The sequence below is a fragment of the Clarias gariepinus genome, chromosome 22, assembly GCF_024256425.1.
Source record: "Clarias gariepinus isolate MV-2021 ecotype Netherlands chromosome 22, CGAR_prim_01v2, whole genome shotgun sequence".
Lineage (NCBI taxonomy): Eukaryota > Metazoa > Chordata > Actinopteri > Siluriformes > Clariidae > Clarias > Clarias gariepinus.
The window spans coordinates 18,022,366-18,300,785 of record NC_071121.1 but is presented as its reverse complement, the minus strand read 5'-3'; the positions used below and the strand labels follow the sequence as shown (position 1 = coordinate 18,300,785).

General features: G+C 38.3%; 3 protein-coding genes across 5 annotated transcripts; 1 reads left to right on the top strand and 2 right to left on the bottom strand.

Moving 5' to 3' along the window:
• Positions 1 to 27,186: 27,186 nt before the first annotated feature.
• spo11 (SPO11 initiator of meiotic double stranded breaks) lies at positions 27,187 to 125,901 on the top strand. Its single transcript, XM_053481997.1, has 14 exons — positions 27,187 to 27,298; positions 27,425 to 27,529; positions 27,640 to 27,753; positions 71,641 to 71,729; positions 88,325 to 88,391; positions 88,683 to 88,791; positions 100,556 to 100,636; positions 107,595 to 107,631; positions 107,704 to 107,813; positions 109,745 to 109,844; positions 109,986 to 110,023; positions 110,191 to 110,267; positions 123,892 to 124,003; positions 125,762 to 125,901. Exons 2-14 carry the CDS (start codon positions 27,429 to 27,431, stop codon positions 125,879 to 125,881), a joined length of 1,155 nt encoding a protein of 384 aa, XP_053337972.1. The 5' UTR covers positions 27,187 to 27,298; positions 27,425 to 27,428; the 3' UTR covers positions 125,882 to 125,901.
• Positions 125,902 to 140,465: 14,564 nt separating this feature from the next.
• LOC128510770 (aquaporin-4) lies at positions 140,466 to 145,916 on the bottom strand. Of its 2 annotated transcripts, none has more exons than XM_053483275.1 (6): positions 145,800 to 145,916; positions 144,665 to 144,859; positions 144,406 to 144,567; positions 142,083 to 142,247; positions 140,831 to 140,911; positions 140,466 to 140,731 (listed from the first exon to the last, which is right to left on the bottom strand). In XM_053483275.1, exons 1-6 carry the CDS (start codon positions 145,812 to 145,814, stop codon positions 140,516 to 140,518), a joined length of 834 nt encoding a protein of 277 aa, XP_053339250.1. In that variant the 5' UTR covers positions 145,815 to 145,916; the 3' UTR covers positions 140,466 to 140,515. The 2 variants fall into 2 exon arrangements, with proteins under 2 accessions (XP_053339250.1, XP_053339251.1); XM_053483276.1 differs by having other exon boundaries at positions 144,665 to 144,909; positions 145,800 to 145,866.
• A 12,763-nt stretch (positions 145,917 to 158,679) lies between these two features.
• baz2a (bromodomain adjacent to zinc finger domain, 2A) lies at positions 158,680 to 275,014 on the bottom strand. Of its 2 annotated transcripts, XM_053482655.1 has the most exons (29): positions 274,867 to 275,014; positions 272,307 to 273,083; positions 252,715 to 254,277; positions 250,059 to 250,199; positions 249,532 to 249,876; positions 247,550 to 247,610; positions 247,050 to 247,158; positions 246,690 to 246,797; positions 245,258 to 245,486; positions 245,042 to 245,103; positions 232,893 to 232,958; positions 230,383 to 230,709; positions 228,971 to 229,225; positions 218,010 to 218,224; positions 215,763 to 215,837; positions 215,515 to 215,683; positions 211,400 to 211,462; positions 210,344 to 210,488; positions 209,772 to 210,095; positions 209,452 to 209,648; positions 209,013 to 209,172; positions 189,453 to 189,608; positions 185,678 to 185,838; positions 173,091 to 173,377; positions 171,849 to 171,984; positions 168,286 to 168,432; positions 167,935 to 168,161; positions 167,573 to 167,716; positions 158,680 to 167,383 (listed from the first exon to the last, which is right to left on the bottom strand). In XM_053482655.1, exons 2-29 carry the CDS (start codon positions 273,067 to 273,069, stop codon positions 167,227 to 167,229), a joined length of 6,792 nt encoding a protein of 2,263 aa, XP_053338630.1. In that variant the 5' UTR covers positions 273,070 to 273,083; positions 274,867 to 275,014; the 3' UTR covers positions 158,680 to 167,226. The 2 variants fall into 2 exon arrangements, with proteins under 2 accessions (XP_053338630.1, XP_053338631.1); XM_053482656.1 differs by lacking the exon at positions 249,532 to 249,876.
• Positions 275,015 to 278,420: the final 3,406 nt, after the last annotated feature.

Sequence of the window (278,420 nt, the reverse complement as noted above, 5' to 3'; positions counted from 1 at the left end):
CAAACAGCTTGTTCAGGCTCCTCCAGTAGCTCCAAAAGGCCAGCCGTCACCCGTCTGACCCCATCCTCCACAGCGGAGCTCTGCTTAAAGAGAACAGGAGAATTTAGTGAAGACAAAGATAAATAAACTTTACAGAATATCTAGTTGTAATAAATATAAAAGATATTAGTAAACCTACACCACAGAGTGTGTAAAATATTGTTTTAGGAATTCTGGAATGTAAATAAACTGCCTAACTGTGCTAATGTTAACCATTGAACTTTGTTAGCGTTAGCCACTGTCTGTCTGTATTATCGTCTGTTAAATATATAAAAATAACCGAGAATTTACTTAATGCGCTTTTCATACCAATAAGTTAATCAATATAACACTCGTATATAAGCATTAGTTCATCTCTGAAGCCAAACTATAACTTACTGAGTAATAAAGAACACTCCTTAACTGATAAACACTTCAGAGTTTTTATCCAGCTCGTTTGCTAAGCACTTGCGCTACCACGCAAACTTGTGGTAAAATTGAGAAAAATATAAACCTGGTTATGAGCATTGAATGGGCGTGTTAACTGGGAAATCTTGACACGCCTTTCTCGCAGGAAAAGGAGGGGGGATTACGCCGTCCATAAGGCATCCGCACGCCATTCACACGGTCGCGGCTATTTGATGTGGCTCCATCTGTAGGTTCTACTTTAGTAGTACATGCTGGAGCTAATGATATACGCCTTCATCAGTCAGAGGTTAGTAAAAGTAACTTTACAGAGGTGTTTAAATTGCAAAGGCAATGTCCGATGACATAATATGCTCTGGTCCCATCCCAATGAGACGTGGCGACATAGCTTACAGCAGGTTATGGTCGCTGAACCGCTAAATGTCCAGGTGGTGCTCACAAAATAATGTGGGCTTCATAGATAATTGGAAGACCTTTGAGGGCAAAGCTGGCCTGTTAGGGCAGTGTCCATCCCACTCGAGAAGGTGCTGCTCTTATTTCTTGTAGTATAGCTCATAGTCTCAGAAGAGGCCTAGTTAATCTGTGACAATCCAGAGCCCAGGCCAGGGAGCAGACAGACAGGCTAAACCAACTGTCTGCTAGCTGCATAGAGTTGTCAATCAGGGTTCACTCTATTGAGACTGTGTCTGTTCCCCGAGTTAAGCAAAAATGTAGAAAGACCTGTTTTAGTAATTAAAAAAAAAAAGCCGTGCCGGCTGCGCATTCAGTGTGATCCGAGTTTGTGGTATCTATGTTAATTAAATTACCTCTGATCTGAAGCTAGGACTGTCAAATATAAGATCTCTCGCATCTAAAGCAGTTATTGTTAATAAAATTATCACAGATCAGGAATTTGATATTCTCTGTTTAACTAAAACCTGGATTAAACAGGACGAGGATGCAGCTCTAAATAAAGCTAGTCCTCCTGGATACAGCTACATACTCCAGCCTCGGTTAACTGGTAGAGGAGGAGGCGTTGCAGTTATTTACAATGATAATTTGACTATTATAAAAAAATTATACAAAAAAATTAATTTAATTCATTTGAAGTTCTCTATAGTTAAATAACAAGTGTAGCTACAAATATTATGTCAGCTCAGTTGATTTCACTAATTGTCATTTACAGACCTCCAGGGCCGTACTCTGAATTTGTTAGTGAATTTGCAGATTTCCTCTAGAAACCTAGTCATTTCTGTGAACAAGGCGTTAATTGCTGGAGATTTTAATATTTATTTTGAGAATCCAGAAGACCCTCTGCGTAGAGCATTTATGTCCATACTGGACTCAGTAGGAGTAAATCAGTGTGTAGTAGGACCCACTCATAAAGCAGGTCACACTTTGGATTTAATAACATTCTTCGGATTAAGTATAAGTTATTTATTTACAATTCCATTGTCTGAAGTTATATTAGATCCCTATCTTGTCTCAATTCAAGTGTGTCATAGTAATAACGTACGCACAACGTCGCGCTACCGTACTAAACGTACATTCACATTAACTACCACGCAGAGTTTTATCAGTAATCTCCCAGAGTTACCAACTTTAATTAGATTACCGTCTGACCCCACAGAACTCGATCAGGCGACTGAATATTTGGTGTCGACATTTCGTTACACCTTAGATAATGTAGCTCCAGCTAAAAAAAAATTATTAGAGATAAGAAACTCACTTCCTGGTATAACGATCATACACGCTCTTTAATACAGTCCGCTCGGAAATTAGAACGTAAATGGGGTCAAACTAAATTGTTAGTATTTCAAATAGCATGAAAGGAGAGCATCCTGAACCATAGAAAAGCTCTTAGTGTAGCTAGATCAACATATCTCTCTTATAAAAAAAACAATTAATCCTAGATTTTTATTTAATACCGTAGCCAAATTAACCAGAAATAAGACCACTGCAGAAATCTCTACAACAACATCATGTAATAGTGAGGACTTACAATACACACTACAATAAAATTGTAAATATTAGGCATAAAATTAAGGCTTTGAAACCAAACAATGTGAGTTATGCAGATGTTAAACTAGCCATGTCAGATCGTAACCTAGAATACTTTACTCCACTTGAAGAGAATGAACTAATTTCACTTATCTCTTCCACAAATTCATCAACCTGTATATTAGATTCTGTACTGACACATTTTCTTAAACAGATAGTACCAGCAATAACAGAACCCCTGTTGAGAATAATTAATTCTTCACTTAGCATTGAGTATGTTCCAAAATCTTTTAAATTAGCATTTATCAAACCAATTATTAAGAAACCTGAATTCAGAAAAAGTTTCCTAACTAAAGTTGAGCAATGTGTGCAGGACATAAGAAATTGGATGCTAATTAACTTCCTTTTGCTTAATCCAGACAGAAGTTCTGGTCATAGGACCGCATACAGCTAGAAGTAAGATTCTAGATCACTCTGTAACTTTAGATGGCCTTTCTGTTCCAAGTGCAACAGTAAAAGACCTCGGTGTGATTATAGATTCCAGCCTTTCATTTGAAGCTCATGTAGATAATATTACCAGGATAGAATTCCTTTACCTCAGAAATATTGCCAAGATAAGAAATATATTGTCGCTAAACAATGCAGAAAAACTATTTCATGCTTTTATCACCTCTAGGTTGGACTATTGTAGTGCGTTACTGTCTGGTTGTTAAACTAGGTGCATAAACAAGCTTCAGCTAGTCCAGAATGCAGCAGTGAGAGTCCTCACTAGAACCAGAAGATACGAGCACATCACACCTATCTTATCTTCACTTCATTGGCTCCCTGTGAAATTTTGCATTTATTTAAAAAAGTACTTTTGACATATAATGCATTAAATGGTCTCGCACCACAGTATCTGAGTGAACTGCTAGTGATCCGCCACGCCTATTTCGATCAAAGGGTGCAGGCTGCTTATTAGTACCGTGTATTATGAAAACTACAGCTGGGGGCAGAGCTTTTTCTTACAAAAAATTATGGAATAGGCTTCCAAATAGTGTTCAGGACTCAGACCCAGTCTGTTTAAGTCCAGGCTAAAAACTTATTTATTTAATCAAGCATTTTTATAAATAGATTTGTCTTAGGAGCAGATCTGGGGGACTCATGGACATAAAGTATTAGGTGAACTGGTATGTTTAGATGCTGTCCTCCCCACTCTCATTGATCACTCAGGTTTGTTGACGGTGGGGTGATTGGTTGCTTTACATCTCAGGGAGCCCTCATGTCTGTGTTTCCTTCTGGCTCTCCCTTTTAGTTATGCTGTCATAGTTAGTCCTGCCGGAGTCTCTGCTTGCACTCTACAGTAAATATACATTTACATCATACATTATATGACTGTGACCAGACCTAACTGTTATCTCTTCTCTTCTGCTCTCTCTCCCTCTCTCTCCTTCCCTCTCTCTGTCGAGCTACACATGTCGTTACTGAGCTGGCAGTGATCCAGACTCCCTCTGCCCTCCAGACCTGTCTGACCCATCCTGGTGCCCTGCTTCTGGTTGGAGATCTCATCACATGGATGCCATGTGTGTCTCTTCGGGGTGTGCATCTTGTGTCTGGGAATGGCTCTCTCTACCTAGAAGTCGGTTCTGGCCTCGACTGGTGTTGGCAGCTGTTACTCTAAGGACTTGATTGTTTAATAGTTTAGGACTGGAACTTCATACAAGTCTACCTGAGTTTTTAATAACTAACTAGATCCCATATTAACATCAATTAACATCAACTGGTATGCTGAATTGCCTGCCAACTAACACACAGTATGAATGCAGATCTATTTCTGCTCTCTGTTTCACCCAAATGAGGATGGGTTCCCTGTTGAGTCTGGTTCTCTCAAAAGTTTCTTCCTACTACCATCTCAGGGAGTTTTCCTTGCCACTGTCGCCCTCTGCTTGCTCACCAGGGACTATCTGACCATTTTTAATCATACACATTCAAATTCCATACAAACCTAAATAATTATTTTGATTGTGTAAAGCTGCTTTGGGACAATGCCAATTGTTAAAAGCGCTATACAAATAAAATAGAATTGAATTGAAGCAGTCAATGCTCCACCTGGCGGGATTATACAACATTGCAACCATCTTTTTGGAGGCAGGGCATCGTTAACATCGCGGGGGACCACATTCATTGCACGGATCGTGCATGGACTTGTCATGGTTCTGTCATGGACCTGCCATTTTCCAAACGGCTGTTTGACGTGGCTCCCACTGTACGTTTCATACTAATTTTCATACTCCAATTCTGTAAAGCTGCTTTGCAACTATGACCATTGTTAAAACCACTATACACATAAAATTTTATTAAAAATATAATAATATGTATAATTAGGTCTAGACTATAAGTTATTCAATGATATGGCTCATCCTTTCCTCTGCACTTTTATTAAAATAAAAGACAACAGAACAAAAGCAGTTTGGGCCAAAACCACTTTTCTGTAAAATCGACAAAAGATTGGAATGACATACCAGAGTATATAAGAAACATTAGTACATACCGCTTGATTTCTAAAGGATTCAACTAAAGGATTTCCCGACTGCCACGTGATGGAATAACACCAGATCACCCACCGTTCACTAACGTAGGGGTAGACTATTTTGGACCCTTCGAGGTCAAACGGGGTAGAAGTAATGTTAAAAGATATGGCGTATTGTTTACTTGTCTGACAACAAGAGCCGTGCACATTGAAGTCGCGCAGTCATTAGATACAGACTCCTGCTTAAATGCTATTCGACGCTTCATGTGCAGAAGAGGCCAGGTGTCAGTTATGAGAAGTGATAATGGAACAAACTTCATAGGCGCTGAGACTGAATTGCGTAACAGTGGAATCAGTCAAAAATAAAAGGTGTCCTCATGCAAAAGGGGATACAATGGATATTTAATCCTCCTGCTGGGTCTCACTTCGGTGGAATATGGGAAAGGCAGATAAGGTCAGTTAAAAAAAAATCTTGAGGTCTGTACTAAAAGAACAAACACTAAACGATGAGAGCTTGCATACATTCCTGTGTGAGGTGGAAGCTATAATGAATGACCGTCCCCTTACCACCGCTACAGACGATCCCATAGACCTGGAGCCCCTGACACCTAACCACCTGCTGCTGATGAAAAAACAGCCAAACTTGCCTCCTGGACTTTTCAAAAAGGAGGACACTTACGCACGTCGCAAGTGGAAGCAAATTCAGTACCTTGCCGATCTATTTTGGAAGCAATGGGTGCGTGAATACTTGCCCTTGCTTCAGAAGCGCCAAAAATGGTCTCAGGTGAGAAAAAACCTCACGATCGGAGACGTAGTTCTAATAATTGATGAGTCTTCTCCAAGAAATTCATGGGATCACGAAAGTGTTCCCTGATAAAAAAAGACTTGTGAGACGTGTACTGGTCAAAACTAAAACCAGCACCCTGGAAAGACCCATCGATAAGCTGTGCCTGATTTGTGAAATGGACTGTTAATTACCTTACAAAGTAGTCATGTTCCTTTTATTCGGTACGCAGAGATATGAATACTTTAAGTTAAACCGTTAACAAATGTTTAAAGTGTTAAGAAAGTTAATTCAAATTTACTTTTTGTAAAAAAAAGTAAAAAAATTGTAAAAAGCCCAATTGTAAAAAAAAAAGAAAAAACAACAAAACAAAAAATGTGTGTAATTGTCAGTCTTCCTACCTGTCAATTAGGGGCTGGAAATGTAAGGGCCATGTTTTATTCTTGTGTTTGTTGTTATGTTTATCTTATTTCAGTTTATTAGTTAAGCATTAAGCATTAAGTATCATATTCATAATTTGTATTGTGATCATTTCATGAGTTGTTCTGTGACATCATCCCACAGTTATGCAGTTTCATGTCTGTAAAACACGGAAGGATACAGAAAGGTGTGGAGCACACAAGCTTTTGACCGTGAGACAGTAAGCTAAAAGGAATACAGTAAAATAAGTTGTTGTTACTGTAATCTATCGAAGCTACAGAACACAGCAAGCGACTTGTCGTGACTACAGTGGATTTATGCAAGAAACTGTAACAACCGTTGTACTTTGATGTTGAAAATAAACAAGAGACAAAGAAATCAACGAAACGTCTGATGTCAGTGACACTGTGTAAAAAAAGACTCGCGTCAGAACTTGTGAATAACATGCATGCACAACCACCACCATATTTTACTGTTGGTATGATGTTCTTTTTCTGAAATGCTGTGTTACTTTTACGCCAGATGTAACGGGACACGCACCTTTCAAAAAGTTCAACTTTTGTCTCGTCGGTCCACAAGGTATTTTCCCAAAAGTCTTGGCAATTATTGAGATGTTTTTTAGCAAAATTGAGACGAGCCTTAATGTTCTTAACTCGGATGAGTTGTCTCTGCACTCTTGGGGTAATTTTGGTCGGCCAGCCACTCCTGGGAAGGTTCACCACTGTTCCATGTTTTTGCCATTTGTGGATAATGGCTCTCACTGTGGTTCGCTGGAGTCCCAAAGCTTTAGAAATGGCTTTATAACCTTTACCAGACTGATAGATCTCAATTACTTTTGTTCTCATTTGTTCCTGAATTTCTTTGGATCTTGGCATGATGTTCAGCTTTTGAGGTGCTTTTGGTCTACTTCTCTGTGTCAGGTAGCTCCTATTTAAGTGATTTCTTGATTGAAACAGGTGTGGCAGTAATCAGGCCTGGGGGTGACTAAAGAAATTGAACTCAGGTGTGATAAACCACAGTTAAGTTATTTTTTAACAAAGGGGGTGTTAGAATTATTTTATATATAAAGGAGTTGTTTCTACTCTCTTGCTCTCTTCCTCATAGATCTGATATTAACGTGTTAAATCTTTCCTGCTGCTATCTTCCTGTCTCCTCTTCCATCTGCTCTTTAAGGTGTGAACGCTCCCACGCTCACCTTCCCATTCTCTCTTCATGTCTCTCTCCCCCCCTCTCTCTCTCCCCCTCTGTCTCCTTCCCCCTCTCCCCCTAACTCGAGCCAACATCTTGTGATCTGTCTCTGGACGGACACCTCTCTATCTTCCTCTCCTTTGATTCTTCAGGATCTTACCAGGACATTTACAATGGTTCATGTTCTTTGTAGTAACATATGTCTATGGCACAGGCGTTTGGTCAAACATATATAAACCCCATCTTTTGCTGTTAATAAACAGAGACCTTTCTGACAGACAACGTGTGTGTGTGTGTTTGACTGAGTCTCTCCTGGCACCAGAGAAGCTTACCGAAGCACAGCGGACAGACCGAGCAACTCGCCTCTCGTACTACGTAACTTTAGAAAAACTTTACAATCTGGGGGCTCGTCTAACCTTTTCTCTCCAGGAAGGTAAGTTAAGCATTATTTTTGCTATTGTACTTCCTTCCTTGGTCAGAAAAGTTTTTGAACCAATAGTTCATTTTACGTAGTAAATTGGCGTATATTTGGGGTATATTTTGGAAAAAGAAACTTCATGCGTGTTAATTTGTTTTTGTCTCGCATTGTTTTTGGCATTACTCGCGTTGATTTATTGATTTAAATTACAGCGGCTGTAGCGATTGTGGTTAATTGAAAGATATAGATAAAACTAGGTGTTTAACTGAAACTGAACCGGTGTTGTTAGCAATAAGCTAAAAACATACACAGCGCTGTCGTCGCGAGTACCTACGTCATCAAAACCGCGTCCCGTTAGAGGAGACGTGCGACTTCGGGTGTGTTTTAAAAAGTTTTACGTTCACTAATTTCTGTTGTTGACGTGATTTATGCATTACAATATTAGTAATTTAGTGAGGCATTTGTAGCGTGCACTTTGTGTATAAGCTGGCCCTGGCGTAGAGGCGCGTGGCTAAAAAATAAATAAATTAATTGGTTATAGCCATATTCCTTAGAGTGTTCTTTGGAACAGGAAACGGCGTGCAGTTGCAGTTATACACGTGGGAGGTGCATGAGTTTTATTGTCTCCCTGACGTAGAGGCGTGTGGACTCAGCCCGGCGCACCTGAGGTTCATTTTTCTGAGAGTGTTCTCAGAAACAGGGTAGATTGGCCGAATGCCTTATTAATTCACTATATTGGTATTTGATAAATGTGTGAATAATCTCCAAAGGTGTAGAGGCACGTGAGATTTGAAATAGAATCCATATTCCTGATAGTGTATCAGGAACGCGGAGATATTGCACATTTTGATAATACACTTATAAATTACAGTATTCTTCAGTTTTAAATAGACTCTGATACACTCTGTTCGAACGTCACACCACCCGTAATTAAAAAAAAAAAAAAAAAAAGCTTAAAGTGTCCGCTTAACTTCGATAAGCTTGGTTTGTTTACTAACTGTAACTTACTAACAAAATGGGTAATGGTCGTTCCAAACAGTCTCTTACTCCTAATGATTGGATGTATAATCATGGATTTGGAATTTTTGTTCAACCTTTCATTAACAATTTGGCTGGATGGACGGAGGGTTCTTCTCAGTGGAGACATTATCCAGGAGAGGGTTCATTTGACAATGCTGACATTATCACATGCTAATCTTGTCTCTCATCTTTTACAGACTAGTTTGCTTCCCTCACAATTGGCTATAGTAAAGGTCAAAGGTCATGCATCTGGTGACTCTGAAGAGGTTTTGGGTAACTGTTTAGCTGATGAAGTTGCCAAATGGGCCGCTAAAGAAGCACCTTTGTCCCCACAAGTTTGTAGGGATACAGTATTCTCTCTGACGTCCCATGTCTCCGTCCCAAGTTTGTCATCTGACATTGACATAGCCTTCTTGCAAACCCATTCATCACCCGAAGATCTACATTTTTGGTCCTCCCGTAAGTGTTCACCTGGCAGCGATATGCTAATTCGGGATGAGACTGGCCGTATAGCTCTTCCAGCATCTGTCCTCCCATTATTAGTGCGACATTTTCATGGTATTTCACATGTCGCAAAACGGGGGGTAATCCGTATGATCGAGGACAGATTCTGCATTCGCAATATCAAACAGGCTACACTTGTTCTATTAGATTCCTGTTTGATCTGTGCTCGCGCAAATACACAAGGACGACATGTTAAACATGATGCCTTGCCAATGCTTATTGCACCATTTCAATGTTTACAAATTGACTTTACACACATGCCACCTGTCAGAAATCTTAAATACATGCTTGTAATTGTGGACAGATTTTCTAAATGGGTAGAAGCATTTCCATGCTCAAAAGAAAATGCAACAATAGTAGTTAAAATTCTGGCTAAAGAAATCATTCCTAGATATGGTATTCCAACATCTATTGACAGTGATAATGGCACGCCCTTCGTCTCCAAAGTGACACAAAAATTGTCTAAATTTTTAAGCATTAATTGGAAATTTCACATCCCCTACCATCCCCAAAGTTCTGGTGTGGTAGAAAGGATGAACAGAACAATTAAAGATAGGTTGACCAAAGCCATGATGGATACAGGTAAGAACTGGGTTGACCTGTTACCTTCTGTGCTTTGTGAAATTAGAATGACACCCAATTCTACAACCAAACTTTCACCATTTGAGATTATAATGGGACGACCATTCCCCACCCCCTGGGTAAAAGGTAACCCTGGTGTTTCCCTTACAGGTGATCTGGACGTGATTGTCGGCGATTACACGCAAGCACTCATTGAAAAACTGAACAGTGTTCATTGTAATGTCTCTGCTTCTCTCCCTCTGCCTACAGACAAGCCTACTCATTCTTTCATCCCAGATGATACAGTGCTGGTGAAAAGTTTAAATCGCAGGAAGGTGGGAGACGCTGCCTACAGTACACCTACAACTGTAATTGCAGTGACTCGCACAGCTGTTCTCACAGATTCACAGCCACAGTGGATTCACGCCAGCCGTGTGAAGAAGGCACCGCAGACGACTCTGACTGCTTGAGATAATCGACCACTACTTCACAAGATCTCCTAGCCCGCACCGAGGGGCTAGTGGGGCGACACACGTCCTGAAGACACCTCAAAAGGGGGCTCTCGTCGCTTCTCACCTTTTTCACATACACATATAGGTTCAACTTTGTATTAGCTCTTTTTCCACATTTTATTTTATGCCAACGCCTGATGTCCTATGTACTGTTAATTTCATTTCTAATTGTGATTCTAGAAGTGATTTAATCCTGATCTTCTCTATAACTGTTCTATCTATTCTATCTATTCTTTTTATCATCCTTCTTATCATCTTTGCTGACTTTACTAATTATGAATCTCTGCTTCTTCACATTAATATCTCTTGCTATGTTACCTAATTGACATTCACAAATTCTTTTAGAATTTAATGGGGGCAACTGTTAGAATTATTTTATATATAAAGGAGTTGTTTCTACTCTCTTGCTCTCTTCCTCATAGATCTGATATTAACGTGTTAAATCTTTCCTGCTGCTATCTTCCTGTCTCCTCTTCCATCTGCTCTTTAAGGTGTGAACGCTCCCACGCTCACCTTCCCATTCTCTCTTCATGTCTCTCTCCCCCCCTCTCTCTCTCCCCCTCTGTCTCCTCCCCCCTCTCCCCCTCTGTCTCCTTCCCCCTCTCCCCCTAACTCGAGCCAACATCTTGTGATCTGTCTCTGGACGGACACCTCTCTATCTTCCTCTCCTTTGATTCTTCAGGATCTTACCAGCACATTTACAATGGTTCATGTTCTTTGTAGTAACATATGTCTATGGCACAGGCGTTTGGTCAAACATATATAAACCCCATCTTTTGCTGTTAATAAACAGAGACCTTTCTGACAGACAACGTGTGTGTGTGTGTGTGTTTGACTGAGTCTCTCCTGGCGCCAGAGAAGCTTACCGAAGCACAGCGGACAGACCGAGCAACTCGCCTCTCGTCCACGTAACTTTAGAAAAACTTTACAGGGGGCAATCACTTTTTCACACAGGGCCATGTAGGTTTGAATTTTTTTTTCTCTATAAATAATAAAAACCATCATTTAAAAACTGCATTTTGTGTTCAATTATGTTATCTTTGACTAATAGTTAAACGTGTTTGATGATCAGAAAAATTTTGTGTGACAAACATGCAAAAAAATAAGAAATCAGGAAGGGGGCAAATAGTTTTCCACACCACTGTATATATTAACTCATGCTAGGGTACCTTTACTACGCTAAATTTATGAATTACACTTAAAGTATTAAATCCAACTATGAAGTCTAATTTAATTGTTACCATTAAAGGGGTCATCCAGTCCCATTTTTCATTAAATGTTAATATGATTCTTTAGGGTCCTAATGAAAAGTTTGTAATATACTTTAATTAAAAATTCTTAATGGTTGTGTAAAAAAACACTACTTTTACCTGGTAAAAACTAGCTCTGTTCTCAGCAACCTGTTTCAGTACATGCTCCTTTAAATGCTTATGATTTCTGCTGAGCCCGCCTCCCAGTTCTGTGGGGCGTGTCTTCACAACACACGTGGGGTATAGCCACGGGAGTGTAGTCCAGTGTGGGCAATGCGTGTGGGTAATGCAGTCCAAAGTGCGAAAACGCGAAAATGTGAGATAAGCTGTTTTTGGTTTGATTTAAGTACGGAACTCACCCGGAAGTTTGTAGTATCGCCTGACAACGCAGAAATTAAAAGAATGGACATGCATTGACTCGTTTGTCTTTCACTGCATGGGCAATTCACTGCATGGGCATAAATTAATGGGTTGTTACGCTGCCGCAAGCAACAACAAAAGAAAGTGGAGAAGCTAACACAGGGTAAGTAGCGTACTGAGAGAGATACGAACGCGATGTGTTTACTGATGTGTTTTCTGATGTGTTTACATGACTTCTTAATCATTGAGAGACACTGTTATAAACCAACTAGCGTTACAAAGGTAAGCATAATATAGTTTTCCGACTACGTACACAGTTTGCAACTAGACAATCACCTTAATGCATTGTTTATTATAAATATTTTACTGTTGGTATGATGTTCTTTTTCTGAAATGCTGTGTTACTTTTACGCCAGATGTAACGGGACACGCACCTTCCAAAAAGTTCAACTTTTGTCTCGTCGGTCCACAAGGTATTTTCCCAAAAGTCTTGGCAATCATTGAGATGTTTTTAGCAAAATTGAGACGAGCCTTAATGTTCTTAACTCGGATGAGTTGTCTCTGCGCTCTTGGGGTAATTTTGGTCGGCCAGCCACCTTAATGCATTGTATCTTATAAACGTGCGATTAGGAATTATATAGAGACGGATGTATTTAGACGGATGTACATGGATAAGACGACATAACCATGTTCTATGAGAGTCTAAGTTAACTTACACTCCGCATTCTTTTTGATTATTAGAAAAGGCGATCTGCAAAGATTCATAGAAAAAGAAATCACACTCACCGAGCCTGGTGAAGATGAAGCAGGAACTCGAAGCGTTAGTACAGATCCATTTTTCATGAGCAGCTTCCTAGCAAAACCTGCTTTATATTGACCCGCGTTTATAAAGCAGTCTGGTGAAAAATTATTAGCGCAAACATGAACGCATTTAGGTAGATCGGCGGGGACGTTAGCTTCAAAAACAAAATCCAGCCATTGCGTCCCCAGCGGCTCAGATGTCGGTAGTGAATGACGACTGCTGTGTTCGCTATTACACCCAAAAACTGTACACCACACTCGCTTAGGCGACATTTTGCTCCAGTGGCAAAAAACAATGGCCGACAGCTTCTTCTCACTCGGGGCGGGTCTTTGCTAAAACACCAGTGTCAATCAACTATAGTAGGAGCGCGCTCTGTTGGTGTGGCGTCACATCGACAGGCATTTGAGATTAGCCTGATTTCAGAAGGGGCATTTTATTTTAATAAATGAAAAGAAAATCATTGGGTGGCTCTTTATCATTGTAGAGTGGTTGTGTACGCACTCTCCTAACACACATTTCAGTCTAAACAGCTTGAAAAAGTGCATGTAGGACCGTATGACCCCTTTAACCATTTTATATCTACTTATGGTTTTTTTTTTCTTTTTATGTTTTGCTGGCGAAATACATTTTAGGCCAGTGGTTCTCAAACATTTTCTGTCATTCCCCACTTAAGGGGGTGGGCGAATTTTCAAGCCCCACTTGTCAACAAAATGATAACGAAAACGGCCAAGTGTACTATTTATTGAAATATCAATTTCTAAACCGATAAGATCAAATAACGGCAAGCTCAAAACAGATAAAATACATGTGCAATTGTTATAACAGGCTTACTTCGTCACTTATCTAGAGCTTTATTTCAAAGAAGTCGAGTGGCTTATTAACGTGACTGGGGTGTGTTGTCTCTAAGTGTCTTCCTACTTTGTTGGGTCTCATGCTGTCTGCTGCCAGCGGTTTAAGACACAAAACACACACAGGTCTCTCCTCTGCCCTCACCATCACCACCATGAATCCAAGTGCAACATATAGGCTTCATCATAGGCTTTTTGGTTGATTAGGCTGATAGTGCTGAATCACCTTCCTTTTTTGTGGTCCATGTAACAAATGTACCCGTTGATGTTATTATGCTCACTACATACAGTACGCTACTGACCCGGTGTTATGCTCTAAAATGCGCCCCCGCCATGGATTGCCTCCCTTACATAATCTCTTTCAAATAGTATATTAGAACATAAATTCATAGGTTTATGGTTTACAAATTACAAATTATAACAAACGAATTTAATTATAAAATAAGCAACATAAAAAATGTTGTAAAGGGGAAAAATATATACATTTTTCATATACAACATGTATATTTTTATATTGCTTATTTTATAATAATAACGAGTGACATGACAACGGGAAGGAAAAAGGGCTAATCGGGCACAATTTGGGCATTTTCATTTAGGGGTGTACTCACTTTTGTTGCCAGCAGTTCTGACATTAATGGCTGTGTGTTGAGTTATTTTGAGAGGACATCAACTTTACACTATTATACAAGCTGTACACTGATTACTTTACATTCTATCAGAGTTTCATATCTTTAGCGTTGTCTGTTGAAAAGATATAATAAAGTATTTACAAAAATGTGAGGGGTGTACTCACTTTTGTGAGATACTGTATATATATATATATATATATATATACACTCAACAAAAATATAAACGCAACACCTTTGTTTCTGCTCCGATTTTTCATGAGATGGGCTTAAAGATCTAAAATTTATTCCAGATACGCAATATTACCATTTCTCTCAAACATTGTGCACAAATCAGTCTAAATGTGTGATAGTGAGCACTTCTGCTTTGCTGAGATAATCCATCCCACCTCACAGGTGTGCCACATTAAGATGCTGATCTGACATCATGAGTAGTGCACAGGTGTACCTTATACTGCCCACAATAAAAGGCCACCCTGGAATGTGCAGTTTTTTGCTTTATTGGGGGTCTGGGGACTCTGTGACCACCATTTGCCTCATGCAGTGCAACACATCTTCGCATAGAGTTTATCAGATTGTCCATTGTGGCCTGTGGAATGTTGGTCCACTCCTCTTCAATGGCTTTGCGAAGTTGTTGGATATTAGTGAGAACTGGTACACGCTGTCGTATACGCAGGTCAAGCACATCCCAAACATGCTCAACGTGTGACCTGTCCGGTGAGTATGCTGGCCATGCGAGAACTGGGACATTTTCAGCTTCCAAGAACTGTGTACAGATACTTGCAACATGGGGCATATCTTGCTGAAACATGAGGTGATGTTCATGGATGTATGGCACAACAATGGGCCTCAGGATCTCATCATGGTATCTCTGTGCATTCAAAATGCCATCAACAAAATATACCTGTGTTCTTCGTTCATAACAGATGCCTGCCCATACCATAACCCCACCACCACCATGGGCCACTCGATCCACAACATTGACATCAGCAAAGCGCTCACCCACATGACGCCACACACGCTGTCTGCCATCTGCCCTGAACAATGTAAACCGAGATTCATCGGTGAAGAGAACACCTCTCCGACGTGCCAGACGCCATCGAATGTGAGCATTTGCCCACTCAAGTCTGTTACGGCGACAAGCTGGAGTCAGGTCAAGACCCCGATGAGGACGACGAACATGCAGTTGAGCTTCCCTGAGACGGTTTCTGACAGTTTGTGCAGAAATTGTTTGGTTATGCAAACCAATTGTTTCAGCAGCTGTCTGAGTGGCTGGTCTCAGACGATCTTGGAGGTGAACCTGCTGGATGTGGAGGTCCTGGGCTGGTGTGGTTACACGTGGTCTGCGGTTCCACGTGCACTTTATTCCTCCCGTAAGCATGGTATTAGTTTTCATTGTTATGCTGACGATACACAGTTATATGTCTCAGCAAAACCTGATGAGAAAAAACAGCTTACTAAAATTGAGCAATGAGACAATAAGACATAAGAAATTGGATGCTAATTAACTTCCTTCTGCTTAATCCGCATAAGACAAAAGTTCTAGTCATAGGACCGCATACAGCTAGGAGTAAAATTATGGAATAGTCTTCCAAATAGTGTTCGGGACTTAGACACAGTCTCAGTGTTTAAGTCCAGGCTAAAAACCTATTTATTTAGCCAAGCATTTTTATAAATAGATTTGCCATAGGTAAAGGAGCAGATCTGGGGGACTCATGGACGTAGAGTATTATGGTGAACTGGTATGTTTGGATGCTGTCTTCCTCACTCTCATTGATCACTCAGGTTTGCTGACGGTGAGGTGATTGTTTGCTTTACATCTCAGGAAGCCCTCATGTTTGTGTTTCCTTTTGGCTCTCCCTTTTAGTTATGCTGTCATAGTTAGTCCTGCCGGAGTCTCTGCTTGCACTCTACAGTTAATATACATTCACATTATACATTGTGTGACTGTGACCATACCTAACTGCCATCTCTCCTCTTCTTCTCCCCCCCCCCTTTTTCCTCTCTCATCCTGTCTCCCTCTTTCACTCTTTCTCTCTCTCTGTCGAGCTACACATGTCGTTCCCGAGCTGCCAGTGATCCAGACTCCCTCTGCCCTCCGGACCTGTCTGACCCATCCTGGTGCCCCGCTACTGGCTGAAGATCTCGTCACATGGATGCCCCGTGTGTCTCTCTGGGATGCGTCTGGTGTCTGGGGATGATTCTCTCTACCTAGAAAATGGTTCTGGCCTTGACTGGTGTTGGCAACTGTTTCTCTGGGGACTTGACAGTTCGTTAGTTCAGGACTGGAATGTCTTACAAGTCTACCTGGGTCTTCAATAACTACCTGGACTCCATATTAACATCAATTAATATCAGCTATTATAGCTGAACTGCCTCCCACCCTATACACTGTATAAATGCAGATCATTTACTGCTTTCTGTTTCACCCAAATGAGGATGGGTTCCCTGTTGAGTCTGGTTCCTCTCAAGGTTTCTTTCTATTACCATCTCAGGGAGTTTTTCCTTGCCACTGTCGCCCTCGGCTTGCTCACCAGGGACACTCTGACCATTTCATACAAATTCACATTTCATACAAACTTAAATAATTCTTTTGATTGTGTAAAGCTGCTTTGCAGCAATGAAAATTGCTAAAAGCGATAGTAGATTTGGGCACACACCGTAACATATCGGGATCCTTGTCTTAAACTTTCTACGTAGTCTTAGCTGCGCTCAGCCGCACGCATAAAGTTAAGAAATGCGTTAGGGGAAAAACAGCAAGGAGACTGACTCTGACCATTTTAATAATTCATGTATACAAAGAGTTTCGGTTGACTTTCTGACGCGCTCAAGTTCACCGAAAACAATATAGAATATCATTTGCTTTAATTATTTTACAAAATCATTAAGTTTTTTCGTCATTGTGACGCCTAAAAATAGATGCAGGATTATTTTATATAGTCTAAATAAATCTGCTTTTCTAAACGTGGGCTATTGTTGTTTATCTCCTCCTCTTTAATCCTACAAAGTCTAATCAGCGCTCAGCTGCACGCATAAAGTTTTCCCGCGTGCAGAGGAATTTTGTTTGTATGTAATATTTAATAAAATTGATGCCGTATAATCAGGGGCTCTTATTCCTATTTGTCCTGGGATGTTGTTCTTTTAGTATTACTGTGTGTGCTTTACAATGCACTTTAATGGACATGTTGGGGAAGAGAACAGAGGTGATGAAAATTTGATGGGCAGGTTTAGTCTTCAGAACAGGAATGTAGGACAGATGGCGGTGGACTTTGCAAAGAGGATGGAAATGGCTGTAGTAAATACTTTCTTTCAGAAAAGACAGGAACATAGGGTGACATATAAAAGTGGAGGCAGAAGCACTCAGGTAGACTTCATCTTGTGTTGACGTTGTAATCTGAAAGAGATTAGTGACTGCAAAGTGTTGGTAGGGAAGAGTGTAGCCAGACAACACAGAATGCTGGTGTATAAAATAACCCTGGTGGTGAGGAAGGTGAAGAAGACAAAGGCAGAGCAGAGGACAAAGTGGTGGAAGCTGAGAAAGGAAGAATGTTGTGTAGTCTTCAGGGAGAAGTTGAGACACGCTATGGGTGGTCAGGAGGTGCTTACAGTTGACTGGACAACTACAGCCAATGTGATCAGGAAGCCAGGTAGGAGGGTACTTGGTTTATCATCAGGTAAGGCAAAAGTGGACAAGGAGACTTGCTGGTGGAACGAGGAAGTCCATGAGTGTCTACAGGGAAAGAGGCTAGCTAAGGAGAAGTAGACAGGAGTAGCCAGGAGTAGACAGGAGTACAGGGAGATGCAGCGTAAGGTGAAGGTAGAGTTGGCAAAGGCCAAACAAAGATCATATAAGGACTTCTATGCTAGATTGGACAGTAAGGGGGGAGAGGTGGATTTGTACAGGTTGGCGAGGCAGAACAATAAAGATGGGAAGGATGTGCAGCAGGTTAGAGTGATTAAAGATAGAGATGGAAATGTACTGACAGATGCCAGGAGGGTAATGGGAAGATGGAAGGAGTACTTTAAAGAATTGATGAATAAGGAAAATGAAAGAGAACAAAGAGTAGAAGAGGTGACTGTTGTGAAGCAGGAACTAGCAAATATTAGTAAAAGTAAGGTGAGAAGGGCGTTGAAGAGGATGAAGAGTGGAAAGACTGTTGGTCCTGATGACATACCAGTGGAGGTACGAAAGTGCTTGTGAGAGGTGGCAGTAGAGTTTCTAACTAGTTTGTTTAACAGGATCTTGAAGAGCGAGAGGATTCCAGAAGAATGGAGGAGAAGTGTATTGGTGCCGATTTTTAAGAACAAGGGAGATGTGCAGAGCTGTGGCAATAACAGAGGCATAAAGCTAATGAGCCATACATTGAAGCTGTGGGAAAGAGTAGTGGAAGCTAGGTTACGGGCAGAGGTGAGCATTTGTGAGCAGCAATATGGTTTCATGCCTAGAAAGAGTACATCAGATGCAATATTTGCTTTGAGGATGCTGGCGGAGAAGTACAGAGAAGGTAATAAAGAGTTGCATTGTGTCTTTGTAGATTTAAAGAAAGCGTACGACAGGGTGCCGAGAGAGGAGCTGTGGTACTGTATAAGAAAGTACTGTCTGAAGTGGCAGAGAAGTATGTTAGAGTGGTGCAGGACATGTATAAGAGCTGTAAGACAGTGGTGAGATGTGCTGTAGGTGTGACAGAAGAGTTCAAGGTGGAGGTGGGTCTGCATTAGTGTTGCACGATTAATCATATCGCAATCGCGATGTCAGCCTATGCGATTACATTACAGCAAATGTTGCGATTATATTAAATAAACAAATGCGTTAGCGGACGTAACAAGACATTCATTCTGTATGGCCATTTCTTATGTCAGAAAAAAATAAAACAGTCAGTCTCATGTGGCAGCGCAGTGTGGAGACGGAAGAAAATAGATACAGTAGAGACCGAGGCTGAACTTGTGCCCAGAAAAAATGCAACCTCTGTTATTTGGCGATATTTTGGTTTCAGGATATCGGACACTAAGCAGAAAGAGGTACTGCGCAAAATTGGCAAAACTAAAGTCGCTACATCAGGTGGCAACACGACAAATTTATATCAGCACCTGAAGCAACACAGAAAAGTATGATAAATGCATGGCGGTAAAAGCCAAGAGTAGTAAAAAGACCAAACATGAGCAGAACAAAACAACACATTATTACAGATGTGTTTGTAAGTCTCAGTACTGTAAGTGACGTAGCGACGTTCAACTTAAAATAACTGCAGTGAAATTCTTTTGAACCCCTACGGACCTTTGGTCAAGCAGGACGAATGAGACATATACAGTCATGTGAAAAAATTAGGACACCCTTTGAAAGCATGTGGTTTTTTGTAACATTTTTAATAAATGGTTATTTCATCTCCGTTTCAACAATACAGAGAGATTAAAGTAATCCAACTAAACAAAGAAAACTGAAGAAAAGTCTTTTCAAGATCTTCTGTAAATGTCATTCTACAAAAATGCCTATTCTAACTGAGGAAAAAGATAGGACACCCTCACATGTATTCCCTCTTAAATTGGCTCAGATCTCACACAGGTATATCACACCAGGTGCACATAATTAGTAGATCGTTACTCTGCATGTTGAATGAGGCTTGCCCTATTTAAACCTCAAACATTTAGTTTGGTGTGCTCCTGACTGTTGAAGTGAGAGTGAGCACCATGGTGAGAACAAAAGAGCTGTCAGAGGACTTCAGAAAAAAGATTGTAGCAGCCTATGAGTCTGGGAAGGGATTTAAAAAGATCTCAAAAGATTTTGAAATTAGCCATTCCACTGTCCGGAAGATAGTCTACAAGTGGAGGGCTTTCAAAACAACTGCCAACATGCCCAGGACTGGTCGCCCCAGCAAGTTCACCCCAAGAGCAGACCGCAAGATGCTAAAAGAGGTCTCCAAAAACCCTAAAGTGTCATCTCGAGAACTACAGCAGGCTCTGACTACTGTTGATGTAGAAGTACATGCCTCTACAATCAGAAAGAGACTGTACAAGTTTAACTTGCATGGGAGGTGTGCAAGGAGGAAACCTTTGCTTTCCAAGAGAAACATCGAGGCCAGACTGACATTTGCCAGAGATAAAGTTGACAAAGACCAGGACTTCTGGAATAATGTTCTTTGGACAGATGAGTCCAAAATTGAATTATTTGGACACAACAGCAGAGGACATGTTTGGCGTAAACCAAACACAGCATTCCAAGAAAAGAACCTCATACCAACTGTGAAGCATGGAGGTGGAAGTGTCATGGTTTGGGGCTGCTTTGCTGCAGCAGGACCTGGTCAGCTCACCATCATAGAATCCACGATGAATTCTACTGTGTATCAGAAGGTGCTTGAAGAACATGTGAGACCATCAGTTAGAAAATTAAAGCTGAAGCGGAACTGGACCATGCAACATGACAATGACCCAAAACATACTAGTAAATCAACCAAAGATTGGCTGAAAAAGAAGAAATGGAGAGTCCTGGAATGGCCAAGTCAAAGTCCAGATTTGAATCCCATTGAGATGCTGTGGGGTGACTTGAAAAGGGCTGTACGCGCAAGAAACCCCTCAAACATCTCACAGCTGAAAAAGTTCTGCATTGAGGAGTGGGGTAAAATTTCCTCAGACCGATGTCGAAGACTGGTAGATGGCTACAAGAACCGTCTCACTGCAGTTATTTCAGCCAAAGGAGGTAACACTCGCTATTAGGGGCAAGGGTGTCCTATCTTTTTCCTCAGTTAGAATAGGCATTTTTGTAGAATGACATTTACAGAAGATCTTGAAAAGACTTTTCTTCAGTTTTCTTTGTTTAGTTGGATTACTTTAATCTATCTGTATTGTTGAAACGGAGATGAAATAACCATTTATTAAAAATGTTACAAAAAACCACATGCTTTCAAAGGGTGTCCTAATTTTTTCACATGACTGTATTAGCCTAACCGCGCACAATGAGTTTGAACTGAAAAGCCGTTGCCTGCAAACATGGTATTTCCCTGGCGATCACACCGGAGGGAACATACTGTAGCCGCGAATTTGAGAGAGGCACTGGCTGCACGGGACCTCTGTAAGGATGGTTTGGTCGCAGTCGCAACAGACAACGGCACGCACATCGCCAAAGCGGGGGGGTTAATCACTGGACTAGGTTACAGTGCTTCGGACATAAACTTTATTTGGCCATCGGTAAGTTAAATTAATTTAATCTTTTCATATTTAAAGCTACTTAACTGTATGTTAGAGAGGACAGCTATTAACAGATTTATTTAAGAATAAATGGAAATACAGTGTAGAAATCTGTGTCACAAAGAACTCTAGAAATGTCTCATTTAAATTATTTTCATGATTATTAGCATGACTCTAAAATTAATATGTTTAAAGGACACTTTTCTTTCCTTTAATCTCTTCTTCATAATTAGATTAAAAATGGTAAGTGATTTGATAAGAATACCAATAAAGTATATGTTACATCCTCCTTAAATGTCCCTGTTTTGGGACAAAATGTAAAAATATTTTTTTTTAAATAGGTATTTGTTTCATTTATCTGTACTTTTGACTTTTTAATTTTATTTTAAAGTTAATTTAATGTAATTTAATTCAATAATGTAAAGATGTTACTGTTATTTAAATTTGTACAATTTTGTTTTAATTAGAAAACATTGTTCATTTCTAGTTGCTAGATTGCACTGTACACTATATCTCAGTTGAGAAATTAAAATTTCAGCATTATTAGTAATGTGGGAGCATTTTCCTTGATAACAAGCAAGTTGAGTCATACCACTTGTTTATCATATCGCAATCGTAAATCGCAATTTTGACCTTAATAATCGCAATGTGACATTTTTCCCAAATCGTGCAGCCCTAGTCTGCATCAAGGCTCTAAGCCCCTTTTTGTTTGCTCTGGTGATGGACAGGATGACAGATGAGGTTAGACAGGAGTCTCCAAGGACTTTGATGTTTGCAGATGACATTGTGGTTTGTAGCGAGAGCAGGGAACAGGTGGAAGAAAATTTGGAGAGGTGGAGGTATGCTCTGGAAAGCAAAGGAATGAAGGTTAGCCGCAGTAAGACGGAATACATGTGTGTAAATGAGAGGAACCCAAGAGAAACGGTGAGGATACAGGGAGCAGAGGTAAAGAAGGTGCAGGACTTTAAGTACTTAGCGATGCTCTACTGCTTAGAGACAGTGGCACTGAAGAAAAGACAGAAGGCAGAGTTGGAGGTAGCAGAGTTGAATACGTTGAGGTTCTCTTTGGGAGTGACAAGAATAGATAGGATCAAGAATGAGTTCATCAGAGGGACAACCCATGTTAGATGTTTTGGAGATAAAGTCAGAGAGGCCAGATGGAGGTGGTTTGGACATGTTCAGAGGAGAAATGGTGAATATATTGGTAAAAGGATGTTGAGGTTTGAACTGCCAGGCAGGAGATCTAGAGGAAAACCAAAGAGGAGATTTATGGATGAGGTGAGAGAGGACATGAAGTTTGTTGGTGTGAGAGAAGAGGATGCAGAGGATAGGGTTAGATGGAGGCAGATGATTCGCTGTGGTGACCCCTGAAAGGGAACAGCCGATAGACAAAGAAGAAGAGTGTGCTTTACAATGGCAGGCAACATTCAAATGCAAATTATTTACCCTCCCCAGGTGTGAATCAGCTGTTCTCACCTATACATTGGGATAAACTGAAATGCACCACTCCCCACTTTTTGAAGACCTGCAGTGATGCAGGCCCCTTTTTAAATTTATGCAAATTTTATCTTTTGGATTCTAGATTATAAAATTGACATTATTACTGTTTTACTGGAATAAAAGAAATGAAGATTTTCCTTATCATAACATAAATTGTATTGGTTGTAATCACTCTATACACAATAAATTTTTTTGGTATTTTTTTTAAAAAAGTGAAAGTTAATATTTTATAAAAAAAAATGAAAAAAAAAACAACAAAAAAGATTCCATTTGTATTTCCAATTGTTATATAGCGCCACTCAGTGGTAAAAGCCAGCAAACGCACAAACCCAAATGCTGACGCCATACGCCGCAACAGTAAAAGTAACATACCGCTTGTCCACCTACTGTATACTTGCTGATTGAACACTGCATTTTTTTAAGTGAAAGCGCGCGCGATGTGACCAGCTTTAATTATCAATAATTAAATAATAATTCAATGCTAGACATAAACAGCTAAAATCACGATGATTATTATTCTTTTAATTATTATTATTATTATTATTATTATTATTTTTATGTTCTTTTGCTGTTTGGGTTTAGCGTTGATAAAAAAACCGCATGCGCAATTCACTTTTACTTTGCACAAGTTCCACTTTACTAAACACAATAAAACAATAGACAATGTTTTAGGCTAACATATACATCTTTCTAGTCTTTTTGCGCACACGTGCGGGTGCGTTACAATAATAATAAGAAGAATAACAATAATAAATTCTACTAATACTACTAATAATAATACTAAATGGAGAATGTGCAGTTAAGTACACTTTGAAACGGAACGAACCTTTTTACTAAAAGGAGGCGACTCTCTCGTATCCATACATTCGCATAGAGATTACTACCATATATAACACTAAGGATTTCTTGATTAAATTAATATATAAATTGTTGTGTCCTTTTAATAAGATGTTGTGCTCGATAATGATAATAAATACATAAATTCTTTTTCGAACTCCATGTTTTTCACGCTCCAGCAAGACGCAATGACTGTTTTCATTTCTCTTCCGGTGAGGTGGAGACCTGATGTTCACTCGTTCTCTACACAGTTTGCAGTTCCCTTTGAACTGAACATTTTTGCTTTCTGCGGTTTGGATTCACACTTAACATGGATAAACACCCTGTGAAGTATACTTTGCAGGGTATTTGAGGCCGATTGGATTGCACCTTCAATAAACTCAACAATTTCAACTGAAGATTTATTCTGTTACACTAATTATATATTGGGCTAGAACTGTTGTTACTTCACTGGTGAGTTATTCAAATTCAGTACATATTTAGTACATAGTACCCACCATTGTGTAAATAATTATATAGCTTATATAGATTATATAATTATTAAAAAGTTAAATTATAGGAAATTGTGGGGGAAACTAAATAATGTAAATACACTCAACAAAAATATAAACGCAACACCTTTGTTTCTGCTCCGATTTTTCATGAGATGGACTTAAAGATTTAAAACTTATTCCAGATACACAATATTACCATTTCTCTCAAACATTGTTCACAAATCAGTCTAAATGTGTGATAGTGAGCACTTCTGCTTTGCTGAGATAATCCATCCCACCTCACAGGTGTGCCACATCAAGATGCTGATCTGACATCATGAGTAGTGCACAGGTGTACCTTATACTGCCCGCAATAAAAGGCCACCCTGGAATGTGCAATTTTGTCTCACAGCAAAATGTCACAGATGCCACAAGCATTGAGGGAGCGTGCAATTGGCATGCTGACAGCAGGAATGTCAACCAGATCTGTTGCTCGTGCATTGAATGTTCATTTCTCCACCATAAGCCGTCTCCAAAGGCGTTTCAGAGAATATGGCAGTACATCCAACCGCCTCACAACCGCAGACCACGTGTAACCACACCAGCCCAGGACCTTCACATCCAGCAGGTTCACCTCTAAGATCGTCTGAGACCAGCCACTCAGACAGCTGCTGAAACAATTGGTTTGCATAACCAAACAATTTCTGCACAAACTGTCAGAAACCGTCTCAGGGAAGCTCAACTGCATGCTCGTCGTCCTCATCGGGGTCTTGACCTGACTCCAGCTCGTCGCCGTAACAGACTTGAGTGGGCAAATGCTCACATTCGATGACGTCTGGCACGTTGGCATCAGATCAGCATCTTGATGTGGCACACCTGTGAGGTGGGATGGATTATCTCAGCAAAGCAGAAGTGCTTACTATCGCACATTTAGACTGATTTGTGAACAATGTTTGGATGAGTATGTTGATCGCATGGGCGCTGCTGACAAAGAGTGTGTGTTTATGTTACAGCGCATTGCGCTCCCTTAATATTAATTAGTTATCTAACATTAATCTATTCCATCTGCGTTCTGAAACACGCCCATCCCCCCACCCCCACAACCCATCCTCCCCTTTTGACCTCTTCACTTTTAATTTACGGAGGGGGAGATATTGATTCTTTTTCGATGCAGCGAATTTCTCTGAGCAAATTAACAATAATTTCCATGAATGAAAGGGAGGAAGAAGAAAAGGTATAGCTGAAAGTTATGTGAAAATAAGAAAAAAGCTTGAGAGGTAAATGTTGTAAAATGCTTCAAATGAACAGATTTAGGCGTAAAGGAAAGTTACAGTTCCGCAGGCTCTGATGGCTCTAACATTTCGGTCAGGTATAACAAGGCTGGATCCAGCAGCCCACCACATCTTACATCATAATACATTGGCTTATTAAAGTGGAGATTAATTTTAAAACCACATACTAGTATAAAAATATAACACAATGCAAAAACGTAAAAAAAAAAAAGTATCACTGAACATACAGTATATTGGGTCATATTTGTAAAATAAAAAAACTAAAAAGAACAATAAGACAAACAACATATAAAACTACGTATAAAGACAATATTTTCAGTGTCCAGTAGCACCAGTCTTACAGAGACCCAGGAACCTTATAAACAGTTTGACAACAAAATAAGACATTTTGGCAGTATTGTGGTTAATGAATTAATTTATTTATTTCAAAAGATGCAAGACAATACTGCCAAAATCTATCATTTACAGGCTGTTAGAAAATATTCTGTGCATTGTCTCTTGTTGAGTCACAAGGGTGTTCATCATTCAAAGTTATTCATATCAGTGTAAAGTTAGTATGATTTTAAAAGTTGAAAACTCCACCTGGCACAGTTTCATACCAGTGGAACAATCTGACTACATGTGCAGTGCCATGAAAAAGTATTGGGCCCTTTCTGATTTTTTTTCTTTGCATATTTGTCCATGTGTATGGGTGGAATACCACCTAAACACTTTATGAGGAAAGACAAATTGGCCTTTGTGTTTGTGAGATATCATGAACATTATCCAGGGGGTATCATTGTGATGCAGTGTAAGATATACCACTCATCAGTGTAACCTGCAAGTGCAGCAGGGTCAGTGATGATGAACTAGTGCCTGGTGATGATGACCAACACCCTGATCTACCAGAGCCAAGTGAAAAGAATGACAATCAAACTAAACAGATAAGCTGGAATAAAATCAGTAGCAGCATTATCTCATGCTAGTAATTATTATGGTAGTCAATATTGATTCTAAATAATGTTTTTCAGCATTATTTCAAATTAATTTTGAGTATCATAATAATTAAAATAAGTAACTAGTTTACTAGCATAAGCTAATGCTGCTACTGATATTATTTAAGCTTACCTGTTCAGTTTTATTGCCATTCTTTTTTAAATATTGCCTTTATAGTTTTATGTGTTGTTTGTCTTGATGTACTTTTCTTTGTTTCTTTGTTTTACTAATATGACCCAATATATGTTCAGTGTTATTTCAAATAATATGCTTAAATAACATTGATTTCTGTAATGTGTTAAAAATGTATCTCTGCATTAATGAGCCAATGTATTATGATGTGGCTTGCTGTGGGCCAGGAAGTCCAGAGCCACATTTTAGTCCCAGTCTACTCCTGTGTGTGTGTGTGTGTGTGTGTGTGTGTGTGTGTGCACTTTTTATTTATTTCTTATTTTATTTTATTTATTAAAATACAATCCAAGTGCACGGTTTATGATAATAATAATAATAATAATAATAATTAAACAATCCTACCTTTGTGGTTCCGAGGTGAGCGCGCCGTCATAGACATAATATCATAGATGTAATGATGAAACATCAGGTCGTTCCGGTCAGCAAATCACCTCAGTGGTTGGCTAGAATTAAGCATGCTTACTCTTTTGACTGTACTTGTAGTTTTGCTCGCGCGTGCACACGAAGCGAGTCATTTTTGCCAAGGATTGAGACACAACACTTGCGACAGCTGCCGCTCACAAAAAACGCTTGTTAAACCGGAAGTTAAACCGCAAAATCTTGTGAAACTAGGCAACTGAGGTAAACATTTTTCCTAATATGAAACAAGCCCTAGGATGAAAAAAAATCATATAATTTTACATGTTAAAATCTACAAAAAATGTTTTTACTTGCTTTATTAGTTTAACTTTATTTTTTGTCTAACAGAGACATGTCTAAGCAATTTTTCGAGATAGACATACTGCGAGCTGAGCTCTTGCAAAATCTCGAAGATGGGAAAACCATGACCAACTGCTTCAGTGATATCGCAAGGTAATGTTAGTAAAGTGTTTTGTCATTTTATTTGTCTAAGTTATTTACTTTCTATTTATGGATGTGGTTTATTAGATTTAATAAGCAATATTTTGATTAACCATGACCAGGCTAGAAGTTGTGTCACGCATAGAAGACGTTACCGAAAAGGTAGTTAGCGGTTTGTCGAAAGAAGAAGCACCGGTCTTGATCTTAAAAAGTCGTTCTCGGTGGTCCGACGTGAGGTAAGCTTAGGGCTGCTTTCATATTGCTTTCCGACGTGAGAAAAGGGTGTATTCCGTGTGTAAAACACAATGCAGTGAAGGAACTTTTCTGCAGTGAATAACTCCTGTTATTTTCGTGTGCCTTATTTTTAAGCTTGGCAATACGAATGCCAATAAATCACATTTGAATCTTTGACAGAGGTGCACTTTTTTGCTTAATTCCCCGAACTGGGCTTTCTGTGTGGAGAACTGGGCTGTAAAGTAAAGTAAATAAATAAATAAATCGTTTAAAAAACGGTAAAATGACTGGCAGCAATGGCTGCCAAACAAAAAACCTAAAAATAAGGTAAAATACTCTAATTCATATTATGTGCAAAAACATTAAATTTATAGAAATTGCTATTTAATATTTACAGAGAAAAGACTGTTATTTTTAACTCTTATTTTACAGATTTTTCCTCAATTTATACAATTAAACACCTTAACTGAACTAGCAGCTCTAGAAGTTTAGCAGATAAAAAACAAAATATTATGGATTTTTCAAAAATGTATACTGTTAAACACCTTTATTAAAGCAGCAGCACTAGTTTAGCAGTGAAACACCGTTATTTTACAGATTTTTCCTGAATTCAAGATCAAACATCTTCAAATAAAGCAACAACACAAAAAATCTAGTAGTTTTACAAATTTTCATAAATTTCTATTAACACTTGTTCAATCAAGTGTTAACACATTATAATATAAGATTTATAATATATTTAATTATATTAACAAAGATAATATATTTGTAAAATAGCCTGTAGAACTGTGACACAGTATAGTCCAAGTATGATACAAAATACAATAAAAAGAAGTTCAGTTTTTATTATAGCATTACAGTACAATCCTAAAATGAAAAACAAAATTAAATATTTAGGCTATTGTGCTTTAACAGTGGAACATCATCTCTCATAAACTTTAACATTGAGAGAGAAGAAAAGAACACATTATCATATCAGATTCAAAAGAAAAGGTCAATCTGTTTCTCATAACAAAGTACTTACTCACTCACTCGTCATACCGCTTTATCCTCTATACAGGGTTACAAGGGGCCTAGAGTCTATCCTAGGAGACTTAGGGCACGAGGCGAGATACACCCTGGACACCCTGCCAATCCATCGCAGGGCACACACACAGATACACTCACTCACACACTCATTCGCACACTACGGGCAATTTTGGGACGACAATTAGCCTAATCTGCAAGTTTTTGGACTGTGGGAGAAAACCGGATACCCAGAGGAAAGAAACATGCAAAGCGACAGTGCTAACCACTACACCACCGTGCCGCCATTAACAAATTTCTCAAAATCATATTTAATACTAAATATGTTAAAAGGGGAAAATCAGGAACTTTTCAACTCAAACTTTGAGTATCCTACATTCTCTTCACATTCTTTAAAGGCATGAAGCAGATACTACGGTCTACATGTAAGTGTGGGGCTTCTGCCGCCTTACCTGTGCCACTTCCTGTGGCTAAACTTGCATCTAGAACTTAAATGTCATAGCAAAGTGGAACCTCGGATTGTGAGTAATCCAGTTTGTAAGCATTCCGCAAACAAGTAATTATTATTTTTTGTCCTGATAAACGAGTGAGTCTTGATATGAGTACTAAATAAGATAAGATAAGATAAGCGGAACTTTATTTATTCCGAGGGAAATTCTTTTGTCACAAGCATGCTCAATGCAGCCAAGGAACAAGAAAAATAAAAACATACAGTAAGTAATAATAATAAAATGAAAACAGTATACATAAGTACAGTAAATAGTAATAACAACAGTGGAATAGTGCAAATAGATAAAAATAAAATGCAATAAAATACAGTAATATAACTATTGGTGCAAGTGGTTCTAAAAAGTGACAGTGCAAAATGAATAAAGAGAGTAGAAGTATGTAATAGTGGGATGAAACAAACATTTAATGACATACATATGTGTAATACTGCACGATTTGACTGAGGACAAAGTAACATTAGTATTAATATTATTATTAATCCTGAAAAATCACCTACAGAGCAGTGAAGAGTTGTACAGTCTTATTGCCACAGGTAGGAAGGATTTCCTGTGACGGTCAGTTCTGCATTTAGAGGCGATGAGTCTATTGCTGCGTGTGCTCCAATGGCCCATCAGGGAGGCATGCATGGGGTGAGAGGGGTTTCCCTGGGTGTCAGTCTGGAGAACCTGCCAGAGGTAATGCTAAAAAAGCTTCTCGGTATCATGGACAACCCCTCTCACCCCATATATTAACTTCCCCCATAAAAAATAATGAAAACTCAGATGATTCGTTTCACAACCCAAAAATATACATTTTTAAATAATTAATACAAAATATAAAGTAATAATAAAACAAATTAACCTGCATTTTGAAAAGTCATCTAGCGGATAGGAGAACAATAAACCCACTCTACTTCAAAAAGAATTCTACCTACAGTGATTGAGACCAGAGAGAGGAGAGGAGGAGTTGTCCTGAAAGAGTTTTTTTAGGAATGTTCTAGAGGTGAAAATGGTATCAGATGGGGTGATGAGTCTGAAGCTGGAAATTTAAGGGGTGATGTTAGATGAAGTGAGGCAGAGCATCCCCAGGGGTGAGAGAGTGGTGATTGGTGCAGACTTCAATGGACATGTTGGGGAAGGGAACAGAGGTGATGAAAATGTGATGGGTAGGTTTGGACCTCAGGACAGGGATGTAGAAGGACAGAGGGTGGTGGACTTTGCAAAGAGGGTGGAGGAGGCAAAAGCACTCAGGTGGACTACATCTTGTGTCGACTTTGTAATCTGAAAGAGATTAGTGACTGCAAAGTGTTGGTATGGAAGAATGTAGCTGGACAACACAGTATGGTGGTGTGTAAAATAACCCTGGTGGTGAGGAAGGTGAAGGGGATAAAGGCAGAGCATAGGACAAAGTGGTGGAAAATGAGAAAGGAAGAATGTTGTGTAGTCTTTAGGGAGGAGTTGAGACAGGCTATGGTGGTCAGGAGGTGCTTTCAGTTGACTGGACAACTACAGCCAATGTGATCAGGGAGACAGGAAGGAGCGTACTTGGTGTATCATCAGGAAAGAGCAAAGTGGACAAGGAGACCTGGTGGTGGAACAATAAAGTGCAGAAGTGTATACAGAGAAAGAGGTTAGCTTTGAAGAAGTGGGACACAGAGAGGACTGAAGGTAGTAGACAGGAGTACAGGGAGATGCAGCGTAAGGTGAAGGTAGAGGTGGCAAATCCCAAACAAAGAGCATATGAAGACTTGTATGCTAGATTAAATAGTAAGGAGGTAGAGATGGATCTGTACAGGTTGGTGAGGCAGAGAGATAAAGATTGGAAGGATGTGCAGCAGGTTAGAGTGATTAACACTAGAAGCGCCGCGCCAGTGTCACCTACTAAAAACGCCGTTCAGCGGTCATTTGACCGCCTATTGTTTTGAATGGGAAGCTGCTGCTGACACACAATGATCGCTAGATGGCGCTTTCACCCAAAGCAAATAGTTTAGCTCCAAGATCAACTTGCACTTGGACAATGCGCCATTCATTCCCGCGTTGATAATCAGCGGTATCTTTTTTACATATTCAACTGAGAAAACCTACTACAGAGTCTCTAAGGAACAAAGAAGGAGGGGGAAAACGGCAGAAAAAAACAAGTCATTTTTTTGCATTATAACCCAAAGTTTTTGGCATGACTTTTTTCTGCCGTTTTTTCTCCTCCTTTGTCCATCTAGGGGCTTCATACTATAACAAAAAGAAAAGCTCTACCTAATTTTATATCGTATGGAGAAAATGTTATTAGTTTGTTCATTCTATTTGAAGCTTCTGAACGTCTCGGAGCAGCGATTTAGTTCTGAACTCGCTTCCGTGAAAGTATCGCTAAAACAATATTAAATTTGATCTACAGATCTACCACAGCAGATAATAAACTATGCTATGTCATAACCGAAGCAAACACCACGATTATGCCTCGTTTCGTTCGGTGTTGCTAGGCAACGAACCACGAGCCTAATCGGCGGGACTGCTTATGTTCATGTAATAAAAGAGAGGGAAATGTGGAGGTGATGTGTGGCCACTGAATGAGAACTAAATCAAAGATTTCGGTAACTACACTGAGTGTAACATCTGCATAGTGACACTAAACAGCTGAACAATTTCACTTTTCCGTTTACCTCTGAGCAAAAAAAGCTGTATTTTGTGTGTTTATATTTAGAATGTTTATAAAAGTACACGAAGTAGGCGCGCGCACAGACACACACACACACACACCTCCCCTGAGCCCTCGGTCAACATCTAATGACCGTCGATATGCAAATGAGTCAAGACGTAGCCTAACGTGGTGTCGTGTCGGATTTCAGCGGTCACGGAGAGGAAAGACTTTGAGGCAATTGCAGCGTTTTTTCAGTTACAACAAGCACAGCGATGAGTCCATGTTGTTTCACTGGTTATGACATAGTGACACTAAACAGCTGAACAACTTCACTTTTCTGTTTACCTCTGAAAAAAAAAAGCTGTATTTAGTTTGTTTATATTCAGAGTAACACCTTCCAACCACCTCTCATAGTCTATTGTTAGTTTTAGTGATTTGGCTGAAACTAATTATCACTACATAAGTACCCCAACACCACTGATCATGAGTTTCAGCTGAAACTAATTCTATACATGCAACAGAAAATGTACATGCAGATTCCAAATGTATAAAGGTGCTCTCTCTCTCTCGCTCTCTTTATATATATATATATATATATATATATATATATATATATATATATCAGCGGTCACGGAGTAAAAAGACTTTGAAGCAGTTTATATATTAATCTAAGCTTGAACTTATCAACATTGTTTCGTTCAGATTCCGCTCCAGTGTGTTTCTTAATCTTTCTATATATATATAAACTTCAGGGTCAAGTAATAGCTATCTATATATATATATATAGATAGCTATTACTTGACCCTGAAGTTTAGTTTAGCACACAAAAAAGTCCTTTCTGGTAAATCAACTGCATATGTATTTTATTTACAGCAATTCATTAAAAATGAATATATATTGTACAGTACAAGGTAAACACGAGAAAGATTACAAAATGAAAAAAAAAAAACAGTGTCTTCTTTATAAACAGCTTCTACTGTGCGTCGAGATGCTGAAATCCCTTGCATGTTGCCCCTCAATTTTGTGCTTCCATTTCAAGTGGAGAGATATTTGACCGACAGCTTAGAACAAAAGAACTGTAGGTGTGATCACAACCCCCCTCCGAACGACCGTGCCATAAATCACTGACCACCTCAGAAGTTCCCTCCAATGTATGCTGATGTTTGCAAGTATTTTTGCAAAACTATGGCACTCTCTTGAGAGGTGGTTGGAATGTGTTATTTATTTATTTATTCTATACAAGGGCACTAACTACACAGATCAAACTGTTACCTTATTTTATTCTTATACTCATCGCTGTGCTTGTTGTAACTGAAAAACGCTGCAACTGCTTCAGGGGAGGTGTGTGTGTGTATGTGCGCGCGCTGCAGCCTGTGAATGAATACGCACAGCCGAGAACAGAGACATGAGGGACATCTAATACCGTATTGTGTAGTGTCCCTTTTTCAGCGGATTTCTCTGCTACCGCAGATCAGTTTATCAACTTGTAATATATTAATTTTAGGAATATATTAACATGTGCAGACATTTAGTTGAAGGGGCGCTGCCCCTCTTGCCCCTGAATAGAGCCAGCCTCGATCTCACACACACACACACACATATATATATATATATATATATATATATATATATATATATATATATAGCATGCATCTTTATACATTTGGAATCTGCATCTACATTTTCTGTTGCATGTATAGAATTAGTTTCAGCTGAAACTCATGATCAATGGTGTTGGGGTACTTATGTAGTGATAATTAGTTTCTGCCAAATCATTAAAACTAACAATAGACTATGAGAGGTGGTTGGAAGGTGTTACTCTGAATATAAACAAACAAAATACAACGGCAAAGTGAAGTTGTTCAGCTGTTTAGTGTCACTATGTCATAACCAGTGAAACAACGTGGACTCATCGCTGTGCTTGTTGTAACTGAAAAACGCTGAAACTGCTTCAAAGTCTTTCCTCTCCGACACCACGTTAGGCTACGTCTAGACTCATTTGCATATCGACGGTGATTAGATGTTGACCGAGGGCTCAGGGGAGGTGTGTGTGTGTGCGTGTGTGTGTATGTGCGCGTGCCACGTTCCCGCCGATTTCGACTGAACGAACGAAGGCATAATCGTGGTTTATATAATAATAATAATAATAGTTTATTATCTGCTGTGGTAGATCTAATTCATACAAATTTAATAATGAGGCTTTATATCCTCAGGAGGGGTCATTACATATGTAATATGTAAAACAATATTGTTTTAGAGATAATTTCACGGAGGCTTCTAACAGAATGAACAAACTAATGAATTTTCTCAAAACGTTATAAAATTAAGTAAAGCGAAATCCCCTAAATGTCCTTATAAAATATCGCTGAATTATCAACGCCAGAATGAATGGCGAATTGTCGATATTTCACGGAAGTATATATATATATATATATATATATATATATATATATACAAGTATATCTAAGTATATATTTAAAGTATTAAGTACGTTACAGCTATTTTTACTGTTTCAAATACATGATTAATATACATTACAAATACTAAAAATGTACACTTTGTGGTTAATACAATATATATATATATATATATATATATATATATATATATATATATATAAAAAACTGCATATATGGAATGAAACCTGAGATAGTTACATATACGCACTGAATGACGCATAGATAGTATGCGCGATTCCTTGCGCCATCTGCTGAGAGAAATGAGAATCGCTGGTTGGAAAAGGCAGGAAACGTCATGCCGCCGCGCAGCTGTCAGCGATTTCACGTAAATAAGAGCAAAATAGGGTTATACTGGCTTTTACTGGTGCGATTTTGAAAATGTAAGCATACAGGGTGATTAAGCTCACGGAACTAGGAAAAGTCATGGAAGGAGGGTCCTGGAATTTGATCGAGTGTAAAGTATTATTTTTTTTTTACCCCCTTGCGGTCAAATGACCGCTGCTCGGCGCTTCTAGTGTTAAACATAGGGATGGAAATGGGGCTCCAACTAACTAATTATTTTAATAATCAAATATTTTTTTGATTAATCGATGAATCTGATATAAAAAAAACAACAAGAAAAGCATTTATTTCCAACTCTTTATTCAAAAACAGAAATAAAATCTTTAGAAAGTGCACCAACATGTTGCTTATTGAGCTGTTATAATAATAATAATAATAATAATAATAATAATTAAAAAATGGACTAACACAAAAAAACATAGACATGTATGCTTTACATCTGCCAAATATATACAGTGGAATTACGAGCATAATTTGTTCCGGAAGCGGCTCGTGTTCCAAAACACTCGTAAACCAAATTTAATTTTTAAAAACACTAACAGAATCATTGCATAACCTGCAATTTACCTTTGAAAAGAAATGCGACTGAGCAGTGGTTCTGTGTACAGCAGAGAGAGAGTGTGTGTATGTGTATGTAAGGGTGAAAGTAGGAGAGGGGTGTGTGTGTGGGTGGCACGGTGTCCAATGACGTAACTGGGGACGGTTCCATTACCATGAAGACGGATTGGAATTTCGTACAGTCTACCTGTGCCTCCGATAACGAACTGGACTCCATATTAACTTGAAGACATCACCTGAACTTCCAGCCACCTAACACACAGCATGACTGAAAAAAAATTACATTTTACTATACTATGCTTCCCAGGAAAGTTGAACCAGTTATAGCTGCAAAGAGTGGGCCAACATCATATTAAACCCTATTGATTAAGAATTTTGGATGTTACTCAAGTTCATATGCATGTAAAGGCAGGTGAGCGAAAACATTTTGGCAATATAGTGTATGTAAAGAGTAAGATTAATTTAAAAATTAAGAACTAAACACTCTTTTGTGTATAAAGATGGCACTGTTTGTCAGAGCACATAGCCCTTAAAAACCAAAGCATTTTAGACATTGATAAGTACTAATGCTAGTGTTTTAATGCTTACAGTATATAAATGTAGGGTCAGAATTGTGCAATATAGAGTTATCCTTCATATTACGTCATATTAATTTTTTCAGCACAACCTAGGCACTATAATTAATTGGAATTAATTTCATTTTAACCACCTACAAACCAGCTGATTTATAAGATCATTCATTTTTTAAAAATTGTTTTAAGTTGTTTCTGTGACCTAATAATAATAATAATAATAAAATATTTGCAATTTCTATATTTTTGTGATGTAAATCCCATATTCAAGTAGCAGCAAAATTAGTAAATTTTAAAAGCAATCATAACCTAATTTATTCTACTAGCACCAGAGTTGTGTAATGTCCGCTACTAATTAAATTATTGCAGATGGCTTCAGTCTTCTGGATACATTTTCAAAAATGGTGCACAACTATTCATAAAGTATACTCTATGTGTGGGACACAATGCATGCATACATAAAAACCAAAAATTGAAAGTGGCAAGACAGCAGCTGCTGAATTTAAGTTTTTTTAGCTTGTTATCTATAATTACTGAAGTTTGGTGAAAAATGCCAACAAATATTGTAAAGGTGAACGGTGAACGAGATCGAGAACGGTGGTAAACGAAGGAGGGAATTACTAAGATGTATTTATTGCACACAAATACCTGTCAAAACACCAATTACTTCACAATTAAAGACATTAGAACAAACTATCATTAAGAAAAAATATTAAAATATATATATATAACATTTTACAAAAAATAGCATCAGAAACATGTAATATGCTTTGTTATGCTGTGCTGTGCTATGCTGTGCACTGCTTGGCCAAAAAAAAAAAAGTTGCACGGTTGAAGATTTAATTGCGTTACTTATCTTTGATTCTAGCACACGATGTGGTGGCCAGTTCATGTCTGAAAATGATTCCTCATGCTCCTAGAAACACTTTTTGACAATCTGAGACCTGGAAAAACTTTATTATTGTTATTGCCTAGTCATTCAGTACATTTCGGTCATCAGCTAACTTAATTTTATTGTCTTATAACGTTGCAGAACCTAGACCTGACAGAATAAAGCAGCCCCATCTCATAACACTGCCTCCAGAGGGTTGTGGGCCCTATGCATGATGGGTGCATCAGGTGTGAAATATATTTGCGTGGTAGTCAGTAAAATGGACCTGTATTACTGTAGAAGCAAAATGTTCATGTTGTTAAAGTAATGATAACTTTGGTCTCTTTATAAGAAGAGTCTATTCACCATGCATAACTGTGTTTTTTTGCGCAGCTGGTTTGATCATCAGTACACCCTTCTTATTTTACTGCCTCTCCGCTTCATGTACAACATAAAACCAAATTTAAATATGCCCAAATTCAGCAGACAAGCCCTCTAACTTTTCGCATGACAAAATGGTTAAGACACTTGCCTTGAGAGCAGATGATCCGGGTTTGTGTCTTTGCACACTTGCATTGTGGGAATTCAAGTATATTATAATGCATATATTACGCTCATGCCACATATGACATATATCCCAATTTTGGAACCAGTGCCACGCTTTTCCACATAAAAAAAAAATTGGTGCCGGTGCCCTAAAATAAGCACCAAACCGGCCCCTAAACTTTGCTGGTCTAGTTGCGAGAACCCATAATGCGGGTATTTCCCGTACCACGGAAATGTGGTAGCAAAAAAAATAAATCAGTTGCATTTTAAAGTCATTTGTGAAATGACCGCCAGGTGGCGCAAAGTGACATTTTTCACTCTACACAGTTTTAAATATAATTAAGTCATAAAGTCTTTACAGTATGTTGTATTAAAGAAATACTACAGTGATTGTAATTTCCACATCTAAGAACTTTATACAACAAAAATGAAAAATCTCAACCAGAGATATTGATATATATTTTATAATAATGAGTCAAAAAAACAAACATTGGTTAAATATTGTTTGGACAGACAATCAAGTTCACTAGCTGATAATTTTATTTGTACAAAGAATGAACTGTTATATAGCCTATCTCTGTTTGTTTCTGTTTATTGTTATTTAAAAAAATAAATTCACAAATACATAAAATTTTAAATATAGAAATAACTGGTAAAAAAGACTTTCAAAATAAAACATTACAATAACTCAAAAAAGACACACTAAAAATACTGTGTTGTTTCTGTAAACACATCGTTGGGTGGTTTATGCTGGGTCAAAATTCTGGGTTATTTCGGGTACTTTAAACATATTGTTGGGTTGCTCATGTTGAGTCATATGAGATGCAGTGAGTCATTTACAAATTAACACCTGGTTGGGCTATTTTGACCCAACAACAGGTTTATTCTTTGTTCTTTGGTTTCTCCAAACGGCAGCCTGCAAAAAATGTTTGAAATATTACTGTTATTGTGTCACAAGTGTAATTTTTGGAGATTTGAGCTTCAGGAAATCTTCTGGCGCTCTGCGCATAACACCGGCCCAACGCAGCCTCGGAAAGAATTTCTAACCGTTGGCTATTGTTGTTTACTTACAATATTAGTAAATTTAATTTAAATGAGGTTTGGCCTCGGGATTTGGTATCTGTAATGGGTTCGAGCCTATTTGCACGGGTGGCACCATGAAGCATGGACACGAAGCGAGGTCTTACAGAAAAAGGGATAATTTATTTAGGTAAAATAGGGAAGGAAAGGGTTAAAGGGAGAGGACGGAAAGAAAGAGGAAGGGATAAAGTGCATGTGCAGATCCGGGGGCTGTGCCATGCTGGCATGCGGGCACACAGCTGGCGAAAGGTGGCGGTGGGCAGAGTGGCAGAACGGAGCACGCGGAGGCAGCGCGCCTGCACGGAGTAAAGGCACCGCGGGAGCGCAAGGATCAAAGGGCGGAATTCTAGTGTCCTGTTTAAAGTCCCTGGGGTGCGTCACATCGCCCCACTCGCATGCCACTCTTTCCTGCTCTACCGCATCATGTACTTCCCGGACTCAACTCCGCGCCTTGCTTTTATAATGCGAAGCCCAAAATCCTAACATTAATTATCGCCAGCCGGCCCGGTTAGGCAGCTCTGTACCTTTACATACCTGCTGCCTATCTAGGGAGCCTACAGAGTGAGCAAGGAGCAAGGAGTAAATTTGGGCGCATGTCCATCACAGGCGCACGCCGTGACATATCGTGATCCTCGTCTTTAACCTCCTACGTAGCCTAATCAGTGCTTAGCTGCACGCATAAAGTAAAAAAACTGCGTGGGGGGGAAAAACAGCAAGGAGACTGACTCTGACCATTTTAATAATTCACGTATACAGTACACAGAGTTTCGGTTCATTTTCTGACGCGCTTAAGTTCACCGAAAACAATACAGAACCCTGTTTACTTTCTTTATTTAACAAAATCCTAAAGTTTTTCGGTGATTGGCTCTAAATAAAAGTATAGTCTTATAAAGGCTATGTAGCTTATATAGTTTTACTATCGTTTTTGCACAAGACCCTACACGTGTAGCTTTTTTAATTACACATAAAATCTAATTGCTCAGTGTGTTAACGTTTACGTTGCTTAAATTTGATTCTTAAAATATTTTAATTAATTTTAATTATAAATTTGTACTGTTTTGATGTTACTATTGTGATTATAATTTCATTTAATTACAAGGTTTCACTTGATTTTACCTGCAACTACGTGCGGCTCATTAAGCTTGGAGAGAATGAACTGATGCCTGAGGCGTCAGTCTATAGTTATATAGCGCCACTCAGTGGTAAAAGCCAGCAAACGCACAAACCCAAATGCTGTTGCCATGCGCCGCGACGGTAAAAGTAACATACTGCTTGTCCACCTACTGTATATCATATAATGCACACATTTGCATTTAATTTGTAGGCTGCTAGGTGAGATGTCTCTCACAATCACACACACACATGCACGAACAGAAAGAAAAACTAAGAGGCAGTAGCATTCTTTCTTTTTTGCACGGTTACAGTTTTTCAAGTTCATGTAGGCTTTATTGTCACTTCAACCATATACAGTTAGTACACAGTGAAACGAAACAACACTCCTTCAGGACCAAGGTGCTACATGCAACATAAATTTACAACATAAGTTAACAGAAAAACTAAACTAGCTAACTAAGAGGCCTAGTTAGCTGGCTAGCGGAGACAAGACAGATTGACCTGACAACATAAATTAACAACATAAATTAACAAAAAACAACTAGCTAAGGAAAACTATCTACATTTTTTTTTTTTTTTTTACAGACAACAAAGTGCACATGCAAATGTGCAAACAAGAGCAACAAAGTGACAGTGCGACAAACACGACATAACATAACATAACATGTGGTGTCAAGGTGATCAGAAGTAGTGGAGAACCAGTAAGCGTTCCTTAACGTAGCAGCTAGAATTAAAAAGTTAGTGCAAAGGTAATCCAGTAAAGAATATTGTGCAAAAGAGCATTTACAGGCTGGTGTGTACAATAGTTTGGTAGTGTAGGTCAGTGTGTTTGCGCTTGTGTTGATTAGTCAGCCCAGTCTCAATGTTTTGAGGTAGTTGAGTTTAGCTGAGTGATAATGTTTGTGTGTGTGTGTGTGTGTGTGTGTGTGTTTGTTTGTTTGTGTTTATCAGTCCAGTCTCTTTTTGTTGAGGAGAGGGATGGCTTGTGGAAAAAAGCTGTTGCCTAGTCTGGATGTGTGTGCCCAAATGCTTTAATACCTTTTTTCAGATGGCAGGAGTGTGAAGTGTGTGTGAGAGGAGTGTGTCCGATCAGCCACAATGCTGGTGGCTTTGCGGATGTAGCGTGTGGTGTAGATATCTTCAATAGAGGGGAGAGAGACCCTGATGATCTTCTCCGCTGTCCTCACTATCCGCTGGAGGGTCTTGCGCTCCGATATGGCACAATTCCCCAACCAGAAAGTGATGCAGCCGCTCACGATGCTCTTGATAGTTCCTTTATGGAAGGTGGTCAGGATTGGTGTTTGAAGCTGGGCCTTCCTTAGTCTTCTCAGAATAAAGAGACACTGTTGGGCCTTTTTGTGCAGGGAGCTGGTGTTGAGGGACCAGCTGAGGTCCTTCTCCAGGTGGACACCCAGAAATTTGGTGCTTTCGACGATCTCCACAGAGGAGTTGTTGATGCTCAGCGGAGAATGGTCGATTCGTGTCCTCCTAAAGTCAACAACCATCTTTTTTGTTTTGTCAACATTCAGAGACAGGTTGTTGTCTTTACACCAGTCCGTTAACTTTTAACCGTTAAATGTCCAGGGAGCAGAGGTTGGATAAGATGATGGACGGGAGAGCCGGCCGGCTAGGGTTTGTTTTTAGGCTAGCACAGACTCCTGCCCGCTTGCCGCCCTTCCGCTTCCTCGCGCACCGCTTCCGATGTCTCCTTCTCCGGGCGTCGGCATTAGGCAATGCCGAGGTTTCAAGGCCTGGTTCATGCAGCAAGTCGAGGTTGCTCATAGTGGATTCTCTGATATGTTAAGAAATAAATCACCACTTTCCTAATAAAAGCTAGCAGTCATAGTGGTAAACAATACACTTTTATACAATTATTTTTAAGTTTTTATGGTTAAATTTGACTTTACAAATTAAGATTTAAAAATAAACATGATTATTTTTAAAGAGACATTCATTGAGTTTATTGGCCATATACCTGCTCTTGGAATGCTCTTGTTCAATCAAAAATCAGTTCCTTGTCTGGCATGGATTGACTGTTCTAACAAATATTAGATTAGATTCAACTTTGTCATTATGCAAAGTACATGTACAGAGCCAATGAAATACAGTTACTGTAGCATCTAACTAGAAGTGTATAACTGGCTTATTTATAATAAAATACAATGAGGTTAATGAGGACATGAGCCCATATGTTAGATAAGATATCCCTTTATTTCTCACAGTGGGAAAATCTCTTTAGAATGTAAAGTACAGGGGTCAGAGTCATTTACGTATAGAATGTGCAGTAGGACAGGGTGTATAATGTAAATTATATACATAAAAGAAAGGTTTAGTCTAAATATCAGTCAGACCTTACTCTTTAAATTATATTTTTACATTTCATAGTTTTGGAGGACCTGAAACCAGTTTTTTTTTAAATTACTGTATGTCTGTTCAGCCAGATTTTGTCACAGCATCACGCAGAACTGTCGCGACGAAATTAAAACGTTGACAGTACTTAGGTATTTGCCTGAAGTTAAGTTCTTTTTGTGGTGGCCTTGTCCATTATCTCTCACTTGTTTGTAACTTTTTTAATACACCATCATATTTGTCATCAATTAGATGTTATGCTACACCGAGTTAGTTATGTTTACTTACTGATTTCCAGTGGTCTCCAGTAAGCCCAGTAAAAGTAGCTTCTGCCAACTGCTTCACTTTGTAGGCTTTTAAATGTTATACAGTTCATGTTTTCTGGTAACAATAGTTTCTCTCAAAGGTGGCTTGTATGATTGGTCGCTTTGGCCCCAGTCCTAAACGATTTTAATGGACCTGAAATCTGTGGCGATACATTCAGCAATGACATTTGGTTAGTCATGCTGTTGTTGTTTTGTTGACAAACTTACTGCACCTGCACTTCACCAGTGTCATTTGACTTGTTTAGTCTCAGCATAGCATCTTTGCTAACATCAGCAAAAATGTGTGTCGCCCGGGCATGGTACTTTGGACTTGCCATGCTTCAATGGAAGGACAGCCGGCGTCAGGAACAAGCTGAGAGCCCGTGCACACCGCACACCTCTGCCTAGCATCCTGCTCGCCAACGACCAGTCACTGAAAAACAAACTCGATGACCTCAGGGCCAGGGTAAAGTTCCAGAGAGACATTCTGGACTGCAATCTCCTCTGCTTGACCGAGACCTGGCTGAACCCAGCGGTGCCAGACCACGCCATCCAGCCAGCCGAGTTCTTCTTGGTTCACCGCATGGACAGGACACAGGACTCGGGGAAGTCAAGGGGAAGCGGCGTGTGTTTAATGGTAAACAACAGCTGGTGCAACAGCGCAATCGTTGTTCCTCTCACACGCTCCTGCACACCAAACCTGGAACTACTGTCCATCATGTGTCGTCCTTTTTATCTACCTCTGGAGTTTACATCGGTCATAATCAGCGCCGTTTATATTTCACCACAAGCAGACACGGACACTGCCTTATGCAAGCTGCATGAGGCACTCACACAGCACCAGACACAACACCGGGACGCTGCGCTTATTGTGGCAGGGGACTTTAATAGTGCCAACCTCAAACGCGCAGTGCCGAACTTTTATCAGCATATCACCTGCACCACCAGGGGTGAAAGGACAATGGACCAACGGTCAAGGAAGGCTACAAGGCACAATCTCGCCCGCCGTTTGGTAAATCCGACCACTGACTGACTGGCAGACCACAGGCAGTAAGTATGGGCGGACATGTCTCAGCCTCACTCACTCTCAGCACTGGAGCCCCCCAGGGTTGTGTTCTAAGCCTCCTGCTGTACTCTTTGTACGCCCACGACTGCGTGGCCACTACCAACTCCACCGCCATCATCAAGTTTGCTGACGACACTGTCGTGGTGGGCCTGATCACCAACAATGATGAGTCGGCCTACCTAGAGGAGATTCTAAATCTGGAGAACTGGTGCCAGAGGAACAATCTCCTCCTGAACGTCAGCAAGACAAAGGAGCTAATAATGGACTTTAGTACAAAGCAGGAGAGGAACTACCAGACCCCCATCATCAACAGGAGCCCAGTGGAGAGAATTGACAGCTTCCGATACCTCGGTGTTTACATCACGCAGGACCTGGCATGGTCCTGTCACATCAACACCGCGGTGAAAAAGGCCCAGCAGCGTCTCTACCACCTCAGACGCTTGAGAGACTTTAGACTGCCCTCTAAGGTGCTCAGGAATTTCTACTCCTGTACCATAGAGAGCATCCTGACGGGAAACATCACGACCTGGTTTAGAAACAGCACCATGCAGGACAGACGAGCTCTACAGAGGGTGGTGCGATTAGCTGAGCGCATTATCCGCCCTGAGCTCCCTCACCTGCACTTGATCTACAGCAAGCGGTGCTGGACCAAGTCCAGGAAGATCGTGAAGGACCTCAGCCATCCCAACAATGGACTGTTCTCTCTGTTGCGGTCTGGGAAGCGATTCCGCTCCCTGAAGGCCAACACAGAGAAACTGAGGAGGAGCTTCTTCACGCAGGCGATAAGGTCTCTCAATCACACCACACAAAAGTAATATCTTTTAAACATTGACATTGACTGGACAATCATGGACACATTCATGCAATACATATTTACAGATCTGAAACCATTGCACGTCATTTTCATAAGTCACTTTATACAATACATGTTTATATATCTGCCATTGCACATGACACTTTCATAAGTCATTTTCATAAGTCACTTTTCATGCATATTTGCACAGCCATTGCCACTTTAAAACATGAATTTTTTTTTATATATACCCCGCCAATATTCCTATATTTTGTAATATTTTTATTATGCCCTTATTTGTACAGTTTGTTTATTTTACTAGTTGCATTTATTTTCTTTTGTATTTCATTTCTTTTTATTAATATTTATTCCTTATATATAGTTTTTAATTCTTTTATAGGTCACCGGCGGTCGTACAAGCATTTCACTGCATATCGTACTTTTTATGACTGTGTATGTGACGAATAAAATTTGAATTTGAATTTGAATTTGGACAGTTCATCACTGCAATATATGCACACAAGTTTGATTTTATCCAGATTTTTACCTGGAAGTTTTTTTTATAATGAAACTGGGTGATGTTTCCTCAGTCATCATATTATCCGCGTTAAACATGCCATTATGATGCACAACCTTGTAACTGCGCTGCGATTATGTGAAGCTGTTAGGGTTAAACTTGGTCATATGATTAATTTGCATTTACAAAATGGTAACAGGGACAGGAAATGCAGTAAATATTATGTAACTTGGCTATGCAAGTATACAGTATGCCGTAACTACAGAATATATAATGCTATAACAATTTAACAGGATATCTACTACTGTTTAAAAGTTTGGGGTCACTTGCAAATTTCTTTGTTTTTGTTTCATGATTTATTTTCTACATTCTACAAAAATACTGGGGATTTCAAAACTATAAAATAACACATATGGGATTAGGTAATTACATAACAACAAAAACAACAGTTAGTTGGTATTTTAAGACACAGAGGTCAGCCTTTCTGTAATAGTTCTTGCAAAAACAGTATTGTCAAGTGCATTTGCAAAATCTGTCAAGCAGTATAATGAAACTGGCTCTTATAAAGGCCATCCCAGGAGGGAGAGACCAAAACCTACCTCTGCCGCAGACGAGAAGTTCATTTAGAGTTATCAGCCTGAAAAATGACCAATTAACAGCACTTCAGATTAGAGGCATTATGAAGTCTTTACAGAGCCTAAGTAGCAGACACATCTCACCCTTAACTGTTCAGAGCAGATTAATGCATTTTTGGACGTCTTTAGCATTCCTTTACAATGTAGAAAGAAATAAAAATTAGGAACGATCATGGAGCTAGAAAGTGACCCCAAACTTTTGAACGGTAGTGTATGTGTGAGTGCAAAAAGACTCAAAAGTATATAAAAAGGACTAATATATTTCAAATGTTTATTTCTTTTTATTTTGATTATTATGGCTTACAGCTAATGAAAACCCAAAATTCTATATTTTTAGTGTGTATCTTAGAAATGTTGAATATTGTGAAAAAGTGCAATATTGGAGACTCATTATGTCGCACTTTAATCAGCTAATTTACTCAAAACACATGCAAAAGGACATGGGCTACAACTGTTGCATTACATGTTGCTGCACTTTATGCTTCAATTTGCTGACTTTCATTTTCAAGCAGTGTCATCTACATGCTAACCTAAGCTATGTAAGTGACAATAGAAGACAATGTTTCACATAAGCATATCAAAAGCTAGCCAAAACGAGGAAAAAGAAAATAATATTAGTTTTATATAATCACAACAAAGATTAGTCATCATAAAGGCTTGCTGGATTACCTTTCTGATCAAATCACTCTTTAAAATGCAGATGTTTGTGGTTGGATTTGCAGTGTTCTTCAGAGGAAAAGCTAAACTCCTTCTCACTGTCCAGAACCTCCTCTACAGCACGTGCCATCTTCCAAATTTATGAGTGTACATAAATAAAAGTAGACCCTTTACTCCTTAAAAAATAGCACTATACTACACAACTAAAGTGCCATGAAAAAGTATTCCTTTTTTATACCCCCTCGGCATTTTTCACGTTTTGTTACATTATGATCTGTAAATTAAATGTTTTTAAATATAAATTTTATGTAATGGAGGCTCAGTTAGACTGTAGGAAATTCCAGTTCTGGGCTTTTGAGCCACTGCAGTCACAAGTCCTCAGAGAATAACTGTCTGCATCAGCCGAGTGCAGGACTTCATGGTAAAGTGAAACCGTCACCACACGCATTCCAAGCAGACTACATGAGCATCCATGCAACGAAATCTCCCACTAGAAGTGGGGGCACCAGGAAGAGTAGGACAAGTCCAGATGGCAGAGGGGATCTGGATCACTGTCAGCTCAGGAACATTATGTGTAGCTTGACAGAAAGACAGGGAGTGGGAGAGAAAGAAAAGAGAGAAAAGGAGAAAGCAGAAGAAAAGGAGAGAAAACCGTTAGGTATGGTCACAGTCACACAACATATAAGGTGAATGTACAGTATATGTAGTGCATAGTGGAAGCAGGCAGGACTAACTACTGTATGACAGCTAAATTTAAGGGAGACCCAGAAGGAAACACAGACATAATTGGTCCCTGAGATGTAAAACAACCAATCACTTCACCGTCAACAAACCTGTGTGATCAATGAGAGTGCATCTAAAAACATACCAGTTCACCATAATACTCTACATCAGTGAGTCCCCCAGATCTGCTCATTTACCTAAGACAAACCTATTTATAAAAATGCTTGGCTAAATAAATAGGTTTTTAGCCTAGACTTAAATACTAAGATTATGTCTGAGTCCCAAACATTAATTGGAAGGCTATTCCATAACTTTAGGGGTTTGTAAGAAAAAATATTTGCCCCAGCTGTATGTTTGCTTGGCTTCTTTGATGCCCATCTTCAGTTCTCTTCAGGAATTATTGTGTGCCAGCTCGTTTTGAGCAGAGGCCAGACGTTCATGACAAGCTATGCATTTTGGTTTGGGACACTTTGAAGGTCTTGGTGGTTACACAGTGTCCGTGCAAAAGGCTATGTAGGCCAAAACAGGTAAGCTATATTCCTCCCGGTCTGTACAAACATTTTCAAAACAGTCCTGCAACCATGACTTTGATGTACACTTGGTCAATTATAATATATGGTCAATATATATATATATGCTTCCATGAAATATCGACAATTCACCATTCATTCTGGCAGTGATATTTTATAAGGAGATTTAGGGGATTGCGCTTTACTTAATTTTATAACGTTTCGAGAAAATTAATTAGTTTGTTCATTCTGTTTAAAGCTTCTGTGAAATTATCTCTAAAACAATGTAATGAACCCTCCTGAGAATATAAAGCTTTATTATTGTGTTTAAATTAATCAGATCTGCCACAGCAGATAATCAATCAATCAATCAATGAATCAAAATTTATTTATATAGTATTTATATGAGTAATTGTTCTGCATTGGGCTCTCTTTATAATTGTATTTTTGACATCAGACAATGCCTTTCTCATAATTTCTTGCACCTGAATAAAGAAAAGACTGAGTACATTTTGTTTACTCCGGATTCATCTAGCAGTTCTCCCAGTTTTGGTCCTTTAACACCTCGGTTTGTTCCGGTAGTGCGCAACCTGGGTGTTATTTTTGACAGTGGCATGTTTTTTGATAAACAGATAAGTGCAGTTGTGAAGGCAAGCTTTTACCAGCTAAGGCTTCTCAGTAAGGTCAAATAAATTTTGACCCGAGCTGATCTTGAAAAAGCTGTTCATGCCTTCATCAGCTCGCGGATTGACTTTTGTAATGCCCTCTACTCTGGACTCAGTCAATCACTGCTCAATCGGCTTCAACTGGTACACAATGCTGCAGCACGTCTTCTTTCCAACACCTCTAAACGCTCTCACATCAGTCCAGTCCTCCGCTCGCTCCACTGGCTTCCAGTGCGGTTTAGGGTGGAATTTAAGATCCTGATGTTTGTATTTAAGGCCATCAATGGTCTGGCCCCTGTTTACTTCGCGGAGTTGATAATAGTCCACCACCCAGCCAGAACTTTGCGCTCTTCTGAATATACCACGTTGGTCATACCCAAGTTTAATTATAAAAAGTTTGGAGGTCGGTCATTTGCTGTTCAGGGCCCAAAACTGTGGAACGCACTACCGGGACAGCTTCGAAGTATCACTGAGCTCAGTGCTTTTAAATTGCAGTTGAAGACACATCTTTTTAGACTTGCTTTTGATATGTAGCTATTGATTTGATAGTTGTTTTTATGTATATTGTCCTGTTCTGATTGTTGTGTTTTTTGGGGGTTTTTTTTTATACTGGAAAGCGCCCTGGGCACCTTTTGGTTGTTGTAGGGCGCTATATAAATAAATTTTGATTGATTGAGATAATAAACTATGATACGTCATAACCGAAGCAAACACCACGATTATGCCTCGTTTCGTCCAGTTTTGCTAGGCAACGGACCACGTGCCTAATCTGCGGGAATGTGGTTCACTTGGCCGCAATGTATTATAAACCTGCGGAATGTTTCACTGTTTATGCTCACATAAGAATTATGTAATAAAAGCGAGGAAAATGTGGAAGTGATGTGTGGCCACTCAATGAGAACTAAATCAAAGATTTCGATAACTACACTGAGTGTAACATCTGCATAGTGACACTAAACAGCTGAACAACTTCACTTCCGTTTACCTCTGGAAAAAAAGCTGTATTTTGTTTGTTTATATTTAGAATTTTTATAACAGTACAAGAAGGTAACAGTTTGGTCTGTGTAGTTAGCGCCCTTGTGGAGAATAAATAAATGAATAACACCGTCAAACCACCTCTCATAGTTTCTTGTTAGTTTTAGTGATTTGGCAGAAACTAATTATCACTACATAAGTATCCTAACACCATTGATCATAAGTTTCAGCTGAAACTAATTCTATACATGTAACAGAAAATGTAGACGCAGATTCCAAATGTATAAAGATGCATGCTATTTTATATATATATATATATATATATAGTAACAATAAGTACAAGAAGGTGACAGTTTGGTCTGTATCCACACAGTTCCAAAGACTTTGAAGCAGTTTATATATTAATCTAAGCTTAAACTTATCAACATTGTTTCGTTCAGATTCCGCTTCAGTGTTTCTTAATCTTTCCACATATTTTGTGTCAAACACATATTTTATATATATATATATATATATATATAAACTAAACTTCAGGGTCAAGTAATAACGATTTTATTTTAAAAGTATTATATATATTACACAAAAATTAGCACACAAAAAAACCCCTGAAAAGTCCTTTCTGGTAAATCAACTGCATATGTAGTTAATTTACAGTAATTCATTAAAAAATTTATGTACAGTACATTGTACAGTACAAGGTAAACACGAGAAAGATTACAAAATGAAAAAACAAACAGTGTCTACTTTATAAACAGCTTAGTATACTGTGCGTCAAGATGCTGAAATCCCTTGCATGTTGCCCCTCCATTTTGTGCTTTCTTTTCAATTGGAGAGATATTTGACCGACAGCCTAGAACAAAAGAACTGTAGGTGTGATCACAACCCCCTTTGAACGACCGTGCCATCAATCACTGACCACCTTAGAAGTTCCCTCCAATGTATGCTGATGTTTTGCAAGTATTTTTGCTAAAATATGGCACTCTCTTGAGAGGTTTTTGGAAGGTGTTATTCATTTGTTTATTCTCTACAAGGGCACTAACTACACAGACCAAACTGTTACCTTCTTGTACTGTTGTAAAAATTCTAAATATAAACAAACAAAATGCAGCTTTTTTTAAACTCAGAAGTAAACGGAAAAGTGAAGTCGTTCAGCTGTTTAGTGTCACTATGTCATAAACAGTGAAACATAAATAAATAGAATAAAATAAAATATCCTTAATCCAGATTTTATCAAGAAACAACATGACATTTATCTTAGCTGGATGTTCTAATTCTCAAAAACGTTGAACCTAAAGTAAAACTTATCACACTGTAACTAGAATATTTACAAAACTGAAAGGTTGTCTTATGAATAATAAAAAAAACCTAAGTTAAAGCAGATGGGCTATAAAACGGATCATATGTTTTTTATATATTTATTTGTTATTTTTTTATAGTAAATGAACAGCTTTAAGTAGATTTATATAGTCAAAATTTATTATAGGCTTTTACTATAGTGAATTCCTGCCAACAGGACAAGAACTCAAAAACGCTTAGCTTAAATTTGGTTTATGATAGTCTTATAGTAGAAAACACAAGGTAAATTTGACTATATTCATTTACTTAGGCTTTTACTATAGGCTTTAAGTAGGGGTCTGTCAGACAACGGTAATTCATCTTCAGTCTGTCAAATTCAGTGGACGTGGACTCATCGCTGTGCTTGTTGTAACTGAAAAAACGCTGCAACTGCTTCAGGGGAGGTGTGTGTGTGTGTGTGCGTGCGCTGCAGCCTGTAAATGAATTTGCACAGAGGGACAAAGACATGAGGGAAACCTAATACCTTATTGTGTAGTGTCCCTTTTCAGCGGATTTTTCCGCTACCGCAGATCAGTTTATCAACTTGTAATATATAAATTTTAGGAATATATTAACATGTGCAGACATTAATTTGAGGGGGCGCTGCCCCCTCTTGCCCCTGAATAGAGCCGGCCTTGATTATGCACACACACACACAACATGTTATTATATATAATAGCATGCATCTTTATAAATTACTGCGTCTACATATTCTGTTACATGTATAGAATTAGTTTCAGCTGAAACTCATGATCAATGGTGCTAGGGTTACTTATGTAGTTATAATTAGTTTCTTCCAAATCACTAAAACTAACAATGGACTATGAGAGGTAGTTGGAAGGTGTTTCAACAAGGGCACTAACTACACAGATCAAACTGTTACCTTCTTGTACTGTTATAAAAATTCTAAATATAAACAAACAAAGTACAGCTTTTTTTTCAGAGCTTAACGCGAAGTAAAAGTGAAGTAATTCAGCTGTTTAGTGTCACTGTGTCATAAACAGTAAAACCACATGGACCCATCGTTGTGCTTGTTGTAACTGAAAAACGCTGCAACTGCTTTAAAGTCTTTCCACTGTGTGACTGCTGAAATCCGACACGACGCTACGTTAGGCTACGTCTTGACTGATTTGCTTGAACACTGAAATAAACGAGGCATAATCGTGGTGTTTGCTTCGTTTATGACATAGCACAGTTTATTATCTCCTGTGGTAGGTCTAATTTATTCAAATTCAATATTGTTTTAGCAATAATTTCACGGAAGCGAGTTCAAAACTAAATCGCTGCTCCTGCTCCAATCGAGACGTTCAGAAGCTTCAAATAGGATGAACAAACGAATTTTCTCCATATGATATAAAAATTAAGTAGTGCTTTCCTTTTTGTTGTAGTACAAAGCCCCTAGATGAACAAAGGAGGAGAAAAAATTGCAGAAAAAAGTAATGCCAAAAAAAGCACCATCCAACGATCATTGCGTGTCAGCAACAGCTTCCCATTTAAAACAATAGGCGGTCAAATGATCGCTGAACCGCGTTATAAGTAGGCGACAATGGCGCAGCGCTTCTAGTGTTAACATTACCCTGTGGTGGAATGTAAACAGCTGTGATAAGAATAACCGTAAATTCTCTGGGTGTGTAAAAGGTCTGCATTTTAAAGTCAGATATTCAATGTCAGGGGAGCAATGTGTCACAGTAATGTTTTTCAGATGTAGACCAGGCATTAGTAACATACAGATGGAGCCACGCCAAACAGCCGCGGCCGTGTGAATGGCGTACGAATGGCGTACGGCTGCCCTATGCACGCCGTAGTCCCCCCTCCTTTTTCTTCGAGAAAGGCGTGTCAAGATTTCACAGTAAACACGCCCATTCAAGCCCTATTTATGTATTTACCTGGTTTCACCACTAGATGGCGCTTCGTTCTCAAGGACACGTTAACACAAGCCAGCAATTTAGCTGCGCTGAGTTGCAATCACGTGATTTTAACAACCCACCCCCACCCCGCCGAACTGACGCTGCCAAACTGCACTAGAGATGAAGATGGCGGCTTAATGGACTATTTGCGGTAAGTGGTGTTTTAATTTATAAAATTTGTTTGGGATTAGTTTACATTTTATTTCCCAGTTTAGTTTTTTACCGGCCGTTTTGAAAATCACTGGCAGCACCAGCAGCGGTCAGATGTGACTTTAGATAACTTAATGATCTGTTTACCAAGTCTGGAGTTAACATTACAGCTTACTGTCAGTGTCACAAACTTACAATGTCACTCCTCTTTAACTAAAAAAGACACTAAAGCTTCGAAAATACTATTAATGTTCCTATTACAAAAGCTGCACTACCGGATGAAGAGTGTTTGTGTTTTATAAAAATGCCTTTAGAGTCTGACCGCGTGTTGTCTGGATAAATTCAGCATTTATTTATTCTTTGGGTAAGAGTTAATCTGCAGGTTATATCTGTGAATAGTATGTGATGCAGTTCATGAAGGACACAAGCTGAGGATAGATGTACAGGAGCTCGCGAGCTAAACGCTCATAACCGGGTTTATATTTTTTTTCAATTTGGCCGTGACTTATATCGCCTAAATTATTTGTATGAAAAGCGCATTTTAATTTAATGCAGACGATAATACAGACAGACCGGGGTTAACACTAACAAAGTTCAATGGTTAAAGTTATCCCAGTTTATTTACATTCCAGAATTCCCCAAAACTATTTCACACACTCTGTGGTGTAGGTTTACTAATATCTTTTATATTTATATAAAAATACATTTACCTAAACCAGCAACTTCAATGTGCAAAAAATGGGACCCGACATTGTTTTAAATAGTCAAAGAGTTGGGCTAATAATAATAATAATAATAATAATAATAATTATTATTATTATTATTAATATTACTGGTTATAGAAACAAATGAAAACAACAGTTAAACACTTGATCATATGTATCTGTGCTAGTTTGTGTTTGTGATTATGTGACCCATAATCATTTTTTTCTCAGTATAATTTTCTTCGGGGTTTTAAGAACTCCATTAAAAGAGCAAACTTAGAAGGAGTGGTAAGAAGGTAAGAAACCTCAGTAGAGAATACTGACTGTGACATGGTGCTAATTGCTCCGTGTGTGTGTGTGTGTGTGTGTGTGTGTGGTTTTGGCGGGGGGAGGGGTACTTCAGACTTACTTGTCTGCGCAATGTTTCTGTTAAACCAACAGAGAAATGCAGGAGCGCGCGCGCGCACACACACACCTCTCATCCACAAACGCTTTAACTGTTGTCTTGTAAATCGTTGATTAAACCTATGAACACAGCTGTTCAGCACCAGTCCTAAACACAAGCGCAGGGTCTGTTTTTGTCCTTAACTTGCCTTTTGTCCTTACACAATGATAACATGTTGTTTATGTTTAATGTTTATTTTGCGGGAAAAGGTAATAAGCAATATTTAAAATAAAACAAACCAGGAAGTAAGTGTTTCATACATTAAGGTGCTATGTATGCAGCACGGCTAAAAAGATAATAAAAATTACACCAAAGTGCTGCAGGTTTGGTGTCTGTGTGCTTTTCCTAATCAGAGTTACATGGGGGGCATTTTGTGGCTGCCCCAGTTACACTCTACTTAGATATTGCACAGAGGGGAGTTCACTTCTGTTCTCTTCATCCTAGCTTAATTTCCATTTCATGAAATAATAGTAAGTTTTGTAAAGTCTGAGTTTATCTCCCCAGCCAGAGTTGTGTATAGGCAGGGTAGCATCATGGCAGGATTGGTGTCATTTTTATTATCTTTTTAGCCGTGCTGCGTAAGAGAAGAGTAGTGACAAATTCGTTACTTTCGTTACTAGACTATTTTGTCTGCAAGTGAAATACATCGATACGTTAATAATTTACACCACGATAACATTACTGCAGAAGGATCTAGAGACGTGACTTTGAGACGTTCACAGTATATTCGAACCGTAGACAGGGTTTATTCTGCAGAACATTACAAAACAGCCATGTCCAATAAAACAGTGCATCTTTAATAAGCGACATTGGTTTCGAGTCAGTAGTAAAATTAACGAAAGACTAAGAAGCCCCGTAATTTTTTTTTATATATATTTTTTTTTTAATGTTCAAATTAACGTTTCAGAGTAGCCTATATAATTTGTCTTGTCATCTGTTTACAGCGTTGGCTGATTTTGTGATTGAGACCCATGGGTTACATTGAAATATTTTTATTAGTAGTAGTAAGCCAGTCTTTAGTAACCTTGGATAAATCACAATATAAGCCCTTTCCCGCGCACGCTCTCTCTCTCTCTCTCTCTCTCTCTCTCTCTCTCACACACACACACACACACACGTACACACACAAACAAATAAAACATGAAATCGCGTAAAATCAAATGAAACTATGGCAAAAATATATAAGCAGTAAAAATTTCAGTAGTATCCTGTAGGTGAATCCTGTCCTGATAACATGGGGCGGGGCATCGTTAACTACGTCATCGCGGGGGATCACATTCCGTGCAGGGATCGATCATGGTCCTGTCACGGTCCTGTCATGGACCTATCATGCTCCAAGCGGCTGTTTGACGTGGCTCCCACTGTATAGAAACATATTTATTCCTTTTCAGAGTTGGCAGTTCTGTATGCCTGCTAAATGAAGCAACCCATTACCTCGCCAGCTGTGTTAGAGACTGCGCTATCCAGCCAAGTGTCTGTGAATACTGCCATGCAGCCATGCATCCAATGAGAAATAATCCTTAGTTATTTTTTGTCCATGTTGTTGATGAGTGCCCAGGAGTTTGTGAGGAAGGGACTTGAAGTCCCTTGGTCTGTGTGGATTAACCTAATCCACCAGCTCATGCATGGCTCGCTTGCCTTGCTTCTGTGTCCTTTCCATACGCCGCCCCCGAAGGATGGAAGTGGCATCTACTATTGACCTATTTTGGCAATAGACATATTGGGGTGGATCCAGAGTGGATTTAGTCTGATCTATTATCCCTATCAATCAATTTAACCCAATCTCTATTAGGTGATTATTTCTTACAATAATAAATCTAGTGACCCTATCCCACCCCTTAAAATTCTAGTGTTAAAAGTCATGACGTATGGTGAATTTTGTACTGAAAGCTTTTCAGGTTGGGGTGGCAGCCTTGTCATAGCCTTAAACAAAATTAAAAACATATTAACAATAGATGCATATTTACACTTGTGGCCATCTCGTCTTGTAAATGTTGTATTTTTAGTGTACAGTGGTAGTTTAAAAATTCATAGTATTTAAAAAAATAAGGGCAACATATACAGTATTGCAGTTTTATAAACCAATCTCTGTACACAATCCAACCTATGGTATAGTGGTTTGTAAGCAGATGTTTAGGGTTCGTTTTTTGGTGCTACCTCTAATGCAGTTTATACTACTTAGTCTCTTTATTTTTTAGCATTTTATGTGAATGCTTGGGTCACATCCAAGTCATTATAACAGCAGACATAAATAATTTATCTTTCAATTCAATTTTATTTGTATAACACTATTAACAATTGTCATTGTTGCAAAAGCAGCTTTACACAATTAACCATCACTCACTTTTACAACTAACACATCTACTTTGTAGTTAGTTCACAAACATTGTTTGTTTGTTTTCCTGTGTGTGCAAGTTTGCTATTGTGCTTCATTTGACTGTTTTCTAGCTCATTGTCTTTTTCTGATTACATCAAGGGTTGCAAACTACTTGCAAAGCAGGCACTACCACTGCTCTTAATGGTAATGCAAGCTTCCAGACATAAAAACATAGACTAAGTGCATATATTTAGCAGATCAGCATGGAGAGCCACTTTTGAAATGCACCTAGTAAAATCATAAGCAGTGGCACTGCCCCAGCTATCATGTCGCTGTCAGAACGCAACACCGCACTTACCTCCAATTCTTTATTTTGGTACTTGGTTTGAACAGTCAAACATAATTGTCCACTAATATTGTTTGCTGTCGAAAATAAAGATGTAGTTTTACGTTTACAACACATGTACTAAATTACATGGTTAATTGTTTTGCAATTTTTAGTGTTTAGCTTTAAAAAGAATTGATAGTAGTGATCACAGTTGGGATTTTATGGTAGCCCATATAACTTATTATAAAGTAGACATAGGAATCACCAGTCACTACCCAATATAATATGCTGATAGCTAGGTGCCAATTTGATTTATACTGTGATTCTGTAAGTATCAAGATTTTATAAATATCCCCGATTTGATATAAAATTTTTTAGATTTTCTTATAATTTTAAGACTTGCCAAGTCTTGCTGTATGGGCATGTTATTTCACTAGTTCTGACGCGTATCTTTCTTATTAAACTGATTTACTCACGACTCGGGCGTCCATGAATTCTTTGTCTCTTCGTTTATTTTTTAACGTCCTTTAACCCTTCTTACAGTTTTCTTGCATAAATCCACTATGGTTACAATAACTTATTTGCTGTATCTTATTACGTTTTTTTTGATTACGGTCAAAAGCTTGTGTTCTCCACAACTTCTGTATCCTAACAACTTCTACCGTGTAATAGACATGCAACTACGCAATTATGGAATGACGTCACAGAACAACTTACGATTATCATAAATGAATGCTTAACTAATAAACTTTAAATATATATCTCTGCGTACCAAAGAAAAAGTCTTAACTAGTTATGACATAATTAACAGTCCATTTCACATACGAGGCACGACTTGTCAATGGGTCTTTCCAGTGTATTGGTCTTAGTTTTAACCAGCACACGTCTCACAAGTCCTTTTTTTATCCAGGAACACTTTCGTGATTCGTCTGACGACCCATTAATTTCTTGGAGAAGACTCATCAATTATTAGAACTACATCTCCAATTGAAAGGTTTTTTCTCACTTGAAAACATTTTTGACGCTCCTGAAGCAAGGGTAAATATTCACGCACCCATCGCTTCCAGAATAAGTCAGCAAGGTACTGAATTTGCTTCCACTTGCGACGTGCATAAATGTCCTCTTTTTTAAAAAGTCCAGGAGGCAGGTTTGGCTGCCTTTTCATTAACAGCAGGAAGACTATTCCATAATTTTGGGGCTTTGTAAGAAAAAGCTCTGCCCCCAGCTGTATTTTTTCATAAAACGCGGTACTGACAAGCAGCCTGCATCCTTTAATCGAAGTAAGCGTGGCAGATCGTAAGACACTAGCAGTTCGCTCAGGTACTGTGGCGCGAGACCATTTAATGCTTTATATGTCAAGAGTAGTATTTTAAAATCAATGCGAAATTTCACAGGGAGCCAATGCAGTGAAGATAAGATAGGGGTGATGTGCTCCTATCTTCTGGTTCTAGTGAGGACTCTCGCTGCTGCATTCTGGACTAGCTGAAGCCTATTTATGCATCTAGCTGAACAACCAGACAGTAAGGCATTACAATAGTCCAACCTAGAGGTGATAAAAGCATGAACTAGTTTTTCTGCATCGTTTAGCGACAATAAATTTCTTATCCTGGCAATATTTCTGAGGTGAAAGAATGCTATCCTGGTAATATTATCCACATGAGCTTCAAATGAAAGGCTGGAATCAATAATCACACCAAGGTCTTTCACTGTTGCATTTAAAGAAACAGAAAGGCCATCTAAAGTTACGGTGTCATCTAAAATTTTACTCCTAGCTGTATGCGGTCCTATGACTAGAACTTCTGTCTTATCAGGATTTAGCAGAAGGAAGTTAATTAGCATCCAATTTCTTATGTCCTGCACACATTGCTCAATTTTAGTAAGCAGTTTTTTTCTCATCAGGTTTTGCTGAGACATTTAACTGTGTATCGTCAGCATAACAATGAAAAATAATACCATGCTTACGGATTATGTTGCCCAGAGAAAGCATGTAAAGGGAAAAAAGCAGTGGACCTAACACTGAACCCTGCGGAACGCCAAACTCCACTAGAGAACATGCAGAATAATCACCATTTAAGTCTACATACTGATAACGATGGGTCAGATAGGATCTGAGCCAAGAGAGGGCTGTACCCTTAATTCCTACTACAATTTCTAATCTGTGAAGAAGAATAGCGTGATCAACGGTGTCAAAAGGTGCACTGAGGTTAAGTAATACAAGCATAGTTACACAACCCTGACCCTTTAACTGGAGCTACATTATCTAAGGTATAGCGAAATGTCGACAGTCGCCTGATTGAGTTCTGTGGGGTCAGACGGTGATCTAATCGAAGTTGGGAACTCTGTTTGGTAGTTGATGTGAATGTACGTTTCATACGGTAGCGCGGCGCTGTGCGTACATTATTACTGTGACACACTTGAATTGAGACAAGATAGTGATCTGAGATACCTTCAGATAGTGGAATTGTGAATAAATTTCTTATACTTAATCCGAATAATATTATTAAATCTAAAGTGTGACCTGCTTTATGAGTGGGTCCTACTACACACTGATTGACTCCTACCGAGTCCAGTATGGACATAAATGCTGTTCTCAGAGGGTCTTCTGGGTTTTCAAAATGAATATTAAAATCTCCAGCAATTAACACTTTGTCTACAGAAACGACTAGGTTTGAGAGGAAATCTGCAAATTCACTAAGAAATTCAGAATACGGCCCTGGAGGTCTGTAAATGACAATTAGCGGGATCGACTGAGCTGACTTAATATAGTTAAATACACTTATGTTACTATAAAGAATTTAAAATGAATTAAATTTGTTTAAATAGTCAAATTATCATTGTGAATAACTGCGACGCCTCCTCCTCTACCAGTTAACCGAGGCTGGTGTATGTAGCTGTATCCAGGAGGACTAGCTTCATTTAGAGCTACATACTCGTCCTGTTTAATCCAGGTTTCTGTTAAACAGAGTATATCAAACTCCTGATCGGTGATAATTTCATTAACTATAACTGCTTTAGATGCGAGAGATCTAATATTTAACAGTCCTAGCTTCAGATCAGAGGTGCCGGCTGCGCATTCAGTCTGATCCAAGTTTGTGGTCTTTATGTTAATTAAATTACTAAAACAGACTTTCTGAGTCTTTCTAAATTTGTTTTTAGCTCGGGGAACAGACACAGTCTCAATATGGTGAACCCTGAGTGACGACTCTATGCAGCTAGCAGACGGTTGGTTTAGCCTGTCTGTCTGCTCCCTGGCATGGGCTCTGGATTGTCACCGATTAACTAGGCCTCTTCTGAGACTATGAGCTATACTGCAAGAAATGAGAGCAGCACCTTCCCGAGTGGGATGGACACCGTCCCGCCCTAACAGGCCAGCTTTGCCCTCAAAGGTCTTCCAATTATCAATGAAGCCCACGTTGTTTTCGGAGCACCACCTGGACATCCAGCGGTTCAGCGACCATAACCTGCTGTAAGTTATGTCACCACGTCTCATTGGGATGGGACCAGAGCATACTACTCTATCGGACATCGCCTTCGCTAATTTAAACCTCTATAAAGTTATTCTTACTAACCTCTGACTGACGAATGCGTATATCGTTAGCTCCAGCATGGACTACTATCTTGGAGAACCTGTGCTGTCCTAGAGCCCTAAGATTACCTGCTATGTCTGGTGCTCTGCACCTAACCACTGCCACTGGCGCCCCTAAAGGCCTAGCTAATTTCACGTGCCTCATTATAGAGCCTCCTATAACCAGAGCTCTTTCAGGTTTCTCAGTGGGTGCATCACTGAGGAGAGCAAACCTGTTGCCAATGACCCTAAAAGAGAATTAAAGCTTATAATAAGAAATAAATATGAATAAAAGAAATACAATATTAAATAGATTATTAAATAGAAAAATTAAATTAAACTAGGAAAAATAGAACTAAAAATAAAAATAGAAATTTGCTGTACATAAAAATAGAAATATACTGTACAAATTGAAATATACTGTACTGTACAAGAGCATTTAAGAAATTAATATTTTGTAAGAAAGATGGTGTGCAAATATGCATAGAACAAAGTGTCTTTGTGCAAAGGTTATTAAAGTGTCTTTGTGCAGTGGTCCAGGATGTAAATGTAAACATGTAGTGTAGATGTGAAGGTAGGTGTGCAAAGTTATTAAAGTGTCTTTGTGCAATGGTCCAGGATGTAAACGTAAACATGTAGTGTAGATATGCAGGTAGGTGTGTGTGGAATTGTCCATAGTGTCCATGGATGTAAAAATATTGATTGATTGATTAATTGTGAAAAGATTGTGTTAGTTCTGCATAGTGGTGTGGTTGAGAGACCTTATCGCCTGCGGGAAAAAGCTCCTCCTCAGTCTCTCTGTGTTGGCCCTCAGGGAGCGGAATCGCTTCCCAGACCACAACAGAGTAAACAGTCCGTTGTTGGGGTGGCTGAGGTCCTTCACAATCTTCCTGGCCCTGGTCAAGCACCGCTTGCTGTAGATCGAGTACAGGTCAGGGAGCTCGGTGCGGATGATGCGCTCAGCTGATCGCAACACCCTCTGTAGAGCTCGTCTGTCCTGCATGGTGCTGTTCCCGAACCAGGTCGTGATGTTTCCCATCAGGACGCTCTCTATGGTGCAGGAGTAGAAATTCCTGAGCACCTTGGAGGGCAGTCTAAAGTCTCTCAAGCGTCTGAGGTGGTACAGACGCTGCCAGGCCTTTTTTACCACGGTGTTGATGTGACAGGACCATGTCAGGTCCTGCGTGATGTAAACACCAAGGTATGGACGCAGTCTGCGTCATCGAGTGCGTCCTGTAACGCTGCCACCGTCCAGCGCGCAACCGACCTCTGAACCGGAACTTCCTGTTTCAGCCTTTGTTTGTATTTTGGCATGAGGAAGATGGCGGCGTGGTCGGATTTACCAAACGGTGGACAAGATTGTGCCTTGTAGCCCTTCTTGACAGTTGTATAACAATGATCCAGTGTCCTTTCACCCCTGGTGGGGCAAGTGATATGCTGATAAAAGTTCGGCGCTGCGCGTTTGAGGTTGGCAGTATTAAAGTTCGCCACAATAAGCACAGCGTCCCGATGCTGCGTTTGGTGCTGTGTGAGTGCCTCATGCAGCTTGCATAAGGCAGTGTCCGTGTCTGCTTGTGGTGGAATATAAACAGCACTGATTATGACCGATGTAAACTCGAGAGGTACAGATCTGGCTTTTAAAAACGCACGTTTTTTGGAAAAGGGATCCCACGACTTGCTGCGGTTGCGCGCGGCAAGCTGTGAAAATGCCCTTCAATACCTGTAGGGGGCAGTCGTGTTTTAGTCTAAAGTTTTGTGTGTCTACTGAAGCCGAAAAATGTTATGTCTCTTAGGCGCCCATTGACAGCAAGCGACAGAGCTCATAAACGTGTAGAGCTCAAACTGTTATGAATTTATTCATCATTTTCATTCAGAATTATTATTATTAGTAGTAGTAGTTCTCCGAATTTATTATTATTATTATTATTATTGTAACGCACCCACGCGTGTGCAAAAGGACTACAAAGATGTATGACGTTAGCCTATAACAGTATTGTTTTATTGTTTTTATGCGATTTATACGCAGATGGGTACTGGTGGCTCAGTGGTAGGTGATTCGCCCGCCATGGGGGAGACCCGGGTTCGATTCCCAGCCAGTGCTCAATATGCTGGTGCTATTCGCTAAAATGCCATAGATATTGCCATTACATTGTCAACTTATGCTTCAGTACTAAATGCATGTTTGCAATTGAGAATTTTTTTTAGCTAAGAAACACATTAGCACTCACCTCACAGTTGCTATAATTTAATGATTATTATAAGCAAAAAGTGTAAAACAAAGGATTCACATTTATTACATTTTCACCCAGAGCGGGATTTCGAACCAGGGTCTGGACGATTTTATAGGATATACGGATATTATACGAATATTATTTAAGCAACGCCACACCACGTGGAAAGCGGCAAAAATGCTTCAATTTCATTGGCTGTCACTGAGTGTCAGCTATTCACGACTGGCCCCCGCGGGACACAGAATCCCCGGGCTTTGACTGCGCTTTCTCCATTTGTTATTACAGGGCCGGACTGGGACCAAAAAGTGGCCCTGGACTTCCTGGCCCACAGCAGCCCACTTCATAATACATTGGCTCATTAATGTAGAGATACATTTTTAACACCAGTTACTAGTATAAAAATATAACACAATACAGAAATCTATGCTATTTAAACATGTTATTTGAAGTATCACTGAACATATATTGGGTCAAAGAAACGAAAAAAAAAGAACATCAAGACAAACAACATATAAATCTATAAAGACAATATTTTAAAAGGAATGGTCATAAAACTGAACAGGTAAGCTGAAATAAAATCAGTAGCAGCAGTAGCTCACGCTAGTAAACTAGTTACTTATTTTAATTATTATGGTAGTCAATATTAACACGAAATAATGCTGAGAAACATTATTTCAATTAATATTGACCACCATCATAATAACTAGCACAAGTTAATGCTGCTACTAATTTTATTCTGTGTGATTGCCATTCTTTTTACTTGGCTCTGGTAGATCAGGGGAGACGTGTTGGTCATCATCAGCATGTATTATGATGTGGGATGTGGTGCGCTGCTGGGTCCAGCCTCACTGTCCCTGACCTGTTATAGGCAGAATCTGTTCATTTGAAGCATTTCACTGCCTATTTTCCACCACATCACGTACTTCCCTGATCTCGGACTAAACGCCGCGCTTTGCTTTTATAATGTGGAGCAAGCCCGAGATCATATTGACGTAGCATTCATCATTCAAAGTTATTCATATCACACTGTAAAAAAAAGTTGTGTTAACTTAAAATAATAAGGCAACCTATCACAAGCACTTTTATAAGTTAACTGAACAAACAGGGTCTGAAAACAAAGCAACTCAAAGTATTTTGTTAAAATCCTTAGTTCTCACAACATAAATATATTTGTTGACCTAACAAATAACAAAACAAAATATTTTTTGTTTGCTGAAGGCAATTACTACAGATTGATCTATTATGTGTTCATGATTATTTTTTATATTTAAAATTTAATAAACCACAAAACAAATTTCTCTCTCTTTTTTAATAGTTTGTCTGAACACATTAAAATACAGTCTACGATATGCCGTACATGTCTTCTGCATTAAGCATGTTTATAGAAAAATAGTACAGAAATGTTAATAATTGGAAAATTTATAAACTACCACTTTTTTCAACATGAATTGAAAGATGAGATCCAAAAAAAAGTTCTATTTTGCCCAAAAACCCAGAACAAACATAAGTAAAAGCATTCGAAAACATGAAAAAAAGAAAATGAGTATATGACAAAATATACTAGATTCAAACACTGCATGAAGAATTTTGTATTATTTCGACAGATCAACTTAAGAATACATTAACATTGCATCTGAATAAACCTCAAACCTTGGTAAAGTACAGTATGATTCATATATAACATGAACTATTTTACTGCATGTAACAGTGTATCAGAAAAGAAAATAGTTAGCTTGTACCGCTAAAGCCAGATAAAAAAAACAAAGATCAAAGATTCAGTATTTTTGGCTGCAAAGATTGAACCAAATTATACATTGTGATAAATTAGTATGTACTATTAAATTTTGATTGCAACAATCATTGTCCCATTTGCCGTAGCTTCAATAACATCCACAAAATGGTCAACTACAACAATTTTTATTTAAGTGACTGGACGCAGAGCAGGTATCACCAAGATCCATAAGGATTTTCTGAATAACTTCAAAAGTATATTTCAGTTCTTTTGGGTATTTCATATTAAATGCATATAAGGGACCGAACAATACAATCATATTGAATGCATACAAGGGACCGAGCAAAGGCTTCAGGCCGATCCGGCATATCCTGAAGAACAATGGCCTCATTTAGGATTACACGGTTAATCACAGTGGCCAGTGAAGCAGGAGTGCCAACATTATCCTCAACTACAGTAAAGATTCCGATCTTTACACATCTGGTGCTGCGGTCCTCAGGGTCAACGTCCTAGAAGATTAAGTGATAGGAAGGGGCATTAATTGACATGTAAACATATTTACTTATTGTTATTAGGGCTTGAGCAATGGTGGTGCTTGCAGCTTTAATTATTATTTTTATAATGTGCAAACAAAATGAACAAATGTAATACTAAGCTTGCTAACAAATTACAAATAAGTTTTGAAAAAGGCAACCTACCAGATACACCTTGAGCAATAAAACCGAATTTTCATGCAGAACGAGTGACAGTCCCTCAAGAGCTGCTCTTTTTCGGTAAATGACAATATCACTGGCCTGAAAAAAAAAAAAAAAGGTTTCCAAAGGGTGCAGATGCTTTACCACCTTATAAATCTTATGGATTAAATGGATCTCAAATTGAAAGTAAAAAGGATCATTTGTGATTAAATGCACAATGCTTCCACAGTGGGAACCAATTATATAGTTTATAATTATTATACAATTATTCCTAAAATTCACCAGTTCAGTTGGATTCACACACAACACAGACGAAAGATATGCAAACTTGCTTTAATTACCCTATTCAAGTAAGTACTTCAGTATTTTAAATATATGTATTGTATTACATTGTGGCGTGGGCGGGGCGGGGCGGGGCAGCGGCTGACGACCATCATGCATTGCGGGGGGCTTTGCAATGTGTTCACCATGTTGGGGAAGGGTGTTTGTGTATGTGGCTTCGGCCATGTTTGTGTATGGTGTGTGTGAGACATTGAATGTGCTCCGGTTTTTGCTTAGGCTATCATGTGAATGTGCTGTTCATGCTTTTGTATGACTGCGTGTGTTAATAAAGTACTCCCAGCCATTGCATTGAGCAGCAAGTAAGCTCACTTGTTTCTACAACATTCTTCCCAGCGGTAAAACACTACAATATTAAAGAATCTTAAATAGTACCTCCTTATCCAAAAGTGTCTTTGTTTCTGGACTACTAATTTGCCATAAAAAATTAAACTGTTAAAATGTAATTTCCAGCTAGTGAGCTGTCTTGAGGTAAGTTAAGTTGGCCTGGCTAGCCAGTGCCACAATACAATTTATTGGCTGTTTAGTCGAGGTAACCAATTAACAAAAGTCTCAAGTGGCGCACATTGCCTGAATGTCACACGATGTTCTTGATTATCAAAACCGTTAAGAATATGCGCAATGTTTAAATGGTGCCAACAGGCATCCGAATAGACAGGACCTAAAGTTAACGTTATATTCCTTGTTTTGCAAATGCATATGACTAGCAAATGTCACGTTGAACTTATTGCAATATTTGTGTATTTTTTTTTCAATAAACAAATGGCTCGTTTGAATTTTCTCTTTAAACACAATCATTCAAAACTCTAAATTTGTTAAAAAGCTAACCCTGCGAAATCGTTAGCAAGCAGCTACATTCGAATAGATAGTCATTTTGGGGAACCAACATCCAATCTTACACATCAAATAATATAACATTAAGTTAGATGATAAAATAAAAAAAAAATTAATACATAACTTACCTATGATTTGGCAGAAATGCTGGACTGCTTTGAACCAGCATGCTTTTTCAAATCAACACTACACTAGTAAAACAGATTAGGCATTTAGCTTGGTAGGACATCACATTTGAAATGGAAAAAAAAATAAATAAATAAAAATAAAGCTATTCGATCATGAAACTGATTGCACTCACCTGTAACTTGGCAGCAACAAGTGAATTGTTGGCGCGATCCTGCCCTTTCAGTAACACTGGCAGTTGAAGTTTCAAACTACCATGCGCTCATGCGCACGCGCCAAACAAGAAACGCACGCTTTAACGCACAACTTACATTTTAATGTAAGTTCAACAAAACATTTTTAGTATTATACAGTTTTTAACATTGACACAACATATTTGTTGAATGACAAAGTATTATTTCTAAACATTTCAAATAAAAACATCGTAGTTTAGTTTACTTTTTAAACTTTATTTAGAGAACTTTTTAGAAGTTGGCTTTTTCACAGTGCAGTGTATAGTAAGTGTGATTTGAAAAGTGCTATAACTCCACCTGCTACAGTTTCAGCCCAGTGGAACAATCTGACTACATGTGAAGTGCCATGAAAAAGTATTTGCCCCTTCCTATTTATTTTTTTTGCATATTTGTCACACTTGTATAGGTGGAATTTTACCTAAACACTTTAGGTGAGAACGTATAGGTTAATATGTATAGGTGAGAACAGCTGATTCACACTTGGGGAGAGTGAATAATTTGCATTTGAATGTTGTCTGGCATTGTAAGCACACGCAGTGACACTAAAAGAACAATAGGATTAATAGGAATAGGAGGCACTAAAGAGGAGGATTTTAATTTAGACTATAAAAAAATTAACCTGCGTCTATTTTTAGGCGTGCCAGCTGCCACTTTTTAGTCTTATAATGCCCACATGACATGCTGGTACAGAGCTGGACATAGCTCATCCATTCCAATGATCCCGGGTTTGCACCCTGCGCTATAAAATACGAGTACGACGGCCATCCGCGGACTGCTCCTGCCTCCGTCCGCTCGCGCTGGCTCTTCTTTGAAGTCCCTGGGGCGCGTTCCATTTGCCCCGTTTGCATGCCGCACTTCCGCGTTGTTTGCGCGCGTCTCACTCACACTGCGTAGTAAAATCCACTGTAAACCAACAAACCCCGAGTATTTTATATATATATAGCAAATAAGCTGCGCTGTTCTGTATTGTTTTTGGTGAACTTGAGCGCGTCAGAAAATGAACGCAAACGTTTTTTTAAATGGTCAGAGTCAGTCTGCTTGCTGTTTTCCCGACGCGTTCATAATCATTAGTCTACTTCTGCCGGTGCGCTCTGGAAAACTCCATGCATGCGGCTGAGCGCTGATTAAAACTATGGAGTAAATTAAAGAGGAGAATCACGATGCCGAATCAAAGTCCTGAGCCCAAACCTCATTTAAATTAAATTAACAAATGCTGTAAGTAAAAAAAACAATAGCCCAGGTTTAGAAACTGTTTATAAATTCTTTCAGACATGCGTTGGCCCAGTGTTATGCGCAGAGCGCCGGGAGATTTCCTGAAGCTTCGAAATCACTGGGGCATTTTTTCTAAATAGATGCTATCGTTAATAACTGATGAAGGTTTTGGGCTGTATACACACGCATTTTTGAGGGGTTTAAAACGAATTAGTCAGAGCAGACCTACATGAAAGGTGAGAAGAGAGTAACTGCGCGCGCTGTCGCGGTGTATATACTGTACAACACACGTTTATCAACCTTTTGATAAAAACGCCGCCGTTTGTAAAGTGAAAGTACTTTACAAAAGAGAAACTGCTTTATTTTAGTCATGAATTCACAATCACATCACATTTCAGCTATTATTTCCAGCCATAATTAAATAATGTATGAAATAATTATTAAATGCTGGACACAAACAGCAAATATGATGATTATTATAAAAAGCCCGAAGAAGTTCGTGGTCATAAAATAATATTTACTTAATAATATAATATATATAGTTCATTCATGTCTTCTGATGATTACGTTTTAAATGGCATATTCACGAATCAGGACATTCGCATAGTTAAGACTACCAGATAGCCTACTATCAGGAAATTAAATTAATTTCAACACCATGTAAACCGAGACATTGCCATGTCTTTCACTGTTTTGTCCCTGTTAAAACATTACAAAAAATATATAAGAAACTTATTAAGAATTTTAAAGCATGAATTTGGGCAGCTCATTTCATTATTATGAAAATAATATGAAGCACATATACACACATTTATCATGAAAGATCTGTTGTAAAGCAAAATAAAATTCATGTTTGCTTCAGCATTGGGAACAATATTGTTTTAGACTAAGTAATTATACACAATTCTTCGTTGTACAGTACTTGGTCCGGCGTTTAAATAAAGTCCTTCCATGCGCCATCTGGCGGATATTCAGTGAAGCACAACACATTTATTTAAATTCCCAAATGTTGCTTACGGCAAGTCGCGGCGCGCCGCGCGCTAAATTGAGGCATCCCGCGGGAAAAAACGTGCAGTCTTAATGGCCACATCTGTAAATAAAAAGGACGACACATGATGGACAGTGGTTCCAGGTTCTGATAGTCTTTTTTTCCACGGTATCATCCGCTAGTTTCCCAATGATTCCCACAACCGCTTTCATAAACACGCTGACATCATCAGAGCTGTGAAAGCCACCGATTGGTCCGTCCAGCGCGCGACCTCCCTCTGAACCGGAACTTCCTGTTTCAGCCTTTGTTTGTATTTTGGCATGAGGAAGATGGCGGCGTGGTCGGATTTACCAAACGGTGGACAAGATTGTGCCTTGTAGCCCTTCTTGACAGTTGTATAACAATGATCCAGTGTCCTTTCACCCCTGGTGGGTTTGTTTTCCACCTTGTGGTGGAATATAAACGGCACTGATTATGACCGATGTAAACTCCCGAGGTAAATAAAAAGGACAACACATGATGGACAGTAGGTCCAGGTTGGGTGTGCAGGAGCGTGTGAGAGAAACAACGCTCTCACTGTTGCACCAGCTGCTGTTCCCTATTAAACACACGCCGCCTCCCCTTGACTTCCCCGAGTCCCGTGTCCTGCCATGCGGTGAACCGAGAAGAACTCGGCCGGCTGGATGGCGTGGTCCGGCACCGCTGGGTTCAGCCATGTCTCGGTGAAGCAGAGGAGATTGCAGTCCCGATTGTCTCTCTGGAACTTTATCCTGGCCCTGAGGTCATCGAGCTTGTTCTCCAGTGACTGGACGTTGGCGAGCAGGATGCTAGGCAGAGGTATGCGGTGTGCATGGGCTCTCAGCCTGTTCCGGACGCCGGCTCGTTTCCCTCGGGGCCGCCGCTTCGAGTCACGTCCTTTGTTGTCCCTCAGGATCTCACTGAGCCAGCTAGTTAAAAACGTCGAATTGTGAGTACATTGTATACCAATAGAAACAAGAGTATCTCTATCATACCTAATGTACTCCATGGTGGTAATTTGACTGGTTTTAAAACGCTGTAAACTAACTTAAAGAACAAAAACAAAGAAAAGGTGGTCAGAGCAGTCGTGACGGCAACCGACCTTACCGGCACCATCTTGGAATCTTGATTTTAAAATACTACTTTTGACATATAAAGCATTAAATGGTCTTGCACCGCAGTATCAGAGCAAACTGCTAGTGTCTTGTGATCCGCCATGCCTACTTCGATTAAAGGATGCAGCCTGCTTGTCAGTACTGCGTATTATGAAAACTACAGCTGGGGGCAGAGCTTTTTCTTACAAAGCTCCAAAATTATGGAATAGTTTTTCAAATAGTGTTCGGGACTTGGACTCAGACACAGTCTCAGTGTTTAAGTCCAGGCTAAAAACCCATTTATTTAATCAAGCATTTTTATAAATAGATTTGCCTTAGGTAAAGTAGCAGATCTAGGGGACTCATGACCGTAGAGTATTATGATAACCTTGTATGTTTACAACTCATTGATCACACAGGTTTGTTGACGGTGAGGTGATTGTTTGCTTTACATCTCAGGGACCCCTTATGTTTGTGTTTCCTTCTGGCTCTCCCTTTTAGTTATGCGGTCATAGTTATTCCTGCCGGAGTCTTTGCTTGACCTCTACAGTAAATATACATTTACATTATACATTGTGACTGTGAACATACCTAACTGCCATCTCTCCTCTTCTGCTCTCTCCCCCTCTCTCTCTTCCCTCTCTCCCCCTGTCTCTCTTTCTCTCTCTGTCGAGCTACACATGCCATTCCTGAGCTGCCAGTGATTCAGACTCTCTCTGCCCTCCGGACCTGTCTGACCCATCCTGGGAATCTCGTCACATGGATGCCTCGTGTGTCTCTTTGGGATGCATCTGGTGTCTGGGGATGGTTCTCTTTTCCTAGAAGATGGTTCTGGCCTCAACTGGTGTTGGCAGCTGTTTCTCTGAGGACTTAACAGTTCGATAGTTTAGGACTGGAACTTCCTACAAGTCTACCTGAATCTCCAATAACTACCTGGACTCCATATTAAAATCAATTAACTATTATAGCTGAACTACCTGCCACCTAACACACAGTATAAATGCAGATGAATTCCTGCTATCTGTTTTACCCAAATGAGGATGGGTTCCCTGTTGAGTTTGGTCCCTCTTAAGGTTTATTCCTATTACCATCTCAGGGAGTTTTTCCTTGCCACTGTCGCCCTCAGCTTGCTCACCAGGGACAATCTGACCATTTTGATTCATACACATTCACATTCCATACAAACTTAAATAATTATTTTTATTGTGTAAAGCTGCTTTGTGACAATGACAATTGTTAAAAGCGCCATACAAATACAATTGAATTGAGTTGAATTTATTTGAATTTTTAAACATCCAACTAGATAAATGTTAAATTAAATAATTTTGTATTGTTTGCCCAACTTCTTAGATTAGATTAAACTTCATCGTCATTGTGCAAAGTACCAATGAAATGCAGTAATTACAGAATTAAAAAGTGGGATTTGTTGAGACAACAGGTAACATTGTTTTCTTGAAGCTTTGTGAAGACACAAACGGAATAAACTAAAAAACACAACTTAAACCAGCCATTTCTTTCCTGAGATTTCCTCAGACTTTCCTGCAATTGTGTGATTGTATAACGGCTATATCCCACTTATTTATTTGTGAATTACTGTGTCAAATAAGTAATTGATTACTTGCTTATCAGCCAGATTTCTAAACCTTAAAGACCTTTTATTTTGCTTTTAAATAGTCCAGCTACACTCTGCTCAGGATTCTAAATTAGCACCTGTTTGAGGTCGTTAGCTGTCAAAAGACACAAGAGACAAAATTGTAGACTTTCACAAAGCTGGAAAGGGCTACGGGGCAATTGCCAAACAGCTTGGTGAAAAAAGATCCACTGTTGGAGCAATTGTCAGAAAATGAAAGAGGCTAATGATGACAATGTCCCTCGGACTGGGGCCCCACGGACGATCTCTCCTCGTGGGGTATCCATGATGCTAAGAATGGTGAAGAATCAACCCAGAACTACACGGGAGGTGCTGGTCAATGCCGTGAAGAGAGCTGGGACCATTGTTTTCAAAGCTACTATCAGTAATGTACTACGACGTCATGGTTTAAAATCTTGCATCGCACCGAATGTTCCCCTAAATCCAGAGAAGTCATGGGAGAAAGTCCTGTGGTCAAAGTAGAACTTTTTGGTCTTAACTCTATTCTTTGTGTTTGGAGGAAGAAGAATGATAAGTATCATCCCAATAATACCATACCTACAGGGAAGCATGGGGCTGGAAGCATCATGCTCTGGGGGTGTTTTTCTGCACGGGACAGGACGATTGCACTGTATTAAGAAGAGGATGAACGGGGCCATGTATTGTGACATATTGGGCAAAAACCTCCTTCCCTCAGTCAGAGCATTAAAGATTTAATGATTTAATGAGTTGGATCAACTTAAGATTTTTAACTGGGTACACATTGTGTCAACTAAACAGCAATATAAAGTTGAGTAAACTTAAAAAAAAAAAACCTGGGCAACTTGTTACTAAACTTTCTAGATGTGTGAACTACAACTTGTGTAAATGGGTGTTATTAGAGCGATTGAACCCTGATAGAATGTATGGTGTTTAAAACAAAGAATAAATTCTCAAGTATGCGCTAATGCTTTTATTCTATAAGCTATTCAATCATTAAAAAACACTATTGTAATCATTTCAATAACAACCAAAAATATGATTAATGATGTATTTTGTTATTGGTAAATCAGTGAGTATTAATGCATTGTAGACGCTGAATGTTTTCTTTTTGCTTCTTTCCTTTTTATTTTTGCAAATTCTCAGATTTGACAAATCTGTTGGTCTGCTTATGACCACAGATGGCACTGTATCAAGACTGCGAAGTGACTGCCCTTCAACCATAATGAAGTTTGGTAAGAAAATCTGATAATGCTTAATGACAGTAAATACAGTGAAACCTTGGATTACGAGCATAATTTGTTCCGGAAGCGGGCTCATAGTTCAAAAAACTCGTAAACCAACGGAAACATCCCCATAAGAAATAATGAAAACTCAAATTATTCGTTCCACAGCCCAAAAAAAAAACAAACATAAAAATGATGAATACAAAATATAATGTAAAAATAACCATACCTTTAAAAAAAAGTTTAAATAAATCCAGACAGATAAGTGTTTGTGTGTGTGTGTGTGTGAGAGAGAGAGCATGTGTTTGTGTATGTGTGTAAAGCTGAATAAGAGGAAAGAAGGAATCAGACCCTTTGTCTCCCTCTTCTCATTTTACACAGTAAACCTGCCTCCTTTTTTATTTGAGTTTCACACACACACACACCCACATAAATTAACTGAAAGAAAATTAGCAAGGAACATCGCTAATAACTCTCTAATAAGACTAGCTTTTGCTTTACATGTGCACACACCCATGTGTTATAATAAACAGTATTGTTAGGTTTTAAAATGTAAAAGAATTGTGTCAGAGCTAAGTTTTAAGCTAAGAGAATAAAGAGTTATTTTTTGTTGTGTCCGCTGCACCTTGATACACTTACCGGTCCGGGCCCGATTGACCAGGAGAGACAAACACACACACGCAGACATGATGTCTGAAGGTCTCTGTTTATTCTCAGCAAAGTAAGCACATTTAAACGGTGCTACATCCCGAACATCAAAAGAACCAGTCATTAACAAGTCAGTCATAAAGGGACCCAGAGACAGACAGGTGAGAGGAGATGCATTTGCATTCTGCTGATTAAACAAAAGGGTTCTAGCAAACAAGAGCCATTTGGATGTATTCTCGTCTGGATACAGAATATAGAAGGTGTTACCACAGAAGGCATGAGGAAGCACAGTAAGGGGTCTGTTCTCAGAGCACAGGAACCTTCTTATTAGATTACATTGTCGTACAATATTATAAAACCTTACACGCATACAAACAAAATGTTTTACATGCACACACGATCACAGTGTTATAATAAACAGTACTCATGCACGGATGTTGATTAAACCAGTGTGAGATGCACACTAAAACAGAGCAGGGGAGATTATCCATAATTCTGCAGCGCAAGAGAAAGAAAAACAATTGGCTCAGTTGTGATCACATAACATTCAAAACAAGAAGTGCATGTGTGATACATAATGCTCGGTACTCTTAAATCAAGACTTGTTAATTTTTCAAGTCAAGCACAACCTTGGGATGGATGGGCTACAACAGCAGAGGACCCTAGCGGGTACCACTCATCTCCACTACAAATCAGAAAGAGGTTACAATTTGCACGAGCTCACCAAAATTGGACAGTTAAAGACTGGAAAAATGTTGCCTGGTCTGATGAGTCTCGATTTCTGTTGAGACATTCAAATGGTAGAGTCAAAATTTGGCGTAAACAGAATGAGAACATCATGCCTTGTTACCACTGTGCAGGCTGGTGGTGGTGGTGTAATGGTGTAGGGGATGTTTTCTTGGCACACTTTAGGCACCTTAGTGCCAATTGGGCATTGTTTAAATGACACATGCTACCTGAGCATTGTTTCTGACCCTTTATAACCACCATGTTTCTTTGTAATTTAATAAACTCAGGAAAAAAAAAGAAATGTCCCTTTTTCAGGACTGTGTATTTTAACAATAATGTAAAAATCTAAATAACTTTACAGATCTTCATTGTAAAGGGTTTAAACAATGTTTTCCATGCATGTTCAATTAACCATAATCAATTAATTAACATGGACCTGTGGAATGGTCGTTAAGGCCTTAACAGCTTACAGAAAGCAGGCATTTAAGGTCACAGTTCTAAAAACGCAGGACACTAAAGAGACTTGTCTACCAACTGTGAAAAACACCCAAAGAAAGATGCCCAGGGTCCCCGCTCATCTGCATGAACGTGCATTAGGCATGCTGCAGGGAGGCATGAGGACTGCTGCTAGGGCAATAACTTGCCATGTCCGCACTGTGAGACGCCTAAGACAGCACTACAGGGAGACAGGAAGGACAGCTGATCATCCTCGCAGTGGAAGACCACATGTAACAACACCTGCACAGGATCGGTACATCCAAATATCACACCTGCGTGACAGGTACAGGATGGCCACAACAACTGCCCGAGTCACACCAGGAACACATAATCCCTCCATCAGTGCTTAGACTGTCCGCAGTAGGCTGAGAGAGGCTGGACTGAGGGCTTGTAGGCCTGTTGTAAGGCAGGTCTTTACCAGACATCACCAGCAACAACGCCGCATATGGGCACAAACCCACCAGACAGGAGTGGCAAAAAGTGCTCTTCACTGATTAGTCATTGTTCTGTCTCACCAGGGATGATGGACGGATTCGTGTTTATTGTCGAAGAAATGAGCGTTACACCGAGGCCACCGAGTTCATATTTAGCTCCAAAACTTTGGAATAGCCTTCCAGACAGTGTTCGGGGCTCAGACACAGTTTTCCAGTTTAAAAGTAGACTCAAGACGCATCTTTTTAATCTGGCATACGCGTAACTCATCCCATAACTTCATACTTCACTACATCTATCCTGAATGGCAACTACACTAATTCTCTCCATCTGTTCTGTACTTTTCTACCCATCCGAGGCATCTGGAGATTGTACCAGCTTCAGTAGACAAAGGCCAACCCTGCGAGGATCCTGAGGCATCCAGAGAAGGCCCAGTTTCTGCATGACAGCAATGTAAATGTTCTGACATGGCCAGCGAAGAGCCTGGATCTCAATCCCATTGAGCACGTCTGGAACCTGTTGGATCGCAGGGTGAGGACTAGGGCCATTCCCCCGAGAAAAGTCCAGAAACTTGCAGGTGCCTTGGTGGAAGAGTGGGGTAACATCTCACAGCAATAACTGACAAATCTGGTCCAGTCCATGAGAAGAGATGCACTGCAGTACTTCAAGCAGCTGGTGGCCACACCAGATACTGACTGGTACTTTTGATTTTGAGCCTCCCTTCATTCAGGGACACATTGTGAAACATTTTTAGTTTATGTCTTATGGTGTTGACTCTTTTAATATTCTTACAAATATTTACACATTAAGTTTACTGCAAGTAAAAACAATTGAAAGTCAAAGGGATGTTTCTTTTTTTGCTGAGTATATTATATCTCTAGGAAACTTTACAGTTAAGTAAAATAAAATAAAAAACATTTAAATTGATAGGCCTGGCAGTAAAAAGAATGTCCATATACCACTTTATTTAATTTAATTTAAACTGCATTTGAATTATGTCACACTTTATGCGTCTACATATGGGAAACGCAATTGCAAATGCAATTTGCAATTCCGTTTGGAAAATGCCCGGGATATCACTCCATCTTAAATAATGTGCTGTTGTATTATCTGCTATGAAATACAAGTCAAAGTAAATTTAAAAATCACTACTTTATTTTTTTTATTTGCGTTTTTCATACTGTCCCAATTGTTTCTGATTTGGGGTTGTAGATGTAAATAGTAACTATTGTACAATGAACCATATTCTGGCTGGACCAAAATATTCGAATATTCGTTTGGAGGGATGGCATTAGATTTTTTCATTTTGAGATTCGAATATTCGGGGAAAATAATTTAACATGTGACATCGATCCCTGCAAACCGGTTCTCATTCGCGCTTAAATGACTAGCTCTTGCGGCAACGCCAACATCGTTATTTACTTTATCTCAGAGAGAAGACAAAAATGCAGAAGACCTCGGTTGTGTGGAAGCACTTTAATTTGACTGAAGACAAAACAAAGGCAGTGTGTCAAATATGGGATTTAAAACTGGCCTACCACTACAGCACAACAGGTTTAAAAAATCATCTTCTCAAGTTCTGTAAGTAGTACGAAATTATATATACTATATTGTTGGTGTAAAAAAGGAGCTTTCATCTGCCATGTTAATCAGTAATGTTTACACATGATTAAAACGTGCATTTAATTTGCTTGGAAAATACTTGCGAATACTGCACGGCAGTGTGAACATGTGAATGTGTTGATTCATACACATTCACATTTCATACAAACTTAATTCTTTTGATTGTGTAAAGCTGCTTTGTGATGATGTAAATCGTTAAAAGCGCTATACAAATAAAATTGAAATAAAAAATTTAATAAGGTACGGTAGCGCACCATCAACATTAACATCAGCATGCTCAACCAAACTGAAAAGTTCACAGCAGCTCCTACAGTTCCGAAAAACGTAAACGGAGAAAATAAAAAGGGAGATAACAGATGCCCTAGTTGATTTTATCGCTATGGATATGAGACCCATTAATCTAGTTGAAGGCGAAGGCTTTAAAAAATTAATCAAGAAGATGGAGCCCAATTACACTGTCCCAAACTGCCCTGTCTTTGAAGTACAGCGATCTTCGAGGCCAAATTTATAATATCATTAAAAACGTAACAGCCTTGAGTTTCACAACGGACATTTGGACCTCGGTGAGTATGGAGGCGTATATGGCTGTCACCTGTCATTTTATATCTCAGGAGCGGGAGCTCTCTACCTTTGTTCTGGTAACCAAAGCATTGCACAACAGCTTGGGGACGTGGTGGACGCATTCGCTATTCCAAATTATAAGTGAGTAGCCGTTGCGGCTGCCAGGTATCTCGTGGGACATTTTTTAAAAAGTGCAAAGGCTACAGCTGCATTGAAAGAGAAACAAACGCAGCAGAACGTTGCACAACACAAACTAATTCAAGATGTTGCTACTCGTTGGAACTCTACATACGAAATTCTTAACCGACTAATGGAGCAACGATGGCCAGTGACAGCTGTTTTGTCAGATCCCAGCATCTCGAAAAAAGGAGAACGCACCCTTGACTTGACAGCAGATCAGTGAAAACTGGCACAGAGAATGGCAGAAGTATTGGGGCCCCCAATCACACTCACAGAACCACTATCACAGGAGGATAACTTCTCGTTGTCTGCAACATTGCCAATGATCTTCAACCTAAAGAAACGCCACCTGTCACCAGAGGAGGATAATAGCCCTGCCATCAAAGAAATTAAGAACACTATCATCACGGACATAGACAGCAGATGGAAACTGTTAAGTTTGGAACCCAGCAGTATCTTCCTCCTTTCTTCAGCACTAGACCAGCAATTCAAGCACCTAAAATTCCAGGCTGAACATCTGCATCTGCAACAGACCGATCGGAATGTGGAAGAGCTGTCTGCAAGCCATAGAGTAGAGGAGACCACCCCCCAAAAAAGAAAAGAAAACATCGGAGATCTTAATGCTGATGCAGTCCAAAGACGAAGAGGAAGAAGAACATGGAGACCGTGCAAAAAAAGAGATGAAGCAATATTTAAAAGACGCTACAAAAGTACAGTAGGGCCCGCTTGCATGGTGGAAGCAAAACAGTGACCGCTACCCTAAACTGCCATTGGCAGCCAAATACCTTCTTTGTGTTCCGGCCACTGCATCCGTTAGAGCGGAGTAGACAACCTCATCTTTCTTGCACACAACTTGAAAAGAGTGTAGTTAAATAAGGAGCTTTACTCGCCTCATCTTGCAAGCTGGTTTTATTTATTTGAAAGTTTGATTTGTAAAATTATTTGTTCATTGAAATGTGAACTATCTACAGTGGTTAATCAATCGGACTGTAGGTCCTACCGTCGCCGCGCTCTGCGGTACCGTTTGCTTTTGTGCGTTTGCTGGCTTTTACCGTTGAGTGGCGCTATATAACTACAGGCTGACGCCTCATGCCTTAGTTCATTCTCTGCTGGATTAATGAGACACAGAGTTTTAGAACTGCATAAAATCAAGTAAAACATTGTAGTTAAACAAATTTATAATCACAGAACTAAAATCTTCTTCTTTGTCTTTCGGCTGTTCCCTTTCAGGGGTCGCCACAGCGAATCATCTGCCTCCATCTAACCCTATCCTCTGCATCCTCTTCTCTCACACCAACTAACTTCATGTCCTCTCTCACTGCATCCATAAATCTCCTCTTAGGTCTTCCTCTAGACCTCCTGCCTGGCAGTTCCAACCTTAGCATCCTTCTACCGATATATTCACCATCTCTCCTCTGAACATGTCCAAACCACCTCAATCTGGCCTCTCTGACTTTATCTCCAAAACATCTAACGTGGGTTGTCCCTCTGATAAACTCATTCTTAATCCTATCCATCCTTGTCACTCCCAAAGAGAACCTCAACATCTTCAGCTCTGCTACCTCCAACTCTGCCTCCTGTCTTTTCTTCAGCGCCACTGTCTCTAAGCCGTAGAGCATCGCTGGTCTCACCACTGTCCTATACACCTTTCCTTTCATTTTCGCTGATACTCTTTTATCGCACAACACACCTGACACTTTTCTCCACCCATTCCAACCTGCCTGTACCCGCCTCTTCACCTCCTTTCCACACTCTCCGTTGCTCTGGACCGTTGACCCCAAGTACTTAAAATCCTGCACCTTCTTTACCTCTGCTCCCTGTAGCCTCACCGATCCTCCTGGGTCCCTCTCATTCACACACATGTATTCCGTCTTGCTGCGGCTAACCTTTATTCCTCTGCTTTCCAGAGCAAACCTCCACCTCTCCAAATTTTCCTCCACCTGTTGCCTGCTCTCGCTACAGAGCACAATGTCATCTGCAAACATCATAGTCCATGGGGACTCCTGTCTTACCTCATCTGTCATCCTGTCCATCACCAGAGCAAACAAAAAGGGGCTTAGAGCCGATCCTTGATGCAGACCCACCTCCACCTTAAACTTTTCTGTCACACCTACAGCACATCTTACCACTGTCTTACAGCTCTCATACATGTCCTGCACCACTCTAACATACTTCTCTGCCACTCCAGACTTCCTCATACAATACCACAGCTCCTCTCTTGGCACCCTGTCATACGCTTTCTCTAAATCTAAAAAGACACAATGCAACTCCCTGTTACCTTCTCTGTACTTCTCCGCCAGCATCCTCAGAGCAAATACTGCATCTGATGTACTCTTTCTAGGCATAAAACCATATTGCTGCTCACAAATGCTCACCTCTACCCTTAACCTAGCTTCCACTACTCTTTCCCACAGCTTCATTGTATGGCTCATTAGCTTTATACCTCTATAATTGCCACAGCTTTGCACATCTCCCTTGTTCTTAAAAATTGGCACCAATACACTTCTCCTCCATTCCTCTGGAATCCTCTCACTCTCCAAGATCTTGTTAAACAAACTTGTCAAAAACTCTACTGCCACCTTTCCTAAGCACTTCCATACCTCCACAGGTATGTCATCAGGACCAACAGCCTTTCCACTCTTCATCCTCTTCAACGCCCTTCTCACCTCACTTCTACCAACATTTGCTACTTCCTGTTCCACAACAGTCACCTCTTCTACTCTTTGTTCTCTTTCGTTTTCCTCATTCATCAACTCCTTAAAGTACTCCTTCCATCTTCCCATCACCCTTCTGGCATCTGTCAGTACATTTCCATCTCTATCTTTAATCACTCTAACCTGCTGCACATCCTTCCCATCTCTATCTCTCTGCCTTGCCAACCTGTACAGATCCCCCTCTCCCTCCTTACTGTCTAGCCTAGCATACAAGTCCTCATATGCTCTTTGATTGGCCTTTGCCACCTCTACCTTCACCTTACTCTGCATCTCCCTGTACTCCTGTCTACTCTCTTCAGTCCTCTCAGTGTCCCACTTCTTCTTAGCTAGCCTCTTTCCCTGTATACACTCCTGGACTTCCTCATTCCACCACCAAGTCTCCTTGTCCACTTTCCCCTTACCTGATGATACACCAAGTACCCTCCTACCTGTCTCCCTGATCACATTAGCTGTAGTTGTCCAGTCAACTGAAAGCACCTCCTGACCACCCATAGCCTGTCTCAACTCCGCCCTAAAGACTTCACAACATTCTTCCTTTCTCAGCTTCCACCACTTTGTCCTCTGCTCTGCCTTTGTCCTCTTCGCCTTCCTCACCACCAGGGTTATTTTACACACCACCATTCTGTGTTGTCTGGCTACACTCTCCCCTACCAACACTTTGCAGTCACTGATCTCTTTCAGGTTACAACGTCGACACAAGATGTAGTCGACCTGAGTGCTTCTGCCTCCACTCTTATATGTCACGCTATGTTCCTGCCTCTTCTGGAAGAAAGTATTTACTACTGCCATTTCCATCCTCTTTGCAAAGTCCACCACCATCTGTCCTTCTACATTCCTGTCCCGAAGACCAAACCTGCCCATCACATTTTCATCACCTCTGTTCCCTTCCCCAACATGTCCATTGAAGTCTGCACCAATCACCACTCTCTCCCCTCTGGGGATGCTCTGCATCACTTCATCTAACTCACTCCAGAATTTCTCCTTCTCTTTTAACTCACATCCTACCTGTGGGGCATAACCACTAACAACATTTAACATCACCCCTTCAATTTCCAGCTTCAGACTCATCACCCTATCTGATACTCTCTTCACCTCTAGAACATTCCTTACAAACTCGTCTTTCAGGATAACTCCTACTCCATTTCTTTTCCTATCCACACCATGGTAAAAAAATTTGAACCCTGATCCTAAGCTTCTAGCCTTGCTACCTTTCCACCTGGTCTCCTGTACACACAGTATATCCACCTTTCTTCTCTGCATCATATCAACTAACTCTCTTCCCTTCCCTGTCATGGTCCCAACATTCAAAGTCCCTACTATCACTCCTAAACTCTTGCCTTTCCTCTTCTCTCTATGCTTACGAACACGCCTTCCTCCTCTCCTTCTTCGACGAACAGTAGCCCAATTTCCACCAGCACCCTGTAGGTCAACAGCACCAGTGGTGGTCGTTGTTAACCCGGGCCACGACCGATCCGGTATGGGAATTATATTCTTGATTCGCATCATTGATTAGGCAAATGTTTTACGTCGGATGCCCTTCCTGACACAACCCTCTGCATTTATCCAGACTTGGGACTGGCACAAGAAGACACTGGATTGCGCCCCCCCGTGGTTGCATTAATCACAGAACTAAAATGAAGATACAAATGTAGAATTTAAATTAAATTAAATCTTATTAGGATCAAATTTAAACAAAATAAATGTTAACACAGTGAGCCTTTAAATTTTATCACGTGTAATTAGAAAAGACGCGTGTAGGGTTTTGTGTCGTCTTATATCTTGTGTTCTTTAAATTTATAGTAGATTTATTAACTAAAATAAATGACCATAAAATTAAAACAGTGTTAGGACGTTCTACTGCGTCAGCTGATGTTGGTCATTCAGCCCCGCTTGTGTTTGTGCGTTATTATAGGAATGAAATGCAGTAGACTGTTATGATCTGTAACGGGTTCGACCCATGTTGCACGGGCGGCACCATAAAGCACGGACACGAGGCGAGGTCTTACGGGAAAAGGGTAATTTATTTAGGTAAAATGGGGAAGGAAAGTGTTGAAGGAGGGAGAAAGAAAAGAATGGGATAAAGGTTGTGCATGTGCAGTTCCGGGGGCTGTGCCACACTGGCATGCGGGCACACAGCTGATGCTAAGTGTTCGTGTGCGGAGTGGCAGAACTGAGCACGCGGAGGCAGCGCTCCTGCACGCTCCCTCGTGACGGCGCTTCTCCCGCTGTCGATGGCCGGCGCGAGTTCTCGCTGACGCAAAAACCTAACCACACTTTTCCTCTTCGGCAGCGGGGCTGCGAGGGCAGGCACGGTGCGGGAGTGTAGATGCTGCGGGAGCTCGCGCAGCTCTTTCTCGAGCTGTCCTCAGCGCGGAGATCAAAGGGCGAAATTCTAGTGTCCTTGTTTAAAGTCCCTGGGGCGTGTCACATCTCCCCACTGACATGCTTCTTTCATATTATCCATCACATCACGTACTTCCCAGACCTTAGACAAACCTCCGCGCCTTGCTTTTATAATGCGGAGCAAGCCCGAGATCATATTAACGTTAATTATCGCCAGCCGGCACAAATAGGCGTCCCCGTCCCTTTGCTGCCTATTCAGGGAGCCTACGGAGTGAGGGAGTAGTTATAGTAGATTTGGGCGTACACCCATCACACGCGCACGCCGTGGCAGATCATCATAATTGTCCTAAACTTGTATTTCAAAAGGTTTTCCGAGCGGTGGTACAGCGCAACGGGGGTCATTATTTACTATTAAACATTAAACGAATTTACAAAACTTAATGCGTGCGATTAAGCGCTGATTCTACGTAGGAAAGTAAAGAAGAGGATCCTGATGCTCAACATTCCGGAGACCAAACCCCATTTAAATTAAATTAACAAATATTGCATGTAAATAACAATAGCCCACGTTTAAAAAAGCATTTTTATTTAGATTATAAAAAAATAATCCTGCATCTGTTTTAGGTGTTCCAGCTGCCACTGTTCTAAAATTCAAATTAAATCACATTTTATTAGGATCAAATTTAAGCACAATAAATGTTAACACAGTGAGCCACGAAAAAGCGTGTATGGATTTGTGTCATCTTATTTCTTGTGTTCTTTAAATTTATAGTAGATTTATTAACTGAAATAAATTACCATAAAATTAAAACAGTGTTAGGACGTTCTACTGCGTCAGCAGATGTCGGTCTTTCAGCCCCGCTTGTGTTTTTGCGTTATTATAAGAATGAAATGCAGTAGACTGTTATGATTTGTAACGGGTTCGACCCATGTTACTCAAACAACTCAGTTCAGGTGTAAGTAAATGGATAGAAAGTAAATGTCTGCGCTGTTTGGGGGAGGGAGGTGCTAATGATTTGGTCGGCTCTGTGTGTGTGTGTGTGTGTGTGAGAGAGAGAGGGGTGTCGCGGTGGTTGATTATTCAGTGAAACAAAGGCTCAGCTGAAAAATGTTAGGCACATCAGTCACTTAACCCCCAATAAAAGGCATTTGAGTGTTATGATAGTTGTAATATAACAGATGCGCACTGAATACTATAAACCAGGCACGGAGATTAATGAACCAAGATAGCCCCCATACCCGTTTAAAAAAAATAAAAAATACCAAAGAATATTATTGTGTATAGACTGATTAAAAACAATGCAATTTATGCTATCATAAGGAAAATAACAAGTTCTTCCATTCCAATGATTAAAAAAGGTAACAATGTCAACTTTAGAATCTAGAATCCAGGAGATTAAAATTACACAAATTGAAATCACTGAAAGTCTCCAGAAGAGCCTCAGATTCAAGAAGTTTTTAAAGTGGGGAGAAGTGCATTTCAGTTCCTCTGAATGTATAGGTGAGAACAGCCGATTCACACCTGGGGAGGGTGAATAATTTGTATTTGAATGTTGTCTGGCATTGTAAAGCACTATAGTGACACTAAAAGAACAACCCAGGATTAATAGGAATTCTTATACTGCATAAACATTATTTAGCACAAAAAAATTCCTTGCGCTCGGGAAAACTATGCGTGCGGTTGAGCGCTGGTTAGACTATAGGAAATTAAATCGGAGGGTTTTTATTTAGACTATTAAAAAAATAACCTGCGTCTATTTTTAGGCGTGCCAGCTGCCACTTTTTAGTTAGAAGTTTTCAATACAAATCTTATGTTGCCCACATGACATGACGGAATAAGGCACGGCTGGTGATGATTTGGGGTTTGTTGGGTTACAGTGGATTTTACTACGCGGTGTGAGTGCAATGGCCATCCGTCTGCTCGCGCTGACTCTGCTCTCCGCGGATGGCCGTACCGCCCCCCTCCCACCTCTCGCTCCTTTAAAGTCCATGGGGCGCGTTCCATTTGCCCTGCTTGCATGCCGCACTTCCGCGTTGTTGCACGCGCGCTGCATACACAGCGTGTAGTAAAATCCACTGTAGCCCAACAAACTCCGAGTATTTATTTATAGCGCGGGGTGCAAGCCCGGGCAACGATAGCAACGATAGCTCACCAGTCATGTGTAATTCTGCGGTCCCGCCGCTTCGCATGTCTGAAGGGGAGGCCGCCTAACTAGTGAGCGAGGAGCGATATTGATTTGGGCGCACGCCGTGACAGGCTGAAAAAACTGTGTCAGATTAATGTGCAAAAACTATATAAAAAACTATATAAGACTACACGCCTTTATAAGACTCAACTTTTATTTAAGCGCACTCACAATAACGAAAAAACGTTGTGATTTTGTAAGTGTTGTGATTTTGTAAGTGTTGTAAGCCGCGCTGTTCTGTATTGTTTTTGGTGAACTTGAGCGCGTCAGAAAATGAACGCAAACGTTTTTTTAAATGGTCAGAGTCAGTCTGCTTGCTGTTTTCCCGACGCGTTCATAATCATTAGTCTACTTCTGCCGGTGCGCTCTGGAAAACTTCATGCATGCGGCTGAGCGCTGATTAAAACTATGGAGTAAATTAAAGAGGAGAATCACGATGCCGAGTCGAAGTCCTGAGCCCAAACCTCATTTAAATTAAATTAACAAATATTATAAGTAAAAAAACAATAGCCCATGTTTAGAAACCGTTTATAAATTCTTTCCGACATGAGTTGGCCCGGTGTTATGCGCAGAGCGCCGGGAGATTTCCTGAAGCTCAGAAATCACTGGGCATGTTTTCTAAATAGCCGCTATCTTTAATAACTGATGGAGGTTTTGAGCTGTATACACACGCATTCCTGCCTAAACAACTCTTAAAACTATACCTGTAACACAATAAACAGTAATATTTCAAACATTCTGCAGGCTGATATTTGGAGAAAGGAAAGAATAATGAATAAACCAGTTGTTGGGTCAAAATAACCCAACCAGGTGTTCATTTGTAAACTACATCTCATATGAGCCAACATGAGCAACCCAACAATGTGTTTAAAGTACCTGAAATAATCCAGAACTTAAATAACAATAAACCGATACAGAGATACGCTGTATAACGGTCACTGTTGTATTTACGGCAACGAGCGAAAATGTCACTTTGCGCCACCTGGCGGCCATTTTACGAATGACTTTGAAATGCAACTGATTTATTTTGGCCGCTGACGTTTTTACGCGGCGGTGAGCGCGACGGTAATAACCATTCCAATTGATCAACTACTGTAGCTAGCCTAACGTTAGCTTATTTTAATTAGACTATTAAAATGTTTTCATTCTATAAGGGAATTCATTCAATTTTATTTAAACTGTTCGTTAATTAAAATGTGTGATTTTATTGAAAGTATGCTACTGCCGCGTTTTTTATTTATTACAATTCGTTAAACTTCGTTAATTAATTTTTCATTCTTTTATTTAAATAGCCTACCCTTTACGGCGCCAGTAACTACTTGTTAGGCTACCTGATTTAAAGTATTGCTCTAACAGACCTGTTATTGTTTTGTATTATAGTGCAGTGTTCGTTCCTTAAGTCATAAAAAAGTCATATGTTGTATCGAGAAATACTAGTGATGGTAATTTCCACATCAGAGTACTTTATACAACAAATATGAAAAATCAGTACCAGGTCTATTGACATTTATTGTACAATAATGAGTTTTAAATGGGTAAATGTTGTTTGGACAGACAAGTTCACTAGCTTACAATTTTATTTGTACAAAGAATTAACTGTTATATAGCCTCTATTTGTATCGGTTTCTTCTTATTATTTACATCAAACTTTAAATATAGAAATAACTGGAAAAATAGACTTTCAGAAGAAAACATTAGAATAACTCAAAGAATACACATAAAAAAAATGCTGTGTTTTTGTTAATTTGGCTTATTTTGACTCAACAACTGTTTTATCCTGTATTCTCTGGTTTCTCCAAACAGCCTGCAAAATTTTTAAAATATTACTGTTATTGTGTCGCAAAGTGTAGTTTTAAGAGTTGTTTAGGTGAGAATGCATGTGTGTACAGCTTAAAAGCTATATCGGTTATTAAACATAGCGTCTATTAAGAAAAATATGCCCCAACGTTTTCGGAGATTTGTCAATGCCCATGTACATGCCTTATGTACCCCGCCTAATGCCTAATTAACATCAATTAACATCAGCTATTATAGCTGAACTGCCTGCCACCTAACACACTGTATAAATGCAGATCATTTACTGCTTTCTGTTTCACCCAAATGAGGATGGGTTCCCTGTTGAGTCTGGTTCCTCTCAAGGTTTCTTCCTATTACCATCTCAGGGAGTTTTTCCTTGCCACTGTCGCCCTGGGCTTGCTCACCAGGGACAAACTGACCATTTTGATTCATACACATTCACATTTCATACCAACTTAAATAATTCTTTTGTGTAAATTGTGTAAAGCTGCTTTGCGGCAATGACAATCGCTAAAAGCGCTATACAAATAAAATTTTATTTAATTTAATTAATGCAGCCTCACCGCAGACAGGTTTTCTGAAAACTCCCACTGGCTGTGATGTGTCTGTAATTTTGAAAACAGCAAAGGTATTTTATTTTCTGTATTTCTCATCTTCTTTGGTATAATACAGTTATAGAATAATATATTGCGGCTGTGTGACGCATCCTTTACTCTGCATTCCAGACTCTTTGGTGGATGTTGAAGTTTTTTATTTTTTTTGTCTTTGATGTTACCTACACTAAGCAGTGTCTTCCCACCTGGGAGTTTCTCCAGCAGACTGTTTTTGTCATGTCAGATTGATCGACATAAGTCCTCATCTGTTTACATTTTCTCAACCCACATTTATTAAAAAATATTAAGAGTTTAATTGTTCTTGTTTTTAAATTTATTTTGACGTAAATTAAATAATACTAATTAAAATTAATAGTTTAATGGTTTAAATAGTTAAACTATTGTAACGGGTTTGACCCTATGTGCACAGGCAGCACCATGAAGCACGGACACAAGGCAAGGTATTACGGAAAAAAGGATAATTTATTTGGGAAAAATAGGGAAGGAAAGGGTTAAATGGGGGAGGATGAAAAGAAAGGGAAGGAAAGAGAGTGCACTTGCAGGTCCTGGGGCAATGCCCAGCTGGCATGCGGGCACACAGCTGGCGATAAGTGGCAGTGGGCAAAATGGCAGAATGGAGTAAGCGGAGGCGGCGCTTTAGCACGCTCCCTCAAGGGAGCTTATCCCGCTGTCAATGGCCGGCCTGGCTCCTCCCAGCTCTCTGTGGGTGTCAGGCAGGAGTCCTCGCTGATGTCTGCAGCTGGGCGGCTTTCCCAGCTTGGATCGGGGGCGTTAACGCAATCCACCTCACGGCCTTTTCCTCTTCGGCGACGGGGACACGAAGGCAGGCTCGGCGCAGGAATGAAAGCTCGGGCATGTCTTTCTCGCGCTGTCCTCAACGCGGAGATTAAAGGGCGGAATTCCAGTGTCCTTTTTTAAAAAGTCATTCGGGCGCATCACATCACCCCGCTAGCATGCCACTATCTCATGCTCCACTGCATTAGGTTCTTCCCAGACTAAACTCCGCGCCTTGCTTTTATAATGCGGAGCAAGCCCGAGATCCTAATACATTAATTATCGCCAGCCAGTCTGAATAGGCGGCTCTGTCCCTTTGCATACCTGCAGAAGGGGGTGCCGCCTATCTAGGGAGCCTACGGAGTGAGCGGAGAACGATAATAGATTTGGGCGCACGCCCATCACAGGTGCAGACGTGGCTATATATATAAACAATGTTATTCTCCGGTGGAATCGCTTGTGGAATGATAACATCGCAGGTGGAAAAGGCTATCTTGGCTAGTGTGTAGCGCAAGAACCTCCCTTTAAGTATGCGCAATGTTTCAGATGGTATGGCAAGTGTAAACACTTGAATCGGATATGGGTCATAGTTGAAAGAACGTGTAAACAGACGTGTAAAAAAAATCAGATATAGGCTACAAATCAGAGTTGGGCATCGAGACCTGCCGTGTAAACAAGGCTTTAGTTGCTAAAGCCTATTTTACCACATCTCCTTACCCTTTCAGGTGTTTGCTATGCACATTAACCAAAGCTGTAGAGTTTTGTATTTTCTATATATTGTTGGATTTAAAGCTCTTGATTCAATGCATATGTGTATCAAAATACACTCAACTGTCTACTTAATAAAGTAGAGGACTCATCATTAAAATGAAGCTTAAATTATGCAAGCTTTAATAAACTTTTAACATTCAGGGGATTTCCTCCTCTGAACAGCTAAGCAGCTTTCCTGTGAAAGCATGTTTTTCATCTGTAATCTTAACAGGCTACAAGAGGTTTGGGGTATTATAATGCAAGTGTTCTAGGCTAGGAAATGTTGTACCTCATACAGCAAACTCTGCAGCATTCAACTCTGCTTTTTCTTACTGATTAGTTTGCTCTGAAAGCTCTGCTAAGTTTAATTATGTTTTAGTTTAATGTTTTGATATAGATTGGACATAAATATATTGTTATAGTTTGGACAATTATGCAGACACTTGTTATTTTTAGTCATTGTACAAGTTTTCAACCTTTTATGATCTTGAATATATTAATTGAAAATAAAAATAAAGCACATTCAGGAAATACATTTTAATTGCATTAAGAATATATTGTTACTCATACTACTTTACCAAAAACTATTTCCTGAAAACCTACTGCCAAATAATACATAGACAATGCTATTATTATATTATATTATATTATATTATATTATATTATATTATATTACATACATAATTTTATTATATTTACTGTATTTTCTGTGCAAATAAAACATCACACCTAAAAAGGCATTTCTCTGCTCTCAGCACTAATGTTGAAGGCCCTGTCAACAATTTACAAACTTGTCCAAAGTGATTCATATGTAACCAAAAGGTATGTGTATTTTATTTATTTATTTATTTATTATTATTATTATTATTATTATTATTAATAATAATAATAATAATAATAATAACAATAATAATAATAATAACAATAATAATAATAATAACAATAATAATAATAATAACTACAATAATAATACATATAATAATAATAATGATAAACAAATGTATTTTTGTAACTATATTTATCCCCACAGATTTATATTGTGAATGAATTAAAGAACTTTTATTTATGTTTGTTTTTCCTTAATCCCGGACTGGTTTTCTTTATGAAAAACAGGGATATCTATTATGATGACCCACAGCTTTTTGGATCACAGAAGATTTTGGATGTCATTGTTGATGATATATCATGCCTACTCAGAGTTCCTCGGAGGAGCCTTCATGTGGTACATTTCCTAGCATACAGGCACACTTACATGATGTGGGACTTTCCAAATTCTCTAATGATATGTTGTAAACCTCTCAAGCAGCATTGCTTCTTTTTGTGTATTTAAACTCTCTTCATTCAGCTTCTACTTGATTACACACAATGAAAACGTGTTTACCATCGAAAATGCATACTTAGGCTCTTTAAAAATGCACAGGGTTACAAATGCATTCATGTATGCAAAATTATAAATAGATTGAATATTTTAGTAATTGTATTTTCCTGTATAATTTCTACTAGCTCGAAGACCAGTTTTCACAAGGTGTGGCTATGCACATGACAGACCATTTGGTATGCAACACACATTATAATGGGCCATCTGTAGGGAACGTGTGAGGACCTTAGCTCATAAAGACAGCTTTGAACAGTGTGACACTCACCCTTAAGTGTCATCTCATAACCAGTCTCGGACATATTGCACTGTTGCAATTACATTGTAATTGGGTGTACTGTTCTTGCAGGCGTTATTTTATCTTAATAAAATAATGTTTGTCAATATTTGGTAATCACCTTATAATTATACCAAAAAATACTCAAATTATTGACAAACTCTACATACTGTAAATTCCAGACTATACTGTACATAACTTACGTAATAATTGCACCTTACCTGTGCATTTTAAATGTCATTAAATGTTCATTGGCTTTTCTTGTTTAGCCAAAACTGTCGAAGTTTTATTTAGAACACAGTATTTCAAGAGTATTTTAATATTACATGTAAAGTATTTATTGATACCATACAGTTTTACTCTTAAAGACCTGTGCAGTTTCCTATATTTGTTCAATATCAGTATTATTTATAAATAACACTTTTATTTAAAGCTCTTTAAACATACCGTAAAACCCATCCCTGTTGAAGGATTTGTGACATAAAATTTTAAACTAAGAAAAAATTTCCACCTTTTTTACTTTTTCAATTGAAACACATTTAGCTATTTTGGGTAGGAGCTTAGCATCTTGGCACCTAATTTAATAATTACCTCACACATTTATTCTAAGCCTCACTATAAGAAGGTATACTGTACTCACTCATCCAATCATCTTTTTTGTATGTATTGTAAGCATACTAGTATTTGCTGAGATTATTGCAGGTTTTGTGGGTGGCACATGTTTACCAGCCCTCTCTTCATAATTGTTTTCTCAGTATAATGAAATAAATATTAAAATAATAATGAAGCAGCGTTTCCCCAAGAGCATTCTTTCAGACAAAGTGACAAGAGAATGATAGAGGTTTTGTGCGCACATGGCAATATTTATAGCTTTAACATTTATTGTTGGCAATAATTACTTCATAATCAAAGAAGTTAAAACAATCTACCTTTAATAAAAAACAATTATCAAAAATATATAACATTGTGCAAAAAATGTAACATTAGCACTATTTTTATATTTTACTAACATTTTGCCCAAGCAAGCAGGAAGTCTGATCACACAGACCTCAATACTAAGTAGTAGCTAGCCAATTATTTCAACTAATGTTTGCTATCTAATCGAATGAGACTTTTAAATTTGCATTTGTTTTTTTTTTTAATGGCATGGTGACTGGCCTATGCTGTGGAAACAATGTAAAAACTAGAAAATGCCTGGAGAAACTGTTAAGTAGGAGCTTAATTGGGCACCTCTATTGTTGGGCAAAACACGGAATATAGCTAGTTTCTAGTTATACAGAGATATGAGTATGTATATCAGAGAATGTATCCAGCATAAAGTTTAAAACCAACGGCTCCTGTTACTTATATTGTAGGAACCATAGGGTTAGGAAGTTACATTGAGAGAGGATGGTTTCAACTTGTGGGAAGTCAAAAATTGAGCACATTGAATAAAAAAAAAATCCAGCTTTTTTTTTACCCTGAAAATGTTTAGAACTATGCAAATGAACTTTTTTTCCTGTCAGATATCCGTACTGTATATACGTTCATTTGTATAGTTCTAAAAATATTTAGGGTGTTTTTACCTACTCACTTTTTGGTGAGTGTACTGTATATACAATGGAGAAATAAGTATTTGATCCCCAACAGATTTTCTAAGTTTGCTCACTTACAAAGAAATGAAGGGTCTATAATTTTTATCATAAGTCTATGGTAAAGGGTTGAGACAGAATATCAACCAAAAATCCAGAAAAAGCACATGATACAAAAGTTATGAATTAAGCTGCATTTCAATGAGGGAAATAAGTATTTGATCCCCTACCAACCAACAATAATTCTGCCTCTCATAGACTGGTTATGTGCTCTTGTGGTACACATATTAATTTAAGAACATCACCTGCCCCACCAGGGGCGAAAGGACACTGGACCACTGTTACACTACAGTCAAGGACGGCTACAAGGCACAATCTCGTCCACCATTTGGGAAATCCGACCACGCTGCCATCTTCCTCATACCAAAATACAAACAAAGGCTGACACAGGAAGTTCTGGTTCAGAGGCAGGTCGCGCGCTGGATGGACCAATAGGTGGCCGTGTTACAGGACGCACTTGATGACGCAGACCGGGACATGTTCCGTAACAGCTCCAATGACATCAGCATGTTTATGGAAGCAGTTGTGGGATTCATTGGGAAACAAGCGGATGATACCGTGGAGAAAAAGACTATCAGAACGTTTTCCAACCAGAAGCCGTGGGTGAATAAAACCATCCGCAATGCTCTGAGATATATTACAAGGTTAAGTCATATAATGTCTGGAAGGCGGTGAAAGAGGCGAAGCAGCGCTATGGGAGGAAAGCTAGAGTCACAACTCCAACAGAGTGAATCTAGGAGCCTGTGGCAGGGACTAAGGACAATAATGGATTATAAAGCACCTACATCCGGTATGACAAACGCAGACATGACTCTGGCAGACGAGCTGAACACATTCTATGCTCGCTTTAAGGCTGCAGCTAAAGATGCTAGCGATGCTAATGCTAGGGGTGCTAACGGCTGCAGACAGGAAGATACTGCCAGCACTGGAAGCGCGTTCATCTTCCTGAGCATGACGTGAGGAGAGCCTTCAAGAGAGTGAACACCAGGAAAGCAGCATGACCAGACGGCATCTCAGGTCGTATTCTCAGAGCCTGCGCAGACCAGCTAGCACCTGTGTTCACAGAAATATTCAACCTCTCTTTATCTCAGTTGGTGATCCCCACATGCTTCAAAGAGTCCATCATTGTTCCTGTCCTGAAGGAACCCCATCCTGCTTTTCTAAATGACTATCGCCCTGTAGCCCTCACCTCAGAAGTGCTTTGAGCGCCTGGTCAGAGACTTTATCATTTCTTCTCTACACACTGGACCCTCTACAGTTTGCATACCGCCCAAACCACTCCACAGATGACAATCTCTCATCACCTCCACACATCACTCACTCATCTGGACACTCAGAAGGGGAATTATGTTAAAATGCTCTTTATCGACTACAGCTCTGCATTTCATACCATAATTCCCTCCACACTCACCACCAGCTGTTGCTGTTATATTTGCACGTGCACTTTATGTTGTCTGTTTTCTGTAAAAACCCTGTAGAAAGTCTTTCTTAGTTAGTTAGTTTTTGTTAATTTTTTTGTAATTTATGTAAGGTCAATCTGTCTTGTCTCTGCTAGCCAGCTAACTAGGCCTCTTAGTTAGCTAGTTTAGTTTTTCTGTTAATTTATGTTGTAAATTTATGTTGCATGTAGCACCTTGGTCCTGAAGGAACGTTGTTTTGTTTTACTGTGTACTAACTGTATATGGATAAAGTGACAATAAAGCCTACATGAACTTGAACCAAGCAGGAGCACCTGGGACTCAGCTCATCTATGCGTCAGTCGATCTCCAACTTCCTAACTGGCAAACCACAGGCAGTAAGGATGGGCAGACATGTCTCTGCCTCCCTCACTTTCAGCACTGGAGCCCCCCAGGGTTGTGTTTTAAACCCCCTACTCTTTGTACACCTACGACTGTGTGGCCACTACCAACTCCACCGCCGTCATCAAGTTTGCTGACGACACTGTCGTGGTGGGCTTGATGAAAGAGTGGACAGCTTTCGATACCTCTGTGTTCACATCACGCAGGACCTGTAATGGTCCTGTCACATCAACACCATGGTGAAAAAGGCCCGGCAGCGTCTCTACCCCCTCAGACACTTGAGAGACTTCAGACTGCTCTCCAAGGTGCTCAGGAATTTCCACCCCTGCACCATAGAGAGTACAAAACAGCGCCATGCAGGCCAAAAGAGCTCTACAGAAATCACTTTAATAAGTCACTTTAGAGTAAAGTGTAGAAGTCAAGTGTAGAAGTCATATTTGCACACCCCATTCATTTCATTCAGTCATTTTTTCTTCTATATTTCTATATTTTGCTTTATTGATATTTTGTCCTTATTTGTACAGTATATTTTACTTTGTATAATATATTTTACTAGTTAATTTTATTTTTTAACGTATTTATTTTATTCATATTTGTTTCTTATGTATAAGTTTTTATTTTTTAAGGTCACTGGCAGTCGTATAAGCATTTCACTGCATATCGTACTGTGTATGTGACAAATAAAATTAGAATTTGATTTGAATTTGAAGGTGCTCCTAACAAAAATGTGGTCTGTGTATAAAAGCCACCTTCCCACAAAATCTCTATCTTCCATTTCATCCTCACCACCATCGGCAAGACCAAAGAGCTGTCAAAGCAAGTCAGGAACAAGATTTTAGACCTGCACAAGGCTGGAATGGGCTACAATTCCTTTAGCTAGAAGCTTGGCGAGAAGGAGACAACTGCTATTTACAAATGGAAGAAACACAAAGTAACCATTAATGGCCCTATTTGCAAGATTTCACCTCTTGGACTAAGAATAATCATGAGAAAAATAATGGACCAGCCCAGGACTACACGGGAGAAACTTTTGAATGATCTCAAGGTAGTTAGGAGCACAGTCATCAAACAAACCATTGGTAACACAATATGCCTGCATGGATTGAAATTTTTCACATGTACAGACCCGTCTGAAGTTTACCAATGAACAGAGAAAGAATAAGCTCATTAAGGTCATGGAGTGGTCTAGTCTTCAGACCTTAATCCAATAGAAAATTCACTGAGAGAGCTGTAACTTCGAGTTGCCAAGCAACAGGCAAAAAACCTTAAACATTTTTTTTAAATCTGTAAAAAATATTGAATCAAAATGCATCCCAAGATGTGTGCAAATCTGGTGAACAACTACAAGAAATGTCTTTCCACTGTGCTTTCCAGCAAATGTTTCTCTACCAAGTACTAAGTCATGTTTTGCTTGGGCATCAAATACCTATTTTCCTTATTTAAATGCAACTTAATTCATAACATTTGTATCATGTGTTTTTTTTTTTTTTTGGATTGATATTCTTTAATATTTTAAATATTGAGACTTTGCCACAGATGCCACAAGCATTGAGGGAGCGTGCAATTGGCATGCTGACAGCAGGAATGTCAACCAGATCTGTTGCTCGTGCATTGAATGTTCATTTCTCCACCATAAGCCGTCTCCAAAGGCGTTTCAGAGAATATGGCAGTACATCCAACCAGCCTCACAACCGCAGACCACGTGTAACCACACCAGCCCAGGACCTCCACATCCAGCAGGTTTACCTCCAAGATCGTCTGAGACCAGCCACTCAGACAGCTGCTGAAACAATTGGTTTGCATAACCAAACAATTTCTGCACAAACTGTCAGAAACCGTCTCAGGGACCGCCGTAACAGACTTGAGTGGGCAAATGCTTACATTCGATGGCGTCTGGCACGTTGGAGAGATGTTCTCTTCACGAATGAATCTCGGTTTACATTGTTCAGGGCAGATGGCAGACAGCGTGTGTGGCATCGTGTGGGTGAGCGCTTTGCTGATGTCAATGTTGTGGATCGAGTGACCCATGGTGGTGGTGGGGTTATGGTATGGGCAGGCATCTGTTATGGACGAAGAACACAGGTACATTTTATTGATGGCATTTTGAATGCACAGAGATACCGTGATGAGATCCTGAGGCCCATTGTTGTGCCATACATCCATGAACATCACCTCATGTTTCAGCAAGATAATGCACGGCCCCATGATGCAAGGATCTGTACACAGTTCTTGGAAGCTAAAAATGTCCCAGTTCTTGCATGGCCAGCATACTCACCGGACAGGTCACCCGTTGAGCATGTTTGGGATGTGCTTGACCGGCGTATACGACAGCGTGTACCAGTTCCCACTAATATCCAACAACTTCGCACAGCCATTGAAGAGGAGTGGACCAACATTCCACAGGCCACAATTGACAATCTGATTAACTCTATGCGAAGAAGATGTGTTGCACTGCATGAGGCAAATGGTGGTCACACCAGATACTGACCGGTTCTGAGTCCCCAGACTCCCAATAAAGCAAAAAACTGCACATTCCAGGGTGGCCTTTTATTGTGGGCAGTATAAGGTACACCTGTGCACTACTCATGATGTCAGATCAGCATCTTGATGTGGCACACCTGTAAGGTGGGATGGATTATCTCAGCAAAGCAGAAGTGCTCACTATCACACATTTAGACTGATTTGTGCACAATGTTTGAGAGAAATGGTAATATTGTGTATCTGGAATGAATTTTAGATTTTTAAGTCCATCTCATGAAAAATCGGAGCAGATCAAAATCAAAATGGTCAGATAGTCCCTGGTGAGCAAGCCGAGGGGGACATTGGCAAGGAAAAACTCCCTGAGAATAGGAAGTAACCTTGGGAGGAACATTCATACTGTGTGTTAGGTGTGCTAGTCAGTTCAGCTATAACAGTGTTAATTGATGTTAATATGGAGTCCAGGTAGTTATTAGAGACTCAGGTCTATTGAGCAACTACAGCCAAGTCAAGTCCTCAGAGAAACAGCTGTTAACACTAGTCGAGGCCAGAACCGCCTTCATGGTAGGTTGAAACCATCCCCAGACTCATTCCAAAGAGACAAACGGGGCATCCATGTGACAAGAACTTCAACCAGAAGCGGGGCACCGGAATTGGTCAGACAGGTCCGGAGGGCAGCGGGAGTCTGGATCACTGGCAGCTCAGGAACAACATGTGTAGCTCGGCAGAGAGAGGGAAAGAGAGAAAGGGGAAGAGAGGGAAAAGAGAGAGGGGAGAGTAGATAGAGAACAGTAGACGGGAGGGCAAAAGAGCAGAGATAACAGGTATGGTCGCAGTGACATAATGTATAATGTGAATGTATACAGTATTTAGTGTAGAGTGCAAGCAGAGACTCCAGCAGGACTAACTATAACAGCATAACTAAAAGGGAGAGCCACAAGGAAACTCAGACATGAGCAAACAATCACCTCACCATCAACAAACCTGAGTGATCAATGAAAGTGGGGAAAACAGCATCTAAACATACCAGTTCACCTAATACTCTATGTCCATGAGTCCCCCAGATCTTCACCCAAGACAAATCTATTTATAAAAATGTGTTTAGGTATAAGTATAGGTTTTTTAGCCTAGACTTAAACACTGAGACTGTGTCTGAGTCCCAAACACTATTTGGAAGGTACTGACAAGCAGCCTGCATCCTTCAATCGAAGTTCTTTTACTTTTAGGTCTTTTAATGTTGCACTTGATGGAACAGAAAGGCCATCTAAAGTTACAGAATGATCTAGAATCTTACTTCTAGCTGTATGCAGTCCTATGACTAGAACTTCTGTCTTATCTAGATTAAGCAGAAGGAAGTTAATTAGCATCCAATTTCTTATGTCCTGCACACATTGCTCAACTTTAGTTAGCTGGTTTATCTCATCAGGTTTTGGTAAGACATATAACTGTGTGTCGTCAGCATAACAGTGAAAACTAATACCATGCTTACGGATTATGTTGCCCAGAGGAAACATGTAAAGGGAAAAAAGCAGTGGGCCCAAAACCGAACCCTGTGGAACACCAAACTCCACTAGAAATCATGCAGAATAATCACTATTTAGGTCTACATACTGATACCGATCGGTCAAATAGGATCTGAGCCAGGAGAGGGCTGTACTTTTAATTCCTACTACATTTTTTAATCTGTGAAGAAGAATACTATGATCAATAGTGTCAAAGCTGCACTGAGGTCGAGTAATACAAGCATGGTTACACAACCTTGATCAGAGGCCAATAGGAGGTCATTTACTTGGACTACTTGAATTTACTTGGACCCGAGAAAAAAAAACAAAAAAAAACTCTTCTTAGTTGTGTTGGACTAATGGCACTTAGTTATTAACCTAGTTAACCCAGTGTAAGTATGTATCCAATTATGTAAACATTAAAGCACTTTTTGTAAGTCGCTCTGGATAAGAGCGTCTGCCAAATGCCTAAATGTAAATGTAAATGTAAATTTACTACTTTAACGAGTGCTGTTTCTGTGCTGTGATGAGGCCTACATCCTGACTGATACAGTTCATGTATGCTATTTCTATGTAGATAGGCGCATAGCTGCTCCACTACTATCTTTTCCAGAATCTTAGAGATAAAGGGGAGGTTTGATATTGGCCTGTAATTGGACAGCTGACAGGGGTCAAGGTCAGGTTTCTCAGCAAAGGTTCTGTTATTGCTGGTATCTGTTTAAGAAAATGTGTCGGTACAGGATCTAATGCATTTATGAATTCGCAGAAGAAATGAGTGAGATTAGTTCATTTTCTTCAAGGGGAGTAAAGTATTCTATTCTGACATGGCTAGTTTAACATCTGCATAACTTACATTGTTTGGTTTCAAAGCTTATTTTTATGCCTAATATTTAAGATTTTATTATTAAAAAAGTTCATGAAGTCCTCAGTGTTACACGATGTTGTCGTAGAGATTTCTGTAGTGGTCTTATTTCTGGTTAATTTGGCTACGGTATTAAATAAAAATCTAGGATTATTTTGTTATTTTCTATAAGAGTAGAGATATACGTTGATCTAGCTACACTAAGAGCTTTTCTATAGTTCAGGATGCTCTCCTTCCATGCTATGGACAATGGAATTGTAAATAAATTTTTTATACTTAATCCGAAAAATATTATTAAATCTAAAGTGTGACCTGCTTTATGAGTGGGTCCTACTACACACTGATTTACTTCTACTAAGTACTAAGTCTGCTTTACGCACATTATGCGATCATAATGCTCTTCTATATTCTCAAAATGAATATTAAAATCTCCAGCAATTAATGCCTTGTTCACAGAAACGACTAGGTTTGAGAGGAAATCTGCAAATTTACTAAGAAATTCTGAGTACGGCCCTGAAAGTCTGTAAATGACAATTAGTGGAATCAACTGAGCTGACTTAAAATTTGTAGCTACACTTATGTTACTATAGAAAACTTCAAATGAATTAATTTTGTGTCCGTGTTTTTGTATAATAGTCAAATTATCATTGTGAATAACTGCGACGCCTCCTCCTCTACCAGTTAACCACGGCTGGTGTATGTAGCTGTATCCAGGAAGACTAGCTTCATTTAAAGCTACATACTCGTCATGTTTAATCCAGGTTTCTGTTAAACAGAGTATATTAAACTCTTGATCCATGATAATTTCATTAACAATAACTGCTTTGGATGCGAGAGATCTAATATTTAACAGTGCTAGCTTCAGATCAGAGGTGCCAGCTGCGCATTCAGTGTGATCCAAGTTTGTGGTATCTATGTTAAATAAATTACTAAAACAGACTTGCCGGGTCTTTCTACATTTTTGCTTACCTCGGGGAACAGACACAGTCTCAATACAGTGAACCCTAAGTGACGACTCTATGCAGCTAGCAGACGGTTGGTTTAGCCTGTCTGTCTGCTCCCTGGCCTGGGCACTGGATTGTCACAGATTAACTAGGCCTTTTCTGAGACTATGAGCGATACTACAGGAAATGAGAGCAGCACCTTCCCGAGTGAGATGGACACCGTCCTGCCCTAACAGGCCAGCTTTGCCCTTAAAGGTCTTCCAATTATCTATGAGTATATCCACCTTTCCTCTCTGCATCATATCAACCAACTCTCTTGCCTTCCCTGTCATAGTCCCAAAATTTAAAGTCCCTACTATCACTCCTTAACTCTTGCTTTTTCTTTTCTCTCTCTGCTTTCAAACATGCCTTTCTCCTCTCCTTTTTCAACCTGAGGGCGATATTTGGTAGCAGTCTATCTGTCAAGTCCTATATTAACAGTGTATGGATGAACAGGCTACCCCAAAGTTGCGCCATCCTGATTACCTTATTTTGTCTGCGACACAAAGCAGCGTCTGTAATGCAAAGCAGCGGGTAGCTTAACCCAATCATGGAAAAGAAGCCCGCTGGAACCACGTCAGCACCAGATTGCTCGGGTTATCCTTGACAACAACAGTGGCAATCCAATAAGCAAAGTAGGCAGTTTTATAGCTTCACACCGCTGATACTCTTGTTGACCCTAGGATGCAGGTGTGCATTTTCTCTCCTGCCTTTTCTCTCCTTTGCTCAGGAGCATCATTTTAAATGTTCAACGTAAGCGGTATAGAAGATGATAAGATGAATGATATTCACAAATATCACTTTCTCTAAATGAAGGTAGTAATGAATGTGCAAGATATGGGATGTTTAGTAGTGAATGCAGCCTTTTTTTATTTGAATAAAATTAGTGTGTATAAGTTAGTAGCGTAAAAAGGGTTCATGCGAATATTCTTTATAAAAGTTTTAAAAACTTTAGCAGGACATTCCCCATGTGACAGACCAAACATTAGGCTAATGTATGCACGGAAAAGGAACCATGTGGGACATGGCTAAGCTCTGCAAAAAACATCTGATTGGGACAATCACCCGTGGCTTGTCAATCATTCTTCCACCCTTGAGGGGGCTCCGCCACCCTTGCAGACACTCTTTCGCACCTTGCGCTATGACCTGCACTTACGTGCTGCACCACCAAGCGACTAAGTCATCCGCTCGTTAAGAAACTCAAAAAAACTTCATGCCAGAACTCCAAAGTCTTGCAACGAAGAAACTCTCAGAAGAAGTTTCAGAGCCCCACCATTCGTAACCAATCAACCAACGCATCACCTTTGGGCTTTCCCGAAAAACGTCATACCAACAACCGCTCACCAATGAATCAGCATCACCGTGATTCCCTCCTGCTGGAGATGAACCAATGAGAAGACGATACGGGTCGTAAAACCTAATTATACAAAAGCATTTATTCGGCTTTATAAGGTAATAATTAAATTGTTTTAGTTTTAGTATGTGATCTTATTAACTTATTTATTGTTTGAATTTTGCTTCGAGCCCTTGAGTGCCTAGAGAGGCACTTATATAAAAAGCATAAATTAATTATTGTTGTTGTTGTTGATTTCTTTACGATACAACTTCACCAAGCATTTGATCCATTGAATTTATTTTTACGATTCATCCACAAAGTTGATAGTTCAGCACTATCCTTCCAGTTATTAAGAAAGAGTTGGACAGTTCTTAACCTCCAGTATTTTTAAACCTCCTTATTTGTTTTTTTTTGTTGTTTTTTTAATCCAGGCCAATAATTTGACTGTTCTAAAGCAGCATTTTTTCAATTTTTCTATTTGTGTGTAAGATTTTTAGTGGGTAAATTTGCCATTTAACCTGTTCTTAGAGTTGGTACAATCATTATAATTTTAGAAATTTGTTTTAAATGCTCCTGACGGAAACTTAGCATCTTTATTTTTAAATTCAAGTTTATGATATTGCAGGAGCCTTTTTTAATTACGTCAAGAAGACTTTTTAATGATGTAACAATACTTGTGATGTTTGTGTGTTACTTCATGTTACTAATGTGGTGAAACTGATGTTTGTGTGTTCCCTTTACAGTGTGCCACTACTAAAGGATTAATCTTTGGTGATTTGTGCTACTTGGAGGAGGATGGAACAAGGGTAGACTGTAGTTCCACTGTAAGCCAGAACCATTTCCACCTAATGTTTACACACTGGATGTTGCATGTAATGAAATTTCAGATCCACTTCCAACATGAAGCACAACTCTCACTACAAGCCTTCTGGCAGCTGTGCCTGTTTTTTTGGAAAAGACTCCACCTAGTGTGGGACATCAACAAACACTAGTATCTCTAGTCCTTAAACTGAATGATTTACATTTACTTGAGAGCAGTTTCACAGATCTTTTAATAAGATAAATAGCATTGTTTTTCCCCAATGTACTGTATATATAGGGTTAATCTATTATCTAGTGGTCAACATGATTTTAATTATTCTTCCTTCACTTTTGAGTTTAGTTTACCAGCTAGGCCGATGGACTTCAATACACTCTTGTACTTTTAAAAACTACTTAAAATTTATTTTGCCAAACCAATTGAAGAATGCAACCACAACATATTCAGTGGAACAAAAATATAGCAGTATAGTTTGTGAAATAAGACAACAAAAAAGTAAATTCTATTATCTTATGTATAGTGCAAAGGGTAAACAGCAGATAGGTAGGCATGGACTCTTTTATCCCATTTAAATTCTGACCATTCCACCCAACTGGGTCATTTAAGTCACAACAGGTTTTAAATGTGGGTTTTGGCAGACAGCTGTTCTCAACTGCAAACCGTACTGGCCTACTTTCACCCATGCTCACGGCTAACAGCTAGTGTAATTGTTTGTTATAATGCCTGTAACGTGACCAAGGTAAACATCCCAGAGCTGTTACCGTTTATTGTTACTACTTGTTAATTACTGTAGCTCTCGTTTAGTCAGATAACTTGGTCGAAACTAACTGTTGTATAATAACATTTAGCTGGTATTACATCTATACTTTTTTAGGTCTGTAAAACATTCTTTTAATGGCCTACTGGTGTTGTTTTTTTTTATTACTGTTTGTGTTCCACGAGTGAGATTGGATGTGTGTGCATGCATGTGCACACCTTTGTAAACACGAATATTTAATTCTCACTCTCAGCCATGCTCTATTGAAGCGCACCCGAGCAATGTTTTTCACTTTTTGCCTCCAAGTGAAGAGAAATAATATAGTGTGGGGATCCTGGTCCTGAAATAATTGTGTCACAGGATCACTTGATGACACATGAGAGTCACATGATCACAACTGAGCCAATAGTCCTGCTGCAGGTAATTGTCTCTCATGCTGGGTTTCAGTGCGTGTCTCACTTGTTAGTCAACATCAGTGCACGTGTATACTGTGTACTATAATGTTATGAACACGCGTGTGCGCATCAAACATTTTTTTATTTTATTTTGTGTCCTTTTTGTAATGACTATTCTTTAGTAATAGGACCACAACTCTGGCCCCATGAAGCAAGAGATTAATAAAGATGTAACAGTGCGAGCAATGAATTTGTTGAACGACAATGCAATGTCACAAATTTCACGAATTTCTCAAAAGGGGGCAAAGTGTTAAAGTGTTAAAGTCTGCAAAAAGAAAAATTTTCTAGTGAGCCAAAAGATAGCAGTGATTCTGTTAGCAGTGTTGAGTTTCCTCTGATCCACATGACAAGCCGACTGCATGTTTTCGAATCACTCGCTCATGCACTGTTGGGAGCGGGGTAACACACTCTGAGGACAGTGCTATCAGCTCCTTCTGCTTGCGTGAGCTCACAGGCGCCCCTAATTGGCTGTAGATTAATGTGGGAGCACAAAGTACCTCTCATCCCTCCCCTCCCACCCATCAGCTCTCTCTAGACTTCCGGCTAAGGGAGGTTACAGCATCACCCTGGAACCGAACCAGTGATAGGGCGAGCACTTTACCACTGCGCCACTCGGAGGCCCCACATGAATTACTTTTTTGATGTAACGAGTAATCTAATGTTTGCATAATCATTTAAGTACTCAGTTATTTTTTCAAAAATGTACAGATCTGGCCTGTAAAAACGCACGTTGCGCTAAAATGCCACGATGTAGCCATTACATTATCAAGTTATGTTTCAGTACTATATGCATTTGAGCAATTTTTGCAATTGAGAATTTTTTTTTGCTTAAGCTATGAAACACATTAGCACTCACCTCACAGTTGCTATAATTTAATGATAATCATAAGCAAAAAGTGTAAAACAAAGGATTCACATTTATTACATTTTCACCCAGAGCGGGATTTGAACCAGGGTCTGGACGAGTTTATACTATTATTTAAGCAACGCCACACCACGTGGAAAGCGGCAAAAATGCTTCAATTTCATTGGCTGTCACTGAGTGTCAGCTATTCACGACTGGCCCCCCGCGGAACGCAGAATCCCCGGGCTTTGACTGCGCTTTCTCCATTCGTTATTACAGGGGCGGACTGGGTCCCTGGACTTCCTGGCCCACAGCAGCCCACACCATAATACATTGGCTCATTAATGTGGAGATACATTTTTAACACCAGTTACTAGTATAAAAATATAACACAATCCAGAAATCAATGCTATTTAAACATGTTATTTGAAGTATCACTAAACATATATTGGGTCATATTAGTAAAACAAAGAAACGAAGAAAAGAACATCAAGACAAACAACATATAAATCTATGAAGACAATATTTTAAAAGGAATGGCAATAAAACTGAACAGGTGAGCTTAAATAAAATCAGTAGCAGCAGTAGCTCACGCTAGTAAACTAGTTACTTATTTTAATTATTATGGTAGTCAATATTAATACAAAATAATGCTGAGAAACATTATTTCAATTAATATTGACCACCATAATAATTACTAGCACAAGTTAATGCTGCTACTAATTTTATTCAGTTTGATTTTCATTCTTTTTACTTGGCTCTGGTAGATCAGGGGAGACGTGTTGGTCATCATCAGCATGTATTATGATGTGGGATGTGGTGCGCTGCTGGATCCAGCCTCACTGTCCCTGACCTGTTATAGGCAGAATCTGTTCATTTGAAGCATTTCACAGCATTTACCTCTAAAGCGTTTTCTTATATTCTCTAAAGCTTTTTCTTATTTTCGTGTTACCTTTTCTTTTTCCTGCTTTTCATTCATGTAAATTATTATTATTTTGCTCAGAAAATTCGCTGCATCGAGAAAGGATCAATATCTAAAATGTTTAAGATGCCCACGTGTATGGACAAAGAATACAAAAGTGTATAATCTTTAATAAAGTTAGCCTAATACAATATTGTTTCCAATGCTGAAGCAAACATGATTTTGTTTTAGTCTATTCATTGAATACAACGCGACAGCGCGCTCCGAGGTGAAGCGCACCCACAGTTACTGTAATCCCCCATCTCACCTTTACAACAGGTGTGAAGTCATCAAACCAGTTTGTGCTGGGGGAATTCGCAGAATTGGGGGTTTTAAAACAAATTAATAAGACCGAGCAGACGTCAGAGAGGGGGTTTGGTTGGTTAGAAGTGGCGCTGACGGGGGGGACGGGAGGGAGTCTCGCCCGGGGAGCAATTCAGTGTAGAACCGCCACTGCCTATTTTCCACCACATCACGTACTTCTTCGATCTCGGACTAAACTCTGCGCCTTGCTTTTATAATGTGGAGCAAGCCCGAGATCATATTAACGTAGCATTCATCATTCAAAGTTATTCTTATCAATGTATAGTTAGTGTGATTCGAAAAGTGCTATAACTCCACCTTAATTTAGACTATAAAAAATTAACCTGCGTCTATTTTTAGGCGTGCGAGCTGCCACTTTTTAGTTAGAAGTTTTCAATACAAATCTTATAATGCCCACACGACATGCTGTTGAGCTACCCATGCCAATGATCCTGGGCTTGCACCCTGCGCTATAAAATACGAGTACGACGGCCATCCGCGGGCAGCAGCTCCTGCCTCCGTCTGCTCGCGCTGGCTCTTCTTTGAAGTCCCTGGGGCGCGTTCCATTTGCCCCGTTTGCATGCCGCACAAATCCACTGTAAACCAACAAACCCCGAGTATTTTATAGCGCGGATTGGAAGCCCAGGAATATTAGCAAGGAGAGCTCTTCTTCACCATTCGTGCCTAATTCCGCAGCCCCGCTTCTTCGCATATCTGAAGGGGAGGCAGCCTAACTAGTGAGCGTGGAGCGATATTGATTTGAGCGCACGCCGTGACAGGCTGAAAAAAAACTATTGTCCTCAAAAATTTTACAGATGAGGACTCAGATTAATGTGCAAAACTATATAATAAAACTATATAAGACTACATGCCTTTATAAGACTCAACTTTTATTTAAGCGCACTCACAATAACGAAAAAAACGTTGTGATTTTGTAAATGTTTGAAAGCAAATAAGCTGCGCTGTTCTGTATTGTTTTTGGTGAACTTGAGCGCGTCAGAAAATGAACGCAAACGTTTTTTTAAATGGTCAGTCAGTCTGCTTGCTGTTTTCCTGACGCGTTCATAATCATTAGTCTACTTTTGCCGGTGCGCTCTGAAAAACTTTATGCGTGCGGCTGAGCGCTGATTAAAACTGTGGAGTAAATTAAAGAGGAGAATCACGATGCCGAATCGAAGTCCTGAGCCCAAACCTCATTTAAATTAAATTAACAAATATTATAAGTAAAAAACAATAGCCCACGTTTAGAAACCGTTTATAAATTCTTTCCGACATGAGTTGGCCCGGTGTTATGCACAGAGCGTTGGGAGATTTCCTGAAGCTCCGAAATCACTGGGGCATTTTTTCTAAATAGATGCTATCTTTAATAACTGATGGAGGTTTTGAGCTGTATACACACGCATTTTAAGGGGTTTAACACGAATGAATAAGTCCGAGCAGACCTACATGAAAGGTGAGGGGTGAGTAACTAAGCGCTGTCGCGGTGTATATACTGTACAACACACGTTTATCAACCTTTTGAAAAAAACGATGCCTTTTGTAAAGTGAAAGTACTTTACAAAAGACGAACAGCTTTATTTCAGTCATGAATTGACAATCACATCACATTCCAGCTTTTATTTCCAGCCGTGGTTAAATAATGGATGAAATAATTATTAAATGCTGGACACAAACAGCAAATATGATGATTATTATAAAAAGCCCGAAGAAGTTCGTGTTCATAAAATAATATTTACTTAATAATATAATATATATAGTTCATTCATGTTTTCTAATGATGTCGACACATTTTTTACATTTTAAATAAGATATGTTGGCATATTCACGAATCAGGACATTCGCATAGTTAAGTCTATCAGATAGCCTACTATCAGGAAATTAAATTAATTTAAACACCATTTAAACCGAGACATTGCCATGTCTTTTCCTGTTTTGTCCCTGTTAAAACATTACAAAAAATATATAAGAAACTTATTAAGAATTTTAAAGCATGAATTTGGGCAGCTCATTTCATTATTATGAAAATAATATGAAGCACATATACACACATTCATCATGAAAGATCTGTTGTAAAGCAAAATAAAATTCATGTTTGCTTCAGCATTGGAAACAATATTGTTTTAGGCTAAGTAATTATACGCAATTCTTCATTATACTTGGTCCGGCTTTTAGATAAAATCCTTCCATGCGCCATCTGGCGGATATTCAGTGGTGAAGCACAACACATTTATTTAAATTCCCGAATGTTGCTCACGGCAAGTCGCGGCACGCCGTGTGCTAAATTGCGGCGTCTCGCGGGAAAACACGCGCAGTCTTAATGGCCACATCTGTAATCCGTTATTCAGACAATTTATTTAATCTGTGAGTCCTTCCCAATCCGTTTGTGTGTGTGTGTTTGTGAAAGTTGTCCTACAAGCCCCGTCCCCGATAACCCTGTCTGTTATAAAAAATATATCACCTATGCGGTTTGATTATGCGAGAATGCACGGAAAAATTAAAACCTAATCACAGTGCCAATACTCGCGGATGAATCTTTTTATTTATTAGGGCCCAAGCACTATAGGATGTGCAGGACCCTTTTGTTATCCTAAGGATTATATTTTTTTCCAACCTTTTGGGCTTTTGGGGGTCTTAACATGCTTAAAAAGTCATGAATATTGACAGACAGGTTGGAATCTGCTGCCATTAGGATGCCTGAGAGTTGCGTGTCCCCCACACGAGATTTTGTTGCATAGCTTATACACATTTGCACGTATGCACGATATGTACGAAATGCTCATTGAGCCGAACAACTTTCGCATGTCATGGGCTTAACTCAATAGGAATTTAGTTATTTTGTGTTGTTTGCCAAAACACACCCGATGGATTTTGATATGTTCCTCCTAGGGAATTTAAACGATCGCCTATGTGATCTAAGGACACTGAGGATGCAAAATTGTAGAGTTATTTTTAATATCTCAAACAGGTCAGCCGTGACTTTATAACTAAATAATATCTTTCTAACTTTCTATGTGACATTATATTCAGTGACATTATATTGAGTGACACTTTCAGTGACATCACATTCAGTGACATCACATTGAGTATCATAGTGTGATGTTTTTTTCAGCATCTGTGGCCTATTCTACTGTACACACGTAGACATCACAACATACACGCACACACACATGCACACACACACATGCACAAACACACTCATACTGTATGACACACACACTAACATTTCTCTCTCACACACACATGCACTCATAAACACACTCGTACATAAACACACTCGTCCATAAACACTCTCTCTCTCTCTCTGTCACACACACACACACACACACACACACATAGTTGACATGACAAATATTTAGGGCCCAAACTGACATCTGCCCTATTAGATCATAGTATGTGACTTCAGCAGCCAAATAATCCTTGCATAAAATGTAGATGGAAGTAATGACAAAATTAACAAAAAGGTATTTTACAGAAAACATTCATGATTAAACACTATTGAAAGATATATTACATATTAAAATCCGATGCACAATAAAAATGTTTTAATCTAAATTGTCTGTGGGGTTTTATAATTTCTGTTAATTTCATAATTAACTCTGATAACAAATTTACCAAATAATTTAATTCCTTTTTTGTCAATAGGTAGTGCCTATATCCTCTAGTGTCAATGGGGTCATGAGTATCCTTTATGTTAAACAGTCATTGTCCTGTGTGTCCTTTGAAGGTGTTTGTTCTCCTTAACAGTATTAAGATATTGTGTCATCTGCAAAATTTGTTTTAGTCATTGAAAAGGATGCAACTTTCCAAAGACTTATCGATGATGACTTTTGCACTCAATTCAATCCATGCATCATCATAACAGTGAGTATCATTGCTGCATTGGTAAATCAGGTGTTATTGAGAGAGAGTAAAAATATATATTTTTTTCAGTACAGTCATGATTAAAAGTTTATAATTTTTTTTATTTTTTGCATAACTGTGTCCTAAAACATAAAGTTTTTACACACACCCTAAAAGTATATAAACAAAGTAGAAGGTAATTAAACAAATAAGTTTCACAAAAACTATTACTGCACAGACCTACATTTTTGTTGCTGCAGAGCATGGCTAACCAGCTGAAAGACACACAAAGTGATTTATTTAATGTACATAAATGAGCAAAATGATTTTTTGAAAAAAACTTTGATATTCTAATTAAATATTTATAAAAAAAATATATACAACATTAAGTGTTAATCAGATAAGCAAAATCTCACATTTGACAATAATAAATAACAATGTGATCCGTTTACTTTTTTATTTTAAGTAAAGGAGAAATGTGGCTTAATATTACATATATCATTGCTTGAAGTAAATACTAAAAAATATCAATATGGCAAATTATTATTAAATCATTTAAAAGAGAGATTTACAATACAGATATATCCATCTTCTGAAAAGTATGTTTATGTATGTAGTCAATACTTGGTGAGGGCTCCTTTAGCATGAATTACTGCATCAGTGCAGCATGTCATGGAGGCAATCATCCACTGGCACTTCTGAAGCTTGTAATGTTAGCTGCTAGTGAATGTGTAGCACTCTTGTTAGCTTATATTTTTTAGTTGCTAATATATTGCACTGTGTGTAAACATAGTGGTTTATGATCATATTTATGTTGATAAAAAGTTTTTATTGTAGTTTTTCAGTGCTTGTTTCAGTAAACATCCCAAATTATAATGGAGTTATAGAATAAATTACTTAATGAATATAAATCTTTTTTATTGCAGTCTTAAAAACATTTTATTTTTATTAATTATTTACCTATTATATTTTTTGTCATATTGAGGGGGGGAAAAGAAAACACCAGCCATAAATAAATAAATAAATAAAATAAAATTAATTAATTAATTGGCATCACATATTGACCATTTGCTGCACTTATTTTTTAAGATCAGCATCAGCAATAGAAAAATCCCTATGGGTCGACCACTGCTCTTCTCTCTTCCTCCAGACTCTGGGACCTTGATTTGCAAATGAAATGCAAAATTTACTTTTACCTGAAAAAGGGACTTTTTGTGCAGCAATCTCTTTCTTTTTATCATTAGCCCAGGTAAGACACTTCTGACGTTGTGTCTGGTTCAGAAGTGGCTTGGTACTAGGAATGTTGTAGTCTATTTTCTAAAGATGTCTGTGGCTGGTGGCTCTTGATGCACTAATTCCAGCCTCACTCAAATCCTTGTGGAACTCTTCCAAATTACTGAATCGACTTTGCTTGACAGTCTCCTATTACACTTACCTTACATTCAACACTCCATGAATGTGCTTTGATAGCACTTTATATGAGAGAAGAGTAGTTAGTGAAGAGTATCACTTTCTTTCTTTTTTTGGATCCCACCTCTGTACCAAAATTATCAGAGAAATTTCCCTGTTTCCTAATACATATCAGCAGAAAAAAAATCACTGATGAGTGGGGAGAACTTTAGTTTTTCTCTGCATAGACCATGTAAGTGGAAACTATTTAAGTTTCTCATCAGTTAAATGGTATGAAATTAAAATTCACAATAGTATAGAAAAGATGTTCCTGAATTTTTATCTCCTTATTAGGTAATAACAGCTTCAACAATATTTCCATGTAACCTTAAGTATTAATTAGAATAGCAACATTGACAGAATCACTAAAACCTTTTTTTTTTTTTTACAGGAAGAGTAAAACAGTAAAAAAATAAAATAAAATCTGACACTGGTCTGCAAAATGCCTCATAATATCCAGTAGCAAGTTATTAAATATTTTTGTTAATCTTTGTGAATGTTAGGGAAAAGGTGTACCAGATGTCAACAGCAGGCTAATGGTGAAAAAACTATGGGAGACCCTGCACATCCCTGTGTTTGCCTTGGTAGATGCTGACCCACACGGTATGCATTGGTTATAGGAATGACAGGAATTTAACATGCACTGCTGTAAAAACATTAATGATTATTCAAATTTAATCTCTCTCTCTCTTTCTCTCTCTCTCTCTCTCTCTCTCTCTCTCTCTCTCTCTCTTTTACCCCCAGGGATTGAAATCATGTGCATCTATAAGTATGGATCAATTGTAAGTATGGCCTTTTGCAGAACAGCAGTGATGTTGTCATTAACACTAGCTTATTTGTATATATTTTAAATCTGTGAAAATATTGATAATACTAACTTCATTTTTTTATATCAAACTATTTTAATTATTAAAGTAGCTTAAATATTTTAACTGCCTTTTGTTCTCAGTCAATGGCATTTGAAGCTCCCACTCTGACTGTCTCTTCGATGCTTTGGCTGGGCCTGTTGCCTTCAGACATTGAGAGGTTTGAAAGTGCACTTATCTAGAAATATCACAGTCATGCTGAAATTCATTACAAGAGAGATTCCTTAAGAGTGATTTTGCTTTTATACTTCTTTAATCAGTCATTTGACACAGATCATTCTACAAGACTAGAGATTCTGGGACTATTCCCCTTAAAATTCATTTTCACATTTGCAATGTAGGCATATAATTGGCCAGTGACTAGAATGTGCTGGTTTTAAGCTTGATCGGCCTTAACTAGTGGTCAGCTGCGCACCCTCAGATATTCAGAACTAGTTCTGTACCAAGTGGACAAGCTTAATTCATAAATGATTTACATAATGAATTACTTAATAAAATATCATGTGCATTAAAATCGTTAATGCAAATTAATCTCTTAAAGTACAAATACAGATCTGGCCATTAAAAATGCACGTTTCGAGAACAGGGATCCTGCAACTTGACGCGGCTGCGCGTGGCAACTGTGAAAATGCCCTTCCCGAACCTACCTGTAGGGGGCAGTCATATTTCAGTCCAAAGTATTTTGTGTCTACTGAAGCCGAAAGTGTGTTATCTTTCTTAGGCGCCCATTGACAGCAAGCGAAAGAGCTCATAAACGTGTCGAGCTCAAACTTTAAATACTGATATGTATTTATTTTTCATTATCTTCTCTCCTTCAATGATGACTGCGCTTTCTCCATTCAGTATTATTTCAGTCCAAAGTATTTTGTGTCTACTGAAGCCGAAAGTGTTTTATTATTGTTTTATTGTGTTTATGCGCTTTAAATATACACTAAACAATAAACACTGCCTTGTGCAAAGTGAAAGTGAGTTTTGCATGCAGCTTTTTGATCAACGCTAAACCCAAACAGCAAAATAACATAATAATAATCAAAAGAATTATAATTATTGTAATTTTAGCTGTTTAAGTCCAGCATTTAATTATTATTTAATTGTTAATAATTAAAGCTCCTCACATCACGCATGCTTTCACTTAAAAAAATGCAGTGTTTAATCAGCAAGTATATGTCGCTCCTCTTTATGATTGATAAACATTATGACTGAAACAAAGCTGCTCGTGTCGGCTTATATCGGGAGCATTTTGATCAAAAGGGAGATTAAAAGTGAAAGTGTGTACCAACAACACAGCACAAAGCATGTGTGTAAATAGCTAAAATGTGGTTGTGAATAAGTCTTTGAGTGAACGTAAAATGTTCGCGCGAACCCGCAGGTACGCTCTTTCATTTTGCTGAGTTTTGATCTAACGCCAGATGTGAGATATGAGAGATTTATAAGAGATTTCTCTTTCCAAGAAATACAACAAACACACATTTATACGTATTAAATAAGCGCTGTCTATGCAGCGCTGTGCGAAACGCACGCCGATATGAGCCGCTTTATTTCAGTCATAATATACTAACATGTTTTTGCTGTCTAGTGGCCCACGCGCATATTATATCAAATATAATTTCATATTATACACACACCCAAACATATTAAATATATATAATATAATCATATATTCATGTTTAATTAAATTCCTAAATCCTCAAGGTAAACATTTGTGGTATTTAATAGCATCCAGTGGTTTTAATAATATATTGAATATATACATTCACACGAGACCCAGACCCAATTCAGCCTTTGCATGAACCGGAGCACATTCAACATGTCACACACTAATACACAAACCTGGCCAAAGCCACCACCCCAAACACTCTTCCCCAACAGTCATGCTGAAATTCATTACAAGAGAGATTCCTTAAGAGTGATTTTGCTTTTATACTTCTTTAATCAGTCATTTGACACAGATCATTCTACAAGACTAGAGATTCTGGGACTATTCCCCTTAAAATTCGTTTTCACATTTGCAATGTAGGCATATAATTGGCCAGTGACTAGAATGTGCTGGTTTTAAGCTTGATCGGCCTTAACTAGTGGTCAGCTGCGCACCCTCAGATATTCAGAACTAGTTCTGTACCAAGTGGACAAGCTTAATTCATAAATGATTTACATAATGAATTACTTAATAAAATATCATGTGCATTAAAATCGTTAATGCAAATTAATCTCTTAAAGTACAAATACAGATCTGGCCATTAAAAATGCACGTTTCGAGAACAGGGATCCTGCAACTTGACGCGGCTGCGCGTGGCAACTGTGAAAATGCCCTTCCCGAACCTACCTGTAGGGGGCAGTCATATTTCAGTCCAAAGTATTTTGTGTCTACTGAAGCCGAAAGTGTGTTATCTTTCTTAGGCGCCCATTGACAGCAAGCGAAAGAGCTCATAAACGTGTCGAGCTCAAATAGCTAAAATGTGGTTGTGAATAAGTCTTTGAGTGAACGTAAAATGTTCGCGCGAACCCGCAGGTACGCTCTTTCATTTTACTGAGTTTTGATCTAACGCCAGATGTGAGATATGAGAGATTTATAAGAGATTTCTCTTTCCAAGAAATACAACAAACACACATTTATACGTATTAAATAAGCGCTGTCTATGCAGCGCTGTGCGAAACGCACGCCGATATGAGCCGCTTTATTTCAGTCATAATATACTAACATGTTTTTGCTGTCTAGTGGCCCACGCGCATATTATATCAAATATAATTTCATATTATACACACACCCAAACATATTAAATATATATAATATAATCATATATTCATGTTTAATTAAATTCCTAAATCCTCAAGGTAAACATTTGTGGTATTTAATAGCATCCAGTGGTTTTAATAATATATTGAATATATACATTCACACGAGACCCAGACCCAATTCAGCCTTTGCATGAACCGGAGCACATTCAACATGTCACACACTAATACACAAACCTGGCCAAAGCCACCACCCCAAACACTCTTCCCCAACAGGGTGAACACATTGAAAACCCTCCTCAATGCATGATGGTCATCAGCCGAAGCCCCACCCACCCCACACTGCCCCCAACCGAGCTGTGACCACAATGTCCATGCACCAAACCCAGTACACATGTCTGCAAAGCCCTCATTACCAGCAGCTGAAAGCATTTGCCTGTGCTGTGCGGCCGTTACCAGCGGCGGTAGAGTAACCCTTCGTGTAACGCTAGGTGAGTAAACTGGGAGCGAAGAGCTTTTAAGGATTCAAGGATTCAAGGATTTAAAGATGCTTTATTGTCATACCAGGACACTTCCATGTTCTGGTACGAAATTAGGACCCAGGTCTCATTTAAGCCACAGAAATAGCATAGTAGTATAAATATGAGGGTGTATATACTGTATGTATATACATGAATACCTCCTGCCTGAGGTAGGAGGTTGAAATAGAGCATGTGCAGGGTAAGTGAAGTCCCTAAGTCCAGCTCGTTTTAGCTTACTGAAGAAGTAGAGGCGCTGGTGGGCCTTTTTAATCAGGCCCGAGGTGTTGACGCTCCAGTTTAAGTCCTTAGCTATATGGACGCCTAGATACTTAAAGCTGGAGACCACTTCCACAGCTGCTCCAACAATGTGTAGGGGGAGAGCAGTTCGCCTGTCCTTTCTGAAGTCCACCACTATCTCTTTGGTCTTTTTTACATTGATGCAGAGTTTATTTTCCCTACACCACTGTACCAGTTGTTCTACCTCCTCTCTGTCATAGGATTCATCGTTGTCAGTAATGCGTCCCACTACTGCTGTGTCATCTGCGAATTTGACTATATGACAGCTGGAGTGTCTCGCTATGCAGTCATACGTCAACAGAGTGAACAGGAGAGGGCTCAGCACGCAACCTTGAGGCGAGCCTGTACTGATGGTGATGGTGGAGGAGATGGTGTCATGGATCCTGACAGTTTAAGATCTGTTGGTCAGGAAGTCTAGGACCCAATTCCCTACTGAGGGGCCATTTTACCTCTCGCCCTAGATAGGCGATAGCGGTGTAATCTGGTCTCAGGCCCGCTTTAACCCAACCTGGCACCCTATACAGAACCGGATCATTCTCCTGCTCGGCAATAAGCTGATCACGGTCCAGCTGTGGCACAGGCCAAAACGACTACGGTTGGCGCTCTAGGCAACACAGTAGCTCGGCTGCACGCCGGCTCAGATGGCCGATCACCGCCGGAGAGCCTGGAGGACTGCAAGGGGAGAATGTTTGGAGTCAAGGGTTCTACGTTGCAACCGAACACGAGCTCTTCAATTCGCTCACAGAACCGACCACACACCTTGCTGCCCGGCTGGCGGGATAAAGTGTCGGCGTTAGCGTGTAGTTTTTACGCTTGGTCTGCTGGAAGTTTCGCCCCCCGGGTGTGTGCTACTAAAATGTCCAGCTGTGGTTTGGGTATTAGCAACCTGACTTATTTGAAGTTATCACGGAGAGTTCCGTCATTTAAGTTTAACAACACACCCCATTTTTCTAAAATGTCCAACCCCAAAATGCAATCCTCTTCTATAATACTCACAAAGAATTCATGTGAATGAATTCACTCACACGCCCGTACCTTCATGTTGCTCCCTGATACGGTGCGAATGTTGAAGTCTGGATCAGGCGGTCTGCAAACGCGCTCGCTTTGTCCAAGTAATCCACAGCGCAACAGCGAAACAGTATAACCGGTATCCACGAGCGCCCGTAGTAAGACGTCGTCCAGAACACTTTCCTAAACGTCCCGAACGGAAGTTGAATCCACTAGTTGGGGGAACACGAAAGGTTGCTGGAGGTGGCTTTCCCTTAGCACCCCCCGGAGCTAGTTTAATGGCTGCTGTGGTACGCTGTCCCTCGGCATCACTGCGAAACCTCAGAGACTTGTTCTTTGTCTAACCGTGACGGGTAGCCCTGTCCCCAGCTAGATTTACCTACCGAGTGCCCCCGAGCTGCAGGAGGTCGCTCAGCTCTTTTGCCGTGTTGTTCCACTATTATGGGTTCTGCGCGCTCCGCCGCAAACCTGATGTTTCGCTGCTCCGCTTCGGTTGCCCCGGTTTGCTCGCGCTAGCCCCGTCAGGAAGATGCTCTTTCTCCCACCATAGTTGCTCCACTACTCGGCAGCCTGCTTGGATCTTTTGTAGGTCCTTAATAGTGTTCTTGAACTCGTAATTCTCCATCCCACATCTGACACCAATGTAGTGTTTTACCGCTGTAAAGGATGTTGGAGAGACAAGCGAGCTTAATTGCTGCCCAATGCAATGGCTGGGAGTACTTTATTTCACACAGCACTGTATAGCATGAGCAACACATTCATCCAAGACCCAGACCCAATTCAGCCTAAGTATGAACCAGCACACATTCAACAGGTCACACACTAACACACAAACCTGGCCAAAGCCACCACCCCAAACACTCTTCCCCAACAGGGTGAACACATTTAAAACCCCCGCAATGCATGATGGTCTTCAGCCACCGCCCCGCCCACGCCACAAAATAGTAGTTATTCAGTTACCGATTTTTCTACTGACTTTATTTGACATACTGACTTTATTTACTGTGTTTAAATAACTGCATTATGTTACTGCATTATGTTTTAAGACATCCTTAATTTACATTTCTTCCCTAATTATATGTCCACAAATACTTTGACAACATACACTTATCAACTTATCAACATACACTTATCAACAAGTATCAAGAATGTGCATTTCATATGAATGTCCATATGAATCTCAAATATGAGACACGTGCACAAACACACAAACTCTCTCTGTGCATACACATGTTAAGCGCGCGTAGACAAACATAAACTCTCTGTCCACGCACACACAATCTCTCCGTGCAAAAACAATGCGAGTAGCCTATATACAGTACATGTATTTGTCTTTGGTTCATTTCTTGCCGAGAATGTCTACATTTTACATCAATAAATCGCACGCGATTAGCAGCCTTTTGATCAAAACGCTGACTTTTCTAAAGTGACAGTACAGTATGAGGTCAAATAATGGGTAAAATAATTATTAAATGCTGGACACAAACAGCAAAAAACATGATGAAAAGCCCGAAGCACTTCGTGTTCATAAAATAATATTTACTTAATGTGATAAAATTATTGTATATATATATATTGTTTATATATATATATATATATATATATATATATATATATATATATATTGTAAGGGACTGCCCCTGCCAATTAGAGACATTATAAATAGCTGTTGGTTCTGGGAAACTGGGTCGAGCATTGACGCTGTTTAGTGGGCATGTGTTTAGTTTTGTTTAGTTTACAGTATTTTTTTTGTTTGTTTATATTTAGAAGTATAGCGAACTGGCTCTGAAGGCTTGACTTTGTGTATCTTTGAGTTTACCTGTGTGTTTCTGAGTCTTGTTGTTCGTTTGATTCTAGTTACTCATGTTTGTTTCTGCCTCGTGTCTCTAGTGTCCCTACCTAGTCTTTTGTATCTCTCCTTGTCTCTAATCAAAGCTCGAAGCCTGGGTATGCGCTATGTGTGTGTGAGGTTCGCTCATAGGAGGGTGTGTGTGTGTGTGAGGTTCGCTCATAGGAGCGTGTGTATATGTGTGAGGTTTGCTCGTAGGAGCATGTGTGTGCGTGTGAGGTTCGCTCATAGGAGCGTGTGTGTGTGAGGTCCGCTCATAAGAGCGTGTAGGTGAGTATGCCGCTCCTAGAAGCGTGGGTATGAATGCCGCTCATAGGAGCGTAGGCGTGATTGCCGCTCGTTGGAGCGTAGGTGTGCGTGGAAGCCGCTCATAGGAGCGTGTGTATAAATGCCGCTCATAGGAGCGTGGGTATGAGTGCCGCTCATAGGAGCGTGGAGGTGAGTATGCCGATCATAGGAGCGCGTGGCTGAATGCCGCTCATAGGAGCGTGTGGCTGAATGCCGCTCATTGGAGCGTGGGTATGAGTGCCGCTCATAGGAGCGTGGAGGTGAGTATGCCGCTCTTAGGAGCGTGTGGCTGAATGCCGCTCATAGGAGCGTGTGGCTGAATGCCGCTCATAGGAGCGTTGGTATGAGTGCCGCTCATAGGAGCGTGGAGGTGAGTATGCCGTTCATAGGAGCGTGGAGGTGAGTATGCTGCTCATAGAATTGTGTGGCTGAAGGCCACTCGTAGAAGCGTGGGCGTGTGAATGTCGCTCATAGGAGCGCGGGTGTGTGTGTCGCTCAGAGGAGTAATTGTGGGAGTGTTGCTCGTAGAAGCGTAGCAGGGTTAAATCTAGGGATGCACCGAAATTTCGGCCGCCGAAAATTTTCGGCCGAAATAGCATTATCGGTTTCGGCCGAAACGTAAGAAAGTGCCGAAAATAAAAGCCGAAATTTTCGCCACGCCTCTGCCATCCTCCCGTCTCGTTCGCGCTGTCATTACGCATCAAACACGGAGTATGTCGGCGGTTTGGAAGCACTTTAAAGTTTTAGATGAGGACAGCAAAGTTGCAATATGCAAAAAAAAATTTAATACAAACAAAAAGAAAATATTTTAAACATGTTTTTTAATGAAGCCATTTTCGGTTTCGGTATCAGTTTTCGGCCAAGTGCATCCAAAAATTTCGGTTTCGTTTTCGGCCCAGAATTTTCATTTCGGTGCATCCCTAGTTAAATTCATCTTTAAGAGCTTTGGTTAGATGTGTAATGTAGGACTTAGAACCTTTATCACAACACCAAGCTAATGTCATCAGTCTAACACGGAGCTATTGTATGTCTCGGGTATTAGAGCCTGTATGTGTATGTCTCGAGTATTAGAGCCTGTATGTGTATGTCTCAGGTATTAGAGCCTGTATGTATGTTAGAGGGCCTGTGTCACAACACAGAGCTAGAGTATGTGTGTTAGAGAGCCTGTATCATCATACAGAGCTAGAGTATGTCTTTCTGAATGCCTGTGTTACAACACTAAGCTTGGGTTAAGTGGGAAGGGTTTCCAAAGCCTGTGTGTGTTCTGTTTCCTGAATCCCTGTTTGTTTTGTGTCCTGGATCCCTAAGTATGTTTTGTTTCCAGAGCCAGTGTTTTGCTTGTTTAAGTTTCAGTGTGTTTAGTTGATTTGTTTGAATAAAAGACTCTTTATTTTGAAGACACATTTCACTTGTGTTCTTAGGCCATTGGTTGTGGCCATACACTGCATCATGATGCTTTGTAAACCATTGTGTATTTTGGTACCTTTCTATCATAGCCAACTTTTTCAGAAATTCAAGAACTCCTGTAAAACACAATGAGGATCTAACTTGTTCAAAATTCAGTCATTATGAAATTAATAGTTATGTAAAAATACAGTCCTGGGTATATTTGTTTGTAATTTGAATACTGTACGTAGGTAAACTATAAATTACAGTGCATCCGTAAAGTATTCACAGTACATCACATTTTATGTTACAGTCTTATTTCAAAGGAAATTAAAAAAAAAATTTCTCAGTATTCTACACACAACACCCATATTGACAATGTGAAAAAAGTTTACTTGAGGATTTTGCAAATGTGTTAAAAAAAACAACAAATCACATGTACATAAGTATTCACAGCCTTTGCTCAATACTTTGTCGATGCACCTTTGGCAGCAATTACAGCCTCAAGGCTTTTTGAATATGATGCCACAAGCTTGGCACACTTATCTTTGGCCAGTTTTGCCCATTCCTCTTTGCAGCACCTCTCAAGCTCCATCAAGTTTGATGAGAAGCATTGGCACAGCCATTGTAAGATCTCTCCAGAGATGTTCAATCGGATTCAAGTCTGGGCTTTGGCTGGGCCACTCAAGGACATTCACAGAGCTGTCCTGAAGCCACTCCTTTGATATCTTGGCTGTGTGCTTAGGGTCGTTTTTTTGCTGAAAGATGAACCACCGCTCCAGTCTGTGGTCAAGAGCGCACTAAAGCATAGAAGCAAAAGCTTTTTATCCAGGATGTCTCTGTACATTGCTCCAGTCATCTTTCCCTTTATCCTGACTAGTCTCCCCGTTCCTGCTGCTGAAAAAGATCCTCACAGCATGATACTGACTTTCGCATAGGTAACTATCAGATTATAAGTTAGCCTACTATCAGGTATTTAAATCAATTTAATTTAAGACCATTTAACGCGAGGCAATGCCATGTCTTTCATAAAGTCCTTCCATGCGCCATCTGGCGGATATTCAGTGAAGCACAACACATTTATTTATTTATCCAACTTTAATTGGATCGCCATTTGATTCCACAGAACTCGATCAAGCGACTGAATATCTAGAGTCAACACTTCGTCATAGCTTAGATAATGTAGCTCCAGTTAAAAAAAAAATCATTAGAGATAATAAACGTGCTCCTTGGTATAACGATCACACTCCTCTAAAACAAACCGCTTGGCAATTAGAACGCAAATGGCGTCAAACTAAATTGATAGTTTTCCAAATAGCATGGAAGGAGAGCATCCTGAACTATAGAAGAGCTCTCAGTGCTGCTAGGTCAATGTATCTCTCCACTCTTATAGAAAATAACAAAAATAATCCTAGATTTTTATTTAATACCATAGCTAAATTAACTAAAAACAAGACCACTGCAAAAATCTCCACAACAACAACATACAGTAGTGAGGATTTCATGAACTTTTTTAATAACAAAATCATAAATATTAGGCAAAAAATTCAGGCTTTAAAACCAGACAATTTAAGTGATACAGATGATAAATTAATTACATCACATCAGAACCTAGAATACTTTACTCCCCTTGAAGCGAGTGAACTAATTTCACTCATCTCCTCTTCAAAATCGTCAACCTGTGAATTAGATCCTATACCGACACATTTTCTCAAGCAGATAGTTCCAGCAATAACAGAATCCCTGTTAAAAGTAATTAACTGTTCACTCAGCAGTGGGTATGTTCCTAAATCCCTAAATTAGCAGTTATTAAACCAATAATCAAAAAACCTGACCTTGACCCCTGTCAGCTTTCCAATTACAGGCCGATATCAAACCTCCCGTGTATCTCTAAAATTCTGGAAAAGGTAGTATCACAACAGCTATGTTCATATCTACATAGGAATAGCATACATGAACTGTATCAGTCAGGATTTAGGCCTCATCACAGCACAGAGACAGCACTCGTTAAAGTAGTAAATGACCTCCTAGTGGCCTCTGATCAGGGTTGTGTCACTATACTTGTGTTACTCGACCTCAGTGCAGCTTTTGACACTATTGATCATGGTATTCTCCTTCACAGATTAGAAAATGTAGTAGGAATTAAGGGAACGGCCCTCTTATGGCTCAGATCCTATTTGACTGATCGTTATCAGTTTGTAGATTTAGATGGTGACCATTCCTCATGTTCTCAAGTTGAGTTTGGTGTTCCACAGGGTTCTGTTTTAGGCCCACTGCTTTTTTCCCTTTACATGCTTCCTCTAGCAAACATAATTCGTAAACATGGTATTAGTTTTCATTGTTATGCTGATGACACACAAGTATACGTTTCAGCAAAACCAGATGAAAAAAACCAGCTTACTTAAGTTGAGCAATGTGTGCAGGACATAAGAGATTGAATGTTAATTAATTTACATCCTGATAAAAAAGAAGTTCCAGTCATAGGACCACAAGCAGCTAGAAGTAAGCTTTCTGATCACACTGTGATTTTAAATGGCCTTTCTGTTACATCAAGTGCAACAGTAAAAGACCTCGGTGTGATTATAGATTCAAGCCTTTCATTTGAAGCACATTATAATAAAAATTATATATATTTGTAGATAATACTACCAGGATAGCATTCTTTCACCTCAGAAATATTGCCAAGATAAGAAATATATTGTCACTAAACGATGCAGAAAAACTAGTTCATGCTTTTATCACATCTAGGTTGGATTATTGTAACGCCTAACTGTCTGGTTGTTCAACTTCAGGTAGGTGCCTAAACAAGTTTCAATTAGTCCAGAATGCAGCAGCGAGAGTCCTTACTCGAACCAGAAGATATGAGCACATCACCCCTATCTTATCTACATTGCATTGGCTTCCTGTGAAATTTCGCATCGATTTTAAAATACTACTCTTGACGTATAAAGCATTAAATGGTCTCGCGCCGCAGTATCTGAATGAACTGCTAGTGTCTTACAATCCGCCACTCCTACTTCGATCAAAGGATGCAGGCTGCTTGTCAGTACCGCGTATTATTAAAACTACAGCAGGGGGCAGAGCTTTTTCTTACAAAGCCCCAAAGTTATGGAATAGTCTTCCAAATAGCGTTCGGGACTCAGACACAGTCTCAGTGTTTAAGTCCAGGCTAAAAACCTATTAATTTAGCCAAGCATTTTTATAAATAGATTAGCCTTAGGTAAAGGAGCAGATCTGGGGGACTCATGGACGTGGAGTATTAGGTGAACTGGTATGTTTGGATGCTGTCTTCCCCACTCTCATTGATCACTCAGGTTTGTTGACGGTGAGGTGATTGGTTGCCTTACATCTCTGGAAGCCCTCATGTTTGTGTTTCCATCTGGCTCTCCCTTTTTAGTTATGCTGTCATAGTTAGTCCTGCCGGAGTCTCTGCTTGCACTCTGCACTAAATATACATTCACTTTTTGCATTGTTCGACTGTGACCATACCTAACTGTTATCTCTCCATCTCTTTACTCTCTTCTTTTCTGCTCTCTCCTCTCTCTCTCTCTCCCTCTCTCCTTTTTCCTCTACCTATCTCTCTGTCGAGCTATACATGTCGCTCCTGAGCTGCCAGTGATCCAGACCCCCTCTGCCCGCTGGACCTCTCTAACTCATCCTGAAGTCCTGCTTCTGGTTGGAGATCTCATCACATGGATGCCCCCGTGTGGTCTGCCTGGAATGCGTGTGGTGACTGGGGTTGGTTCCACTTTTCCATGAAGGTGGTCCTGTCCTCGACTGATGCAGACAGCTGTTCTCTGAGGACCTGTGACTTCAGTCGCTCAATAGTTCAGGACTGAAATTTTTCACAGTCTACCTGAGCCTCCAGGAATAAACTGGACTTTAATCTTACACATCTCCTCTTATACTGAACTTTCAGTCTCGCATATTATTATGCACATCAATCCCTGCTATCTGTTTCACCCAGATGAGGATGGGTTCCCTGTTGAGTCTGGTTCCTCTCAAGGTTTCTTCCTATTACCATCTCAGGGAGTTTTTCCTTGCCACTGTCGCGGTCATCCTAGGCTTGCTCATCAGGGACAATCATATAATTTTAATTCATACACATTCACATTTCATACAAACTTAATTCTTTTGATTGTGTAAAGCTGCTTTGTGATGATGTAAATCGTTAAAAGCGCTATACAAATAAAATTGAATTGAATTGAATTGAATATTTAAATTCCCGAATGTTGCTTGCGGTAAGTCGTGGCACGCCCCACGCCAAATTGCGGCATCTCGCGGGAAAACACGTGCAGTCTTAATGACGATATCTGTAAATCTCTAAAATCAGCTGTTACAGTAGGCGCCGCACATGCTTTTAAGTTATGTTGAGCACCATTACTTTATAAGTAATGGTGCTTAACATAACATAATGGTGTGTGCCTTTTTTAAAACTGAAACTGTTTGAATAAAAAACACATAATCAACTTTTTAATTATCAAATGTATAGCCCACTGTTTGAATTTAGGCAAATTTGAGATTTGTTTACATTCTTGTGTGACTTGTTGTGTTCATTCATACAAAAGCAATGCCTTAACCACCATGCTTTACTGTAGGGATGGTATTGGCCTGGTGATTAGCGGTTCCTGGTTTCCTTCAAACGTGATGCTTGTCATTCCACCAAAGAGTTTAATCTTTGTCTCATCAGACCAGAGAATTTTGTTTCTCATGGTCTGAGAGTCCTTCAGGTGCCTTTTGGCAAACTCCAGGCAGGCTGCCATGTGCCTTTTACTGAGGAGTGGCTTCCGTCTGGCCACTCTACAAGATAGGCGTAAAAAGCGCTATACATCGCTATAAATCGTTAAAAGCGCTATACAAATAAAATTGAATTTAAATGAATTGAATAGGCCTGATTGGTGGATTGCTGCAGGTATAGTTGTCCTTCTGGGAGGTTCTCTTCTCTTCACAGAGGACCTCTGGAGCTCAAAGTGATCATCGGGTTCTTGGTCACCTGCCTGACTAAGGCCCTTTTCCCCCCGATCGCTCGGTTTAGATGGCCAGCCAGCTGTAGGAAGAGTCCTGGTGGTTTTGAACTTCTGCCACTTACTGATTATGGAGGCCACTGTTCTCATTTGAACCTTCAAAGCAGCAGAAATTTTTCTGTAACCTTCCCCAGATTTGTGCCTTGTGACAATTCTGTCTCGGTGGTCTACAGACAATTCCTTTTACTTCATGCTTGGTTTGTGCTCTGACATGAACTGTCAACTGTGGGACCTTATATAGACAGGTGTGTGCCTTTCCAAATCATGTCCAATCAACTGAATTTACCATAGGTGCACTCAAATTAAGCTGCTGAAACATCTCAAGGATGATCAGGGGAAACAGGATGCGCCTGATTTTGAGCCTTATGACAAAGGCTGTGAATACTTATGTACATGTGCTTTCTGATTTTTTTCATTTTTAATAAATTTGCAAAAATATCAGGTAAAGCTTTCTTACATTGTCATTATGGGGTGTTGTGTGTAGAATTCTGAGGAAAAAAATTTATTTAATCCATTTTAGACTAAGGCTCTGACATAACAAAATGTGAAAAAAAGTTATGAGCTGTGAATACTTTCCGGATGCACTGTTTATGATCAACGTAAGGCGGAACAGGGCATACCAGCTAATAAATATTAGGAATATTAGTGAATAATGCATGAAATGTTATGTGTGTCCAGCCTTGGGGTGCCAAAAGATGCTCTAATTCCATTAACAGAAGCAGATGAAAGGAAGCTCAAACATTTAAAGCAAAGACCATATATTTCTTTTCATCCTGGATGGGAGAGAGAGGTAAAGGCAGTGACATATTTTATTGTTTTATTGTGAATATTGTGAATGCCAGGCCAATATTTTATATAAATACATATATTTGTATTTTATACATATAATAACACACATTTCATACTCATTTTCCTCATTTGAAGCTGCTTTGTGACAATGATCACTGGTAAAGTAAATAAAATAATATTCAATTGAATTAAGTCAGACAATCCAGTGTATGTTTTTTTTCTTTGTTTAGATACAATCATATACCATTAACATAGTGTTGTTGTTGTTTTTTTATTATTATTATTGTAATTACAGTAAAACCTCGGATTACGAGTAACACGGTTTGCGAGTGTTCAGCAAGATGAGCAAAGATTTTTAATAATTTTTGACTTGGAAAACGAGCAGTGTCTTGGTTTACGAGCACAGAGTATCATGTATAATCAACGGTATAATCAACATCCGTGTGTGTGTTTTTCTTTCTCTTGCGTTGCAGAATGTGTGTTATGTGTGTGCATGTGCGTGTAATTTGCCACCGCGCCGGTTCTCACACACACGCACACTCTCTCTCTCATCTTTAGTGTGTGTCAGTGTTTGAGTGTGTGTGTTATGTGTGCGCGCACGTAATTTGACACTGCGCCAGTTCAAACACACAGTTCACTCTCACTCTCTGTCTCTCTCTCTCATTTACATTTACATTTGGGCATTTGGCAGACGCTCTTATCCGTCTTAGACGTACATTTCCTTTTTTTTTTAATCTTATTACAGACGCTCTTATCCGTCTTGGACTTACATTTCTTTTTTTTTTTCTCATTAGACATCTGAGCAGTTGAGGGTTAAGGGCCTTGCTCAAGGGCCCAACAGCGGCAACTTGGTGGTTGTGGGGTTTGAACCTGGGATCTTCCGAACCGCAGTCCAATGCCTTAACCACTGAGCTACCCCTGGCCCCCGCCTGCAGCCCTCTCTCGCCTTTTATGTGTGTGTGTGTGTGTGTGTGTTTGAGAGAAGAGAGCAGAGAGGGGGTGCTTCATCACACACAACCAGCACGGTGTCAAATTACGTATGCGCACAAACATAACACACACACTCCGCAGCGCAGGAGAGAGAAAAACACACACACACAGTGCCTGTGCACATAAATGGAAACACTTATCTGTCTGGATTTATTTTTAAGGTAAAGTGCAGGTTAATTTGTTATATATTTTGTGATAATTATTTTTATGTATTTTTTGGGGGCTGTGGAACGAATAATTTTAATTTCCATTATTTCTTATGGAAAAATTTGTTTTTTAGTTTATGAGTGTTTTGAAATACAAGCCCACTTCCGGAATAAATTATGCTCATAATCCAAGGTTTCACTGTATTAGAAATGTCATGAAAGTCCAACCCTTTTAACCTTTGCTGTATCAATATATTGGATGTGTGACAGAAAAACATATTATAATAATATTGTGGCACATAATGTTTTTTTTTTCCTGCTGCAGCTCTAAAGTGCTCAACAGTTACCACCTCTATTAGCAGTCTTCATTATAAATAGCAAAAGTGACTATATAAAAAGAAGAATTCACCTTGTGATGTAGCATAGATATTGTTAAAATAGGTTTGCATCATTACTGTGTATAACGTGTGTGTAATGTGTAATTACATTAATGTGTAATCATTATTGTAAATGATCTGCAGCAGTTTTGCACTATGTTGCTATTTATACCTTTACTTCAATAGTGATGCAAACTTAACCAGTAATTGGTAATTGTTAATTTAAACCTTATCTATGTCTGTAAGATGGAGCTCATGCTAAGATGGAAGCAGAAAGCTGAGATCCAGTCACTTGTCTCCATTTCTCCTCATTTTCTCACTCGGGTGTACCTACAAAATAAGTTGTCTTATGGAGGCTGGATATGAGACCACACACTCTAACAGACTTCTTGGTAACTGAAAGCCGATCACAAATAAAATAAATAAGAATGGAAAATTGATCGTTTTTTTTATGTTTTTTTAAAGAATTTTGTTACATTAAGTTTTTTTATGTTGATTGAAGCAGATAGAATTTTCTTGTTTGATTATTGTTATTAGAATTTAATTATAGATTTAACAGATATTTTTATATTTTTATGTTTTGCAGACTGTTATGGCTCCATAGAAATCCTTTATAAGGATCCTTCAAGAAGGCAATAAAATCTTTTTAAACTGTTACACACTGTAAAAAATGTTTAATACCAAAGTTACAGACATTGGAAACAACTTTTACAAGAAAATACATAAATAATTAATTAATAAACAGTCAGTATATAAGTTTCAATTTAACAATGAGTACAGCATATCTAAGTGTTTTGCATGTAACCTATGTACAGGTGACTGACATATTGGAGAATATTTTGATAGCCCAATACTAGATGAAAAATTAAATGTGTAACATTATCTTCAGAGAGATTGATTTACCTTGGTTTGTTCCATAATGTTGAATTACTTTTGCTTAAAAAATGCACTTGCATTGTTGAAAAAACAAAATCCATCTGCTTGCTAACAAATGTGTAACCAATCAAACATCAATAATTGAAGAACACTAGTTCATGAGAATTAATCCTTAAAGGAGTAGATGCAAAAAGTTAGCTTATTTTACATAATATTGATAATAATATTAATAAGGAGAAGATGATGATTCCTTGGATGCTCCAGTATAAGGTTTACTACTTGTTGTTTCCTCCTGACTAAGGGCACAGAACAGTATATGCTAAATGGCTAGTTCTTGAGCTTAAATACTTATTGACTTATGTCAGTTTATTTTAGGAGTCAGATTACAAAATCAAAAAATTAATGAATAAATAAAAGGACATAGATTATAGGTCTTGTCTCATTTGGCTACCTTAATTTTTTTCCCAAGCTTCACCACTGGCTGCCATAGTAAATGACTAAGAGTTAAGGTGATCTTGCTTTAAAAAACAGTACATTTACATTTAGGCATTTGGCAGTTTCCTTGAACTACAAGACAATTAAATTAGGGTTTTTTTTGTCTCCGGCATTCTGAAATCCCCCCAGCAGATTAAAGTTCCCAGAAAAATCATGATAAGTACTCTTTAATGAGTCAACTCATTAAATCTGATGCGCTTCTTGTTTTGACCTTGAGCGTCGCGTCATCACAACTGAGCCAACGGTTTTTCTCTCTCTGGCGCTGCAGGTAATCATCTCCCCTGCTGGGTCTTAGTGCTAGTCTCTTACTGGTATAATCAATCCGTGTGTGTGTGTTGCTTTCTCTTGCGCTGCAGAGTGTGTGTGTTATGCGTGTGCACGCATAATTTGACACCGTGCCGGTCACACACAAACACACACACGCTCTCTTTCTTTCTCGCCTTTACTGTGTGTCAGTGTTTGAGTGTTTGTTATGTGTGTGTGTTTTTTTTTCTCTTGCGCTGCAGTGTGTGTGTTTTGTGTGTGCGCGCGTAATTTGACACCGCGCAGGTTCGCACACACACTCTCTCGTCGTTAGTATGTGTCAGTGTTTGAGTGTGTGTGTGTTATGTGTGTGCGCGCGTCATTTGACACTGTGCCGGTTCTCTTTCTCTCTCTCTCGCCTTTAATGTGTGTGTGTGTGTGTGTGTGTGTGAAACAGATAAAACAGGGTGCTTCACTCACACACAACCTGCACGGTGTCAAATTACGCTTGCGCACACACATAACACACACTCAGCAGCGCAGGAGAGTAAAAAAACACACACATACAGCGTCTGTGCGCATAAATGGAAACACTTATCTGTCGGGATTTTAGTTTGTACTTTTTTTTAAGTAACGAGCAGGTTAATTTGTTTTATTTTTTATTTATATTTTGTGTTAATAATTTTTATGTTTTTTTGGGGGCTGTGGAACAAATAATTTTAATTTCTATTATTTCTTATGGGAAATGTCCTTTGGTTTACAAGTGTTTTCGAATACGAGCCCGCTTCCGGAACGAATTATGCTCGTGGGCCAGGGGTAGCTCAGTGGTTAAGGCATTGGACTACGGTTTGGAAGATCCCAGGTTCAAACCCCACAACCACCAAGTTGCCACTGTTGGGCCCTTGAGCAAGGCCCTTAACCCTCAACTGCTCAGATATGTAATGAGATAAAAATGTAAGTCGCTCTGGATAAGAGCATCTGCCAAATGCCTAAATGTAAATGTAAATGTAATGCTCGTAATTCAAGGTTCCACTGTAGACATAGTTGTGTATTCTTCCCCCCACATGACTTTTTTCAGACCATGCCCCCTGCCACCACATGGTTGCCTCCAAGTACTCACTGATGATTGTCACCATTGATAGAGTGCATAAATATTATATGCAGTCTTGATTTAATGAATCCAGCCTATTACATGAATACTGTTGGTCAGGCAGCTCATGTGAAGCCATGGCTAATGCATCAGTACCAAAATAAATTTTATTCCTAGCTTTCTTGATTAAGATACTGTTTTATCTTCTTTAAATGAATAACTTTGTTACATACATTTTGTGAGATATTACAGATGTGGCCATTAAGAATTTGTTCTCACTTTGTCTGAACAGGTACTGTATACAAAACATTTAGGCATTCATTTGCAGGGTTGTTCACTTATGTAGCCACATAGCAGTATATATCATAAGTAATAATTACACAACAATCATATTTTTTTTTATCAATAAGCATTTATCCATTATTGCAGTGTCTGCAGCGTCCTCTCTTCGTCTTTACTGGGAAATGTGCAATCATGTCTTTGCATACATCCAGTTTAGCCATGGTCTGAGTTTTCAGAGTTTGTCCTTCTTTTCCATCTCTGACACAGTTAAGTTGCTTATAAAGTGTAATTAGGTCAACAGAGATTGGAATCTGTTGCGGGACATCACATCAGAAACAGGTGTACCGTGTGTCTGTCTCCCAATACATACGGACACCAGACATTTGCATTAGGCCCATCTTCAGGTACATGCTAAGCATCTTATCAATTTCCTTATTGTTGGTGTTTTTTTGCAAGCTGTACTCATTTGTGTTTCTTGTCAGATCCTCAATCATATCTTCTGTCACAAACTTTTCGAAGTACGCCAGTGGGGTGAGAAGGGAGGTAGCATCATTGGTGATTTCTGAACCAGAAAAGTCAGAAACCTGTCACAGGCCACTGTTTGTTTGTTTTTTTTTGGTTGGGGCTGGTCCACATCATCATTGGTTGAGCAGTCAGTGGGCTGGTGGTTTTGTTGGACCATTTTAACTGCAACTTCATTCTCTGAGTAACTTGCATCAGTGTAATCAGAGTCCATTTCAAAATCGCTCTCTCCATTTTGGACTGAACAATGCAACAGGCTACCACTCTGACCCAACGTTGTAGAATTACAACATAGACATAATAAGCACCACATTTTCACTTATTTTTTTATGTGAAATACACAAGTAAATTGCACTGATATTTCTTTGTGTTTCTTACTCATCTTTTCTTTGTTATATTCTATGTAATTATTAAGTAATATTTATTATGAATGTAGTAGTTAATATTAGTCAAATTAAGTAAATATTTTTATTACTCTATTAAATAATAATTCAATATTTTCCAAAACAAATATCTGAATCAAATTTAATTAATGTTTTTAAAAAAAATAACTATATATGTATGTGTTCTAGACATTGTATTAAACACACAAAAAATATTTAAGGATTTTTACTTACTTAAATCTTGACAAATCCAGTCATGCAAAAAACGGAGATCCGCTCAAAGCGAAGTTTGTAGGTAGAGTAAGTTCATGGCAAGATTACCAGACCTATAAACACTTTTTCTATCCAATAAGTATCGTGAGAACAAACAATAAAACCCATTAAATATTTAAATGTGGTTTTCAGAAAAAAAAAAAAAAAAAACATTTGCTGGCCTTTTTTTTTATTTTTTTTTAGAATTGTTAAAAGTGATGATGTAATTCTGCAACAGTGGGCTTCACAGGGTTAAATCGTTTTAAATCTCTCAATTCTGACAATTCCCCTATCAACAAAACCAGTTTGATAGCTTCACACCTACACTGAAAAAAAAATTGGAGTGACATTTACTTAAAAAAAGCTAGGCAACTTTTTCCACACAGAAAGTGCTTGTAATCTTTACTCTGGCTATTTCTAAGTAATATTTACTTGAACCACTTATTTTTTTATGTGAAATACACAAGTAAATTGCACTGGCAATACTCATCTATAGATTGTAACTTTCACTCAGATTACCATTGCATCCAATTACAAAACCCAAGTGAACATTGCTGATATTTCTTTGTGTTTCTTACTCATCTTTTCTTTGTTATATTCTATGTAATTATTAAGTAATATTTATTATGAATGTACTAGTTAATGTTAGTCAAATTAAGTCAATATTTTTATTACTTTATTAAATAATAATTCAATATTTTCCAAAACAAATATTTGCAGCTTAAGGGACATTTTTATTTCACAATTAAAATGGCACAGATATATTTAAAATATCTACATAACATTATAACCACAAAAACATGGCCATAGAACTTCTTGCTTGCAAATTTCAAAACAGAGCATATATACATAAACAAAAAAACATGCTATTCAAAAACTTAGTGTGCACTGTCCCCTTTCTTCTAATCAACTTTCAGAACAGTAAAGAATACAAACATCAACTCTGCACTCTAAAAAGTAATTAATGGGACCTTTTGTCATTACTTAAATATATATGTTGTTGTAAAATGAAAAATCAAGTTCATAAGTACTGTTAGACTTTTTACTTTCAATTTTTATTTTATTGAGCTCAGGTGACACACAAATTATACCTTTTGATTTAATATATAATCATGACACACACACACACACACACACATCACCCGGCAGTAACAGTTCAGCTTTGAAAGAGAAATATATTAAAAGATGAATGTTCATGTATGTTTAACAGAGAAATATATTACAATTTAAAAAGGGTGCTAAAAAGAGATACTAAATGGAAAAACTGTGACAAAAAAATGCTTCTTAAAAGTAAGTAATTTCATTTGTGTTGTTAAACTTAGGATGAATATTTTTTTTTTGTTTGCACGAAAATATCCATCCTCCATGAGCAAGTGCAGTCACCTTCAAAATTTCCAAGAAATTTTCATGTTAAAATTTATCTTATTTTTAAATGTGAGCAGCATTAAAAGGCTTGCTTTAAGATAGGCCACATCATAAAAAACACACTTTGGTACTGGTGGCCCACCAGCCTTTACAAATTTAAAATCATTTTACTTCATTTATTTCCCTACTTAGGTCTTCATTTAATTTAAATGCTGTGTGCCTTGCAAGGACAAAAAACTCAAGCCTTCATCTTCTCCTGGTATCATGGTGTCGTGGACCATTAAGTATGGATTGGCCTTGCAAAATCTGTAAATTTGCAAACTCTACTAAAGACGAGTTGTTGAAACATTATAGGTTACATCATATCCCCGGTGTGCAACCTCTGCCATGTTCTTACCTAGATTGTTTTTGTTCATTTAAATCATGGGGTAGCCTGAAATCACATATATCAAGGAAACACTCAACTCACTCAACAAGAGTGAGAAGCTCTGGTGAATAGTCAAATATTGAAAAAATAAAAGAACAAAGATGATTATGTAAGAGTACTGACAAAGTTGAATGAAAGAAGCTTTGCTTATTTTATGTTTAAATTAGTGCATTTAATGTACAGAAATCTGTCATCTCTTGTTTTAATTCACTTTCATGTGTTCAAGTCAAAGAATAGTGATCCATGTACTGGGTTTTACTATATTTTATTACACTGTTTCTCATAAGTTTCTGAGGGCATGTTGTTTTGCCCACAAATCTTGTGGTTTGAAAGTTTAAGAATTGTCCTACTGTTTTTTACTGTCAATAAATGGGTCTAACTCATTTGAATAATTCTGTCTGAATTTCTATTCTTTTTTGAGCACCAGGAAAGAGTCCCTTAGCTGCTGTCCAAGTGCTTGGTTTTGACATTGCCCTCATGCCTTTAAATACTCCTAGCAACCTTTCAGAAGGTATTTTGCATCTCCTTGCTGTCAGCTGATTTCACTTAGCCACCTTCAAACCACCAAACAAACAAACACACACACAACATCCTCATCTTCCTCATATTGTGTTATAATCATTTAACTGCTTCTTGTTTCACAAAGACAGCAAGGTTCTGTAGCTACACCTCATTGTTCTGAAGGTCATGACACAAGAGCAGACACAGCACATGGTAACTTAATTTCATTTGGAAAAAAGTCTGATCATCAAGTCTCCAACTGTCTTAGAACCTTGACTTCTTTGTGGGCAGGGACCACCATGGAGGAGCCCGACCCACAAGGTTCTCAAGGTTATATTACAACCAAATGACCAAGGTTGTAGTTTTGAGAGACGTAGCCTTCTGGTAAACAGGAAAATGCTCTTATTATAGGAATCTCTTGCAGGGATCATATAGGCATCATACTAATTATTAAGTTCATGTTATTTAGAAATTTGTTTTATTGTGACCAAAAAGCTACTATACCATACCTAAAATATCATGTTGGATTAACTTAAATACTTGCATGTATGTTGATAAATATTAAGTTTATGGTACTTAGAAATGTGTTTTGTTGTGGCCAAAAAGCTACTTCACCATACTCAAAAACATTGCTTTGAATTAATGTAATTCTGCCAGCAGTTGGCTTAACTTAAAAATTCTAGTGGAAAACGTTAACATTTTTTTATGTCAAACTAATGTTTATTTTTTTGTGTGTCCATTAACAGTTGCAATCACTACCTTTGCAGACATTCTCAGAACGTTCAGAACAGAAAAAACTTATATAAGACTGAGCAACACTTGAAATCACTGTCAGAAAACAGACACAAAATGCAAACAAATTAATTGTGCTGGACAAAAGCACAAATAAGACTGGAACACTCACAATAAAAGTTTCTTGTGGAGAGACCGGACCTTTGGTGACATTTTAAATATGTCAAGCTCAAGAAACAGCTTCTGAAATACTTCAAACGTATATGGGATGACACCCATGAGCAGGAGGCAAGCGTTTGTCACACTTTCGCAGTCCTCCAGAATTTCTGTCCCCTCAATGATGACTGAAACGTTCACGGGATCTTTTCTGTGCCACATTGGGATGGATGACGATGATCTTCATCATGTGATTACTGCAGTCCCTTTTTCAATGTTTCTTGGCCGACGTCCTGGGAAAACAAACAAACCACAATTAGAAATAACTAGAATAGATTCCAAGTAAAAGAAAAGGTTAAGAGAAAAAAATGTGAAAATAAAAACAAAGAGGTATACTCAATTTAGTATACTCAAACCAAACAATATTCATATGGCACTTTTCATACGTAAAGTTACAGAACGTGCTTCACAGAGGCTGACCCTGAGACAAAGAAAGTCACTTTTGGGGGCCATCCAGACTGAGAGGGGTCAACGCCCACGACCACAGGGAGTGCCGACACAGTGACCACCCTGGCCCGGGCAGACAAGAGGTTCCACACCACCCAGGCTGGAGCTGTCCATTGGACGGCACCCGTGTTGGTAGACCAGAACTACTCCCAGTGTGGAAGGTCCCCATGGGGGAAACACTGGAGCTGAAAACTGCGAGATTAAATCATTAAAATAGGTTATAAAGGTATAATCAAATTGAATACTCTTTTGCTCATAAAATAAAGTTAATAAGTGACCGTTAAATAGTCAGAAAAGAGACAAAAGGCAAGTTAAGGTTTAAGGCAGATAAGATAAAGATTAAATATGATTTAAAAAATAAAGGGTAAGAGCATAGAGATTTAAGAAATCAGTTAAAAGCCTGATTAAAAATATTAATCTTGAGTCTTTAAAAAAAAAAAACACCACAAGTGTAGAGAATCTTTGACCTTCAATATAATATCACAAGTGAAAACCAGATTATAAGGCTAGACAATCATTTTAATATAGTCATGATGATCATCAGATACCTGATAGTCTTTGATCAGCTCCTCTCCACTCTCTCCAAGATACTTAACTAAGCAACGGATGATAATGTCTCTTATGCCATCGACATGATGCTATTAAACACAAAAAGAAAATTATTGCAGAAAATACATAACATAACATATGTAACATACATACATAACAGCACATACAGATTTAAACAGAAAGTTACCCATAAAGAATGCAAGCCTGCAACTGCATTCTAACATTGTGAATTGTGCAGTTTAACATGAATTTCTCAATGATGTGTGTTGATAGACAAGAGTCAATGTCTAGTGCATGTCATAATCTGTGGGTCCAGAAACTGTCTCTGCCCAGTGAGGGAAGTTTTCTGCCTCATCACTGGACATGCAAATGAATTTTTCGCAACATATCCGTACCTCCTATCACAAAATGAACCAGGCAAGGACAGGAATTCCCACACACAAGAGTAATATTTTGGGAAATGATTGTATTGGAGTCTATGGGCAGTAGGAAGGGATCTCGCTTCACTCAGAGGGTCACTTCTATAAATCTCTCTGCTTTTGAGCACATATTAAGGGAGAGATGACAGGTTTGTATACACTTGTAGAGACAATCATGTGCATAAATTGTTAATTGTGGCCACAGTGACAGGATCAGGAGAACAGTTTCAGCCAATACAGACATTGATCAGATTAAAGGACAAGTTTGGTATTTTACACTTAAAGCCCTGTTTTCAGATTGTTTATGATGAAATAGAACGATTTTGATAAAATTTGGACACATGCTGCTGGCCCGAGCTTTTTCAGTTTCTGTGGTAGCACAACCCCACCACCACAAAAGCTGCATAGGTGCACTGGAACAATCCTTCCTAAAACGCATTAAACTTTCGTTTACAAAGACGTGAAACTCACCGAGTGGTCAGGAGTGTTCACTGATATGTTCACACAAAAATCGGCAAAAGATACTTTCCAACAGGTTTTATTATAGTTTTTGTCCAACTCCATTGACTTGTATTAGATGTGCTGTGATGTACGGTATTAGTCCGCTGCTATTCTATTCTATTATTCAAGCTCTCAGCGGAAGGTGTTTGGAAAAATAGGCCCACAGTTTTACAATGTATGGTAAAACACCTGTTATGAATATGAAGACTTGAGTGAAATCGAAAAATGTTTTTTTTTTTTTTTTTAAATACACCTCATGGCAGCGGTGCAGCAATTATTTCAAACTGGACCGTGGTCATTTTATTCACAAAGATGTTAGTTAAGGCAGCAGGCGTGTGTTGTTTAGGCGGCCGTCTAAGCTGTAAAGTGCTGTGGGAAATTCTGGACATACCTCCTGCCAGAAAAGTTAGTTAGCAAGTTAGCTAGCTAGCAGGAAAATACACTATTTGCTAGCGCAGCAAGCACCGCTGCTTTTAGTGCGGAGAAACTGACTTAAGTAGGTGAGCCAACAGGAATATACAAAGTTTGTTTCGCTTAAAACTTACCTTCATGGTTCCATATTCACTTCTTCCCGTTTCCGTCAAGTCTGCCAACGAAATGTGGACCATGGTATGTCTAAGGAAAGACCGCTCAAATGTAGGGAGGGGCTTTGATGTCATGCTCCGAATGCAGAGAAGGTGATTCATTGATGTCACTCCATTACATTTTATTTGGAAATATCAACTAATTAAGCCAATGAACAGGTTTAGTGAATATTACTTGGATCGAATGATTCAATTTACATACAAACTAAGGACTCATAATTACAAACAATTACCAAGTAATGCACTACATGAAAAACTGCTATTTTAAAGTGATAGCACTAAATTTGTATTTTTTGTAGAATTTGTAAATATATATATAATAATAATAATAAACATTTTTTTCAGTGTATCGTGAATGAAAGGTAAGAAGAGGGATTACAGTAACTGGGGGTTTGGTGGGTGTCACCTCGGTCATGTTGTATATAGAGAATAGACTAAAACAAAATCTTGTTTGTTTCAGCATTGAAAACAATATTGTATTAGGCTAACGTTATTAAAGATTATTTAATTTTGTATTCTTTGTTGTTGCGCGCGTCTCATACTGTAGGTGTGTATGCATGGAGAGTTTGTGTGTGTGTTTGTGACATTATCTTCTCCTTCAAACGTGCTTCAAACCAACCAACCCTGGCATCCAAACTCACAAGGCTACGTGACATAGCTGATAACTGCTCCTTTGATCTGCTGGTTACAACGGGCCGCCGACTGTTAATCAGCATAAAGTAGCCTGTACAAGCCAATTCCTTTCCCCGAAAATAGTGTAAATGTCTGCACTAACCATTAAAATGTTATATATATATATATAACTGTTATATATATATATATATTGGGCCACCCTTAGCAGCAATAACTGCAATCAAGCGTTTGCGATAACTTGCAATGAGTCTTTTACAGCACTCTGGAGGAATTTTGGCCCACTCATCTTTGCAGAATTGTTGTAATTCAGCTTTATTTGAGGGTTTTCTAGCATGAACCGCCTTTTTAAGGTCATGCCACAACATCTCAATAGGATTCAGGTCAGGACTTTGACTAGGCCACTCCAAAGTCTTCATTTTGTTTTTCTTCAGCCATTCAGAGGTGGATTTGCTGGTGTGTTTTGGGTCATTGTCCTGCTGCAGCACCCAAGATTGCTTCAGCTTGAGTTGACGAACAGATGGCCGGACATTCTCCTTCAGGATTTTTTGGTAGACAGTAGAATTCATGGTTCCATCTATCACAGCAAGCTTTCCAGGTCCTAAAGCAGCAAAACAACCCCAGACCATCACACTACCACCACCATATTTTACTGTTGGTATAATGTTCTTTTTCTGAAATGCTGTGTTACTTTTACGCCAGATGTAACGGGACACGCATCTTCCAAAAAGTACTTCCAACAAGGTATTTTCCCAAAAGTCTTGGCAATCATTTAAATGTTTTTTAGCAAAATTGAGACGAGCCTTAATGTTCTTTTTGCTTAAAAGTGGTTTGCGCCTTGGAAATCTGCCATGCTGGCCATTTTTGCCCAGTCTCTTTCTTATGGTGGAGTTGTGAACACTGACCTAAATTAAGGCAAGTGAGGCCTGCAGTTCTTTAGATGTTATCCTAGTGTCTTTGTGGCCTCTCGGATGAGTTGTCTCTGCACTCTTGGGGTTATTTTGGTCGGCCGGCCACTCCTGGGAAGGTTCACCACTGTTCCATGTTTTTGCCATTTGTGGATAATGGCTCTCGCTGTGGTTCGCTGGAGTCCCAAACCTTTACCAGACTGATAGATCTCAATTACTTTTGTTCTCATTTGTTCCTGAATTCCTTTGGATCTTGGCATGATGTCTAGCTTTTGAGGTGCTTTTGGTCTACTTCTCTGTGTCAGGTAGCTCCTATTTAAGTGATTTCTTGATTGAAACAGGTGTGGCAGTAATCAGGCCTGGGGGTGACTACAGAAATTGAACTCAGGTGTGATAAACCACAGTTAAGTAATTTTTTAACAAGGAGGGCAATCACTTTTTCACACAGGGCCATGTAGGTTTGGATTTTTTTTTTCTCAGGGTCGCAGGGTCATGGGTGGCCAAGGCTTATTTATGCACTTGGGGGAGAAAAGGCCGGCCCGTGTAGTCTAATCCAATATAAGAGCACTGTAGCTCAAATAAAAAAAATGCTTGTTCCTTAAAAAGGTGTAAGAACATACAGTGCATCTACAAAAGTACCCACAACAGGCAAGTGAGCATCAGAACTGGACCATGAAGTAAAGGCGGCCTGGTCTGATAAATTGTTTTCTTTTACATTGTGTGGATAGCCAGGTACAGTACGTGTGCATCTCTTATCTGGGGAAGAGATGCCACCAGGATGCACTATGGAAAGAGGGCGAGCCAGTGTGTACTTTGGGCAATGTTCTTCTGGGAAATATTGGGTTCTGCTATTTATGTGGATAGTACTTTGACAGGTACCACCTACCTAATCATTATTGCTGACTAAGTACACCCCTTCATGGAAGCAGTATTTCCTGAGGGCCGACGCTCTCTTTCAGCAATATTATGCACCCTGCCACACTGCAAAAGTGGTTCAAGAATTTGAGGTTCAAGGTTTGAGGAACAGAACAATTCAGTTTCAAGGTGTCAAATAAACATCTAAATTCTCCAAATCTCAGTTCAATCAATCATCTGTAAGATGTACTGGAAAAACCTGGCAGATCCTTGGACGCCCTTATGGAATTTACAGGACTGCTACTAATGGTTTGGTTACAGATACCCTAAAAGAATTAGTGTCATTCATGCCATGAGAGGTCAGGGCTGTTTTGGCAGTAAAATAAGAATGGTCATATTGTTATGGCTGATAATTTTGGTTTATTTGTTTGTCTATTTTTAGTTTTAAAAGTGAAGCTCTCATGTATACTAGATCTATCAAATATAAAGTAAAATTGTTTAAGCTTTTTTTATTTTAATTTAAATGATTATACCTTACAGCTTTTAAACCAAATTTAAAAATCTATGATATAGGATTTGTGGTTCAACCATGGTGGGTCTCATCAGCAAGAACGATGAGTACAGCATACAGAGAGGAAGTACAAAGGCTAACAGACTGATGACAAGAGAACAATGTGTCTCTGAATGTTGATAAGACAAAAGAGATGGTTCAATTCAATTCAATTTTATTTGTATAGCGCTTTTAGCAATTTTCATTGCCGCAAAGCAGCTTTACATAGTCAAAAGAATTATTTAGGTTTGTATGAAATGTGAATTTGTATGAATTAAAATGGTCAGTTTGTCCCAAAGAGATGGTTGATGACTTTAGGAGTATACAGAACGACCACTCACCGCTAATCATCTCTTTGGAGATTATTAATAGCAACAAATTTCTTCGTATCCACCTGGAGGAGTATCTCACCTGGTCCCACCAGCTCTCTTCACAAGAAATTCCAAAAGCATCTTTTCTTCCTGACAAGGCTAAGGAAAGCTCAACTTCCACCACCAATTCTTACCATCTTCTACAGAGGGATTATCGAGAGCATCCTGAGCAGCTGCATCAAATAAAAAATTTATTTGTCACATACACAATCATACACAGGGGCCAGGGGTACCCCACAACCACCAAGTTGCCACTGTTGGGCCTTTGAGCAAGGCCCTTAACTCTTAACTGCTCAGATGTGTAATGACATAAAAAAAAAATGTAAGTCGCTCTGGATAAGAGCGTCTGCCAAAAATGGCTAAATGTAAATGTATACAGTACAATACGCAGTGAAATGCTTATTTGACTGCCCAACAAGCCCCATCACTGTCTGGTTTGGGATTTGTGCCATTTCGGACCACAAGACCCTAAATTTGAACACCAACTTTTAACACCAGCACAGATATTTCTCTTCTCTGCTGCTACTTACAAGAAATGTTTACAGTTTTTTATCTGCCATGCCATTAACCTCAACTCACTATCAGTATATTTCATACTGTCTTGTTGCTGCTTCTGTTTGCACATTTGCACGTGCACTTTATGTTGTCTTGTGTAATTTTTTGTATAGTGACTTTCCCAGCTGGGACCAAGGGCCTTATCGCAGTCCTCTCGGCGGCCTTTTCCTTTTTCGGCAGCGGGCATGCGAAGGCGGGCTCTGCGCACAGGAGTAATGTTTTGATTGTTTTTACATACAAAAGTATTATCATAGTGTTGAAAATTGGTAATATTTGTAATATCGTAGGATAGCTGGAATGGATTATCTGCATTTACATTATTTTCTTTAGAAAAATGCATTTGGCAATACAAGATCGCAAGATTAAAATTGTATGTTGAGGTATCACTGTAATCTAATACATTTCCATATTTCAAACTTATATTACCGGATATAAACATGTAGAGCCATGGTTATTGCAAATTATTAAAAAGTTAATTATTAGCTTTTCTACACACTTGCACAACATTCATGCTTCTACTTCACACAATAAAGTTCACACTTGTGCATGTTATATTTTTTATATTCACGCAGCATAACATCAACTAAAAAAGAAAAACTAATTCATAGTGCAGTTGCAAACCTTTTTTCCTTTTACTTCACCAGGCAGGCTTACTTTATTACTTTAATGTGGGATAAAGTCTTACATTATTTTACAGCAAGAAAAAGTTGGATTGTGATCTTCCCTTTGTACATCTTACCTATATGCACACTACTGTTGTTTCCTCCTGAAAAGCACTTACTGCACCTCAGTCATACACTGACAACTACCACTTAATACAATGTGAAATTTTTCTCTCTCTCTTTTATAAAGATGCAGCCAGGCACACATTTTGGGGAATAGGAATGTTTTTTTTTTTTTTTTTTATTGAAACTTTATTTGCATACACAAGTGTTGTCCCTTATAACCCAAGGTCATCACAAAAAATGAAGTGGGGTCCGATAAACACGTTCCTGGATAAGATGAAATATATGCAATAAAGAGGTTTCACTAAACATACAATTTTTAAGAAATGTTTGATATGCTTTAGTAAGTATGACCATTTAATTAAGAAGAGATATAGCCTACTTAACCTTAATTATTCTTTAACATGCATCATGTTATATCAAATATTTTCTTTTTTGACAAAACTCTTTTAACATTAATGTAGGTATCACATTACATTATAAATCTAAGGAAGCAGGTTATCATATAGTAAAAAAAAAAATTCAGCTGTGGTCAAGTTTGCCACTCTGCTTGGCTCTCACAGCTGTGTGTGTGATGGTTGACAGAGATGAATGGGACATGCTAGCTGTGTCTAACATTTCAATGTCTTTGCAGGTGATACACGATACCAGCTTCTGCCTTGAGGCACTTGGAGCAAAAAAGAATTCATGAGCCATGCCAGCTAACACAGCACCAAACACTGGCCCAATCCAATACACCTTGCATATGAAAGAAATAGGGTTTATTAATGTATGTAAAGAAATAAATAAGGATTTAACGTTATTTTTACAGGCACATGACAAAACAAGACAACTCACCCAATGGTGCTCCCAGTATCCAACTATAATTGCAGGTCCAAGAGACCTAGCAGGGTTCATGCTGCCTCCAGAGATTTTGCCCTATGACCACACAAATAAATCTTCATACAGTGCTGTAAAAAAGTATTTGAGTAAGATTTTTTCTTTTTTTTTTTCTTTTTTTTACAATTGTGTGAAAATTATGTTACCTCTTTTTTACAGTTTGTGCCCAATATATCCTGGCATTGTCATTTTGAAATATGCCCATACCATCAGGAAAGAACAAATCCACTGATGGAAAAATCTGGTCACTTAACATATTCAGGTCATCAACTGACCTCATTTTTGGGGCACATAACATTGCTAAACCTTGACCTGACCAACTGAAACAACCCTAGATTATAACAGTTTCCCACAGGTTTGGATTATAGACACTAGACACAATGTGTGCATCACTACTTTTGCCTCTAGTCTTACCCTGACACTCCCGTCACTTCTCAGACCACATGACCTTTTTCAAGTGCTCCACAGAACATTATTTTTAGGTGGTTTTTAGTTTAGTCCCAATCCCCTTAGTGCCCTTTACATTGTGCATATGGAAATGCTCTTACTTTCAGTATTACACATAGCTCTACATAGAATTCTACAGTTTTTTTTTTTTTATGTAATCATGCTCCTTCAGAATGTTCTGCTAATAACATTCCTTACCCAAAAATCCTTTCAGGTTTTAATAATGCATTTTACAAGCCTTAATCCAATTTTTGTTGTCAGTAGTCTCCTAAGGTATTTTCTTTTCTTGATGCAGGCCAATAATTTGACCCTTATGGAGTAACAGAGTAATATCTTTGTCATGACCACATGATATGACGTCTGATATAGTTGTTTAGAAAATAAAAAGCTACACATTGCATCAGTAATGGTTATATAATCTGTTGCCACCTGAACCATATTAATCACCATAAGTACAAGAACCATGTAATGGATGCTTTTAATTCTTTGATAGAGGTAAATCCAGGTGGTAACTTTTTTGGATGGGGAGAATATATTGTTCATTATTTTTACTCATTATGTTAAAATAGTGTTTTATAGTGTTAAAACTGTTAATCTTGTTAATAAGAATGCTTTTTTGTTAGTTGTGAAGTCTGTGAAGTAGAAACATTGGGAACCTTTAAATTAGAAAATACTGTATTCATGGGCTCACAAATATCAACATATTGTTATCTATTTATCATTATCTATTATGTTATTATTGTTTTAATATGCATATACTCACTGCAGTAAAAATCCCTGCACTAATGGAGCAGCCAATGGCCAAGTTGCCAGGTTCACATTCCTCTCTCTTGCGCTGATCCTCTACTGAGAAGATGGTAAAGACCAATTGGAAGGTAATGAGTACCTCCATCCCCAAAGCCTGGCCTGCATTTCCCTCCATTGGTACCTATAGTGTGCCAAATTATTTTAAATAAAAAAAATGTATGTTTAAATGCAAGCCTATTGACAAATGTTCACAATCTTATTAGATTATAAAATCATAAGATGTTATATGTACTGTCTAGGTTTGTGAATTAATCAGTTACACAATCACATTCCATACAAACTTAAATAATTCTTTTGATTGTGTAAAGCTGCTTTGCGACAATGACAATTGTTAAAATCGCTATATAAATAAAATAAAATTGAATTGAATTTTTTACACATTATTGCAAATTTTACATTAGATGAATAAAGATCAGATTAAATTTTGATTCAACTCATTTTTTTGTAATATAACCTGTTAAATGAAAGAAAATCTAATGCCCACATTTACCACAGGGAAATATTACCATACAGTATGTTTAAGGAGGAGGCTGGTATGTAAGGTTGATTCAAAGGACCCGAGAGAGGGGATCCTTTAACATGGTATGGCAAGGAAAAAGGGTGGGTGTCATCAAACTTGGGGAACCAGAAACTCTAGCGGCATCCTTGTTTATAAAGGCTCAATGACTATCACATTACTTGTCACACTTCTCTCTATACATAAACACAAACTCGAAAATTACTGACATTGCAAAAGAAGTGACAAAAATGTTGTCATAAAATAAATTTCATGAATAGTTATCAAAGCCCTTACTAATCAAAGCTGATTTTTAAGTCATATCTGTGACATGCTAACTTAAAAGATGCTGCAGTAGTCTGTCAAGCATGGCATGGAAAATGTGATTGTCTAGAAAATGTGATTGTCTGCAAGAACTTTGGTGTTGGTTAGGGGAGAGGGATTTTAAAGGGAAAAATGTTTTCAAGTAATTTGTAGTAAGCTGTTCAGGGACATTTTATAAGGATGTATTTGTCTCAAATTAAGTTATGCATAGATGGAAGCATATTTTGATGCACTACATTTTTTGCATAAATTATTACTTTTAATCGTGTAAATGTCTTGGCTATATACAATAACCTATTAATTTAGCAACTTATGTTTTAATGCAATATTTTTTTTATTTTTGATTCCAAACTTTTGATAGGCAGTGAGGGACACACATCTAAGTTTTCAAAACCACATAAAATATGCATCTGATTTCTAAAACTATTGTATGACATCACATACAATAGTTTTGTCATCACATACAATAGTTTATTTTCTTGATGCAGGCCAATAATTTGACCCTTATATGGTGGTGGTGACTTTTTTGGATGGGGAGAATATATTGTTCATTATTTTTACTCAGTTTATTATGTTAAAATAGTTTTTTATAGTGTTAAAACTGGTAATCTTGTTAGTAAGAATGCTTTTTTGTTAGTTGTGAAGTCTGCAAAGTAGAAACATTAAGAACCTTTAAATTAGAAAATACTGTATTCATGGGCTCATAAATTGTGCCAATTATTATTTTGGCAGCATGGCAATGGCCATGTGCAAAAAAAAAAGTAAGGTAAATGAAGGTTGGAGTGGAAAAACTCAAGTGACTTGCACAGAGCCCAGACCCCAACTCCATTTATTACCTTTGAGATGGAAATTTCCAAAGTGTCCCAGGTCTTCATCAATGCCTGACCTTAAAAATCTCAGTAATGCTCTTCTGAAAAAAATTGTCAAGAACGATTTGACTAAATCTTCCTAGAATAGGGTGTGGGGACTACATTTGAAATAAGATGATCAGAATTCAATAGTGTATGGATCAGGTCTCCAAAAACATTTTGCCATATAGTAATTAAAAAAAATATATATATATGAATATCTAAATTATTTACAATATTTGTATTACTCTATTTACTATACTTGTCATAACAATTAATTATATTGATATTAAATGTATATTCTGTGATGCAAATATGGCAGTAATAATAATCATCATCAGGAATTTGCTTTGTTTACTTAATGTATCCTTAATGATAATGATTTATCATGTAAATTATTGTAGTTTTTAAAAAATGAGCCACAGTTTGACTTACATGAACGATTTAATTGTAACAATTTATTAATAATCTAAACTAAATATTTAATACTTTTCCATTTTATTCAAAACTGCTTTTTAGCTGTGTGCATTATATTTAGTTTAAAACTTGAAGCATTTGATTGGTGCGGTTGGGGCTTTGATTCATATCACGGGAACATTTGACCTTATTACCTTGTTGACATAAATATCAGCTGCAGATTTTAATGGTAAGACCAAGTAGAGAATCCCAGCTCCTACAGTCGCTCCTAAACACTGGGCAAACACATAGATCATCGCCCTTAAAGCATCCAGTTTCCGTGTAGCTAATAAAGCCAAAGTTACAGCAGGGTTCACCTAAAGCCATAAAGGAAAAAAAATAATGAAAAGTGACCAAGACTTGGTGTCACTCATGCAAACACTACTGCTAGACATATAGATATGATTTTCTTACCTGAGCGCCACTGATCTTTTTAAAACAATGTCCTAGGCAGACCGCAGCCATACCTGCTGCCAGCGCTGGGTACAAAGGTCCGGAAGAGACACCCTCAAGCCCTGATAGTGAAGAGCCCAATACAACTGATACAAAAACCAGAGAGCCTATCATCTCAGCCAGTATGCCCCGCCAAAACTTAGGGTTTCTCACCTCCTAATGCATCAGTATTTGGGTGGTAAGGAGAGTAAAGTAATGGTGGGTTACTAAAAGGAATAATAATAATAACAATAATAATAATGCTAAATGGCAAATAAAATCAAAGTCCTTTATAAGAACATGTTAATTAAATTCAACACAGTAAACTTGTAGGATTAAAGAAAACAGCATTTGCAGGTATTTAATACTATACTTTTACTTTAAGTTCCAAAAACCATCCTCTGCTAGGTGAATGTCAATAATGAGGGTCATATAGCATGATTGTCTTTTAGTATAGAAACTGCACTCAATTGACTTATTGAAGTACATACAGCAAGGTCATATAACTCAATATGCCAAGCATGTGCAATGCTTTAGTCCTAAATAGGCATAAATGATTTAATACTTAAAATGCATACATTTTATACTTCGTACAATCAGCTGCTATATATATATATATATATATATATATATATATATATATTACAGATCCAAAAAGGTTAAATTATTATTTTTTATAATTATTAAACTATTGCATCTATTATTGCATCCGTGTTCCTTGTTAAGTACAGTATGCCTGCAACTTCAAATATGATTTTCATATAGGCAGTACCAATACATCAAGTATATGAGCAGACCAGAAGAAATTAATGTAATTCAATGTCAAGTGTAAATATTTCTAAATAAAGTTTAAATAGGATAAGATTAAAATCATGCTAATCAGTGTTGACATGCCAAAGCTTGAGATATTCATGACAAAAGCAGACATATTGTTGATTAATTTAAGTGCAAATATTACATAATACTATCAAATTTTTTTTTTTACTTTGCATGATAAATTAAAGAGCTAGACAAAAAGAGAGAAAATGCTTTTTAAAGTATTTAAATGCTTTATTAAAATACTCCTAAAAACCTTGACTGATGGTTAAACAGTCTTTTGTGCTAAAAATGTTCTTACCTCCTGTAGGGTCATGTTGAATCCAGAGTTTGTTTACCTGTCTCAATATGTGTGTGACGATGGAAATGAAATGCATTTAGGCAAACAAAATGGCTCATCCCTTAGTCTTTTTAATAGATTTCCATTTGCATATTACAAATATACTCCACCCTCTCTTTCCTTTCATCATTCCACTTGTATGGTCCTGTCATTACTGCCATGGAGACAGCCTCTTTGGACTAATTTGGTTGCTATGGCAGCTTTTGTAGGCTTTAGTGCTGAAAGGCTTGGTTTAGTCAGATTTCATAGACAGGGATAGTGCATGTATGCACAATATCGAACGCCATGGCCCATAAACAAGACATGAATGCTATTGCTGCATCAAAAGAATAATTAGATGTTAATCGTAGAAAGGGTCTGGGATAGGAATCTTTAAGCCCACTTCACAAAGAAGATGGCATCATGAGGAAGAAAGTTTTACAGTTTTATTTGTATAGTGCTTTTAACAATTGTCATAAAAGAATTATGGAAGTTTGTATAAAATGTGAATATGAATGAGTCAAAATTATAAGATTGTCCCTGATGAGCAAGCCAAGTGCGATGGCGACAGTGGCAAGGAAAAACTTCCTGTGATGGCAATAAGAAGAAACCTTGAGTGGAACCAGATGGAAACCCATCCTCATTTGGGTTATAACGGATAGCAGGGATTGATCTGCAGTCATACTCTTTGTTAGAAAGCTGAAAGTTCAGTATAACAGAAGATGTCTTTAAGTTAATATGGAGTCTAGTTCGTTACTGGAGGCTCAGGTAGACTGTAGGAAACTCCAGGACTGTCTTAGTGGTTAAACAATGTTTAGAAATGTACACTTATAGATTGTTAGTGTTTTATGAAAGTATGGCACCTGTTATAAGTTGTTCCCTAATAAAAAAGATTTATTACTTATTTACTGCCTCTGGAGTTGTCTTTAGGGTCACTAAAGCATAGGAAAATAGGGCTGCTATTCATTATTGTCTAACATCTAGCTGTAGTAACATGACTAAATGGGATTCTTTGAAATCGATGTAAACATATAATATCAAGGAATAAATTTTGTATGGCATGAATAGTTGAAGTTCAACAAAAAAATAAGTTAAATAGAAATATTTAAATAATGTTCAAAGTTGCTGTTCATGTTAAATGAACACAAATATTTCAAGTTGGTTTAACATAATCCAAAGTTGTTAGGATAATGTGGTGTTATCATGTGGAACCACTGTACACCATTAAATCATGTTCAACCAAAGTGCTATTTTTTGGAGTTTATGGTGATACTTACTCACTTTTGTTGCCAGCTATTTTGACAATAATGGCTGTATGTTGAATTATTTTCAGAGGACAGTAAATCTATACTGTTATACAAGCTGCATATTGACTTATTTAATATATATATATATATATATATATATATATATATATATATATATATATATATACAGTGGTGTGAAAAACTATTTGCCCCCTTCCTGATTTCTTATTCTTTTGCATGTTTGTCATACAAAATGTTTCTGATCATCAAACACATTTAACTATTAGTCAAAGATAACACAAGTAAATACAAAATGCAGTTTTTAAATGATGGTTTTTATTATTTAAAGAGAAAAAAAATCCAAACCTACATGGCCCTGTGTGAAAAAGTAATTGCCCCCCGAATCTAATAACTGGTTGGGCCACCCTTAGCAGCAATAACTGCAATCAAGCGTTTGCGATAACTTGCAACGAGTCTTTTACAGCGCTCTGGAGGAATTTTGGGCCACTCATCTTTGCAGAATTGTTGTAATTCAGCTTTATTTGAGGGTTTTCTAGCATGAACCGCCTTTTTAAGGTCATGCCACAACATCTCAATAGGATTCAGGTCAGGACTTTGACTAGGCCACTCCAAAGTCTTCATTTTGTTTTTCTTCAGCCATTCAGAGGTGGATTTGCTGGTGTGTTTTGGGTCATTGTCCTGCTGCGGCACCCAAGATCGCTTCAGCTTGAGTTGACGAACAGATGGCCGGACGTTCTCCTTCAGGATTTTTTGGTAGACAGTAGAATTCATGGTTCCATCTATCACAGCAAGCCTTCCAGGTCCTGAAGCAGCAAAACAACCCCAGACCATCACATTACCACCACCATATTTTACTGTTGGTATGATGTTCTTTTTCTGAAATGCTGTGTTATTTTTACTCCAGATGTAACGGGACACGCACCTTCCAAAAAGTTCAACTTTTGTCCTGTCGGTCCACAAGGTATTTTCCCAAAGGTCTTGGCAATCACTTTTGAAAATTGAGACGAGCCTTAATGTTCTTTTTGCTTAAAAGTGGATTGCGCCTTGGAAATCTGCCATGCAGGCCGTTTTTGCCCAGTCTCTTTCTTATGGTGGAGTCGTGAACACTGACCTTAATTAAGGCAAGTGAGGCCTGCAGTTCTTTAGATGTTGTCCTGGGGTCTTTTGTGGCCTCTCGGATGAGTTGTCTCTGCGCTCTTGGGGTAATTTTGGTCGGCCGGCCACTCCTGGGAAGGTTCACCACTGTTCCATGTTTTTGCCATTTGTGAATAATGGCTCTCACTGTGGTTCGCTGGAGTCCCAAAGCTTTAGAAATGGCTTTATAACCTTTACCAAACTGATAGATCTCAATTACTTTTGTTCTCATTTGTTCCTAAATTTCTTTGGATCTGGGCATGATGTCTAGCTTTTGAGGTGCTTTTGGTCTACTTCTCTGTGTCAGGTAGCTCCTATTTAAGTGATTTCTTGATTGAAACAGGTGTGGCAGTAATCAGGCCTGGGGGTGACTACAGAAATTGAACTCAGGTGTGATAAACCACAGTTAAGTAATTTTTTAACAAGGAGGGCAATCACTTTTTCACACAGGGCCATGTAGATTTGGAGTTTTTTTCTCCCTTAATAACGTAAACCTTCATTTAAAAACTGCATTTTGTGTTCAATTATGTTATCTTTGACTAATAGTTAACGATTTTTGATGAGCAGAGCATTTATGTGTGACAAACATGCAAAAGAATAAGAAATCAGAAAGGGGGCAAATAGTTTTTCACACCACTGTATATATATATATGTAATTGATTACTTAAGTAAATGAATAAAATGTACTTTTGCTTAATTAAACAGCAATGTAAAATATATAAGAGAAACAAAGATTAATCACCTTTTATTTTTTAAATGCATACAGCATTTTATTAAAAATAAACATTGTCATTATTCACAATACAAGGAATAGCTTAAAGTTGAATGAGATGAATTAAGTGTGTTTCAGTGCCATACATTCTTATTTTAAAGCCTTTTATCAGATGCAAAAACAAAACAAAAAAAGGTATTTCAAATTACTTTAAGTATCAACAAAAACTAAGGCACACATTAAAACAAATAATTATACAAAATCACCTAGGTGTGCAACTAATCTTTCAGAACTAAAAGTTTCAAAATCTACAGCTCAGACATAACACATGAAATTTCTGTCATTTTCTCTTGCTGGTTTCTTCATCTCTTGGCTTGCTGATAATTTTATCGCTCCCTTCCGTTTTGCAGCACGCAACAGAACGCTCCCTCAAATCAATTCACAGCAAATTTATAAAAAAAGATTTGGTGACCAGTGAACTGACCAGTGAACTCATGAACGTAAGCAGCAGAAATATAAATAAATTTCTAATATTACTAATACAAACATCCTGAATATGTATAGCAGCTCCCTGAGGCCTGCAAATCATACACATTATCCCAGAAATCAATGTATAGAGAGAAAGACAGAAAGAAAGAGTGAGAGAGAGAAAGTTATGAGATCAGACTTCCATATAATGTGGCGGCAGCGTGACGTAGTGAAAAGCACTGTGGCTTGCTCAATAACAAAAATCTGACAATTTTGATTTATACATATTTTCTTGCACAATTAATTGTCATGTTCCTTTAATATATTTGAAAATTGAAAATATCAATCACTTTCTTATCTTCTATACTGCTTTACCCTGTATTCAGGGTCGCGGGGACCTGCAGCCTATCCCAGGAGGCCTAGGTCATGAGGCAGGGTACACCCTGGACAGGCTGCCAATCCATCGCAGGGCACACACACATACACACACACACTACAGGCAATTTTGGAACGCCAATTAGCCTAACCTGCAAATCTGTGGGAGGAAACTAGAGTACCCGGAGGAAATCCACCAAGCATGGGAAGAACATGCAAACTCCATGCACACAAAGACAGAAATCAAACCTGGCTGGGAATCAAACCCAGACCCTGGAGGTGCCTTAGACCCACAGGCTGCATATTATAATGGTGTTGTAGTTTTGAACAGTGGAAAAGTGAAATGGTGTCAGTGACATTTGTGCGAAAATTTTATGCACTTATAGATGACTATATATGACTATATCCCAGTGAATAGCTGCATAACGTTATCCTAATAAGACTGCTCCTAATGTCATTACTCTGAATTTTTGGCTACTAAGGCGATTTTCTCTGAGACACTTGCCCTGACCTTGACTTGAACCCTGTCAGTTATCCAAACTATAGGTCAATATCAAATCTCCTCTTTTTCTTCAAGATCCTAAAAAAGGTTAGGGCACTGCAGTTACAGTGAGGTCAATAAGTATTTGATCACCCTGTGTTTTTGCAAGTTTTCTTACTTAGCAATCACAGAGGGGTCTACAATTTTCAGCATAGGTGCATAGACAGAATCCAAAAAGAAAAATCTGGAAATCACATTGTATTTCTCTGTTAATTTATGTTTATGTTGTAAGTTTATGTTGCATGTAGCACCTTGGTCCTGGAGGAACGTTGTTTCGTTTCACTGTGTACTAACTGTATATGGTTAAAGTGACAATAAAGCCTACTTGAACTTGAACTTGTATGATTTTTAAACAATTTATTTGTGAATTACTGTGTCAAATAAGTATTTGATCACTTGCTTATCAGCCAGATTTCTGACCCTCAAAGACCTGTTATTTTGCTGGTTCATACTTTCTTTTCTGCGGTTGTAGCTGATTTCTTACAATTATTTTTATGATGCCAAACAAATAAACATACAGTGCTGTAAAAGAGAATTTGCCCCTTCTGGATTATTATTTTTTTTTGCATATTTGTCACATTTAATGATTCAGTTCTTTTATATTAAATTTTATATTACACAAAAGTGACCAGAGTAAATATAAAATGCAGTTTTTAAATTATATTTTCATTTATTATGGGAAAAGGCTGTCTAAACCTAACTGGCCCTATGTGAAAAAGTAATTGCCTCCTAAATCTAATAACTGGTTGTGACACCCATTGCAGCAACAAGGGCAATCAAGCATTTGTGATAAGTGGCAAGGATACTTTTACATTTCCATGCAATTCCTTGGAATTTTGGCCCACTCATGGAAATTTGGCCCACTCATTGTTTCAATTCAGCCAATATTGGAGGGTTTTGGGGTTTTTGAGTCTGAACTCTGTAATTTAAAATTTTACTCTGTTATTTTATTATTTTATTTTAACTTTGACTGGGCCACTCCAAAACCTTCAAAGGTGGATTTGGATTATTGTGCTGCAGCATAACCCAAGTGCACTTGAGCTTGAGGTCACAAAGTGATGGCTGAACATTCTTCTTCAGGATTTTTTTGTAAAGTGCAAAATTCATAGTTCCATCAATGGCAAGTTGTCCAGTCCTGAAGGTGCAAAGCAGTATCAAACCATTAAACACTAGCACCACCTAGTTGAAAAAATTTTCTTTTAAGGAAATGCTTTCAGTTTTATGCATGACATAACAGGACTCACACTTAAAAAAAAAATCTCATTCGAGTACAGAAAATTTGCCCAAAAGTCTTGAGAATAATCAAAAGTTTTTTTGGAAAATGCTAAATTAGCCTTTATGTTCTTTTTTGCTTTCGCCTTGGAACTCTCCCATTCATGCCATTTTTGCCCAATTTCTTTCTTATTTTTGAATCAGTTAACTTAAATTATGTCAACTGATCTTAACTGAGGCAATTGGCCTGCATGTCAGAATGTTGTTCTGGGCCATTATGAGCTCCTGGATCATTCATTGTTGTGCTTTTGGAATAATTTTGGTAGACTGGCCATTTCTGTGAAGGTTCACCACAGGTTCCAAGTTTTCTCCATTTGTATAAGTATAATTTTCCTTATAAATGGCTTTATAACCTTTCCAGACAGTCCAATTACTTTATTTCTCATATGATCTTGAATTTCTTTAGATATTGGCATGGTGCATTGTTGTTTGAGGTCTTTTAGAGAGCTCCACTTTGTCAGACAAACTATGTGAGTTCTTGTTTCAACAGGGATGGCAGGAATCAGGGATGAGTGTGGCAACTGAAATTTAACTCAGCTTTTCATAAAATGTGGTTAATCACAGTTCATTTATGATTTAGCAATCGAAGTATCATTTTCACATAGACCCAGGGAGATTTGGACAGATTTTTTTCCCTTAATACATTTAATCATGATTTTAAAATTATATTTTGTATTTACCCAAGTTATCCTTGTGTAATAGTAAATTTCATTTAATGAGCTGAATTATTCAAATGTGGAAAATATATATATATATATATTTTTTTTATCTGTAAGGAGGAAATACCTTTTTACAACACTGTACATCCACAGGTAAATCTTCAGTTACCTTAAATTATGTCAATTAACCCATCGGAAGCTTCTAAAGCATTGACATTTTCAGTCTGTTTAAAGGCACGGTCAAGTGATTGCATATAAATCACAAATATCTTTCTAGTTATACAGTAAGTGAAATCTCTCTAAACTAAGGCAAGGAAAAATATTTGTGGCATGCATAAAGTAGGTGTCCTAGCTGATTTGCCAGTGATAAGTTAACATGAAGTCTGTGTAGTGGTTAAAAAATAATTTTTGATGACTTCAATTGTATGTTATTGATTCTTTCAGTAGAGTGAATACTTACTGTTGCATACAAAGAGCTGCTTTCAATGAGACTATACACTACTACAGAGATAGGTGCTGAAACAACCTTTTTTTTTTTGCATTTTTTGCCTACAGCTCACAAACACTCAAGGCAAATTAATGGCAAAATTAGTAGTCACTATGAATCTGCTGAGGTTATCTTGCATTTGACTCAGCAATCACACAGATCAAAATTACTCACTCTACCATATTTAAGGTGTTATGCATCCAATCCCTGCTTCTTTGCTCACTAGAGTCCCAGTGTTACAGCTCAAAATAAAGCTTTTGAATAAATGAAAAGGGCATTTAAAACAAAGGGCTTCTGTACATTGCTGATATCAAGCTTTAACACTACCTGTGACTCATCATATGTCTTCAGTGGCCTCAATTACCGCAACTGGTCACTTACACTGATAATTTTTTATTATGAGCATACCTACCTTGCTTCACACTCCAGCTTGCTTACAGAGCAAATAGGTACCATTGATTCACATTGAAACACCAGTGAAGCTGCTTTTCATGGACTGTACTACCTTTAAAAGTTATCCTGGGAGGACTGGTCCCCAGAATTTTCAAGGTACGTTTGTCCTAACCCACCTGCCACAGTGTCAAGAACTTTTAGACAAACTTCCAGACGGTTAGACTAGGCCCCCATTTGTCTTCCACACTTCTTCTAGGGCTTTCTTATGCCATCTGCACTTATGACTGTGCATTCTTGATCCCACCAACACCAATGTTAACTTTGTGGATTAACTTTGTAAACTGTGGTTGGACTCAAGAGGACACAAGACACCCTACAAGAAAAAAGTACAAAAACAAAACAACTTACAAAAGAAGTATTATGCAGATCCAATTACACTTCCATAATAATCATTTAACCTTGGAGTATTTGGGTGACTTTCAGTAATTAGTATAGGATTGCAACTGTATGAGATTTCCACTGTATGATAACCATCTTACAAAATATTATGGTGTCATGGTTTAGGGTGTTAGACAACAAGAACAACAATAATAATAATAATAATAAATTCTGTAATAATAGTTAGTTCTGCCTGCTGCATGTGTATGTGTGACACCATGTGAGTAGGCAGTCGATAAGGTAAGGTGTATTTCTATTCCACAGTATACAATGAAATGGTACTGTATACCATTGTAGCCATGGAATCATGTTTGGCAGGCATTTAGGTAGGGTCGATCATATTCCATATCATGACAGCAACTGCATGATGACACACTCTTGCTAAATGTTCAAATCATTTTGTCCAGGTTGTCCATACCATTAAATAAATCATTAATCAATGTAATTGTTGCAAGGAGTCCAAATGACCTAAGAAAAATCTCTGTATCCTTGCGATGTACAGCTCTCATTTTTTATCCCTCTTTTTTTTTTTAAAGTCAGGTCACATTAAAGTTTAGGTTAAAAAAAAAGATTATTTTTTTCGGGTGGGGGTGTAGGTATTCCATTGCTGCTTAACATAATGGCAGGTCATTTTTGACCCTGAAGACAAGGGCTACTTGATTCTGTTAAAATTAGCCTTTAGGATATTTACTTACATTTCTTAATTATTTATTAATTATTCATCTGCGAACATAATGCTGTTTGAGCCATGGTATGCAGTCATGTGTCACCCGCTTTAAGGTGGATGAGGACAAGTTCACTGGATCACGCTATTGTACTTGAATGTTTTGGCACTGGCACAGTGGTAACAGACTTTAAGCAGATTGAGACATTTGCCTGGACCAAGGATGAATTAAAATTTTACCCTGCACAGGGTGGCACATACTTGGATGAGAGTAAGAGAGGTTGCTTTCCAGGTAGTAGATCTGCTTTGAACATTGGCTTTTTACCATTGGCTTGATACAGAGTTGTGTCCCTTTGTGAATAAGGGAAACTGTTGGAATTTGGGCAGAACAGTTGCAGTGACTAAAAAGGCTGCACCTGTCTGTTATGAATTTAAAAGCACGATTTATGACATCTAATTTCATTATTATGAACATAATTTAAAGCGCATATACACACATTTATCATAAAAGAACTAATGTAAAACAAAATAAAATTCATGTTTGCTTCAGCATTGGAACCTATTGTTTTAGACTTACTAATAATACACAATTCATTGTCTAAAGTCCTTCCATGCGCCATCTGGCGGATATTCTGTGAAGCACAACACATTTATGTAAATTGTAACATTGCGATATCTGGCAGCACTCCCCGAGACGAATTGTGGGGGGGATCATGCATTCTTAATTATTAGCATTTTTTTCTTGTACTGTATAAAGGATACTACACTCTTCTGATCAAGCAATACATTTTTATACAGATGTGGCCACATCTGTATAAAAATGTATTGCTTGATCAGAGGAGTGTAGTAGCCTTTATACAGTAATATGTATAATGTAGCCTTTATACAGTAATATGTATAAGTAGCCTTTATACAGTAATATGTATAGTGTATAATATTATGCTAATAATTTGGTATCTTTTAGATATCATAGCCTTGGGACTTCACCAGGGAACACAATTAGGAGAACTACGACAAAAATCGTTATTGGGAAGAATTTTATAAAACAATACAAATATATTTGGAACAGCCATATTACTTTTTTTCCCCACACATTTACACTTACACATTCTAAATTGAGTCAGCAATGTAGACATATAAAAATACACAAAAAATTGTTTCAGAACAATAGAAAACATGGCATTAAAAGTTCCACAAAAAAAACTAGTCAAAAAGAAAAAAAAATATATTCCATAAACCTAAATACTTCTTGTTCAAGCCTTGTTAAAACATTTCCAGGAACCTACAAATATGGTTCTTAAAATGTTTTACAAATGTTGTGGAAATGTTCTCAGAACACTATTTGACAACAACACTGTCCAGAAAACTGTACATTTTAAAAGTTCTAATAAAATCGTAATTGAGAATTTTATTTAAAAAAAAAAAAAAAAAAAGTTAACCTAAAATTGTTTGATGGGAATCAGAACATTCTGGCTCAGACAAATTAATATTTGAAGATACATTTTTGCTACATACCTAAGCATACATACCTGATACTAAGCACAAATCTGTGTATTACTGTATATGTCATAAACATAGCTGGACACAAACCTGTTCTTCAAGATAATGCTAGAGTACACAAATAATGTTTACAAATCACGAGCACAGTGAGTGACAGACCAAATTGTTAAAGTTCAGCACAATTTGGCATTTTCCTGTTTAATGGTATCTAACAGAATAAACCATCTTACTTGCAGAATAAAATAAAACATCCAACATGCACAGAAAACAGAATTAGGTAAAGCCAAATAAGTAACACTACTCATTTTATTTCTGCTAGCAGTACATTCTACAAATGCACAATATTTCAATTTAACACATTTCAATTGAATGGCATCTTTTAAATATGTGTGTTTTTCATTTTAGGAGGAAAAGATATCACATTGTGGATTATTTAAAATTCACTAAACACCAAATGTGGTTTTATGTTAGTACTATTTTCATTACAACATTCAGTTTTAGGGAAAATGTCCCTTTGGTGTCTCCACAACTAGATAGATAAATAAGGTAACATATATATATATATATATATATATATATATATATATATATATATATATCATGGACAGTTTCAGTGTAAAACCTAAATTTTATTATAACAGTTATCGCTATTTTTACAAGCTTGTTTTTTTTCTTAGAAAAAACATACAAAAACAAATTGTATACAAGCTCAGTGTTCTACATTTACATAAACATAACATAAAACCTTCTGCAAAATAATGAAATAAATGTTGCATGTTTTCAAGAATTAAAAGTTCTTGTACAACACTAAAGTTTAAAAGTATTAATAAAGCCCAGCAATCATTCATTAACAGTGATGAGAATTTTTAGTCAGGAGGGGTCCAAGGACATGAGATACAGTTTTGTTTATATATCTATTCTAATATAAAAAATATATAAATTATTTATACCATAGCATAGCATATCTATATACAGTTGTGTTCAAAATAATAGCAGTGTGTTGAAAAAAGTGAGTAAAGCTCCATATCCATATAATAACTTTTCATTTAAATCACACAAATGCTTTCAAAAAAAATCCTTGAAATTTAATCTTTCTTGTGCATCCCTAAACTAATATTCAGTTGTATAACCATGGTTTCTGAGAATTGCTTCACATCTTTGCTGCATGGAGTCAACCAACTTCTGGCACCTTTGAACAGGTACTCCAGCCCAAGAAACATTTTTAATCTCAGAAACAGCATTTTTACTGACAGGCCACAAGTTTTCTATTGGATTGGTCTGGGGATTGGGTTGGCCACTCCATGACGTTAATCTTGTTGGTCTGGAACCAAGATGCTGCTTGCTTACTGTTGTGTTCAGGGTTGTTGTCTTGTTGAATCACCCATTTCAAGGGCAATTCCTCTTCGGCTTAAGGCAACGTGACCTCTTTAAGTATTCTGATGTACACTACCGTTCATTAGTTTTAGAACACTTGCAAATTTCCTTTTTTTTTTTTGTTTAGTGGTTTATTTTTTACATTCTACAACAATACTGGGGATTTAAAAACTATAAAAGAACACATATGGAATTAGGTAATTACGTAACAACAAGAAAAACAACGGTTAGTTGTTATTTTAAGACACAGAGGTCAGCCTTTCTGTAATAGTTCTTGCAAGAACAGTATTGTCAAGTGCATTTGCAAAATCCGTCAAACACCATAAAAAATGGCTCTCATAAGGACCATCCCAGGAGTGCGAGACCAAAACCTACCTCTGCCGCAGACGAGAAGTTCATTTAGAGTTATCAGCCTCTTAATGACCAATTAACAGCACCTCAGATTAGAGGTGTTATGAAATCTTTACAGAGCATAAGTAGCAGAAACATCTTAATATCAACTGTTCAAAGGAGATTAATGCATTTTTTGTACGCCTTCAGCATTCCTCTACAATGTAAAAATAAATAATTATCAGGAACCATCATGGAGTTAGAAAGTGTTCTAAATCTTTTGAATGGTAGTGTACTTAAATTGATCCAAGATCTCTGAAATGTGATAAATAGGCCCAACATCATAGTACAAGAAGCATTCCCATATCATGATGCTTATCTCTCTATGCTTCACTGTCTTCACAGTGTACTGTGGCTTGAATTCAGTGTTTGGGGGCCTCACAAACTGTCTGGGGCCACTAGACCCAAAAAGAACAATCTTGCTTTTATCAGTACACAAAATATTGTGCCATTTCTCTTTAGGCCAGTCAATGTGTTCTTAGGCAAACTGTAACCTCTTTAGCACATGTCTTTTTTTCAACAATGGGACTTTGCAGGGGCTTCTTGCTAATAGCTTTCTGGTTTTGGTCTCAATTTTAAATCATTTAATATAATTTTAGCAGAGCAACATATCATTTTCTGCGCTTCTTTGTATGTTTTCCTATCTCTAATCAACTTTTGAATCAAAGTACGCTGTTCTTCTGAACAATGTCTGAAACGAGCCATTTTATTTTCAGAGAGAAATGCACATGACAACCTTTTTCTGCATTTATTTTAAAAAATGTTTATCCTTGAATTTATTTTACACCTGTTTTTCACAGAATAATTTTCCTCTCTAATTAAACTCTACACTGCTATTATTTTGAACACGCCCCTTTTCAATTAATGATTCAATTACACAGAATCAGGTGCATGCAAGTCATGACTGTTGGGTCTGTTGTTTTCTATTACTTCACTACACCTATAAGCAAAATATTTCCCATAAAGAAATTTAATTTCTACCAAAAACAATTATTGGTCTTTTTACTGATGTTGGACTGCTATTATTTTGAACACTACTGTATATATTTTTTCTAATTTGTGTGAAGAATGAACGTCAATCAATCTTTAAATATAATATTTTAAGTGCAGTCACTAAATCCACCAAACGTTATGATAAAATTGCCTCTTACGATAACCGTCCCAGAAAAGAAAGACCAAGAGCTACCTTTGCGGCAGAGATCGAGTTTATTAGAATGACCAGCCTTGGAAACTGCAGATTTACAGCACCCCATCATTGTTAAATTGTGGCAAAGGAATCATTACAGTGGAACCTTTGATTACGAATATAATTCATTCTGGAAGTGGGCTCGTATTTCATAACACTCGTGAATTTCCCAATAAGAAATAACGGAAACTCAAATTATTTGTTCCACAGCCCAACAAAAATAAATACATAAAAAATTATTTATACAAAATATAAAGTAAAAAATCCTGACAGGTAAGTGTTTCTGCTTGTACGTGCAGACACTGTGTGTGTGAAGCTAATCACATCGCCAATGACTTGGGTGAGCGCAAACTGATGGAATCACTGCTGTAAAGTAAAAATAAGACAAATTAACCTAGAGTCAGTGAAAAACCTTGGCTTGGTCTGATGAGTCCAAATGTGAGATTTTTTTGATTCTAACTCCCATGTATTTATTTATTTTTTTTGGTATCCAATTCCTCCTCATCACTAGTAGGCTCCTACAATAAGACTATTACTACCAGTCAGTCGGGAGGGCGGAAGACTATCAGGTGTTTTCTCTGAACCATGTGACGCCAGCCAACCGCATCTTTTCGAACTGCTTGGGCACGTGAGCTCACAGACACCCCTGATTGGATGTAGAGCCGTGATTAATGTGGGAGCATTAAATATCTCCCCTCTGAAAGAATTTGGCCAATCAGCTTTCTCTAGACCTCCGGCTGCGAGAGGTTACAGCATGACCTGTGTTTGTTTAAACACAAACATAAACAAGCTTCAGGTAGTCCAAAATGCAGCAGTCAGAGTCCTCACTAGTATCAGATAAAAGCTAGTAAGATAAAAGCGCATCATTTCTATCTCATCCACACTGCATTAGCTCCCAGTGACATTTCACACTGATTTTGAAAATACTACTATTGTCTTACAGTGTAAAGCACTAAATGGTCTTGGACCACAGTACCCGAGTAAACTGCTAGTGATTTATGGCCTGAAATTATGAACAGATTATAAAAACTACAGCAGAGGGCAAAGCTATTTCATACAATGTGCATGCAATGCTCAGATGATTAAGGCTCTGGTTTACTGATTGAGGGTTTAAGCCCCTCCACCGCCAAGTTGTCACTGTTGAGCCCTTGAGCGAAGCTCTTAACCTTATTTGCTCCTGGTGCACATGACCTTTTACAATGCTCCACAGTCCATTCTTTATGATCCCTATTAAATTAAAAAGCCTTTTTTGTCTGATAAGCCGCACTAATAAGTGGTTTTATTAAAGCTAATCAGCAGTTTAGTGTCAATTCCTTGGGGTCCCTTTGCACTGTTACAAAAGCTCTTATTTTTATTATTAAACATCTAATATTTCTCCCCGATTTCACTACGCATTTAAGTGACCTCCCATAATGCTCATTTTAAAGTTAGATGTCTTGTTCCCAGCTAACCCATATTAATCACTGCTAAAAGTGTATTCTTAGTTAAAAGAGTTGCTAAAACTTAGCAATAAATCTCTGAGTAATTCTTATTTTCAGGAAAAACAAACAAACAAAAAAAAAACTGTAATTTAGTAATCCTCAGTAAAGAGCAGTACCAGAATTTTGTGATACTCTTTTTAATACAGAGTGATTCATATCCTTAAAATTTAATTCTAATGGCCTTAATAAGTAGTCATCTTAACAATTGGATGAGGGGTTCCCTTTTTTAATAAAGTATGCAATTTGCACTAATTATGAGTGCTGTCTCTTACTGCATGGTAAAGTGCATCATGAAACTTGTGACAAATTTAGTACAAATCCTAAGTAGTTCATAAAAAATGCATTTGTGGACAGCAGTGAAAGAGATTAGAGAAGAAGGTTAAGTAACAGGTTATAAGTAAAGGCCTGACAGAGCCACCCAGGCCAGTTAACTTGACAAAAAAATAAGCAGCTTCAGTTTTTATAGGCAAAGCATCACAAGGTGATAACTTTGCTATAGGTACTAAACAATGGAATGAGCAGATGGGAAAACACCACATGTGAATCTTCCAATATGTGTACCTCTGCTCACAATGAACAAGGTGTTAAATTGTATCATTGTACAAAAATGCTTCAACCCAATAAAAAATATGCTAATGGAAACAGCAATCTGAATTAAACTACTGTTGTTGATTAATGTGAATCCCTATAAACTCCCAAACAGAGTAATAACCTACAGTACATAGTCTACTTAATAACCTACTGTTTTATGGAATAAAATCAGCAGAAAACAAAACTTGATTTTAAATGCTTAGATTTTTTTTGAATGCCTGAAAATGCCTGAAAATATCAAGTTTAGAATTGAAACCAAATAGAAATCTATACTTAAAAAAAGTTTTAGATTTGTGACAAATTTAAGCAGTTGATAATTGAAAAAGTAAAGAAAAATGTTAGCTGAGCCACATAGAGAAATTCCCTGTGAAAGATCAAATGAGTCACACTATAATTGAGCTCAATCCTAGCCAATCTCAGCACAACTCTGAGCTGATGGAGTATTTTATGGCGATGGGTGGAGGAGGAAAATAATGTTCAAAGTAAGGTTGCTTGTGCTACATTTTCTTTGTACAAAATCCAGGTTAATGCCAGAGTAACTGGTTTAAGTAAAACTGACAATTATCACTGGTCGATAGCACAAACGGAATATTTAATTAGTCTCAAAATTCAAACTGTGTAAAGCTGGCCCCGACATAATCAGACAATTCACAAAATCATGTTAGTTTGTTTGTGCATCATATGTGCTTGCAAAATAATAATTTGTGCTTATTCAGTTTTTCTGATTTTGAATGGTTTCTTTTTTATTTAGTTTCCTCTTATCGTCTTAATCACTTCAAATCACTTTTTTTACACAAACAATGGCTCAACAAATAAGACTTAAAAGCAATTTGGGCAAAATTTAAATCTTAATATCTCAAAGCACAAATATTAACGTTGCAGGTACAAATACAAACAAAAAAGACAAGTTTGAAGTGATTTGGATGATATGGGGGTTAAGAAAAACTTTACACAAACCAGCATGTTTTTAAGTTTCTGATCATGCACATTAAAACCCACATTATTTCATACTATACACATGCCTAGGACAAAATTCATGACTTAAGACTAATTAAACTTTTGACTTTCATTTGGGATAAAAATAAAAAGAAATTGCTTCTGGGCATGTACCAGGGCAGGGTAACAGTGTAAGCACATGGCAAAGAATGTTAAAACAATGGCAACACTGTCCATTTATAAAACATTTTTAAACTGCATTTTTGTTCTATATAGGCAGTAAGAAGCTATGTTTGGATTTATTCAGTGAACATTCAAAATTTACAATGTATATTTAAATTATATTCAACTTCATTTCCACACAAAAAGTCCATAAAGTCTATATCTCTGTATTGTACAGCTGTTTCTTATTTTCCATATTTTTTCATATATTTTTCTTATATTGTATTTTTTGTACTGTACAATTGTGTTATTTTATTTTAATTTAATATTTAATTTTATTCTTTCTTAGTTAAATTTACCTTCTGTTTTCTTTTTTATATTTACTTTCTATTCAGTCTTTTATAAGGTCACGGGCAGTTGTCCAAGCATATCGTACTGTGTATGACTCTGGATGTGACAAATAAAATTTAAATTTATACAAGCAAATTGTGCACTATGCAAAAATCATGATAGTGGGCAGGTATGTATAAATGTGTCTATTTTCTGCTAATGGTTTTGTAAATATAAAGAAGTGCAGAGTGTGTAAAAATATAAATAAAGACATCCAATTTCTTTTAAAAATATACCTATGGGTAAAATCCCTACAATAGAGTTGAACTAAAAACGCAAATGAAATAACCGCAGGATAACAACAGGAATAATCGCAGCCTTAAATTGATTGTAAAACTAAACATTTAAAAATTTGAGGGAGATTCAACAGGAGTGGACAGCAGCTGGAGTCAGTGCTTTAAGATCCACCACATAGGCTACAACTGTCGCATTCCTTGCATCAAGCCACTCTCGAACCAGAGACTATGTCAGAGTTGTCTTACTTGGGCTAAGGACAAAAAGAATTGGACTGTTGGAAAGTAAATTTCCCGTTTTATTTGGAGATCAAGGTGCCTGTGTCTGGAAGAAGAGAGGACAAGCACAGAATCCAAGGCATTATGAATATTTCATTTTCCAGCAGGACATGGCACCTGCCCACACTGCCAAAAGTCTTAATACATGGTTTAAGTATCATGGTATCTTGATGGACCAGCAAACTCATTCAACCAAAACTCCATAAAAGATCTATGGGGTACCATGATAAGGAAGATGCGAGACACCAGACCAGACAACGCAGAAGAGCTAAGAGCCGCGATCAGAGCAACCTGGGCTTCCATAACATGTCAGCAGTGCCACAAACTGATCACCTCCTTGCCACGGCACATTGCTGGAGTAATTCATCCAAAGTGAGCTCAGACCAAGTATTGAGCTGTACATGTTCATACTTCTTAGTAGTCTTTTCTGTGTTAAATTTTTTTTATTCATCTTAAGTAATTTTCTAATTTTCTAAGATACTGAATTTTGGGTTTTTGTTAGCTGTAAGCCATAAGCATTAAAATTAAAAGAAATAAACATGCACCTATATATATCCAGATTATCAAGACCTTGCTTATTTAGCGAGGTTAAATTTATTTTAAAATTTTGCTCGTTGTGCAACTCATTTGCAGACCAAGTTACTCGCAATCCAAAGTTCCACTGTAATTAGAAAAGATAAACTTAATATTTTTACTGAAATTAATTGGTATTTTCACCAGTGAAATAAAAGTGCTGAAGTAGTATAAGTGAATTTTAATGAGCTGGTGTCATTTTAAGAAAACATAATCTTTATCCGATCTACAGTATTTTAAGGATTTCTTATCTGTGATTCACTCTCTGATTACTGAACAGGGTACAAGTGTACAAGTATTTGGCTGACAACAAAAGAAGTACAATTTAACTTAAAAAAAAGGCATAAGTTACTCAACCTTACAAAATGTAATTTCTTTGAATCAACAAGTTAAGCAGAGGTTCTGCCATACAGAAGGATAGGCAGACATATACATGGGCTTCAACCTGAAATAATATCACTGATTACATTAAAGCTGATCAGCTTGTCTAAATTTAACTATTTCTACAAATACTTTAACCATCAATTGATAGGTACTTAGGGCAGTATATTATATAAGGTTCACATAGTTTACAGTGCTAATACACATTTTCTGCATCCTTGTGTATAATCAAAATTTAACACACTAGCTAGTCAAAAATGAATAAATAAATAAATATGTGTCACTTTGATTACAGTGCACATTTTCATCGTTATTGTTTTGACAATGTTATGCACCATCACAACAGGTATTTCCATCCATGGTTGCAATTTTGGCTGATATCTTGTATAGATGATGGGACAGTGGACTCAATCCATAGTCTTCTTTACTAAATTCCAAGGTTAGGGTCAGAACTTTGCGGTGGCTAATTCATGTGTAAAAATTGTGTCTTATGTTCATAGAATATTATATATACAATGTATTTGAGCTTAATTTTGATTTTCTTAAGCTTGTTGCCTTGGAATATACAGTACCTGTGCCATAAGGGAAGAAAAATCTACTAGTGGGATAACAGTCATTTTCAGGTACAGTAGGTAGCTGAGTTCACCCTCCCCCTTCATTGAGCTACTCATGCCACTACACATGATAGCAATTAACCTGATTCCTTCTGCTCTTTTGACCTGCCCAATCATGCCAAGTACAGCTCCGCTTAGAAACCATGAAGATGGCTATAAAATTGACAGCAGTTGCTCTAATAGTTATAGGTCTTTAATTGCCATAAATGAGAGAACAAAGAGTAGTCTTAACAAACTGGATCTCATAAAAATTAAAATGCATTTCCTGTTATCGATAGCACAATTCTGGCTTGCTCGTTTGGGATAAAATAATAAAGCTATAAAGTAATTTTCCAATTTATATCCAGATTTTTTTCCCAGTAAAGCTGTCCTTTGCTAAACAAGCACTATATAAATAAAATTTAACTGATTTAATGAACCATCACCTTATTGCGGTGGAGAGGTTTGCGTGCCCTCATGAACCGGGGAGTGGTGTTGTCTGGAGTCATGTGCTCCTGGTAGGGTCTCCCAACGCAAAGTGGTCTCAGGCGTGGGGCCAGACTAACCATACTTTATGGTTTAAAAAACCCCATGAAAGAGGAGGGAGCAAAAAGAGGAGGGAGCAAAAAGACCATGCCCGGAGGAAGCCCAGGGCCCATGTCTGAAGCCAGGCACTCACATCAGCGAGCGTCTCGTGGCCGTCAACAAGTGTCCATCAGTGAACGTCTGGCCATCAGCGAGCGTCTGGTGAGCGTCTTGTGGCCAGGGCCCAGCCAGGCACAACCCAAAAGAGCAACGTGGACCCCTGTTCTCCCCCATCTCATGGACCCACCACCTATGAGAGAAACCAAAGTGGTTGGGGGCGCTTTTATTTGGGTAGCAGTGAAGGCCGAGGGCCTCGACGAACCAGACCCAGGCGGCAGAAGCGGCAAAGCTGTAAACTAATCACCATCTGGTGGTGAGTTGGGTCAGGTGGCAGGGGAGGCCACTGGACAGAACTGGTAAGCCCAAACAGGAAGTGCGGGTGAATTGGGAACGTCTAGGGGAGGCCCCTGTCCAATTGGACAAATGGGCCTACAACTCGCATCTCCAGCGGAGCTTTTCCAGCATCCCTGTAGGAGCTGGGTACATTAAATCAGAGTGGTCAATGTTCAAAGCTTCTATTGCTAAAGCTGCAGCTTTGAGATGTGGTCTTCTGGTTGCCTTAAGGGGCGGTAACCCTCAAACAGTGTGGGGGACACCTGTGGTTAGGAAAGCTGACCAACTAAGGAAGCAGCCGCAGCAGTAGCAGAGGCAAAGCAGTGGGTGTGGGAGGAGTTTGGAGAATCCATGGAGAAGGACTTTTGGGTGGCACCAAGGTGCTTCTGGAAAACCATCCGGCACTCCAGGAGGGGGAGACGGGAAACCAACCAAGCTGTGTACAGCAAGGTTGGTTCCCTTGAACCTGGTGGCCTTGACTGAGGAGGTAATCAGGCAGTAGAAAGAGCACTTTTAGGAACTTCTAAACCTGACAAATTCACCCTTTTTTGCAGAGACAGAACTGGAGGATGATGGGGGTTGGCATTGATCAACCTGGGCAAGGTCACTGAGGTGGTCAAACAACTCCACAGTGGCAAAGCCCCGGGAATTGATGAGATCCGTCCGGAAATGCTAAAGGCTCTGGTTGTTGAGGGACTGCCTTGGTTGACACGCCTCTTCAACATTGCGTGGAAGCCTGGGACAGTGCCTAAGAAGTGGTAGACTGGGGTGGTAGTTCCCCTTTTTAAAAAGAGGGCCCAGAGGGTGTGTGCCAACTATAGGGGTATTACACTACTCAGCCTCCCTGGGGAGGTGCACTTTAAGGTGCTGGAAAGGAGGGTTCAGACGAGGAACAATGCGGATTCCGTTCTGGCTTTTTGCTTAGAGATAAGATGAAAAGCTCAGTCATCCGTGAGAAACTCTTTGCATGCAACTGAGTCAGTTGAGGTGGTTCGGGTATCTAGTAAGGATGCCACCAGGACGCCTCCCTAGGGAGGTGTTCTTGGCACGTCCTACTGGAAGGAGAACACAGGGCAGACCAAGGACTACTGTAGATGGAGAGATTATATCTCGGCCTCGGGATTCCCCAGTCATAGTTAGCTGAGGTGGCTGGGGAAAGGGAAGTTTGAGGTTCCCTGCTGGAACTGCTACCCTAACGACATGACTTTAGATATGCGGTTGAAGATGAACGGATGGATAATTTGAATGTCTGACAATGCTGTAATGTTGACCCAGATGAGCAGAAGCATTGATCCTGTGTCCTGGTGTTAAGTGTAAAACATTGGACAAAAACGTTTTTTTTGTTAGTAAAGCAGCACAAATTCAGGGTGAGGGTATGCTGACTGAAATGATTCCACATTTATTATATGTTTTTTTTCGCAATTTGGAGAGCCAAAGTATGCACTCTATTTGGTAATGGGATTCTGTCACTTGATCACATTTGTTGCAACTTCGGCTGCATGATTAAAATTAATATATCTGAAAAAGAAACTTAAGATATAACTGTATAGTGCTTAATAAAAGGTAGTAGTAAAAATTTATAAATTAAGTATAGTACGCAAAATCCCAGAGAAGCAGTACATACCTTTATCATTTCCAAAAGAACAAACATGAAACAGTTAAGTTATAAATAGAAATGAAGAAGTGGTGTATAATTAGGCATTTTTAATAATGGTGCACCCCAGTCCATTTTGTTGTTTTTCAGTGTGATGGCACAATTTAAAAAAAAAAAAAAACAAGTTTTTCTTTTAGCATCATTAAGTAATTACCCGCAGTGTGCTATACGCCTCAGTTCCTATGTTTTTTTTCTTTAAAAGAAATTAAATTAAGAATTCTAATTTAATACTATGCCCCTAAGCAACAATATACAAAAAACAGGATGGCACAATGAAAGAAAAAAAGTATATATATTTTATAGAACGTTTGAATAGAACTCTGCCCAGCGGCTCTCAAAAAAACGTCTCATGGAGTGTCCAGCCATGCCCACCTCTGATGTATCTTCGTTAAAGAGCTCACAGTTGTTAAAGACCAGTTGAGCATCTGCTGCAAACTCTTCACAAGTACAATAGCTGCAGCAAGAACAAAACATTTACTAAAGTTACTAAAAGATTGCTAAAATTTGACATATAAAACACAGTGTTTCAAAAGATAATCAGATTGGTTGTTTGAAATAACAGAATGTAACTGAGCATAATGAAAATGAAACCTTTGGAAAATAATAAACCAAATCATTAGTGTTTATCTCTGTCTTATCTTACCCTCCCTTTAGAAGCTTTTCCCTCATTGTTAAAAAATCCATAGGGTTTTTAATGATGCGGCGGTACCCAGGTACAAGTCGGGGGTTGACAGGCTCTAGGAAAGGCCAGGCATCAGGATGGGCTTCCATCTCCATAAGAATGATCCTGAGATATACACACCAATACAATCAATATATTTTAGAATGTTTATTTGTTTGTTGCCTTTTTTTAACACAACAAATTTTAAACATTAATATCACAGAAAAATAAGCCTATATTTATTCCTGTCCCAACTATTATTAATGCTCGATAAATTTTTAACTAAGAAAAAATACAATAGAATGCAAGTCCAAAAAATGAAAATTCTTAATTCTGTAACTTACTCGCAGTATGTGAGGTCAGGCTGGTTGCGTGTAGCCATGCGTCTGCGTTTGGACAGTGAGTAGCTTGTCCCAGTGGAGGGGGTGAGGCCATTTTTTTGCCGTGATGTCATGTTCTGCGCATTTCGACACTTCTCAGTTGACCTTTCTCCTCCATAAGGGGGGCGTCGTTTTTGTGCCTTTGCTCTTTGTCTGGCTGATTTTTTTGGCAGGGAATCTTCATCGGGTTCCTTAAAAACGATCCAAATTAACATGTTAGATGTACCAATGTATAGGCATTTTGAGATAATGTATAACTGAGTTTTACTTGCTGTTACTGTAGTTTATAAGGATCTGATTTTCATGCTTTATTACCTGAGAATTGCAGGCAGGACAGAACCAGTCACCTTCTGGCACCCGAGTGACCTTCGGCCTCAGGCAGAACATGTGCCATCCACGATCACAGCCATCACATAATAATAGACATGCATCATTATCACCCTTGCGGCACAGCTGGCATGTCTGTAAACACACATGCGCCTTCTATGTTTGTGCATATTTATACATACAAATCTTATTCATATCTGAAAATCCATAAGTCAGAAATCCAACAACACATTTTTTCAGGTTTTTGTTTAGTTTCCAACAAATGTAAAAAATGTCATGTAATGAATATTATTAAAATAACTTGAGCATCTGTAAACTTCTACCTAAACAAGAATAATATCTAAACATGGCTGAGTCTATTTCTGCAGTGTAATTAAGATAAATCATGTAAAAATAAATAAATATAAATAAAATTTCTTGACCTAACTCGGATTTAAATTGATTTTGTTAGAATTCTTCTTGTTAGTGGTCCAAGCACTGAAGATGCAATTGTTTTTGTTAGGGTTTTATCTTTTTAGGGTAACAAGCATGAAGCCCTTGTCAATGGGGTGGAGTCAAAAAAAATGTTTTGCCTCAATGAACTGGTCATAAAGGGGAATATTTGTAAAGAGCACTTGGGGCTGTATGGCAACACTTGATGCAGTGCTTATTTTGTTAGGAAGACGACGAAGAGTTTTCTTCAATTTGTAAGAAATTGCAGTATGAATGTCAATATGGTAAATTTTTTCCCTGAACATAAAATTTGGTGTGAAGCACTGTTCCTTAAATCTGAAAAAAATAAAAATAAAAATACCATTTTATTGTTATTTTTGTCAAGTCATACCATGGTTAAGCACTGTTGGCTCATTGTTTGGCGATTCGCCTGTCATGCGGAAGGCCCGGGTTCGATTCCCAGGCAGTGCTCAAAGTGCCAGTGTTATGCGCTAAAATGCTCCCCTGTTATGATATGCTTCAGTACTAAATGCATGTTTGCAATTGAGATTTTTTTTCTTAAGCTATGAAACATATTAGCACTCACCTCACAGTTGCTATAATTTAATGATAATTATAAGCAAAAAGAGTAAACCAAAGGATCCACATTTATTAAATTTTTTCCCAGAGCGAGATTTGAACCAGGGTCTGGACGATTTTATACTATTATTTAAGCAACGCCACACCACTAGAGGCCGCCTAACTAGTGAGCAAGGAGCGATATTGAAATGGGCGCAGGCCATCAGGCTGAAAAAACGATTGTCCTAAAAAATGTAACAGATGAGGACTCAGATTAATGTACAAAAACTGCTTGCTGTTTTCCCGATGCATTCATAATCATTAGTCGACTTCTGCCAGTGCGCTGTGGAAAACTTTATGCATGCGGCTGAGCGCCGATTAAAACTATGTAGTAAATTAAAGAGGAGAATCATGATGCCGAATCAAAGTCCTGAGCCCAAACCTCATTTAAATTAAATTAACAAATATTATAAGTAAAAAAACAATAGCCCACATTTAGAAACCGTTTATAAATTCTTTCCGACATGAGTTGGCCCGGTGTTATGCGCAGAGTGCCAGGAGATTTCCTGAAGCTCAGAAATCACTAAGGCATTTTTTCTAAATAAATGCTATCTTTAATAACTGATGAAGGTTTTGAGCTGTATACACACGCATTTTTGAGGGGTTTAAAACGAATTAATAAGTCCGAGCAGACCTACATGAAAGGTGAGAAGTGAGTAACTACGCGCAGCTGTCGCGTTGTATATACTGTAGAACACACTTTTATCAACCTTTTGAAAAAAACGATGCCTTTTGTAAAGTGAAAGTACTTTACAAAAGACAAACTGTTTTATTTCAGTCATGAATTCACAATCACATCACATTCCAGCTATTACTTCCAGCCGTGGTTAAATAATGGATAAAATAATTATTTAATGCTGGACACAAACAGCAAATATGATGATTATTATAAAAAGCCAGAAGAACTTCGTGTTCATAAAATAATATTAACTTACTATGATAATATATATATATATTATTCATTTATGTCTTCTGATGATGTCGACACATTTTTACGTTTTAAATAAGATATGTTGGCATATTCACGAATCAGGACATTTGCAGTTAACACTATCAGATAGCCTACTATCATGATATTTAATTAATTTCAACACCATTTAAACCAAGGCATTGCCGTGTCTTTCACTGTTTTGTTCCTGTTATGACATTATGGGGATGCATAAGTGCATATGATATGGGAAGCGTTCATGTTTTGGAAGGCACTATAAATGCTGAAAGGTATATAAAGGTTTTAAACATCTATTTTAGGTAAGGCCTTGTGTATTTCAGGAGGACAATGCAAAACCACATACTGCAGCTATTACAGCATGGCTTCATATTAGAAGTCCGAATTGGTGCTGAATTGGACTGCCAACAGTCAAGATCTTTTAACCATAGAGAATATTTGTTGCATCATTAAACATCAAAGTCTACCACAAACTCTTTAGCAGCTGGAAACCTATATCGGGGAAAAAAAAAGAAACCATATTTTAACACCAAAACTCCAAAAACACATAACCTCAATTCCCAGATGTCTTTAAACTGTTAAGAAAAGAAGAGGAGATGTCCCAACTTTTTTTGAGACCTGTAGCAAGCATCAAATTCGAAATAAGCTCATTGTGTGCATAAAATTGTAAAATTTTTAAGTTTAAACATTTATGTTTTCTGTGTTCGATTTTGAATAATATATTGGCTCATTGGCTCAAGTCTTTTTGTTTTCATTTTATTCAAATTAAAAAAATGTCCCAACTTTTACAGAATTCAGGTTGTATACAGAATTGCATTGTTTGTTGTTAGTAAGCGAATCTCCTTATCTTTTACTTAATTTAAGCAGCTCTCTAGTGCCTCAATTGGTTTATATGGCAATTTTCCAGCAGTTCTTGTATAGATGTTTGCTGGTGGACAGCCAAGATATGCGATAGGGTAAACCATATCAGGTTGACAAGTGGAGAAAGGCAATAGGGTTGTATGTATTCTTAATGTTTGCAAACAAAAAGTTTCATAGTCTATTGACTTTTTCTGCACAGCTTTTGAACTGGTGAAAGGAAGGTTTGACTGATTGAAACTCAAAAAATGATCACATTCTGTTATGTCACTGGCTATTGTGTCAATAGTAAAATTATACCATTAATAAAATAAATATAATGTAAATATATAATAAAATAAAATAAAAATATTGGGTAAAGTAATTTAACTGGAGGGTTCATGGTTATACAGAGTTAAAGCAAACTGGGTTGAGTAACACATCTTGCCTCCAAGACTTTCTGATGTCATTTGCCTTTTCACTAGATGACTGGGTACTTCAATAAATAAAATCCACTATTAATCCATTGTGCCCGAAACAAGGTTTCTTTTTAAATCTGTTTCCTCACTGCTTAATATATGTAATTGTTAAAGAATATACAGATAAAATAACATTAAAAAGGTGTGGAAGACTATGTCTTGATGCATTCTTATTATTTAATAAGTGGAATTAGCAAAACTATCTTCATGTCATTCAGAGCACAGTGGTATGTTCTCACCACTTTGATGATTGATTTCTCCCAGGCAATGGCTCTTTCCAGCTGCAGTAGACACAGGGAGAGCTGCGATGCACTTCGACACCGGTCCAAGGCCTGCCTCCAAGTTCTTAACCTAGGTGTGATTTCATTCTCTAGACTAGAAACAGTCAAAAACAACAATGTAACAACCCCAAATTGATAGTACTGCTAATAAATGTAATGTATACATTTATTTACATTTAGGCTATTGGCAGATGCTCTTGTCCAGAGCGACTTAAAGTACAAAAGTGCTTTGAAATTTCCATCTTTGGATAGATACCATCACTCAAGCACTGTTGAAAAGGTTTTTTGGTATAAATATAAATTTATATTTAACGAGCTAAAATACACTATTTACTATGTGTATACAGCGCATCCAGAAAGTATTTACAACCCAAGTTTACTTAAGATTTTTGCCAATTTATTAAAAAAAATATATATATATTGAGAAAGCTCATGTACATAAGGATTCACAGCCTTGGCTTTGAAGCTCAAAATTGAGCTCAGGTGCTGTTTTCCTAATCATCCTTGAGATTATTCTGCAGCTTAATTGGAGTCCACCTATGGTAAATTCAGTTGATTGGACATGATTTGGAAAGGCACACACCTGTCTATATAAAAGGTCCCACAGTTGACAGTTCATGTCAGAGCACAAACCAAGCATGAAGTCAAAGAAATTGTCTGTAGACCTCCGAGACAGAATTGTCTCAAGGCACAAATCTGGGAAAGGTAACAGAACAATTTCTGCTGCTTTAAAGGTCCTTTAAAGGTAAAGGTTTTTATATACTTTTTTTAAATTATTATTATTTATGAATTTCTTTCATTTTTGTGAAGCTGCTTTGAGACAATGACCATTGTTAAAAGCGCTATATAAATAAAATTGAACTGAATTGAAAGTTGAATGACAATAAACCGAAATGTAACCTAATCCTAGCAGTTTAAATCAGTTATGTTTGGCTAGTTTAATTTTGCCTTGATCAAGTTTGGCAAAATACAATGTAACATGGGCACTTTTGTCATTCTATTTCATAATATATATATTTTTTAATTTAAATAGTCCAGCACTACTTTCAATACATTATGTCACTTCACTGACGACTACTTTTTATTATAGTTAATTAGGTTTTTAATTAACCAAAACATGGGACTATTTTAAAAGAAACACGGAAATCGTGGAAAAACTACTTCTTTCATTATTCCTTTATTATTTCTTATGTCTCTGACCTGAGGTTGTCCTGGTCAATCTCCTCTCCTTCATTTGGGCATGGAAGAGGAGCTAAGCGCACCACCTCAGCAAGATTCCACAGTGGCCCCTTGAGGTAGCGCCTCTCAATATTTCTCTCCAGGTTGGTAAGGCGCATCACAGCCAGATCCAGGGGGTTTGTGGGCACACGCAAAAGATCCCACCTTTCTTTTTTGCTCCTCAACATCCAGTCTTCGCTGGGATCCACCTCATGTTCGCAATATTTAAGGTCTTCCCTGGTAGAGTCGAGGTCTGGAGCAGTGAAAATCTAACCAAATTATAAAAGAGAGGGGAAGATAGAGAAAATAGGAATAGTAGAGAAAAGCAAATTAATCCAAGGGTAAACCAGTCTTTGAAGCATTAAGAAAGCATAAACTAGAACTCAAAGTTAAACATTTTTATCTTGGGGGGGAAAAAAGGCAGACAATGTACTGTACTAGAGCTGTTAACTGTAGCAAATTACTGACTGCAACAATAATTTTCCATCTAAAACTTTTATTGAGTATCATGTAGCAGGCATGCGCTTTTTGTTTTGACACCAAGCATCACGTGATCACAAGTGAGCCAATGGTTATTCTCTCTCTCTCATGCTGTGGAATTATGGGTAATCATCTCCATTCATACATCATCACATTTCATACAAACTTAATTCTTTTGATTGTGTAAAGCTGCTTTGTGATGATGTAAATCGTTAAAAGCGCTATACAAATAAAATTTAATTGAATTGAATCTCCCATGCCTGGTCTCAGTGCACATGCGTCACTCGTATAGTCAACATTTGTGCACTTGTGTACTGTTTACTATAACACTATAAATACGAGTGCGGGACCAAGCACTATAGGGTATGCAAGACTCTCGTGTTTTCCTAATGATTTTTTTTCCCACTCTTTTGAGCTTTTGGGGGGGTCTTTACATGCTCAAAAACTCATGAATATTGGCAGGCAGCCTGGAATCTGCCACCATTCGGATGCCTGAGAGTCAAGTGGCCCGGGGGCCCCCACCCGAGATTTTGCTGCATAGCTCATACACACTTGCACATAATGTCATGGGATTTTGATATACTCCTCCTAGGGAATTTATACAATCACCGCCAAACTGGCCCTATGTAATCTAAAGACTGCATGTCATGGGCTCAACTCAAAAGGAAGGCAGTTATTTTGGGTTGTTTGCTAAAATGCACCGATGGATTTTGATATACTCCTCCTAGGGAATTTATACAATCACCACCAAACGTATTCTGTCTAAAGACATTGCAGATGCAAATGTGTAGAGAAATCTCAAATGGGTAAGCCGTGACGATGCCTTAAAACTTATACTGAAAAGTGGTTAAAACTTTGTGTGGCCTTATATTGAGTGATTTCAGTGACATCACGTTCAGTGACATCCCATTTAGTGACATCCCATTGAGTAACATCATAGTGTGATGCTTTTTTCCAGCATCTGCGGCCTATTCTACACATGTACACATCACAAATGTTAAAACACACAGAACTAAAACTGTTAACTCTCACACACGCACACACTCATTCTTACACACACACAAAAACACACTCATATGACACACACACATTCACATCTGTCTCTCACACACAGACACACGCATGCACGCATAAACACACTTATACATCACACACATACACTCACACCACAAATGTTGTGGAGAGAACACTCCCACTCGCATCTCTCACTCTCTACACAGACAGACAGACAGACACACACACAAGCAGACCAGGTTTTTGGAGGTCTTAACATAAAATTCCCCTATTCTACACACACACACACACACACACACACACACACACACACACACACACACACACACAAGCACACCAGGTCTTTAGAGGTCTTAACATAAAATTCCCCTAGTCTACACACAGACACACACACACGCACACATAACAAATGTTCACACTTAAACACACGCGCACACACATGACAATAGATAAGCCCTATTACATCATATTGTGTAAAGTGTGCAAGTTGCACACAGGTGCACCCAGGCGCCGATGGTTTTTGTACTGTAGGTCTCAACACACTCAAAAGACAAACAGGTTGTGCTGTGCACGCGGGGTGGCGATGACATAGGGTTCTTGGGGCCGCTCATCGTTGCTTGCAACTATATTTTATTTTGTGCTTGTGTGTATAGGACAACTGGCGAGGGTGAGTCTCTATTCGGTAAACTGGTGTGTGTGTGTGCTTGTGTGCGAGTGTGTGAAAGTCATCCTACACACTAATTTGTTCTGTTTTTACTTCATCTTTTGTATTAATAATTTTTTTATGACTATTTTTGAGGTGTGGAATGAATTATCTGAGATTCTATTATTCCTTATGGGAAAATTCGCTGTAATAGTCGAGTGCTTTAATATGCAAGCTTTCCGATGATATTCAACTTTCATACGATATTCTAATTAATAAACATGGACAGTACTGTACATGAATACATACATACAGGTGCATCTCAATAAAGGGTGAGGTTGAGTCTCTATTCGGTAATAATAAATTATTGATAAAAAAAAATATTTAAAAAAAAATATTGATATTGTATATATAATAAATTAGAATATCATTAAAAAGTGGATGATATTCAAAGTTAAAAAAGTTAACTCATTACAGATTCATTACACAAAGAATTATATATATAATTAAATATATATATATATATATATAGCTCTGATAACGGCCTTCAGCTCTTCTGCGTTGTTGCGTCTGGTGTCCCGCATCTTCCGCTTCACAATACCCCATACATTATTTATGGGGTTTAGGTCAGCCGAGTTTGCTGGCCAATCAAGCACAGGAATACAATGGTCCTTAAACCAGGTATTAGTAATTTTGTTAGTGTGGGCAGGTGCCAAGTCCTGCTGGAAAATAAAATCAGCATCTCAATGAAGCAGAGAAGTGCTCTTAAAGATCAAAAGAGCATAAAGTGCATGAAGTTCTCTAACACTTCCTGGTAGATGCCTGTGCTGACTTTGGACCTGATAAAATACATTGGACCCACACCAGCAGATGACATGGCAATCTGTACTATCGCTCACGTCTTATGCATGTTCTCTAGTGGAGTTTGGTGTTCCACAGGGCTTAGTTTTAGGCCCACAGCTTTTTTTTCTCTTCACATGCTTCCTCTGGGCAACATAATTCATAAGCATGGTATTAGTTTTCATTGCTATGCTGACAACACACAATTATATGTCTCAGCAAAACCAGATGGGAAAACCAGCTTACTAAAGTTAAACAATGTGTGCAGGACATAAGAGATTGATGCTAATTAACTTCCTTCTGCTTAATCCTGATAAGACATAAGTTCTAGTCATAGGACTGCATACAGCTAGAAGTAAGATTTTAGATCACACTGTAACTTTAGATGGCCTTTCTGTTCCATCAAGTGCAACAGTAAAAGACCTCGGTGTGATAATAGATTTCAGCCTTTCATTTGAAGCTTATGTAAATAATATTACCAGGATAGCATTCTTTCACCTCAGAAATATTGCCAAGATAAGAAATATATTGTCGCTAAACGATGCAGAAAAACTAGTTCATGTTTTTATCACCTCTAGGTTGAACTATTGTAATGCCTTACTGTCTGGTTGTTCAACTAGGTGCATAAACAAGCTTTAGCTTGTCCAGAATAAAGCAGCGAGAGTCCTCACTAGAACCAGAAGATACAAGCACATCACATCTTATCTTCACTTCATTGGCTCCCTGTGAATTTTCGCATTGATTTTAAAATACTCCTCTTGACATACACTACCATTCAAAAGTTGGGAGTCACCTGCAAATTTCTTTGTTTTTGTTTAATGATTTATTTTCTACATTCTACAACAATACTGGAAATTTCAAAACTATAAAAATAACACATATGGAATTAGGTAATGACATAACATCAAAAACAACAGTTAGTTGTTTTTGATGATGGCAAAGCTTTTTCTTATGAAGCCCTAAAGTTATGGAATAGCCTTCCAAATAGTGTTCGGGACTCAGAAACAGTCTCAGTGTTTAAGTCCAGGCTAAAAACCTATTTATTGAATCAAGCATTTTTATAAATAAATAAAAGGTAAAGGAGCAGATCTTAGGACTTATGGACGTAGAGTATTAGGTGAACTGGTATGTTTAGATGCTGTCTTCCCCACTCTCTGATCACTCAGGTTTGTTGACGGTGAGCTAATTGTTTGCTTTACAACTCAGGGAACCCTCATGTCTGTGTTTCCTTCTGGCTCTCCCTTTTAGTTATGCTGTTATAGTTAGTCCTGCCCGAGTCTCTGCTTGCACTCTACACTAAATATACATTAATATTATACATTATGTGACTGCGACCATACCTAACTGTTATCTCTCCTCTTCTGCTCTCCCCTTCTGCTCTCCCCTCTCCTGTTATCTCAGCCCCTCTCTCTCTTCCCTCTCTCTTTTTCCTCTCTCCTCCGCTCTCTCTTGAGCTACACATTTTGTTCCTGACCTGCCAGCGATCCAGACTTCCTCTGCCCTCTGGACCTGTCTGACCCATTCTGATGCCCCAGTTCTGGTTGAAGATCTTGTCACATGGATGCCCTCTGTGTCTTTGGGATGCGTCTGGTGTCTGGACGGTTTTACTCTACCATGAAGATGGTTCTGGCCCTAAATGGTGTTGACAGCTGTTTCTCTGAGGACTTGACTTGACTGCAGTTGCTCGATAGTTAGGACTGGAATTTCCTACAAGTGTACCTGAGTCTCCAATAACTACCTGGAATCCATATTAACATCAATTGTTATAGCTGAACTGGCTGTCACCTAACACACAGTATGAATGCAGATCAATTTCTGCTTTCTGTTTTACCCAAATGAGGATGGGTTCCTTGTTGAGTCTCGTTCCTCTCAAGGTTTCTTCCTATTACCATCTCAGGAAGTTTTTCCTTGCCACTGTCGCCCTCGGCTTGCTCACCATGGACTATATGAAGATTTTGAGTCATACACATTCAAATTTCATACAAACTTAAATAATGCTTTTGATTGTGTAAAGCTGCTTTGCGACAATGACACAATTGTTAAATGCGCTATACAAATAAAATTGAATTGAATTGAATTATGACATGGTAAGTCGTTTCTGTTGTCTCTGGTACAAGAGTGGCTGGCAGCATGGAATGAGACAGTTGTAGCTTATGTCCTGAATATTTGAACACATAACACATTCTGTGTTTAAATTTGTCATGTTGTAATTTAAAAACAAACAAATAAAAAAAATTATATTAAAAAAATTTATTTATGTTCTACTAGATTATTTTAGATGGCAGAAAAAAATAATTTGTTGAATATTAATTATAATAATGAAAAAAAGTAGGAAAATTATGTGTCCATGCTTGATGTTCTCATCCTCCGCAACACTTTTTAAGGACTGTTTAAACATATATACAGAATGTAAATAAAGTTTGATTATTAGTAATGGGAAACATGGGACAATAGATTCATTATCTCTCTTCACTTATCTCTATCTTCTGCATTCTCAACACTTGCACTAGCTTCATCTTCTTCTTTGTCTTTCGGCTGTTCCCTTTCAGGGGTCGCCACAGCGAATCATTTGCCTCCATCTAACCCTATCCTCTGCATCCTCTTCTCTCACACCAACTAACTTCATGTCCTCTCTCACTGCACTAGCTTCATATCCTAATTTATTACACCCATATACTGTACCTCCTCTTTGCCTCTTACCTGGCAGATTCATGCCCAACGTTCTCTTACCAATATACTCACTTTCCCTCCTTTGAACATGTCCGAACCATCTTAATTTGGCCTACCTAACCTCGTCCCTCAAAAAATTAATAAAAAAATAGTACTTTAATTTTAAATGCATGTGTAGAATCCACAAATTGTGTTATTTGAGGTATGTCACATCATTTTAAAAATGTCAGGTTATATTGAAATATAGAACAAAACACTGGTTGTAAATTGTGATAGGTGTTGCGGTAATGAGAGAAATCAATCAATTGGTTAAGAAAATTGTTAAATTAAAAATAAACCTTATTTCCGAACTTCAAGTAACTGTGCACGACTATTAATAATCGATTTCTTAAAATGTGAACATTTATTTGCTTTTCTTGCAGTGTTGATGTGTTTAGTGTGTTGCAGTAATGAGAATTTTAGGACTTATTTTGGAAATTATGTAAAAAAATTTGTTAAATGGTAAGGAAAAGGTCTTAAATTAATGTTTACAAATACCTCAGACTTTGTTGCTAATGTCTGGAAAAAAGGTAATTTTTTTAAATTATTTTTTTTATATTCATTTTTTGATGAGAATCACCCACATACTGAATTTTGAGTTTTTACTAGCTGTAAGCCATACTCATTAAAATGATAAGAAATAAACACTTGAAATATAACAGTTTGTGTGTAATTAATCTATATATTTTGACGATATTAAAATTTTTTGAGATGCACCTGTATATACCATTAAGATCCTTTCTATGGTTTAGGTTTAGTTTATTTATATAGCACATTTAAAACAGCCGCAAGACTGACCAAAGTGCTGTACATCCACATCATAAAACGTACATCATAAAAAGGCTAAAAATACACGATACACACAAAACTAATAAAACGAGTAGGCACAGTAGCGCCTAGTAGGCCATGGAAAACAAATAGGTTTTTAAAAGGGATTTAAAAATAGGTAAATTCGGAGCCATTCGGATATCAATTGGCAAGTCATTCCAAAGACGAGGCCCAATAACCGAAAAAGCACGGTCACCTCTACGCTTAAGTCTGGAGTGTGGGATTAAGAGGAGGTTCTGGTCACAGGATCTCAAACTTCTCAGGGGGGTATGGTGGTGCAGCAATTCAGATAAGTAAATGGGTGCTTGCTGGTGTAACGATTTACACAAATTTTACACAAATAGTAAAATTTTAAAATGAATTCTAAATTTCTAACTTCCCAAATAAACACCAGAGGGAAGGGTAGGCGGTGCCTTGTTCAAGAGGAGGTAAGAGCAGCAGTGGAGGAGACGAGATCCTGCAAGGCTGTGGGATAAAGGCTACAAGAGGCCTGGACAAGATGGGAAAATGCAGTTGAGAGGAAAGTGACCTGGACTGAAATCTGGAAAGCCGAGCCTCACCACATTAACTTTCTTCTTCAAGCAGTGTATAATGTGCTTCCATGTCCATCTAATCTACACACATGGGGCATAGCAGAAACACCTACATGCCTATTGTGTTCCAAGAGAGGCACGCTAGAGCACATCCTGGGCTGCTGCAGCACAGCCCTTCAAGACGAAACTATGGAGATGATTATTGCCCTTGTTAGAGCTGGGGAGCAGGTAACCTCAGTCAAAAGAACTCCGGCAGGGATCCTGACCTCAGCTAGAGATTGGCAGCTTTTGGTGGACCTTGAACGACAGCTACATCCCCAGCCACATTGCTGTCACTACCCTATGACCAGACATGGTACTTGTGTCCGAGGCTACAAAGCAAGTTGTGGTGTTGGAGCTTACAGCTTACAGAGAGAAAGCTATTCAGGTAGGCGGGATTGGTCGGTGACTGTCAGCAGACTGGGTGGAGAGCGAGGTGCCTTCCATTAGAGGTTGGATGCAGAGGTTTTGTGGCCCATTCCTTAGGCTGAGTCCTAAGCAGTTTAGGCATCATTGGAGAGCGAAAGAGGAGAGCTATCCGCAGTACCATCGAAGCGGCAGAGAGGGCCTAAAGATGGCTGTGGCTTAAGAGAGGCCAACCATGGAGTCGTGGTAGCTAGTTAGCCATCTGGACATAAGCTGGGGTCTGATCAACCCCGGCTGGGTCACCTGGTTAAAGGTGTATGATGTTGAAAGACCCGAAACACCCAATGATTCCAGAACCATCACTGAAGATGTGTCCAGATGCATCAGCAGATGTATTTACATAGTACCGTGAAACCTTGGATTGCAAGAAATTCGTTCCATTAAAACATTTGTATATCAAAGCGAATTTCCCACATATACCCCCAAACTTATATTATTTGTTCCACAACCCCCAAAAAAAAAATATAAAAATAATTAACACAAAATATAAAGTAAAAATAAAGCGAATTAACCTGAAAAAAATCCCGACAGATAAGTGTTTCCGTTGGTGTTTGTATGCACACACTGTATGTACTGGGCAGGTGGAGAGAGAGAGAGAGAGAGAGAGAGAGAGAGAGAAAATGAATCTTTAACCTCTCTATTGACAATTGCTTTTGCTTTACAGGCATGCGCACACACGTGTGTTATAATAAACACGTGTGTGCATGTAAAAGATGCTTTACATGTAAAAGATGCTTTTCCAAGATTTCAATCCGAGGGTCCACTGTAGGATGCCATGGATTGAAATCAATGCAGGGTCCACATCCTAAACAAGACACATGTACTGGCCCATCTAAAGTTTGCCAATGACAGAAAATGATGATGAGGGATCAATGGATGGAGCCAGAGGTTGTGCGAGCGTGGCCCACCAAACAGAAAAAATATGTTAGGATATTATGACTAAAATGAAGCGACTCACATCGGCGTGTGTTTCGCACAGCGCCACAAAGACAGTGCTTATTTAACATGTATAAATGTGTGTTTGTTGTATTTTTGGGAAAGAGAAATCCCTTATAAATCTCCAATATCGACGCACGCATTCATCTGACTTTAGATCAAAACTCGACAAAGTGAAAGAGCGCACACGCGCCGCGGGTCCACATGAATATTTTACATTCACTAAAAGGCTTATTCACAACCACATTTCAGCTATTCACAGACATACATCATGCTGTGTTGTTGGTACACACTTTCACTTTTCATCTGCCCTTTGATCAAAATGCTCCTGATATGAGCCGACACGAGCAGCTTTGTTTCAGTCATAATATTCACCTATCATAAAAAGGGGGCGACATATACCTGCTGATTAAGCACTGCATTTTGTTAAAGCGCAATGTGAGCAGCTTTAATCAATAATAATTAAATAATTATTCAATGCTGGACATAAACAGCAGAAAGCAAAATGATTATTATTTTTTTGCTGTTTGGGGGCAGCGTTGAATGATTATTTGAAACTGAAGTGCTTTGTATAGATTCATGCCACAAGTAATTTTATCATACAAAGATTATTATGTTGTGTTCGGACCACTGAGCTTCTGTGGATTCCTAAATTGACATTTTTACCATTAAAAATACAAATGTTTTTACAAGCCCTTGAGCTGTTGTTTGTGCTGTTTTCTTTAATAATAACACTAGACAGATAGAAACAGAGAGTCTGTCTAAACAAAATTAATTGCAGCAGTTTTGCAAAATGTCCCTTTGCGCCACCTGGTGGTCATTTCACAAATTACTTTGAACTACGACTTATTCATTTTGGCTGTTGCCATTTGGCCGCGGCAGAGTGCGCGGCAGTAATAGACATTCCCCTTGAGTAACCATTGTATTGTAACATTTTTGGTAAGAACCTCCTGAAGATGGGTCGTGGATGGGTCTTTCAGCATGACCCAAACATACAGCCAAGGCAACAAAGACGTGGCTCAATTCAATTAAATTTATTTAATTGAATTTATTTGTATAGCGCTTTTAACAATTGCCATTGTCGCAAAGCAGCTTTACACAATCAAAATAATTATTTAAGTTTGTATAGAATTTGACTATATATGAATCAAAATGGTCAGATAGTCCCTGGTGAGCAAGCAGAGGGTGACAGTGGCAAGGAAAAACTCCCTGAGATGGTAGCAGGAAGAAACCTTGAGAGGAAGGAGACTCAACAGGGAACCCATCCTCAATTGGGTGAAACAGAGAGCAGGAATTGATCAGCATTCATAGTGTGTGTTAGATGGCAGCCAGTTCAGCTATAACAGTTGATGTTAATCGATGTTAATATAGATTCCAGTTAGTTATTGAAAACTCAGGTAGACTTGTATGAAGTTCCAGTCCTGAATTATCGAACAGTCAAGTCATCAGAGAAACAGCTGCCAACACCAGTCGAGGCCAGAACCATCTTCTATGTAGAGAGAACCATCCCCAGACACGAGACGCATCCCAAAGAGACACACGGGGCATCCTTGTGAGGAGATCTCGAACCAGAAGCGGGGCACCAAAATGGGTCAGACAGGTCCGGAGGGCAGAGGGACTCTGGATCACTGGCAGCTCAGGAACGACATGTGTAAGAAGAAGCACATTGTCCAGCCAGTCTGTTGATCTTAATCCTATAGAAAATTTATGGAGGGAGCAGAAACTTCAAGTTGGCAAACGACAGGAAAAATCCCTATTGAGATGTGTGCAAACTTGGTGACTAACTACAAGCATGCCAGTAAGGGTTTCGCCACCAAGTACTAAGTCATTTTTTGTTTGAGGATCAAATTCTTATTTTATCTTATTTAAATGCATTTTTTATTTTTTTTTTTTACAATTATCCTATGCCAAGACCCTAAATTTGTTTGTAAGTGGGCAAACTTTAAAAATCTGCAGGAGATTAAATTATTTAATGTAATTAATTGTGAGTGAGTGTGTGTGTGTATATATATATATATATATATATATATATATACTACTCACAATAAGTTAGGGATATTGTGAGAGACTAAGTAGATGTCACATACGGTGTTTGTTTCATTTCAGACATTTTTGGGATAGGAAGGCAATTGTATTAGGGTGATAGACACACCTTATCTTGTGTTTTCCATGTGACGGTCTCATTGGCCCCAATATAAGGTGTAACTTATATTGGGGCCAATCCCAAAAAACAACCTTTTTCAATGTAACATCAATTTCAACATTGTAAGTATAAAAAGCTGGTATTGCAGTCAGATGTTGCTCGTGAACTTGGTGTGTCTCAAATTGTCATCAGCAGACTTGCATCAAGACATAGAACTACTGGCAGAGTTCATGACAGACCCAGGAGTGGAGCGACACGAGTGACAGACCACAACGATGACCAAAACCTACAGTAAGGACCTAATCACTCAGACATCGTTATGCAACTGCTACACAGCTGCAGGCCCGTTTACGAGATGCGAGGGGTACTAGGGTTACCAGACAAACCATTCGCAACTGACTCCACTGCTTTGCCTTGAACGTTTGCAGTGGGCACAAGACCATGTGACCTGGACAATGCAGGAGTGGTATACCGTCCTGTGCACACAAATGATTGTCGTCAGCCTTGCTGAAGAAGGCGAGGTGAGCGATTCGCTGAGGTCAGCATGGTCCCCAGGGTTTGCTTTGGTGGTGGAGGTGCAACAGTCTGGGCAGGCATCACCAGTCAGCGCAAAACAGATTTGGTTATTGTACATGGCTCAATTACTGCACGTTTTTACCTCAAAGACATCACAGAACCCATCATCATCCCCCTTAATTGCATTGTAATATTTTCATAACTGGAACTATGGACATAATTTGTGTATGTAGACGTATTGGGGGTCTTTTTATTGAAAACGCAACATTTAAATTTATTTCTGATCAAAAGAATTAAATGAACGAAATGACTCAAAAGAAGATTTGTTCATTTTGATAAACGAGATTCAAAGAACCGAGTCACTAAAATTATTCAAACTTCCCATCACTAGTCTCCAGATCTCAACCCTTCAACCCTATAGAAAACCTTGTAGAAAGTCAGTGTTGCCCAGCGATAGATATATACACACACTTTATATATGATTGCTGAAGATCATTTGAAACATCACATTGTATCAACACATTACTTCAACACAAATTCAGGGAAACGATTTCATGTATTTACATTAAATTATTTGAGTGGATTTGATGCTTTTGCAAATCGCCATCCCCTTATGTTTTATCTTTAGTGGTAAAAGTAGGACAGAATTTTGCTTTATATTATTTATTTACATTATTATTAATATTTATTATATACGTACATTGTACTGCCTTCTTCACAAGCAAAATGTCCTCATCCTCCCCCCATGTTTTCCTTTTTTCCTCAAAGTCATTTTTATCAGATTCTGACGGTCCTACAGAGCTCTATTATAGGAGCTTTAAATAGTTGTGATTGGAGTCTGATTAGAATAGCATCATGCAGCTGAGTCACGCATCTATAAGTTTTGTCTTTATGCATAAAGCTTTCCCACAACTGCCACTGATTTCACTATTTTGCTTTTACAACGTGTAAAATTACAAAAATCTCCAAAAGCTACAACATCCGCTGTGATTATAGTGGATGTTCTAGTTTTACAAAAATCTCTTAAAGCTACATATATAAAAAAGTATAACAAACAAGCAAATAGTCAGTTTGAGTTTTCTCAAAATTCAGGTCAATTCACCTGATCTATGGTGGATTGACCTGAATTTTCAGAAAACTTAAACTGACTGTTTGCTTGTTTGTTATACTTTTTTCTTTACTCTTCTTTTACAGTCTGTAATCTGTAATGTAATGTATATTTAATGTTGGTTTTGTTTATTGATTTAAATGAAATAAAATTCATGATCAGGTTTTTCATGTTTGTTGAGTGTATATACCCAAGATGGTTAAAAATCTAAATCATCAATCAAAGTCTTATACAAGACGATAAAGTGTAAAATATAATAGATATTATAAGAATGGAAATAAACCAACACTAAATGCTTAATTAATATCCAGAAGGTTAAATCTGCATTTCTATTAACACACTTTTATTTCCCACCTTAAGCTGCAGGTCAGCACCCAGCACCCTTTGCTCCAGATACTCCACCATTTGCAGGATGCTAATGTCAATCTGCAGGGCATGCTTCTGCTCTACCCATGGCTGCTTGGCCACTTCCAGCAAGGCTCTATCATCCTCCATCTTCAGGTGAAAGATAGGATCTAATACATACATACAAAAGAAAAATATATGATGTAGAAATATGTGACATAATACACTTCTCCAACTTTAACACACTTGTGCAGCAACAGTACAATCAATAAATCAAGAATATGTTCACATTACAAGTCTGATTGCCCCCTTGACCTTTGTCAGTTATATAGTTGACTTTTTTTAACTATAGGGCAAAATTCAATCTCCTCTTTATCGCCAAGATTATCACACCCCGTTATGCTCTTACCATTATAGGCATAAAATTCATGGAATATATCAGTCAGAACTTAGACATCATCCTAGCACAGTGACAGTGCTAATGTTATTGACCTACTACTGGTCTTTGCTTTTATTGTTTTACCTTGGTGCAACTTTTGACACAAGTGACCACATTATTCTTCTTGATAAATCAGAAAATATTGTAGGTGTTAACAAACAGTCTACTTCTGGCTCAGGTCTTATTTGACTGATCGGTAGGAATTTTTAGATCTAAATAGTGAATTTTTTATGTACTAAAGCATAGTTGGGTTTTAAAGGGTTGAATTTTAGGTTCACATATATTTTTTCTATATATGCTACTATGCTACCTCTGGGTAACATAATTTGTAGGCAGGGTAAATAAATAAATAAATAACTTATAAATGACTCAGTTAAGTAATTAAGTGTAAAGTAAAAATAAATCCCGACAGTGTTTCTGTTAGTGTTTGTCTGCGCCATGTATATTATACATACGTAATATGTATATATAAAGTTTTATTTGTATAGCACTTTTAACAATTGTCATTGTCGCAAAGCAGCTTTTGCACAAAGCACAAACTTTACACAGAGCAGGGGAGATAATAACCCACAATTCCTCAGCACGAGAGAGAGGAAAAAACATTGGCTCAGTTGTGATTACGTGACACTCTGCGTCAAAACAAGAAGCACATGTGTGCTACATAATACAGTCGAACCTCGGATTACGAGCATAATTCGTTCCGGAAGCAGGCTCGTATTTTAAAACACTCGTAAATCAAAACATTAAAACATTTCCCCATAAGAAATTATGTAAATTAAAATTATTCGTTCCACAGCCCATAAAAATAAACACATAAAAATAATTAACACAAAATATAAAGTAAAAATAAAAAAGAGAAAAGAGCGTGTGTGTGTGTGTGTGTGTGTGTTTGTGTGTGAACCGGCGCGGTGTCAAATTACGCGCATGCACACACATAACACACACACACTGCAGCGCAAGAGAAAGAAAAACACACACACACACACACGGATGTTGATTATACCAGTAAGAGACGAGCACCAAGACCCAGCAGGGGAGATGATTACCCGCAGCGCAAGAGAGAGAAAAACCTTTGGCTAGGTGTGATCACATGACGCTTGGCATCAAATCAAGAAGCGCATGCATGATACATGATACTCGGTGCTCGTAAACGAAGACAATGCTCGTTTTCCAAGTCAAAATTTATTTAAAATCTTTGCTCGTCTTGCGGAACACTCGTAAACCGTGTTACTCGTAATCCTAGGTTTCACTGTACTCGTTATTTGTAAACCAAGACTTGCTCGTTTTTCCAAGTCAAAATTTATTAAAAATTTTTGCTCATCTTGTGGAACACTCGCAAAACTGCGTTACTCCCAATCCAAAATTTCACTGTATTTTAATTCAAACATGAATCCAATGACTCTTGTCCCTGATGAACAAGCCAAAGGAAACACTCCCTGAAATTCATCAATAAAGGCTTTTGAGCACCGCAATGATGCTACCAAGCTCAAACATGTTTAGACCAAAGAATGTCAGCAGAGAACTCTGCAGATTAAGAATGTGTTGTTTTCTTAAAGATGATTTTTCCAACTTAGTGTTTATTTAGATTCAGACCGACTAAATTTAAGAATGCGCCACTAGGACCCTAAAGCACAGACATACATACACGCATACAGACACACCATGGAACCAAAAAAGTCTTTGCTTTACTTTGTTTAAAGCAGAGATGCACATTACCAATAGGCACGTTTTCATACCTCTGACCGTCTTTTGTCTTGTAAATGTTGTATTCTTTATGTAGGTTGGGGGGTTACATACACACATACCATTTTAAAGAAGGAAAAATGTTCACAAGCAAATCTCTCTTTTTTTTGCAAGTACACAAGCAAATTTTTTTAATCTGTCTTTAACGAAGCAGACGAAAAGTCTAGTCTATGGTGTAGTGGATAGAAAAACTGCTAGTAACCCGGTTGTAACTAGGAATACTGGGTTCGCGTCTCTGCAGTGACCCGAATATAACTTATACTTTTTTCTTACACCATGTTTTCTCAGCGTCTATCCAGACATTTTTTTCACTGCAGTTCATAGTTCTGTAACATTCTTAAAACTCCTCTCTCTGTTGATATCACTGTAAGTATCCATATAAATTGCATGCATAATCAGTGTAATTGCTTATACAGTATTTCGTTTGGTGAAGATGGATAAAAAGTAATCTTTTATGTTATAATGTTAATGGGGGAGCAGCATCATCCATATATAATACTGTTAGTCACAATCCTTTTTTTACATTAAGGCTACTACTACCACTTAGTCAGGAGTTCCCTTCGAACCACGTGAAGTCAGCCGACCGCATCTTTTCGAACTGCTCACTCACGCACACACACTCGGAGGACAGCACCATCCGCTCCTTCTGCTTGCATAAGCTCACAGACGCCTCTGATTGGCTGTAGAGCCGTGATTAATGTGAAAGCACTAAGTACCTCTCATCCCTCACCTCTGAGAGAGCTCGGCCAATCAGCTCTCTCTAGCCCTTTGGCTGCAAAAGGTTACACCCGGGAATGGTGGCACCCGGCACCCTGCAAATAATTAAATGCCGACCTTAATGGGCATGTTTACTGTGAAATATAGACAGGCCTTTTTGGAAATAGGAGAAGAAGGGGCTTACTGTAAGTGCCCGCTTGGCCTGCATAGTTAAAACTGCACCGAGCCAAGCTCCCCAATCAGGATATAGTTTATCTAGCCATCTACAGTACATCATCAAGGATTTAACCCATCCAGGTGACAGACTGATACTGGGCAAAAGATACAAGACAATCAAGACATACATTAACAGACAGTTAAAAAACTAAAAAACAGTTTCCTCCCCAGAGCTGGAGCTTGCACTACACCCCCCTTCCTTCACACACACACACACACACACACACACACACACGTACACACAGGCACACAGGCACACAGACAGGCACACACACACACACACACAGGCACACAGACAGGCACACACGCGCGCACACACAAACAAACACACACACACACACCCACCCACACCCACCTGCTGAAAACTAAAGACAGCAGCGAACCAAGCTCTTACTCACCCGTTTATTTACCTTCTTTCCAAGTTTCTGCTTATACATTGAATTCCAGAACAATACAATAAATAAACTTTTTATAATTTGTGCAATGCGTTCTTTTTACTGACAAGACCTGTTTGCACAGGTTTAACCATCCATACATTTCATGGAATATACTGCTATATTTATATATTTTTTTGCGTAATTATCTTTTTTGTCTTATTTTTACATACTGTTTATTGCTGGTGGTCTCTGAGAGCTACCAAACAAATTTTGTTATATATTTATTACTCACCTGTCATGGGTTGTGTACAGTATGCAGTCAGAAATTCCATGTGTTTGGTAAGGTTCTTGCAAAGAACCTTTTCTCTTATACCACGGGGATGAAGAGCAGTCAAAATTGCCGTAAGTTCCGCAGGCTTTCTGATCCACCACCAACCTTTCACCATCTCTGGAAATGGAAAATATCGTGTATCATTTAAGACCTTCGAAAACAACATCAACTGCAAAAAAAATGTCAGTTTAATATTTTTACAACTAACCATTAGTCAGCTGCAAAATTATTTAGACCCTCAAAGAGTGAAAAAGATCAAATTATGTTTGTAAAATTATCTTTATATTTACTAAAAATATAGTAAAAATATATTAATTGGGGCCTTTACGCTGGTTTATCCCTTTTAACCCCAAATGCAGCCCTTGCTTTAAAACCCATGTCTCAAACCATTATGAGACACTCAGAGCTATTACTTATTTAAACAACCAATCTATTAGGGCACACCTGGAAAAAGATAACACCTGTCAGTTACATGGTCTTACATTTTTGGGTGATTTGAAAAATTGGTTGGTTAAAAAAGGCCATTTTTAAGTTATCACATCTAGATATCAAAAGCTGACATTCTAATCTATCTTCCTAAATTCATTTTTTATTCTAAACCCAAATGTTTTGACTGTAAATAAACACATAATAAAAAGTGGCCATTATGTTCATGAAAGCATATATAATAATGTCCAAATAAAAATATATATATATTTAAACTCAAAGCAGCACTGTGAGCAGTTCCTAATTATATAATGGATTCTGATAATATGTCCTATAAAACCGTAATAATTTTCAATGTAACAAACACCACAGCCAAAGTAAATCTGTTAAAATATTATATATTGGTTATTGTCATCATAGCATGAGGCAGTCACCAATATCCTCCACAGTGGGTACTAATCTTTTTTTATTTTTATTTTTTTATTTATATATATACTGTAAGGTTGTAGCACAGCAGTCATATCTACATTCATACCTACTGTACATTTATGACATGTCCATTCAGTTACATTATAGGTCTCATCATAGTACAGATACAGCACCAGTTAAAGTGGTAAACCATGGTTGCGTCTGCTTGATTGTGTTCCTTGACCATAATGCAGCTTTTCACACTATTAATCATAATATTCTACTTGACAAATCAGAATATGTTGTAGAAGTTAAGGGAATATCCCTCTCCTGCCACATGCTTTATTTTTTTCCATCTTTATCAGTTTGTAAATGTAAATGGTACTTCTGTGTACACACTGAAGTAATATTTGTAGTTTTACAAGGTTCAGTTTTAAGGTCATAGCTTGTTTCTCTGTATATGCCTCCTCTGGGTAATATAATTTGTAAAGAGGGTTTAGGTTTTCACTTTTATACTGATAACACATTTGCTTTATTTTTTAATTTTTATTCCATGGTAAAATGGTTTTTAAAGCACTACACAATAAAACAGTTTGTACAACTTGAATGACTTGAAAATGTTTTTTCTGCATTATCTGGTCTGGTCATTATTATAATCTTAGTATACCTACAGTAGAAACCAGATATTTACATGACACTTCAGAAAAAACACAAACTTTTTTCTTTAGTGTCAAACATTAAATCAAAGAAAACTTTTTCTGTTTTAGATCAATAAATATTAACATATCCTTTGCATTTGTTAATTGTCAGAATCGAAAGAGGGAGAATTTTATGGAATTTCTTTTTATTACTTTCAGCAGTCAAAAATTTTACAGTTTCTTAGTATTCGGTAGAATTGCCCCGAAACTGTTTCACTTGGGGCAAACGTTTCAGGTATCCTTCCACAAGCTTTCTACAATAGTTTGCTGTAATTTTGGCCCACTAGTGACAAAACTGATGTAATTGGGTCAAGGTTTGTAGGCCGGCTTGCTCGCACTCGCCTTTTTAGTGCCGCCCACAAAATTTCTACGGGATTGAGATCGGGGCTTTGTGATGGCTACTCCAATACCTTGACTTTGTTGTCTTTAAGCCACTTTGTAACTAATTTGGAGGTATGATTGGGGTCATTGTCCATTTGGAAGACCCATTTGTGCCCAAGCTTTAACTTCCTGGCTGATGTCTTCAGATGTTGCTTAATTATATCCACATAGTTTTTTTGTGATGCCATCTATTTTGTGAAGTGTACCAGTCCCTTCTGCAGCAAAGCAGCCCCACAACATTATACTACCACCCCTATATACTTCACAGTTGGGAAGTTTGCCTTTTTTCCTCCAAATATATTGTTTATCATCATGGCCGAACAGTACATGTCCATACCACAGGACATGTCTCCAGACATTACGATTTTTGCAAACTGCAGTTGGCTTTTTTATGGTGGTTTTGAAGTAATGGCTTTCTCCTCCCAGGGTAACCTTTCAGCTCATGGTGGTACAGGACTAGTTTTACTGTGAATAATGACACTGTCCTACCAGTTTCAGCCAGCATATTTACAAGGTCTTTTGCTGTTGTCCTGGGGTTGATTCAGAAGCTTCTTAAACTCAGAATAGAATAATCTGGATTTTTATTTTTGTTTAAAGACACAATAAACATAGTGTATGTATACTTCTGACTTAGATAAAAGTGATAAAAATTCTACCTTGCTTCTGACATTTAACAAATGCAAAAAATATTTTAATATTTATTGATCTAAAACAGAAAAGGTTTAATCTGATTTAATGTTTGTCAGAAAAGAAAAAAAGTTTGTGTTTTTTTTTCTGAAGTGTATGTAAATATCTGGTTTCAACTGTATCATCATTATAAAAATAATTAACTTCATTTTCAAAAACTATACAGTAAAACCTTGGATTGCGAGCATAATTCATTCCAGAAGGGTGCTTATTTTCCCATAAAAAATCACTAAAGTGCTTATTACAAGAAAAAGAGTAACTTATGTTATGCTGTGATTGTTGTTTAAGTTTAAATGTATTCACAAAAAAAATGTAATATGATGTTGTGTATTACATGTCCTTTAAAGGATTAATAGAATAGTATGTGTTAGTTGTGTTGGAAGCTCAGTTAAATAATTTTGTTGGTGTATTTGTTAAAATTTTATTTAACTGGTGTGTTTTAGGAGTAGTGATTTAACTGTTATTTACCAGGAATATTGATGTACCCTTTTTTCTGGTTTTCATTTAAGGTTATCGACCTTGTTTTCTCTCCCTCACTTAGTCAAATCTATTTTGAACAATTGTTGTGTAACCTGCAAAGCTGTCAGACACAAGAATTAAAAGTGATTCCAGAGTTGATTTCCGTGTCCCCTGTAGTTGGCTATGGCTTTTTTCGAGTTTGAAGCAGAGGCTGATGTGCAAATTCCCAGATAACTCGACAGTCGATAACCAAGTGTAGCAGTGTGCAGATCAGTAAAGTCCGGAGACAAAGCACTGCTGACACAGGTTTAAGAGGATAATATCCTAGCAAAATGGCAGAAGAAACCTTTGGAAAAACAGTTGAGCAAGTGAAAAGGGAGATAACTTCTGCAAAAAGTAGCTTCACCAAGCAAGCTAACTTTCTCAACAGAGAAGCACGTAATTTGCCAGAATCAGAACTCAAAAAGGAATTCAAAAAGCTCTCCACTGGAGGAAGGAAAGTTTTTGAAACCAATGAGGATTACAAGGCTGGGTTACTGGCAGAAATCAAAGCTCACCTAAAAGACGGTGAAGAGGTTTCACTTTCAGCACAGCAAGAAGCTGATTTTGAAGAAACAGAGGAAGTATGTAATGCGAGGCTTGAAAAAATTGACGAGCTAGTGCAAACTGACCTCTGGAAAGGATATGGACAAGCCGAGATGGTGGCTACTATCTCCGCGGCAGAGACAGCTTGTGAACGCGCTATCAACATGCCTGTCGATACATTTACATTTACATTTAGGCATTTGGCAGACGCTCTTATCCAGAGCGACTTACATTTTTATCTCATTACACATCTGAGCAGTTGAGGGTTAAGGGCCTTGCTCAAGGGCCCAACAGTGGCAACTTGGTGGTTGTGGGGTTTGAACCTGGGATCTTCCGAACCGTAGTCCAATGCCTTAACCACTGAGCTACCCCTGGCCCGATACCGTCGGCTATAGTATGCAACTGGAACTTTTGATGAGACTGGTGAAAAAGGCAACCAGGCTCTGGCAAACTGGGAAAGGTGGACCCCGACAACTGTAAGAGCAGAGTTAGAGGGTCGCGTATGCAAGCTGAGAGAGCTTAGTTATGAGTGTGAGGCAAGAAAAATCACAAACCGATGTGAAACATAAGGTGGATGTAATAGCGTCTGCACCTCAGATTATGCCAGTAGTAAAAATTAAACCTACAAGCCTACCTATGTTCAGTGGTAATAAGAGGGACTTCTACCGCTGGAAGAGGGACTGAGAAAACCTTCAAAGACAAGGAGAACCCACAGGGTCGGCTGAGGTTAAAAAGATTCAACCTTGTGGACAGCATCGATGACAAGATCGCCAAAGAGCTCAGGCTTTCCTTTTACAACACAGCTGCTGACATCTTCAGAGTGTTGGAGAACCGCTATGGAAACAGGACCACAATCGCTATGGAAATTGTCGAGGAGCTATAAAGGATTTCTGCAGTGAGAGATCATCAGCCAAGGAGGGCTATAGAGTTAATCCAAACGGTAGAAAAGGCCCTGGCAGATCTGACGGACCTTGGAAATATCAGCGCAATCAAGACCACACCAGAGAAACACTTTGATGCACTACTAGAGTTCCTAAAGAAAGAAGAAGAAATTCTTGAAAGGCTCAAGCAGCTCAAAATCTCAGAAAAGGCAGAAAAGACGTCTGAGAAGTATACCTTCACCAGAACGACAAAGAAAGTTTTAACAGAAAGTGGATGTGTCGTGTGTGGAGAAGAGAAGCATAGAGACAATCTTTTTCTGCAAAAAGTTCAAAGAACTAAAACTAGCAGAGAAGTTGTCCATTGTAACGGAACTGGGTGCGTGTAAAAAGTGCTTGGGATGTCACAAGGATGATGACAGGTGCAGCGACAGCTGTCTTTGCAGGAACAAAGATTGTAAAAGAGGGGCCCCGTCAGACCACCATTACCTTCTTTTTCCAAAGGGGGAACTCATGAATATGGGTGGGGAAAGAGCCACCACCAGAGACCCCAGGAAAAGAAGTAGATTTACAGATGAGCAAAAGGAGCTTTTGGCAGAACTCTCACCAGAACTAGCAGAAAAGTTCAAAAGAGCATTCACCAACAAAGCTAAAATGGTAGACTGCTCTGAGAGAGACTAAATGGGATTTTTAGTCGGGAGTGGATTAAAAGAACTCCCTGTTATTATGATGTTAATGGAAGTAACCGCTGATGCAGAACAAAAAATTGGCACTCTGATAGATCTGGCCTGAGACACAAATTATATTACGCACAAAGCTGCTGATAGACTTAAGTTAAAAGGAGAAAAAGTTACGTTGGTGGTTCATGGGGTTGGCAAGATGGCCATTAGAGTAAGCACGAAAAGGTACCTCCCCAGGATTGGAGTCAAAACTCACAAGGGGATGGTAAAGGCTCATCAGCTGATCTGTTATGGGTTAGAGGAGATTGCCAAAGTCCACAGAAGTGTAACTCCAGAGCAATTGAAAAAATTCTTTCCTGACACAGACCTCAAAGAACTGAAAAGGCAGAAGAAGATTGAACTCCTTATCAGCCACCGAGAAGGGAGACTCGCACCACAAAGAATGAAAGTCGTGGGAGATCTCGTTCTATGGCACAGTCCATTGGGGAAAACCGTTGCTGGAGCACACCCAGATCTGTTTGAGAATGTGGATATGACAGCACATGGGTCTGAGACGCATTTTGCTCGGTCCATGAGGGCGGCTGCGGTCAAGTATGAGGAAATCTTTGAAAATGCTGTAGCTCCAAATGTTCCCAAGATAATCCAAAGAGAGAAAAGTCATGTAGCTGAAACAAAAAGCTCACTGGCAAGTAACCAGGAATTTCTTGAGTGGTGGAAGTGGGACAATATCGGAGCAGCCTGTGAACCGAAGTGTGGCGGGTGCCGTTGTGGTAACTGTCAGCCTGAAGAAAAAGAAATGACTCTTGCAGAAAAGAAAGAACTTGAGATCATAAGAGAGGGTCTCACCTATGTTGAAAAAGATTCCCACAGCAAGTCTCCACACTAGGATACAAAGTATCCGTGGATTCAGGACCCATCCACCCTTCCATACAACAGAAGTGGGGTGGAAAGTGCTTTCCTAAGAACAGAAAGACAACTCAAGAGAGTACCAGAATAGCGAGGTATTTACGCTGCCCAGGTCCATAATAAGGGACCAGTTTGGTATGTCAGCCACTTAGTGGCACCAAACCCCCACTCAACAACCACCCCGGTACGACTGGTCTGGAATAGTAGCCGAAAATTCAATGGACTGAGCATGATTAATCTCCTGCTAAAAGGACCAGATGTACTCAACCCAATCAGAGCTGTCTTGCTTCGATTTGGTAAGGGAGTATTTGCTGCTCTTGGAGACATTAAGAAGATGTACAACTCTGTCTGGCTTGAAGAGCGTGAAGTGCATCTTTACAGGTTCCTTTGGAGAAATACTGAGGAAGAAGAAATAGGCGAGTATGCCATAACAAGGGTCAACATCGGAGATCGCCCTGCTGGATGCATTACGCAATTAGCTATGCGTGAAACAGCACGTTTGGCAAAGTTTGCTCATTTGAAAGAGGAGTGCAGAGTACTTGAGGAGGATAGCTATGTGGATGACATCCTTACATCCCAAAATGACTAGGAGAAACTGACCATGACAATAAATGGACTTGAAGAGATTCTGATAGCCGGCGGATTTGCACTTAAGCCATGGGTTAGGTCAGGGCAAAGTGGGAGGCAAGTGACTGGTGCACAAACACAAAGTCAAGCACTCATACTTCCGAACCAGATAAAGGAGGAAGAAAATAAAGATTTGAGAACAGGGTACTTGGTAAAAATAGACAGACTCTACATTATGACTTCCATTAACTTTTTAAAAAAGAAAATGAGAACAGGCCAGAACGTTTTTGAAGGCGAAGTGAAGCTAAAAACGCCTAATCCGTTGACCAGGAGACAGCTACTAAGCCAGGTTGCTGGGCTCTATGACCCAATTGGTCTCGTTACGCCTGCCAAGCAGAAAGGTGCAATTCTTGTCAGGAAGGCATTCCAAGAGACAGGAAATGGGGGCTTAGCTCGACAAACATGGGACAAGCCACTTTTTGAAAATCTCAGAAATAAGGCCATCAAACTCTTCGAGGAGTATGTGCAGCTCAGTCAAGTTAGGTTTCACACAGTAGTTCTCAGATTAGTCGAGTCGAAGACCAAGCTAGCACCACTGGACCAGAAGGGAGATGCTGTCAAGGTTGAGATCTGTGGTGCAGTTTTTGCTGCATGTCTCAGAAAACACTTCGAGAAGCATGAGCGGATGAAAGTTGAACGTTTGTTCCACTTAGTAGACAGTCAGACTGTGCTTTGGGCCATTTGAATTGATAGTTATGGGTTCCAGACATTCTTTGCAAACAGAGTTGTGGAAATCCAAAAAGCTGAGCCAGCGAGTGACTGGTGGTGGATCCCAGGAAATGGCCCTGGAAAATCGATCCTGCAAGTTCTTGTCAGAGAAATGGGGTAACAGATACCACTGTTTGCATTGTACAGCGAGCAACACAGACAAATCAGAGAAGGTCATCAAGGAAATCGACAAACAAGATTGTCTGAACAAAGTTGTCTTGGTTCCGGCAGAAGAACAGGCAGAAGAAAAATAGGGTTCAAGAACCAGTAGTTCAAGTGGGAGGTGTAAAGTTAAATAAGTGAAAGACTTAACATACAAGCACCACCTGTGACAGAGAATCGCCACCTCACAGTATCTACTATGATGTAACTATGATGTAACAGTATAGGGTGTATAAAAACTTGTGTGTAAGAGACTGCAGTCAGTAACATGTGAGACAGGGAAGCGCATTGGCTGCTGGTCATCTCAGGGACACTGATGGTATGATAATACCGCTCTTTACTTATACGAAGGACTGATCACTTGAATCTTGATTGAGTTACTTGACATTTAATTAATTCACTATAGTGCTCATTACAAAAAAAAGAGTAACTTATGCTGTGATTGTTGTTTAAGGTTAAATGTATTCACAAAAAAATTTAATATTATGATGTGTATCACATGTCCTTTAAAGGATTAATAGAAAAGTATGTATTAGTTGTGTTGGAAGCTTAGTTAAATAATTTTGTTGGTGTATTTGTTAAAATTTTATTTACCTGGTGTGTTTTAGGAGTAGTGATTTAACTGTTATTTACCAGGAATATTGATGTACCCTTTTATCTGGTTTTCATTTAAGGTTATCGACCTTGTTTTCTCTCCCTCACTTAGTTAAATCTATTTTGAACAATTGTTGTGTAACCTGCAAAGCTGTCAGACACAAGAATTAAAAGTGATTCCAGAGTTGATTTCCGTGTCCCCTGTAGTTGGCTATGGCTTTTTTCGAGTTTGAAGCAGAGGCTGATGTGCAAATTCCCAGATAACTTGACACCGAAGGAGCTGCTCAGTGCCGTCAAATACTCCTGCAAGAAGTGGGAGATGTTATCCAACAGGGATGACAGCTTAGCCACCATTCTCCTGTCACTCACCACCTCCACTGGGTCCAGAGAGCATCCTAGAACAGAGCTGGCCCTCCGAATCAGCCTGTTCAGTCTCTTTCTGTCCCTAGCAGACCACACCGTAATAGATGGCTGATGCCACCACAGAGTCATAAAAGGACTTCAGAAGTGGGCCCTGCACTCCAAAAGACCTGAGCCTCCACAGCAGGTAGAGCCTGCTCTGCCCTTTTTTGTAAAGTGAAAGCCCTGAGATCTCACGTACTGTGGTCAGTTAGTGAGGTAGTCCAGTATCCATGTTGTAAAGTGATGATTCACTCCTGTGTACTCCAGCTTGTCCCTCAAGATTGTTGGGAGGATGGTGTTGAAGGCACTGGAGAAATCAAAGAACATGATTCTCACAGTGCTCCCAGCAGTCTTCAGGTGAGAGAGGGAACGATGCAAGTGAATGATGGCATCCTCTACTCCAGTGCCAGGCTGGTAAGCAAACTGAAGTGGGTCCAGTGATGAGCTCACCAGGGGCCAAAGCTGAGCCAGGACCAGTCGCTCCAGGTTCTTCATCAAATGTGATGTTAGAGCCACCAGCCTGTAGCTGTTTAGGTCCTTGGGATGTGGAGTCTTCTGCACTGGTACCACACGAGAGGTTTTCCATAGCTTTGGAACTCTCCCCAGCTTTAGGCTCATGTTGAAAATGAGCTTCATCACCCCACACAGTTGATCTGCGCAGGACCTGACAACTCTTGAGTTGATGCTGTCTGGACCTGCAGCCTTCCTGGCTTTGATACTCCTAAGGGGTTCGTACACAGGAGCAAGGTGCACCAGGTTGTGATCAGATCTTCCCAGGGGAGGGAGAGGTGATGAACTGTATCCTTCCTTTGTATTGGCATACAGTAAGTCTTATTACAATTACAATGTCTTATTGTCTCTGGTAATGCATGTCACATCCTGGGTGAAGGTGGGTAGTGTAAAGTCCAGTGATACATGATTGAAGTCCCCGGATATAAAAAAAAAGGGCTCCTGGCGATTGCGTTTGCAGTCTGCTGGTTACAGAGTAGAGAGAATCACAGGCTGCCTCTGCGTTGGCCGAGGGTGGAACATACGCTGTTATCACGAGTACATGCGAGAATTCCCGTGGAGGATAGTAAGGACGCAAAAATTTGAAAAAAGTAGTAAAAACCACAGAAAAATGCCCAGAACTATAACGAAACGGTAGTGCATGATGTCAGAATAAAGATAGCTAAAAACTTAAATATAAATAGTTACGAAAATGAAAGGAAAATAAGAAAGAAGCTCGAAAATGAGCAGAGCTGCGTTTGCAGGCTGCCAGACAGGGGGGGGCGCCGGAAGTGAGATAAAACATATAATATTTAAATATTTGATAAAAATACAAAAAAAAAAAAAAAAAAGATTGTGCATAGAGTGATTAAAAACAAATGCAATTTACGTTATTATAAGGAAAATCTTACACAGTAACACTAAAACAAAAACAACCCAGGAAAAATAGGAATAAGAGGGACTATTATTCTGCACAAATATTATTTAGTATAACAAAATTCCTCTGTGCTCTGGAAAACTTTATGCGTGCTGTTGAGACACAAGAATTAAAAGTGATTCCAGAGTTGATTTCCGTGTCCCCTGTAGTTGGCTATGGCTTTTTTCGAGTTTGAAGCAGAGGCTGATGTGCAAATTCCCAGATAACTTGACACCGAAGGAGCTGCTCAGTGCCGTCAAATACTCCTGCAAGAAGTGGGAGATGTTATCCAACAGGGATGACAGCTTAGCCACCATTCTCCTGTTACTCACCACCTCCACTGGGTCCAGAGAGCATCCTAGAACAGAGCTGGCCCTCCGAATCAGCCTGTTCAGTCTCTTTCTGTCCCTAGCAGACCACACCGTAATAGATGGCTGATGCCACCACAGAGTCATAAAAGGACTTCAGAAGTGGGCCCTGCACTCCAAAAGACCTGGAGTTGAGCGCTGATAAGCGAGGAGGAAGTAAACAACAATAGCCCATATTTAGAAAAGTACTTTTATTTAGACTATAAAAAATAATCCATCTATTTTTAGGCGTGCCAGCTGTCACTTTTTAGTTAGAAGTTTTCAAAACAAATTTTATAATGCCCACATGACATCAAACATTCCCCTTGTATATATTTTAACTATTTATTTAAACTATTTAGACAATTAAACTATTTATTTTACTATTTTAGCTATTACCGTTTTATTTACTTCAAAATAACATTTAAACAATCACAATAAAACATTTTAAAATATTGTTGATTACATTTGGGCTGAAAAAACTGTTGTCCTAAAAAATGTAACAGATGAGGACTCATGTCCATCAATCTGATATACATGCTGATATACATGCTGGAGAAACTTCCAGGTTAAAAGACACTGCTTCAAAGACAAGAAAACCTTTAAAACAAGCATCAACAGCCTCCACCAAAGAGTCTGGAATGCCGAGTACAGGATGTGTCACACAGCTGCGATATGTTATACTATAAGTGTGTTATACCAAATAATGCCAGTTATACCTAAAATAAAATACCTCAGCTGTTTTTTCTATTAGACATTACAGCCAGCAGTAATTTTTAGAAATTCTTTACAAGGTAAGGCTGCATTGGGCCGGTGTTATGCGTAGAGCGCCTGAGAATTTCCTGAAGCCCCCCCCCCCCCCAAAAAAAAGCAATGTAGTAGGCTGTTATGATTTTCCTTAATAAATAACGAAAACATTTCAACAAATTACATTTTTACATCCCAGTAGCACCCCTGTTGCGCTGTCGCAAAAAAAGTGAAACATTAAACGAATTTACAATCACAGTACTAAAATTACAGTACAAATTTAGAATTTAAATTAAATTAGTTTTTTTTATTTGCATCGAATTTAAGCAAAGTACAGTGGAACCTTGGATTACGAGCATAATTCGCTCAGGAAGCAGGCTCGTATTCCAAAACACTCGTAAACCAAATGTAATTTTCCCGTAAGAAATAATGGAAACTCAAATTATTCGTTCCATTAATCTGCACTTTATCTTAAAAAAAAAAGTAAAAATAAATCCCAACGGTAAGTGTTTCACGCTGTTTGTTTGTGTGTGTGTGTTTGTGTGTGTGTGTGAATGATGCCCCTCCAGTCCCGAGAGAGTGTGTGTGAATGTGCACACATAAGAGAGGCTGAGGGAGAAAATGGATTTAAATTTTCTAATGAGACTTTTTTTACACAGTAAATCTTTCTCCTTTCTTATTTGAATTTCACATGAACACACATTACCAGAAACAAAGAATCGTGACAGAGCAGTGTTTCTGTTTAGGGCAGAGAGAGAGAGAGAGAGTGTGTGTGTGAAGCATATATATATACACACATATATATATATATATGCTTCCGTGAAATATCGACAATTCGCCATTAATTCTGGCGTTGATAATCAGCGATATTTTATCAGGACATTTAGGGGATTTCGCTTTACTTAATTTTATAACGTTTTGAGAAAATTCATTAGTCTGTTCATTCTGTTAGAAGCTTCCGTGAAATTATCTCTAAAACAATATTGTTTTACATATTACATATGTAATGACCCCTCCTGAGGATATAAAGCCTCATTATTGAATTTGAATAAATCAGATCTACCACAGCAGATAATAAACTATGCTATGTCATAACCGAAGCAAACACCACGATTATGCCTCGTTTCGTTCAGTGTTGCTAGGCAACGGACCACACGCCTAATCGGCGGGAACATGGTTCACTTTGCCGCGGTGTATTATAAAACCTGCGGAATGTTTCACTGCTTATGCTCATGTAATAAAAGCGAGGGAAATGTGGAAGTGATGTGTGGCCACTGAATGAGAACTAAATCAAAGATTTCGGTAACTACACTGAGTGTAACATCTGCATAGTGACACTAAACAACTGAACAACTTCACTTTTCCGTTTACCTCTGAGAAAAAAAGCTGTATTTTGTTTGTTTATATTTAGAATGTTTATAAAAGTACACGAAGTAGGCGCGCGCGTGCACACACACACACACACACCTCCCCTGAGCCCTCGGTCAACATCTCATGACCGTCGATATGCAAATGAGTCAAGACGTAGCCTAACGTGGTGTCGCGTCGGATTTCAGCGGTCACGGAGTGGAAAGACTTTGAAGCAGTTGCAGCTTTTTTTTTCAGTTACAACAAGCACAGCGATGAGTCCACGTTGTTTCACTGTTTATGACATAGTGACACTAAACAGCTGAACAACTTCACTTTTCCGTTTACCTCTGAGAAAAAAAGCTGTATTTTAGTTTGTATATATTTAAAGTAACACCTTCCAACCACCTCTCATAGTCTATTGTTAGTTTTAATGATTTGGCAGAAACTAATTATCACTACATAAGTGCCCCAACACCATTGATCATGAGTTTCAGCTGAAACTAATTCTATACATGCAACAGAAAATGTAGATGCAGATTCCAAATGTATAAAGATGCATGCTATATATATATATATAGTATATATGTAGTAGATTTTTTTCAGTTGAATATGAAAAAAAGATACCGCTGATTATCAACGCGAGAATGAATGGCGCATTGTCCAAGTGCAAGTTGATCTTGGAGCTAAACTATTTGCTTTGGGTGAAAGCGCCATCTAGCGATAATTGTGTGTCAGCAGCAGCTTCCCATTCAAAACAATAGGCGGTCAAATGACCGCTGAACCGCGTTATTAGTAGGTGACACTGGCGCAGCGCTTCTAGTGTTAAACTAGCGAAGGCGATGTCCGATGAAGTAATATGCTCTGGTCCTATTCCAATAAGATGTGGCGACATAGCTTGCAGCAGGTTATGGCCGCTGAACTGCTGGATGTCCAGGTGGTGCTCTAAAAACAACGAGGGCATCATAGACAATTGTAAGACCTTTGAGGGCAAAGCTGGCCTGTTAGGGCGGGACGGTGTCCATCCCACTCGGAAAAAGTGCTGCTCTCATTTCCTGTAGTATAGCTCATAGGGTCAGAAGAGGCCTAGTTAATCAGTAACAATCCAGAGCCCAGGCCAGGAAGCAGACAGATAGGCTAAACCAACCGTCCGTTAGCTGCATAGAGTAGTCACTCAAGGTTCATCATATTGAGACTGTGTCTGTTCCCTGAGCTAAGCAAAAATGTAGAAAGAATCAGAAACTCTGTTTTAGTAATTTAATTAACATAGATACTACAAACTCGGATCACACTGAATGTGCAGCAGGCACCTCTGATCTGAAGCTAGGACTGTTAAATATTAGATCTCCTGCATCTAAAGCAGTTATTGTTAATGAAATTATCACGGATCAGAAGTTTGATATACTCAGTTTAACTGAAACCCGGATTAAACAGGACGAGTATGTAGCTTTAAATGAAGATAGTCCTCCTGGATACAGCTACATACACCAGCCTTGGTTAACTGGTAGAGGAGGAGGCGTCACAATTATTTACAATGATAATCTGACTATCGTACAAAAACACGGACACAAATTGAGTTTATTTGAAGTTCTCCATAGTAACATAATTGTAGCTTTAAATATTAAGTCAGCTCAGTTGATTCCCATAATCATCATTTACAGACCTCCAGGGCCATATTCTAAATTTCTTTGCAAATTTGCAGATTTCCTCTCAAACCTTGTCGTTTCCGTAAACAAAGCGTTTGCTGAAGATTTTATTATTCATTTAGAGAATCCAGAAGACCCTCTGCGTAGAGCATTTATGTTCATACTGGACTCAGTAGGAGTAAATCAGTGTGTAGTAGAACCCACTCATAAAGCAGGTCACACTTTAGATGTAATAATCCTTTGGATTAAGCATAAGAAATTTATTTACAATTTCACTGTCTGAAGTTATATCAGATCACTATCTTGTCTCAATTAAAACATATTATAGTGATAATGTATGCGCAGCACCACGCTACCGTACTGAATGTACATTCACATAAAATACCACACAGAGTTTTATCAGTAATCTCCCAGAGTTACCAACTTTGATTGGATCACCGTCTGACCCCATAAAACTCGATCGGGCAAATGAATATTTAGAGTCGAGATAATTATCTATAACCTTAGATAATGTAGCTCCAGTTAAAAGAAAAATTATTAGCGATAAGAAACTTGCTCCCTGGCATAATGACCACACACGCACTTTAAAACAGGCCGCTCGGAAAATAGAACGTAAATGGCGTCAAACTGAATTGTTAGTATTTCAAATAGCATGAAAGGAGAGCATCCTGAATTAAAGAAAAGCTCTTAGTGTAGTTATATTAACGTATCTCTCCACTCTCATACAAAATAACAAAAATAATCCTAGATTTTTATTTAACACCGTAGCCAAATTAACTAGAAATAAGACCACTTCAGAAATCTCCAGAACAACATCGTGCAATAGTGAGAACTTTTTTTAAACCGAGGCTGGTGTACTCAATAAAAAATAGAGAAACTTTTTTTAATAATAAAATTGTAAATATCAGGCATAAAATTGAGGCTTTAAAACCGGACAATGCTATTGATGCAGATGGTAAACTAACTATGTCAGATCGGAATCTAGAATACTAATTTTACTCATCTCTTCTGCAAATTCATCAACCTGTATATTAGATTCTATACTGACACGTTCTCTTAAACAGATAGTACCAGCAATAACAGAACCCCTGTTGAGAATAATTAATTCCTCACTTAGCATTTGGGTATGTTCCAAAATCTTTTAAATTAGCAGTTATTAAACCGATTATTAAGAAACCTGACCTCGACCCCTGTCAGCTGTCCAATTACAGGCCAATATTAAACCTCCCTTTTTGTGTTGACAGCTGTTTCTCTGAGTACTTGACGTGACTGCAGTTGCTCGATAGTTCAAGACTGCAATTGTCTCCAATAATTACCTGGACTCCATATTAACATCAACTGTTATAGCTGAACTGGCTAACACACCTAACACAATGTATGAATGCAGATCAATTTCTGTTAACCAAATGAGGATGGGTTACCTGTTGAGTCTGGTTCCTCTGTACACACACGCTTACAAACACAAAATAAAACATGTTTTACCCACACATCTGGTCACAGTGTTATAATAACCAGTGCACACGTACATGGATGTTGATTATACCAGTCAGGGATGCGCACTAAGACCCAGCAGTTCCACTGTAAATGTATACCTTTACAGATCTGGCCTTAAAAAAACGCACGTTTTCACAAAAGGGATCCCGCGGCAAGCTGTGAAAATGCCCTTCATCACCTGTAGGGGGCAGTCCTGTTTCAGGCTGAAGTATTGTGTGTCTACTGAAGCCGAAAAATGTTATGTCTCTTAGGCGCCCATTGACAGCAAGCGACAGAGCTCATAAACGTGTCAAGCTCAAACTGATATGTATTTATTCTTCATTTTCATTCAGAATTATTATTATTAGTAGTAGTTCTCCGAATTTATTATTATTATTATTATTATTAATATTATTGTAACGCACCCGTGCGTGTGTGCAAAAGGACTACAAAGATGTATAATATGTTAGCCTATAACAGTATAGTTTTATTGTTTTTATGCGCTTTAAGCATGGACGAGCACTGGTGGCTCATTGTTAGGCAATTCGCCTGCCATGCGGAAGACCCGCGTTCGATTCCCAGCCAGTGCTCAAAGTGCTGGTGTTATGCGCTAAAATGCCACGATATAGCCATTACATTACCAAGTTATGCTTCAATACTAAATGCATGTTTGCAATTGAGTATTCTTTTTCTTAAGCTATGAAACACATTAGCACCCACCTCACAGTTGCTATAATTTGATGATTATCATAAGCAAAAAGTGTAAAACAAAGGATTCACATTTATTACATTTTCACCCAGAGCGGGATTCGAACCAGGGTCTGGACGATTTTATACTATTATTTAAGCAACGCCACACCACGTGGAAAGCGGCAAAAATGCTTCAATTTCATTGGCTGTCACTGGCTGCCCCTTCCTAATTTTTTCCTTTGCATATTTGTCACACTTGTATAGGTGGAATTTCACCTAAACACTTTATGAGGAAAAGACAAATTGGCCTTTTTGATTAAAAACAATGCAATTTATGCCATTATAAAGAAAATATCAATTTCTTCCATTCCAAGGATTAAAAACGGTAACAATGTCAACTTTAAAATCTAGAATCCAGAAGATAAAATTTACACAAATTGAAAAAGAGGCCTTAATCACTGAAAGTCTTCAGAAGAGCCTCAGATTCAAGAGGTTTTTAAAGTGTGGAAAGGTGCATTAAAGTTCCTCTGAATGTATAGGTGAGAACAGCTGATTCACACTTTGGGAGGGTGAATAATTTGCATTTGAATGTTGTCTGGCATTGTAAAGCATACACACATTAAAAGAACAATAGGATTAATAGGAATAGAAGGCACTAAAGAGGAGGTCACAGCTGTCGCGTTGTATATACTGTACAACACACGTTTATCAACCTTTTGATAAAAACGCTGCCTTTTGTCAAGTGAAATTACTTTACAAAAGACGAACAGCTTTATTTCAGTCATAAATTTACAATCACATCACATTCCAGCTATTATTTCCAGCTGTGGTTAAATAACGGATGAAATAATTATTTAATGCTGGACACAAACAGCAAATATGATGATTATTATAAAAAGCCCGAAGAAGTTCGTGGTCAAAAAATAATATTTACTTACTATGATAATATATATATATATTGTTCATTCATGTCTTCTAATGGTGTCGACACATTTTTACGTTTTAAATAAGATATGTTGGCATATTCACGAATCAGGACATTCGCAGTTAACACTAGCAGATAGCCTACTATCAGGAAATTCAATTAATTTTAACACCATTTAAACCGAGACATTGTCATGTCTTTCACTGTTTTGTCCCTGTTAAGACATTACAAAAACTATATAAGAAACTTTTAAAGCACAAATTTGGGCATCTCATTTCATCATTGTGAAAATAATATGAAGCACATATACACACATTCATCATGAAAGATCTGTTGTAAAACAAAATAAAATTCATGTTTGCTTCAGCATTGGAAACAATATTGTTTTAGGCTAAGTAATAATACACAGTTCTTCGTTGTACAGTACTTGGTCCGGCTTTTGGATAAAGTCCTTCCATGCGCCATCAGTGAAGCACAACACATTTATTTAAATTCCCGAATGTTGCTTACGGCAAGTCGCGGCACGCCGCACGCTAAATTGCGGCTACTTGCGGGAAAACACATGCAGTCTTAATGGCCACATCTGTATATCTAGCCTGTCAGAAAAACTGACTCTGGGTGTGCATCAGAAAAAGTTTGCCAGATTAACGTGCAAAAACTATATAACAAAAAAATATAAGACTAAATAGCCTTTTTAAGACTCTACTTTTATTTAAGCACACTTACAATGACAAAAAAAACCTTTGTAAATGACGTGAATTATTTCTAAAAAAATATATAGTTATAGAAAGAAAAATATCTGCTTTTATATAAACAAATTTGAAAAATTTTTTAGACAATGTAATTTGCATGAAAGTGGAATTTTTGGCTAATCCACTGCTGCAGAGATGACGAGATAACATGATTTCCTTCATCACCACAGGTGAAACCAAAGACATTTTTTTCTGTTTGCTGTTTTTCCCGACGCATTCATAATCATTATCTACTTCTGCCTGTGCACTCTGGAAAACTTTGTGTGTGCGGTTGAGTAAACAATAAACAGATACAGAGATACGCTATATAACAGTTTATACTTTGTACAAATACAATTGTCAGCTAATGAACTTCAATTCAATTTTATTTGTATAGCGCTTTTAACAATTGTCACTGTCCCAAAGCAGCTATACACAATCAAAAGGAATTATTCAAGTCTGTATGGAATGCAAGTGTGCTTGAATCAAGATGAGCAGATTGTCCCTGGTGAGCAAGGCGCGGGCGGCAGAACAACATTTAACCATAATTTTCATGTTTGTTGTGTAAAGTACTTATGTGGAAATTACCATCACTATTATATTTCTTCGATAAAACATTTTTTTATGATTAAATTGTATTTTAAAACTGCAGCGAGTGAAAATGTCACTTTGCGGCACCTGGTGGTCATTTGACGAATGACTTTGAAATGCAACTGTCACGGGGCGAAGCAGAACGAGGTAATCCCAAGGGCTGATGAATAATTTTCTCCGGAAAGCAGAGATTTGAGAACCAAAAGATCAAAAAGTGGGGCGTTTAATCCAAAAACGTAAATGAGAAGCCGAAAACCAGAAAAGGAAGCGCAAGATCAAAACCCGAGGATCAAAGAGCAAGACAAACAAGTCTGAGACGAGAAATTGAAAGCGAAAACGAGAAACAAAGCGAGCTTGGCAACGTGAAATCAAAAGAGAAAACAAACGCAAAAAAAATCGAGGCACGAGACGCACAATAATCCAGCAGTTACAGCTACACACAGCATGTGCTTAAATGCTGGATTAATCACGGGGAAATAAACAGGTGAGCAGACAGGGCAGAATGGGGGGCGTGGGAAATGCGCATGACGGCTAGAAAAAATAGAGCACGTAAGGAGATGTGACAGAGTGGGGAAAAACACGGCAGACAGGGCTGTACATGACAGCAACTGATTTATTTTGGCCACTGTCATTTTGCTGCGGCAGTGACTGCGGCGATAATAGCCATTCCGATTAAGTACGTACTGTACATGTTTCAGCATGACTATGCCCTTGTGCCCAAAGTATTCTATGTCTTTTTCCCCCCAACATCACTGCCATAAAAAGCACTATGGTACTGAATGGGCAAATCCCCACATTCCACATTCTAGCTACATTCCAAAATCTAGTGGAAAACCTTTCCAGATAGGTTTATGTTATTAAAGCGGCAAAGGAGGACTACATCTGAAACAGGATAGTGGAAAAAAAAAAAAAGCACAACTGTGATTCGCAGGTGCCCAAAAACATTGGACATATAGTGTATGCAGATCAACTGAGACAAGAGTGGCACTGTAAGGAAGCAAATACATAACAGACCTACCCCTTGGAATTGGCTTAACCACTAGTTGATTTAAATACTTCTGCTCCTTTTCCTGAAAGGGAGAGGAAGATGGTCTGCCACTGCGTTTCACTGAATCTGCCTCGAAGTTCCCACACCCAGCACCTCCACCCTTCCTGCACCTCCTGCCAGGTCTGGGAACCTAAGTGGATTGTACATAGGGAACGGAAATCCTAAGCTTCAACAGCAAAATTATATATAAATATTTTGTATGAAAACATAATATTCTTAATCAGTTCCAGTTGTTTAATAGTAAAGATAATCCATCTGCTAATGTAAACATAGCAGCATTATATACAAAAAGTAACAAGTTAGTGGGGTCATAAATGTTTTTTATATAATTTTTTTAATTTAATTATTTTATGTAAATATTTAAAAAAAAAAATATTATAATAAACAGTCAGAACAGAGGAGCACTGACCTTTGCCAGTGTGACTGGTCTAAGGTGAGGACAAGTACCAAGAGGAAGAGGAGTCTCGTTAATAGAAGGCATTAATATAGATGAACATGGGCTAAGCGAATCCTCTGTGCATAACTCCTTAGGTGACATCAGTCTCCTATCTGTTTGCTCCTTTGTAAAGTCTTCTGATTGGCTGTCACCCTTTCTGTTCTCTGCTCCTAATACAAAAAAGTCACATGGCCCATAATTTAAAAAGCACTAAGATGGGTGTAACCAAGAATGCAAGGAAGACTGGGAAAGATCTAGAATTTTAATTATGCTCTTTACTGAATTTCTGTTACCTGTTTTATTTTGGCGGCGACGCCGATTCTTGACTGTGCGTAAATGGAGTTCCACTTCTGGTCTAATTTTGCGGGGTCGGCCCCACCCTCGAGAGCTACTCATGAGAGAAGCCTCACCTGGAAGAGGATCTGCATCTGCAGGAGGTGAAATGGAGGGGGGAGGGGGGATGTTGGAAGGGTGAAGGCAAAAAGGTAGGTGCGTTCTGGTAGTATTACGCACTGAAGACAGATGTGGCTCCATTATGTTATCCTTCTTCAAAAAAGACATAACCTCTCTGTCAACAAAAGGTATAGGTTCATCCTTGATCAGAATGTCTTCTGAGGCTACAAAAGACAAACAGTGGTGGATGAGTGTTCATTTTAACATCTAACTTGGATTTAGTTTTAGCCATAAGTAAAAAATTTTCTATTTTAACTTTTTTTTTTATTTTAACTGATAACAAATTTTATGTTTTTAAAGTAAAGCTTTATTCAGATATGGAATGTTGTTAATTTATGTAATTTTGTAAATTTTAATACGATGAACGTAACCAAGAAAATCATATCACAAGCATGACATGCTTACGACTCACCCAAGATTTCTTCTGGCCCTTCTACCAGCACACCACCAATATTTGGTAGTAGCCAGTACCTCCGCTGATACCGGTCCTGTCCCAGTGACATTGCTCGCATACTATGTGATGACTGGAGCAGCTTCTTACGAAAAAAATCCTGCCGCTAAAAAAAACAGAAGTTCAGAATGCTTACACAACATTGTGACAATATATTGTTACGATGTTGTGTAAGCATTCTGAACTTCTGTTTTTTACAAGACTTACAAGACACTGAGATGTTTTGCCACATTTTAACTCCATTTAAGATTCCAGAAATACTTAAGATACTTATGATCTATGTGTAATTTAGCAAGAGTGATTTTATTCTCCTCTGAGGCACTACAGGTTTTAAAGCTTAGTGAATGTTGTACTAGACAAAAATTTGTGTTATATTTTCAACATGAACTGCAGGAATATATATTACACACAACTGATTGGCCAAATTAAACAATGCAGCATTAACTTAGCTACTATAACGTTTTTTGTTAATAATATTATATAATGTAAATTTAAATATATATTTATATTATTGAAAATTATTATATTATTATAATAAAAATATATATGGAAAATAATCATCTACTGTAATCCTTAAAGACCTGCTAAGGCAAAACTGATTCAGTGTATTTCAATCTTACAAGAGACAACATTTGACATGACAATTTGACATCACTGTCCGAACATGTTATTGTTCACAGATGTCACTTGATATGTGAGGTAAGGGTAGGCAATATAGCAAAAAAAGAAAAATTCTTGAACAGGCTATAAGAGCTATGCATTACATCAATTTTATAAATTAATTATGGAAATCTGCAAGTATTTAATAATAACTGTGAAGGCACACCATAGAAAGACATAGATAATATAGATTTTAAAGTTAGTTACTTGCAAACATGAGTACAAACAACACCATAAAAGCATTGTTGCGTGACAATACCCATAAAAATCATGTCATGATATCAATGATATCAATACCTTGCCGTATCAGTATAACATTGACATTATCCTGCCATATTGTAAATTTGGAAGGCCTACCTTGGTTAGCTTTTCAATCTGTCGCTCCAGCTCAGGAACACTTGAATTTAATGAACTTTCAGCCTGTAAGAAAATATAAATTACAGTTATACATCAGGACTTTATAAACAACTGTATTTGCTCTTCAGAGCTCTTCATGAATGAATTATAAGCACTTCCCCAGAACTGAACTGAGCTTGAAGCACATTACTAAAGATAATAATTTCAAGAATTTCTATCTTTTACGGAGTCTACTGCACGTATATGTTGTCAGGTGCACTCTGATACTCACACTAAAGGTAAAAAAATGAGTACCCCACCTTGGACAAGCATGTTTCCATATGGCGTAGGTCCGGGGGAAAAAAAACAGTGCACTTGGATTTTAATCTGATTTGACAACTCCAACATTGGATTATAAATTATAGGTAGGTGAATTTCCATTGAACATTTTTATTAGAGATTCATTCAGTATTTATTATTTTATACTGTAGTTAATACGTTTTCTGCTCAACAGCAAGCAGAATCCCCTACTGATGATAATTCTATTTAGATCAGTTTTATTTTTATAAAACTATGGTCATTATCGCAAAGAAGCTTTACAGGATATTAAAAATGTAAATGAGTTTGAAAAGTGAAAGGAAATAGAATAGAATATAACAGAACAGAATAGTCTTTATTGTCATTGCAATAAGCACGACAAAATTAAAAGTGCTATCCCTCAATGCAAAAAAAAACAACCTCAACCTTGAAAATACTTACAAACACACATTTACACAAAGCATAGATTCCATTATTGAATAATCCACAATGATAATTGTTTTGTATTAATTACATAAATTGCATTACAGTGGAACCTCGGATTACGAGCATAATTCGTTCTGAAAGCGGGCATGGAATTCTAAAACACTCGTAAATTAAAGCAAATTTCCCATAAGAATTAATGGAAATTAAAATTATTTGTTCCACAGCCCCAAAAAAATTTATACATAAAAATAATTAACACAAAATATAAATTAAAAACAAAACAAATTAACCTGCACGTTACCTTAAAAAAAGTAAAAATTAAAATCCCGACAGATAAGTGTTTCCATTTATGCGCACAGGCGCAGTGTGTGTGTGTTTTTCTCTCCTGCGCTGCTGAGTGTGTGTTATGTGTGTGCGCAAGCGTAATTTGGCACCGTGCCGATTGTGTGTGAGTGAAGCACCCCCTCTCTGTTTCACACACACACACAAACACATTAAAGGCGAGAGAGAGAGAGAGAGAGAACAGGCACAGTGTCAAATTACTCGCGCACTCAAATAACATGCGCGGTGTCAAATTACGCATGCACACACATACACACACAATGCAGCGCAAGAGTAAAAAAAACACACACTTAAACACTGACACACAGTAAAGGCGAGAGAGAAAGAGAGTGTGTGTGTGTGTGTGTGTTTGTGTGTGACCGGCGCGGTGTCAAATTATCTCAGGGATCGAGGGCGGCATTCATGTAAATATTAAAGCACTTTTTGTAAGTCGCTCTGGATAAGAGCGTCTGCCAAATGCCTAAATGTAAATGTAAATGTAAATTATACGCGCACACACATAACACACACACTCTGCAGCGCAAGAGAAAGAAAAAAACACACACACGGATGTTGATTATACCAGTAAGAGACAAGCACTAAGACCCAGTAGGGGAGATAAATATCTGCAGCGCAAGAGAGAGAAAAAACGATGGCTCAGTTGTGATGACGCGACGCTCTTTGTCAAAACAAGAAGTGCATGCATTACACAAGATACTCGCTGCTCGTAAACCACGACAACGCTCGTTTTTTAAGTCCAAATCTTTTTTAAAATCTTTGCTCGTCTTGCGGAACACTCGTAAACCGTGTTACTCGTAATCCGAGGTTCCACTGTAGTTGCAAATAATGCATAAATAATTGATACTTATTGCACACTATTTGCACTTTTTATAGCAGCATTCAATGCACTTATTGCAATAGGATAGTTAGATTTTTAGGTTTTTATATCTGCTGGTTCTTGTTTTTAATGTTCTATACCGTCTGCTCGACGGCAGTAGATCAAACAGTTGATGTCCCGGGTGTGAACTGTCCTTTATAATTTTATTGGCTAGCTAGTTAGTATAGGCAGCGGGAACTGTGTAAGTTTTCCAAGTTGCAGAGAGGGCAGCCGACTATCTTCTGGGCAGTTGTGATGAACCCCTGCAGTGTCGTTCTTTGGGCCACAGTGCAGCTGCTGTACCACACACATATGCAGTATGTCAGTATGCCCTTAATGGAGCATCAATAAAAAGACACTATCTCGAGGGTGTTCACGCCTCAGCTCAGATCCTCCTTAACATGTGCTCCCAAGAAGCAGCAGTAGGGAACCCTCTCGACGTAGTCCCCGCTGATGAACAGTGGTAAAATGTCCGTTTTTTCCTCCTAAAATCTATGATGACCTCCTTGGTCTTAAAGGGGTTGAGGAACAGATTGTTTTCTCCACACCAGGCTGTTAGCCTTTCCACCTCATACCTGTAGGCAGACTCATCCCCCCAAAGATAAGCTCTACTATTGTGGTCATTGCCAATTTGAACAATTGTGTTATGCTGGACAGGTATACAGTCGTGAGTGTACAGGGTGTAGAGCAGGGGGCTTAAAACACAACCCTGCTGTGACCCGGTGCTGAGGCTGATGGCCAGCAATGTATGTGGACCCACTCGCACCCTTTAGCTGCGATCACACAGAAAGCTTCTAATCCATGAGCAGATAGAATATGGAGGTACCAGGTCCAGTAGTTTGTCTATCAGGTTGTGGGGGAGGATGATATTAAACGCAGTGCTGCAATTTACAAAAAATAGTTTCACGTAGCTTCCCACATGCTCCAAATGGGACAACGCAGCCTGTAGAGCTGTTAATATGGCGTCCTCTGTGGATCTGTTCGCCCTGTATGGCAAACTGGTGTATCTCAAAACAAAATATGTTTAAATCATAATTATCAAATTGACCCTAATGAGGAAGCTGAGAACAGTGGTGGCAAGGAAAAACTCCCTGAGATGACAATAGGACAAAACCATGAGTAATTGGGTGATAACCCCATTCAAATAAGCTAATTTGCTAAGAGTACTTACAAAACCATTAATCTAAAAAATATGATGCATGACAGTGAGACAATGAATAACCATCTGTGCTTGCTTACCTACGTCAGTGTAAAATGAATATAATAGGGTATACAGTAGAGTACTTACTTTAAATATAAAATGTGACCAAATCATCAGTGTCTTATTCACACTGCATTGGCTCTCAGTAAAATTTGACTGCTACTATTACTATTACCTTGTGTGAACCTTTTATCTTTTATGATGACCTTTAGATCAGCTTTGATCGAAATGTGAATAATGAAAGCTACAGCAAGGGGCAGTTTTTTCTCTTACAAAACTACCCACCAGGATACCTTTACTTTCTCAACATAAAAATTTTTATCCAGGTAATGGACTGGCAACTGAACCCAGGCTTTCTGCATATCAGGTAACAAACCTACTACAAAGTCACCAATACCGAAATGTGGTATATAAATAAAATTTTAATTTATAACCTTTAGAGATATATAAAGTATATACAGTATATATAAGTGGGAATATTTTGCCGTAAATACGGATTTTTTACATACAGGTACATTTGAATAAATTAAAAAGTGGATGTACTTTATTAATTCAATTTAAAAAGTGAAACTCCTTATGATTATTTCTTTTAATTCTGATGATTATGGCTTACAGCTAATGAAAACTAAAAAAAATAGTATCTCAGTAAATTTTAATATTACTTAAGACCAATAAAAAATAATTTTAACAATGTGGAGTGGCATGAAGGCGATCAGTCTATGGCACTGCTGAAGTGTTAGTATTAGGTATTAGTACTTTTGGCAGTTTGGGCAGGTGCCAAGTCCTGAATTAATCTGTATAATACGAGTTTCACAATTTGAATTAAATTACTGAAATTAATCAACTTTTCGATTATATTGTATTATATTAAATATTAGCTAATGCAAGCAACCCAAAGTGGTACACTCTTACTGCTCACATTACTCTGATATAGCATTCATAAACCAGCAATAAAGCCACAAGTTTTGTGATGTTCCATCACTGGTGTAGTACCTGACACATTTTGAGCTCATCTTTAAGTTGGTGAGAGCCGTCATTCTCCAGCAAGCTGCTATCTGCAAAGCTATCTCCAGCCAAACATACACGGGTACTGCGCCTTCTGTCCTCAAAACCCAGCTCCTCTTCAGAGCGGCCAGTTTTGCGTGCTAGAGCAGCCTTTATTCTGTCATGTGTTGAATTAGAATATTACTGAAAAGTATCAATTATAAAATACTGCAAAGCTGCACTGATAAATGCCTTACTTGCGTAGTTTGCCCTCAATAATCCACTTGTTCTTCTTGTAGGTAGTCATGTTCTCCAGTGTCTTGTCAATTTCACTGTACAATCAAAGCAGTTATGTTTTTAGACATAATACATACAGGTGCATTTGAATAAATTAAAAAGTTGATGTACTTCATAAACATACACAGTAAGATACGTACACATTTTGGCATTTGGACATGAAAATACATTTGAGTTCATTGTTATGAACTTTTAACAATAATTTAAGGAGTTTGGCAAAGGGGTCGCATTATTCATTCAAATCATTCAAAAGGAATTTAAGTAATTTTCTCACTTCCTCACACACACACACACACACACACACAGTGGGGCTCATAAATAATGGAACAAACTAACAGTTACAAACATTAATCTGTTATTCTCATTGCCATTCTCAAATGGGTGTCTTTTAGTTGAAGGTACATTTGAAGGATTCTTGTCCTGAGATGTTGCTGGTCCTGGTCCTAAGATGTTGCTTTTTCTGTACTGGTACATCCTCCTATTAAGAGGGTTGTTTTATTTTGGTATGAGGCCTTTCCGGAAAGATTCCGGCCATGTAACGACATGTAATCTACATGTAATAAACTTCTAATTATACTTCTAGTTCTCCAACTGTCAGTAGCCAATCTTTGAACTTCTAGAATGTGGATCACTTCATTTTTGTAGCATTTCTGACTTCAAAACATGAAAGTCTGCTGAATCAACTTACGAGTTTCCATAGAGGAATGCTCAAAAAATGCAGATTCATTGCTCTAGTCCTTCAGTTATTTTAAATATGAAGGCCACACAGTATATATGCTCACTAAAAGGCGTTAGGCACCCCACTGATTAGTACAGTAAAGTTGTCACATGCATTCCAGTCCACTCTCCTTGGCTGCGAGGTTACATCAGTGTTGCACATACCATTCACATCATATTAACAATAGCTGGATCTTTTCCAGACAGAAAAGTATATATGTTCAAAAAGGAGTGCAAAGTGTTCTTAAAAATAATTCTGTAATTAGAATTGTTAGTGTTCAAAACTTGATGTTGTTGAGTTTACCAGTTAATTTCTTCTTTTTAAGAATATGCCAAAATGTTCTTCTGGCCACTCCCAATGCTTTTACTATCTCTTTTGACAGGTTTTTGTTTCAACCTAATAATGGTCAGCCTAACATGCATTAGCACATTTTTATATTGCATATTAAGAGTTCCCATGAATAGTTACTGAATACAGATTCAGCATATGGACTCAACAGCAGGCCTCATTCTCCTCAATTTGTCATAAAATAACAAAACAGGCCAATATGCTATTAAAATGATAATAGTCATTTGTCTGATTACTTTGGAGTTTGTAAAGATGGAGAGACTTTGTAAACCATGATGTAATTTTTAAACAGTGAATGTAATACTTTTATTAACTACATCAAATGAATTTTTTTTACACATTACATGATAATTTCCTAATTTAAGATCTACTGTGATTGTGTACAAAGACAAAATAATAATAGTATCCCAGTACAAATACTTTGAGTCTGACTGTCTATTTGAGTTCTAAAATTTAAAGTAATATTTTACTTCGGTAAAAGATGACAAAAAAAATTATACAATACAAAAAAACAATAAAAATTTTTCATAAAAAGGATGTTAACTGAGTTTGCCAACTACAGTATGTTTTATTGATAAAATTCTTCACTTTAAATAAAATACCGTTTAAGCACTCTACAGTCTTGTCCTGTAATTGATGAAGTCCTGAAACAAATTTCACCTGCCCACAGTGCCAAAACTATCACAAACTGCTGATTCCCGTGAGATTTTTACATACAAATTTAGCATAGCCACCTCAAGGTTTACTGTTCTGTTAATGCTGAGATGTTTCTTTGCTTTGTAGTTTACTGAATGCCATCTGCCAGCCTAAATCAATCTAGTAGCTTACTGTACATACAACAAGATATCACCTACAAAAAAAAAAAAAACTTAAATGGAAGACAATTCTGGGTGAAATCTAGAAGTTTTTGCATACTCAAATTTTCTCATGTATGTTTAAAATTTCTCCTACACAAATCAGTAAATGAAAGCTGAAATTCTATTACCAAATATGAAATCCAAATGCTTTCAGTGCATCAAACATAAAAAAAAATTGGCCTTTCCATTCCAACACACACACACACACACACACACACACACACACACACAGAGAGAGAGACACACACATACACACACACACACACACACACAGACACACTTACTTCATGACAGATTTGCTGGCATTGAGCTCCTCCACCAGAAAGGCCAAGATAGAGGCCTTAACTTCAGGGTTCAGGGTTTCGAAGCTTCTAGTTCTGAGACTATTGCAAATATCCCTGTCAAAGCTATGGGATTCCAGAAAGATGCGGAGCACCTCAGACACTGTGCTGTGATGCAGTTCCAGATCAACCAGCTTTTCACCTAGGATCTTCACTGACTACAAAAAAGTAAAAAAAAAAAAAAAAAGATGGTTAATGCACTTCATCAAGCTCATAAAGTGAATATATACACTTCAAGTAAAAGCTAATCTCGAAAGAAAAACAATTCTTCAGTCGTATTTTCAGCCTAAATTATCATCAAAACTTTGGTCATATTACTGGCCAGGGTCTGAACGGGAGTGAACCCAATAGACGAACGGTAATGTTCAGAGTTTTATTTAAAACAAAGCAGGTGCAGCAAGAGCAGAGGAAAGGAATCAGTGCGTGTGAGTGTGCTTTAGTGACTGAACGGAGAGAATGGGGAAGCCTCTAGTGACAGAGAGAGGAGAGAGGAGGCGGGGCTATTATGTGAGAGAATCTCCCCAATCTCAGAACAAGGGGGAATCCTCACGGGTTAGGTGAGCGTTTTTCACTGTTAAACCGCTTAGCGTACAGTGGATGAAGGGTGGAATACAACGGCTTGATTTCCTTGGTGAAAAAAGAGGTCGGTGCGCAGCGCGAGTGCTCTTCCTACAGTTCCGCGAATGCAGAAGTGTTCGTATCGTGGGATGCAAGTTGGCTTTCGAAGAAGGGGAAGCAAAGGATGAGAAGAATCGTTTTAGCAGGCGGAGGTCGGTATCCACAAATCTAGCAACGAGGGTAAATGAATCAAAATCATGAGTACTAATCCGAAGTCCTGAGAGCATGCGAGGTCGTAGATGTTAGTCAGCCCGATAACAGCAGAAGTACCAGTGGGCAAAGACGAGAGAGAAATCCGGGGAACAGGCAGGATCGATAACAGGCTAGGGTAAACAGAAAAACATTTGGCAGAAAAGACATGAGGCACACGAGTGCGACAATGAAACGATGAATGGTTCTGTCATATTACAATTAGTTGAAAGGGTTTAGGTGTGAAGTTTCTGCTTCATCCTTTGGTTCAAGAACATACATGCTTCAGGAACACTTATAATGCTAATCAGTTGCCAGTAGGGCAGATATAAAAATTATTTGTAGATACTGTAGAATGGTTGATATCTTTGTGTTGTGTTCAGCATGTTCATCCTAACTTAGGAAGTGTAATTAACCAGTGTAACCCTTTTTATATATGAAGGTATGAATGGGTATGCAAGATATGGGATTTTTGGTGTTAGTACACTTTATCTAAATTACTAAAAATCTACTGAGATGGACTCCCATTTAACAGATCAAACGCTAGGTTAATGTCTGCACGAAAAAGCGGAACCATGAGAGGCGTGTCTACGCCCACAACCACCTTTGGTTGGGACAAACGATTGTGGGACAGACCAGCTCTATGAGGTCAAAAACCCAAGGTCTAAACAGCCTCCCACGTTTGAACATCACGTCATCTGAAGAAAGCAAGCCCACTCTTTTGCTGCTCGTGCTTCGGCCCTTGCGGGCGCTACGCCACCTCTGCTAGCGTCATCCTTCTCTTCAAAAACTCTCAACGATACTTGAGACTCTGAACGAAACCCTCAGAAGAAGTTCCAGAGTGCCGCCATCTCACCAAAAGGTTTTCCCGAGAGACGCCATCTTAACGACAGCGGACCAACCATTCAGCAACGCTGTGATTCCCTTCGCTGGAAGCGAACCACCGGAAGAGAATGAAACATAACGCAAGTAAACAAAGCTTCAAACCTTGCTGAAAATTGATGCTCGATTAAAAACTAAACCGCAAGATTAAACACAAGGCTCTGCTCGCTTCTTATGTCTAGTCAACAGTATTACTAGAACTTCAATAACTTTCACCCTCCGAACTGTTTCTGTGTGTGTGTGTGTGTGTGTGTGTGTGTGTGTGTGTGTGTGTGTGTGTGTGTGCGTGTTTAAGTAAGGTAGTTTCATGTATCAGAGATTAGTTCAAGAAATTCTTGTTTCTTTATAAAGTACTGATGACTTGGTCATATATTTTAAAGTTTAAACATTTGCCCAGATCTTTTACCTCAGACGTTACATTTCTCATGATTGATAAATGCCAGATTTTGTGTTATCATCGGTGGCCGTGGAATAAACAGAATTGGGAAGATACACTAAATCGTGCTAAACGCTAGACGGAAAGATGATAAAGTGTATGCTATAAATTTTGTTCAGTTTGATAAAATCAACTCGAATCCTTAAAGATTAGATTCACCCCTGACCCAGAGCTGAAACCCTACAGGGTGTTGTCAGTGTAAGTCATCCATGAGGGATGGGGATCCAGAATAAATCTGGGAGGAATCCAGCTTCTCTCCTCTGAACCGTAGCCCTCCCAATCTACTTGGTACTGGAGACCTCTGCCTCAGATTCAGTGGGCAAGAGACCAGCAGTTTGATCTGGGAGACCAAAGGAGGGGTTTATCTGGCGCAGGGTGAAAGGAAGACGAAGTCTGACGGTGCAGGGGTTGATGACTTTAATGATCGTGAATGGGCCAAGGAACCTGGGGGACAGATTGCAAGAAACGGTCTTGAGAGTGGACAACCTGACCCTTTGGCCCACTCAATAGGGCGGTGCACCAGGGAGCGAAAATGAGAGAGAAATCTGGGGAGCAGGCAGGGTTTCTGTCAGAAAAGAGAGTAAAAAAAAAAAAAAAACACAATGAAGTAGTAAATAACAAAAAAATAAAAATAAATAGAATCCACAAACTGGACATACAGATGTAGCCATTAAGACCGTGCGTGTTTTTCCGCGAGATACCGCAATTTAGCGCGTGGCGTGCCGAGACTTGCTGGAGGCAACATTCGGGAATTTAAAATAAATGTTTTGTGCCTTACTGAATATCCGCCAGATGGCGCATGGAAGGACTTTATCTAAAAGCCAGACCAAGTACAACGATGAATTGTGTATAAAGTTAACCTAAAACAATGTTATTCCCAATTCTGAAGCAAACATGAAGTTTATTTTGTTTTACAACAGATATTTCATAATGAACGTGTGTATATGTGCTTCATGTTATTTTTATAATGATGAAAAGAGATGCCCAAATTCGTGCTTTAAAAGTTTCTTATATAGTTTTTGTAATGTCTTAACAAGGACAAAATGATGAAAAACATGGCAATGCCTCGATTTGAATAGTCTTAAAATTAATAAAATTTCCTGACAGTACGCTATCTGATAGTGTTAACTATGCAAATGTCCTGATTCGTGAATATGCCAACATATCTTATTTAAAACGTAAAAATGTGTCGCCATCAGAAGACATGAATGAACTATATAAATATATATATATATATATATATATATATATATATATATATATATATTTATAGATATATAATATAGCTGGCTTTATACACACACACACACACACATATATATATATATATATATATGTGTGTGTACAGTATATACAATGCTCAGTTATCACCCCTTTTCTCACCTTTGATGTAGGTGTAAAGTAATCAAACCGGTTATCAATCCGGGTACCGGGTACCAATCAAATCAGACTTCATAATTACTTTGAGTGTAATTTACAAATTTACTGAATATATTATGTTTTTATGTGTATACAGAATGTGTTTGTATGTGAATATATTATATAAGTATGTGTTTGTGCGCGCGTCTCATGTGTAACATTTATATAAAATGCAATTCGTGATAAGTGTATGTTGGTAAAGTATTTGTGGATATGTATGTAACGACGTGGCTTGCGCAAGGGGTAGAGCCGCGCATAAACTGTTCAGAATGGGCCAGGTCGAGATACCGCGACACTCGTGTGTGATCATTCAGTCGCACCAGTAAAAGGTGTCAGGGCCAAAGACATAGCGCGGTGGAGAAGACACAGGCAAAGCCCAAGCCTCTGTCAGTTTAGCGCGTGCTCTCGGGTTAAAGTGCACAATGCACAATGTATGCTAAAATCTACTCTCTCTCTTCATACAAATCCTCGGAAAGGGCATAAGCCCTGAGAGCATCTTTAGTTTTTTGGTTTAGTTTCCAGAATCTCGTCCGTTCTCGCAAAGATGGCGGAGCTCTGGTTATTTTGTGTTTTCAGTTTTCTTTTGGTTTTCTTTTAGGTTTCTTAATTAATAATCCCTTGCTATCTCCGAACGAAAATGTCTTCCCGTGTCTGTCATAAGCACTCACAGCCAAGGCCGGTTCTAAGGCACATATGAGGGGCAGTCAGAAATGTGAAGGGGCATCATGTGTACACATCATGTTCGAGCACTGTTTTTTTCTCTGTGCTTATAGTAACAGTATTATCCTTGCTGATTTGTGTTGTTAGCTGCATCAGAAGCCTGGAGAAGTGGAGGGGCGGGGAGTAAAAAATAAAAATTAAATGAATAAAACAAAATTAAATAAAATATCCTTAATCCAGATTTTATCAATCAACGCCATGCCATTTAACCCAAGAGAAAGACTTAACACACAAAGGTCTGCTCTACGGGGGGAAGGGGAGGTGGTGCTCAAATAAATGTCTTGCCCCCTCAAATAAAAATTTTGAAACGTTGAGAAAGCACATGTTAATAAACTCACAATGAATGAATATATTACAAGTTGATAAATTGATCTGCGGTAGCGGAAAAATCCGTCAAAAAAGGGACACTACACAATACGGTATTAGATTTCCCTCATATCTGTTACTCCACACTGTGTATTTATTCACAGGCTGCACGCACGCACACACACACACACACTCTTGCCCTGCCTTGGTAAACATCTAATCACCTTCCGTATGCAAATGAGTCAAGACGTAGCCTAACATTTACATTTAGTCATTTGGCAGACGCTCTTATCCAGAGCGACTTACATTTTTATCTCATTACACATCTGAGCAGTTGAGGGTTAAGGGCCTTGCTCAAGGGCCCAACAGTGACAACTTGGTGGTTGTGGGGATTGAACCTGGTGGTTGTGGGGTTTGAACCTGGGATCTTCTGAACCGTAGTCCAATGCCTTAACCACTGAGCTACCCCTAGCCCGACACTAACGTAGTGTCGTGTCGGAGTTCAGCGGTCAGGGAGTGGAAAGACATTGAAGAAGCTGCAGTGTTTTTTCAGTTACAACAAGCACAGAGTCCACGTCCGCTGAATTCGACAGACTAAAGACAATTTACTGTTGTCTGACAGATCCGTACGTAAAGCCCCGCCCCACACTGTAGTTCATGGATAAATTTGTGAAAGTTTTTCCAAAGGGAAATAGGTGACTGTTGTTTAGTGGACTGGAGAAAAAAAAACTGTTCATTTACTATAAAAAAAATAAAAAATAAAAAATATTAAAAAAAACATATGATCTGTTCTATAGCTCATCTGTTTTACCTTAGTTTTTTATTATTATTCATAAGACAACCTTTCAGTTTTGTAAATATTCTAGTTCTGGTGTCTTAAGTCTTACTTTAGGTTAAACGTTTTTGAGAATTTGACCATCCAGCGGTCATAGAGGCCTGACAAAGTGCAATCCACTTCTCCAGGCTTTGGACGCAGCTAACAACACATCCCCGTCACATTTCTGACTGCCCCCCACCATATGGTCTGGTCTAGAACCGGCCCTGTAACACACTATAACTAGAATATTTACAAAACTAAAAGGTTGTCTTAGAATAATAATTAAAAAACTAGGTTAAAGCAGATGGGCTATAGAACAGATCAAATTATGTTTTTATATATTTTTTAGATTACTTAGTTGTTTTTTTTATAGTAAATAAACAGCTTTTTTCTCTCCAATCCACTCCTAAACAACAGTCTCCTATTTCCCTGTGTGTGCGCTACAGCCTGTGAATGAATACACGCAGCGGAGACATGAGGGAAATCTAATATCGGTTTAAATGATCTTAAATTAATTTAATTACCTGATAGTAGACAACCTTATAATCTGATAGTGTTAACTATGCGAATGTCCTGATGCATGAATATGCCAACATATCTTATTTAAAACGTAAAAATGTGTCGCCATCATAAATAGACATGAATGAACTATATATATACTCAGCAAAAAAAGAAACGTCCCTTTTTCAGGACTGTGTATTTTAACAATAATGTTGTAAAAATCCAAATAACTTTATAGATCTTCATTGTAAAGGGTTTAAACAATGTTTTCCATGCATGTTCGATTAACCATATTCAATTAATTAACATGCACCTGTGGAATGGTCGTTAAGACCTTAACAGCTTATAGAAAGTAGGCATTTAAGGTCACAGTTCTAAAAACGCAGGACACTAAAGAGACTTGAAAAACTACTACCGACTGTGAAAAACACCAAAAGAAAGATGCCCAGGGTGCCTGCTCATCTGTGTGAACGTGCATTAGGCATGCTGCAGGGAGGCATGAGGACTGCTGATGTGGCTGGGGCAATAAATTGCCATGTCCGCACTGTGAGACGCCTAAGACAGCGCTACAGGAAGACAGGAAGGACAGCTGATCATCCTCGCAGTGGAAGACCACGTGTAACAACACCTGCACAGGAGTCACACCAGGAACACACAATCCCTCTATCAGTGCTCAAACTGTCCACAATAGGCAGTCCATGAGGAGGAGATGCACTGCAGTACTTTAAGCAGCTGGTGGCCACACCAGATACTGACTGGTACTTTTGATTTTAAGCCTCCCTTCATTCAGGGACATATTGTGAAACATTTTTAGTTTATGTCTTATGGTGTTGACTCTTTTAGTGTTCATACAAATATTTACACATTAAGTTTACTGAAAGTAAAAACAGTTGAAAGTCAAAGGACGTTTCTTTTCTGCTGAGTATTTTCACTATGGTAATAATATATATAATTTTATCATATTAATAAATATTATTTTATGAACACAAAAGTGCTTAGGGCTTTTCATCATGTTTTTTGCTGTTTGTGCATTGAATAATTATTTCATTTATTATGTGACCACAGCTGGGAATAAGAGCTGAAATATGATTGTGAATTTATGAATTAAATAAATAAAGCTGTTCTTTGCCATGTGAAAACCCGCGGCTCGTACTTTAACTTTACAAAAGGCAGAGTTTTGATCAAAAGGCTGCTAATCGGGCGCGATTTATCGATGAAAATGCAGACATTCTCGGCCAGAAATGCACCAAAGACAAATAAATGTACTGTATATAGGCTACTTGCGTTGTTGTCACGCGAAGAGATTGTGTGCGCGTGCACAGAGAGTTTGTGTGTGTTGACGCGCGCTTCACATATACTGTAGGTTGATATACAGATCAATCAGCATTTAAAAAGTCAACCAGAATCTCTCTTTCTCTCTCTCTCTCTCTCTCTCTCTCTATATATATATATATATATATATATATATATATATATATGTATATATATATATATATGTATATATGTATATATGTATATATATATAGAGAGAGAGAGAAAGGTGTTTTGCTGGTGAAAAACATTTTAGGCAGAGACGTCTGCTCGGTCTTCAGTTTAAAACCCCCAATTCTGCGAATTTCCCCATCAGATAATTTGATAATTCCCCATTTGATAACTTCACACCTATAATAAAAGGTAAGAAGAGGCATAACTGGGGGTTCTGCGGGTGCACTTCACCTCGAAGCGCTGTCGCATTGTATTCAAAGAATACACTAAAACAAAATCATGTTTGCTTCAGCATTGGAAACAATATTGTATTAAGCTAACTTTATTAAAGATTATACACTTTTCTATTCTTTGTAAAATTCGTCTATTTGCACACATGTGGACATCTTTAAATTTAAAAAGAAAATAATAGTGGGCTGGTAGGAACGTTATTTTTCCTATAACTTAAACGGCTGAATGAAGTTAAATATACACAATAAATTAATAATTGCGTTTGCTTTACATTTGAGCACTCATGTGTGAATAGCTTTTTCATTGCATTTATACTACCATATCATATATTTGTGTCTAATACTGTTTTATTAATATTTTACAACATTACATGCCGTTTGTATTCACTTGCAATTGTACTTTTAAAATGTAACCTACGTATCTACAGTATAAGCATATTTAACTACTTCAGCAGTCAATGAGAAATTTGGTCGGTCTGGCTTTTAGATAAAGTTTTTATTTGATATAATTTTATTTAATTAATTATCTTATTATAAACATGATTCTTATTCTCTATATTCTTGTCGAGTATAATCCTTCATGTCTGCATTTTTCCGCACGCATTTATCATCCCTTTGATCAAAACACTGCCTTTTGTTAATACACGGGTTTATACACGCCGATGAATGAATTTTAGATGAATTTTAAAGCATCTTTTTGGGCCTAAATATTCTTTTTTTTATGGCCAGGTGTATTACGAAGTGAAGTTGTTCCTGCAGGGTGTATCTGCACGGAGACATTGTGTGTGTTTGTGTGTGTGTGTGTGTGTTTGTGACATTATCCTCTCCTTCAAACGTGTTTTGTTTTTTCGTTTTTTTTTTTTTTTTGCATTGAGTTTAATCATGCAGCATTTTTAGTATTCATAGCAAAAGCAACTGATTAAAGTACCCGAAATAACACAGAATTTTGACCCAGCATAAACAACCCAACGATGTGTTTACAGAAACCCAGCATTTTTTTAATGTACTACTACAGTACTAACGAATAGAGAAAGGGCAGTTTGTGGTTATTTTTTCATTTCCTGTCTGTTGTTTTATCGATAAATCTGCTCATATCTGCGCACGCGTTTATCAGCCTTTTGATCAACTCACTTTTACTTTGCACAAGACAGTGTTTATTGTTTAGTGTATATTTAAAGCACAAACACAATAAAAAAAATTATGTTTTAGGCTAACATATCATACATCTTTGTAGTCAATAATAATAAGAATAATAACAATAATAAATTTTGAGCACTACTAATAATAATAATTATAATACTGAATGGAGAAAGGGCAGTCAAAAAAGTACCATCATTGAAGGAGAGAAGAAAATGAAGAATAAATACATATCAGTATTTACAGTTTGAGCTCGACACGTTTATAAGCTCCGTCGCTTGCTGTCATTGGGTGCCTAATAGAGAGAACACATTTCCGGCTTCAGTAGACACACAATACTTTAGACTGAAACACGACTGCCCCCTACAGGTAATGAAGGGCATTTTCACAGCTTGCCGCGCGCAGCCGCAGCAAGTCGCGAGATCCCTTTTCTCGAAACGTGCGTTTTAAATGGCGACATCTGTAGATGGCCTAAGGTTGAATGCAACAACCAAACAAGATAGAACACAGCAACCAGTAGCATTAGAGTAGCAAAAAACTGATTTTAATAAGAATTTAATAGACATTTAATGTTTTTTCCCTAAATGGTTTACTTGATTATAGTGTTGGTAAATAAATTGGTAATATTTTTTTTGGTGGCTGGATCAGATTACACTGGACCCTCAGTATATAAGCTTGTGTATTTTTTTGACTTATAAATCAAAATTGTGGCTGCATGTTGCTCTGCCAAGCAGCACACACACAGACACACAAACAGGCACACACACTCTCTCAGATCACAGCATACAGATCAAACATCAACAGTACGTCCCTCAAACAGCGTGGCAATGAGCATTTATCTACATCTAAACAGAATATGTTAAATCAATGATCAATAGCTCATGACATACATTTAAACAATTTATTCATACAGATGTACCTGTTCTACATGGAAATCTACAGGCTTGTCACTATAAGATTTACCCTGACAAAGAGCCATATAAGAACAGTTGCAGCTGACACATCTAAAACAGATGCAGGATTATTATTTATAATAAAAATGCTTTTCTAAATGCAGCCTATTGTTGTTTACTTACACTATTTGTTAATTTAATTTAAATTAGGTTTGGACTCCAGGATGTTAAGGCTGCATCACGATCCTATTCTTTAATTTTCTACGCATCAAGTCTTCCAGTGCGCAACAGCAGAAGTAGACTAATGATTATGAATGCGGCAGGGAAAACAGCAAGAAGACTGATTCATTGATAAATTAATGATGTCTTTGGTTTTGGCTGTAGTGATTTTCGCAGCAGTGGATGTGCCCATAATTCACATTTCATACGAATTACATAATCTGTAATTTGATTTCTATTAGTTTATATAAAAGCAGACATTGCGCTTTCTATACCTATATATTTTTCACGTCTGTAAGGCAAGTATACACTGAGTTTCGGTTCATTTTCGGATGCGCTTAAGTTGACCGAAACCGATAAAAAAAAGCGCACCCAGTTTCCTTTTATTTTACAGAATCATATTGTTTTATTATATAGTTTTTGCACATTAATCTGACAACACATCCACTTTCTTTGATGCATATCCAGAGTTTTCTGGCTACCCGAGTGTCACACATGATAAAATATAAAGGCTCACTATGTTAACATTTAGTTTGCTTAAATTTTATGCAAATAAGATACGCCTATATTTAATTTAAATTCTTAAATTGTGCTGTAATTTTAGTACTGTGATTGTAAATTCACCTAATGTTTCACTTGTATTTAATAAGGTTTTGCCGGCGGTGGTACAGTGCAACGGGGATGCTACTGGAATGTAAAAAAGTAATTTGTTAAAAGTTCATTATTTGTTAAAGAACATTATGATGATCATAACAGCCTCCTGCATTTAAAAAAAAAAACATTGACATCTGTTGACATTTATTTTTTTTTGTCTTGAGGTATGGTAAGGTATTTGTGTTTAATGTTAAGAGAGTGGTGACACATTTTAAAAAGTTCAGGTTCAAAGTTTAAATGATCCCTATTAGTTCTCCAATGGATTCAGAAAACCAAAACAATATTAGATGTTATTACAATGTTATTACAACATAATACTTAAAGGAAAAAAGCAACAGCAGTAAAGGTTAATACATTTCAACAAATATAGTACCTGATAGTATACAAAAACAACACACCTGGTAGTATGATGGCAAACCAGGATCTTGCAACACAGCACTGACCAAATTTATTAGCAGGTCAAGAAGTTCACTCTGGCTTTTGCCTAGTCCAAGTAGACCTTCCTGCAAAGTGGTCAGGTTTGGGATATCCTTAGGCACCTGAAGACCCAACACCTTCCCATAGCTGTGCAGGAACTCTACCACTGTGATACAGTGGGAGAAGACAACACCTGACAAAACCAGTCCTGGGATGCGAGACAATTCTGGAAGAGGCTTGTTTGACAACAGACCATACAATAGAATTGATTAGCAAATCACAAATTGGGTTATAACATAATTTTATAAAAGTTTATAAAAACAGGAACAAATATACTGATGTTGCAAATAAACTTTGGCTAGAAGCAAGGTTTTGACATCGCATTATGCTAACAAAACAAGATATTACAGGCATGTAATTATATTAACTAGCTACAATACCTCGAGAACATGTGGGCAAAATTGTGAAAACCACTTATTTGTAGGCAATTTGGTGCCTGAGATTTGCTCTCTTTGTGTCTGTGATTGGACACCGTGCCACGCACACACACACAGACACACACACACATGCGCGCGCACACACAGAGACCCCTCCTACTTTCGCCTTCACAGACACACAGACTCTTTCACTCTGCTCTAGATAGAAACACTGCTCTGTCGCGATTCTTTTTAAAGGTAAGGTGCAGGGTAATTTGTTAATTTTACTTTACAGCAGCGTTTCCGTCGTGTGCGCACGTGTGTGTGTGTGAAAAAAGTGGAGGAAGGGTGTGTAAGACGAGACGGGGGCTCCTTACTTTAACTTCACACACATACACAGCGTCTGCGCGCACAAATGGAAACACTTATCTGTCGTAATTTATTTTTACCTTTTTTTCAAGGTAAGGTGCCGGTTAATTTGTTTTATTTTTACTTTATATTTTGTGTTAATTATTTTTATGTATTTATTTTTTTGGGCTTTGGAATGAATGATTTAAGTTTCCATTATTTCTTATGGGAAAATTCGATTTGGTGTACTAGTGTTTTGGAACACGAGCCCGCTTCTCGTAATCCACGGTTCCACTGTATAGGATTTTACTAACTTTTTCTAGCTGTTTGATGTGCCCTGTCTTTTTTTCCGATCAGACCAAAAACAAGCGAGCCTGAAGGAAGCAAAATGGTTCACCAAGAGGACCAAACAGATCCTTATAACATGGAAATTATGTTTTGTTTTTTTGGGGAGGTACATTTGTTTTTTAACCCTCGGGTTAAAATGGGGCATGCACAAAATTCAGGGCAATATGGCAAATAATTCTGCATTAATCGCCATAACGTTTTTATGCTACGAAAATTATAAAAATAGCTACTACTACTACTAAATAATAATTATAGTTATTATTATTGTTTTATACACTCACCATTTGGTCAGTGAGGCACATGTCCTCAGTGGGCTTTTTCAACTCCTCTATGATCTTCTGCTGCCTCTTCCTCTCCTCCAAGCGTCTTTTGGCATTTGCCCTTCTCTCTGCTTGCCTCTTAGCTGCCAATGCAGCTTGCTGTTGTGCCTCAGCTTCAGCCTTAGCCTTAGCCAGGGCTTTAGCTTTGCTACGGGCTCCTGCTGTTCTTTTCATAGAACATACCATTTCAGAACACAGCTGCTTTGGTCGATCGTTGACAGACTCGTAGATGCCTTTGTCTGAAGATGGAGCTTGATCGTCATGCACAGGCACTTTGCCATTCTCTGACTGTTCATATACAAAACACTGTGTTAGAATTTGTCCCAGATTTCATCTTAGTTTAGTAAACTGCTAATTTCCATCCACCAGCTAGGTCTTACTCACTATATGACAGCTACCAGTGGGGAGGGTAAAGGGCAAACAAAATACTGATTCTACAGTAACTCTAAAAAAACAAATAGAGGCTGGCATTCTGTCATTGCCATGCAGGAAGGACATTTTTGGCTCTTATTTCAGGAAAGTTTTGGGCTTTCATATTTATTCAAGTCTTTTTTTTACTAAATGTATTAAGCACTGAAATCAAGTGTCCTGAAATCAGTGCCGAGACCATAGTGACCATTAAAAAATGACCATCTCCTGCACACATGAGCTCAATGACACCAATAATTAATCTCACTGCCACTAACAGAGAAAGTATGTAATTCCTCCCAACCAAATAGCATGGACACATTTTACTTAACATTATGGCTTATGCAATCTATCATGTAATATATATATCATGTATTTTATTTAATGAGATTATAAGAGAAAGAGTATATTATAGAGTTATTATAGAAACCTTTTTTGCAATAATCTAATAAGTACTTATTAAGTACAACCTCATCGTCAACCTCCAAACACGCAACATTCAGCAACACTAATTATTGGTCTGATCGTCCAGCATCATCTGCAACTGATTCTCTTCTGTTCATGCCTTAAGTTAGATGGTTTCTTATGCATGAGGTTATTAACAGGTCACTTGACAAACAAAAAACATTCCTCTAAAACTGGGACTTGACTTAAAATCAAAGCCAAAAACTTTGCAAAATGTGAGCAAAAAACTTCCTTCCGGCCTCTGTTTTCAGAGTTATGGTGGAGTCTTATTTTGTCTTAATAGATGTGGTCCTATAAGTAGTTCCATGGATTACTATGCTATTAGGATGTTTCAGTTTCTTTCATCTTTTCTTCAAAGAACCTGACAAAAAAATTGCATTGCACTGGAAACCAACCCTGGTCACATGCATGGAAGACTATGCACACAGATCCAAGCCAGGAATCGAACAGCGACCCTGGATGTGCAGGGCGAGGGTGCTAACCACTAGGCTGTATTCATCCATTCTCATTGATCACTTAAAATTATTCACTTAAAGTTGCTTACTTTCCAGGAAAGCCGGTGTGACCGGCTCGGTTGCCCGCATCCCAAAACGCTTTGCACGCTAAGACAAATTTCTTGCAAAATTTCACTTCTTAAGATGAAAATTTGCAAGGCTGAATACTGAAGTACCACTGTATTAAGGGGAAAAAGCTGTCCAAATCTACCTGCTCCCCTTCCAAATCATGAATGAACTGTGAACCAAGAAATCAATTAAATAGAAAATGTTTGACAAAGTAAAGCATGCTAAAAGATATCAAAACCTTCCCAGGAGTGAAATTTCACAATTTGAATCCTGGAATATGCCTGTTCCATGAGGGAGGAAACACTCCGCTGGTCATTCAGCATATTCAGGTCATCAACAGGATTCATTTTACTATCACATAACTACAGATTATAAAACCATTTCCAGTGGCTTGTACAGTGGACACTATAAACCCATCGCTCTGGAATAGGGTCAATTCCAATTGTTTCAAAGTCTAATCTTTATGCTCCCTAACAAACTGGAACATTTTTTCTGATTAGCCACAGGAACAAGTAGTTTTCTCATGGCCACATAGCTGTTTAATCACAATCAGTTTTTATCACTCTGTGTATTGAGATGCTCTTACTATAGCTATTAAACATTAAACTATATCAATTAAACATATCTATAATTTCTACTGTTTTGACCATGCAATTTCACCAAGTTGACATCCCCTCATGGTTTTTCTTCTGAACACTCTAAACACACACTCTAAAACACATACTCTAATGTGCTAATAGATTCTTTACCCAGGTCCAGTAATTTCAAATCCCTGTAGTTGTTTTCTTTGCTTGATGCAGCCCAATAATTTGACTCTTTTAAAATGGTGACTATTTTTGAACATGCAGTTTATATTTACAAAGTCTGAAAACCTCTATTAATTATTTTTTTCTACCGATAACTTAAAGGGCAACAAAATGAAGGGTACATATTATAAATGCCTAAATATATACAGTAAACAGTATTTTTATGCATTATAAATCTGACATATTTACAGCCCTAACCAACATTCGTTTCTTCTTTGCTTCACATTACCTTAGCTTTTAGTTTCTCCTGCCTGATCTTCCTGTTGTTAGCATCTTTCATCCTTTTCAGTCTTGCCTAAGTAAGGGGAAATTAAGAGTTGAGTTACAAAGTGATGAATCTTTTCAAAAGTATTATAATAAGAGTTTCAATAATCTCAATTACATCAATCAACATTAGACATATCAAATAACATTTGATAAATAGGAAAACAATGCTACTTTTTTCAGTTTTGAAGTCACAAAGATATCTCAGTGTCATAAAAAGGGTAAGGCAGGTAAGAATGTGTCAGTGGAGCGAGACAAGAAGTTTGGAAAAGCAAGAGGGAGTAATTGATATAAGGGGAGTGTCAGCACAATGCTGCAAAAAAGACCCAACATGGCACACATCACATGCAGTAATTGTACATACAGTGGAACCTTGAATTACGAGCATAATTCGTTCCGGAAGTGGGCTCTTATTCCAAAACATTTGTAAACCAAAGCAAATTTTCCCATAGGACATAAATTCTAATTTTTCGTTCCACAGCCCAAAAAAATAAACACATGAAAATAAATAACACAAAATATAAGGTAAAAATAAAACAAATGAACCTGTACTTTACCTTTAAAAAAAGTAAAAAATCAATCCCGACAGATAGGTGTTTCCGTTTATGCGCGCAGGCGCTGTGTGTGTGTGTGTGTATGTGTTTCTTTCTCTTGCGCTGCGGAGTGTGTGCGTTATGTGCGTGCGCGCGTAATTTGACACCGTGCTGGTTCACACTCTCTCTCTCTCTTTCTCTCTCTGTCGCCTTTGTGTCTCACACACACACACACACACACACACACACACACAGTAAAGGCGAGAGAGAGTGTGAACAGGCACGGTGTCAAATTACGCACACGCTCACACATAACGCACACACTTAACGACAAAGAGGGAGAAAATAGATTTTTAACCTTTAATGAGACTTTCTTTTCCTTTACATTCGCGCACACGTGTGTTATTAGAAACAGTAAACGCACGCTGTACACACGGGCTTTCAAACACAAAATAAAAAATGTTTTACACACACACGTGGTCACAGTGTTATAGTAAAACAGTACACGCATGCACGGTTGTTAATTATACCAGTAATAGACGAGCTCTAAAGACCCAGCAGGTGAGACAATTATCCCCAATTCCGCAGCGCAAGAGAGAAAAAACTGTTGGCTCAGTTGCGATCACGTGACGCTCTGCGTTAAAACAAGAAGTGCATGCGTGATACATGATACTTGTAAACCAAGACTTGTTCGCTTTTCAAGTAAAAAGTTATTTAAAATCTTTGCTTATCTTGCGGAACACTCGCAAATCGTGTTACTCACAATCTGAGGTTTCACTGTATTTTAATTATATCAGGCAGAACACGCTCACATCAAGTATGTTGGAAATTCAGGACTCATTTCCATGCTTTCATGCACTGGTTTATTCAATATAACGTTCACTAATACAACGGTACCAACCAGCTATATAGCATATTCACCAATCAGCCACAATTTAAACCATAAAAAAAATTTTTTTAGGTTTAGGATCCCCTTGTGCTGGCGTGGGGCATGGCTCCACAAGACCTCTGGTGGTGTGGTGTTTCTGGCATCAGGACGTTAGTGGTGAATCCTTTAGGGTTTTGAGGATTGTGAGGGGGGGACCTCCATGGATTGGCTTATTTGTCTGTTAAAGGTACTTAATCAGATTGAGATCTGGGGAATTTGGAAAATATGCTAATCTTGAACACTTTACCTGCTAAGCCCAAGGTAAGGCAGGGTTGTGATATTCTGACTGTTCTGATATTTTTTTTTAGAGGTGGCCACCACTGACTTTTTTTTTAGCAGTTTGTGCTGCTTTGGCTTTTCTGTGGGATCGGGCTGGGTGGGCTGGCCTTTGCTCCCCAGGGACGTAAATAGGCCTTGGGTGCCCAAGACCATCACCAGATTACTGTTACATCTGTCTCAGATAACTTGAGCAATTAGTTTTTACTAAGGTGATATCTGGGAGTTGAGTCATGCCAACAGGACTTCTTTCTTGTTACAGTACGTTCAAATGTTTAACTACTTATCCAAGTAGCTTCCACATATTTGTATTAAGGATCCTCCCATCTAAAAAGTCTAGTTACATAAACAATAATGAAGCTAAAAGGAGGGGGAGTTGTTAGATAGTGTGTGAAGAAAGTTATTAAGAAGAAAGAGCAATTAAGACAGATTAGGAGGGAGAGTCATTAGGGTCTAACTACCAGAGTGAGGAGGGGAAGTCTGGCTTTCCTTGAGTAAAAAGATCTTGATCTTCCTAGGAATTAATGAAATAGAAGCTTCACTTAACAGAGGTGGAAGTCTTAGGTACAACCTGTTTTGTAGTTTCATGGTTCCTCTTTACCTGTTAAACCTGAAGAATACAAATATGTCAAAATGACTCAACTCCTAGATAACCTAACCAGACCTTCACATACTGTACATACTAATCCCCCCCACCTCCTTCAAAGCACTTATTGTTTCTCTGCATAAGAGCATCTGTCAAAAGCCTAAATGTAAATTATGGGTGATTAATTAGCAACTGATTACTGATTTGATTGGTATTATGCTTTTGATTGCTCATTTATGCTTACTTTCCTTTTTCTCCACTGCTTTCATGCCTCAGTTTGCATTTACAGTCAAGTCTTCACGTTTACAGTTTCGGCTTTGAGTTACATCTTTTGTTGCAGATGATTCAGTTCCACAGTTTCCCTTTAAGCCAAGCAATTGTTAATGGTAAATGATTTATTACTGCATGTAAATTTATAGTCTTATTATTTTATTTTTAACAGTATAAGTCTTCCCAGTGTTTGGTAGTAATTTGCAATTACATACACACTATAGAGGATATATTGTTTGGTCAGAGGTTTTATTGCTCAATCATTTGTCAGATATGATTCTATCTTTTGACTCTGTGTAAATGCATTAACTAATATAGTAAATACCAATTAGAATGTACATGCATATTTCTTCAATATTTATGTTTCATTTGTAAATGTATCTGTTGCCAACACAATCTATACTGCAAGGCACAATAAGTTGTCTGTGTTTACTCAACTAATTGTTTTACTAACTAATAAACTTTTTTTTTTTAAATTTATCATTAGTTTAATCCATTTTGTTTCATACACTAAACCACAAAGAGAACTGGATTACTGGTGAAAAGGAGGTTTTCCACAAATCTTACAATACAGTATACAATACAACTGAAATGCATTTCATGAAATACTTTTGAATTTTAAAATACAATATCGGTTATGGTTATCTTTTTATTTCTCTAAACTCCAAACATTTTCTCAATATGCTTTTATAATTAAGAAATGGAAAATAGTACTAGTTTTGCTTTGCTAGATTCCAGTGGTGACAGTGAAATTCTTTGCACATGATTATTCATCTTAGTCACAGAGTTCATCGCACCTCACACATACAGTAGAACATTCATTTCCACTAAGAACACAGAAAAAAAGATGTACCTAGAGGCATGTGAAAAGAGATTTATAATGTATGACAGTGATGGTGATCTTTTTAAGTGTCATTATGGCCCTTAAGGCATGGGTAATGGGACATTTTATTGAAAAACCTTTTGATTTATAAAAAAAAAACAAAAAAAACTTGTAACAGGGACTAGTCTAATGTACCCATAATAAAATATTTTGTGACAAGGATGATTTAAAACATTGTATGATTACCAATATTTTCTGTGATGGATGTGACAGATGTGACAATGTTATTTTTAAAAAGTCTGTAATTTATTTATTTATTTATTTCACTGTAGTACTGTACCTGTTTTATCCTGGCCATGGCTGTGATAGATAGAGTCTATCCATGGAACACTGGGTATGAGGAAGAAGTACAAAGTAGTAGATGGAAACCAGATCAATCACATGGTCCCATGTACATTTTCAAACTGAGTCACTTTTTATCAGTTTATTTAATTTTTGGTTTTGCATTACTTTATTAAAACGTATGCCTCAAGCAATGAGGTTTGGTTTTAAGTATAGTTTAATGTACGGCATGTTTGCATAATTGCAGTATACGAAGAATTTTGTTTCATTCTTGATTTTCCAAAACAAAATGTTCTTGCATTTAAAGTTTATTTGTATGAGTAGTTTGACTGTGTGGCAACAATTATAATGGTAACACTCAAACATCACCATCGGTGCAGTGCTTTACAAACCCTTAACGTCAGGGCTGGACTGGGACCAAAAAATGGCCCTGGCATTTTTGGCCATAGCGGCCCACCATGATTATTTAAACAAAATGCTGAGGCATATGACATATTAAAGGATATACGCGCTCACTGTTTTGTTTCAAACATTAAACGACAGTAACCTGCATGGAAGCGAATAACCTTGGTAAAAAAAAAATTCTTAATTATTATTATTGTTATTATACAGTCTTTTATAAGCAATTCTCACTCTCTGTCTCTCTCTCTCTCTCTCTCTCTCTCTCTCACACACACACACACACACACACACACACACACACACGAACACACACATGAGTGGCCTCCAACCTAGCAAGGATGAAGAACTCATAGTCTACTATTAAAAGATTTTAAGTCTGACTGCAATAATTTGAGCATTTGCACAGTGTTAGCCTACAAATCCTCCGGATAGCTTACTATTTAGTGAAGACAACATTTTCATTGTTAATTCCATGCGCTGTCATCATTCTGTGTGTCTGTACTAGGCCTACGTGTGTCTACCTAGAAATCCGATAGTCAGTCATGTCATTTATATAGCTCTGGGGGTTTATTTGTTGTACTGCGTGAAGACTGACAACAATTTTGATCAATTGTGACAGACGTAAGACCACTCGTTAATTTGATGTAGATGGCAATGTAGCCTAGCTTAATTGGCAGAGTAGCAGCTAGGTAGGCTAGTGGTGCAGGTTGTCGACAAACACTCAAATGCACGAGTGACACACACACCACAAAAAAACCCTTTGTCTTCCCTACATAAATGTCCCTCCCTTCACTCTGCCAACATTTTGGCTACTTTTTACCGACTCGTAGCTATTCTGAAGCCTCTCAATCTGTCCCTGCTGGGTCACGTCTCTCACCACCTCCTCCTCATCTGTGTAACTAACGTTGACGTTACTCTGTTGTACACTCCCTTGTGCCGCTCCGGCAGCCTGAGCACTCTGGACTGCCTCTGCACTGTTGATGGCCAGCAGCTGCAATTGAACGTGTGGTGGTGGCAAACATTTCTGTGATTTTCGCACATTTTGCTGCTTCCACTTGTAGGCTTTTGCATCTTTTCTCCTGCAGCTTCTCTGCACCCCCTTGCTCTTTTCTCTCTTTTTCTGGTTTAATCATTGTTATAGACGGACTAATTTCAAACTCCGGTCGAACTCTAAATAGCAGATTTTGTCAAGGGGAGATAAGGCCTGGCCAGAAGGGAGGCAGGGCGTGGCCTGAGTTTTTATTGGACTAGCTCAATGTCCTTTAAGACAGTCAACCAATGGGCCGCAATTCGTGTCTCAGATACTCTACCATTGCGGTAATAAATAAGTTGGCCTAATAAACTTTTTAAAAATATTAAATTATGACTGACAGCACGGCGGCCCGGCGGGTATGCCCTATGGTCAGTCCAGGCCTGCTTAAGGTGCAATATACAGACAGGAACTACTTTTCACAGGCCTCCGGGTTAATTTGTTTCGTGTTCTCAGTGCAAATCAATCTTGCGTGAATAAAACAGTTATGATTATTAAACATACACACAGTACTTATGTTCATTTACTGGATTCCAGGGGTTACGATGTACAGTGGAACCTTGAATTACGAGCATAATTCACTCCAGAAGCGGGCTTGCATTCCAAAACACTAAACCAAAGCAAATTTTCCCATTTAAAATAATAGAAACAAATTATTCTTTCCACAGCCAAAAAAAATAACAAAAATAATTAACACAAAATATAAAGTAAAAATAAAACAAATTAACATGCACTTTACCCTTTAAAAAAACAAAAAATAAATCCCGACAGATAAGTGTTTCCGTTTATGTGCGCAGGCGCTGAGTGTGTGTGTGTGTGTGTGTGAAGCCCCTCCTGTCCCGAGAGAGAATGTGTAAACCGACACGGTGTCAAATTACAGGCGCACATAAGAGAGGCTGAGGGAAAAATAGATTTTTAACCTTCTAATGAGACTTTCTTACACAGTAAACCTTTCTCCTTTCTTATTTAAATTTTACATAAACACACATTAACGGAAAGACTGTTTTGTCAGAAAAATTTGCAAGAAACATCACTAATGACACTCGTGTGAGCACATACTAACAGAACAAACAAACAAATGAACCTGCACTTTACCTTGAAAAGAATCGCGAAAGAGCAGTTTTTCTGTGAAGAATCCACATCACTTAATATGTGGACACTAGACCTGCTGTATGCTAATGTTAAAGGCACTTACAGTGCTGCAGCACTTCCCCCCCTGGGAAGGTCGGATCACAACCTGGTCCACCTCATGCCAACATACAAACCACTTGTTTAGAGACAGCCTGTGAGGTGTGTAAGAAGGTGGTCAGATGGAGCCACTGCTACATTACAGGATTGTTTCTAGGCTACAGACTGGAAGGTTCTCAGTGCATCATATGGCGAGGACATTGATGGAATGACAGACTGCATCATGGAGTACATTAACTTCTGTGTTGACACATGTGTACCGATGAGAGATATTCGCTGTTTCCCCAACAACAAACTCTGGGTCACCAAGGACATTAAAGCGTGTTTAAATGCAAAAAAAAGGGAAGAAGGCTCAAAAAATGCTAACTGGTAAAATCAAGGAGGGGAAAGAGTCATAAAGGGGAAAACTGGAACAAAGGCTGAAACAGAACAACACAAGAGAGGTGTGGAGGGGCATGAGGAGCATCACTGGCTATAAGACAAGCGGCCAGGCTATTGAGGGAAATGTGGAACGTGCATACGACCTCAACACTTTCTTTAATAGATTTGATGTCCCTATGTCTCACACTTCTCCCGGCTTCAGCCCCAATCCACACTTTCCTGGTCCTATGTCCTCCCCTACACAGAGATCAGTCACAGTCACTACTCCTGCACTCCCAGCAATCAATATCTCAGTGGATCAGGTAAAACATGGCCTCAGGGAGATCAGCCCTACAAAAGCTGTAGGTCCGGATAAGATCAATCCGAGAGTCCTGAAATCTTGTGCTCCCCAACTATGTGGTGTCGTTCAGTACCTCTTTAGCCTGAGCCTACTTTCTCTCTGCAGAAAGTGCCTGCACTGTGGAAAACATCATGCATTGTGCCCAAAACACCACGTCCTTGTGCCCAGAACGACTTTAGGCCTGTTGCTTTGAGAGACTGAAGCTGGATACACTTCGTCTTCGTTGCAGAGTCATGCCCCCTGCAGAAGTTCTCTGACGACTCTGTGGTTGGGTGTATAAAGGAGGGTGACACCTCGGAGTACCAGTCTGTAGTGGGTGACTTCGTTTCCTGGTGTGAGCGTAATCACCTACAACTGAACATCAGGAAAACGAAAGAGAGGGTTGTAGACTTTAGGAGAAGCAAGACCCCTGTGACTTCTATATCTGTAAAGGGGGAGATAGTGGACATGGTCTCTGAATACAAATATCCGGGAGTCCATCTGGACAACAAACTTGACTGGTCACTCAACACAACGGCACTCTACAAGAAAGGACAGAGTCGGTTGTACTTTCTTCGAAGGCTCAGGTCTTTTAACGTCTGTAACACCATTCTGCGGATGTTCTATGAAACCGTTGTGGCGAGTGGCATTTTTTACGCTGTTGTCTGTTGGGGTGATAACATTAAGGTGTCTGATAAGAACAAACTAAACTAAGCAATTTAAAAGGCCGGATCTGTGCTAGGCATGGAGCTTGACTCTGTGGATGTAGTGGTGAAGAGGAGGATTCTATCCAAAGTACAATCCATTTTGAACAATCCTTTTCACCCGCTATACAGTGTCTTCGCTGAACAGAGGAGCAGTTTCAGCCAGAGACTGATTACTATTAAGTGTTCCACAGAGCGCCACAGGAGATCCTTTCTCCCAACAGCCATAAAACTCTTCTCTGTAACTTATACACATATGTATGTGGATTTTTCATTAACTGTTACACAAAAGGACATTAACACTTACCATATTAATAATATGATAAATGCAATACTACTTCCCAATAAAATATGTAATACAAGATTACATATAATAATAAAATATTACATACATATACTAGATTACCGTGCAATACTTACAAGTGGTCTTGAGTCATATTCTGATGGTACTTACTGTTTTAGGAATTTTTTTTTGACTATTTTTATTATTATTTATTACCTTTATTACCTTTTCTTAGTTAACAACTGTGAGCACCTGTAACCGAGCATAAGCAATTTCCCTCTTGGATTAAAAAAGTTATTTGTGTCATGCTCTCAGCGCTCCGCGCTGATCTAAGACCGCTCCTGTCATTAGACGTTTCCGTTCCCACGCTGTCATGCTCTTCATCACGCACCCTTGTTTTCCCCCGCTGTCATGTCACTTCCATGTCACTTCCACGCCCCCGCTCTGCCCCGCCTGCACACCGGTTTCTCATTCAGCGCTGATTTCCCTGAGCTTATAAGGAAGCGCAGTGCACCAGGTCTTTGCCAGATTATTGTGTATCTCTAACCAGTTTTCTCGCGTTTACTTTGATAGCCTTCACGTTGCCAAGTTTTTTCCGATTCTCATTTTTCTTCTCCTCGCCTTTCGATTCTGATTTGTTTGCTACGCTGACGGATTACACGGCTCACGACCCAACGCGCGCTCTCTCGACTACGGCTCGTCTTTACAACTCAGCACAGACACCACATTGACGGACTTCACGGCTCACGACCCAACGCGCACCTCCACGACTACGGCTTATCTTCACATCCCAGCACAAACAGCACGCTGACGGATTTCCTGGCTCTCTATCCAACTTGCTCTCTCCCTGACTTCAACCTAGCGTGACGCTCGCGGCACGATTTGAGCGCCAGCGGATTTCTCGGCTCTGCACTCGCTCATTCATCCTCGACCAGTCAACGCTTCGTTCCTGCACCTGCGTCTGGATCCGCCTCTGCGAACCGACGGACACGACGTCCCTTCGTGACAGATCGTGACAATTTGAATCTTGAAAGAGCAGTGAGTGTGTGTGTGTGAGAGAGAGAGAGAGCGAGAGAGAGAGAGAGAGAGAGAGAGAGTGTGACCCGGCACGGTTTCAAATTTCACGCGCACACACACATAACGACAGAGAGGGCTGTGGGAGAAAATGGATTCTTAACCTTCTAATGAGACTTTCTTTTACTTTACACTCGTGCACACGTGTTATAAGAAACAGTACATGCTCGCTGTACACACACGCTTACAAGCACAAAATAAAATATGTTTTACACACACACGGTCACAGTGTTATAGTAAACAGTACACATGTGCACGGATGTTGATTATACCAGTAAGAGACGCGCACTAAGACCCAGCAGGGGAGAAGATTTAACCACAATTCCGCAGCACAAGAGAGAGAAAAACCATTGGCTCAGTTGTAATCACGTGACGCTCTGCATCAAAACAAGAAGCACATGTGTGATACATGATACTTGGTACGCGTAAACTAAGGCTTGCTCATTTTTCAAAACAGAATTTCTTTAAAATCTTTGCTCGTCTTGCGGAACATTCGCAAACTGCATTACTCGCAATCCGAGGTTTCACTGTAATTGGTTTCTCCTGTTAGTTATATAAGCAAATTTATTAACCTTACAGAAAAAAGAAAGCTAGACTATCATAATCATCATTGTATTTTAAGCCATTCGAGATCAATGCGGTGTGCTATATGTAAGGATATGTTGGATAAAGTAAATGCATAGAAACCCTAAATATTACTGCATTTGTATTTAAGGTGCTGCTCCTTTTAATATAAATCCTGTTTTTTTTTTTTTCATTCTTGGGAGTCGGTGTTTCATTTAAAAAATTATAATAAAATTCATTGAGTTTCTTTTACTATTTATGTATCCATTCTGCCACATTAAAATTTACTTAAAGAATGATTAAAAATTTTATTTTTTGCTAAAGACAGCAAGTGAAGGTTATTCACAGACATTGACGGAGCTGTCTAAAATAATCAACAAATCTTTGACTAAGGTAAACATAGCAAAGAATTGGTTTCAGTGAGATGATTGCTAGATTGTTGATGCTTGTTTAGTCATTCTTTCTCTCATGTTAGTAATTAGCCACTTTATTCGTTTTAAATGTAAATATTTAACTTTGTGATGGTTTAAATATTTAATTATTTGTCATATGAAACTTACAGGACAGTAAAATGATTTTGTTTTGCATATCACAGTTAAGAAGTAAGGGTCAGCGCATGGGCTGAGACCACAGGGTCAGGCAGGATACAGTGCCCCTGGAGGAGATAGGGTTAAAGAGAGTTGGCAATGCTGGGGCTTGACTACTATGACTCAAACTATGACTAGGTCACCATTAGACCATACATAACTTGATCAGACAATGAATGAATGGGTCAATTTCTACTGTATTCTAGATACATGAACGAGGGAGCTTTTGTGTGAAACCGGGCAAATCTGCCACAGAGACGTTTGGCATGATGTTGCAATGAGTCTTCTGAGGTGTTTTGAGAGGCATTCTCACTTCAAGAGTGGAAGAACATTACTGGAAGACGATAAGAGAAACAGAAGACCTACAACAAGCTCAAGCCCTGAAAACGTTGTCTATGAGTCAAAGAACATCACTAGAAGGCAAGCTAAAGGTCGAAAACCTTCGGCGAAGAAAGGCATCGGAGAACAATCCACAACATTGGTACCATCGTCGGTCTGTCATACGGAACAGTACAGGCAATCCTTGCGTGATTTTAACAAGCACTTGTCTTGCTGCCGACCCAGAAGCATTACGAACATTGCATCGAAAAATGCCAAGAACTCCGTCAGCGTGGCATGGATGACCCATCCTTCATGTCGAAGTTCATTACCAGTGATGATACTTGGGTGGATGAGTACAAGCCTGAGACACAGCAACATTATTCAAAGTGAAAAAGTCCGTCATCACCACGACTGAAAAAGGCAAGGCAGGTCCACAGCTTGACCAAGTGCATGCTCATCGTCTTTTTCTACATTCACAGCATTGTGCATCAAGAATTCGTCCCCAGAACATCAATAGCGAATTCTATTGCCAGATTTTAAGGAGTCTGAGGGAGGAGCAGAGCTTATCTGTAAACTTTATGCCCCCTCTTAATATAGCCTCCTAACATACAGAAAATCTATTTGATGAGACTCTCCTTTCTATCAGATGATGTCTAATAATCTGTGTTCCCTCTCACTCTTTCTCACTCCCTCAGGATACATTCAGGAATTTAAAATTTATATTCTGTATTTATATATTTTTTTAAATGTTGCTTTGTGACAATGTCTGTTGCTTAAACCCCTATACAAATTTTCTGTATTTTTCTACCCATCCTGAGGCATCTGGAGATTGTGCCAGCTTTAGTAGACAAAGGCCAACCCTGCAAGGTTTCTGAGGCATCCAGAGAAGGACCAGCTCCAGCTGGATTCTGCTTTATGATGGCTGGAGCTACACATCCTGCTCCTGTGCTTCCAGTGACCCAGACCCCATCTGCCCTCTGCACCTACTGACTCCCTGTGCTGAACTGGACTTCATGTTAATATAAATAACTTCTGGTATATTGAACTTTCACCTGCACAACACACATGATGTTATTTCTATCTGTTATCACCCAGATGAGGATGGGTTCCCTAATTGGGATGGGTTCCCTGATCCTGAGTCTGGTTCCTCTCAAGGTTTCTTCCTATTGCCATCTCAGGGAGTTTTTCCTTGCCACCGTCGCTTGCTCATCAGAGACATTTCATTCATCATTCATTCATCTAATTATTATCTAGACACATTTTTCTCACACACACACGCTTCCAAATATTTTCTTTTCTAAATAAATAAATAAATATATATATATATATATATATATATATATATATATATAATTCTTTAATTTTTGTGAAGCTGCTTAGAGACAATGACCATTGTTAAAACGCTTTATAAATAAAATTGAATTGAATTGAACAAATAGACTAGAAATTAATCAAGCTGTGTGGGAGCTTTGAATGCCATTAGTTGACAAACAGCTACTTCACCTTTTTCTTCATTTTCTTCTTGATCTTGGTCAATTTAACTTTATCCTCCTCTGTGAGCTCCTCTGTTAAAATAAAAATAAGGAAAAATATGTTTTCTTGTGATTTAATAATTAAGCCATTTGATTAGTTAAACTCTCCATGCAAAAACTGCCCTACATTCCTTCTTTATAAATGCCATATGTTTATATGTTCCACGGTTAAATCTTTAAATCCTACCTTTTTCCTCCAGTCTCTTTAGCATTCTGGCATCTATTTTGCTCAGTAGATCAACAAATTTCAATTTAGGAGGTCTGCCAGGACGCCTACGCTGGGCACCCTTGAGCTGACGAGCTCTAGACTGAAGCTTGACTTCCTTGTCTGGGTTTGGAGGGCGACCACGTCTGCCAGTTATTGCCATAATCATGGATGGGACCTCTTCATTGGCCAGGAGAAACCATTTCTTCCCCTGTAATCATAAACCCCTTCATAAATTTCAACAAAAAAAAAAAGCAATAATTTAAAGGAATGTAATTAAGTGAACGAAGAATTAATTATAGGTTTATCGTCATACCTCACTCTTTGGTAAGCATCTTAAGATAAGAGAGTTACTGTCATTTGCTTAAAAAATTCACATGTTCAATCAAACCTCTATAACCTCCATCGGTCTGTCATACGGAACATCCCTGCACTGGCTACCTGTTAAGTTTAGAATTGAATACAACAACTAGCATCACTTACGTACAAGGCTCTAATACCTCATTTCCACTACACTGGTGCTGGTGCCAGATGCCGGCGCATTTACACTAGACAGGAGCTCAGCGGGAGCTCCAATCTTCCTTGGCCTAAGAATGCTCGCCCTATCATCCGGAGATTGCTGGTTTGATCACCGGGTGATGCTGTAACCTCTTGCAGCCGGAAGTCTAGTGAGAGCTGATTGGCCGAGCTTTCTTAGAAGGGAGCAGATAGCACTGGAGTGTGTTACGCCACCCCAAGGGGGCGTGAGCAAGCCGTTTCAAAAGATGCAGTGGGCTGGCGTCACGTGGTTCGGAGGAAACGTGTGATAGTCTTCGGCCCTCCCTACTGAGTGGTAGTAGTAGCCTTAATGTAGGAGCCCCCCTAGTAAGGTGGAGGAACCCACATGGACATGACTAAATTAAAGGAAAAAATCAGGGGAAAAAACAAAAGGACATGTCTTTAGACTGGCATACACATAATTCTTCCCATAACCTTGTACTCCAGTACACCTAAATGCACCATTATCATCTAGTGCTGCTAATATCATGAACGACGGCTATGCTAATTCTTTTCCACCTGTTCCTTCTTTTTCTACCCATCCTGAGGCAACTGGAGATTTGCCAGCTCCAGTAGACAGAGGCCAACCCAGCAAGGATCCTGAGGTATCCAGAAAAGGACCACCTCCAGCTGAATTTTTAAATAAATAAATAAATACCCAAAAAAAAAGACTTTGTGAAGCTGCGTTAAGACAATTATCATTTTTAAAAGCACTATATAAGTAAAGTTAAATTAAAAATATAATATTCTGGTGGTTGGGGACCATTGATTTAGATGCATGAATATTTATGTGCGCAGGTGTTCTTATGCTTGATTAGTGTATGTGTGACAAATAAATGCTTTTTCTATAATCCTCCAAAGTTTTCAGCCCACAGACCTCAGGTGTTTCTCGCTCCTCATAAAAGTCCCCCACAGGCATACGTGGGCTAAAACTGAAGTGCTCCCTGGTCACTCCCATCAGATTTTCCTCATGCCTCTTCAGGTACTAAAAAACATACCAAGTCTATATTTAAAATTTTAATAAACAGCAATAACATAAATCATCATAAAAATTTAATAAATTTAAGAAGCAAAACTTAAATTAAAAGCATTTACAAAATGAGCATAAGTATTGATGTTTCTTCCCAATTTTTCAGTCCAAACATAAAAAAATAAATAAAATGGCTTTATTCACAGCTTTGTTCAAGTGTTTAACTAGTTCCTGTTTATCAGACATCCAGGAATGATTGAGCATTACCTTAATGACTTCAGGAAACTGTTTCATCCTTCTCCCACAGGGTGTATAGTACCAAGTTTCTCCTTTCAGTCGGTTGTCAAGTTTCCGCACACGAATTTCTCGCCTCCATCTAAAAAAGCCAATCATAGGTTGACATAAAAAAAATATATATATCACGTCTGTACACCATCCACTTTAGAAAACTGGATTGTTTTTTTTTGTTTTAATGAATGTATTTTACATAGTAACAACTTTACATAGTAACAACTAAATACTGTACTAACAACCTGTTATATCAAATAACATAGAATACACCAGTGTAATGTGCAAATTTACACAGTGATACAAATGCACTAATTATGATGCAAATAATAATAATAAAACAAACAAATAAATAAATAATGTTAAAAAACATTCAAATATTAAGTTCTACTGATTTAGTTAATGCTACTTTATGCTGATATTTTTACATATTGTGGATTCCTTTTGGCCTATCCAGTTTACAATCGTATAGTTCTTACCCATGCATGAGAGGGAAAATGACTTGCTCTTCTGAGGCAATTCTTCGCTTTGGTGTATCACCTAGGAATAACAAGTGGATGTAAGCCTATGTAACCCACCTTAGAGACCATCTATGTAAATATAAAGTTTTTTTTCTGATTTATTGGTCAGAACTCATTTTTTCAATGATATTTTTACGTTTCATACATTGGAGGACCTAAAACCAGTCTCCGAAAATTTTCTGTCTTATGTGTGCATGTACAGTGGGGGATAAAAGTATTTGATCCCCTACAGAAGTTTGCCCACTTACAAAAAAATGAAGGGTCTATAATTTTTATTATAGGTTTATGGTAAAGGATTAAAACAGAATATCAACCAAAAATCCAGAAAAAGCACATAATACAAATGTTATGAATTAAGGTGCATTTTAATGAGGAAAATAAGTATTTGATCCCCGAGCAAAACTATGACTTAGTACTTGGTAGAGAAATCCTTGCTGGAAAGCACAGTGGGAAGACATTTCTTGTAGTTGTTTACCAGATTTGCACACATCTTGGGATCTTACTCTTTACAGATTTTCTCTAAATGTTTATGGTTTCTTGCCTGTTGCTTGGCAACTCGAAGTTACAGCTCTCTCCGTGAATTTTCTATTGGTTTAAGGTCTAAAGACTGAAAAAGAAGCCTTGCTGCACTGAAGGATTTCAATCCATGCAGGTGTATTGTGATACCAATGGTTTGTTTGATGACTGTGCCCCCAACTACCTTGATTCACAGAAGATTCTTTTTCTTTTCTTCCAAGAGTAATAAAATAAATCCTGTGTGTTATTAATTTTTGAGGGCCAGTATAAGAAACAGTTCATAACAATTAAACGACAAAGTTTTAAAGAACAAACTTGTACTGTAAGTCATGTGCTTAACATCGCTGCTACAATAAATTGACATGTGGGTCACAGAACCAACATGCATAAAAAGGTTGATGTGTTGCCACATCGCAAAAGAAACGCATCCTTTTAATTATCCAGGGATAATACGTTTGAATTCTGATGTCATTGCTATCAATAGACGAAAGACTAAGAGAGTGAAAATGTCTGTGCTCTCAGGAAGTAGGTGCGGTGTTCTCTGTTCTCTATCAATTAAAATGGAATGTGTTACATTTACGCATTTGGCAGACACTTTTACCCAGAGCGACTTACTTTTTTTTTTTTCAATCTCATTATACATCTGAGCAGTTACGGGGTAAGGGCCTTGCTAAAGGGCCCAACAGTGGCAACTCGGTGGTTGTGGGGTTTGAACCTGGGATCTTCCGAACCGTAGTCCAATGCCTTAACCACTGAGCTACCCCTGGCCACCATCCTCGGTTGTCACATAATAGGGTATAAAAGTGATAAATAAATAAAAGTTGACACAAAAGCAGCTCCTATCTGCTGTATTGTGGAAATAGTGTTCGCCTTTTCATTTCTTTTTTGGATTTTTTTCCCCCAGATTTTTGCCCTAATTCAGTCATGTCCAATTTCTCTCCACCATTAGGGGACTCCCCATTAAGGCTACTACGTCCACTCAGTCGGGAGGGCCGAAGACTATCACGTGTTTCCCCCGAACCACGTGACGCCAGCCAGCCGCATCTTTTCGAACTGCTTAGTCACGCACCCCCGGTAACACTCGGAGGACAGCGCTATCCATTCCTTCCGCTTGCAAGAGCTCACAGCTCACTTTACCTTTGCGCCACTTAGAGGCCATTTTCTTAGTCTCTTACCCTTTTCATTTCTGTTCAATTCTGGCTTGTTTGTTTTTAGCTTGAATGTACCCTAAAAAGTTCTTGGTTGAAAAATTAAAGTGAGCCTGAACACTTTTTGAACACAGACACACACTCCCAGCTCCGCAATGACCAAATACAACACTGGTCTAACAGATTTTCCTTCAAGACATTGACTAGTTTAGGCCCACTTCATCATTTAGCCCCCCCCTCGAAGCCCCTGAAGCAAATAGGTATGAGATTTGTAACCTGTTATGGTGCTGTCATCACTGTTCTTCACTTTTTCATCCAAAATAACTTTGATTTTTGATGACTTTAAACACTTTCCAGCAACTATTTTTGGTCTGGCCTTCTTCACATTTCCAGATTTTGAAACCGGATGGGCAACATTTTGGCTCAAGTACACGTCATTGATAAGATCTTCTTTGAGCAGACATGATGAAGCTCCATCAGGCACCTGGCTTGTAGTAGTATCTTTGGAATTTTTGTTTGTCTTCGTAGCAAACAGCAAATTTTCGTCGTTTTTCTTGTTACCCTTCCTTTTTTTCACTTTGGGAGCATTATGTGCTGAATTTTTTATGTTTTGTATTGAACCTAACAGGCAGAGGCAGAAATAAAGGAAAAAAGCAAAATTATAATTCAATACAGCATAAGCTCTTGGGTTGACATAAGTCGACTAAACAACACGTTTCTTTCATTAAGTGTTTTAAAAATAAAATAGTAATGCATAAAATAAAACAGATTGTATTTAATTGGTTAAAAAATAAATGCTTTACTTTGAGAAGGAGAAGCTGAACCTTTTTTGATCTTAAGTGTGCATGCCGCCTTCTCCGTTTTAGAACACAGAGTGGTAGGCAATGGCAGGCTGGGGTCTACAACAGCTGTACAAGCGCTTCCCTGCCCTCCTGTGTCCGCTACTGCAAAGATGGTAAAATCCACACATTAGTTATGGCCTGATGTATCACAAATTCTTTCTTCGACCTCTGTTTCCTTTGCTTTGTAAAAACTTATCTATCCATCAGCCATTCTAAATGAAACCCTCTGATACTTAAATCTCCCAATCTCTTAAATGTTTTTAAATATATTTGACTTCATCCACTTCCAGTAAGGGACTGACATGAAAATGACTTAATTATTAACCCAAACTATGAAATATTCCACAATTTATAACAATTTCTGTAAAAAATAAAAGGGATAAAGAACAAAACATACAGCTACAGATGCATAATGTCACAATTCCCATTGTATTTCATAACGTTATATCATGTTTTATAGATTGTGTTTTAGAAGAGAAACTCCTGCTTTGTTTTAGTTTACAAATAGAAATGTTGTGTGTTAATATTTTAAATCTTTACAAACATTTAAGTACAGTCATGCTTGCAAGTTAATACCCCCTCTTTTAATTCTGTGTTATTCTATGAAAACATAATAAAATCATCTGATCATAACAGTTCCTGGCATTAGGTAAATACAACCCCAGACGAACATTATATAATGTGCAATATTTTATTGTAAAAAAAAAAAAAATGAAGCCAAAAACAAAAAATTAGATTCAATAGCTTGAAGATCCACCCTTAGCTCCAATAACTTGAAGTAATCCGTTTCTGTATATCAGTCTTGCACATCATTGTGAAGGACTTTCTGAAAATTTCAGGAAATTTTTCCTCCATAGATTATACACACTTGCACGCATACATGTCAACCTCTGTACACATTTAGATCTCATAAAGCTGAATGCACACAATGGATTTTGATATGCTCCTTCTACGGACTTTATATTATCCCATTCAAACCTGCCCCATATGATCTCGGAACATTGAGAATGCATGTTATCTCATAAGGTTCAGCCTTAGAATTAGGAATGCAAGAATTGCACTACATAAATGGAAAAACTTCCACATTCATCTACCTACACTGAACCAGCATTGTGTTTTAAACTGCATAACTGTGTACTTTTGTGTAAATGTATAATTTTTACACAAAATTGTAAAGTGACGCATTTAATCACAGTTAGTGTTTGAATTCGGGAAGCGTACTGGTACATCTACTTGTGTACCAGAATTCTGTTTTTTTTTTAAGATGGTGAATACTTTTATATGTGAGCTATCAACTTGAGATGCATCATATGATAAGCACGAAATTAGAACGTTTTAATAAACACAGCTTTTACAGTTTGACTTATTTTCCAAGAATTATAATATAGGTTTCACAGTTTGTCTTGGAAACCTGAAGCACAGGGATCTTGTGTCTCTGATGTGTACAGAACAAAATAACAAAAGCGAAAACAAAATAAACTCAAAAACATAATAAAACTGAAAAAACTAATTAACAAATCTGACAACACAACGAAACACATACTCAGAAACAAAATACCAAATAAGAAAACACAACAACAATTCAGTCAAACTGGAAACGGTAGGTTTAGTTTGTGAATAAAATTCTTTTCGCTGATAGGAAGAGACATTTGTCACTCAAGATATACAAGAAGTACTGTAGTACTTCCTGTATATAAAGAATTTCATACCGCCGATTTGACGAAAAATCTGCCTCTTAAGATCAGTAGTTAAACAATGTAATTCGCAAAACACACATCGACAAAATATAGAGGAAGTAGTTCTTGTATGTCTTAACTGACCGATATCTCTTCCAATCAGTAATGATAATTTTCTTCTCTAACTTTGCCTACCTTTTCTGGTTTGTCTAAATTGTCGTGTTTTCGTAATTGCTATTTTGTTTCTGGATACGTCGTTGTGTTTTCGGTTTTCTTATTTTGTTTTTGATTTTGTTATTTGGTTTAAATTTTGGGGGGGGGTTTTGGTTTGTTACAATGTTTTTACAATAACTCACCCCCTCTGTTATTCCCGCTGTTATACTGCTATCTCATCTATGCGGTTTGACTACACGTCGACCGACGCACGGAAAGATGGAAACCTAATCACAGCACCAAACCTCGCAGTGAAACCGCATAGGTGAGATAGGGGTATTAGTAGTTAACAAATTATGGGCCAAACTTCGCTGAGTAATGATGATGGTAGAATAATTATAAAGGGTTTGACTAAAACAACATGCATGAGGAATCACAAAGGAATTTTCATTTTCTGCAATGGAAAAAGACTTTTATCAGAAAGTAACGCAGTAATGTAATTGATTACTTTTTGAAGACAGTAATTTTGTAATGAAATTAGTTACTTTAAAAAGTAACGTCCCCCAACACTGGTTATATGCCACATATAGATAGAATCTTATACACCTGACACCTGATCCCCCCCACCAGGTACTTATGATTTATTCAATTAAAATTGCTATTACATAACACACAAAGCATTAAATTTATCTGGCTACAAACTTTTTAATCAGTAACACTGAGTAAACAACTTTTTTTTTTATTATTGAGCATACAATTACTGTAAAATAAAGCTCATAAAGCCTTACCTTTATTAAACTTATCGAAGAATTCGTTAAAAGACGAAAAATTCTCTGAAGTTTCAGGCTGTGCAGTGTCATCTAAGGAATTGTGGATCTTGGAATTATCCTTGAGTGGCACTGCGTCATTGGAGCTTCCAGCAGTCAAATCCTTGGCATCATTATCATAAGGGGTGTCTGTCTGGTCATTTTCTGGCAATATATCTGCAATGCATTTGCTGATGGACTGATTCCCAGATATGAAGAAACTTTCACCCTGGGTGTACTCAGAATAATCCACTGCATCAGACCTATTTACACAAACTATTCCAGCCAAAGACATGCATTTCTTAGTATTTGTATCCCATACATCATTTGTGGGGTTATCATTTCCTTTGCCAGGACTGGCTTGCTCCTTGCTGCTGCATCTATCATTTTTAACTACTAGTAAAAAATCCTTCTCTGGTTCAATTATAGCAGGAATGCTCAAAGATGACTCTGGGGTTTTATTAAGAGCTTCATTCAAGTGATGTGTGTGGCCTTCCTGTTTACACACTGAACTTGTCACACTGACTTTCTGGTGAGTCCAGCTAACTTCAGAAATGCTGTTGTTTTTTTTAGTAGAAAATGACATGTCAATGGTCTGCTGGGCTGATTCATGAAAAGCTGTATGACCAGGTCCCTTATAAGAAGATAATACATTTGTATTAGTTTCAGCAAGGGGTAGCTCAGAGAATTTCTGGGCAGACAGACATTTTTTAGAAAAAACTGAAGAAGAAGATGTAGTGGATGAACAAAGAATAGAATTATCAACAGCTTTATCAGTCAAAAAAATGGTTTGAGGACCTGGGAATTTTGGAGGAGATCCCAAAACCCTTTGTGCAGGTGCAAATGAGGAGGAAGGCCCAGAGAGTAGGGAATGATGTGTACTTTGAGATAAAGCTGACTGAGTAACCTGTAGACCCCTGGAATCTTGGTTCTCCACTATAGGTGAAAAAGCATTATGTCGACTTATCTTGGAAGGTAATGCAAAAGACTGGTTCTGAGATACTTTAAATATGCCAGGAGACAATACACTGGAGACGTGACTTATTTGCGGACTAGGAGATATTGAAGTTGAAAGTGCTCCAGGCACCGTAACAATAGGTGGAGACAAAGAAACCACATGAGGTCTTGGTGTTTGGACTTTTAATGGAGATGTGGTGAGTAATTGAGGAGTGGAGACCAATGCTGATGTGGTGCTTGTTCCACGATTTGGTACAATGGAAGCATGTGCTGATAGTCTTTGAGGAGATACGACAGTGGGCTCAGAAGTATTTTGAGGAAATCCTGTTGCCATTGATAGTGGAATGATAGGGACAGGAGTTGGACTCAACTCCTTGAAAGTGGTTTCCATGTCATGACACACTTTTGCAGGTTCTGTATTCACAAGTGACTGTTGGACTTGTAAATTATGGTCGTTAGTGGGTTCTAAGGAAGTTCCTGAGGCTTTCACAGAGAAAGTGTCACTTGTGGATGGCTGTTGAAGGGCTGTTGTCCTCTTAGTACCACTGTAATCTTGATCCAGTACTTGGTGGGAATTATTTCTACAGACTGGAAACAACAAGAAAAGAATTTTTTTTTATTAAATTAAACAGGGAATATAAAAATTGATAATGTATTTCAACAGGCTGCACAGCAGTGTATTGGTTATCACTGTGGCCCCCTGGTTTCCTCCCACAATGCACAGACAGGCAAATTACAGATGGTACTCAAACGGTATTCTAGTTTTACCACCGCGCCTCACGACGGCAGGATTTGGGTTTGTGCGTTTGCTGGCTTTTACCGCTGAGTGGCACTACGTAACTATAGACCGACGCCTCAGGCATCAGTTCGTTCTCTCAAGAATTAATGAGCCACAGCCTCTTTAGAGCTGTATGTAGTAGCGTATAAAATCAAGTGAAATATTGTAGTTAAACGAATTCATAATCAAAGTACTAAAATTACAGTACAAATGTAATGTTAAATTAGATTAAAGCTTATTAGGATGTTCAAATTTAAGCAAAGTAAACATTAACACAGTGAGCCTTTATATTTTATCATGTGTAATTAGAAAAGCTACACGTGTAAGTTTTTTGTTGTTGTGATCTTATATTTTGTGTTTTTGTATTTTGTGTTTATAATAAAACTATATAAGATACATAGCCTTTTAAAGACTCTAGTTTTATTTATGTGCACTCTCAATGACAACAAACGTTATGATTTTGTAAAATAATGAAAGCAAACAGGGATACAGCTGTTCCCAATCGGTGAACTTAAGCGCCCCAGAAAACAAACCGAAACTCAGTGTATGCTTGTCTCACAGACGTGAAAAGTATATACTTATAGAAAGCGAAATGTCTGCTTTTATATAAACTAATGAAAAACAAATTGCAGATGATGTAATTCGTATGAAATGTGAATTAATGGTGCATACATTGATGCAGAGATGGCAAGATGACCTTTACTTTAAGCCCCCTCACTTCACTTTAACTTATTAGCTCCACCCCCGTTACAACGGCGTATTTAGAGAAAGATTTGCTCGCAAGAGGCTGTGCACGGTCCACTTCACAGCAAATAAATGTTCGTATATTATGACTGAAATAAAGCGGCTCACATCGGCATACGTTTTGCACAGCGCTTATTTAGCAAATATAAATTAGATCTGTGTTTGTTGTATTTCTGGGGATGAATGGCGCGCGCGTTCATCTGCCTTTTGATTAAAACTTCACAAAGTGAAAGATGCACACACATGCCATGGGTTGACGCAAACATTTTACATTTGCTAAAAGGCTTATTCACAACCACATTTCAGCCATTCACAGACATGCATTGTCGTTTGTAATCAGAGTATTTTATGAATGACTTGTAACTGCTGTTTTTGGTACACGCTTTCATTTTGTGTAAAGCTGCTTTGCGGCAATGAAAATTGATAAAAGCGCTATACAAATAAAATTGAATTGAATTTTGCACTTTTCATCTCGCTGTCGATATGAGCCGATACAAGCAGCTTTGTTTCAGTCATAATATTCATCTATCATAAAGAGGGGCGAATTCTGTAAAATCAGTACCCCAGAAAAACAACAGAGCACAAATTTATACTTGCTGAATAAACTGCATAAATAATTTTTTTTTAAAAAAGGGAAAGCGCGCGCATTGTGAGCAGCATTATTTCAGCCATTTGTGGTCAAATAATTATTCAATGCTGAATTGCAAAACAGCAAAAAAATATTCTATAAAAATACCAAAAAAAATTATTGTGTGTAGCGTGATTTAAAAATGTATGTTATGATAAGGAAAATCACAATTTCTTTTATTACATGAATTAAATACATTAACAATGTCAATTTTAAAATCTAGAATCCAGAAAATGTAAAATTTACACAAATTTAAGAAGAGGCCTGGAGCACTGCAGGTCTTCAGAAGGACCTCAGATCCAAGAGGGTCTTAAAGTGGAGAGGGGTGCATTTGAGGGCCTGTCCAAACGGAGACGCGTTTCGCTGTATACGTATACATTTTTTATCGTATTGGCGTTACGTCCACACAGATCCGGCGTTTTAGGAGACTGAAACCACTATTTTTTGAAACCGGGTCCCAAATTGGATAATTCTGAAAACGCCACCCTTGCGTCTTCGCGTGTACGGCCAATCCGTATATTTTGTAAAATGATGATGTCATCACATCACGTGTCGGCTGCGTCACACGTAACAGCAACAACAATAATGGCGGACTACATGATTGTGTTCGTGTTGCTACAAAGCCTGCTGCTAGCTTTATTACAGCAAAATCTATTGCTTCTATGCAACTGTTATGAGCAACAAGCGATAATGGACAACACCATCTTGGTTCGAATACAGCGTGCAAGGTTATGCGCATGCTCAAAGTCTTCTTCTCTGTCTATAGTGTATCTCTATGGCAAAATTACAGCGCCTCATACTGGTCTGGCATATATACTACACCGTTTTCAGTGTTTTCGTGTGTACGCAGATATTTCTTGAGACGACACTGTGATCACGAAAAAAATTAACGGATAGGGAACGCACCGGCTTGGTGTGGACGAGTAACTTCCCAAACATTTACCAAATGCCTAAATTTAAATGTAAACATCCCAGGACAAATAGGAATAAAAGCCCCTGATTAAACGGCATAGATATTATTAAATATTACAACAACAAACAACGCGCTCGCGATAACTTTATGCGTGAAGTGCCCAGTCATTGTTTTGTGCAATATACTTGGACCTTTTCTCAGCAGCTATAGTCCAGATCTTTAATGTAGACATTTGTGCTAAGTTCACCCGAGCTGTGGATATTTCAAGCATTATAATATCCTGAAGTTGTATTAACCATATGAAGATATCCAGGTTATGTGGTGGAAGCCAGTGTTGCGCTAACAATTTTTTTTGCTGATGTTAAACCGGCCGGCCAAACAGTTTTTTGTATGAAAAAAGGATCCGAGTTGTTGGTCTGGATATTTATCACAGAAGGGACTAAAGATGGAATCAATACAATGTCTTTTAAGTTGAGTCCAATAAGTTCTGTGACAGAAATGATAATGAATCAGTTTTTTTGATGAAGAAAAGATATTCAACCATACTCTTCCCCAGTCTGTGACACCTTCCTCTTGTTGACAGTCTCTTTCCCATGCGCGCTGTATAGCTAAGCATTTTGTTGTAGCCACTAAGGCCTTTCTGTACATCCATGAGGTGAAATGGCTAGAAGAGGACAGATCAAACCGGGCAAGAATCGGATGCACGGGTAGGTTCCCACCTCCAGGGAACCCCGTAGGCCTTCATGGCGACCTTAGACGCAAATATAAGAACAGAGGAGGGTTCAGTACCATACCGCTCACACAATTCCTGAATGCCTTTCTGCATCCAATCTCTTGAAAAAAAAATGGTGCACCACCCGAACGAATATCATTATTATACCAAATAGGAGTATGGGTGTGCCACTTATGTGTGTGTTGAATGCATTTTTCCATCAGTTTGTTTTCCATTCCAAATTGACTATTGTATTGGCAATGATTGGACCAAAAGCTTGCATATATTGTTTGTTGTTTAGTCCAGAGAACAGTATATCTTGTAACCTATATTTATGTGCTAAACTCATTTCCATCTCTCTCCAAGAAACCCTAGAGAGCGGGTTGAGCCAAACATTAATGCATCCTATTTGAAAAGCCCTATGATGTAATTCAAAGTTCGGAAGAGCTAATCCCCCATTGTCTTTTGTACGCTGCAGAGTTTAAAATTTTAATCTAGGCTGTTTTCCATTCCAGATGAATTTACGAATCATAGAATTAAGTTTGAGCCAAAACTTTTTAGGAGCAGGTAACAGAATCACAAAACTAAGGAAATTGATTTGCGGCAAAACGTTAATTTTAGCACACGTTATTCTGGCATATAGTGATAAGGGCATCGAGGTCCATCTTTGGAGATCTTGCCCCACCTAGCTCTAACCCTAGTTAGAGTTTTAGAATAGTTGGCATCTGGAATAGCCTGCAGGGATGATTGAATAACAATGCCTAAGTAACTCATGGACAATTGAATGGGAACACTACATGGTAGTTTGACTTTTTTAGCCATGCAATTAAGTGGAAGCAAAGCGGATTTATCCCAATTGATTTTGTACTCAGAAAGCATGTTAAACTTTCCAAATACCTTCAGTAACCGAGGAACCACTCCAGTCTGTTGAATGCCTTCTCCGGATCCAAGGAAAGAACTGCAGCTGAAATGGGACAAGCTCGGGATTCATGTATGATGTGCAGTAATCTACGAATATCATCAGCCGCCAATCTGCCTGGTATAAAGCCGGTCTGATCTGGATAAACCAATTTGTTTATATATCGCTGCAATCGCGCGGCCAAACTTCTGGCATACAGTTTAATATCCGTATTTAACAAACTAATAGGTCTGTAATTTGCACACTCAAAGTGATCCTTCCCTTTTTTGGGTAACAACGATATAAATGCTGTATAAATGCAACTTTGAGTGAAAGGCCCCAGCCTCTACGGCCGCGTGAATGGCCATGAGGAAGACAGGACCGAGTAGATCAAAGTATTTAAGAAATAACTCTATAGGGATCCCGTCTAAACCAGGCGCCTTGCCTTTTTTAGCACCCTGTAACGCCTCTTTAAGTTCCTCCAAGGTAATAGGCTGACCTAATTGATCCGCTTCCACATGACTTAAATGAGGTAAAGTAAGAGAATGCAAGAAAGTGGTACAGCTTAGACTTGAGGGATTAGGTTCGGATATATAAAGTTTAGAAAAGAAATCAGGAAAAGCAGAGTTAACTTCTTTTCCATTCGTAAGCAGTCCTTTGGATGGGTGATTAATTATATCAATGTATGCACTCGCTTGACTTTGCTTCAATTTAAGGGCAAAAAATTTGCTAGGTACAGTTTGCTGCTAAAGTAATAGTTCTGTCTGGGTTTGTGAAGTGCAAATTCTGCTTTCCTTCTCAGAAGATCATTCAGTTCAGCCTTAAAAATTTAAAGCGTCTTAAATACCGGGTTGGAAAATGCAGATTTTAACAAACGTTCAAATGATTGACATTCTTTTTCTAAGTAGTCGATTCTCTTATTATGCAACTTTTTTTAATTTGTGGTGAAGGCTATCGAAATACCTTTAATAAAACCTTTTATAGCTTCCCACACAAACATAGGATCTTCAACCGAGCCAATATTAAAAGAAAGAAATTCAGACAGACCGGCCTTAAAATCTAAATCGAACTAATTATTCAATAAAAGAGAAATGTTAAAACACCACCGCTGAGATTTTTTAGCCAACAAATTAAAATTAAAATCTGCCTTCAGGATTATAATCTGCAAGAATAGCAGGAAGTATCATCATCTGCTTAAAAAAAGTAAAAAAAAAAAAGAGAAATATGAGCAATGCCGTGTTGTATCTATCAAATTTAGCACTTTTACAAAATTATTAAACGCGGCAAAGGATTGAGCTGAACTTGATTACACAAGGAAAGATCTATCCAATATTGGATTTTTAAGCGCATTAATATCCCCCGCAATAATTAAAGAGTAGTCTATCGAGATCAAGTAATTAGTAATCTCAAATATTGATTGTAGGGGCATAGATTGATAAAATGCTATTTTCTTCCTTTTAATGTTTGTGCAAACGTAGGCAAGTCTACCAGATTTATCTTCGCTCTCTCTCGATCAATCTTGAGGTTACATCTACGAGGGAACAAAACAATAGTACATTTAGTTTTGGTGTTGTCAGTAGAGAAAGCCGCTACTCTATAAAATTAATTTTGTAACCTATGAACATCTGCTCTCTTTAGATTGGTTTCCTGAATTACAGCAATATCAACTGCTTTCTTGCGCAAGTAAATCAAAAGTTTGGCTCTTTTATTAAAACTATTAAGTCCTCTGATATTAATCGATATAACTTTGAAATTATCCATAATGAATTGAAAGAATGGTGCGAATTTTAAGAGGTTTTGCACAACCAAAATATAACTGCCTGACCTGTGACAAAATCAAAAAAATGCAAGATATACATAGAAATAATATGAATAAATACCCCCTATCTGAGACCGCGAAATATATATATATGTATATATATATATATATATATATATATATATATATATAAAATTAATAAATAAAACTAACAAAGAACTCAGGACTCATATCCTCTGAGATATCTCGTTACATTGTTCGCACTAGATTAAACAGAGGCCCTAACTCCTAAACCGTTCATGGACTCTTTACTCTTCCATAGACTCTGCAGACAGGGCTGGACCATAAAAGGCCAATTTACGTCTGGCACCGGATGCATGCCCATTTCGTGCTTGTGCTTGTCAACCTTCGATAAGACTCGTACAGTGTTCGTTTGAGATTGTACGTCTTGGCGGAGCTCTATCAGAGATGATTTAAAATCCTCCATGGCCACACCTATAGCTTTCTGAACCGTTGTTTTAAGCAATATTTGCTGTTTCGAAAGTGCTTTCGCAATGCCGTCGGTCAAATTAGCCTCGGCGCTCGGCGCCTTCTTCCCAGAGGGGGTTGTGGCTGGCGAAGAGTCCTGTTTTCTATTTAAGTTAAGTACAATTAACTACTTAAATGGAGAAAGAAAGTGGGTTTGGACGGAGCGTGTATAGGTCATGTGACCTCAGTATATGATTTTAATTAAGGGAAAAACCTGCCATACCCTATCTGGTCCTACGTAAAAAAAAAAATAACTGCTCTCCTTGCTAAGTAATGAATAAACTCTGATTAACCAAAATTTTTCAAAATCTAAGTTAATTTTCATTTGCCACATCCAGGCCTGATTTCTGCAATTTGTCATGTATCAGTCTGGAAAGGGTTGATAAGCAATTTCTAGGGCTTTGGGCCTTGGGACAGTTATAAACCTTTCAAGGAGTGGTAGGCACGTCTCACATTGGCAAATATTTTGTGGACTGATGACACAAAAGAACGTTTTGAAAAGTATGCATCCTATTATATACAATCAAACATGGTGGTGGTAAGTTGATGATCTGGGGCTACTTTGCGGCTCAATGACCCAGACAACTTGCTATAATTGATGGAACCATGAATTCTGTGCTCTCCCAGAAAATCCTGAAGAAAATTGTCCGGCCATCAGTTTGTGACCTCAAGAGCCCTTGGGTTATGAGCAGGGCAATGATCTAAAACACACCAGCAAGTCCACTGCTAAATGGCTTTTAAAAGAAAAAAAAATAAAATTAAGGTTATGGTGTGGCCTAGTCAAAGTCCAAACTTTGTGAAATAGAAAAGTGAAAGGAGCTTACAAAAAAGGAGGTGTGTTTTTGTGGGCACAGGATGTTTTTTCATACGGACTTTAGTGCCGAGCTGGGTAAACAGCAAGCGGAATTTAAGGGTGTGAAATCGTGGCTCTATGGGGACAAAGTAAAATTTGCCCCCCTGTACCCGGAAAGGTTACGTATTACACACGAACGGAACACGCTCACCTTTGACATACTTTGTGGGTGAGTTTTCTTTTTTAATTCTCCAATCCGTGCTTAATATTGGCCGGATAAAGTTATCAAAAGGTGACAATCTATTTCTAACTTCGTGGAGGAGGGTAGCTTTACCTAGACTGTACTCGCAGAGTTTCAGGTTTTAATAATTAGTTATAATTAAATTATTACTGTTAATAATAATAATCATGCTTTTTTGCTGTTTGTGTCCAGCATTGAATAATTATTTGACCATGAATGGTTGGAATGTGCCTGTGAATTTATGACTGAAATAAAGATGTTTACATCGCTGCACACTTTCACTTTGTACCATTTAGTTAGCGAGTATATATTTGTGCCTTGTTATTCTTCTGGGGCTCTGTTTGTGCACATTTTGTCTGCTTTGCCCTTCTTTGTGAGCTGAGTATCAGACAGTCAGTACCTTACTAAAATAAAGCTGCTCATATAGCCAGTATTTTAATGGAAGTGCGTGGTGATATGAACAGCTTTATTTTAGTCATAAAGAGTCGCAACTTTTGCAAAGCATACGAAATACTAAATACAAATATATACTTGCTTAATAAATGCTAAAGTAAAAGTGCGTGTGCGCAGCTTTATTTCACTTATAATATACTCAGATCACAAAAAACAACATAGCACAATGCAGGCTGACTGTGAATGGCCGAAATGTGGTTTTGAATATGCCTTTTATCAAATGTAAAGTGTTCACATGAACCTGCGACGCTGACTCGTCCTGGGAAAAGCAGGTGTCACCTGAGCCAGAAGTTAATAGGTCTTACAGATTTCTAAAAAGTCCTGGATTATTCACTGAAACAGAGGCTCTGCTAAAAAAAAGTTGGGGACATCAGTCACTTTATCCCAAATAAAAGGTCTCTAAGTGTTATAATTTAGTTGTTTATGAGTACACACCCAAGACTTTCATGAACTCAGTTCTGCGTTCAAAACAATCTGGTTTCTTTATTCTCTATTTTCTCTGCTTTTCTGGTAGAGTGGTATGTGTACTTCAAAAATCGCACATGAATCGAACATATTTACAATTAGCCAGATAATGAAAGTCCAGTTTGTATGTAAATATGGGAAATGTATTAGCTACTATATTGGTAAATATTTTAAAATGACACAAATGTAAAAAAGAGCGCCAAATCACTGTAGGTCTTCAAAAAGGTCTCAGATCCCTATGAAACAGTTCTCTTTTTATACTCATGTTCACCACTTCTTTTCTAGGTTAGATTATTTCTTCACAGATAGCCTACTTATTTCAATGGTTAAGCAAATTGACTACTCAGCTATAGTTATATCACACCATGAATCTGTGGTGCTAGACTTACACTTATTTTTAAAATATCACGGAAGGACCACAGTGGAAACCCAATCCACTCGTGCTATCCAGCAAAAAATTCTGTGACTTTATCTTAACCAGTATAGATACTTTTATTGTCACTGCCGTCACGACTGCTCCGACCTATTTTACTTTGTTTTCGTCTTTTAAGTTATCTTTCAGTAACTTTGAACCAGCTAATTCACCACCATTGAGTATATTAGGTATGATAGAGACACTTTTGTTTCTATTGGTATACAACATACTGACAATTCAACGTTTTTAACTCCGGTCCCGAGCTGGCTGAGTGAGATCCTGAAGAAGAACAAAGGACGCGACGCAAAGCGGCGGCCACGAGGGAAACGAGCTGGCGTCAGGAACAGGCTGAGAGCCCATGCACACCGCACACCTCTGCCTAGCATCCTGCTCGCCAACGTCCAGTCACTGGAGAACAAGCTCGATGACCTCAGGGCCAGGGCAAAGTTCCAGATAGACATTCGGAACTGCAATCTCCTCTGCTTCACCGAGACATGGCTGAACCCAGCGGTGCCGGACCACGCCATCCAGCCGGCCGAGTTCTTCTCGGTTCACCGCATGGACAGGACATGGGACTCTGTGTTTAATGGTGAACAGCAGCTGGTGCAACAGCGCGAGCGTTGTTCCTCTTACACGCTCCTGCACACCAAACCTGGAACTACTGTCCATCATGTGTCGTCCTTTTTATCTACCTCGAGAGTTTACATCGGTCATAATTAGCGCCGTTTACATTCCACCACAAGCAGACACGGACACTGCCTTATGCGAGCTGCATGAACCACTCACACAGCACCAAACACAACACAGGGACGCTGTGCTTATTGTGGCGGGGGACTTTAATAGTGCCAATCTCAGACGCGCAGCGCCAAACTTTTTTCAACACATCACCTGCCCCACCAGGGGTGAAAGGACACTGGACCATTGTTACACTATAGTCAAGGACGGCTACAAGGCACAATCTCGCCCGCCGTTTGTTAAATCCGACCACGCCGCCATCTTCCTCATGCCAAAACACAAACAAAGGCTGAAACAGGAAGTTCCGGTTCAGAGGGAGGTCGCGCGCTGGACGGACCAATCGGTGGCCATGTTACAGGACGCACTTGATAACGCAGACTGGAACATGTTCCGAAACAGCTCCGATGACGTCAACATGTTTACGAAAGCGGTTGTGGGATTCATCGGAAAACTAGCGGATGATACCGTGGAGAAAAAGACTATTATAATGTTTCCCAACCAGAAGCCGTGGGTGGATAAAACTATCCGCAACTCTCTGAGATCTCGCACCGCTGCCTACAACATGGGACTTGCGTCGGGGGACATGGACCCGTACAAGACTGCGTCATATAACGTCCGGAAAGCAGTGAAGGAGGCGAAGCAGCGCTACGGAAGGAAACTAGACTCTAGGAGCCTGCGGCAGGGACTAAGAACAATAACGGACTATAAAGCACCAACATCAGGAATGACAAACGCGGACGCGACTCTGGCACACGAGCTGAACATTTTCTATGCTCGCTTCGAGGCTGCAGCTAAAGATGCTAGCGATGCTAATGCTAGTGGCGCTAACAACTACAGACAGGAAGACATGGCCATCTCCGAGCATGACATGAGGAGAGCCTTCAAGAGAGTGAACACCAGGAAAGCAGCAGGACCAAATAGTGATGAAGTGCTTTGAATGCCTGGTCAGAGACTTTATCATTTCTTCACTACCGGACACACTTGACCCACTACAGGTTGTTTACCGTCCAAACCGTTCCACAGACGATGCAATCTTAAATCTCCTCCACACATCACTCACTCACCTGGACACTCGGAAGGGGAATTATGTAAAAATGCTCTTCATCAACTACAGCTTTGCATTTAATACCAAAATTCCCTCCACACTCACCATCAAGCTGGAGCACCTGGGACTCAGCTCATCTATGCGTCAGTGGATCTCCAACTTCCAACTGGCAGACCACAGGCAGTAAGGATGGGCGGACATGTCTCAGCCTCCCTCATTCTCAGCACTGTAGCCCCCAGCTAGAACAACGATGAGTTGGCCTACCTAGAGGAGATTGGAAATCTGGAGAAATGGTGCCAGAGGAACAATTTCCTCCTGAACGTCAGCAAGACAAAGGAGCTGATTGTGGACTTTTGTACGAAGCAGGAGAGGAACTACCAGACCCCAGTCATCAACAGCAGCCCAGTGGAGAGAGTGGACAGCTTTCGATACCTCGGTGTTCACATCACGCAGGAACTGTCATGGTCCTGTCACATCAACACCGTGGTGAAAAAGGCCCAGCAGCGTCTCTACCATCTCAGACGCTTGAGAGACTTTAGACTGCCATCCAAGGTGCTCAGGAATTTCTACTCTTGCACCATAGAGAGCATTCTGACGGGAAACATCTCGACCTGATTTGGAAACAGCACCACACAGGACAGACGAGCTCTACAGAGGGTGGTGCGTTCAGCTGAGCGAATCATCCGTACCGAGCTCCCTGACCTGCACTCGATCTACAGCAAGCGGTGGACCAAGGCCAGGAAGATGGTGAAGAACCTCAGCCATCCCAACAATGGACTGTTCTCTCTGTTGCGGTCTGGAAAGCGATTCCGCTTTCTGAAGGCCAACACAGAGAGGCTGAGGAGGAGCTTCTTCCCGCAGGCGATAAGGTCTCTCAACCACAACACAATACAGGACTAACATCATCTTTTTACATCTAACACTGACTGGGCATTCAAGGCCACTATGGACACATTCATGTACACTTGCACTATATATTTATATTTTCATTTATGGACCACTGCACAAATCACTTTAATAACAAGTCACTTTAAGAAGTCACTTTTATGCATATTTTATGCATATTCTACATTTCTGATTTGAACAAATTTCTATTTTCTTCTTTTTATATTTCTATATTATTATATTGATATTTGTTCTTATTTGTACAGTATATTTTACTAGTTAATTTTATTTTCTACCATTTTTTTTATTACAGTATATTTTACTTGTACAGTATATTTTACTAGTTAATTTTATTTTCTAACGTATTTCTTTTATTCATATTTATCTTTTATGTTTAAGCTTTTATTTTTAAGGTCACTGGCAGTCGTGTAAGCATTTCACTACATATCGTACTGTGTATGACTGTATACGTGACAAATAAAATTTTTATTTGACCATCATGGCAATGAAAAGAAGTAGATCTCCGCGCCCTGATGGCTATTTTGTTTAATTTTACAAGAAATAAAAAAAAACTTGTGCCAATTCTGTTTTGTGTTTAAAGAGTGCCTGGAATCTGGATCTTTACAACCAACTTTCTCACAAGCATCTACAGTTTAACCTCGGATTGCGAATAACCCGATGTTCGGATGCACCGAAATGAAAATTCTGGGCCGAAAACGAAACCGAAATTTTTGGATGCATTTGGCTGAAAACCGATACCGAAACCGAAAATAGCTTCATTAAAAACATGTTTAAAATATTTTCTTTTTGTTTGTATTAAAAAAACTACAAATTAATTATTTTAATAATTAATTATTGCAACTTTTCTGTCCTCATCTGAAACTTTGAAGTGCTTCCAAACCGCCGACGTTTGATGCGTAATGACAGCGCAAACGAGACGGGAGGATGAGAGAGGCGTGGCGACAATTTCGGCTTTTATTTTTCGGCGCTTTCTTACGTTTCGGCCGAAACCGATAATGCTATTTCGGCCGAAAATTTTCGGCGGCCGAAATTTCGGTGCATCCCTAGTTGTGAGCGTTATAAATTTTGACTTGAAAAAACGATTTACGAGTAACATGTATCATCCAGTATCATGTAGCACGCATGCGCTTCTTGTTTTGACGCAGAGCGTCACGTGATCACAACTGAGCCAATGGTCCTTCTCTCTCGCGGGCGTGCTGCGGAATTGTAGGTAATTGTCTCCCAAGCTCGGTCTTAGTGCGTGTCTCTTACTCGTATATTCAACCTCCGTGCACACGTGTACTGTGTACTAAAACACTGTGACCACATGTGTACGTGTAAAGCATCTTTTATTTTGTGTTTGTATGTGTCGCGCATGTACTGTTTATTATAACACACGTGTGCACGGGTGTAAAGCAAAAGCAAGTGTCATTAGAGAGGTTTAAAATCCATTTTCTCTGCACTGATTCCATCAGTGTGTGTGCACGTGCATCATTGGACAGCATTGCCCGTCCCTCTTCCTCTTGCCTTCACAGACACTCACTCACTCACTCACTCTCACTCTCTCTCACGAAAACACTGCTCTGACGCTATTCTTTTCAAAGGTAAAGTGTAGGTTAATTTGTTTTATTTTTACTTTACAGCAGTGATGCCGTTAGTATGTGAGCACAATTGAGTGTTATTAAAGAGGTTTCTTCTGAAAGAAGTTATTTCAATAAAGCAGTGTTTCTGTTTCTGTGTGTGTGTGTGTGTGTGTGTGTGTGTGTGTGTGTAAAAGTCATCCCACAGGGGGGAGGGAGTCGTTCCTCCTCTCCCATTCATCGTTTTAGCTGGAATATTCCAATAATAAATTCCTATAAATGTTTCAATCTTTACCAGTTTTTCTGCCCAACTCTTCTTCCCATTCAATCAATTAGTCTATATGCTCATTTATCTAGAAAAACAAAACATATCCACCAGAGGGGGCATAAAGTTGGTGGTTTGGGTCTTTCAAGTTTCATTCATTATTATTGGGCATCTAACATAATAAAGATACTATACTGGCTTGACTGCCCTGAAACAAATTGCTGTTTAATTAAATCACAAACATGTCACTCTTCATCTCTCCCTATACAAACGTATAGCACAAAGGTCTTTACTGCTTGCATTCTGGGTTTATAATTGTGTACTTTTCACGTTTCACTTTCAGATTGGATTTCTTTTTTTTTCCAATTTCATTCTTATTTCTTGACTGCTTATACACACAGCGTCTCTTATATAATTTATTTTTAGAATTCCTACAAAGTTGATTTGCTATTTTGATCTGTTTTGTTAAATAAAAACTATTATATAATCAGGGTGGCAGAATTTGTAAAATTTTGTTAGCCATGCTCCGTACTGTCTGTATTCTTTTAGTCCTAATGGGCAACCCTGATTCCAATCACTGTTCACTACAACTGTTGGTAAAATGCCACATAGTATGTGTTAACAGGTTGTTAAGATCAAAGCATCATCTAATGGTGGCATTGAACATTGAAAGGAATTCAGCTGATCAGGGCAACCGCATCTGTGGTTGCATCTGTATAAAGCACTACACTGGTTACTGGTCTTGCACCACAGTACCCAAGTGAAGAGTTGACAGTCCATGATCCACTACACCTACTATGCGTTGGTGCCATGCATAATAAAGACTACAGTGGAGGCAGAGCTTTCTATATAAAAGCCTCACAGTAACGGAACAGCCTCTTAATCAGTATTCAGGCCTCAGACAGCCTCCTGGATTAAGTCTAGACTGAAATATTTTTTGTTTAGTCAAGCATTGTTTAGCATTTTATGAATTTTTTTGAAAGGAAAAGGAACAAGTCTTTAGGGTTTATGGACAGAGTTTTTGGTGAACTGGTATATTTGGATAGTGTCACCACCACTCATGAGTTCAAATTTAGTTGTTGGTGAAGGGGTAAGTTGCCTTACATCCCAGCACCTGCTCATGTCATTGTTTCACTCTGGTTTTCTCCTTTACGTAATAATGCAGTCATAGCTAATCCTGCCAGAGTTCCTGCTTGCACTCTTCATTGAATTATCCATTATGTGACCCAGTTTAACCCTCATAAATTGGAAAATACTTACTATATAAATTCATCGCTTTACCAATTAATCCCCAATGAGCACAAGGTGAACATGGCAAGCTCAGTGAGAGAGAGTGTGAAAGAGAGAGAGAGAGAGAGAGAGAGAGAGAATTAAGTATTGTAACAATCCCTTATATTGAGAATTATTTCAATAATTGTTTTGCCTCAATGTCCATTGTTAAACACACAATTAAATTGATAGTTTGGTCAGATTGCCACCACCTAAATGCAGTAAGGTTTGAAACCTAACATCACTGCCAAACTATAAAACCAGTGTTTCCCACACATTGAGTATGGGCGGTAGTGCAAGATCAGTGTGTCCAATACCAATTAATTGATCGCAGATGGTAAAAAAAAATAAGAAGGGCGTACTGATGGTAGGGTTGGGTACTGAAAACAGGTGCCAATGCGGCATTGGTACCTATATAACTAGTATGTACCGGTACAAACATGAATTTCAGCTCTCATTTTAGTGCCACCTAAATGCCTGAACTGTCAATTGAATGACGCAGTTGTAATAAGCATCAGATACATCAACATACATGATCGCTAGTAAAATTTAAATACTGCATTCATGGGGTGTCAGAAATGATCAAGAAAAATCTTGAGAACTTCGGAAAGCTTTGATAATACAAATCCAAAACGTTCTTGCAGTAATGTTACTCTCCATTTTATTTTTGTAGATTAAAAGTTTATTAGATAAGATAAAAAAATGAAAAGAACAAATCATCAGAAAATGAGAGACCATCCGAGATATGCACAAATGCAGCAACTAATGTTACACATGCTCTGACGATAGCAGGTGGTCAACTTTCGTTAAAATGCCTAAAACTAAAAGGTCGAAAGTGTGGCAGCAAATGTTTTACAGCAGTTGCGCGTAAAGGGGGAAACACGTCCTAATAAAACATTTGAGAGCACACGGAATAAACTTAAAAGCAGAGGGATGCACTGTGTTTGACAGCTTGCAGACAACAGCTGGCACTATCGGTGTGGATGACCCCAGCCCCAGTCATTTCGCAGACAACAGCAGCCTTTTCGCAGGTTAGTAGTAGGCTAATGTAATGTTAATTGCAAAACGCAAATCTTGCATTCATGCTAACAATAGTCAAACAATTTGTAAAATTTCTAATGTAATATGGATTCTGTTTATTTTTTCAATTATAATTATAATTTATAATTAAAGTTAATAATTATTATAATAATAATATTATAATTATACTTATTATAATTATAATTATGTAATAATTATTATAATTAAAGTTTATAATTATGGCTTTCCAGCTAGTACTAGTAGTACTACAACAGTGACCCAATTTACCATTGCAAAGAAGGCTAATTTAACGGAAAGGAGAATTTTTTTAATTTTTTGTTTAAAAAAAAATATTCTTGAGTCATCCACCATCATTTTGTGGCTTTTGAAAAGTATCGGTTCAGGCAGCATTTTGGCACCAGTACCGTTCTAAAAGTATCGATTTGGCACCGGTATCGAAAAAAAACTAAAGGATACATAACCCTAACTAACGGTCGGACGTACTCTGCAGAGACAACCAGTTTCACACGGTTAACAGCTCTTCTTTATAAAGATTAATAAAACTCAAGCAGCACGGATCCATGTGGCAAAACAACACTAGCCAATGACTGATTCAAATAAATAAATCAATAAACAAACCGCTTACATGAAAGTCCTGTCGGCCTGTGTCGGCCAAAGAATCAAAGTTACAACTACTTTTGAACGTGTACATTTTACTGCTACCAGTATATGAAAATGACATAAAAAAATGCAAAAAACCTAAGAAAATGTGCATATTATTAGATCACAGAAACAACCATAAACAACCATAAAAATGAATTTGTTATAAATTTGGGTTTATTTATTTATTTATTTATTTATTTATTTTTTGCTCAGTCATGTGTGTATAGCTGGTTAAAATAAAATAAAGTTCATTTTATCATATTGCCTAGGTTGTGCTGAAAAAAAGGAAATGTCTAAGTACACCTCTACCCTCAAACTGTTCCCACAAGTTTGGGAGCATTAAATTGTCCAAAATGTCTTGGTATGCTGAAGCATGGCAAAAAATCTTAAAAACACTGCATAACCTTGTGGAAAGCCTTCCCAGTAGATCTAAAGTTGTTAAAGCTGCAAAGGATAGGTCAACATCATTTTAAACCCTATGGATTAAGAAATGGGTGTTACTTAAGTTTATATGTCTGTGAAGCAATATGTACATATGTCTGAAGAGCGAATACTACTGCAAAAAAAATGCTGATATACCCTGGTTTTTCCAGGGCTACCTGCTTTGACAAACAATGCCATCTTTGTACACAAAAGAGAGCTCAGTTCTTAACTTTTTACTTCGTCTTACTTTTTACATATGGGTAAATGAGAGTTCGTGGGTTAGATCTCTAAAATGGGAAATTAATAAAAATATCAAATAAATAATAATAGTGTGTTAAAGGTCATATGCGTAGTTATTGCTTGTTGTATATAGTACCACCGTATGTATATTTCAGACCTATGGACAACACTGCAAAACATTATGCCCGGTAAACTGAACACACAAAACAAACATCCTGTTTAGTCTGATCCCACAGAAAAGCCAAAGCAGCACAAATACCAGTGCACCACCGGTTATGGGGCAGAGCAGGCAAAAAGCCAGAGGGATCAGAGCCATCCAAGTAGTACAAGGAGAACATGGGAGCACAATTTTACTCATGATGCGTTTACCTTTTCTAAGCTAATGTTTATAACACCATTGCCTGTATTAGTTTATCCAATGAAAAAAGGTTGTATTTCACTCTCATTTAACTCTCATTTAACTTGTGATTCATGACACTTGTGATATGCAGAACCATTGATACCATATCAACTGTTTTCTAAAATATTTACCTTTGCCAAACATTGACATTAAGTGACAAATGGATGTCTTCCTTTAATGATGGGCAGATTTTTTTTATGTATAATTCTCTTCTTTAAAATTAAAATATTTTTGTGTAGTTTATGATGTGTGTAGTTTGTGTTGCATTTGTTAGATTAGCTGAGAATGACCTCGACCTGCACTGCATCTTTTCCCTTACAATGGAGGTTTCGAATCTTGCTCGGTTTACTCGACACAAGTAATTAAACGAAATCATTCAAAAAACAAACTGTTTAGTGTTCATTCTTTGCCTATGGACTTATTTAAGCTATGGACACGTTTATATAAGCCTCGAAATGAGCTGCAACTTAGCTGTGTGCATAAAGACATGCGTAAGTCATATGCACACGTGCGTGGAGCATAAGTATGATATGGTACTCAAACAAACATTACCACACATTTGAAACATTTGTAAAGCACAAGGGCAGCATAAAAAACTACACAATCATACATAATTCCCTGTGTAGAGTAAGTTAGCATCATTTAGTGTCTTTCTATTGTATGACAGAATAATGAACGGTTTTAATGCTAATCAAATAATAAAAAAACTCAAATTCAGAATTATAATATTAAACTAATAGAATTAATAAATAAAAAAATATTTACCTTGAATCCCGGAGAAATGGGCCACAGTGCTGCTCCCTGGATTCTGCTTTCTCTGAGGGGAACCATGACCATGCTTTGTAGGAGGTGACATTACTGATAACTGCACTGGCATGGAACTGTCAGCCTTCCTGTGGTTTATGTGAGAGTGCTGTGGACTTCCTTGTAGAGGGGTAAAAATCTGTGCAGTAGGCATTAGTGAAGTCATGGACTGAGACTGTTCAGAAGACAGATATGCATGCTGAGACTGATAACAGGGTACTCCATTTAGCACTAGGTCATAAGGCTCCTGCCGTGCCTGCAGATGATCAGATGGGGGTTGCTGCTGGTGCTCTTGTTGATGAAGCACTGTTGGAGGCTGCTGATGCTGCATTAGTGAAATGCCAGTGTGCACCTGGTTTGGATAAACACCATACATGCCATGAGAGTAGCGTATTGTCACAGGCATCCCACCTTGTTGTTGGCCAGGAACTTCTAACCCCAAGTACTGTTCCCTTGTCACCGGCGGCAGCTCAGAACTCCCAGTTGTTTTGTTGAGTGGGTATTGTCCCTGAAAGGCATTAGGATGTTGCTGCTGTTTTTGGATTGTTTCACGACCTGTATCACAACTAGTGTCAGAGCCCATGGCAGAATTGTAATGATTTGCAGCCCACAAGTAGTCATATTCCATGATGGACTCATGGTGTTGATGGGGATAAGGAGGAGAAGAAGGGTGGGGGACAGACTGACTGTCCCCATCTGGAGTAGTGATGCCATTTACATTCATATCACTACTCTAATCTGTACAGGGGTCAGAAAGAAAAAAACCGATCAGACATTTAACGGTATTGGGTTTTTGGACCCAAATTGGGCTCAGTTTGTCTTATGATCATATTACCTAATAATCCAAAAATCCAAAACAAATTTCATGCCTGGTACATTTATCAACATAGCATAAGCTAAATCCCCCAAGGGTACAGTGCCAGGACTGTACAATGAAAAAAATTATTGTTTATAAATACCAAAGAATGCTGAAATAAACTTTCTTCACCGCGAAGTAAAATATTTTCTCTATTAACCACATGCCCCTTAGAAACTACTGCAACAACAAAGCCATTTTTGTTTTAGCTATGCACCCAGTATAACCCAGTGATTTCTTTCATTTTCAGAACATTCCACTTTGCTGAACTGGTTATGCCAAAAGCTTGTGCAATGGTTCTGATCGATTAAATTTCTATTCTCAGCTTAAACCTGGCTTTCAGGACAGCTCTTTGGAGTTTATGTTTGGTTATCCTTTTAAACAAATGCAGTTCTCACAAATAAAATCCAGGGCTCAACATTCAGCACTATTAATTTTGTCTTTGCCAGTAACCGGCCTAAATTGTACTGGACAAGATTATCTTGTGGGTAGACACCAAAATTACTTTGCTGACAAAGTAAACAGTTATTTGTGCTCTGTGCTAAAAAATTTATGCATTTAACCAACACTTCCATTATCTATACCATTTATCCGGTTTGCAGGGAGTTGTGTGTTTGGGGGTTGAGGGTGACCTGGAACCTATCCCAGGAAAGCTGAGAAACAAGGCAGGGCACAAACACACCACATAGTCACTGCACTACAGGCAAGTTGGAAGCACATCTCAAAACATTGCATGTCTCTGGACTGTGGGATAACCAGAAGAAACCCACCAAGTACGGGGAGAACATGCAAACTCCACACAACCCGACTGGAGGTGGGTTTCAAACCCGCAACCCTGAAGATGCAAGGAGACAATGCTAATCACTAAGCCATCATGCCTCTCTAATCTGACAATTTTAGACTAAATGTATCTAATAAAGTCATGTACTTCAAACATTGGTAAATAGAAATAGCTCTTGTTCTCAAATTCGGGGATTATAACGATTGTCCAAAACTAACGGATAAATGAGCTTTGTACTGAATTGGTAATTAAACTTATAACTACTTAATTAAATTACCCAAAATACGTTTAACAACTTAAGTTCAGGTACATTATGCTAAATGTAAATCAGGTATATCAAGCTAGATCTTAATCATGGATCGCAGTTTCCATGTCTTGTTTACGCCATCGTACTGGGCCTGTATAATACTGTTGACATTAATGTGTGATTCAGATTGTCGGTATCGCTAGTGGGGTATTTAATTTCTTCAAAATGTACTTAAAACGTCTACATGCATGGTATTTTTCTTTTATATATGTACATTAAACCTTCCTTAATGGATAACATGCGGTCGTTAGATAACGAAATCATATAGAGGCTTACCTAAATTACTTTAAATGTATAGGTACATTGCTAATAAGCTATTGTAAGAAATATTTTTAGTCGCTCGAAATTAGTCTACGAGATATATATATATATATATATATATATATATATATATATATATCACATGTTTTGAGAAATTCTGCCTTGTACATACGCGATACTGATAAACGTACGTCCCTAGCCTTTGTTGATGCTACAATGTTTTGCAGAGGTAACGTTACGGCACGGAGAAATTAAAAGACAACATGGTCCAAACTTTTTACTCAATAAATAATGTTTAAAAACCCTAACCACTTACTCCTACGATCAATTAGACAACGCTGCATTTACGATCCCGGGTTTACGGTATATGAAATAACCGATACGCGTAATGTTAATACTAATCAGGCTTTCTTTAGCTTTCATATTAGCAAACACGGCTGCTTTTTTTTCCGAACGCAGCTATAATCACAGAGAAGAACTCGAGTCCAAAGAGGAAGTGCTAAGCGCGTTACGCACTACGGAGAGCCACATAGTACAAAGGGTTAACGCCTAGCAATTCAAACAACTGTAGTGAATGGGACGAGGGGTCTCAAACTTGATATTCGAGAATGTCTGATCTAATTTCTATAACTTTTATTAAACGTATTTATAACTTACAAACAACGTACGTTCACATTTAATAAAGCAGACATAATTTTGTCTGAGACAAAATATATTCAAACCTTGTGGGAAAAAATTGCACATTTTGACTGAAGTAAGATGCTTAATCCAAAATGCACGTGTATTTAAGTGCCAGAAAGTTTTAAATACGTCCAAGTGCAAAACAAATGGCACTGTTTGCCCGCAGATCGATTGTAAGCCCAACAGCTATTTTAGAAGACATTTTCACTACCAGAGGAAAATCTTTATTGAGTGATTTTTATGCCTAAACAATCTAAATAATCAAAGTGTATTTGTTTTGATGTCGATTAATCAAATTGACCTTAAAGGTGTCAACACAACAAGGCACTTTAAAACCAAAGTAATTTTAAAGTAAAAGTTACATGGCCGATTACATCGCGTCTAAAAAATTTATAAAATGCCAGCCGCGCTGCTTTCTCCTTTCCAAAGCACTCATAAGGCCGCGCCCCGTGGCACCGCCGCTGTTAAGTAACCATGATCCCTGGCCAGGATCGCCGTCATGATCTCCAGATAGACTACAAAACTAACAATTTATTAATGAGTACAACACATCTCAAAGAAGGAAAGCATAAACTTATTTACATTGTATGTTTACATTATAATTTTTACAAATAATTTCTTACATAACAATACTCGATAACAGTAACAAGAATTAAACTAAACCATAAATGATATCGTCAAATGTATGCAAATATTTAGAAATTTAATTATTTCCCCATATTTATATACAAACATACATACAACCAAATACATACACATAAAAGAATAATTAACAAATGGTTAAATAAAATGTAATAATAATAATAATAATCATAATCATAATCATAACAATTCCTACACAATAATTTCTTCCATGATTTTAGTGCGGAGCTTTAAAATGCACTGAAAGCCTACACAGAGGTAAAATGGGCTTTAACAGATCAAAATGTCGAATCCTCACTCGTGTTTCACTCCAAAGTTCAGATCATACACATGGGTAAAATCAAGATCTTCTTTACTCCATCCAAGGTTAAGAACTTTATTGATTCCTTCGGTATAAGCATATTGAGGCATTTACACCTAAATGGAAACTGGGTCACACTTAGTAGCACTTTATTCCATAAAAACTAGATCATACTTATCATCATAATATCATAATAATTGACTGCTCCTATAAAGTGCTATGTCGCTTATTAACTTATTTGTTAACCTAGTTATTGTTTGGTACCGTGTACTTGTACAAGTTCACTGCCAATGGCTGGAGCTGCTGTGTGGCTTTTATGTTCTTATAGGTTGGCCATTTATTTTTGAAGGTATAGTTTTTGACATGCTTTATAGATTGATATATCGCTTTTTTGGTAGCATAGAGGTAGTTGGTAAGGCTTTTTCCTTTTATTTTTATTTTTTTCCCTTTCTTTTTTAGATTTGAAATTTTATGCCTGGCCTTCGCACAACAAAATATGTATGTAATATGTAAGATATGTAATTGTTGAACGTGAGGTAAACAGGGAATATATAACTTCAGTATAGTAGGTAGTTCAGTGGTTAAGGCATTGGACTACGGTTTGGAAGATCCCAGGTTCAAACCCCACAACCACCAAGTTGCCACTGTTGGGCCCTTGAGCAAGGCCCTTAACCCTCAACTGCTCAGATGAATAATGAGATAAAAATGTAAGTTGCTCTGGATAAGAGCGCCTGCCAAATGCCCAAATGTATTATTGGAGGTGACTTTAATCTAAAAAAAAATGGTCAAGCATCTACCATCTTGAATCAAGGAATGACTGATTTGGGGCTGTATTATGATAGCATACCTTTGACACAGACCAAATTGGATATTTATTTTATTCAAATGTTTACTCAAGAATAGAATTTTTCTTAGTATCACAGTTAATAGCACATCAAATAAAGGATTGTATTTATCTCTCTGCTTCTATCTCTGATTATAACGCTGTTAAGCTTATATGGGAACCAACAACGACTATGCCCCACTCTAAAAGCTGGAGATTTAAAACTTACATGCTTAAGAATTTTAATTGTATTCAGTTTTTGACCACTCAAATAAAATAAAAAATTGGAGACTAATGCTAATTTAGCCTTCCATTCTATTATATGGGAAGCACTTATGAGACAACATATCTTATGTGGGGCTTATAAATGAAAAGAAAAGAGAGTCGTTCTAACGGAGTTAGAAAAAGAAATAAGATCACTGGAACTAGAACATTCAATGTCTAATAATAAAATAAATTAATAAAATCCGTAATACAACTCATTTAAAAATGGATCCTATGTAACAATTTGTGTATTCAAAAGATTGAATGTATTATGGCAAGAAGTAAATACCACTATTATGAATTTGGAGACAAGACTAGCAGATTACCGTCATGGCAAATTAAGAAAGAAGAATCGGAGCGGTATATTCATTCAGTCCAATTAAATTAAATTAATTATATCAAAGATCCGAGAGAGATTAATACTTTATTTAAAAAATTTGTATGAAACAGATCGTAAATGGGGAAATATTGAAGCTAAAATTTTTCGCTAATAAGATAATGAATTATGGAATTCTGATATTACTGAGAAAGAGGTACTTAAAGCCATTAATGCCTTGGAAAATAAAACATACCCCTTTCCAGTGGTGTACTTCATGTCCTGTTCAAAGCTATTGTTAACTCCTTTAACAAACATGATTAAAGAATCACTTGAAATAGGTTCACTTCCCCATTCTCTGGAATTAACAACAATAATACTACTCTTTAAACCAGGAAAAATATTTATACAGTGAGTTACGATCAGATAGGCTATTACTGTAAGTCTCCTCAATGCAGATTATAAAGTTTACAAATTACTTGCCTCAAGATTGGAAGCTGTTATATCCAAAGTAATACATCCAGATCAGACAGGAAATGTTAAGAACAGACTAGGCTCTAATAATGTCAGAAGACTATTAAATAAAATTAATATTGCGCAAAAGAGGAAATTGCCAATGTTTATACTGGCCATGGATGCAGAAAATTTTCAAATTTAAGCCTACTGTTCTTTTTGAAACACTAGATACATAGACTTTGGGTTTAAAAACTATATTTAACTTCCCTAAAGCACAAATCCTAACCAATAATATTATGTCCAATACTTTGACTTTGTCTAGAGGATGTAGACAAAGTTGTAGTTTTTCTCCCTTATTCTTTGCCTTGGCCATTGAACCTCTTGCTG

Coding starts and splice junctions, on each gene's coding strand:
- spo11 (XM_053481997.1), top strand. CDS start 27,429: ATGTCTAAGCAATTTTTCGAGATAGACATACTGCGAGCTGAGCTCTTG. Junction 27,530..27,639: donor TGCTTCAGTGATATCGCAAG/GTAATGTTAGTA, acceptor AACCATGACCAG/GCTAGAAGTTGTGTCACGCA. Junction 107,632..107,703: donor TAGTGTCAATGGGGTCATGA/GTATCCTTTATG, acceptor AACAGTATTAAG/ATATTGTGTCATCTGCAAAA.
- LOC128510770 (XM_053483275.1), bottom strand. Junction 144,568..144,664: donor AAAAGATCAGTGGCGCTCAG/GTAAGAAAATCA, acceptor TTATGGCTTTAG/GTGAACCCTGCTGTAACTTT. Junction 140,912..142,082: donor GTGCAGGGATTTTTACTGCA/GTGAGTATATGC, acceptor GTGTGGTCATAG/GGCAAAATCTCTGGAGGCAG.
- baz2a (XM_053482655.1), bottom strand. CDS start 273,069: ATGAATGTAAATGGCATCACTACTCCAGATGGGGACAGTCAGTCTGTC. Junction 250,200..252,714: donor CTTCGATAAGTTTAATAAAG/GTAAGGCTTTAT, acceptor CCATCTTTGCAG/TAGCGGACACAGGAGGGCAG. Junction 232,959..245,041: donor AGAAGAAAATGAAGAAAAAG/GTGAAGTAGCTG, acceptor CCCCTTACTTAG/GCAAGACTGAAAAGGATGAA.